The sequence below is a fragment of the Orcinus orca genome, chromosome 2, assembly GCF_937001465.1.
Source record: "Orcinus orca chromosome 2, mOrcOrc1.1, whole genome shotgun sequence".
Lineage (NCBI taxonomy): Eukaryota > Metazoa > Chordata > Mammalia > Artiodactyla > Delphinidae > Orcinus > Orcinus orca.
Window position 1 is genome coordinate 188,571,532 of NC_064560.1, and position 259,495 is coordinate 188,831,026.

General features: G+C 40.0%; 1 protein-coding gene, 1 long non-coding RNA gene, 1 other non-coding gene and 1 pseudogene across 7 annotated transcripts; 2 read left to right on the forward strand and 2 right to left on the reverse strand.

Moving 5' to 3' along the window:
• Positions 1-15,134: 15,134 nt before the first annotated feature.
• On the reverse strand, positions 15,135-197,211 carry RPS6KA5 (ribosomal protein S6 kinase A5). Of its 5 annotated transcripts, XM_004262337.4 has the most exons (17): positions 196,875-197,210; positions 135,572-135,643; positions 118,607-118,825; positions 89,268-89,383; positions 86,157-86,264; positions 60,624-60,707; positions 56,793-56,896; positions 39,131-39,281; positions 35,787-35,948; positions 33,981-34,106; positions 33,470-33,603; positions 32,710-32,803; positions 29,039-29,209; positions 25,459-25,650; positions 20,128-20,287; positions 18,601-18,764; positions 15,135-16,981 (listed from the first exon to the last, which is right to left on the reverse strand). In XM_004262337.4, the coding sequence occupies exons 1-17, from the start codon at positions 196,978-196,980 to the stop codon at positions 16,742-16,744; spliced, it is 2,403 nt and encodes an 800-aa protein (XP_004262385.1). In that variant the 5' UTR covers positions 196,981-197,210; the 3' UTR covers positions 15,135-16,741. The 5 variants fall into 5 exon arrangements, with proteins under 5 accessions (XP_004262385.1, XP_049562947.1, XP_033274625.1 ...); XM_049706990.1 differs by lacking the exon at positions 135,572-135,643 and having other exon boundaries at positions 196,875-197,211; XM_033418734.2 differs by lacking the exon at positions 118,607-118,825.
• LOC125963703 (uncharacterized) lies at positions 20,741-23,526 on the forward strand. The gene is made up of 2 exons (XR_007476069.1): positions 20,741-21,084; positions 22,549-23,526. It is a non-coding gene; the product is annotated as an uncharacterized LOC125963703 (long non-coding RNA).
• Positions 60,433-60,559, reverse strand: LOC117200281 (small nucleolar RNA SNORA40). Its single transcript, XR_004481751.1, has one exon. It is a non-coding gene; the product is annotated as a small nucleolar RNA SNORA40 (small nucleolar RNA).
• Positions 72,353-73,756, forward strand: LOC101286919 (protein FAM136A-like; annotated as a pseudogene).
• Positions 197,212-259,495: the final 62,284 nt, after the last annotated feature.

Consider the following 259,495-nt stretch of genomic DNA (forward strand, 5'->3'; position numbering starts at 1 on the left):
AACCAAATGAAAAGATGCAATTAAAGTGATTTACTTTGTTGACGCACATCTGGGCCAGTTAGCAACACCAAGCTACTCTCATTTCCCAAAGATGGAACAAAGGGTGGATTTAAATATCAAAGCTACATACGTCCCTAAACCTGACCTGCTAAAGCAAAATGGACACATTGTTTCAAGGCTGTCTTAACCTGGCAGCTGGCACTACACTAGAATGCCATGTCTCTGCCGTGTCTCTCCTGTCTCTTGGAAGCATGCTCCTTAGAAGGAAATACAGTTTCAGGACAGTTTCGGGACATTTGGACACTCTACTCTGGGGTCCTCTCAGCTTCCCCTTCCCCAGAGTTCCTGACATCACTTCTCAGGCATTGCCCTGAAAGGAATGGCTTCTAGTTTTGAAGGACCTTTAAATAAGAGATGGTCATCAATCCAGTTGCCATGGTAAGACAAAAACAGAAGCTATGATTTCAGCCCACTGAAAAAATAGACATCCTTCCCCTCCTTGCTACCATAAATGCTAAGTGGAAGAAGATACAAATAAAAAGGCAGGAAAATATTGTCAAATTATTAAGAAAATGGAGAAAACAACCCAATCAATTGGGAAAACCATCTTGAAAACATAAAACAAACCCCAGAAAATAATACAAGCCTAGGCCCTTTAAATAAGGATGGTGTTCAATACAAAATTTTAAATGCTTGCATCTTCTAATGTAACACATGACTAGTTCCAAGTTTTAGGAAATTCTTGAACAAAAGGTACATATCAAAGCAGTGAGGTAGCAGCACACTCCTCCTTCCCCAAAAAGTTTTCAGGAAGAGGCTGCATAAGCGCCTGTCAGTGACATCACCAGGAAGGAACCTGGTTTCCGGCAGGAAATTGCCCTGGGTGAGCTCCAAGGCTCCTAAACTCTAAGATTCTGGGGTATGCTAAAAAAGAACTATGACTACAGTTTGACCTGATTAACCCTGCAGCCCTCTGAAATAACCAAGTCAACTCAAATAGCAAGACATTCTACAAATTAGCTGAGTGTAGTGATATGTTTTTAACCCACACTCAGATCTATAACATACACTATAAATTTTTACCATATTATTTGATGACCTTAAGTATTACAAATCTATAATTAAAAAACTCCCTATTATCAGTTTCTACTTCAAAATGCTAGTTGATATTCACTATAGAGTACTAGGCAAAGATACAATGAAATTGCTATATAGCAAAGCTGTCATTATTAAATAACAGCTACATCTATGTTCTGTCCATCTTTTGGATCAATGCATCTTAGAGATTTTTTTCCTCTACTTTAATTGATCTTTTAGTATGCTGCTGAGGTGGGGGGAGGACAGGTATAATTATTTTCATTTTACAGATGAAGAAACAGAGGCACAGCAATGCTGAGTGTCTGGCCAGTCTGGAAATCCAGTACTAAATTGCCTTCCCACCTCCTTTTTGCAAAATCATCAGCAATACTCATGGAGAGGCATACATAATACATTTTACTCTTCAATTAAAGCCAAGCGTTCAGGGAAGAGAGAAGGAATAAAGTGAGCTTTTTATAATTATTAAAAACTGAACACTGAGAAGCAAAGCTGGGGCACTGACTAAGCTACATACGAATGACGGGCTTTATGCTTCATTACTCACAGCTTCCTGAGCCTTCGGTTCTCCCAAGAGGTTCACAGTACAATAGTCAACTTTGCATCCAACTTCAGCACATAGTGTTCCCAGTCATCTCAGAGCTCTTTTGAGCAAAAAGAGCTAATTTAATAATATGTTGGTCGATATTAAGAAATAAATAGTATTATTTGTTAACAGTCCTAGAATATAGAAACACAGCATTATGCCCAACCAATCCATCTACAAAAAGGTTAAGAAATGGAAATTTCATTTCAAATGGCTCCTCAAATCTACGGCTCATAAGCAAGCCATTAATTTCCAATGTCTAAATACCTCCAAAGGAGTAAATATTTATGTATTAGTCCAGTCATGTGAAATCTGCCCAAATAAGATCTGATCTGAAAACTTTCAATGTAAAGTGCTAAGTTTAATGAAAAACAGTATATCTGCATGCTGTTAGTATGGTTGGTATCTAATGCTGTGATAGAGTAATGCTAATTTAGAGTTTGCCATATGAGAGGCATATGTGCAGCTTTTATTTTCTCCATATTAAAAATATTTCTTTAAACAAAAATAAATTCCAGTCGGCCTCTTATCAGGAAGGAGCATTATTAAGTCTGCAAAACAGTCACGATGAAAAGAAGCCCAGAATATTAGCAAAAACTGCTAAATGTGCTTGTCATTCTGTACGTAAGCTGAATTCATTATGATGCTTTGCCTACATTCCAACACAGGCTTTGAAAAACTCCTCTAAATGCCACAACTTTGTAAGGGACATATATGGTTTCATGATATTTCTGCTGCAGAAACTTCTTAGGTTATCACCTCTCCCACAAAAAACCCCCAAAACCAACCAAACAAAAAAATTCAAATACCCAAAACCCAGCAGAGAGAGTTGACTAATCAAACTAAAATTTCCTATGAAGGCACCGACTATGAAGTGGCTTGGAAAAAAAAAAATCACATTTATAAAGTCTAGATAAAATCAACCAAATAAGCAAAATGCATTCCTTACTTAATCTTCAAAAAACAAATACCTACTATCTCTGGATGTTCTAAATAACCAAGTTTAGGACTCTGAAGTCTTTGTATGAAATCAAAATCTAACCATCTTTAAAGCTACCTTAAAATAATCATGGAACTCTGGAATGTTACCACCTCTTATAGCTTTATTAGTTCTTAGGAAACCAATCTGGTATTACTAGTTTGAACTGTTTGTATCCATATATTTCATTTAGAAAGAAACAAATACAGATATCTCATACCCTATAGTTGACTGATCATTCATACCAGAGAGTACTTCAGTATAGGTGGGGATCACAGCAGGGTAGATAGTGAATTTAAGGAATGGATCTTATTAATTAGGTGTTACAAGCCCCAAATATATGTGTGTGTGTGTATACACAGATACACACACACAGAGGTACATTTCACTGAACTATTAAGTAACTAGTAACAATTAAGTGAATTGTTAAGTAACTAGAAAATAGAATAGTGTTTTTTCCTCCAAACTAAGTATCTATTTAGGCTATTAATGCAGCCTGATTTTAAGTAATTATAATGCAAGTATGAAGATTTGAAATTGTAATTTATAATTTAATGATTCCTAAATATGCTACCAGATTTAAAACAAGATTATAACCAGATTATACCAGATTATAACCACCATAATCTGCTAATGTTTGAAAAACTTAACATGAAACTACTGTAGAAACTAACTTAAAAATAAAAAGTCTAAATAATGAAGATTATACATTAAGGACAATAGTCACAAATAGTTATCTTTTTAGCTTTCATAGCATACATATGGCTCAAATGAATCAATTTAAACTCTAATTAGAATTTTTAAAGACTCGAGTTTTTCACTGAATGTATTTATCATTAGAAAAACTTTTCTGAAGTTTTCAGTTAGTAGGATTTATTCTGACATTAGAAAGCCAACACTAGGCTCAAAAGCAAAGACACTGAAATTAAAAAAAAAAAAAAGGATTATTTTGTCAGTAGACTTTACTCAAATATCTAAAAGATAGAATCACTCAGTAAAATAATAGTGTACTTATTACAAACTAATCTTTATCTTCCCAGCCCATTCTTGTTTTAAAACATATATACAATGAGACTAATGCTACAACAAAATACTTATACTACTTCATACATTTTATGTGTGATTTATTCTAAATATTTTAAGAAATTTTAATAGTTACTATTAAAAAATACCTTCAAAACATTTACCATTCAAAATTTATAAAAAGTACTGATTTTATTGTGCTGAAATATATATTCTTCCTATAAAGATTTTATGTAAAACAACTTGTGATTTGAAACAACTTTATTTGCATTTTCTATAAAAGCATTTTGACACTTTTAAAGTCTAATTAATTTTCTTCAAAATAGTTCATCTTTGCTAGGACAAAAGAAAAGTTTCATGTGATGTCTCAATCGGTGAATAAAAAAGGTTTATAACTTCACTCTCATGTTGATAAAACCTTTGCATTCGCTGAGTATAAATAAATTATTGAGGATAAAATTATTTTAAATGTATACAGTGGAATTAAGAGAGACAATATAACCTCTGATCACAGTAGACCCTTTGAACAACATGGGGGTTAGGGGTGACGACCCTCCATGTGGTCAAAAATCTGTATATAACTTGTGGCTGGCCCTCCTTATATGAGGGTCCTCCATATCTGCTGATTTAAGCAACTGGGGAATCGTGTAGTACTGTAGCATTTACTATTGAAAAAAATCCATGTATAAGTGGACCCGAGCAGTTCAAATCAGTGTTGTTCAAGGGTCAGCTGTACTTTTAGTGAAATGGCAAAGTCATGAGTAGCACAATTTTCTGGTATTTCAATGGTACGATGTTTGAGAAAAAGATAACTGCTCCAAATGACTTCATGAGTAAATAAAATACTTCACTGCACAAATGAATCTGCTTCTGAGAGAAAGTTAACATAGGCAGGATTAGAGAGATTTGAGAGGAGCGTTCACCAAAGAAAAATATACGTGAAACAAGAGGCTTGTGGTCCCATTATGACAACAAGGCCAAAAGCGAGGGATTAACCCTCAGAGCAGAGATAAAAGTACAGTAATGAGAAGCTGGATGTAATCACCATAAAAACAAAGAGCACATTTAATAGCTATCCAAACATTAACCTACGCTGGAAAAAATATGGTTCAAAGGAGGTGCTCTCTCTCTGTTAGGCTGGGTCTTTGATGTTATCTGCAAGAAAAACATTCACTTTATCCCCAAGAACTCAATTTCTGCTATTTGCTCTCTAGTTGGTAGTTCTTTTATATGTGTGATTTTTTTAAAAAATTAAGGTAACTTTGGGACTTCCCTGGCAGTCCAGTGGTTAAGACTCCTCGCTTCCACTGCAGGTGACACGAGTTCAATCCCTGGTCAGGGAACTAAGATCCCACATGCTGCATGGTGTGGCCAAAATAATTTTAAAAATTTAGGACAACATTCACATAACATAAAATTCACCATTTTAAGTGTACAATTCAGTGGTTTTTAGTATATTTACAATGGTGTGCAACCATTACCACTATCTAATTCCAGTACATTTCATCATCCCCAAACCTCATCACCCATACACATTAAGTAGTCACTTCCCCATTTCCCCCTCCCACCATCCCCTGGAAACCACTAATCTGCTTTCTATTTGTATGGATATGCCTATTTTGAACATTTCATGTAAATGGAATTATACAATATGTGGCCTTTTGTGCCTGGCTTCTTCCACTTTTAACTGCCTGTTCTTAGACCACTCCAAAAGGGCCGTAATTCCAAGTACACTAAACCGCAGGTGCTGAAGATTCTTGATCTGTCCTCTGAGTGCACTTTAGTTTCTACAGACCTCCTACGTATGATGATGTTCTAGTTCTTTGACTGCCTTTTGATCACATGAAAATGGACTGTAATGGGAAATACAAATTATCATCTCTGGAATATGTCTTTGGAATAGAAAATAATCCATTGGATGGAGTTTCTGAAGTGGGAAAGAATACCAAAGAACAGAGGAGTAAAATTTTTGATTTGACCATAATATCTTAACAGTGACATGTACCCAGGTTATATTTTTCTCAGTGACATTTAAGCTGTTCTGGAAGACTGAGAACACCAAGCCATTTTTTAGTATCTCAAAGCATTTAATAAGTGCTCTGTAGCATGTGAAAACTGAAGTTAAAGTGAGAAGCCACAGTAGGCTGATTCTTTATCAGACTCTTGTTGACACTCATGGAGAGATTTAATCTCAGAGTTAAATTTGTTCTCCATAAGTTAGTTCCTGGAGCTTCAACTCAAATTGTCATATAATTGTGCTTCAAAGTGAGTTTTCATATGTTTATCTTGTTTGTATGATGTAGAAACTCATAGATAGGGAATTAAGCATAATGTCTTAGCTTTCCAAAGGTGGAAAACATATTGGTGTATTGTGTGTGAACTGTGAACTGGGTTATTAATCTCTGCAGAACTTTATAAAAGGCTAAAAATATTTGTATAAAATAGGAAGGTGTTGTCATCCCAAAAGTCTTAGTCTCAGTCTTTCTCCCACCCACACATAAGAAAAGTCTTTAATTAGTACAAGCACAGACAGAAACCATTTAGTGGCCTTTCTTTAAAACAAGAGGCAGAGATCTTATTTAACTTACTGTTATCTTACCTGTGTCTAGAATAGTACCTGGCTTGAAGCAGGAGCTCAAAAAATGTTTAGTGCATGAAGGAACAAATTTATAAATGTGAACCTGTGACAACCTCCCATGTGAACCTGTAACAACCAAGTTCTCACTGCCAGAAGGTACTGTGGGGAAATAACAATGATGATTAAAAATGACGACTACCAGATTTCTGCTTTGGCCATAGTAGAGTAGCTTGTGATTGGAACTAACTCTCCCAGTGAAAACAACAATGAAAGCTATATAAAATACATAGCGTCTGCTTATGGACATCAGGGAGCAAACCAATGTAGGCAGAACCTAAGGAGCTGTAGTCCCTGAAAGAAGGAAAGCACACTGGGGTGAGCTCCACATTCATTCTGCCTTCTCTGGAGGCACTGAAAATTTACACAAGGAAATAAAGCCTAGCATAAAGCAGCAATCCCAGTTGGTTGAAGAAACAAAGGTTGGGGCTTCCCTGGTGGCGCAGTGGTTAAGAATCCGCCTGCCAATGCAGGGAACACAGACTCGAGCCCTGGTCTGGGAAGATTCCACATGCCGCGGAGCAACTAAGCCAGTGCGCCACAACTACTGTGCTCTAGAGCCCGCAAGCCACAAGTACTAAGCCCATGTGCCACAACCATTGAAGCCTGCATGCCTAGAGCCCGTGCTCCACAACAAGAGAAGCCACCACAATGAGAAGCCCACGCACCGCAACAAAGAGTAGCCCCTGCTCGCCACAACTAGAGAAAGCCTGCACGCAGCAACAAAGACCCAATGCAGCCAAAAATAAACAAATAAAAATAATTTTAAAAAAAAGAAACAAAGGTTGGAGTTTGGGCTACCAAAGTAGCTAGGACATGAGGGACAAAAGCTTAGGAAAAAGCTTAGGAAAGTGAGCCTGAAATGCTTCCTCTTGAAGTGTTTGCCAATCCTAAACCATGTGCACAAGGTGAGACCTTCAGAAACCCAGCAAACAGCAGCAACTGGGAGGCTAAGGAGGTGAGCAAAACTTGGTGCTGAGGAGAGAGAGGCTGGAGTTCAAGGCCACCAAGGTGAAGTGGCCCCAATAAACACCCCAGCTTTTCAACTGAGAACCCAGAGAGTCCATGTGCCAGGAATAAGGGAAAAACTGAAACCAGCCCTAACAAAATCTAAAATCAACCCTCAGTGGGCTTATGGTGATCTGCCTGTACTCTACCTACTTGCTGGAAGAAAACAGAACCATTTTAGGAGGAAGATATCATTCAGGGCCTCCACAATTTTTATATATGCAACGTACGGTATTCAGGTAAACTTACTAGGCATCCTAAAAAACAGACCCAAATGACTGAAAAACAAGAGGAAATATACATGGACAATAGAAACAACCAATAGGTAGTAATTCAGACACTGGATTTATCAGACAAGAAGTTTAAAATTACTTTGATTAAGAAGTTCAAGAATATAGAGGAAAAGATTAAGAATTCCAGCAGAGACCTAGAGTCCATAAGAGAGTCAATGCATATTTTAGATCCCAAAATACAATATGTGAAATTAAAATTAATATTCATTAGATCCAGGATAACTGAATTGGAAGGCAGGTCAGTGAATATTACACAGATTGAAGCAGAGGGAGAAACAAAGATGGAAAACACAGAAAAGACTGTAAGATATATATGGAACATGGTGTAAAGGTTTGGAAGATTCCTAGAAAAGAGGAAACAGAGAATGGATTGGAAATAATTATTTGAAGAATGATTGGTTAAGAATTTTCAGTATTGAGGAAGAACATCAATAGATTCTACAAAAATATCCTTCAAAAATAAAGGCAACATTGAGCTGTACCCTTTTAAAGGGTGAATAGTATGTTACGTGAATTTTATCTCAATATATGTGGTACAAAAGGAAATAAAGGCAAAAGAAAGTTTCAAAAAACAAAAACTAAGATAATTCATTGATAGCAGACTTGGCACTAAAATAAATCCTAAAGAGAGTTCTCCAGGCAGAAGGAAAATAATCCCAGATTGAAGTAAAAGTCTAAGGCGACTGCTAAATGAATTTTTAAAAAATCTCCAACAAACTAAAATACTAGAGAAAAAAGGGGTAATAGAGAGTACTTGGTTTATTTAAAAAAGAAAACAGAACAAGAGAAATAGAGGAACAAAGAGGAAATGGGACAAATAAAAAACAAACTGAGATGGTAGATCTAAAACCAGGAATCAGAAATCACATTAACTGTAAAAGGACTAGATACCCCAAATAAAAGACAACTCAAAAATCTTAGGCAAAATATTAGCACACTGAATCCAATGATATATGAAATGAATAATACACCATGACCAAATAATACACCATGACCAGGAATGCAACATTTGAAAATCAATTAATGTAATTTATCACTATAAGAGGATAAAGGAGAAAAGTCACATGGTCATCTTAATAGAAATACTATTTAATAAAAACTCTCAGAAAGCTGGGAGTAAAAAATTTTGGGTAAATGGTATCTATTTTAAAATTTATATCAAACATCATATTGAATGGTGAAATACTGAATTCTTATTCTGAGCTCAGGAACAAGTCAAAGAGGTCCATTGTTACCACTTCTACTCAACATTTTGCTAGAAGTTCTAGTAAACGCAATAAGGTAAGAAAAGAAAAACTGGGAAGGGAGAAATGAAACTATCATTATTTACAGAAGATATGGTTGTATATATAAATGAAGAGACAAAAGAATCTACAGAATTATAATAATTGAAGTGAATTTAGTAAGGTTGCTAGATGCAAAGGCAATATAAAAAATCAATTATATTTCCATCTACTAACAAAAAAGAATTAGCTAATAAAATACAAACATCAAAAATCCAGAAATAGATTTAACCACTCCATGTAAATCTTAAAGCATTGCTGAAACAAATTCAAGAGGACTAAGTAAGTAGAGGGATATACCACATCTATGGATTGCAAAACCCAAAATTGAGGAGATATAAGTTCTCCTGAAATTGATCTATATTTTCAATGCAATACCAGTTAAACCCTAATGGATATCTGCACCCACCCCCAAGGAAACTGACACGCTGTTTCTAAAATGTGTATGAAAATGCAAAGGGTCAAGAAGAGCCAAGACTATCTGGAAGACGATGAAAGTTAGTAGTCTTTCATTATCAGGTATGAAGACTTTGTAAAAGTTCCAACTGCAATGCACTAAGCTTTTCAATACATGGGGCTGGGTCAAGTGGATCCTCTTACAGAAATAAATGAACTTCGGCTGCTGTCTCACACCATATACAAATATCAGTGCTAGATAGATTGTATGCCTAATGTGAATGGTAAAACAAGGCTTTTAGAAGAATTTAAGAATATCTTGATAATACTGGGGCAAAGATTTATTAAACCGGACCCAAAAATCATTAACAATAAAAGAAAAGATGGGTATATTGGACTTCATAAAAATTAGTGCTTTCTGGTCATCAAAGGTCACCATTTGGAAAGTGGAAAAGCAAACCAAAGAGAAGATGTTTATAATAATACATCAGACCGAAAACTCATATCATTAAAATATAAAGAACCCCAGCAAATCAATAGGAAAAAAACAGATAACCCAATAAATATGAACAAGTGACTTGAACAGGCACTTAACAAGTGAAAATTTCCAAATGGCTAATAAAGATATAAAAAGGTATTCCACATATCATTACTTCTCAGAGAGATGCATATTAAAACCACAACAAAATACACACTTAGCATAATGGATAAAAACACAAAGAAATACACACTTGCCAGAATGGCTAAAACTAATAAGGCTGATGGTACCAAGTACTGCTGAGGACATAGAGCAACTGGAACTCTCATACACTTGGTGGGAGTTTAAATTAGTACAACCACTATTGAAAACTATTTGGCAATATCTTCTACAGCTAAATATACATCCATCCTATGATTTAGTAGTTTTATTCTTATGTATAAACCCAAGAGAAATGAGCGCATGTGTGCACTAAAAGATATGTACAGGAATGTTCATGGCATCTATAGACATAAAAGCCAAAAATTATACGCAACCCACATGTCCACCAACGGTAGAATGGATCAATTATACTATACTTATTTGATGGAATACTACAGAGTAATAAAAAAGAGCAAACTATTGTTATTGCTACATGCAACAACATACGTGAATTTCACAGACATTATGATGATCAAATAAAACCAGACACGAAGACTACAGAGTGTATAATTCCATTTACAGGAAGGTCAAGAACAGGCAAAACTATTCTATGGTGACATAAGTCAGAACAGTGGCTACGTCTGAGTATGGACTGGGAGCCTCATCTTGATCTAGGTGATGGTTATATGGGTGCATATATACGTAAAAATTCATTGAGCTGTCACTTAAGATCTCTACACTTTATACGTCATACTGCATTAAAAATGTTAAAACCATGATCACTACTTATGTAGTGTTAGTCCTCCATTTTGACTGGTCTCTTTGGCCATAGAATGTCAGGGGTCTGGGTGGAAGGCAGTAGGAAAAGTTTGGGAGGAGGTAGGGGAACAGAGAGGAAAATGTTATCAAATGGGCCTCCTAGAAGAAAATCACCACCTTACATTGCAAAGCTTGTGTATAACGTTGAATAAGTTCATTTATCCACACAATAGACAAATTAAAAGCTATTTATCTATAGGCCATTGAAATAGCATTTTTGTAAAGTAGCCCTCTCCACGTTCATACCAAATGTTTGTATCTCAGAGTGGTAAGGTTGCTCACTTTCTCACATAGCATCATATTTTCTTATTCCTAAATAACTTTCATCCCCAAATTTATCTTTCTCTGTCCCAATCGAGTCTTTATTTCTCTGCTCTTAATTACAACCTATAAATGTTAGTCGATACGTATTAAGAAGTAGTGAGTGAAACACCAGTGTAGGGATCCATTAATGTGTGTGGTCATACAACTGGAAAACAAAAAAACAAGAAAAGTACAAGTGCTGCAGTGAATGAAGACAACACAGACGGCAGTGGATAGGAATGGCTTTCCTTTGAGTTGTGGCATGACAGTACTTTTACTCTTAACTGTCCACATAGAACAGAGGAAAAACTATTTTTTTCATCTTTTTATCTTCCATTTACTTTCTAGGAAGACAAAGTCTTATCTTTATGCAAAGCCGTGGAAGAATTTACATAGTTACATAGATTACTGCAGCTTAGATGATTTTCAACAAGTTTTCGGTTCCACACCCAAGGATACATTACCATTTTAGACAGAAGTGTACAAGCTGTAAATTAAAATGCCAGTCTTTTCAAAATTCTTCCAAGTATGTGTATATGTGGTTTCCTCTTCTTTGTAAAAATTCATGCAGTAAAGTTTTAGGGGTAGTTTTCAAAATTTTAGTACTGAAGTATTAAATTTATATGTGATGTAGCACCTTTACATTCCCCTTCTTATCCATCAAAAGAAAGAGAATTATTGTACATTTAATCTCTCCTTTTACCAGTATTTATGACTTGAGCAAATAGGAGAGCATTACAGTAACCTAAAATAAACTGTTATGAAGAGTCAAATGTCTACTACGGCAACAGGTCTTTTATGAGGATTATCATCGCACATCCATTCCAACACAACAGTGCACATTTATTCGACCAGCCTCTCACAAAGTTAAAAATAAAACTGCAGTTAAGAATGTCAAGTTCCTCAACCTTACCGAATTTTAGAACAAATAAGACAAGAGAAACAGTGATTTTCCAATCTATCTACAAGCAGAAATGCCAGGAAATAAACCTGTAGTATTCTGCTCATACAACTTAAATTTCCTTTTCTAAGTCATGACATTTTGGGGGGTTGTTCTTTCTGTTTTATTCTTCTTTTTCAACATAGGAGGACTTCAAAACATAAATTAAAAGATCAAAACTGCTCCCTATGGGAAGGAACAAGAATTAAAATGGATTTTTTTTTTTTTTTTAGCGAAGAGACAAATTTTACATAACTGTACAAATTAAAAATGTTATGCAGTGGAGAAGATTAAATGGAAACCACATCATGTTAAGTATTATCCCAGTTTCCTGTGCTCTGGAGAAACGTTGCTATATTGAATACTACTTGACCGATCTGAAGTATTCAACTCCTTAGGACAACCTAAGCAGTATTCTAAGTAGAAAAATATTACAAAATGTCCTTCCACCTATTCCAGCAGAAATACACCAGGAAAATTAAGCCTGAAGAATAACTACCAAGAATCCTGTCTGTTAATTCAAGTCTCCTTCTAAATACAAAATATCAAGCTTTTTACCATGTGCTCAAAGGAATAATGGAAAAGAGATGGCTGGCAATGAGCAGTACCTATTTTGCACTAATATGAAGAAGCCAAGACAGATATATTTGGGAGCCACTTTAACGTCTTACTCCTTTTTAGTAGGTAAATATAAAATACTGGCACCTGCTTAGTTCACAAATTCATGAACTAAAAAGTGGACAACTGCCTTAGGGAAGGGAAGCATCAATTACCTAATTACATAACAGGGAGCTGGGCATACAAAGAAAAGGGCTCAGAAGAAATATCTTGAAATCTCAAAGGTAAGAAATGCTGAAGATGAGGACTGAAATGAGACTAACCAAATGTTTTTAAGATGAAAAGTGTTGCCTCCTTGAAAATATACTTTTGCCCCATATAAACAACATTTAAGTAATTACCCTTAAGGGAAACATTCTAAGGAATACCACAATTTGGAGTTACTTAACAAGACAGCAAATAAAACCTTTATGCAGCTGTAGCAGCTATTTTCTTTGGATGGTTTATACTTAAACTATTTATTTGATGCATCTGTTATCTTATGATTACTTTTCCATTCCTTGAGTTTTATAATAACTTGAATTTAAATTCTGAATTTTATTAGAGCCTGCTACATTCATTTTAGTGCCAGATAAAGGTATCAAATAAAGGGGAACTCTTGTGTGGGGTAAATAAATTAATTAAAGGCCAGAAATTGGGGTGTTATGGTGTAAGACATTTGAGGGTCCAAAAGTCATACAATTGAAAGATATTTCATTATATTTCAATAATTCATCTATAATTGCTATGGTGTAAGTAGCGTATCAGTATTTAACTTATTTACTTAGATCTTAAAAATATCAGAAATGCGATCATACAATCACCCAGATCATGTTATTGATCATTGGGAGAACACCCTAAGTAATAATGTGGTCTAACACACATATAGGGCCAATAACTTAGAAATTTTCACCATTTTGAGGTACCCTGTTCTTAATAAATATGACAATAACAGGTGCTTGAAATGTGGGCAAGGTGAATAAGTAGACTTTAAATTGTATACTTTTATAAAGTATTTGAGAACATACTCCAAAAATTGAGATACAAAAGGAATTCCCTTATTGAAAAAAATAGTCACAGCTATCCTAGTAGGTTTCTTTAAAATAACTTATCTTATATAAAGCCATTTGTTATTTATTTATCAGTAATAGTTATTTATCAGCATATCAGTTATTTATCAGCATATCAGCATAGTTATTTAGGAAATCAGCAGTAATATAAAAAAGTAAATAAAATAAATAAAAAATAAATAAATAAAAAATAAATAAATAAAATAAATAAATAAATAAAAATAAATAAATAAAAGGCAGTTTTTCAAGGGTAACTGAATCCGTAATTCCAAGACGGACCAGAATATTGAAATTAACTCAGAAGACTTGATTTTCTGTTCCAGTGGTTCAGTGGTTTTCTGTTTTATAGAGGTTTGGAAGAATTAATGAATTTCAAAACAGCTAATTTAATTCATTCAACCATAGGATCTGACACAGTAATTAGAAGAAACTGGTCTTTTAAAATGTCTTTCCTCTATTACTTTCCTTTTCTTATTCTTGCCTCCCGATTAGCTATATATAGTTACAAAATATATGAGTCAGGATTTATGATGATATGAAAATTATATCCACTATAATCAATAAAGGAAGAAGGGAAGGGATGATTTGGCTCTATCTCCAAAACTGTTACAAAGAGAATTTAGTGTATTTGTTGCTCTTAAATCTACTTCTATTTTTCTCCTAATACCAGAAAAGAGTCCTTTCATTTAACATTTTCATATGGATTATTTTTTAGTTCATTTTTGATGTGACTAAACGAAAGCTTTGTGAATTTTAAAGTGCAATTCACTGACACTAACAGCCTGCATGTACCATAACTGCTGCAAACTCAGCATCTTTCTGGTACTTATAAGTAGAGTGAGGATGAAGATATCCTCTAAGTGGGCACTCCTCTGAGTGTTTTCTGAGCTCTTCTCAAAAGCCCATTCTAGAAATCATTCAAGGAGGCTCACCAGTTGATAAATTAGCTTCTCTTTCCTTCCTTTCACTCTGCCTGCCGTTTTACCATTTCATTTTCTGTCAAGTCCTCCAGAAGAAGAGGCAATGAAAATAAATGAAAGTGAAACCCACTGATTTCCAATATTCACAATGCATCAATTACACCCTCAATCATTAGGGTATACCAACCATTCTTCTGGATCATTTCCCCTTAGCAACAAAGTCCCTTTGGTTTATACTTTACTAGTATCTTCTACTAGAATGCACAGTTTTAAAAATGTCTTGAAGAGCTAACTAACACATTTCTAGACATAGTCAACCTTACTATAGATATAAATGGACATTTTCTGATTATTGTAACCCTGTGCCTGATGGGGTCACATTCTGTGAATTAGCTACAGAGTTTGGTAATAATGCACCTAAGATTTCCCATCATTACTAAGAACGACCATAAGCTAGGAGTACAAAATTTTCATTGACTCAGTGAGAATTAGGTAGCCATTTGGGCCACTGAAAAGTATAAAAAGTTATTTCCGATAATCATTGTGGACAAAAATGTGAACAGGATAATACATTTTGAAAATAGTTTAATATTTGCCATTTTTGTTGCCTGTGCTATTAATATATACATTGGTTCAGTAATAAATATACTATTACATAGACTGCAATATTTTTAGTATTCATAACTGGTTGAAATTAATGCTGCTATTATCTCAAGAAAGGAATAAATAAATATCATGCCTAATTCCAAACTAATGCTCAAGAGGTTATCATTAACAAAAACTACAAAATAAACATGTTGGGCCTTTTTAAGCATGATTCCTGTAAACATCGCAAAAAATCGCTTTTCTCAGTCCTGACATTTCGTGTGATGGTTTTAAAACAAAATACAACACACAAATCCTATCACTTCTTTTTTGCATAGGGGATGAATTAATCATATTTTAAAATGCAGCAATCATTCAGTGAAATGTCTTCAGCACACAGCACTTGTTTTCGGCATGAATTCAGAACTTTTGAGCAATAAAAGTGCTCTGCATAAGTTTATAAAATATGCTTTCTGGATTTCAATTTAACAGAAAAATTTCAAAACAAGTCATAGTTATAATTCTAAAGTATTATGTACATAATATCTGACTACAGGAGGAAAAGCCTCACCGCAGCACAGCACAGTGTACAAATAAGCACAGTGTTTAATAGATTTCCCTTTAGGTGTTCCTCACATCAGTGCCTCTGGGGCTAATGATTACGTTATACAAGGCCCCTTCTACTTGTTGCATCCAAAGTGGAAGGGGGATGTGAGGGCAAATTTAAAGTAGATAATGGGGGGGGGGGAAAGGCAAAAATACAGTACATATGCTTTAAAGAGTGCACTTTATGAAATAGCTTGCTTTATTCATATTCTTTTATAAAGTGCAACATTACTTAAAACAGAGACATGTACCTTAATATTTTGCAATAACCATTAAAACAAATTGCCAGGAAAGAGCAGTGCAAAATTAAAAACATACATAGCTTAGCATGCATCTCAGATGGGTCCCCAATATAGAGCGTGGGACCTGAAGTTCTTATATCTTTTTTTTTTTTACTTTTTAGAAAAAGATTAATAATAGCAGGTTATCGTCATAGGTAACCATAAAATAAAAACAATAAGTTAAAATCCTCTCTGAAGAAATAAGTATATGCCACACATAAAATTCATTACAGACTCTTTTTCAAAACAGAACTTTTTTGCTGATAAATCACTGTTCAAAGGGTGCAAGTCTCTTAAAAACCCACGATGCCCACAAGGCGAAGCAAAAGGTATCATCACAGTACGAGGAACTCTTGTTGGCAGACATCTGAAGAACCTGTGACTTATTTTGTCAGCAGCTCAAATCTCACCAGTCCCTAATTAAATTGACAGACATCTTTGCTCTTTCAAAAACAGTCCTGTTGGCACCATGCTAGGTCACTAAACAGTATGACATGTGGTCTATTCACAGTAACATTCTCTGTCCAGTGCTTTTGGATGAGGATAACCAATTGGGTTTTCCTGAAAAAATTCCCTGCGAGGCAGATTCCAAGGAGACCAATGGGACACGTTTTTCAAAGCACAGAACCTGGCCGCAGGCGCACGATGAGGGAGCAGAAGGGACAATGGATCACCCGTTATGCGCCTACCGTTCCTATGCTGCTCAGTCTGAGAACTGGAAGAGGGTCTCTGGGTTATTGCTGTCGGCAGGATTGCTGGGCTGCAATGTCTTTGTGGGTGTCCTTTTGCCATGAGAATGGGAGGAAGAAGAGTGAGAGCTTTCACTGGAGCTGCTGCGCGTCTCGGTACTGGTGCTGGTCTTCTTCATTTTCCTTCTCTTTGCCAAAGGGGCCTTATCAACATTCTGAAGGCAAAACCCCTCTCTCTTGTATTTGTTAAAGGCCTAGGGGAGAAAACAAGGGGAACCCCCGTGAAGGTAAAAGGACTGAAGTCTTCCTGGACGTCATGACTTATAGAGAACTTGCGTTTGGCAAGCTTGGCAACCACAGCTTCAAGTTGTTCTGGGAACATGGTCCTTAACACCACTGTATCCAAAACTCCGGGCAGGGTACAGAAGCTCATGGGAAAGGGTTTCTGAGGGCTCTGTTTAAATCCACCTGTTAGGGCGTCCAGGAGTCACAATCCTAATAAATCTTTTGAAGAGGGCAGGGCTACCTCTCAATTAAAAAACCACCGACGGACTGGAAATTCTTGAAGAATGTCAGCAATCTAACTCACCTCTCTCCACCACTTTGACTAGTTCTGTGTCTGAGATTTAAAATTCCAACCACAAAGTCCCAACACAGAGCCCCTGATCTCCACTCCCACGTCAATGCAATCTGGGTACATCTTGGACACAATATATGCAGAGAAGATTAGCTCTATAAACCTCAGCCTGGCTTCCTCCTCACAGCAGCCTGTCTTTACTTTTCTTAGATTCAAGCTTAGGCATTGCTGAGTGACAACCTTACATCATATGTCACTGAGAAGATTTGGATCACCTGCCTCAAATGCTTGCAGTTCATCTCTTCACACCTCACCAGATCCCAGTTTATTAATATTTTAATCCATTTCTGCAGCTGAAGAGGAAATGCTATCCTGTCTCCTTTCTCAAGATAATCCTTTCAGAAGTAATTTAATTTCTCTCTAACTCATTGGCTCCTTATCCTTAATGTATTTGCATCTGCTTGGCACGAATGTGCAGAATCTACAGTTATTGCTACGCAGTCTCAGCCTTTCAAGTATACAGTCTTTACTTAATACCAATTAATTTACTTCTTATCCCTCACAGTCTCTAGAACATATTATGCACAAAATGATTTTTGAATGAATGGACCTTCACATGTGCCTTAGTTCCTAATGCCTATTTATAGCTTTTACAGACAGTCATTTAGCTTATTTGAGAGAAAAATTGTTCTAATATAGACTTGTGGTTGCCAAGGGGGAAAAGGGGTGGGGGAGGGATGTATGGGGAGTTTGGGATTAACAGATGCAAACTGTTATATATAGAATGGATAAACAACAAGGTCCTACTGTATAGCACAGGGAACTAGATTCAATATCCTGTGATAAACCATAATTGAAAAGAATATGAAAACGAAAGTGTATATATATGTATAACTGAATAGCTTTGCTGTACAGAAGAAATTAACATAACATTGTAAATCAACTATACTTCAATAAAACAAAATTTTTTTTAAAGTTCTAATAGTATGCATATTGTTTTCCTTACCAAGTCAAAAATTTCAACTATTCAAATATCAGACTACTGCCTCATCTTGCAAACTCATTCTAAATGTCAAATATTTTGTGGGTTAGCAGTGACTCTGGTCCCCATGCACTTTCTGTTTATAAATGTGTTTATATCATGAAGGGATTTATAAAAGCATATCTAAAATTAAAAGAACCCATTTTAAAAATTGTATTGCTAAGAGGGTGTCTCTTAGCAATAGATTATAGAGTAAGAACATCTATCTGATCCCTTTCCAAACCGCCCTACAAGTGCAGAGCCCAGAGCCTTACATGGAAGGTTGCTTTCACACAGGTGTGCACAGCAGCTCCTGAAGACCCTAGAATGTCTGGAGTCATCAGAGGGTTTGAGGATAGCTGACTGCCATCTTGAAGCCATTCATTGTATCTCAAGCCAGACATTTTAAGTCTTTTATTTGGATCGACTGTGAGAAGTCCTGTGGGAATAAATAAGATATTTTTATTTTATGATTTGTCATTTCAAACATAGTTTAAAGTCAACCTCAGACATAGATCTCAATTATGTTCACAAGACATGATGGTTTCTGAAAGGCGTCAACCTCCTACAAAGATAATTACGTACATTTTCATGTACATTTAAATCCCCTAGTGGATACCGGATGCTAATAATAAAGCCCACAGTAGCCTATATCTGGAGGCTGTAGGCTAGCTGGCTTTCCAATCAGGAGAAAATAACCACCTAAAACAAGGACTCCCACTAGTGACCAGGCAAACTCCCCCAACACAAAGAGTACCGAGATTTACTTCATTCATGTACAGGGAATGTGGAGGTATGGAGATGGACACTCAGAGAAGAGCTGCGGGGAGGCACACAGAAAAAACCCAGGTCTCATCACATTACAGGACAAGTGCTGTAGCACGAGCCACAGGCACGGCAGGCCCAGGGGAAAGACTCAGCCTAGGGAGTGCGGGCATCCTGGAAGGCTCCCAGGAGACGAGTCCTGGGGGATGAGCCGTAGTGGGTTTGATGAAGAAGGGTGCCCTTCTTCAGGGATTAGGAATAGCACGTGTAAAGGGGAGCAGAATCCGAGCGCTCAGCACATTTGAGGAATTCAAGTGTTTGAGGATGGTGGAGCGAAGGTGACAGGAAGCAGAGGCAGGCAGGGCCAGGCTGTGAAGGGCTTTGAATTGTGAAGGCTGCACTATGGAGTTTGACCTAAAGCTCACGGGGATTGTCTGAAGGATTTTTAACAGAAAAGAGGCATGATTGCATTTGGCTATTAGGAAGGTCACTGTGCCGATGGATGACACGTAAAGTGAAAGGAAGTGAGACAAGTTGAAAGCATGTTGTGGATTTTAGGAGACAGACGATGACAAGAACTAAGGTGACAGCCATGTGAATGGGGAGGAGGGGTGGCTGGGAGGGATGCTGTGCCCGCAGGACCGGGTGCCTGGCTGCGGAAGGCGAGGGAGGTTGCGGGGATCTAGGGTGATGCTGGGTCCCGTCCTGGTGATCTGGCTTCGTGGCCATGTAAAAGGAGGGGGAAAGGAGGAGGCACATGCTTGGGGGAAAGGAGAGTAAAAAGGAAGAGGTTCATTTTGAAGGTGTGAGACTGAGATGCTGGTGGATCCAAGTGCTAGTGCACGTAGTGAATGTGGATAAGATTAGTGAGGGAGAGTGTTCTGAGAAGAAAATAAGGCTGAATAGAGTAGCCTGAAACCTTTTAGAACACACAGGGACTCCTTGAGTAATTCACAAACAAATGTATGTCATGGGTATGATTCCACTTCAGTCACTACACATCATATAAAATATGAAATTTTCCATTAGATTCTTACCTTGGATCAAATCTTTAGCCTCTTGGGATACATTCTTCCAGGCTTCTCCTTCAAAGGAGAAATCTCCCTTTTTAATTTTCTTCATGATTTCCACCGCACTGGTGCACGTCAAGCTTTTGTCATGAGATTGGAATGGAACTTGCCCTGACAACATTGTATACTATCAAGAAAAAAAAAGGAGCAAAACAGAATGTCTGCCAAAATCACCATCAAAGCCACTCTGGTAATTTCATGACCAACTTAGCGTAATTTCCTAGATATTACACTTAGCATTACTGCGTTTAAAAGATTACATGGCTTCAATCACTGAAACAACCAACACATTTCAGACTTGTATATAAAAAGGAATGGCTTAGTATGATATCAAGATTTAAAGCCATTTTGATAACTGTATTCAGATAAGAAGAATAAAAAAGAGATACTCTAACCATCTGAAAAGATGGTATTAATGTTGACAGGGGGGTGTGTACATGCCAAAGGCATTGCAGGCCTGGCTAAAATGGCCCAGCAGGGATCAGGGGACACAAATGAGAATGGATCCTGAAGACGCTGAGCTGGAGTGGGTGTGTGGAACATAAGACCTGGCTGACGGAGAAGAAATTATTGCCATGGAAACACTTGTCTGAGACTCAGGATTCAACATCCTGGCAGGGACACCTGGAGCCAGTACGAGTAGTCAGCTGAAATGGCTCTTTGAAGCTCGAACAAAACTGTGTACTGGGATCAGCAGATGCACTGATTCGTAAAGCTGCAGCAGCAGTCGCTGTACTATGGACACGGCACACTCAGAATCACCCGAGGAGGTCCAGAAGACACAGCAAATTACATGCATAGGTGCCCATCACCTCTCTCTGTTGCACCAATGCTTCTTCCTTAACTCACACCTATGGCCTCACTGAGGGGGGCTCCCGATGATCAACTGATGAAGGAAGAAAGGAAATTGGGCCTACTTGTCAGGTGGGTTGGCATTCTTTCACTTGGGTGCAGCTGGCCTGTTAGAACATGAAAAGCTCAGTGAAGACACCAGCTCAGGACATTACCCTGTGGGGTTGGGGTGCTGTCCTTTAGGACTGTGCTGAACCAATGGCTGATCCATTGGTGCTGGGTCCCCCATATCTAGATTCTATGGGCACACGACCCACTTGTAGAATTCACGTTTCCTGTTCCTGCAGCCTTAGGGTCTGCTCAGTTAGAGGTCTTGGTTCCACGAACTCAAGGGATCAGCTCCACTTGGTAACAGTAGGTGGCAACTCAGTGGTGCAGCCTCTGCTCTCCCTCTTTCCCTGCCTCCCTGGGATTATGGTCCTTAGGTACATGACAAAACATAAGCTTTAACGTCAGGTTCTGCTTTCTGGGGAATCCAGACTAAAATATCTTTCTATTGTTGAGGAAGATTTTGACCTGTTTCCAGTTTGGGGCATTTTGAAACATGCTGCTATATATCTTCGTACGTGTCTTTCGGTACATAAAAATACACGTTTCTGTTGACTGTATCCTTGAGATTGGAACTGCTGGGTCATTTGGTCTGTGTATGTTTGGTAGATACTGCCAAGTAGTTTTCCAAAATCTGCTCGGCTTCTTATCTTACCCCACTTCCTAACAGATTCATTTGTGGCTAAGTACAAGAAAATATCCTTCATATTACAGTTTTCTCGCTCTCATGTGTAATAATTCAATAGGCTTTTGCGTGGAAAAACTAATTCTCCGTCTTTGGAAATCTTTAAAGGAGACTGGTGACAGGGACTTTGTAGAAAAGATCCCTTTTCTGGAAGAGTTAGAATTAAACAAACTTTAGGGCTCCTCTCAACTCCAAGATCTTACAGTTTAGTTGATTATCCAGGAATCAACTTCTGTTAAGAATAATTCTGTATCTGCAAACTGTTTGCAAATGGTGTGATAAGAAAGTATCTATATACATAAAGATATACATCTCTTTCTATATATGTGTATATATACGTATGTATACACACACAAGAGGGAATTAGGGAGAAAGGAAAAGTAAATGTGGCAACATGTTTAAATGTTCACAGTGTTATTCTCCCAAATTTTCTCTAGGTTTGAAATTTTCACAATAAAATTTGGGGAAGAAATTGAAAAAATAAGAAATCCTGAATAAATCTCTTGGAAGAAATATGTTTTAAATGTTATTATAGTCCATCCTGTGGGTATGCTATATATTTCTATGGGATAGTATATAATCCTATCCTACGTTTTCTAAATACTGTCTGTTAAGCTCTGAATCATTGTGTGCCTTAAAATTCATATGCCAAAGAGCCAACCCCCAATGTGAGTGTATTTGCAGGTAGAAACTTTATGGAAGTAAAGGTAATGAGGTCATGAGGGTGCAGTCCTCATCCAATAGGATTAGTGTCCTTACAAAAAGAGACACCAGGGAGCTGGCTCTCTCTCTCTCTCTCTAAGCGCATGCACTGAAGAGAGGCCATGTGAGGACGCAGTGAACAGATGGCTGTTTGCAACCAAAGGCGAAAGCCCTCACCAGATGCCAACCTTCTGGCACCTTGATATTGGACCTCCCAGCCTCCAGAACTGTGAAATAAATTTCTGTTGTTTAAGTCACCCAGTCTGCAGTGTTTCATTATGGTGGCCCCGAGCAGACTTAAGACACTGTGTAAACTCTATTTTAATTAAAGTCCTGTGAATTTCCAGTGAACTGCACATACATGACGTAGACTGAGCTGTAATCAAAGCTGCATGATATGACGTGATGCATCTTCCTGAAGTATTTTGTTTTACCCAATGAGGGTAACATAAATTATTTTCATATTAAAGTATCCATATTCATGTGTATTAGATGCAACATGTAAAAGGGCCATAGATTTCTAAGGCAAACCAGACGACCCCCCCAGAAAATTTTGTGCTTACTATGGGATAGCTCAGGCTTTGTATCTAGATCCTCTGGAGAGATGCACTCATTTATATGGAAAAGTTTGCAAAGCATTCTTCTTATTTTTTTTTGGACAGTTTAATGCAGGTGCTAACTATGCTTTTCATCTGTATTTCGTGTCTCTAAAAGGCAAGGATTTTTAAAAACCACAACCACAACCTATTATCACAACTAAAACAATTAGCAGTAATTCCTTTGTATCATCCAATATCCAGTCAATATTCAAATTTCTCCAGTTGTGTTATATACATTGTATAAATATATCTGTATGACTTAGATTCACAGTTTGAATTTAATAAATAGATTTGAAATTAGAATTTGTTTGAATCAGAATTCAAGTAAGATGCAAACACTGTTTCTTAAGTGTCTTTTAATCTATAGGTTCCCAGGCTATTTTTTTCTCATAATTTATTTGCTGGAGAAACTCGGTTGTTTGTCCTGCAGAACTTCCCGCAGTCTGGCCGTTGTGATTGTACTCTTGTGGTATCATTTAATCTGTTCTTTGTCCCCTGTTCCTGTTTAAAACTTGACAATTAGATCTAGAGAGAAGCCTGGCTTCTCCCCATGCCATTATACAAAGTTATTTCCACAGACACGGCATTTGGAGGCTCTAGAATACCTGTCTGCATGTCTAAGATTGTCTTTTCAAACCTTAAAAAGCACGGTAATTATATTTGGCCTGTATTTAAGTAAGGGCTGTTTTACAAGGGGTAAACATATTATTGCTAAAAAAGAAAGGCTCTTTTTTATTTAGACGAATTTTTTAGGAGAGTGCTACTGAAATCAGTTTAAGTCAAACAAAACTCTCAAATCTACAGAAATTAGTTTTTTATTTTAATTTAAAAATCATATTCATAAATATGTAATTTCAGTTTGAAAATTATAAATAATGACTTAAAACTGCTGAAATAAAAACCATATAAAGCTTAAAAATAAAAGAACCATCCTGCAAGGACAACTGGCTTCCATTGGGGGAAAACAAACTGACACCAAAATAAATCCCAGATGGAGTGCATAAGTTTAAAAATAAAACATAATTCTAAAGGAAAATTTAAGAAAATATTTTTATAATCTTGGGTTGGGGTGGAGTGACAATCTGACATCAAAGCCAGATACCACAAAGGAAAAGACTAACATATCTTACAACATAAAAATAAAAAAACTTCTCTATTTAAGCCTCTCAAAAAACAAAATTAAAACCCCATATTACTACAAAGTTTTCAAAGACATGAAAAACCAGAAAAAACATTTCCAATATTAATGGCAGACAAAGAATTAAAATCCTTAATAGACCTTTAAGTTTCCATAAGAAAAATTTCCCCATAGGAAAGTGGGCAAAGCTCATAAACAGCAATTCATAATAGAGAAAATAAAAATGTTCAAATACACGAAAAGATGCTCAAACTGAATACTCATCAAGAAAATGCATGCAAATTATAACAGTAGGAAATAATTTAAAATTGAAATTGATAGTATCCAATGTATTCACATACAGTTGATGAGAACATGATCTGATAAACCTTCTAGAAGGAAATACAGGCATATATGTCAAAATAAAGATCTATATATCCTTCTCCTAGGAATCTATTCTAAGGAAATAATGAGATATCAAACTACATATATAACATAATCTCATTTGTTAAAAAAACCCCTGAATATATATACAAATATATAGAGAAATCTGTAGAAAGATATAAAGCATACATAATAGGGGGTAGGGATGGGAGGAGAGTAAGAGCTTACACAATATTATCTCTGTATGATGAGATTACGAGTGATCTCACTTTGTTCCTTATATCTTTCTCTGTTGTCTGAAAACTTCTCCCTATGATTATGCATTACAGATTATATGCAGAAAAAGTAAAGCTATTTTGAGAAAAAAACATGCCGAGATTCTTCTAGCTTAATGTTCTGTTTCTGATCCCGGCATCCAAAGAGAGTTTGTGAAAAGCATGCTCACCACGATTACTATAAGTTACTATAAATATTTTTAATTTTTTCTATTAATTTGTTAATTTATCCTAAGTGATATTCCTTAATTACATTTTAGCCTGAAAATCTCAGAGAATATATTTTAAAATATTTTTTCTATTAATGAGTCACTTAGCTATTTTCACATTATATCTAACATGCATATCTTATGAAAATATACTACTGCTTCTTTAAAAATACATATATACATAACTGTAATTCACATTAAACACAGTTGCCTTAAATATTCCAGAATAAACCAAAATAAAAATTCCTACATTTTCTCCAATGTAAATTTTAAGAAAGGGAAATAGTTTTCAGTCAGGCCTTTTACTGAAAAGAAAAGAAACCAATTTGCCAATTTTCTCACAAATTTAAGAAAAACAGCAAAGAGAGAGATATACAGAGGACATCAGAGAACTGACTGGGTTTAACGGCCTGACATATGAACTCACCAAAATGACACCCAGGCTCCAGAGGTCACAGGACTCATCGTAGCCGTTGTGATTCAAGAGCTCTGGGGCGGCGTAGTGAAGAGTGAAGCACGGCGTCTTCAGAGGCTGATTATCGGGTGGCTTTAAGCGTGCAAACCCAAAATCAATTACTTTAATTTCCAAATTGTCATTTTCATCAGTGAACAATAAATTCTGCAAGATACAAACACTTCATTACTTTCTCATTAAAATGTAATGGGACTTGGTGATGCATTTATGCAATATCACCTGTCTATCTATTTACACTGGATTCAGATACAGAAAGGTCTGACAGGGTGGGTCTGGGACCTGGATGTCAGCGTACCGTCACTCTCTGCTTTATACTTTTCTGTATCACATCAATTTGTACAAGGTCATGTGGAACATTTTCAATGGGACCATGCCTCTTCTCTGTCTATGCTTTCCCTTCTGCTTGTGTCTGTCTTCCACCTCCTCCACCAACCTCCCTTCCAACCTGGCTCTCAGGCATCTAATCCTCATTTAGAGATGCCACCAAACAGAAGATGGAGATTATTATATTTTCTTCTAGCATTTACTTTTCTTTCCTGGCACTTATCAGCTCTGCAATATTAGTTCAATGTCTTCACCCACATTAGACCATCATTCCATGAGGCCAGCAACTGTGCGTCTACCTTATTCATGACTCTCCCATGTAGTAGATGCTTTGGTAAATATTTGTCCATTGAATGAAGTCATAAATAAAACAGTTATACATCATATCTAGTAAAGCCTATTAAAGAATACATGGTGGAGACATACGTTTCAGAAATATTTTTTCCAAAACAGTTAATACTTGAACATTTTTGATGCTTATGGATATTACCCCTCTATTATTCAGAAAACATTGTTATTTTGAATCATTTGCCAAGCCGTGTCAATCACTAAGGTTTTACTGATTACTTTTGTATTTACCACTTGTTTAAAAAAATCTAACTGTACTGATGGGCAAATTTTTATGTACATTTTTATTAGTACATCAAGCTAGTATGCACAGTAATTGAATCTGATTATATTGTCTTTAGACATCCTAACAAAATCTGTTATGCCTTTTTGACCATTAAATTATTCCCCAGTTCTGGAACACCATTTGCTTTTTAATATTATTTGAAGTGAAATAATATACATCATAGAATGCTTCACTGATACAAAGAAGAAAAATCTTCTAGGCCCCCATTCAAAAGTTAAAAATGAATGAAGTGGTAGGAAAGAAGCAAAAAAATTAACTGAAAAGTTTTCTTAAATTTTCTATTATACAAAATGCCTAATCCTGAATTTGTGATGGAATTAAAATGTGAATATAATTCAATGTAAGGCTTCACCACAACTGAAGTCATAGCTGGGGTTCATGGACCGGGTACCTGGGAGAAGTCTCAGCAAATGACCCCTGAACTCTTCCACAGCACAAGGCACTGTGCTACATACAGAGCAGTGGATGAAGCACACCTGGCCTGTCCTCCCAGAGCCTACAAGACTTTGGAAATGACTTTAGTGTCTTCTATACTAAGACCAGCTAAGGACTTCCTTGTTCTTAGATCCTGAAATGGAGGAGACATGGCACACCCCTCTTCACTCCTCTCCCAATTCTCAAAATGTAGTTGGGTGTGCATGGTCAGAAGTGGCAGGAATTAGTCATTCAAACCACATTTATCCTTGTCTCAAGTTCTGCCAGAAACTAATTTGATAAAATTTCTCAATCTTTCAAGAATATGGGGACCAGTTTGAAAAATACAAAGCAGCTTACTAAGAATGTCAGCCAGCTTCTAAATTTATTTGATTCTCACCTAGAAATTATCTTGCCTATGCAGAATATGAATACCACATAAAATATCTACCAAAAGATATATAGTCAGATCTTAAAATGCTACATCAATGCGAAAGGGATTAAACTTTTAGCTTGAAAATAATATACTCGGCCACTTAAAAGTCAAAGTGAAAGCTATTTTATTATGAAAGTGTTAGTACAAAGGCACATTTTCATGTCTCCAAAATATATGTTGATTTAGGACTGTAACGGTAGTAGAATGTCTTTAATAATCAGACAATTCTTCTTTTCAAATGATTATTTGAAAGAAAAGCTTTATGGCAGATAAGAATTAAGCTATGTGAGTATCTTTTTACTCAGTAAAATAGGAAGGCAAATTTCAATTCCGCTGGAGAGGACAGTTGCATCATTTGAGACTCATGAGGTGACAGATGGCCAGTTATCAAAGAATAAAACATGTGAAAATGAATTCTAGACAGTCATGGAACAGATCTTTTCAATTAAAAAAATTACATGCTTGTTCCTTGTCTATCAAAAAAAAAAACAGTTAAGTGGTATGCTTTCACATTTAAAAATAGACAGCAAATCTCCAATGTACAGAGTGCCATATTTTTAGTGGGCGTTGTGTGGGAGAGCGAGAATTGTGATGAAGGAAGCAGAGGGGTAGCTATCATAGTTGCAAGTTCATAAAACACAATTCACTTTTCATTAATTACGAGTAATATGAATAACAGTAATAGAAAGTACATAGAAGCTTAAATATTTTGGGACTCAGTCAATTATATCCGAAGGCACAGAATTCCATTTTTAAAACATCCTCTTCCTACCAATAATCCAAGGTACTTAAATAAAAGGCAAAAATGGTGCTTTTTGAGAAATATTCTTTTGTAATCTAATACAAAAATAAACACCAAATTATTATTTTAAATATACTTAAAAATGCGTTATAATCACATGGTAGTTAAAATTGAAATTCTATTTTAGATAGTAAATATATATAATTTTGCATAGGATAGAGGATGATTCATTGTTATTCTTTTATAAATTATTGGGTTTTGTTTTTAAATTTTCATTATTCTTTCGATGATTTTCTAAAAGGGAGGAATTTTCATATTTTTGATACTAAAAAGGGATCATTCTAGAGTTAGAACCTTCTTTCTTAACCTTTTGAAAGAAAAAATACATAAAAAGCTGCTACTTCTACATTGCTACACAGTTCTATAAATATTATAGTACATAAGCAAAGAAAAGCACATGTAAGGATGGCATAACTCATTAAACAAAGACAATGCTTTACATTTAAAAATTTAGAACACAACAACATACATTGCTATTCATGAGCTAATCAATTTGATTACAAAAGTAAAAGATAAGCTTTCAAAATACACTGTTAAAATCCCTCTAAAATGGTATACATATAGCAGGGGCATTATTTTCTGCTACAAAAATTTCCATTGCTATTTTTAGTCCACAATTGTTGCATAAAGTATTTCTTCCATAAAAGGCTCTCACACTTACAAATATAACCTCAAGATGATCAGCCGGCAAAAAAAAAAAAAAAAAAAAAAGAAAGAACGAAAAGACAAATTTATTTTAGACTGAAATAGGAAAGAAAAAAAAATGCAAGAAACGTGATATTTGCAAGTATCTATTTAGCAGAAAGCCCTGAAAATAAAAAATCAAAACAACCCCCCCCCCCAAAAAAAGCCCACACATATCTGGGGGATATTTAATAATGATGCTAGATTGCATTATATGAGAAAACATGTAATTTTATACCTCGGGTTTCAAATCTCTGTGTACCACTCCAACATCATGCATGTGGCTTACAGCTGAAACAAGCTTCCGCATGATGTAGCTGGCTTCTGTCTCACTGAAGTGTTTCTTTCTCTTAATGCGTTCAAATAGCTCTCCCCCGTTCAGAAGTTCCATCACTAGAAATGTGTGAAGCTAGAAAAGAAAGAAGAAGAATGTGGAGGGCCTTAATGAAGAGGAGTAGAAGCTTATCAACGTATAAAACATTTCCTGACTATGAACTATTACCAATAAATTTAAATAGTCCCTTGTTAAAATAGTCAACGGCGACCCTTATATTTTAGGGGAAAGAGTTGAAGGATAATGTGACTTTTTTAGAGTTCTATTTTGGTAATGGAAAATTTCAAGTACTGCAGTGAAATTTTTGTATATCCTTTCCTTGACTAATTCTTTCATTTGAATTCCATTCCAACCCTCTCTATCAAGTGTACATATCTTTCTTCTTAAAGTGTAACCTAGTACAGATAATAATGTGAAATTGGCTGCTTTAAATAATATAGATTACTGATGGAATATGGGCAACTACCCCCAGGAGGCCTGACACACACATTTAATGGCAAATTTACCTTTTAAAAAAGGCACGGTTGGATGATGTCACTTTAAATCTTCTGTTAGGGCTCAACAGATTAGTTTCAGTGTTCCTGTTAATTCCCATGCCAAATACCCATAACTCACTTCGGGCTTTTTTTTTTTTTTTTAAATAATTGCTTTTGATCCCAAGGCATTATCTTAATTAAACAGTATTAAAAGTCATGTATTTACTATGTTTTGCATACATTCCCATAAAGAAAATAATGTAGGAGCTATTGAAAAGCAAGGGAATTACATCAGCTCCCCAACGAACACAAATGGTTTAAAAAAGATACAAATCAATATTCAGATTCAAGTGCTATGCCTTATAGCACCAATGTCACTCAACAAACAAAACAAAGTATGCTTCCCGTTGAATTAGCAAAGTCCAGGAAAATTGCTTCATTAAAAAGATGATTATAAAGACATTATCCTGCACATAGTGGGCAAATTCTAGAAGGTGAATAACGCTTTTATTAAGAGAATTGCTCCCAGGCTATTAGAGACCATGCTAATTTGAGTTTCTACGTCAGACAAATTAAGATCAAATCTAAAGGTCTGCTACAAGTATATAACAGCAAGCTTTAAAAAAATGAGGGGCAAGACCTATAGCGATTTAAGAGATAGGTTTTAGAGTCAAACCTGCATCTGAATGCCAGTTCTGCTACTTACTTATGACCTGGGGCGTGTTACTTTACCTCTATGAACTTTAGCACCCTTACCAATGAAATGTAGGTAACAGTGAAAAAATGTATATATAGTAGCTTGAATAATGGCCCTCCAAAGATGTCCATATCCTAATCCCCAGAACCTATGGATGTTACCTTATATGGTAAAGGGGTTTTTCAGAAGTGATTAAGGCTCTTGAGATGGGAAGGCTGTCTTAATTATCCACCAGAGTCAACAGTATGAGATGGGACTATGGAAACAAAAGACTGGAACGAAACATGGAAGGGTCACAAGTCAAGAATGTGGGCAGTCTCCAGAGCTAAAAAAGAGAAGTAAATAAACTGTCCCTTAGAACCTCCAGAAGGAACCAGCCCTGCTGACACCGTGACTTTACAGCAGTGAGGCTGATTTTGATTATCTGACCTCCAGACCGTAAGATAATACCTCCGTATTGTTTTAGGTTTGTGGTAATTTGTAACAGCAGCAATAGGAAACTAATAGAGTAGTAAAGCACAAATCATGGTACACAAACTACACTGCTGTACAGTCAAAGGCTGGAGACACACCCTCAATCAATTTCACCCATCAGTTGAAAAGAGGACTATGGTGGATTCGGGCATGATCTAGGCAACTGTGTCACCATCATGGAAAAAACAATGCAAACTATCAACAACTGTATATTAGAATGATAATATATTTATACTGGTATACACAGGATTACATCATGAGATGGTTTCTATTCTAGTAACTCTTGAATTTAAAAATAGCAAATAATAAAGTTAATTTGTCACATAAGTAAAATATTAGGGATGTAGGTCCTGAGATCTGACGGTGGCCTGACGGTCAGAGATGGAAAGTCTTTCGGGGGAAGTAGCTAGGGGCACAGCTGCAAAACCGAGGGGTGTGTCCAAGGTCATCCACCAAGCCCTTGATGGATGTGTGGATCGCCTTCAATAGGAGACTACCTAGGCTCCTTGTAAGCACCCGCAGTGGGCAGGGGACTCTACCTGCACTGTAGTTGAGTGGCCCGGTGAGGTGGAGGCAGCAGAGGAGCAGGGAGAACAGTTCCCCCCGAGTCCTTGCTTCAAAGAGCTTCCTTTCCTGACTATAAGCACCAAGGATGCAAGTAGATGATGTCATTTTTGGGTGCTCACTCACCTGATGTGAAAACCAGGCTTTGTGTCTGCCTCCTCTAAGGCAGTAGAACAAAGTAATTAATTAAGTGCTTGTTCTGAGGTTGGACTGCATGGGTTCAGATTCCAGCAGTACCACTTATAAACTGGGAGACCCAGTTACTTAATTTCCGGGAGTTTGATGATACATGTAGAATGAGTGCTACAATACCTGTACCACGTAACGTATGTGAAAATAAACAGCAGCAGTTATTATAGTTATGATGCTCCTGCTGCTGCCGCCTGGTTTCCCCACCGCGTGTCATGCTTGGCCACGGCACTCTGGGAAAGTTCAATGTGGTAGAGAACTGGGCCACCGCTCTCCTAGGACGTGGATGTCACGGTACCACACTGGAGAGAGCCCAGAACCGGAGACCAAGTCTTCCTACTAGATTTTCACTGATCTGCTATGTGACCTTGGTTGGACGAGTCTCGTGATGCACGCCCCCCCCTTTTTCTTTCCTGTGGGAAAACACTCATGACCTTTCTGAACCTCAGTTTCTTCTCTGGTAAAGTGAGGGCCAACCACATCCAGGACTGGTTTTAGCTCTTGTGCGCAGCATGCTGTCTTGCGTCAGACTGTGCCATCCCGCTCAGTCCCAGGAGGAGAGATGACTGTAATGGAGAGATTTCTGCAGGGAAGGAGACATGGACCTGACAAAACAGTGTTCCTCCTGTCTCTAAAGTTACATAACCCTGTGTGAGGGGACTGCTGGAAAGTGGGACCGGGGGTAGAAGGCGGGGAGCATGACCTGGCCTGTGGCCTGAGCAGAATCTGTCACCTGGAATAAGAAGATGGAAAGAGAGTATCTTTGCCCTCTGCTTCCTATTTGCTCTTTCAGTTTGCACTAATGAGGCTTTAGGCTAAGTTCTACTCTTGAAGTTAAAGGGTTAAGTTGACGGCTGAAAACGACTGAGTACTGAGAGGTACGCTGAGACGAAGCTATGCGGGGTGGTAGCCGAACGTGCAGTAAGCACAGTGAGCTGGGCTTTAGCCCCCCGTCCTCCTTCCAGGTCCTACACGACCACGACTGAGTGAGAGAAGCAGAAGTGAGAGGAAGCATTGATGTGGGGATGGGTGAAAGCATGCGTGGAGTGGCTTCTCACCCTCTCACGTGGCTCGGTCATGTCCCATATCCCTGACTTTGACCCAGCACCAACACAACTGATGAAAAGTAGAACCCTGTATATGAATTAGTATCCACAGGAAAAAAAGTGGACTACCTGATCGTGAAAAACTTCATGTAATTTCACGATATTGGGGTGTCCTTCACAGAGTTTCAGAGCTGTTATTTCTTTCTGAGTATTGGCTTCCAACCTGCAAGATGAAACAGTTAGTCTCTACATCCCTCTTCACCAAGTTTTTGGAAGCATTGCCCCAATCCTAATTTTGTTTTTATTTACAGTATATTCAGAAGGTAAGTGTCAAAGTATCAGAATGAGGCTTCCCTGAAAGTAGTGAGTCATACACCCACCAGAACAAGTAAAGCATTATTCTTGAGAAAAATGATCATTTCTGAGTCAGGAAAGAGCTAATCACATGAAGAAATGGATGTCTACTTGCCTGAAAATTTGGTAATAAGAATATACAATCGTGGAGGTAATAATCAGTTACCAAAACAACTAGCTGGCTCTCAAACTACCCCTAGGTCACTAAATAATTGCAGAACAAAATATTTCAAATATACAACTAACAGGAATGGCAAAAGCTGCTGAACTCACTAAGCGAGTCTGATTAAACAACACCGCCACAAGAAAGTCTTCTCATAATAACCTGAAAAGCATATCATACTATGATTTATGTCTAAAATGGATTACTTTCTCAGAGCTAGAAGTATAATGGATCAACTGATGAGCTGAATGGCTAAAACCTTGGTTGAAAACCTTATAATATACCATTATTTTCCTTTTAAATAAAAATCTTAATTCATAGAAGCCATTGACTAGGACAAATACATAAGAGAGACTGCTGGAAATGTGATACCTTTTGCTGATTATTTTGACCGCAAATGCTTGGTTACTTTTTTTGTTTATGCACTTTCGACAGATGGAAAAACTTCCTTCTCCCAATGGTTTGTCCTTCAGATCTAGGTCATAGTGTTGATAGAATGGAGAGTCCTGACAAGAAACCAACATCATTTCACTTAAGAAAATATTAGTAATACACAGGGATAGATAAAATTGTTGAGTAACAGAACATTATTAATGTTAATAGGAGTGGAATACACTTATAATCTCTAAAAATTCATCATTAGCTCATTTCTATCATATATATCACTTATTTAAAATATATTACTTTCTATAGTAAGAAACGAGCTCATTCAAATGGATGTTAATAATTCTCTAGGGCAAATCTTACTATTTCCATTTATTCATTTTTTAAAATTACGTTTTAGTCAAATGGAAAGTCTATTAAATTTACTTGACTTGAGAAAGTCAATTAGTGTTGGTATTTAAACCATGAATATGTCATTTAATTAACCACATGGCTACACCTTCATCATTGCACTCCTTGCCACATTTGTCACTCCGGGACGATCGACTCCCATGTGAAACTGAAGAGGGTCTATGACGGCTGCATTACGCTTGAAGAGAATAGAAGGAGCAACAAAGGAATAGCCCTAAAAAAAAGAAAGGTAAAAAAATAAGGATTTGCAATTTTCCAGTTTAGCACAGACTAGATTGTAATCATTTTTTTCTTCTTTGACTCCGTGCTTTCACCACTGAGGGCGTGGGTTCGATCCCGCATTGGGGAACTAAGATCCCGCAAGCCACATGGTGAGGCCAAAAAAGGAAAAAAAAAAAGCTCAAATATTTGTTAAGATGAATCTAAAATGCAAGGTTATTTCAAATCAATAGAATAATGCTTTTCAGAAGGAGATCACGCCATCTTCTGGTAGAACTAAACCAATTCAAAATTAAAGGCAGAAAAATACTTCCTTCCTATCCCATCCCCAGCATCTGACTCATAGATATAATTCTTTTGCATTGCTGATAAAAGTTTGCTTATAAACGAACACAACTAACTTCTCAAAAAAGGTACAGTTAAGGAACTAAAAAGTGGTCCAAATGCTACTGGTTTTCAAACTAGATAAATAGCAAGTTTCATTCCAGTCAGTTTCTAATTCAGCAATTATTTGACTCATTATATTTCCTTAGGTTAAATTCAAAACTGAGTTTTAGAAAAGGAGTCAAATCAAACGGCAGAATGATGTGCTGAACCAAAAGTGGTACAGATCTTCCTTGACTTACAGTGGGGTTAAGTCCTGACAGACCCACCATAAATTGAAAATATCCTAAGTTGAAAATGCATTTAACACACCTAACCTACCAGCCGTCACAGCTTAGCCTGGCCTACCTTAAACTCAGAACACTTACATTAGCCTACAGATGAGTAAAATCATCTAACACAAAGCATATTTAATAATAAAGTGTTGGATACCTCATGTCATTTACTGACTACTGTACTGAAAGTGAAAAACAATGGTTGTTTGGGTTCCGACTGGTTGTAAGTGTATCAGCTATTTACCCTCGTGATCGAGTGGCTGACTGGGAGCCGGGGCTCACTGCTGCTGCCCAGCATCGTGAGAGGATCGTACTGCACATCACCATCCCAGGAAAGATCAAAATTCTAAGTATGGTTTCCGTGGAATGCGTATCACTTTTGCACCACCATAAAGTCAAAAAATCCTAAGTTGAACCATCGTAAATTGGGGACCATCTGTATAATGATGGGTGATTAATCTGTTTAAGCTAGAACATTCACTAATTCGAGGAACATTTTTTTCAACATCTGCTTTGTCCCAGCCAAGTGCTAGCCACTAGTGTCACCTATGTCCAGAGACAGTGTCTGGACAGCCAAATTAAACCATACTACTGGGATACTAACGGGAGTCAAAGAAGTGAAGCTATGATGCCATTTAATAGAATATTTTATCTTAAGTCTGAGAAAAGATCCTTTCCTAAGTGTAAAATCCTTTCTAAATCTTTTTTACGAGTTGAGAAACAGTTCTGATTAGTCACTGAAGATAAAGAATCAGATAACACTGTTTATGAATTAAGGAATATTTTGTATGATTAGAAGTAAAGTAGTATATTCTCTATAAAAGAGCTTGAACAGAAGTAAAATTTCAGGTGTAAATTCAACACATATTTATTTGCAATATCTCTGTATTTAATAATTTTGAAGAGATTATACAGTCCTGTTTTTCAAGATGCCAAAAAGCTTTCACATGGGAAAATTAATCTTTTCTTTCAAAGTATACATGGCCAACAAACATGTGTGGGCTCTTGGAGATTACCTGAAACAGCCTCTCGGAGCTCTGCGGCAGTGCTGCGGGAGAGTAGGTGGGGTCCATTTCTGTGAACTCTTCTGCAAAGTTACTCACATCTAATTCATCTCGGATGACTGGCTTAAAGGGTGCGGGCACTTTTTTGGCAGCTAAATCATCCCAATTTATTTTCTAAAACAGAGAAAGAAAACTGGTACAAAGTAGAAATCAACAAAGTTGAAATATATTTTTGAAAAATAACAAAGATAATGATTTTAATTAAACAACAGAGAGAAGCACATATTTTTTTAAATATTTATCTTATTTATTTTTGGCTGCATTGGGTCTTTGTTGCTGTGCACGGGCTTTCTCTAGTTGCAGCGAGAGGGGACTACTCTTTGTTGTGGTGCACGGGCTTCTCACTGCGGTGGCTTCCCTTGTTGCGGAACACAGGCTCTAGGCATGTGGGCTTCAGTAGTTGTGGCATGCAGGCTCATTAGTTGTGGCTTGCGGGCTTCCGTAGTTGTAGCTCGCAGGCTCTAGAGTGCAGGCTCAGTAGTTGTGGCGCACGGGCTTAGTTGCTCTGCGGCATGTAGGATCTTCCCGGACCAGGGCTTGAACCCGTGTCCCCTGCACTGGAGGGCGGATTCTTAATCACTGCGCCACCAGGGAAGCGCGAGAAGCACATATTTCAAACTAATGATTTAAAAAAATATTTCTTTACAAGCAGGAGCACATTTTTTGACCACAGCTTATAGCTCACTAAAGCTGTGACTGAGATGAGACTGTTCTCCACCACTGTGGAATCTCGTCCTGGCCACTGGGGGGCGCCAGGACACCCTAGTTCACCCTTAGGGATAACAAAAATTATTTTGTCATGAGTCCCTTGAGACAGGCGTTAAGCCAAACCAAAACCAAACCAAACCTAAACTAAACTATAATAAAGGGCTTTAAAATGGATATGAATATTAACTCTAAAGGAACATCCCTATTTTTTAGAGGCAGTGTTAACTAGCTTTCCTTCTGTACTTGCTTTTCCTCCTGGCCATCTGGACAAATTAGAAAATAAACAAACTCACTCTAATTCATGCATTGGTTTATGTCTATAAGTCTAAATGATACTGTGATAGTATGAACTGATGTAACCATTCTTTTCTCATTCAACTGTGTTTAAGCTATTCAACATTGCCTCCTCTCTACCCCATGGGATAATCCAGGCCCCCTTTCTACCCATGTCAGTCACTGTCTGATAAACTGCCATGTCTTCTATTATTCAAATTCAACCCTCTGTTCTGTTTTCTTTATTCTCCTTCTGCCACGAAAAACAACCTCAGGTAATACTTACTGAATTGAATCCCACAGATACCCTATTAATATATTTCTCTTATAATCTAAGATGTCATCCTTGCTAGTAAGATACACACTTATTTTATGTACCATTAAGAAAGAAAAAGCATTACCAATTAGAATAGTAAAATGCTGTCCACTGTCAGCTGCATACTGATTTCAGAGATGGTCAAATGTGAAACTTGTACTTCTTGGTTGGTGACATTCAGTAAGTATAATCAACTAACATAAAATGTTTTTATTATGCCCTCTTGTGGAAGCAATGGAGGTAAAATCATTGAATTAGACCTTCAAAGTTTTCAGCTAAAATGGGTTTTAGAGATCATTTAGTTCATCCTCTTTATTTGATCCAGACGGAAATGGAAGCCCGGAAATCAGAACCAACCTTTTCACTTAAACCTTTGGGAGGGTCAGTCTCCTGACTTTCTAGTTCGTGTTCTTTCCTAGTGTATGATTACATTACAAGCATATGATTACAGGCGTATGATTTGTGCTTGGCTCTTGTACATACATTAAGAGAAACTTCTAGAGTAAAGGAGTAATTTAAAGAAATATACTGTTAGCAGGAGAACGTTTAGTATGGAGAAAATTGAACGCTCTTACAATCCTCTCCACCTCCACCCCATTTGGGTCTTTACAAGTAGAATTTTGGTCTTTCCTGAAGTGTCCCTGTCGTTTAAAAAGTCAAGGCAATTAAATAACCTAAAATTACTATTCTAAGCTATAGAAAAGAGAAATTTCTCTAACATGAAAGCTATTTTGCAATATTCACAAGTACAGGGAACCGTGGAGAAAAAGGTCCTAGGAAAATATGATTGGGGTATTTTGCTTGAGTATGTTCTTGAATTTTACCTTATTGTTAATTTTTGAGCCGAACTCCTGAACAAGATATATGAAATAGTTTGTTCAAATGTTAACCTTTCCAAGCCATATTAATCTATGAAATGCACATGCTGAGAAATTAATTTTATTCTAAAGGTACTTCTCACTATGTTACTGAACTTCTGTAGGATGTACAGTAATGATTTTTTAAATGGTTACACCAAGAGACTGAAATAAATGTGCCCTTTCTTGAGTATATAAGTACAGAGAGAGAATTCTTATTCTCAATTACTATTTGTTTTTCTATATTAAAAACACAATAAATAACAACATGAAAGCTTGCTCCGCAGCAGAGTTTTTTTCTTTGTTTTGGTGTGATAGTTTCATTAATTTTGGTGATAATAATGTAAAAGCTCAGTCTGCAAAGTAAAAATAAAACCTTGATGGTCCCTTTTGAGCATAAATATTTAGGTCATGCTTGTTGATACGATGAAATTATTTAAAAGTCATAAGCTCAGAGTTTTAGAAATCAAGGTCATGGTATCCCAGGTTGACCATTTAGATTGAAATAACTAGTCAACTCAGTCTATTTAACTTTTTTTTCGAGTTATCTAAAATTGTGGTCATTTTGTGGACAGCACTGAGCATACCAGGTTGAGCAGGCATGTTGGTGCTCTGCAGAATGGTCTTATTAGGCTTTTGTGGAATAAAGCACTGTTTCAAGTACAAAGAAAGTAAATGAATAATTCCCTATATATTATAATACGTAACTGAGAAAGAGGCTGATTTTGAATTTTCTAAGATTTCTTCTGGGAAAAGAAGAGATGAAATCACTACCTAAAAAGTATAACACAGTGGCAGTAATAGCTCGTGAACTGAGAAGTAAAAAATATAATAAAAGTCTCCTTAGTCTATATGCCTAAATCTTGAGATCACAAATGGAAATCAATACTCAGAAACTCTAACCAATAAGTATGTAGAAAATCAAATGTTATTATAATCCTCCCCTCTCTCCCTTCATATAGGGAGAAAAAGACCATTTAGGTTCCTACAAGTAGAATTCTGATTCTTCTTCAAGGGTCCCTGTCATTTAAAAATTGGGAGAAAATGACTCGGAAACAGCCCAAGTTCACGCATTCCACCAAGAACGCCAAGTACTCTGAAAACAGCAGGGCATAGAAGACCATCTGTTCAGTATGTTTCACCTGAAAAAAGAGATGTTCTTTGATTTCATCTGCATCACGCGGACCACATCCCAGTCTTTTCTTGGGATCTTTCATCAACAGACGCTGAATTAGGTCTTTGGCTACAGCACTCATTTCTTGGGGATACGGAGGCTCGCTTTTTAATATTCTCCTGTAGGCAGATAAAACTTGCTGTTAAAACCACCATAGGATGAAGTGATAGTGACCGTATTCTTCACAGAAAACAAGTATGGCGCAACACACTCTGAAATTGAACTATATGTGAAAAACGGAGATAAAAATATGAGAGACCATGAAATCAAATTTCTCAAACTTAAGCAGAAACGAAAAGCATTGATCATTTTCCAGTATAAGTCAATCCTCATGGGAAACTAACATCCCAAATATTTAATTAGAATAAAAAGGCTTGGGGTTGGATTAGATCTCCTATCTATGGACTAGACTCTATGAGTAAACCTTTTACAATGGAAACAACTTTAATAAACTCAGAGAAGAGAATTCAGCACTCAGATTTGGAAGGACAAAAGAAATCCCAACTCTACCTGCCTAGCTTCTCTTGCCCTGTGTGCCAGTGAACATAAGGCGCCAGCGGGAATGGAGAGGGAAGGAAGCCCCAGAAAGGGAGAGTCAGAACCCATGGGACGTGGCTCAACTCCTGACACCAGAGCTGGGGGCTCTTCATGGGATGAAAGCATCTGCTTATTTATCTGCGACGCTAAAACAGACTGGAAAGCCTTAGAAGGCAAGTGGTGTTCAAAGATGGAGTAAACGCTACTATTTATTACAGAAAGTAAAAAAATTAAGATAATCAGGTTTCTTGATGAAATATCTTCAATTATTCTAAGGTCACAGATGAAATCGATCCAATCCAAATGTACCTTTGCCTCTCTTAAAAGCCAGAGCAATAGTTTAATGAGAAAGAAATAATGGAAGGGGCTGATGAAAATTAAGAAGCTTAACATAGTACACATGGAGATAAACAGTTTCTCAATTATTTGGTTTGCAAAAAGATCCCCTGTTGTTCATGAAAATAGTAATAACTGTTGTGGAACAAAAAATAGATAAGTTAATGAGAGATAGTACAGTGCAGTAAGAACAGGAATTTGGAGCCTTTGGGGATCAAGTTCAAGCACTGGCTCTGCTGCTTATTGGCTGTGTGACCTTAAAAGAGTTAATTAATGCCTTTGTACCACAGTTTCCTCAACCACTTTCTCAACCGCAGTACCTGCCTAAAATGGGTACTATGCCTCTTAAATGAGTGAAGACGTGATGTACGGTGCTTGGCACTGCCCCTGAAACGTAGCAAATGCTTGATAAATATGAACTACTCACTGTCCTGCTCCCCTATTTAAGGCAACCACAAAGAAAACAGACAGCCTGTAGCAAGAAGCACTGAGCATCAGGGAAATGATGGTGGGATGGTAACTTCTGACTGAACATTCCAGCAAGTGTTGTTCATTTCAGAGCGAATTCTACTTCTAGCACTCCATCCTGGGAACCTAAGAAAATGCTGAAAGAACAAGCCCCCCCCCCCAAAAAAAAAAACAAAAAGCAGCAGAACCTCTTTTCTTTCTGATTCTTTAGTGTTTTCCCATGACTCACTGCCCGTCAGGGTTGCGACATTAGAGAATAATCCTCTCCTGACATAAGGTGTGGACGCCCTGTTTCTCAGGGAAAAGCAAGCACAGCCTGTTCCGTTTCTCCATCTTTAATGTCCTTTCTGCAAGCAAGAGTTTCTTGTGTAAAAGGACCAGGCTCTAGATTCACTGCTGCTGAACCATGTGTAAAAGAAGCACTTTGGCTGACTTCATCTGAGGGTGCCGACTCTGTACTGTTACTCTTACACCTAAGTCAGCGACGTTTACTGGCAGTCTGCTCCGTCAGGCACTGGGGGAAGGAATGGTCAGTCTTGTTGACCGTGGTGGGTTCGTGGAAAAGGAGGGCCAGCGAGAGAGCCATGAGCACCTGAAGAGAGGCACGGCCCCACTGAAATGCCCAGACTGCAAGGAGGCACAGGAGACCCCGTGCACACTTCAGGGCAGTAGTCTGGACACACAAACAGCAGCATTGGTGTGCCACCGAGGTGTGTGTCAGGTCCACATGCAAGGGAATGAGAGGTTTAGATTCGGGTGAGGCAGGGATCAGATCGGGAAGAAACTGAGTAGAAATCTACAGGAATTCCTGCTGAAAACAGTGCTGATGAGGGAACATGCAGAACAAACAGCGATGACCCTCCCCTTTCCTGAGTGAGAATAGGGCCAGAAGCAGCGGGAGCAGACCCGCACAGAGCACGCTGAACACCCACCCGACGTAGAGGAGTGACAGCAGGAGCCTTGCTGGAGACTCACGGAAGGACCACTGCTGTTGTCATATAAGCAGAGCGAGACAGGGTTTCCTTAGCGATGTGGAGAGGCTCTGAAGCCCAGGAAGAGGACCAGAAACTGGGGATGGGGTGGTAAGGAGACAGTAGGCTCAACCCTTTCCTCCACGGGAAGATGATCCCGGATTTACCTTCTTCTTATACTATTTCCTTGAAATGCACCGGGTCAAGGTGGATGTGAGGTGTCAGGTGTTCAGTCATTCTGAAGTTACCCCTGAGAAGTGAACTGCCCCTGGCCAGACAGGTGTGAACAGGCACGTAGGTCCTGGGGGTTGTCTTGTCCAGGACTATTTAAAACATATTCACGAGCCTCTGTGTGTTCTCTCTTATTCCCGAGGGTGTCCTTGTGGGGGCTTGGAAGCTGAGTTCGTGGGAGTTAGAAGACGGAGTTCCTGCACTGAGTTTCCTCTGCTGGGTGGTCCATGCCCGCCCACTAGGTCCCATCACTAATGGCTGAGCGTGTCCCTTCTGGTCTGGGAAGTCAGGCCTAGGTGGTTGGAAAGACCTCTGATGAGATGTTTGATGTTCTCATGCCGATACCCTATGCTTCCTGACCTGTATCCTTCCAGAAAGCTAAGTAAAACTGGTGCCAGATTCCAGCCTGTTGTGCCCTGTGAGTATGAATGTCAGTCTGAGGGCCAGCCCACCGTGGCTGTGCAGAGTAGGCGCTGAGAAATGCGGGTGCAGGTGGAGGATTTCTGTGGGATGCCCACTTGTAACAATACCAGGGCATCTCGCAACAAGGGCTGGGAGACATTTCTCGGGTGTTGGCTGCCACTTTACCTCTTCCAATGTGCTTGATTTCTGAACTGGTAATAACCCAGAGCTATTTTTTCTTGCTTCCAAATGAATCTTAGAGCTCTCTGTAAAATCAGAACAAGCTCTGAATTAACATATCACGTTGAACACTTCAGTGTATATTATCATTCAATCCATACAAAATTCCTATCAAAAGGCTCTTATTATCCCTGTCTTACAGATAAGGAAAGATTCCTTTCAAAAAAAAAAACCAAGAAATATACATATGAATTAAAATTTCAACCAGATACTTTAGAACCTGGATAATATTAATATTTATTTGCAAGAATTAATGATAACACAGCTAAGAAAATTTTGAAAAAGAAAATAACTGGGGAGAATTTGCCTAACTACACAGTAAAATGTATTATAAAACAAAACTGTGAAAGTGAAGTGGTAGTAAAATAAATTAACAGCCATATCAAGTGAATAGAAGAGACAACTTGAAAAATAACCAGGCATATACAAAAACTTACATTGTTTTTAAAAAGTGACCAGCCAACATAGGAAAGACCTCATTGTTTGACAAATGTGTTGGGTAAACCAGCTATGTGGGAAAGAAACAAACAAGGCAAGACCCTTGCCTTATACCGTAAGCCCAAATAAACTCTGAATGGATTGAGGAATTACACGTAAAATGCAAAATGAAATAAAATTAAAATCTATAGTAATATATAAATGAATATAAAATTTCTTCCTATTCATGGGTGGAAGTTTCTGAAAACCCCTGTGGTAAAAGAAATGCACAACTGATTAGCTTAAGAATTTATGGAGGGCTTCCCTGGTGGCACAGCGGTTGAGAGTCCGCCTGCCGATGCAGGGGACACGGGTTCGTGCCCCGGTCCGGGAAGATCCCACATGCTGCGGAGTGGCTGGGCCCGTGAGCCATGGCCGCTGAGCCTGCGCGTCTGGAGCCTGTGCTCCGCAACGGGAGAGGCCACAACAGTGAGAGGCCCGCGTACAGCAAAAAAAAAAAGAATTTATGGAGTAAAGGGTGAGGACATCAAGATTAAAATTAAACCTATGATGGAGAGAGAGGTAGGTAGATACGAAATAAGCAAGGATGGTAAAATATTCATGGTAGAATCATGGCAGTGAGTACATAGGTGTCCACCGTAACAAATATGTGCAACATTTCATAATAAAATGTGGCGGAAAGAGTGAACCTATGAAACTTGGCACATGTGTTTTGTATGTTCACTAAAACATAACAACAAAGAACTGTCCCAATAAAAAGTTATCAGTGACCTTTAGGACAGTGGTTTATGCTCACCTCATCCCTCCACATCACCCACATCACCTACATCCTACAAAATTGCTGTTACCCCCACTCTTTAACCTTTTCCTTTATTTTTCTTCACAGAATTTATAGACTACTATATATTTGTCTATTATTTATCTCTCCCAACTAAAATGTAAGCTCAATGAGAGTAGGGATTCTTTTTTTTTTTTTAAAAAAAAAGCAGTCTTGTTCACTGCTTTATTCCCTGGGGCCTAGAACACTGCTTTCGCCTAGAGCAAGTCCTCGACAAATATTTACTAAATCAATACATGTCTAATTGTTCTCCATTTACTATATGAGGAGCTTTCCTCCTCAGTTTCCATAGATGCCTGCAGATAACTTTTTCACTTTTTTGCAGATAGCAAAAGATGAGTTGATTATTTCTCTCTGTCCTCCATTTATAAGTTCACAATCTTCCCCATTTCATTGTGGACTCTCACTTCCTGGTTCCCCAGTGGTCCCCAAATCACAGAATCACATACGTGCCTGCCTGAGTTAGAAAGATTTTTCACTGAACTACTGACTCTTAATTTTTGTGCAACACAAGGGGGACAGTAAAGCATATCATGGTGTTATCTACTCAATGGTATACTATACAGCCATTACAAAAGTATGTTTATGAAGAGTTTGTAATTAGAGAATGCTTATAAGTTTACACAAAAACTGCAAAATATGAAGTTAATTTCTAGTATGAGCACATTATTCAGGTGAAGAAGACGAACGGGAAATAGTAGCAGTGTTCATCTCTGGGTGTTATTACTGCTGTTTTCCTCCTGTGCACGCTTTAAACTATAGTGAACATTACCTTTAAGAATAGGAATGATAAAATGAACCTCACTTACAAGATCACAGACCTGCTGAGAGCACTACCCAGACTGGCGAGGACTCCAGGGAGTCTGCAGGCCCCTGTGCGTGTTTCCCCACCGTCTGAAAGGCATTTCCTTCTACCCTCTGCCTTTGCAAACCTCATTGGCGCTCTCAGCCCAGCCCATTCTATCTCTCCATCAGGAGGGCGTCCCTGACGCTCCCAAACCCAAGGGACTGTGCCGCCTCTGTACTTCCACAGCATTCATCTTACCACTCAAACATTTGTCAACACTCTCTCTTATGATGAATTGTCGTCTATTTATTCCATATCTTCCCAAACAGTATGTAAGTTTTCTTAGGGCAAGAACTATGTGCTTCTATTTCTCTTCCTCCTAGGAGTTAAAAATCACTCAACAGGGCTTCCCTGGTGGCGCAGTGGTTGAGAGTCCGCCTGCCGATGCAGGGGACACGGGTTCATGCCCCGGCCTGGGAAGATCCCACATGCCGCGGAGTGGCTGGGCCCGTGAGCCATGGCCGCTGAGCCTGCGCGTCCGGAGCCTGTGCTCCCCAACGGGAGAGGCCACAGCAGTGAGAGGCCCGTGTACCACAAAAAAAAAAAAAAAAAAAAAAAATCACTCAACAAATACTCAAGTGATTAATGAAATCAATCCCTCTGTTGTCTCTGGACCAGTCCTTCCCAATCCTTTACCTGAAATAAGCATCTGCCTCACCAGCAAACAGCCACACGGAACCAAGTGTTACCCAGGAAAGAGCATGAAGCAACTTTCCAGTCACTCTGCACTTGACTCCAGTCCCACCTCCCTGTAGCTCTGAATCTTTAGGTAACTGAAGCTTAGCTTCCTTGTCTATAGGACAGCACATGCTGCTACCTCATTTTCAGGGTTGTAAGGATTCAAGGCCATGATGTGGGTGACTTTGGGCACAGAGGTTGGCACACAGCGGGGCCCTTAGCCTGGCTACTCCACAGGAGCGCCCCTTCTCTGAGCCACGAGACTGGCTGCCCAGGGAGGACGGTCCCATGCGGTCACTTCCCTCTGCATGACACTGAGCTCTTTCCTGATCCAGATCCACCTAACCTGTGCTTCCTGAGGCCACATCCACTGGGTGATTAAGAATAATGAGATGAGATTCTTTGGCTGGTACCCCTGTTGGCTTTTGCAGAGCGTGCGACTCCACTCGAAGTCTCATCCAGTAATTCCTGGGAGTCCCCAGGGCATGTCTTCTGTGAGCTATGAACACTCCTCTTCACTCTCTCCTACAGCATCTTGTTTCGTCTTTCCCCCAGGTCTCTAACAAGGCCTCCGACCCCCACTGCCTGAGAAGCCACCCACCTGAGAAGCCGAAGGGAGAAAATACCTGTTTCTCATGAGGTTAGAGGAACCAAAGATGTGTGCGTGATCTTGTAAAGATTTGGGCTAAATTCCTTTTCTTTTCAACTTATAGCATCTCCTCCCTAAAAGTGACAGATGAAACCTAGAATTGTCCTTCCGCTCAATGGCTAAGGCCTCTGTGAACCCAGCTGGTCTACCTGGGCTCCTCTCCCTTTGACGCCCGCACAGTTAATTACTGATGGGTCTACTAGACTGGTTTATCAGACGTGCCTGAACGCGTCTTAATCTCAGAGGTGGGCCCGGCTTAGGCTAAAGCTGGGATCCCATTTCACTCACCAGGGCTTTACCGGCAGACCTCTTCCGAGGCCCTCCTCCTTACTACACTCTTTTCTGTGGCCCAGACGATGCTCTCCAAGCTGGTACTTCTCCACCCACTCCATTATCTGTGTTAGAGTGCCCTTCCTAACAGGGCAAGATGACAGGGATAGGAGAGGGCCTTGGGGCTTCCTGCGGACCAAGTGGCTGCATGTGACAACAAACTAAGGCCGTGTCGGGGGTCAAGAGCAGAGTGGAACACATGGAATTTCAAAGAGATTGCTGAATGGAAAGGAGCCCAGGCAGAGAAGAAGAGCCAGAGTATGGAGCCAAGATGCTCATCCTGAAGGATGGGGCGCCCTCCCGGGAGGCCCTGGAGAACCACGGCATGTAAGGAACAGCAGATCACGCCGCAGACCAAAAGAGATGGCGGATTTGTGAATGCAGAGGCTAACTCTTCTTTCCACGGCCTTTTCCAGTAGCTGTGAGGCTGACCTTTGAGGTTCCAGGTGGATGGGAGCAGTGGAGAACCGGCTGGGGCGGTAACCAGAGGTGGCAGTGAAGCAGGAGGTGGAGGGGAAGCTCAGGAAATGGCAACCACTCTGATGGCGTCTCTGAGGGGCCCTCTCCACGGCGGGAATGATCAGCCCTATGTTTTATGAAGGGCTCCAAACCCTCTCCCCACCCAGGGAGTGCTTCAGAGGCAAATTAGTAATTCAGTACCATTTGGCCCTCCCCCCCACGTGTTATGCAAGGGAAGCAGGAGTGAAAAGAATGATAAGAGGGAAGATGGAAAGCTGAGGATTATGGTGCCAAGGGATGGGTCATTTTCGCCCTGCTCCTCTCCCATCACTGGACTCCGGTCTGAAGCTGCTGTAATTGTATCCTGTTAAATAACAGGTAGAGGAATAGCTCTTGTGACAAACACATTAATAGATTTGGCGTAACGAGTCAAAAAACACCTGGGAAATATAGATACTGCTATTGGATACAAAAATACCTAGAGAGAAGAAAAGAAAAAAACAAATTGCCTATGGGGAATTAAGAAGGCTTTATAAAATATGCTGACAAAAAAATTTCATCATAAAGACATAAGAAGAATAAGAAAGCCAAGGAAAAAAATAAATTTGGTCTCTTCTTAGCATAAGAAATAATGATACTTGTTGTTATTCTATACATAACTCTGAAAGCAAGACATCAATAAACAGAAAATGTAAAATGATACAAATGGGCTAATTCAGTATGTTACTGAATAATTAACATGGATAAAACAGAAAAATACAACAGAATTACTGTTTTTTGATTTTGCACTTAGAAGACTAAATTAGCACATCACACAAAATCAATGTTTTAAAATAATTACTTAAAGAGAAACACTCGTTGCGAGGACAAATAAATTCTTACCTAAACCAGGGGTCAGCAAACTTTTTTGTAAAAGGCCCATGGTAGGCAGATTTCTAAGCTACCCAATGATCACTGTCTCCTTGTATTCACAGCCTCGTGTTGCCTGGACCTAGTGACTTTCTTATAACCAATATTATTCAGCAAAGATGAGAGAATGCCACTTTCATGATTAGGTTACAAAACATTCCATCTTCCTAGCAGACTCTCTCTATTGCCTTCCCAGCTTGCATGCTTCGATGAAGAAGTTGCCATGTTGGAAAGGCCCACACAGCAAGGAAGTGAGGGTGGTCTTCAGCCAACAGCCAGCAAGGAACTGAGGCTCTCAGTCCAACAACCCAGAGGAACTGAATCCTGCCAACAACCACATGCGCTTCGAAGCAAATCCTTTCCCGGTTGATCCTTGAGATACTGAAAGCCCAGCCAACACCCTGATTGCAGCCTGTGAGTGACCTTGAAGTGGAGGACTTAGCTAAGCTGTGCCCAGATTCCTGATCTACAGAAACGCTGAGATAATAAATGTATGTTGTCTTAGGCCACTAAGTTTTGAGCTCATTTGTTACTGAGCAATGGATAATGGGTAACTAATACAAGGCCAGACAATACATTCTTCAGGCTTTGGAAGCTCTATGGTCTTTGGGGCAACTATTCAGTGTTGTTGCTGCAGCATGAAAGCAGCCAGACGTGATAGGTAAATGGATGAGTACTCTGTGTTCTAATAAAACATAACTGATGGACACCGAAATTTAAATTTCATCTAATTTTCACATGTCACAAAATACTGGTCACCTTTTGAGTTTTTCAACCACTTAAGAACGTAAAAACCATTCTTAGCTCACAGGCTACACAATAACAGGCAGCAGAATGGATTTGGCCTGCAGCCCATAGTTTGCCAACCCCCTACCTAAACAACACCTACAGCTCTGTTTAAACCATTATTTTTATAACACTTAGACCTGAATTTATATAACATTATGCTTAGGATAGCACTATGAAACACAATAGTAAAGTATACTTTATTGATGGATAATGAAATACCAAATAAACATCTCTTGGCAAGTACTTTGTAAATTTCCAAGGCAGAGAAAGTGAGACAGAAACAACCCTGCTGGAGATGATGGAGGAGCTGTAATCAGAACCTCTACGTCCTGATGCCCAGGTGAGGGTAAATCTAATTATCCTGGTTTACACAGCCCCAGGCAAGAAAAAGCTTCCTTCTTGAAGGGAAGGCAGAAAAACTGCTAGCAATACCAGTGGCTGAGGGGACACCTTCCTGTGTGGCAGTAACACATACCCTGAAAGAGGAAGCTCTACACAGAGGCAGTAAAAGCTAGTGGGAAACATATGTGTACGAAAAGCACATGCTACATACGTGAAATAAAAATAAGAAACAGACTCACAGAAAAGCTAAAGAGCTATCATTCAAATCTATAATGTTGACAATTTGATGTTTGTTCAGAATGGTACCGAGGAATGACGAATCTAGAAATCATTTCACATGAACAGTTAAGAGAATTAGAAAGGTTTACCCTAGATAAAACTATCTTCAGACACCTCAAGCAATGTCTGGAAGAAACCACAGAACTACTCTGTTCTTTCGAGGACAGGACCACGACCAGCACCAGAACTGACGTGCAGAGGTTAGAGGAAACTAATTTCAGCTTGTTTTGCGGGAGGAGAAATTCTGATGGAAGGGGCTTCCTTGAAAATACCTTACACGACAGTGTTATCTGTTTACTGATGGCACTCAGACAGAAAGGAGAGGACCGTCAGGGACACTGATAAAGGGATTCTTACACCATGGAGAAAGTTCTCATCTCATCCTAAATTCTTATCATATTTTAAAATTTGATAACCAGAGAAAACATATTTGTTCTGATTTTAGGCTACCTGTAGACAACAACAGGCAAACAGATAACTTGGATAATATATTATTCTGATGCATCTCAAATAAACTCTATAGAAAGTATGCAGAGTTCAGGGGAGACCATGATAATTAAGGAATGGAAGAATTCAATGATCAGAAAAAGCCCTGGCTATTTAAGACATTTGGGGACAAGGTAATGATACATTTTTCTGAATGGTGCATATTTTATAAAGAACAGACTGTAAAAGATTTTACACCAGGAAAGACAATCAGAATGATTATCTTGAAAGGCAAAAGTAATGTGGGATAATTCAGCTATTACACTGTTAGTAAATTTCAAGAAAACAAAACAAAACAAAAAAACCATGGAATCATAGGTTAACACCAAGCTTTAAGCAAAATTATTAACAACATGACAAAGTGAATAATTAATTGATCAAAGGGAAAGAATCCTATTTAAATTTTTGAGAAATCTGCTCTAGTTTTAAGATTTTAGACAATCTGATTCAGGCTCTCTTTCTCTTGCTAAAACCAGAATGCCAACTAATTTATCTAAAGGCAATCAAAGCAATTTAAATTTGAACATCTTTTGGTTCAGAATTTTCCTGCTGTTACGATCAGCAATATACTGTCTCTCTACAGGCAGACCTGTGGTGGAATGGAAAACTGTAAAAAGAAGATTGCTTGTATATGTGGAATCAGAAAGAGGGAATTAGTCAGAGGAGCCACTATTTAATGTTGTCAGGTTAAGTCTGCCCTTTCATTTGTCACCATGACAGGTGTGACCCTGCAAGGGGACCCGAATTCTCAAAAGACTATGGGCAAGGTTTCCTACAATTCTGAGGCATTTTCAAACTGTCAAAAAGCACATTTAAAATAAGCAAAGTCATGTTTAGAATTTTAGTAATAGGCATGATTTAAATTTGATTTTAACAAGAAATATTTCTGATCACTTAGCTTCAAAATTAAATAAGCTGTAATAGTGGGAAATTATTTACTTCCTAATATGTCCTGTAAAAGGTACATTCTAAAAAAAATTTAGCAGTTTTATTGAAGTAAAATTGATGTATTATACAATAAACTCACCATATAAAGTGTACAACTTGATAAATTCTGACACATTTATATACACCTGTGAAACCATCCCCACAATCAAGATAATGGACATACCCAATGTCCTCCAAAGTTCCACTGTGTCCCTTTGTCATCTTTCCTGCCCTCCCCCCAGTCAACTGTCCCTCAATCAATTCCCACACTTGAGCCAGTTTATATGCCCACAACCTCTTGAATAAAGGGGATGGTGGGTCACCTTGAGGAAGGACCCTGAGAATTTGTACTGTTAATCTTCCTCCCAGCCTTCCCCAGAGGGACCCACGGCCTTTTACCAGAGTAACTGTACATTGGGGAAAGGAAATCATCAGACCTTTCAGACACTACTGGTCACTGGTTCTGAATTGACACTAATTCCAGGAGACCCAAAACATTACTGTGGCCCATCAGCCAGAGTAGGGGCTTACGGAGGTCCAGTAATTAATGGAGTTTTAGCTCAGGTCCATCTCACAGTGGATTCGGTGGGTCCCTGACCCCATCCTGTGGTTACTGTCCCAGGTCAAGAATGCATAATTGGAACAGAGATACCTGGCAGCTGGCAGAATCCCCACATTGGTTCCCTGACCTGTGGAGTGTGGGCAGTTCTGGTGGGAAAGGCCAAGTGGAAGCCATTAGAACTGCCTCTACCTAGGAAAATAGTAAATCAAAAAGCAAGACCGCATTCCTGGGGGATTGCCGAAATTAGTGCCACCAGCAAGGACTTGAAAGATGCAGGATTGGTGATTCCCACCACATCCCCATTGAACTCGCCTAACTGGCCTGTGCAGGAGATGGACGGCTCTACAATCAGTGCATGATTGTAAATTTAACCAGGGGGTGACTCCAATTACAGCTGCCGCACCAGTTGTGGTTTCATTGCTTAAGCAAATTAATACAAGCTCTGGTACCTGGAATGCAGCCCTTTTTCTCCAGCCCTGTCCATAAGGCCCACCAAAAAGAGTTCCTTTCAGCTAGCAAGGCCAGCAATGTACCCTCCCTGTCCTACCTCAGGGGTTATCTGTTCTCCAGCCCTGTGTCACTGTTCAGTTCACAAAGTTCTTGATCGCCTTTCTTCTTCATAGATAATCACGCTGGTCCATTACATTGATGACTTTATGCTGATTGGACCTGGCGAGCAAGAAGTAGCAACTACTCTAGACTTATTGGTAAGACATTTGTGTGTCAGAGGGTGGGAAATAAATCTGACTAAAACTCAGGGGCCTCTAGTGGATTTCTAGGAGTCCAGTGGTATAGAGCATATCAAGATATCTCTTCCAAGGTGAAGGATAAGTTGTTGCAGCTGGTGCCTCCTACCGAGGCACAATGCCCAGTGGGCCTCTGGATTTGAGAGGCAACATATTCCTCATGTGGGTGTGTTACTCCGACCCATTTACCAAGTGATCCGAAAAGCTGCTGTTGAGTGGGGTCCAGAACAAGAGAAGGTTCTGCACCAGGTCCAGGCTGCTGTGCAAGCTGCTCTGCCACTGGGTTCATCTGATCCAGCAGATCAGAGGTGCTGGAAGTGGCAGACAGGGATGCTGTTTGGAGACTCTGGCAGCTCCTAGAGGTGAACTGAAGCACAGGCCCTTAAGATTTTGGAGCAAAACGCTGCCATCTTCTGAGGATAATGACCCCGCTTTTGAGAAACAGCTCTTCGTCTGCTACTTGGCCTTAGCAAAGACTGAACATTTAACTATGGGCCCCCAAGTTACACGCAACCTGAGATGCCCATTTATCTGATCCATCAAGCCGCAGAGTTGGGAGTGCACAGCAATGCTCCATCATCAGATGGAAGTGACATACACAAGACTGGGCTGAGCAGGCGCTGAAGGCACAAATATGTACGTGAAGAAGTGGCCTAAGTGCCCATGTCCCCGCTCCTGCCACATCGCCTTCTGTCTCCCAGCCGGCATCTACGGCCTCATGGGGAGTCCCCTACCTTAGCTGATAGAGGAAGAGGAGGCTCGGGCTTGGTTTACAGACGGTTTTGCATGATATGCAAAGGTGCAAGCAGATCTTCCCGGTGGGCAGAGCTTTGAGCAGTGCACCTAGTTGTTCATTTTGCTTGGACCAAGCAATTTTATACTAGTTAATGGGCTGTGGCCAATGGTTTGGCTGGATGGTCAGGGATTTGGAAGGAACATGATGGGAAAGCTGCTGACAAGGAAATCTGGTTGACAAAGATATCTGGGGACGAGGTATGTGGACAGACCCCTCTGAATGGGCAAAAATGTGAAGACATTTGTGTCCTATGTGAACGCTCACCAAAGGGTGACCTGAACAGAGGAGGATTTTAACAGTCAAATGGATAGGCTGATCTGTTTTGTGGATACCAATCCACCTCTCTCCATTCACCCGTCATCACCCAGTGGGCTCATGAGCAAGGTGGCCATGGAGGCAGGGATGGAGCTTACGCATGGACTCAGCAACATGGATTTCTACTCACCAAGGTTGACCTGGCTTCAGCCACCACCGAGTGCCCAATCTACCAGCAGTGGAGACCAATACTGAGTGCCCACTACGGCACCAGTCCCCAGGGTGATCAGCCAGCTATGGCGGCGGGTTGATTACAATGGATTGTTTACATGACAGAAGGGACAGAGTTTCACTCTAACTGGAAAAGACACTTACTATGGATCGCTTTTCCTACATGCAATATTTCTGCCAAAACTGCCAAAATTCCTTAAGCACTGTCATGGTATTCCACACAGCACCACTGTTTCTGATGAAGGAACTCACTTCACAGCACAAGAAGTGCAGCAATGGACCATGCTCATGGAATTCACTGGTCTTACCATGTTCCCCACCATTCTGAAGCTGGCTTGATATCATGGTGGAATGATCTTTCGAAGACTCAGTTACAGCGTAAGCTAGGGCGGCAAGTTTCTCCAGAAGGCTGAAACGCTCTGAATCAACATCCAATATATGGTGCTGTTTCTCCCATAGCCAGGATTCACGGGTCCAGAAATCAAGGGGTAGACATGGGAGTGGCACCACTTACTACTACCCATCATGACCCACTAGCAAAATTTTTGCTTTCTGTTTGCATGACTTTATGCTCTGCTAGCCTAAAGGTCTTAGTTCCAGGGGGAATGATGCTTCCTCCAGGACACGAAACAGTGATTCCATTGAACTGGAAATTAAGATTGCCACCCAGCCACTTTGGGTTGCTCAGGCCTCTGAATCAACAGGCAAAAGGAGTTGCGACACTGGCTGGGGAGAATGATCCTTACTGTCAAGGGAAGTTGGACTACTATTCCACAGTGGAAGTAAGGAAGACTGTCTGGAGTACAGGAGATGCCCTAGAGGGTCTATGAGCATGACTAGAATCTGTGACGAAGGTCAGTTGAAAACTACAACACAATCTAGTCAGGACTATTAATGGCCCACATTCTTTGGGAATGAAGGTTTGGATCACCCCACGAGCTGAGGTACTTGTTGAAGGCAAAGGGAATACAAAGTGGGTAGTGGAAGAAGGCAGTTACAAAGACCAGCTATGACCCCGTAACCAGTTATAGAAACGAGGACTGTGACTGCCATGTGTATTTCCTCCTTACTTCGCTATGAATAAGTGTGTGTATAAATTATATATTTGTTTCCTTTCCTCCCTTATTCCTTCATCATATTAGATAAGATGTGTTGGCTTTATATCAACCATGGTACTTAAGTGTTTTAAACTTATACCATAGTCTTTAAGTTATGGGATTTCAAGGAGAAGAGCGGATATCACTACACCACTCAAGGACCTTACGTCCTCTTCTGGGGAAGGGTTAGTGGGTTGTTGGGTGGAACGACCACGTTACTGTCTTTATCTGGAGATCAAGTACAGTTTAAGGAGATGCAAATGACTGCCAAGGTGACAGGGGCGGGACTTGTAATGATTAACTTGTGACTGGGACACAGGCTGAGATTAACCATTATTTCTGGGTGTGTCTGTGAGGGTGTTTCTGGATGAGATTAGCATTTGAATCCCCTCCCCAATGTGGGTGGGCACCAGCCAATCCCTTGGGGGCCTGAATAGAAAGAGAAGCAGAGGAAGGGAGGGTTCAGTCCCTTACTGCCTGCCTGCTCAACCTGGGACACTGGTCCTCTCCCCTTGGACTGGGATTTGCACCAGGGGCACCTCTGGTTCGGAGGCCTTCGACTTGGACTGGAATTGCACCACGGCTTCCAATCGTGGGACTTCTTAGCTGTCATAGTTGTGTAAGCTGATTCCTTATAATAGATCTCCTCATATATATATGTGTGTATATATCCTATTGGTTCTGTTTCCCTGGAGAACCCTAATATAGTCAGTCACTTTATTTTTAGCCATTCCAGGGAGTATATAGTGCTATCTCATTGTTGTTTGGTTTGCATTTCCCTAAAGACTAATGATGTTGTTGATCATCTTTTTATGTGCTCATTTGCCACCCACAGATCTTCTTTGGTGAACTGTCTGTTCAAATCTTTTGCCCCTTTTAAAAAATGGAGAGTTTTTTTTTTTTCCTTGAGTTTTGAGTGTTCTTTATATATTCTGGATACCAGTCCTTTATCAGACATAATTTGTAATTTTACCCCAGTCCGTGCCTTGTCTTTCCATTCTCTTAACAGTTTCTTTCGAAAAGCAGAAGTATTTAATTTGGATGAAGTTCAATTTATCAGTTTGCTTTTACAGATTGCACTTTTTGTGTCTTATCTAAGAAATGTTTGCCTAACGCAAGGTCACAAAGATTTTCCTTCATGTTTTCTTCCAGAAATTTTATAATTTTAAGTTTTACATTTTAGGTCTAGGATCCATTTAAAATTTTTCTATAGAGTGAAGTATTTATTGAAGTTCATTTTTTTCCATATGATAGCCAATGGTTCCAGAATCATTTGTTGAAAAACTATCTTTCCTCCACCAAACTGACTCTGCACCTTTGTAAAAAAAAAAAAATCAGCTACCTATATCTGTGTGGTTCTATTTCTGCACTCTCTATTCTATTTCACTGATGAGTTGTGTATTTTGATACAAACACCACAGTGTCTTAATTGTTGCAGCTTGTAAGTCTTCAAATCCACTTTGGTCTACTGTTTCAAAGGTGATTTGCCTATTCTATGCATTTAGACCCAGGTCCTATGCATTTAGACCCAGGGTGTCAATTTCTACTAAAAAAAAAAAAGCCTGCTGGGATTCTAATTGTGCTGAATCTATAGATCAATTTGGAGAGAAATAACATCTTAGCTATACTGAGTAGTTCCGTCACACATGGCGCTTATCACTACTTAACTGAATAGTATTGAGCTTCGGCAAAGCTCTGAACTTCACTCTCTCTCTGCGGCTTTCTCCTCTCCAACACTCTGCCCTGCAAACTCCAGCTTCCCCGGCTTTCCTGGACTGTCATTTCCATCTCAGCTCCACTTGTGTTTCCCCTCCCTGCAGCCTGGATACTCTCTCAAGGCAGTAAGCTGGGCAATCATAGGGCTCACCTCATTTATTTCCCGTCTCTCAGGGTTCACTGTGCTTCATTGCTAGATGTTCAATGTCTTCCACACTGTGGTTTCATATATTTTGCCCACTTAAAAAATTGTTTCAGGCAGGAAAGTAAATCCGGTCCCTGTTATTCCATCTTGGTAAGAAGTGGAAGTCTCAATTTTTAATTTTTAATGTCAAATCTGTTCTCAAAGTTATAAAATTCAAGTAAAAACAGGACAAAAACATAACTAGTAATTAGTACAATGTTTTATCACACTTTGTTTATTTGTTCATTAACTCATTTCATTCCAAGAACATTCATTGAATTCTGCATGGTAAGCACTGTGCTGGCATCTAAGAATACAATGCTGAGGATCAAAGCCAGACAGGCCCCTGGCTCTCACAGAGCTTACAATCTAGTGGGACAGACAGACATTAATCAAATAATTACAAACAAAAATGTAACACTGCAATTGTGATAACTGCTATGAAGGAAAGGAACAAAACAATGCTATGATAACCTACAAGAGGGTGATTTTATGGTATTTGTTTCTATTGAGCCTATATCCATGATTGAAAAATATCACTACTGTTTCTTTATGTTAAAGTCACAAAGAAATTCCATTATGTATACAGTGGGAAAAAAGTATCCATCAAATAAACATTAGGTTAAGACGATATGCTAAGTACTTTGGAGCACACAAAAATTACGACACTATCTACGAAAATTAAGATCTAATTGGGCATATAAAATATAAAGAAATATAAAGGTTATATATCTATATCCTACAGGAATATAATTGGAAATTTACCACTTACACATCGTTTTTGTCTACCCCATTAAAAAAAGTATTTTTTCTATCAGCCCAATTGCAGAAGATTGATCAGTTCCTTTGAGAAAACAATACACTTATTTTATTTTGTTAGGTCTTACCTAGATATCTCAGCTTGGGAATTCTTCTCTCCATCAACAGTGAAAGGAGATGCTCCAGTTAGTAATTCATACATTAGAACACCTAAACTCCACCAGTCAACTGCCTATAAAACAACAGTAATTTCATTTTCTAGAATATTAATTGTATTTTATATAAAAAGAAAAATGAACAAAATAAATCTATATATTTGACAATATTTTAACAAAAAGATTTTGTGCACAGCTTCCTGTGCAAGGAGTATTAAATTAGCACATGCAAAAAAGACATTGAGAGGACAAATATTCAGGTATCCTCAGAATTTAAACATAGAGAAGTCAATCAAGTGTTTCTATTGCTAAAAGTGTTTCAATTATTTCCTAAACTAGTAATGGTTTTACTTAGGCTAATTAAAAAAAATTTTTTTTAATTAAAATATGGTTGACTTACAATGTTATGTTAATTTCTGCTATACAGCAAAGTGATTCAGATATATATATATAAATTTTTTAATATTCTTTTCCATTTGGTTTATCACAGGATATTAAATATAGTTCCCTGTGCTATACAGTAGGACCTTGTTGTTTATCCATTCTATATATAGCAATTTGCATCTGCTAACCCCAAACTCCCAACCCATCCCTCCCTACTCCCCAAAAAATTTTTAAATTTTAAATAAATTTTTAAAATTTTAAGTAAGTAAAATCTTTGGACTTAGGATAGGGGGAAAAACGTACCAATCAGCATTTTTATTAACTATTCAGCTCCAATAAGTATGAAATTTCTTAAAGCCAAAGAACGAAAATGAAAAAAATCCCATCAAAAGATGTTATTTTTTCATAACCACCTATATCAATTCCTCTTATGGAACCAATCACATAAATCTAGCAGTCTTCATTTTCTGGGAGGTATGGAAAGACTGAAAATAATATAAAATAAAATGTGATCTACGTTGGAAAACAATTTATAAAAGCAGTTACCTGAACTGAGAGCGTAGTAAATTATACAGAATTTAAAGAATCTTGATATATTGAAAATTAGTTCCTTTACAATTAGGCAAATCAAGATTTCAATAATTGTTGGATATATGAGCTTACAGCAATGAGAAATTAACTGGTGCTAAAATTTTAAACTCTCTGCTTCCAAATTTCAGAGCCAAGATTTCAGAGAGATGATGTAAAAGTTTGTGAGCCTAGAGTTATTTTAAAGAAAATACATAACAATAACATAGAAACTAAATCAGTAATTCAATTCTTTTATTTATACAAGCAGCTTTACTGCCAGCTGAGTCAGGACCCTTAGAACGTTGGATTTGAACCATGCTTGTAAATTAATACAGATCTATAATCAGATTCCTAGTCATGGACTGAAACCAATACCACACAAACTTCAAGAACTCCTAAGGGCTCATAAATGCATGATTAGTCATTAGCAAGGAGACCACCGATTCTCCACTGTTAAGATATTCCTACTGGGGACTTCCCTGGTGGTCCAGTGGTGAAGAATCCGCCTTCCAATGCAGGGGGACATGGGTTCAATCCCTGGTCAGGGAACTAAGATCCCACATGCCACAGGGCAACTAAGCCCACGTGCCACAACTACTGAGCTCGCGTGCTGCAAACTACAGAGCTCATGCACTCTGGAGCCTCCACTACAACTAGAGAGAGAGAAAAAAACCCCACATGCCACAACTAGAGAGAAGCCCGTGCGCCACAATGAAGAGCCCGCGCCGCAACAAATGATCCCACATGCCTCAACGAATATCCCGCATGCCACAACTAAGACCCGACGCAGCCAAAAAAAAAAAAGATATTCCTACTGTATATGTGAGATTTTGAAAGGGGATGAGCAAGACGGGGAGATGAGGAGCAAAAAAATAGTCAGAATTCCTTATTTGGAGAACGTTATTAATAAAGCAAAAGTGTTAAGAAAGAACTGAACAAATCTGTACCCTTTAATACAAGAAGAAAAAATATGTGACCTCGATTTTATAACTACTTAGAAAGCCTCATCTACAATCTTCATTTTGCACATACAAAGGGAAGTGAGGAGGGAAAAGACTGAGTTTTTTAGAAGGCTTAGGAAAACAAACTTAGACTATCTTGAATGCAGAATTGTTTTCTTTCTCCAAGGATTGTCACAATGGTTTTTTTCTGTTGAAGAGGTAATCAACAAAGTTTCCAATATCACTACAAAGTTAAAAGCAGAAATTAAGAATAAGAAAATATGAGAGACTCCCTTTTTAAGGATCTCTTACAAAGCAAATTATTGACTGAAGGTGAAATAGTTTCCATATGTTTCTCTAGCAAAAATCAATAATGCCAATAAGCACTGTCCATAGTCATTCAGCATGACTCCAATGGGGACAATGTGCACTGTTTTTGCATTCATGACACCTCTGCATTGTACTGTGGCCCAGGTGTGTCCTAAAAGGCCAGGTCACATACAACAGACAAAGGGTGATTTCTGTTTTAAACAGGGTTACAACGGATGCTTTGCTCAAGACATGATACTTTTTTTTTTTTTTTTTTTTTTTTTTTTTTTGCGGTACGCGGGCCTCTCAGTGTTGTGGCCTCTCCCGTTGCGGAGCACAGGCTCCGGACGCGCAGGCTCAGCGGCCATGGCTCACGGGCCTAGCCGCTCCGCGGCATGTGGGATCTTCCCAGACCGGGGCACGAACCCGTGTCCCCTGCATCGGCAGGCGGACTCTCAACCATTGCGCCACCAGGGAAGCCCAAGACGTGATACTTTTAACGGAAATAAAATAAAAACTATTATTTGAAGAATTAGTCGATTTTGAGATTTCCTTTAACAAGGGTATTATTCTATAAAACAAAATATTATCCTCAGCAACAAAACCTGAAAAAAGGGAAATCTAAAATGTCCTAACCTTTCCATTATCTTTTTTCCTCCAAAACACTAGATATCATAATATGTTCGTGTATACAAAGCAAAGGAAAGGTAAAAAAAATGAAGATAACACCAAAAAGAGGGCCTAAGTTATTAACTAAGATTCTGTTTTTCTTTTTTTTGTAAAGGGTTTTTTTTTTATTATGTGTAACACAGACAAAGTTATTTAAGTCAATAAATTTTTAAGGAATTTCACATGTTCTGATTCTTTCCACTGCCAATCACCTTAGTTCCTCCAAACTCATAATCTTCAAGATAAAACAGCCCTTTCAAAAAGAAGTTATCATGTGAGTCAGCCCACAATTCTTTTAGTTAGGCTTCTTTGATCTCCAATGAAATATGGACACACTTCAAAATTCCCCACCTGTAATCTTTGGGATCCAATTTCCTCAAGCGATTTACTTTAGGACCATGTTTAGGGTCAGGAAATGGATCTGCCTGGTTCTGAATTTGACACCCTCTAAAAATGTATTAGGTTCAAATCATATTCACTCCTAAGCCATCACACCCTAGAACAGTACAGATCATTGGGATATGCCAATACCTTTTTAAATTATCCAGACACTCTGTTCAAGATAAAAGCCTAAAAAAAAAAGCCATCTTTGTTTCATGTCAACGTTAAAATTAGAGTACTAAATCAATACAGCTGATAATTTAAAAGCTTAAGATATGAGGGAAATTATCAGTTCTATAGTCCTGGAAGCAATCTTTATGTTTATCAATACACTCCCATCACTGGACTCTCTTAGGTATCATGTTCCTTCTTATCTGTATCAAAACTCATACTGAACAATGAGCTCTGGGTTGCAAAAGAGGATTTATTTGTGCACCTGTCTAGAAGTCTTTGTCCACAAATTAAACAAAAACAAACACAAGTGCTAGACTAGGATTCTTAATATACATTTTATAGCGATATATCAGGAAGTGTCAAAAATAGAACATACCTTGTCATGTCCTGAATCTCCCCCTCTGACAATATCTGGTGCCATGTATTCAATAGTTCCACAAAAGGAATATGCTCTTTCAGCCTTAAACAAACAATCAAACAAAGAAAAAGGGATTCGATTTTAAGCTCGTATGACAAGTGACAAGAAGAGAGAGTTAATACTACACGGCAGTGTTGAGATACACCACAGTAGCAAAGTAGTGGAAGAAGCTACTTGACAGACCTTCTTCTCACCAGGCAGACCTATATATACACACCTATACAGTATGAGGTAAACGGGTAAACTTTTTAAGCCCTGAAACTCTACTATCATCCATCCGTCCGTCCGTCCAACCATCCATCCATCCATTAATGAATCCACTCATTCGCTCTTCTTTTTTTCTGTGTGTGTATATATTTCAATCACTGATTTCTTTAACTGTTCTTGTAAGTGCCAATAGTCCTAGTAGTATGAATGACTTTATTTCCAGATCGGCAAGATTGGGAAAACACTGGGAAACCTGAAGGAGAAAGGAAGATCAAATGCTAAGAAGGGAAACAGGGAACCCAAAGATGAAAACGGATGAAAAGAATTTTTCCAATCTTACCATCATGTTTAAGTTTGGCACTGCCGATGGTGGGTTTAAGTGATGATGAGCAGAACTGTCTTTTAAAAAAAATACTGCCTCTTAAAGACAGTTGTTTCTCTTTTGTAGAACATTAAAAAGGGTTAATTTAATATATCAGCCTTAAAATTAATCTTAAAAAATTACGTAATTAAAAAAATGACCAACTGTGTCATATCTCAATGCAATAAGGAGAAAAAAATATATGAATTGTTATGCAGATATGTTAAACAGGGGAAAATAATTCTTCTTTAACAATGTACATTCATATGGCTATATCTAAAATTTTAAAGGCACTTTGGTGCCATTAAAATATTTTACAAAACTATTTTAGAGGAAGCTTTTCAATTTACACTTGATTCTTCTTCTACCAGCAAGGTTTCAAGAAAAATAAGCATTCTTCTTATTTACCAGCTTTAACCATAAAGGACACTACCCTAGCAATGTTATAGAAGTGGTAGAAGTCCCTAGTTTTATTGGCTGAAAGTTCAGCCCACAGATAATGAATGTAATGAATTTATTTAAACCCTGTGATAACAAATGTATTAAAACTACTTATTTATGATATATACAGCTCAATAATTTTATATAAATATATAATTTTATATAAAGAAAAATAAAATTAATATGGTTTATGACTCACTTCTTTCTTTTTATGTACTATATATATATTGAAAGATTACTGTTCCCCTAGAAAGTAAAAGAAATAATCCAGTTATGCTTAGATCTGTAGAAAATTTTCTTTCTTGTTATCTGGCAGAATAATCTCATTGAACAGCTATGATAAACCATATATCAAATGTCATTATCTCTCTGCTTCATCACTTCAGTACCAAATGCTAATTTTGTATCAAACTACTGGAACAATTAAGGCTAAATAATATTGATTTCATATAAATTTGCATATAAAAAGTAATGAATAATTTTAAACATTTTGTTAGACATGTTTAGATTGAAAAAAACACGTGAATGCTTAGGAAGCATTCATTTCTTCACTGAATTATTAAAAAAGAAATACTCCAAAATTACTTTTTAGTGGGATAGGGGGAGTGGGAGGGAGGCTCCAGAGGGAGGGGATGTATGTATACATATAGCTGATTCACTTTGTTCTACAGCAGAAACTAACACAAATTGTAAAGCAATTATACTCCAATAAAAAAAAAGTATATATATCAAAACCAAAACAAAACAAACAAAAAAGAATGTGTATGAAGTAAAGCCTGGTCATAGTTTGAAAAGCTAAGAAAAAAAATTCCCAAGCTTCATAAAACTAAATATGTAGTGTTTGTAGTTAATACACTATTTATTATGCAATAGCCCTTTATAGGATATTAAGCAAAAATCATTATATAGCTGACATAAAGAAACACAGAAAAATTGCTAAGTCATAGTATTTATCATTTGATCTCATCTTTCTTTGTGAATTCCGGTTAACTGTTTTAGTTAAAATTAATTAATTTATTGAAGTATAGTTGATTCACAATGTTTCAGGTATACAGCAAAGTGATTTGGTTATACATATATACATATATATATTCTTTTTTAGGTTCTTTTCCATTATAATGGTTATTACAAGATATTGAATACAGATCCCTGTGCTATATAGTAGGTCCTTGTAGTTTATCTATTTTACGTACAGTAGTATGTATCTGTTAGCCCCAACTTACAAATTTATCCCTCCTCCCCCTTTCCCCTTTGGTAACCATAAGTTTCTTTTCTATGTCTGTGTCATTTGATCTCATCTTAAAAGATACCTTTAAAACATATCCTAAATCAAGTTTAGATATATTGAAAGAAAATAAAAATAATTCTCCAAAATGGTTTATGAGTAAAAAGATCACAAGTTTTGATTTATTGCTTCTCTAGATTTTTATTTATTTAGAAAACTAGACTTTTTAGTACATACAAATTTTCATTTCTATTTATAGGCATATCTGTGTTACAAGCCACTTTGGAATAATGCATATTTTCTTTTAAGTATGTGACAATGCTTAAATTTTACAACTTGAAAGTCATGAAAATCCACACTCTCTTCTTCAAAATACTAGATATTCATAAGTTTAGTGTAAAACCAGTAAGAAACATATGGATCTTATTGATTACTGTGGGAAAGATCTGATAGTCACCACCACTTTCCCTGTCTCTTTTTTTTCTTTATCTGACAATGAGAATTATGCAACAATGTAGTTCAGTTCTCCATTGTCTTGACATACAGGAAGCTCAGAACCACATTAAGTCCTCAAAGATATTTCTTCTACCTTCTCCGTGTGATTTCTGAGCTTTTTTAAAATTCACTTTAGCTTCTCTGTTTTTTGGGGGGGAGGAGGGAGGGACATAGGTAGTGTCTACATTAATAAATAATTGAGATAATTATTTAATTTATAAAAATTCCAAGAGTCAGCAAAATTAAGCTTAAGTGTTGGGAAGTTCCAATCCCTGAGAAATAGTAAACAAAGACAAAGTATTTCTTAAGTCTCTCTGTTATTTTAAAACACTGCCATTTTAGCCTCTTGCAATTCTGTATCTGCTTCCTCTTCCTCTGCCCCAAATGGAAGTGTTACTCCCTCCGAATTCTAACTTTTAGTGTGTCAGTCTCAATTTCCTAAGAGTTTATATCTTCTATTGTAAAAAATAGCCCCAATTTTAACTTTTGAATTTGTGTTTATCAGCCTAGGAAGATTCATGTTATCTAGAGCAGCGGTCCCCAACCTTTTCGGCACCAGGGACCGATTTCACGGAAGACAATTTTTCCATGGACCAGGGGAAGGGGGGGAATGGGGGGATGGTTCAGGCAGCAATGCAAGCAATGGGGAGTGGCAGATGAAGTTTTGCTCACTCGCCACTCACCTCCTGCCGTGTGGCCCAATTCCTAACAGGCAGCGGACAGGTACCCGTCAGGGGCCCGGGGGTTGGGGACCACTGATCTAGAATGTATGCAGAATGCCTTTCAAATAATTGTACCCAGAAGACAAACTGATGAAGTATGATAGGGGAAGGTCTCTGGTGGGGACAAAAAAGATTTCAAGGTAATAGGTTATGAACTATGATATAAAAAGGCTAGGCTAGCATAGCTAAACTCTATTATGATTATTGTTTATTAAAAATTAATATTTTTCTCAAGGAGACAGGCAATCAGCCAATTTTGCAGTTAAGTCCATACTATTTTATAAGCTACATTACTTATTAAACACTACAGTGTTAAAAGATTGTGAAGGAGAATTTAATTGAATGTGAAAATAGTAAAAGCAGTGTGTGCACCATCCTGGCACATAATACGGAGTATTCTTGTGTTTTAAGTATCAGCTGATCAAGGAGGCTTCACTGTGCCTTAGAGAGAAAGAACAGGTAACACTGGACAAAAAACTGGTTTCCTTCTAAGGAAGAATCCAAATAGGAACTCAACTGCCAAACCCTCAGGCATTTCTCAATAAACACGAGATTAATTCATGCCTAGCTTTTATTTGCCAATGTTTTATCTTGATCTTATCTGCTTATGATATATAGATAAATTTGTGAGTTAAATGTAAAATTACCAAAGAAATTTTTATTCCCCCATTCTGTATTTTTTCCCATCTCAATTTTGACAAATCTCACAACAAATATCCAAATGTTAGATTTTTAAGAAGAAATATTGCATTGCTAATCATCCAAGTCTATGCTCCCAAGACAGAAAGGAGAATCCCTAGGTGGCAGCCACAAAGAGGATGCTGAAAACCAGAGGTACCCATAGGACCTGGGCCGTGGAAGCACAAAGGAAAGGAAGGGAAGTTGTTTCAGATCCTAGCAATCCAGAAGCTTGAATTTCAATACTTTTATAAGGACAAAAGATGAGGCCCTCGGCTCTAAAGAGGTGGACTGGAATTACTACTCTTGTGTAAACCTTGGAATCTAAGGAAGCTGAACCCTCAGTGAAAGAATAGTCTAGAAAAAATAAATTCACCCAGTAGCCCAGGTTTGTTTCTGTCTGAGCCCTAGATTTAAAAACAAACAAATAAATGTTCCTCTTGTGGAATCAAATCCCTAGGCTTGTGGCTCTTGTAGATTTGGGACCTAAATTTACTCTTTCCTCCATAGTATGGGAAAGTGAGAAAATCTGGTCCAACATGGTGACACTCTGGAACATATGACAGAACCAGAGGAATTCCCACTACTTAGCTGCCTCAGGATTCACACAGATAAAGCACTGGAGTCTCAAAATTACAAATTAGTGAACTATACTGTGCAAATAAAACAGAAGAATTACTTGAAATACTAGAAGAGCAATCTAGAAAAGGCCTAGTATGTTGTAAAAGATGAAAGACATAAAGAAAGGAAAATATCCATAAAACAATATAGCAGCATAGAAAAAACTAGAAAGATATGAAAAAGAATACAATAGAACTGTATAAATGAAAAAATACAATAAAAATAGGCAGACTAACAGATTAGACACAACTAAAGAGAATCTGTGAAGTATAAGACATATTTGAGAAAATTATCCTGAATGTTGCGAGAGTCCCAAGCAGACTAAATAAAAATATACCCATGGGTAGCAAATTTCTATTTTTTAACTTGAGTGGTGGTTATAAGAGCGTTTGCTTTATAGTAATAACTCACTAAGCCATACTTTCATTTTGTTTTTGTGTTTTATTTTACAATAAAAAGATACCAAAGACAAAAACCTAGTCCATTCCTAGGTATGTTCATATCCAGCTAAATTATCACTGAATATGCAAGGCAACATAAAGGCATTTTAAGACAAAGATAGAGTTTACTATTCATTGATCCTTGTTTAAAAAGACATCTAAAGGATGCACTTCAGAAATAAACTGAACTCACAAGAAAAGAGTAAGATGTAAAAAGCAGTAGTGAGCAGAGAAAACAGGTAAACATGTGAGAAAATCTAAACAAGTTTTGAATTTATAAAATGAAAATAATAATTACACATAATCAATCTGGGAAATATAACACAAGATGGGACTAAAATAATAAGTAACAATAACATATAAAACGAGATGGATAACTGAAGCTAAAACATTCTAATGTTCTTGTAGTGGTCATGACAATCATAGACATAATTGTTAATTTTAGACTCTGTTAAGTCGGGGTACAGGCATACTTCGTTTTACTGTGCTTTGCTTTATTGTGTGTTTATCTGTGTTTCACAGATACTGTGCTTTTTACAAATTGAAGATTGTGGCAACCCTGTGACGAGCAAGTCTATTGGCACCATTTTTTCCAATAGCATTTGCTCACTTCTTGTCTCTGTGTTATAGTTTGGTAATTCTCGCAATATTTCCAACTTTTTCATTATTATTATATTTGTTGTGCTAACCTGTGATCAGTAATCTTTGATGTTACTATTGTAATTGTTTTGGGGTGCCATGAACTGGGCCCATATAAGACAGCAAACTTAAATCGATAAATGTTGTATGTGATCTGAGACCAACTGGCTGTTCCCCCATCTCTCCCTTTCCTCGGGCTCCCCTATTCCCTGAGACACAACAATATAGAAATTAGGCCAATTAATAACCCTACAATGACCCTTATGTGTTCAAGTGAAAGGAAGAGTCACACAGCTCTCACTTTAAATCAAAAACTAAAAATGACTAAGTTTAGAGAGAAAGGCTTGTCAAAAGCCAAGAAGGCCAAAAGGTAGGTCTCTTGCACCAAACAGTTAGCCAAACTGTGAATGCAAAGGAAAAGTTCTTGAAGGAAATTAAAAGTGCTGCTCCAGTGAACACATGAATGATAAGAAAGCGAGATAGCCTTATTGCTGATATGGAGAAAGTTTTAGTAGTCTGGATAGATCAAACCAGCTACAACATTCTCTCAAGTCAAAGCCTAATCCAGAGCAAGGCCCTAACTCTCTTCAAGTCTATGAAGTCCTGAGAGAGACGAGGAAGCTGCAAAGGTGAAGCTAGCAAAGGTTGGCTAAGGAGGTTTAAGGAAAGAAGCTGTCTGCGTAACATAAAAGTGCAAGGTGAAGCAGCAGGTGCTGACATAAAAGTTGCAGCAAGGTATCCAGAAGATCTAGCTAAGGTAATGAATGAAGGTGGCTACACTAAACAACAGATTTTCAATGTAGACAAAACAGCCTTCTACTGGAAGAAGATGCCACCTAGGACTTTTCTAGCTGGAGAGGAGAAGTCAGTGCCTCGCATCAAAGCTTCAAAGGATAGGCTCACTCTCCTGTTAGGGGCTAATGCATTTGGTGACTTTAAGTTGAAGCCAGTGCTCATTTACCATTCTGAAAATCCTAGGACCATTAAGTATTATGCTAAATCTACTCTGCCTGTGCTCTTTAAATGAAACAACAAAGCCTAGATGACAGCACATCTGTTTATAACATGGTTTATAGAGTATTTTAAGCCTACTGTTTTAAGATCTACTGCTCAGAAAATAAGATTCCTTTCAAAATATTACTGCTCATTGACCATGCACCTTGTCATCCAACAGCTCTGAGGGAGATATACAATGAGATTAATGTTATTTTCATGCCTGCTAATACATTCTGCAGCCCATGGATCAAGGAGTAATTTCAACTTTCAAGCCTTATTATTTAAGAAATATATTTAAGGCTATAGGTGCCATAGACAAGTGATTCCTTTGATGGATCTGAGCAAAGTAAACTGAAACTTTTCTGGAAAGGATCCACCATTCCAGGTGCCATTGAGAACATCTGTGATTCATGGGAAGTGGTTAAAATACCAACATTAACGGGAGTTTGAAAAAAGTTGATTCCAACTCTCCTGGGGGGACTTTGAGGGGTTCAAGACTTCAGTGGAGGAAGTATCTGCAGATATGATAGAAAAAGCAAAAGAATTAGAATTAGAAGTGGAGCCTGAAGATGTGACTGAATTGCTGCAATTTTATGATAATAATTTAACAGATGGCGAGCTGCTTCTTGGGGATGAGCAAAGAAAGTGGTTTCTTGAGATGAAATCTACTCTTGGTGAAGATGCTGTGAATATTGTTGAAATGACAATAAAGGATTTAGAATGTTACATAAATTTAGTTTATCAAGCAGTGTCAGGATTTAAGAGGTTTCCAGTTTTGAAAGTTCTATTCTGGGTAAAATGCTACCAGACAGCATTGCATGCTACAGAGAAATCATTTGTAAAATGAAGAGTCAACTGATGCGACAAACTTCATTGTTGTCTTATTTTAAGAAATGGCCACAATGAGCCCAACCTTAAGCAACCACCACCCTGATCAGTCAGCGGCCACCAACATGGAGGCAAGATCCTCCACCAGCTAAAAGATTATGATTCACTGAAGGCTCGGGTGGTGGTTAGCATTTTTAGCAATAAAGTATTTTTAAATTAGGTATGCACTTTTTTTAAGACATAATGCTATTTATAGCATACTTAATAGACTGCAGTTTAGCATAGACATAACCTTTATATGCACTGGGAAACCAAAAAGTTCATGTGCCTTGCTTTACTGTGGCGGTCTGAAACTGAACCCACAATAACTCCAAGGTATGCCTGCGTAAGTTAAAAATTTCAGGGTAATAACCACTCAAAGAACAGATAGAGAATATATATAACTTCTAGACAACTGGAAAAATGAAATAAAGAAATCTTAATCATTTAAATAGAAGAGAGGGAAGAAGGGGAAAAAAGCAAAGAGAAATTATGATAAAGAGAAACACACAGCAAGATATGAGAAATAAATAAAACTATATCAGCAGTCATAATATACAGATTTAACTCACCAGTTAAAAGATAGAAACTCTCTGGATCAAAAACAAAATCCAGTTATATGTTATTTACAAAAGGCACACCTAAAACATAATAACAAAGAAATATTGAAAGTAAAGAGATAGAAAAAGATATATCAGACCAGCATTAACCAACAGAAAGCTGGAATATCTTTATTAATAGCAGGAAAATGAACTTTAAGGCAAAAAAATTTATTAAAATTAAGCAGGGTCACTACATAATAATAAAAGGAACATTTCACTAGAAAATAACACTATTCCAAGACTAACACAATCAAATATTTTTGAAGAACCTTAAACCACCTAAAGCAAAAATGGTGAGATTTCCAAGAAGAAACGGACAAATCCGCAATCATAGTGGGCACTTTAACATACCTCTTTTATAACTGACTGATCAAGCAGGAAAATAATTGGTGAAGCTATGGAAGATATGCATGATGTTCATGAAAATATATAAAATTTGATATCTAACAGTTAGAGAATGACTATACAGTCTTTTCAAGTATTCATGGCACATTTACAAAAGTTAACCAAATAATAGGTCACAAAGCAAATCTCAAAAACCACAGAAATAAAACCATATATGTTTTCTTGTCCAAACAGAAAGCAATAAAACTAAAAATTTACAAAAAGGTAGCTCAAAAATCCTATATACATGAAAACTTAAGAACCCATTTTTAAATAATTCATGGCCCAAGGTAAAAAACCACAATAAATAACAGTAAAAATGCTATATATTATAACTTGCGAGATACATCTAAAGCTGTTCTTAGAAATTCAGTTTTATTAAAAAAAGAATGATTAAATATTAGTGAGCTGAATGTCCAACTCAAAAGTTTAATAAAAGAATACAAAAGAAACTAACAGAAAGTAAAAGGAATGAAGTAATAAAGGAAGATCATCAAAGAAATAGAAAAATTGAGAGGCTTGATAAAAGCTGTTTCTGGAAAAAGACTAATAAAATGGAGAAATCTCTAGCAAATTGAGCAAGAAAGAGGAGGAAAGTTACAAATCAGCAATATTAGTCATTTAAAAGGAAACATTACTACAGTTACAATACAGATTAAAAACTAAAGCACTTCTATGAATAATATGATGCCAAAGAATTTAAAAACAAAAATATAACATTTTCTATAAAAACATAACTTACCAACACTGACTCAAGAAAAAATTGAAAACCTGCATATAACTATAAATATTTTTAAAAAATTAAATCAGTATTTGAAAAGCCACTCATATGCACCTAGAAGGGAAAAAAAAGAAAAAAATACACGCTGATAGCTAGAAGTGCATTCAGAGGAAACCTTCAGAGGAACTATCTTATATAAACTATTCCAAATTACTTTCATGATGTTAGTATAATCATGATGCCAAAATCAGACAAATACAATATTAGAAAGGAAAATTACAGGTCAACTTAGACAATAAAATCTTAAATAAAATATTAGCAAACAAAATCCAGCAATATATTAAAAATATATGTCACAGAAAGTAAAGTTTATTCCAAGAATTGAAAGATGGCTTAACATTGAAAAAGAAAGAACCTATTAATGTAACACACACCACTAGGTGATTAAAGAAAAAACCATAAGAATTTCCTTATATCAATATACTAAGAATATAATTTATCTATCAAAAACCTAGAGCAGATACCATACTAAATGGCTACAACCTAAAACACATGGCCTTAAAGTAAAAAGCAAGGATATATACATATAAAACTTAGTAGACAGAGCAACAAAACCAAACCAAACCACACATCCCCAAACACACACAAAATACAAAGTATGAGACTCAAAAAGATACAAAGCCATCATTACTTACAAATACTAGTTCTGATTTTTCTTTTAATATAGTCATCTACATAAAAAATCCAAGTGAACCTGCAAATTAGTGGAACTAATATGAATTCACCAATATTGCTATGTACAAGATCAACAACATTCCCATGCTTTGCCAAGAAAAACAGATATTCTAATTTTTGTCAATAGGAACAAAATAAGTTAATAGAAATAAATCTAATAATATATGTATAAATCATTACAAAAATTAGAAAATATTATTGAAAGACATAAAAGACAAGGAAATAAATGGGAAAATATGAATATTTATGCAAATTTGTGTTGTTAGATTCAATATCCAAAGATCACAGTTTTCTCCAAATTAATTTATAAATTCAATACACAATGAGAAACAAAAGACCAAGAATAGCAAAGACAGTGAAGAGGCAGGAGGAAGGTCAGGGGAAATAAGGAGAGAATGACAGGATAAGAGTGAAGAGGGGAGGGCTTCCCTGGTGGCGCAGTGGTTGAGAGTCCGCCTGCCGATGCAGGGGCACACGGGTTCGTGCCCTGGTCCGGGAGGATCCCGCATGCCACGGAGTGGCTGGGCCCGTGAGCCATGGCCGCTGAGCCTGTGCATCCGGAGTCTGTGCTCCGCAACGGGAGAGGCCACAACAGTGAGAGGCCCGCGTACCGCAAAAAAAAAAAAAAAAAAAGTGAAGAGGGGAAACATCTCACCTTTCCAGATTAAAGACATACCATAAGGCTATGGCCCTTCAGATTTTTCAATTTTGACTCAGGGAGAGGCAAGGCGACAAAAGGAATTGAATGAAGAGCCTAGAAGTAGACTCACAAGCATGCACAGGAATTTGGCATATGACAAAGTTGCTTTTCAAATCAGTAGGGAAGGGATTAACTGACTATTCAATGAATAGTTCAGTCAACTGGGTTATCTATATAAAAAGAGAAAAAAATAAGATCCCCACCTCACACATATATATAAATTAATTCCTAATAAATTAAAGATTTCAATATGCTAATTTCGAAAAGAAAACAAAAGAGAATATCTTAGTTCATTGAGACAGGAATGGATTTCATTTTAAAAGATTCAAAGAAATCAACAACTTAACTTTACACCTCAAGGAACTAGAAAAAGAAGAATAAACTAAACCAAAAGTTAGCAGAAGGAAAGAAATGATAAAGATTGAAGCAGAAATAAATGAAACAGAAAACAGAACAACAGAAAAAAATTAGCAAAACTTAGATTTTTGAAAAGATAAACAAAACTGACAAACTCTTGGCTAGATTAAGAAAAAGAGAGAGAAGATTCAACTAAAATCAGAAATTAAAGAGAAGACCTTACAAGAAACTAAATTATATACCAACAAATTGAATAATTTCGAATGGACAAATTCCTAGAAACATACAATCTACCAGGACTGAATCATGAATAGAAAATTTGAACAGACTCTTCATCAGTAAGGACACTGAATTAGTAATCAGAAATCTCCCAACAAAGAAAAGGCCAGGACCAGATGGCTTACTGGACATTCTTAAAAAAACATTTAAAGAAGTAGTAGGACCATTCCTCCTCAAACTTTCCCTAAAAAACTGAAGAGAACACTTCCAAACTAATTTTATGAGACCAACATTACCCTGATACCAAAGCCAGGGAAAGATACTACAAGAAAAGAAAATACAGCCCAATATTCTTGATGAAAACTGATGTAAAAGTCCTCAGCAAAATGCTAGCAAACTGGGGGTGGGCTCCTGCGCGGGAGTCCATGTGGGCGCCGGCGCCGCGGGGAGCAGCATGGGGTGGCCATGGCGGAGCTGTAGCAGCTCCGGGTGTAGGAGGCGGTGGACTCTAAGGTGAAGAGTCTGGAGAGAGAACATCTGGAGGATTCAGGGCCTCATGTTCTGGTGCAGCGCCGGCTGTTGTGAGGACAGCCAGGTGTCCATGCAGCAAGTGCACCAGTGCATTGAGCACTGCCATGCACCTCTGGCTCAAGCCCAGGCCCTGGTGACCAGCGAGTTGGAGAAGTTCCAGGACCGCTTGGCCGGGTGCACCATCCATTGCAACAACAAAGCCAAAGATTCAATAGATGCGGGGAGTAAAGAGCTTCAGGTGAAGCGGCAGCTGGAGAGTTGCGTGACCACGTGTGTGGATGACCACATGAACCTCATCCCAACCATGACCAAGAAGATGAAGGAGTCTCTCTCATCCACTGGGAAATAGATGTCTGCTATTGGCCATTGGGGCTGAAGGCAGGAATCTATTTAAAAAGAGGAATGGGGATTTGGGTTTTCTAAGGAAAGTTTATGAATGAGGAAATTAAGGATGGCAGCAAGTTTAAGGCCTATGTCACTTGCCTCTGGACACTGGTTCCTTTGTGTTCGAATCCTAGAAACTGAAAAAACCTGGTGCTAAAATTTGGGTCAGAGATAGCACAGGAGAGTTTTTGTGAGCCTGAATTTCATGTGGCCAGGGCTTATCCTGGCAACAGGGAGTCTCCCTTGTAGCAAACCAGAGCCCTCCAAGGTACCACATTCTCTTAGTACACAGATACCAACAGGCTGGCAGGTTCATCTGACCTGCTTATGATCTGGTGGAGTGTGAGGAGAGGTGTTTCTATTTGTTGCCAGCCTCCTGTTTGCCAGAAGGATCGCTACAACATTTTCCATAAACTGGAAATAAAACAAAATCCAGGAGGTCACTAATTTAGAAGGGGAAAGGGGGCTTCTGGGGATTTGTTTTGCTTGGTTTTGTTTTTTGTTGTTTTTGTTTTTTTGCGGTATGTGGGCCTCTCACCGCTGTGGCCTCTCCCGTTGTGAAGCACAGGCTCCAGATGCACAGGCTCAGCGGCCATGGCTCACGGGCCCAGCCGCTCCGCGGCATGTGGGATCTTCCCAGACTGGGGCACAAACCCATGTCCCCTGTATCGGCAGGCGGACTCTCAACCACTGTGCCACCAGGGAAGCCCAGTTTTGTTTTATATACAAGGGCATGAAGTTACTTTAAAGATGTAGAGTTGGGAGAGGTAGTTTGGATAAAAACTTTGAAAGGGTCCTTTCTGGCCATCAAGATGTGGATGCGCATTTCTTAAAATTCTCACACATTACATCTTTCAGCCTGGAGATGCTGCAAAAATGTAAGAAGCGTTATCACACTGGTAGGGGAACCGAACCTTCCCTCTAACTGGCAGCCATGATGAGCCCTGAGGCTGTCTGCAGCAGAGTCAGCAGAGAGACAAGACAATCTTGCAGTGACACTCACCCTTGAAGGGAAAGGGGATTTTGACTGTGCTATATGCTAGTATTCAGGAATGAACAGCGAAAGGGAATGTTAGCTGCTTAATTAATAGAGTTATGAAGTACTGGCTTTGGAAAAATCTGGTTTTCATAAAACAAAATAGAATGAAAGCCTAAACCCAGTATTGCTTACTTTGCCCCCTGTAATAACAGAGCTCTGTTGAAACGATCCCTTGGCAACACGAAGGTCAGAGGAGAAAAAGAAAGCAACTCAGGGGCAAGCTGTAACTCCTTTAGAGAAAAAAAACGGGACAGCCCTTCATTACCAAATACCACTTTTGCGACATGCGTTGTTCTCGCCCCAGTTCTGGCACCTTATCGTTTTATCAAGGACCTCGTTGTGTTTTTACCAACTTACTACTTGAAATGATAATATAGCCTGTCTGTTTGCTATTTCAAGACTGTGATATATTTTCCTAGCGGTTTGGTTTTAAACATAAATAAGACTTAATTTTTCTTCCAAAAAAAAAAAATGCTAGCAAACTGAATTCAACAGCACATAAAAAGGATTATACACCATGACCAAGTGAGATCTTGGAATGAAAGAACGGTTCAAGATTCAAAAAATCAATCAATGTAATACACCACATTAACAGAATGAAGGACAAAAACCACATGATCATCTCAACTGATACAGAAAAAGCATTTGACAAAATTCAATACCTTTTCATCATAAAAGAAAGCACTTAACAACAAGCTAGGAATAGAATGAAACTACCTCAACATAACAAAATCAGGTATGAAAAGCCCACAGCAAACATCATACTCAATGGTGAAAAACTGAAAGGTTTCCTCTCAGATGAGTAACAAGGTAAGGATGCACCCTCTCACCATTTCTATTCAACATAGCGCTGAATGTCTTACCCAGAGCAGTTAGGCAAGAAAAAGAAATAAAAGACATCCAAATTGGAAAGGAAGAAGTAAAATTATGTCTGCTTGCAGATAATATGATCTTATATGTAAAAAACCCTAAAGATTTCACACACAAAAAACCCGTTAGAACTAATAAGAGAACCAGCAATATTACAAGATACAAAATTAACATACAAAAATTAGTTATGGAACTTCCCTGCTGGTGCGGTGGTTAAGAATCTGCCTGCCAATGCAGGGGACAAGGGTTCGAGCCCTGGTCCCGGAAGATCCCACATGCCGTGGAGCAACTAAGCCCGTGCGCCACAACTACTGAAGCCTGCACGCCTAGAGCGCATGCTCTGCAACAAGAGAAGCCACCACAATGTGAAGCACGTGTACCGCAACGAAGAGTAGCCCCCGTTCACCGCAACTAGAGAAAGCCCGTGCGCAGCAATGAAGACCCAACACAGCCAAAAATAAATAAATAAAATTAATTTTAAAAAATTAGTTATGTTTCTATACACTAACAATGAACAATACCAAAAGGAAATTAAGGGGGGGAAATCCCATTTAAAATAAGCATCAAAAATAATAAAATACTTAAAAGTTAACTTGACCAAGGGGTCAAAAAACTTGGAGAATTAAAATTACAAAATATTGGGCTTCCCTGGTGGCGCAGTGGTTGAGAGTCCGCCTGCTGATGCAGGGGACACGGGTTCGTGCCCCGGTCCAGGAAGATCCCACATGCCGCGGAGCCTCTGTGCCCGTGAGCCATGGCCGCTGAGCCTGCGCATCCGGAGCCTGTTGCCCCGCGATGGGAGAGGCCACAACAATGAGAGGCCCGCGTACCGCAAAAAAAAAAAAAAAATTACAAAATATTATGAAAGAAATTTAAAAAGACACAAATAAATGGAAAGACACCCCATGCTCATGGACTGGAAGACAATATTGTTAAAACGTCCACACTACCCAAAGTGATCTAGAGAGTCAACATAATCCCTATCAAAATCCCAATAACCTTTTTGTACAAATAGAAAAAAAATCTTAAAATTCATATGGAATCTCAAAGGACCCTTAATAGCCAAAACAATCTTGAAAAAGAAGAACAAAGTTGGAGGTCTCACACTTCCTGATTTCAAAACGTATTACAAAACTACAGCAATCAAAACATTTTTGACTTAAATAAAGACAAACATACAGACCAATGGAACAGAGTAAAGAGCTCAGAAATAAATCTTTATGCACATGGTCAAATGATCTTTGACAAGGGTGCCAATGGGGAAAGGACAGGGTCTTCAACAAATGATGCTGAGAAAACTGAATATTCATACACACACAAAAATAAAGTTGGATCTTACCTTACCCCAAATACAAAAATTAACTCAAAGTGAACTGAAGATCTAAATGTAAAACCTAAAACTATAAAACTACTAGAAGAAAACATAGGGGGAAAGCTTCATGACGCTGGATTTGGCAGTGATTTCTTGGGTCTGACACCAAAAGCACAGCAACAAAAGCAAAAATAGACAAATGGGTTGACATTAAAATTTAAAACTTCCGGGCTTCCCTGGTGATGCAGTGGTTGAGAGTCCACCTGCCGATGCAGGGGACACGGGTTCGTGCCCCGGTCTGGGAAGATCCCACATGCTGTGGAGCGGCTAGGCCCGTGAGCCATGGCCACTGAGCCTGCGCGTCCAGAGCCTGTGCTCCGGGGGAGGCCACAACAGTGAGAAGCCCGCGTAACGCAAAAAAAAAAAAAAAAAAAAAAAATTTTAAAACTTCCTTGCATCAAAGGAAACAAGCAAAGTAAAAAGACAACCTACAGAATGGGAGAAAAAGTTTGCAAACCATATATCTGATAGGGGGTTAATATCCAGAATATATAAAGAACTCCTACAACTCAACAACAAAAAAGCAAATAAATTTGATTAAAAGATAGGCAAAGGACTTCAATACACATTCGTCCACAGATGGTATACAAATGGCTAATAAGCATATAAAAAGATGACTCAACATCACTAGTCATTACAGAAATGCAAATTAAAACTATGAGATATCACTTCATGCTCATTAGGAGGGCCACAATCAAAAAAGCAGAAATAACAAGTATAGGTGAGGATGTGGAGAAATTGGAACCCTTGTGCTCTGTTAGTGGGAATGTAAAATGGTGCAGCTTCTATGGAAAACAGTATGAAGGTTCCTCAAAAAATTAAAAATAGAATTGTCACATGATCCAGCAATTCCACTTCTGGGCATATATGCAAAAGAATTGAAAGAATGACCTCAAAGAGATACTTGTACACTCACGTTCACTGCAGCATTATTCACAACAGCCAATAAGTAAAAGCAACTCAAGTGTCCATCAGTGGATGAATGGATAAACAAAATGTGGTACATACATACAATGAAATATTATTCAGTCTTATAAAAAGATGGAAATCCTGTCTCATGCCACAACATGGATAAACACTGAGGACATTAACCTAACTGAAGTAAGTAGTCACAAAAAGATAAATCCTGCATGATTCCACGTATATTAGGTATCTAAAATAGTCAAACTCATAGAAACAGAAAGAGGAATGGTGGTTGCCAGGGGCTAGGAGGAGGGGAAGATGGGGAGTTGTTGTTCAATGGGTACAGAGTTTAGTTTTGCAAGATGAAAAAGTTCTAGAGATCTGTTGCATAAAAAATGTGAATACAGTTAACACTACTGAACTGTACACTTAAAAACGATTAAGATGATAATTTTTACATTATGTGTATTTTGCCACAATTTAAAATTTTTTTAAAGATTCAAAGAATATAAATCTTAAGAGATTGGTAAATTTGATTATATTAAAATGTCAAATCTGATAATGGCATAAACACCATTAATCACATTAAAGACAAGAAAAAGATCTGAAAAAGAAATTCACAAAGTGCATAATTATCAAGGATGGGTAGCTGGAATATTTAAAGAACTCCAACAAACCAATAACATCAGAAAAAATTGCAACACTGTGATGGAGAAAACACAGAAACCAATGTACCTCAGAAGCAGAATGGATAAACTAGATAATTCATATAAAAGAATATTATAGAGCAGCAAAAATGAATGAAACAGATTCCTATTTATCAGCTTGAATAAATTTTAAAAATAAGTCAAATAAAAAACAATCTGCAATATAATATGCCATTTATGTACATTTTAGAAACACAAGCTAACAGTATATATTGTTTATGGATGTAATATATAAAGTAAGGATACTAAAACAAGATTAAATTCAATCCACCATCCACTCTTTGCCTGCACCTGTGCTGCTAAATGTGGTTTTAAGAAAACCATTTTTTCTATATTTGTGGCTGACAATATATCTATCCCCAGTCTCTCTCTTCTTAGGTTTAAATTGAGCCAATGCTCAATTTTCAGTCCGTGTCTTACTTGACCTAACAACAGTATTTGATATAGTTGATCATTTATCATCCCTGAAACACTTCTTCACTTAGCTTCCGGGGACAACACACTTGCCTGTTTTCTTCCCAACCTCCTCATCCCTTTTTCTCAGTCTCCTTTGCTGGTTTATCTTCCTCTCTTGACTCTCTTAATGTTGGAATAACTAGAGTCTATACCTTTGTCGTTTTTTCTTTTCTATCTATACTTAACTCTGTTGGTATTCTCATTCATTTTCATGATTTTAAATACTACTTGTATATTGGCAAATTCCAAATTCCTATCTCTAGATGAGACTTCTCTCCCAAATTCCACATTTATATATCCTACTGCCTATTAAACATCTCTGTATGTCTAACAGACATCTCAGACTCAACTGGTTCAACTGCACTCCTCCAGCCACCCAAAACCTCCCCATCGGCATATTAGTTGACAGCAACTTCATCCCTCCAGCTGCTCTGGCCCCAAACCTTGGAGCTACTGTTGATTCCTCTTGTTCTCTCACACCCTATATTCAAGCCATCAGGAAATTTCATTAGCACTAATGTCAAAATATATCTAGAATCTGACTATGTCTTCCAACCTCCTCTGCTACCCCATGGTCTAAATCAATGCCATCTCTTGCTGGGGTTAATGCAACAGCTTCCTAACTGGTCTCCAAGTTTCCAGATTTGTCCCACTACAGGACCATCATGCTTGGCAAACAGAATCTTTTTAGATAACTCAGGCCTTGTCATCTTCTACATAAAGCTCTCCAGTGGCTCCCGTTTCACATGGAGGACCCATAGTCCTTACAGTGGTCTCCCATGCCCTGCACGATCTGCACAGTCCTTCCTCCAGATGACCACCTCCACATCCTTCTTTCCCACTACTCTATCCTCACTCACTCTACACACCCACACTTACCTCCTTTTTGTTCACAAACAGCCCAGGCATATTCCCACCCGAGGGCCTCAACACTGGCTGATCCCTCGACCTAGAAATCTCTTTCCTGGATATTGATATGGCTCATGCTCTCTCACTTGCTTCAAGTCTTGACCCAACTGTCACCTTCTTAGTGAAGCCTTTCCTGATCACCTGATTTAAAAGTCCAAGCTGCTCTCACCCTGCTACTTCCTATCTCTCTTTCCTACTGTACTTGTCTTTGTGTCAATTACCATTATCTAACATAGTCCATACATATTTTACTTGTTTATTTGTTATTATCTGCCTAGGGGGGAAATTTTTGTCTATTTTGTTAATTGCTGGATTCCAACACCTAGATAGAACAGTGCCTGGATCACAGTAGATGTTCTCTCAATATTTGCTGAATGAATGGGAAAAAACCACAAATTGTCCATAACTGTATATGTGAATAGTGGGTGCACAGAATCTGCTATATCATTTGCTGTATTTTTATTACATTTGAAATATTGTATAATATAAAACATTTAAAAAGAAATTTGGAAAGTATAAACATTTATTAATCACATTTATGCAATGTTAGTATTCCAGGGTGTCTCTTGCTAAATTCCCCTTATGGGTTTGAAAGTCCCTGACACTTAGAAAATAGATTAAAATAATCTATTTATAGGTTTATATATTGTTTATAGATTAATATATCCTATATTAATATAGAATATGATGGCTAAATATTGTTTTCAAGTAAATTAAAAGTATATTTAACATAATTTGAACAAATGGAATCTACAGTAGAAGTTTCTCTGAAAAGAATCTCAATTCAAAAGTTGTCCCCGCTAGCCCTGTGACATAATTTACATAAAACCTGCCCACTGAACTTGTGCACTCAGCCTGCCTTAAGATAAGAAATAGTATATGAATAAATCTTACCTGAGCCAATAATTTCTCCCATAAGAAAAGTTATAAAAGGATCTGTGAGGCGCCTGAGGACAAAGCCATCTCTGCCTCCCTCCCCCTCCTCCTGTCCAAGGGCAGGGGATCTGCTCTGATATCTCGTGGACAAAACCTTTACAAATGGCCAAAGCGTAGGTATTAGTAACTGAATATTGTGTAATATTGTTTGAGTAGAGGAAAAACAGGGGCCACAGAAGAACCCTCTGACTGGTTTCTAGGTCTCCTACTTTCCCAGCACTTCCATCTCAATATTTACCTTAAAATAACTAGAATTATCCCAGAGTCATGATTTTGGCAAATGACTGATAGGACTTACTGACAGACTTAACAGGCTCTTCAGGAGCACATGCAAATGAACAGAATCGTGAATAGATGTCAGTCACTACAGATCCATCAGGAAGGGAGATGGACGAAACTAAAAAGCTGCCTTAGAGAGTTGGCTTGTCGGACTCCTCATGCAAACACACTCTTTATGGATCCTGAACCCCACCTAGGCATCTTGAGACATGCACATTGTCACAGCAGAATCCTGCGAAGGACATTAGAAACTAGGCATTTATTAGACAAAGATGTAATTTAAATCTTTCCTACAAATAAGAAAATTATGGGAGAATAACTTAAGATTCTCATTTGTATGTTTTAATTTTACTCATAGTCATCTGAAATCTGAATAGTACCTCTTTCAGTGGAAACTGGTATTTACATTGTTTTACACTTTAAAAAAGTACTTTCATGAGCATTAACTCATTGCATCCATATGAAAATTGTATAAATTCGATATGACAAATATTATTTTACAGATGAAGAAACCAAGACTGAGAGGGGTTAATGACTAAGTGACTTGCCCAGTGTCACACAGCCAGGAAGTGGAGAACCGAAAAAGATCCTCTAACTTCAACATGTGTTCTTTCCACTACACTAAAATGCCTCTTCTATGTTCAAAGAATTAATTAATGAATAACATTATCCGAACGGAGCAAAGATTGCATTTTTCTATTTTCTGGAAAGAAAAATGCACAGGCCTTTTCCTTTTAAGTACAGCTACCATGTCAGTGAGTTATAATTAACTTAGCTACCTCTGTTTTAAATGTTGGGATGTTATTTTTCTTCTAGTTTTATTTATCTACCTGAGGATTCATGTTAATAACCTGTTGTGAATTTTTTCAAATGCTCCATGTTAAATTATGAAAACACAGACTGCATATACTATAGTTAAGTATAGGGTAATTAATAACACATGAATGTATCACTTTGACATTATTTTCTTATAAATAAGAACAGATGCCCTTTCTAGAAAAATGCCTTTAAAGTCTTCAATGTTAAAACCATATATCCAATACCTAGCAGACTGACTCACAGTAAGAACTCAACAAATGTCTGCTGAACTGTATTCTCAAAAAACCTTATGAAAAACATATATCAGTGTGCAGATATTTAGAAATGTCTTCTTTTATTCTCAGAATTACAAGGGATTTGTGAAATTATGTGGTTGAGAAAAGAACATATCAGTAAAAGTATCAAATTTGTATAGTGCTCATTATCATATAAAAGATTGTTAAGGTTTCTAAAATAAATCAATTTTATCCAGTATACAATTTAGTTTAGCAAATTACAATCTAGAAATAATTATATGAGGTAATGATGAATACTTCTAAAATCTAGGCTCATGAGGGCAAGGAATTTGTTTCTTTCACCACCATATTTCTAGGGTCTAGTACAATACCTGGCACATAGTAGGTACTCAATAAACATTTGCTGAATTATTAAATTAACAAATATACAGAGAGATGAGTAGTACACCATGAGTAGAAACTTCAAACATGTCTAAAAAGTAATTCCTGAAAATTAAATAGAAATATTTCTCAGATCAAATGAGAGCAGAATTTGTAATACACAAAACTGTGATAAACTGAAAAAGCAGATTTGGGTGGGGGAATATTAATTCAGGTTTGGAAATGCTGGGCTTGTGTGATCTATGAGAGAGTCAAGGGGAGACACACTTGGGGCATGTTTGGGTCTGGAGCCCAGAAGAGCGGTCAGGGTTGGCCATGTATATTTGGGAATCACCAGCGTACAGGGAGAGAGTGCAAGCATAAAAAGAGTAGAGTACCTAGGACTGAACTGTGAGGAACCCTCAGGTAGAAGAGAAAGAGCCTGCAAAAGACAGCGAGAGAGAGAAGGAAAGGCAGGGGAGCACGGCGTCACAGAAGCCAGGGTGAGACGCAATTTCCAGTTCAACACCACTAGGTAGTCAAGTAAGGTGAGGGCTCAAAAATACCTAAAATAGGGACTTCCCTGGTGGCGCAGTGGTTAGGAATGCCCCTGCCAATGCAGGCGACACGGGTTCGAGCCCTGGTCCGGGGGGATCCCATAAGCCCGCACGGAGCAACTAAGCCCGTGCGCCACAACTACTGAGCCTGCGCACCACAACTACTGAGCCCACGTGCCACAGCTACTGAAGCTGGCGCACGCAGAGCCTGTGCTCCGCAACAAGAGAGGCCACCGTGGTGAGAAGCCCACACACCACAACAAAGAGTAGCCCCCGCTCGCCATACTAGAAGGAGCCCGCGTGCAGCAACAAAGACCCAACACAGCCAAAAATAAATAAAATTTAAAAACCTAAAATGGAGGTCAATAGTGGCCTTGGCAAGAACAGGTTCAGTCAATTGGTAGGAGGTGCAAGCCACACTGGAGTAGATTAAGGGGTGAGTGACCTGTGGGTAATAGACTGCACAGACAAATACTGACAAAGGAGAACATAGGACAACAACTAGAAGGGAATAGGGGATTCTGAGATTGTTTGCTGTTCATCAGTCAGTCCATTCATCCACTCATCTCTCCATTTTTAAACACTTAAGATGGGAGAGACTAGGCTTGCTTAAATGGTGACAGAAAGCGTCCAAGCAGAAGAAGAAGAGGTAGAAAAGAAGAGGGGTCAGTTACAGATAGAGGTAGAGATGTATAATCTCTCTATATAAACTGGAAACCAGGGAGGAAACTCCTCAAAGTGAAGTTTAAGCTGAAAACGAAGGAGGTAGCGTAGGAATAGACAAAAAAGAAGCTCATTCCAAGAAATGATATAAGTCAGGCTGACATGGGAAACTAAAAAGGAATGCTAGCTAATCAAAATAGAAATTGTTGGATGGGAATATTTTTGAGGTGCAATAGGTCTAGGCAGGGACACTTGCTAAGCGGATGCCAGGTGGAATAAGGGGGGAGCAAAGGACCATTAGATCAAGTTTTAGGGGACTCAGAAAAGGAGAGTCCCTACTTGAGCCCTAAGAGTTAAACCTGAAGCCTAGCAAGCCAGTATGTCCTCTTCAGCTAAGAGGAAGAATGAGCTGGTAGTCTGAGGGGAGAAGACAGATGAAACTGTAAGGCTTAATAACACATGACTATAACACATAATTACATGAAATGCAGCTAGGTAGCGTTGTGAATAAGGGAATCTATAAATTACTTCTCCACTTCAGATTGAATCCCATTGTTTCATTTTTGCACCTAAATAACCAATTGCTCCAAAACTGTGGCATCCGACAAGAATTCTCCTCATTCCCTTGAGGAATAGCTGTTGAATTGACCAGCAGAAAACACAAGTCTCTCTTGTGAGAAGTGACGCAGCTGATTCAGTAACCCAGCAGTTCTGACCAATTTGTATTACTGTATTAAAACCCAACAATTCTGATCATGTTTGATTTTTGTTTACCTCTTGCTTTGGTTTCAAACATTTTGCTCTTCCTCAGTGCCAAAGTCTGTTTCTGCCTACTGCCAAATGATGAGCCACACATGTCCAGAAACACAGGATTCACGAACTGATTCTTTCATTGTAGTATCACCAGAACCTAGCCTAATGTCTAGCAGATAGAAGTCTCTCAACAAATACTGATGAAGTGAATGAGTAAATGTACGTGCGGTTCCACGGGGAGAGAAAAAAGTGATCACCAACTCTCTCTATGCAGGGGGAGTCCTCCATCTTTACATGCCAAGGGTCCTTTGACAGTCTGTTGAAGCCAATAGACCCCTTCTCAGAATAATGTTTTTACATATATTGTAGGACAGAGCAAACTAATGATATTGAAATACAATGAAATCAAAATATCAAGAGAAATTGTGACGTCATCACAAATGTGCTTCTGCGGCATAGGCTGGGCTTGCTAAGCCGCAGGCATCACTGCAGGGAGATCTGGTTGGGCCAGTTCACTGGCAAAACCACTAGCCGACAGCATCTGTAGATTTCTTTCTCAGTTCTCAGAGAGGAATCCTCCCAGGTCTTGTCTAGGAAGCCACCGTTCTCAGAAGGAAGGGGCAGCAAGAGGCCATGGCAGTTCCACAGTGTAGTGTGGCAATCTTCACGCCACCCCCTAGCTTTGACGGTGTCCTCTCCCTCAACCGTGCCCCTTGTCCCTGAATCCACAGTTTTGTCTATTTAACCTTGTCAGCTTTCCATGAGGGTCAGAAAGGCAAGGTTTCCTACGGAGATAGTGTATATCTGAGATCTGGGGGGTACCTGTTTCTTATATAGACTTCCAACTAATTCTCTTGTGTCCTGCACTCTTGCTTTGAGCGATGCCTGGTGCCCCCAATTCCTGAGCCTTTCTGGGGGTCAGAGGTGCAAATTAGCCTGCTTTGGGGATTCTCATATTACTGGCTTAGGATTCAGCTGTTTCAGGCGTGTTACATCGGTTACAACTAGTATTTCTGCTGTCCATCTTCCAGAATCTGGTTGCTGTTTTCCTCTCTCCCTTTTGAGTATATGCCTATTTTACACCTTTACTTTTACTTGTAGTAGGGTTTAGTGAGGAAACAACCATCAACATATTTCAGCTGTCACATTTTTCAAGTTGCCACTAAAATTTTTAACAAAGTTTGAAAAATCAAACTTTGAAGAAAAATCCTCAAAAATTCATCTCATCTTTTTCATAACTATGATTTTTCTATCAAAGATAATCAACATATTGTTAAACCCTCAGGTTCATGAAGGCAGAGACCATTTCCCTTTTGTCACTGTATTATCCAATATCTAGCATAGTAGAAGTGGTCAATAAATATTTATTGATAAGTGATTGAATATAGATATGAGAAAAAATTGGGATCCTTTGTTTTCATAATTTTAGTACTTATCTAACTCACCTAGGACTGCTTTGGCAATATTCTAAAAAGCAAACAATCAGAAATAGATACACCTAATTTGGAACCCAAATTACAGTAAAGAAGTCCTTTATTACAAAAATTTAACTGTGATTCTGTATACTATAACAATAATTTCTTGGATAGCAAGGAACTGGCATTCAAATTACTTAGTTGTCTTGAAAAACTAGCAGTGTAAAAATGTACTTTTTATTACAACTGCTACATAAATAGTATCTAATTACAACTAATAAATGTACAATTTTAAACGTTATGAAATAAATCTTTAACAATAAACAAATTTTAATCAATGCTGAAAACGCAAAGTCCTTCATATTTAAAATCTGTACATTAGCTATTACATTTTAGTTTGTATGGGCAAAAAAACAGCAAGTTTATGAAAAAATTAGGTCTAGTAGATCCTTGCTATTCTTGTCAAGTGAGTTCAAAGAGCCACCATGACATGTCCTACCTTGTAATTATAATGTAAACTGTATGTGCTTTGTTTTGTAATTCTTTACTGGCTATTATCTAAGCCATGATTTTCCTAAAAGGCCCAAAGTGTTATTTTAAAATTTCAGTTATATTTTATGGAGAAAGTTAAATGCATAATTTTGTTTTGTTTTTAACTGGGGAATTCTGTTATATCCGTAAAAGGATTACTGGAATTCTAGCAGGATGGTTCCATGGTAATTTTAAACTAAAAACTTTACAGTTATCCATGTCAAAATATTCCTCTGGGCAAACTTGTACAAAAATCCATAATCTGTTTAGTACTATCCCATTAAACGCTCATTCTATAGCTCATTTTTCATCATTGTTTACATTCTGTTTTACTAACTTCAAATTAAAATATAATACTCACTTCATCAGCCACAAACTCCTTACTCAGACCAAAATCTGTCAGCACCACATGGCCATTAGAATCAAGTAGAATATTCTCAAGCTTAATGTCACGGTATATAATCCCCAACTGTAAAAACAAACAAATATGCATATTAAAATAACAATTTCCAAAAAATAAATTAGAAAAGTCTTTCTTATCTACCTTAAAACAAACCAAAAAAAGGCATTCTCCTGCTCAGGGTGCTATGACGGCTCTTAGTCACAGGTCGGGGCAAATCTAAATTCCTCCATCTCAGGGTTCCCTCTGCAACCATGTCTTCATGCTCCATATAATGAGGGTACATTCCTGTCGGACTAGCTTCTGTTGGGTCTACTGTGACTACTGCTTCTTCCTGGGTCACTGTTCTTGATGGATTTCATCCTCACTCCAGATGATCTTCAGGTGCTTTCTTAGCCAATTCATGTCCATCACTTCTAATGGCTTCAGAAGGCTTTCCTGAGTAACCACTTCCCACACTGGTCATTTCTTTGTTTTTATTCCTATAGCATCTATATTTACATTGTACTTACATAAAAGTAATTGATATTTTCTAGGTACTTCCTGTTCTTCTTGATATAACCATATCCAAACTCTGTTTTTTCACTTTTTATGCATTTACCTAGTATCTAGCACAGTGTCATATGTCAAACAGGTAATTAATAAAGGCTTGTTGAATAATACACTCCTAAACATGAAGACTGAAGATCACAGGTTAATTTTAGTTGATCTTTAGTTCTAAATAAGCAATGTAAATCAATTAGATATTTAAATATCCTTCTATTTTGTTTTGTATGTAAGTTTTATAGTAAAACACTTCAGCTCTATGACAAATGAATCTACCCAAGTTATATAAGAAGTACTTGATATGCATGAATTCCACGTTCCATGTTATGTCAGCCCGAATTAAATGTTTTTAAACTTAGAAACACTGCTTTCCTCAACACTAAGTATATGAAAAATAAGATTCTTGATGCTTTCTTAAAATTGAAACAAAAAACTACACAAGGAAAAACACTAGGCAATTTTCTTCCAAGAACCTCAGTGGGTTTTTTTTTCATATTTTAAAACATTATTATATATTGTAAATGCACAGTCTGTTAGACATTTGACTTGAAGCCTTACAAGCACCTAACAACCAGTATGACTTTTTTTTTTAACAACCTCTTTGGAAAAGATTTTAGGAATAAGTCATTTACTACCTGCTTTACCTCATCACTTCCACGTAAACTCCCCGTTTTTGTCTCTTCCTGAGAAACTCAGTGTTAGTAGCTATATCAAGATTATCATTATTAGCTTTGTGTTATATCTCTTTGCATTTATCTTTTTAGGTAGTCAGATTAAGAGAAATTTAGCTAAGATCTAATCTGCTATATACTTCCCTCTATATCAATTACATTTATATCTTGTACTCATCATGTTCTCTACCTCTGTGTTTCTGATTACCCTGTTTTAATAATAATGAATGTTCATGAATTTTCCCTTTAAGAAACAGAATTAACAGTTTTCATACTAACCAAAAACTGAATTTACTAGCTTACCTGTCAGAGCTTTGTATTTTGTTTGTGTTTACTTACTCTGGTATTTATGGTGATTTCCACCATCGTTTTTATATTATAAAAATTACATCTGATTCCCCTCAGCATAAAACAAAGCTTTTCAGCCTATTCCCTGGTCCAATTTGGCTCATGTATAAAAATGTCCTAACTACTTTATACCCCACAAAAATAACCATAGGCATAAAGTTCATCCCCACACCACCAATTCTATCAGAAGGAATACAGATGCCTGTTCCTATCACTTCAGTTCAGCTCCCGCCTTACACTCCCCTTCCTTTCACTCCATGGCACTGCAGCCCTGCGCCCCAGAGCCTTCTCTGCTTCCCTCCTGTTCTTAGACGTTTTTTCATTCACTCTCCTTAGAATTCCTCTTCTGAACCCTGTCTCCCTCTACCTGCCCAGTTGTGTTCCTGTTCTGGGCTAGATCTACCCATTTCTTGATGCCTTCCTTCTTATATCTTCTCATCATCTTTTCTCACAGCCTCTCCCATCCGTTACCGCCATCCTGCAATTCTAATCTCCCTGCCCCTTTGAAAATGTCATCCTTTTTCCTTGCCTTTTTCCTTCATTTCTCTCCATTCTTTTTTATGCTCCATAATCAGCACTTCCATCTTTTTTTAATCTGTAATCTAGTGTAGCATCTGAATATATAACAAAGAAAAACAGCAGCTTTATGATGTACCTGTATCATCCGAATTTAGCGACTCAAGTCATCCTCCTATGGTCTCACACAACTTTGATAAGAATTATTCTAGTACTTTCTATTTCTTGGAAATACACACAAGCCTAGTCTACATAATGACTCTTTGCTTCTACAGTAATGCTTCCTCATTAAAAAAATATTTTTAGTCAAAATTTCTTGGATCAAGATTAATAGTACCTGAAGTAATATTTTTTAAAAGTTTAAACCGATTTTATAGAGTTCAAACAGCATCACATACATATATGAATTCCACTGAAAAAGTTGAGTAACTGAGTTCATGCCACATGAAGGCAACGGAGCAGGAGGGAGGGAGGGGGAGCAAGAGAGGACCTTAGGGGTGAACCAAATGGAAAAGAAAGCGAGAGTGGGAGAGGGGGATAGCTGGGTAGCATAGGTAAGTGCTTCTTTCAAATATTCCAAGCTAATTGGGAAACATACTCCGAAGATGCACAGGCAGAGTCTGCAATGGAGTGAGTCACAATTAAGGAAATACATATTATGACTTGTGGGTTCATCTTAAAGGTTATTTTAAGAATGAAAATCCTTTATTCTAATGATACTTTGTAATAAGCATCAGAATTTTTCATGAACAAAACCAAAAAAATGCTCAGGTTCTACCTTTTTAATCTGCAACCCAGAAACTATAAAAGGAAATTAGACTTTTACAAAGGGAACAATGAAATTGAAAAAATTGGTAATGGTCTATGAGTGTGCTTCCACAATCTCCACCAAGACAATGACATGTAAACGCATTAGCTCTTTTAGCTCCATCATTACCTCAGTTACTAGATTTTTAAAAAAAGGAAATCCCAAAGGTTAAGCATCTCTTACCTTGTGGAGATGTTCGAGGGCAAGCACGATCTCTCCAACATAGATCTGCACCTCATGCTCTGTGAAACGCTCTCTTTGAGAAAGATGAGTAAAAAGTTCTCCACCATTTATATAATCTAAAAATGAAATATATTTTTTCTGTCTTTGACTTGTATTCATAAACTAAAGGAAATATTTCCTTTTAACCACTTTGGATTAACCATAAGGCATTGATTTTAATACATTATTTTTGTACAATTCTTAGTATCTAGTTTCATATAGAATATATTACTAAATTCATATAAATACAGTTCCATAAGTTAATGACTACCCTAAACCACAATCAAATGAATTTGCACAGAGTATTACTATTAAAACTATTACATGAAATCTGCATATTTTAAAATAATTTTCCCAAATCCAGCATATCAGAAACCTCTGCCATTACCATAGACTTCTTAACTTGCTGTAAAGTACCAAAACATCAACCACCATAATAACTAAAAAATGAAAAAAACAAAACAAAACTCCCAGCCTTTCCTTTGTAGTAGTGGCCGGTCACTATTTTTAAGCAGATTCCCTATTTTCCAGAATTGTCTATGGAGAGCCCTTCTAAAAATGTCTATTAGGCAGCAGGTAGCCTTCTTATGGTTCCACATAACTCGAAAGTAGAAGTAGCACAACAGGGCTGAATCAAAACACCTGAAACTAAATGATTCCCATTTGCCTTTCAATTTGCCCATTTTAGCCCAAGAGGAATAATGAAATAAGAGAGAAAAAAGCTACAGTGAGACATAAATTAGGAGCTGAATAAGCCACAACCGTGTTCATAATAGGCTCTAAGACATTTATCGATAAACTGATAATAGTTTCATCAGAAACTAACCATCACTATCTTACACAACATTTGTGTGTGAGAAACAATGTACACCTAGAAAACAGTCACAGATAGAGATTAAAGCTTTTCTCCTAAAAAAAATCTGAAAAGCATGTATCCCAAGTATATTCATTTGTCAAGTTTACCGCAATTTGATAAAAGACCAAAGCAAAATCTTCATTAACTCACAAATTTTTATCTTGACCGTTTTTCAAATTCCAAACAGCTGATGCAACAGAATGAAAGAACTCTAAAAGCTGGTTGTTTTGCAATGTATTTTGCAAAGCACATGCCAGCAAAAAGCACGGCCCTTTTAAGACTATCGTATTTTGCCAAGAGGTTTTAATTATATCTTAACACAAAGCTAATTATTAAAAAGGTGTAAAGGAACACAGCATTCCTGCAAACTAACAGTGAATTTTTCTACCTTTAAGTAGTCACTTATTTAAATCTAATACTGATGTTTATGCATATGGTTTCCATAGTTAGTCATGGTACAGAAATAGGCATTCAGAGGTCAGTTGACCAACTGACAAACTCCTACACATCCTTGAATGTCCTACTTAATTATCTCATTTTCAATAAGCACTCCAGCAGAGTTGATCACTTCCTTTTATGTTACCCCCTGTGTTTATTAAAAACTTATACCACTGCAATTATCTTGCTGCACTGAAAATGTCTATTTGCATACTTCCTTTCTCTGCTAAAGTCTGAGCTTTTTAAAGTCATGATCAATGTATTGATCTTTAAAAAAAAAATCACTCTGAAACTCAAAGGCAAGTGAGTTGTAAAAAAAAAAAAATAACCCAATGTACTCCTGTCTTTGAGGCAACTTGATATAATCCAAAGAACCTGGGCTTTATAATCAATAAACCTGAACTAGACAATGGCTCCACTGTGTCCTGTCTTGAGCAAATAAAGTCTCTCTCAGTGTTAGTTCTTTATCTATAAAATGGGAATCAGAACTACTATAGATTATTGTTTCTTGAAACATAGAAAGTGTTTTATTTGCATTTACTGGGGAGACTAAGAAAAATTAACTACAAATCTAAGAAGACAAACCTAAAACAACATTGTTACCTACTTCCTACTTGTAGAATAGACCAACAGCCCAAGGTGAAGACTTGACATTCATAAAATAAATATGCTTTATTTGTAGGTACAGGGTTGCACACTTTATAAGCTGAACAGCCAACTCTATCCAGTGGTCCAAGCTGTCAACATTGGTAAGGTAGATATATAGGCTGCCAAAGGACTGTAACAGCAGGAGCTGCGATACCTGGAGTGGTGTCACAGGGTAAGTTCTATCAATAGCAGGGATATGAGGTTAGTGGGAATCTCTGTAAGATAAGTACCTAGTACCCTCAGTTGTTACAATTCTAGTTGTTTTGTTTGGTATGTAGTGGTATCTCGTTATGGTTTTAATTTGCATTTTCCTGAATAATAATGATATTTAGTATCTTTCTGTGCCTTATTGGACATTTCTGTATCTTCTTTTGTGAAACGTCTATTAAGGGTTTTTTCTTTTTTGCCCCTTTTGGTTTTTTCTTCTTTATTCACAATATAATTCACATACCATGAAATTCACCAATTTGAAGTGTAAAATTCAATGGTTTTTAGTATATTCAGAGTTGTGCAGCCATCACCACATTCAATTTTAAAATATTTTCACACACTCCCCCCGCAGAAATCCCAATTTATGTTTCTCCTTTAGTTGCTTGTGCTTTTTTAAAATTTATTTATTTATTCATTTATTTATATTTTGGCTGAGTTGGGTCTTCGTTGCTGTGCGCAGGCTTTCTCTAGTTGCGGTGAGCGGGGGCTACTCTTTATTGCGGTGCACGGGCTTCTCGTTGTGGTGGCTTCTCTTGTTGTGGAACACAGGCTCTAAGTGTGCAGGCTTCAGTACTTGTGGCTCGTGGGCTCTAGAGCACAGGCTCAGTAGTTGTGGCGCACGGGCTTAGCTGCGCACGGCATGTGGGATCTTACCGGACCAGGGCTTGAACCCGTGTCCCCTGCATTGGCAGGCAGATTCTTAACCACTGCACCACCAGGGAAGCCCAGTTGCTTGTGCTTTTGATGTCACATTTAAGAAATCACTGCCAAAACCAAGGTCACAAAAATTTACCCCTATGTTTTCTTCTAAGAAATTTATAGGTTTAGTTCTTACTTTTCATCTTTGATCCATTTTGAGTTAAGTTTTGTGTATGTTTTGAGTTATGGGCCCAATTTCATACTTTTGCATATGGTTATCCAGCTGTTCCAGCACCATTAGTTAAAAAGACTGTTCTTTCCTCATTGGCACCCTTGTCAAAAAATCAATTGACAGTAAATGTGAGGGTTTATTTCTGGACTCTCAATTCTAATCTATTATCTATATGTCTATCTTTATTCCAGTGCCACACTTCTTGATTATTGTAGCTTTGTAGTAAGTTTTAAAAGTGTGAGTCTTCCAACTTAATTCTTCCTTTTCAAAATTGTTTTAGCTATTCTAAAGTTCCTTGAGTTTTCCATACAATTTTAGGATGACTTTGTCAATTTCCATAAAAAATAAGCTGGTATTTTGAGAGAGGTTTGTTAAATCTATAGATCAATTTGGGGAGTATTGCCATCTTAGTAATATAAAGACTTTCAATCCATAAACATAGAATCTTTTACCATCATGAAGTATCCATTTTTATCTCTAGTATACGTTTTTGTTAAGTATATTTTGTCTGATATTAGTATAGCCGCTCCTGCTTTCTTGTGGTTGCCGTTTGCATGATTTATCTTTTCCTATCCTTTTTCTTTTTAACCTGTTTGTACCTTTGAATATACAGTGTATCTCCTGTAAACAGTATATAGTTGAATCTTTCCCCCGTCTGACAATCTCTGTCTTTTGATTGTACTGATTAATCCATTCACATTTAATGTTATTATTGATATAGTTGGACTTATGTCTTGCTATTTTACTTTTTTGTTTTCTACATATTTCATATCTTTATTTGTTCCTCTATTCCTCCTTACTTCTTTCTTTTTCATTAAGTAAATATTTTCTAGTGTAACATCTTAATTTCTTTAATGAATTTCACTTTTTTTAGTTATTTTCTTAGTGGTTGCTCTATGGCTTACCATACACACATTATCACAGTTTGAGATTTATACCAACTTAATTCCAGTGATATATAGAAACATTTCTCCTACATAGCTCTATTCTTTCTTCCTCCCTTTTGAGCTATTATTGTTATACATAGTATAACTATGTTAACAAATCCAATAATACATTATAATTATTACCTTATATAGATTTATGTCTTTCAAAGAGGCTGAAAGAAAAGAGAGCAAGTACATATTTAGAGTTTGTCATATTAGCCTTCCTATTTACCATTTTTGGTTCTCTTTATTTTTTCTTGTGGCCCCTGGAGCTGGAGAGCACAGAGGTTGCTGGCCATTGTAAGGATTTCAGATTTTACTCTGAATGAAATAAGAAGCCTCTGGGAAATTGAGTACAACAGTGGTATGATAAGACTTCCATTTTAACAGGATCAATGACTCTGGCTGCTGTGTTAACTTTCAAGAGGGAAAGTAGGGAGATCACTTGCAGTAAACAAGGAGAGATGATGGAGCCTAGGAGAAAGGTGACAGCTTGGTGGTGGTAAGGACCCAGCCCTACCTGAGCACATGAAGAGATGGAATTGGTGTTACCTGAGATGGGGAAGGCTGCAGGAAGGACAAATTTGGAAGGGATGATCCAGAGTTCACCTTTGGAAATGAGGAATGCACAGTGTCTAACAAATAGTAAAAGCTCAATAAATGGTAGTTATCATCATCACCATCACCATCTTGAATTATTTATTCTAAGACTGTTAAAAGGTAAAAAAGAGTCCTCTGGAAATCTTTTAGGAAAAGGAAGATAAATTTCTTATGGCCAGTTAGATCATTAAGAGGAGGTTGCATATAAATTCCTTGAAATTATGCACAATTTTTTCAAGTATATGTAAGCATGTGTGCATTCTACTGACAAGAGAGGGTCCACAGCTTTTATCAGATTTTCCAAGGAGTTACAAGCCAAAAAAGTTTTCAGAACATCACTCAAAAGACAGCATTAAAAATCTGAATGGAAAAGTGCCTATGAAGTTTATTTACCCAATGAATGCGGACTGTCAGCACATGGGAAACATCTGAGAGTAGCGTCTTACAGCTTGCCAGCACCATTAACTTCATCATCACAGCGTACGCACCCAGCGCCATTTCTCCTGAGCATTTAGATCGCTTCTCCCTGACTTCCGGCCTTGCTTGGCATAGCTGTCCTGGAGCTTACTGTATTTAGAGCTGGACTAGTGAGGTTCAGAGCTTTAAAAAGTGAAATGGAGCATGAAGTTTTCATTGTTAACAAGATCTCTGCCTACTGAGGATGTGCTGGAACTGCATTTCTGGTCTCTTTACACCTCTGTATTTATCCAGAGAGCTAGCAACTCTGTTAGAGGAAGGTTAGGGCTTGGCCTTGAAACTAAAAACAACTTAGCCAGGCAGTGACATAACAAATAAAACAAAATTTAGAAAAGACTACAGGGATATTATTCAATTTGAGTTGAATTATTGATATAAAATTTTTACTCTCTTGAAAGAGAACACTGGAATCAAGAATGCAGGCAGATTCTGGGACAGAGTTAGCAGTGGCATGAATATGGTCAAAGACATCAATGAAAACCCAGATCATTACTAACATCTGAGAGGAAGAGTCTTCTCAGCTTTATAACTCATGGAACATCCACTTTCCCCTACCCCCATCCCACCCCTTTCCCACTGGGCATAAATTACATTTCTCCATAAAAAAGACTTATTTAAAAGTTCAGACGGAATAAAGCACGTGAGTGGAAACTGTCTACTACTAGAATTATTTAAGATCTACTCTGCCTGGTGGGCCTTGGTCCATGCCAACTCATCTACCCTGAATACTTTCCTGTCAAAATTATGGATTCATTAGAATTCTAGAAATTAGATTTCTCAGGTCTTTGTCAATTTCTTTCTCAACAAACTGCAAGCATGAGGGTTTTTTTTTAAGCCAGTGCCAACGGCTTTTATTCTCTTCATGATAAGAAACAGCATGAGAGTATCCAATTTTTACTGATATTCCTGAGGCTTTTTGCCTCTGTGGACATACAACGAAAATGGACTAAGTGGTGTTGGCTCAGTTTACACTCCTGGCTACTGCCGTTTGTGTAGAAGCCGCATCTTAGTAACCCAGGTTAGTCACGGTAAGTGGGAAAGGGCTCCTGGCAGATAAGAACTAAGCGATGTAAAACAGGGTTTTGGCTGCCTTCCTTTAAAATCTGTATCTCATCACAGCTCACTGCTTTTAAGACTAGACAAAGAAATGACAACTAGAGATATTGGGCACTTTCTATGTGCCTGTTCTATTTGGATATGATAACAAATTTGATCCTCATAAACAATGCTACGAAGTTGGTGCTATTAAAATAATAGTATAATCCCCAGAGAAAACAGGTAATCTCTAGAAAATAGTGAAACCCAGAGAGGTTAAAAAAATTATCTAGAGTTGCATATCTGTTAAGTGAGAGAATAAGGATTATGAACATGGGCAGTCTGACTCTAAAACAGTGATTTTTTAAAATGCTATATAGGTTGCCCTTTTCCCCCTCCTGGTATGGTTTTTACTATCATTTATCAGGAGCAGCCCCACTGGGCAACTGGTATTGCTAATTACTGTCAGAAAAACTGTCTTAAAATCAACTATCCTGACCTTCAAATATCTGAAAGGCTTAGAGCCAATAATTCTATATATTTGGTCATAAAGTTTCTCTTTTTTACATGCTTTTCTTAATCAAGTTTTGGAGGGCTCATCAGAATGTCACAGTACTCAGAAGGAGACATTCCTAGGGGGCTGTACTAAGATTTCTTTTTAATGTCCACAGTAAACAATGGGTCTCCATCTTTTTTGAGCATGTGCTAACCTAAGATTATTGCTGACATATTTCTGCCATAGAACTTAAGAAAGTCAATTTATATCTTGTAGGAGAGGGCCCACGGCTGTTTTCTCCAAAAAAGTACTTGGCCTTGCCCTGCAGTTCTCATCTTAACCCACCTCCTGTTAAAGCAGATGGCTCTGCATTTGACCACGAAGAGCTACATTCTAGGTTCTTGCCAGAGAGTAGAACCTCAAATTGCCTGCAGTCCAAATCTCATCATATGTTCAGTTGTGAGAAATAATACATACAGGACAATAAATGTCATCTTTACATCTTTCTCATTATTTACTATAATGACTTCAGACAAAGCTACAAACTTGGATAACACTGTTTTGGAAAAATTATACTCTAATCTTGTTCCATAGGCTTCCATGATAAGGGATAGTGGTATAAAACTTGGAATTACATCCTTAGTCAAGGAAGGCTGGTGAAAATTGTCCATTGTATCTGGGCCCTATTTAAAAAGCTTTTCCTAGATCATAATACCTTACCTATGGGTTTTTTTTTTAATATCTTGATACAATTTCAAACATACAAAAAGTATTTGCAAGAACAGCACAAGTAATCCCCATATAACCAGTATGCAAATTCACCAATTGTTTATATTTTGCTTCATTGGCTTAGTATTCTCTGTGTAATTCCCCTGAGCCTACTGAGAATAAGTTGGAGACATCAAGCTCCTATGTCTTTCAGTGTGCAAATACTAAAAAAAGAATGCCCTTTCATATAACCACAGTACAATTATCAATATCAGAAACTTTATGACAAAAATACTATTATCTAATCTATACTCTCTATTCAAAGTTTGTCATTTGCCCCACTAATGCTCTTTGTAGCTACTCTTCCCCAGCCAAGGATCTGGTTTATGATCACATATGCATCGGATATCATGGCTGTTTAGACTCTGACCCTAAGTCACAACATACGTACATATTAATTTTATTAACTGCTGCCAATGTTTACAGGTACCTTCCTCCAAAAGGTCATGTATATTCCCCACTAACAGTGAATGGATGCCTTAGAAAACAAAGTTCTCACCAACTCTTGATATTATCATTATCTTTAATTTCTACCAATTTGATAGGCATTTCAAATTGGACACAGAAATTTTGAAGGTGCAGAAGAAAGAAGCGGGGGAGAAAATCTGAGAGTTTGCAGCAGCCAGAGAGATTCGATAGATTTTCAGTGGCAGTAGGACAAGTGGGCACCTCAGACAGGGAGGACGACGTTGATAAGGCTGCAGGGCTGAGAAGTTGTAAGAGGTTAGCAAAAGTCACATGCCACTCAGGAGAGAGGAGTAAAATGTCTGCTAACCTCTGTGAAATTCTGTTGAGACTATCAGCATGAATTTCAGACCAGACCCAGCTGACACATTTTGGAGACATATGAGAAAAGCTTAGAAAGCTGGTACTGGAAAAAAAGTTTAGAGAGTAATCAAAGCAACTGCCATGTCAGGCGAGGAGGAAGGTTAACAGGGCAAGTGGTTCTTGTGTGCCAGACCAGGCAGATGCCAGGCCAGTAAAGAGGCACATGGAACCCAAAGATGGTGCGGGGAAAGGGGCAGGAAACACTCGAGGGAAGGCAGGGTCAATGAGGATTGAAGAACAGGCCCAGGGAGTGTGAGAAAGGAGAAAAAGAGAAGATCACGGTCAAAGAAGAAAGCTGATTAGAGGTCTTAGACGTGTGACTGGTTTTAGTGACAAGGCCCAATGTGTGGCTAGGCTTATGAATGGCTACAGTGAAGTAAAGGTTAAAACATCACAAGTCAAGGTGGCTTGACATGGTGTTGGCATGGTTATCAATACGGCTGCTAAAATTGTGGAAGGGGATGGAAGGAAACTGGACGAAAGGGAAGCTAGGCCTGAATAAGTCACTGGAAAAGGCAAGCACGTGTCCCAGGAGTCAGTTAAGTACAGGATTGAGGTTAGGGAGTTGGAAAAAAGCGCCTTCACAAATGAAGCTCTGATGGGAAATGACTTTTAAATGATGTTTAACTACCATTACTTTGTTGAGCATAAGAGTAGGATGGAGCAACGGGACCTATCCAGCAGCCCCTCTGTAAAAGGGCTGCTGGGTAAGTACCATCCTCCAAGGACAGGAGGTTTTACTTAAGATGAATAAGGCACACTCGGTTAAGATTCAGGGTGCTTGTGCACACGGGGTTATCCACCGAGCACAATGGAAGGGGTTAGAAGAGGAAGATAAGGGAAAGAATGAGGTTTAAGCAGGGGAAGAATAATTTTTAAATTCCTAAAGACATTTTTTAAAAAAACCTCCAAAGCTTCTAAAATAGTAGACACAAAGTTCAGCTTTATAGAGAGTGTAGTCCACAAATAGATTCATACTTCTCTAATGACATGCTTTACCTTTTAGTCTAAAAGCTTATTGAAATGTATGCTGTCAGAAAACAAAGTTGAAATCTGGCACCGATGAGGCAGATGAAAGTCCCAGAGCAATTTTCTCTCTGCCAGGTACAGGGTCTGACACTAGCAAATATAAAGCATCCACTAATATCAGTTGCATGAATTGAATAAACATGCAATACTCTGCTTACTGGCTGCTGTAGCCATATAGGAGAACTAGGGCAGATTTTTCATCTCAAGTTTATTAACAGTAGAAGTAGAAAGAAATAGTTAAATATTATAATAGCTAAAAACTGCAATTCAGATAGACCAATGGGCAGCAAAAAAGAAGGGGAAAAGGAAAAGGAAAAGGAAACAGGTAATAACATAGCAAGAACACATTTCCTGATGAACATATCTCTTAAATTCTGATCTCTTCCCCTCTTAGAAACGTTTGGAATAAGTCTTAAGATTCATTCTGTTCATAACTGAAGAAGAGAAGGGGACCATCAATAGTACACCTTTGTGACAATAATTATAAATAAACAAGTGAATAAATATGATATGCTCTCAGGAGCTGTGAGGCACATTTCATCAATGTGACTCTTACGTAAAAACATTTATCAACTTAAAATCATGCAGAGATTTATTTACAGTCCATACAATGGAATACCTCATATGAGGCTTGTATAGACTACTGGTTCCTTGATTAAACTAAAAGGAACTTCCTATATGAAAAAGATTATATCTCAATTCATTTGTAGTTGCTAAATGATCTTCTTTATATGTAGAATGGCTTATACTCTATATCCATGAAATAGGAATATAAATAATTCCGACTCACACATAAGATTGTCATGGTGATTAAATGAGCTATTGAGAGTTAAACTTGGGCCAAACATGCAGTAAACCTTTATCTAAAACTGACTATTGACTACTGTTATTATTTACAGACATCAGTTACAATTTATAGAACTGAAAAATAATGACGTTTAATTATAATGATTTTAAAATAAAATTCAAACTTATGGTGTCCTGACTTACCTATTCTCTCAATGTAAGCATAATTTCGAAGGTTATAAATGTTTAATATATATTTCTACAGTACTACAGGGTCTAATTAGTTTTAGTCGGTATTAAGGAAAAGAGAAATTTTCTTAAATAACTGATATTTTAGTGCAATCCTCATATGTTAAAATTGCAGAGATATCTGGGTTTTATTCAAATGCAAATAAATTGCTTTTAAAGATTTTTATGTGACAGTAGTTGGAGTGCCAGATGAAGCACTCTGATGTTGTGTTTCTAAGAAGCATAAAAATAACACAGAAGTCACACAAATAATGTGAAAATTCAAAGTCACAAAATCTCTCCCACTTTAAAACACGACCATCCTCCCTAAATCCCGTATGTCCCATCTTCTCTTCTCTTCTTCCTTTCACGGCAAAAGTTCTTTAAAGAGTGCTCTACATGTCTGATCTGACTCTCCTTACTTACTCTCCGTTCACTTCCTATTGCTGCTGTAACAAATTACTACAGATTTGGTGACTTACAACAAGACAAGTTTATTATTTTATGTTGTAGATTAGAAGTCTGGTGTGGGTGTCACTGGGCCAAAATCAAGGTGTCAGCAGAGCTGCACTTATTCTGGAAGTTTTAGGGGAAAGTCTGTTTCCTGCCTTTTCCAGCTTCAAGAGGCTGCCCACATTCCTTGGCTCATGGCCTCTTCCTGCATCTTCTAAGCCAGCAGTGGCAGCTGAGTCACTTCCCACACTGCATCACTCTAACCTCTTCTGTAGGCATATCTCCATCTGACTCTCCTCTTCTGCCTTCCTCTTCCACTTTTATGGGCCCCCCCAGGGAATCCAGGATGATCTCCCTATTTTAAGGCCAGCTGACTAACAACTTTAATTCTATCTGCAACTTTAATTCCCTTAATTTGTTTGTCATGTAACCCAACATGCTCACAAGTCCTGAGGATGAGAATGTCAGCATCCTTGGGTGGCTGTTAGTCTGCCTACCACAGCCTCTATTCACTCCTAAACACAGGGCTGTTCCACTTCCACCCCCATAACACCAGTATAGTCTAAAGTTTTAAAACAACCTCATGTTACTAAAGTAAATGGATACTTTGCAGTCCTCATGTTTCTTGACTTTTCAGCTGCACTTTGCAAACCAAGAGAAAGAATGTTTCAGGAAGAGCACAGCACAAGAATCATCCCTGTGGGTCCAGCCCAAAGTGAGTCTCCCCCAATGGTTGTGTTAAAGCCACTTAATTTGAGGTAGTTTATTATGCAGAAAAGGCTAATGGATACACTAGCAACTTGTAGATTATGCTTGTAACCAAGTGACTTGCTCAAGATCACACAGTTATTAATTGATGAAGCTGGAATTTAAATCCAAGTTCATTTGACTCTCAAATCTAAAGGCCCTGCATGGCCGCCTTTACTACACTATATTCATATTTACCTTCCTGTCTTTAGGCTATCACAGATGCTGGGTGAAGCCTTGTGTCTGTAATGTTCATCCGTATCCCCTCCTGTTGCTCCTCTAACTTCTATTTTTCCTCTTAAGTTACACTTTAAATGTCACTTCTCCGAACGGTCTTTCCTAATAACCCAGAATAGACTTAGGTCTTTTCACTAGTAACCTCTGCATTTCCTTCCAACTACTTACTTCAAGGGTTATTACTTAATTGTGTACTAATTTGTTTAATGTCTATTCCCCTTTTAGATTATAAGGCCCGGAGGACAAGAATCTTGTCTAGGTTGTTTGCTACTCTTATCCAAGCACCTGGCACATAGTAAACAGGCAAGAATTTGTAGCATGAATGAAGAGTTCTACAACTGACAATATCTTGATGCAGTTCACTTGTTGTATCAAAGGGCCAATATCCCAAGAGTCCTCCAAGAAACTTACAAAATGAACTTGAAGAATCTGAAGCCATATATTATTTCTTAGATGAGCCATCATTTATTCCTCTCCTTTCAAGTTCTGCAAGACTCCTGTGCTTCTAAATAACTCTTTATTAGGCCCATGGACTGTGGAAAAAAGGCTTCACCAAAAGTTTGGCTGAAGTTTATGTCTAGAGAAGTAACAAGTTAGAATGCTCAAGACTTCTACCAATGTGCAATAATTCTAGTACTTTGACACATTAATACGTCCTTTAGAAAATAATTTAAAATTGCACTGTTAAAATGCCAGATTCTTTATTGTTCCCTTTTGAAAAAAGTTCTTTTTCTCTATCTTACTAGAATGACATTAATTTAGGTCAAACTTTTTTCATATTAGGGACGTAATTTATGTCTCATTTCAATGACACTTAATTGACACAGATACTTAACAACAGCAAGTAGATTTTGTTTTGTTGTTGTAAGGTTGCCCCACCCTCAATAACATTTCTTCTTGGATATAGGATAGCGTGTGTGTGTGTGTGTGTGTGTGTGTGTGTGTGTGTGTGTCTGTCTGTCTGTCTGTCTCTCTGTGTGTATAGGAAGATGGGTGGAAACTGGAGGAGAGAGAAGTAGCCTTTGAACTAGTAAATTTATTTTTTTAAACAGTGAATTAACTTTAAGAACTTGAACTGAAGATCAACACAAAATTTCCAGGATTCTAGAAACTCCCTAAGACAAAACTTTTAATATAGTTCTGACAATATCTCATGGGGCTATCATTAATGATACTGTATTATGAAAGCTGCTAAGACAGTAGATCTTAAAAGTTCTCATCACAAGAAAAAAAATGTAACTGTGAGGTGAAGGATGTTAACTTATTGCAGTGATCATTTCACAATATATACATATATCAAATCATTATGTTGGGTACCTTAAACTAATATAAGGTTACATGTCAATTATATCTCAAGAAGACTAGAAAAAATGTACCTCATGGGATTAACATTAGGGCAAACAGCACCTGCTTTCAATCAAAATTATTACTTTTAAAGTACATATTATTTAATTTACATTTCAAAACAAAAAAAATTAGGTGTTCAAAGTCATCTGTAAGTATCTGCAACAATTTTTTCTATTCACACTATTAACATCACTGTTAAGAAGCCATGCTATTAGAGCATTAAGAACACGGAAAGAATTCACTTTGTCGAGAAGAAACATACATTGTTAGTTGGTAGAGGACAGTTTCAGCTGCTCAAGACCTCTACACATTTGACTTGACTTAATGTTGAACCCAGAAACCTCTCTACTGTTTGTAGTTTACGTGCTTCTATTAACAGATGGAGAAACTGAAATCCACTGGAGATACTGAGTTCCATAAGCCTTAGAGTATTACTGAGAACTACAGAAACTTCCTGATAGCTCTGTTTTCCACTGAGGATGCAAAAGGATAACCATGTAAGGATCTGGCCAGCTTTTTAGGCTATGTCTTGTTCATGCAATCTCACAGAAATCTGCTGGTAGGAGAGGAAGTAGCCGAGTTAACTGACAGAAAGAAGGGCTAAAACCTACATCTCCTACTTTCAAAGAAAGAGTCTCTGCTCCGCTTTCACTCTCCAAACACCTACTTCTATCTAGTAATGTTCTGACTGACCTCTCGTCCTCTAGCCTTTTGATCTCAAATTCTCTTTAGAATTTCTCTGCTTCATATTTCTTCTTACGGTGGCAGCTTCCAAAGAGCTAACTGCCATTATCCCATATTTCCCCCATCTTTCAGTACCCCCCCATCCCCAACCATGCCCTGTTCCTTGGTCTTATTTTTTTTTTTCCTACAAAATTTTCCGTTCCTTCGGAGACACTTCATGTACATCAATCCCACATATTCTGGTCCTCACTTCCACCTACTCTTCCTCCTCCAGACCACCTAAATCGTGCTTGGTTGCTCCCTGTCTGGTGTCTCAAGTGCAGTCTTAATGTGATGGACCACACATACCTGAAGGTAATTTCTTTTTAATGTCACGCCAGAGTCATCTCACTTTTTCTGGTTTTAGCTCAACATTCGAATGGCACCTCTTGCGAATGCATTCCAGGGCATCAAAATCATTACAAAGTTCTGACAAAGACATATCTATTTACCAGTGCTGTGAATTAGTCATATTTACTTCAAAGTGAGGAAGCTCCTTCAGTCACTGTCTGTTTTGCTCTACACTGTAGAATGCAATGGATCATGAACGACTCTGTTACCATCTCAGCAAGTATCCTCACCTCTGCAATTTTTGAGATGAAACTAATACTCGAAAGTGAAACTTCAATGTCTTAAATACCTTTTAGCTCATGTTGAAAGGATGACTCATGATGACAGAACTATCTACAAGGCAGGGGTGACATTCATTATTGAGAATGCTCCTTGGCATCACCTTTATAAATACCTTTGTGATTTGCTTCTTTAGTGTCTTGTGAATTCTGATTAATCTAACAGTTTACACAGTCATAGATCAGCTGGTGTTTTGACAAAATTACTACTAACAGACATCAGAGAACACCAAAAGAAAAATTGTTTTTTATAGATTATTTCCTACGTAGCATTCCTTCCCACTGACAGTTGAAATGAATACGAGTTTTAAGAGCGAGAGAGGGAATAGATGAAAATATTTTTATATTTCTTGTTGTAAGCATGCAGAGAGAGGTACAGAAAAAGTGATAAAAAGAGGTATGGTCTCCATGTTATAAGATTTGGAAAGGCTAAAACAATATAAAGGAGAAAACCCATCAAATCTATATGATGCCATTAGATATAAATTAAAACAAAGCCTAAAAAGATATTAATAATGTAGAATTAAAAGAAAAAAACATAGAAGTGACTTATAACAGATGAATTTACTTCAGGGGTCAACAAGTTACAGTCCAGAGACAAAATCTAGTCCACTGCCGCTGACCCCTGATTTAGAGGATAGCAGAAACAACATAAATGGGTGGAAGGCAATTACACCTAAACAAAGAATACTGTGGGAAACAATCATCCGTACTCAGTGCTGAGAGAAATGCTATGCTCCGTATCTGGCAAATGTCAAAGGTAGGCATCTGTCAAAGTAATACCAACACGACAATGATCTTATCATGTGGAGAAGCCTGTGCTAAGGAAGCAGTTTATACCAAAGGAGCAGCCTGAAGAAATCCCCAGTGAGCCACGAATCCTGGTAGCAGCGTGATGGCAGCCTAGACCTGAATCTCCAAGTCTGCTCCTGAAGCATCTTAAAGAACAGCAAGAATGACTGTAAACCTCCACAACCTACTCCTTCAGCAAAACTTAGAGCCTAAGAAAACCCATACCCACCAAACAGCACGCGGTGAGCAGGCTGAGAAAGAAGAGGGCAGGACACAAGCACTCACGGGAAGGTAGGAAAATGCAGTAAGACAGCAAGAGATAAATGAACATACAAAAATTAACAGCTCTCCTCTAGAAGATATGGTTGGAAAGAAGACCCTACTAACATCAACAGATGATTGAATATCTAAGATTAACTTAAGAAATGCAGGTAGGAAGAAAATGATAAAAAAACTCCTGAAGGTCTCAGAGGAAGAGTTCAACATATGAGAAGACATACCATGTCCTTGAACAGGAAAAACCCAAATCATAAAAATGTCAATTCTCCCTACATTTTTTAAAAAACATAAAACAATTGCACTAAAAACACCCTAACAAGTTTCTCCCCCCAAAACCAGGCAATTTGATTCTAAAGTTCATGTTGAAAATAAACCAACATGATGGGCCCCCAAAAGCTCTGAAAAATAAGAGAAATGAAAGATAAAAGGGGTCTAGCCTGGCCAGGTATTAAAACATATTGTAAAACTTTGATAAACTAGAACTAAACAGTATGGTAATGGCATATGGTTCAACCAACCAAACAGGTCTGTCAGTCAGTCAGTAAGCAGACCGGAACATATATGAGAATTTAAAATATGAAAAAAGCAGAACCTCAAGTCAGTGTAAACTTGGACTTTTTACTCCATGGTGTTGGGAGGAGTAAACATCCATGTAGATGTTCTCCACACAAAAAATAAAACCATCCAAGTTCTGAAAAACACATCGGTGAACTCCTTTATAACCACAGGATTTGAGGAGATCTTTCTAACTACGACTTAAAATCCATAAGCCATGAAGATAGTTTTTAAATAAATTCTACTATACAAAAATTTAAAAATTTTACATGGTAAAAACATCATAAAGTCAGGACAAATGGAAAATAGAAATATTTACTATATATATCACAAATGTTTAATCTCTCAAAGAGCTCCTAGAAAATTGAGAAGAAAAAATGGGCAAAGGGTACAAACAGACAATTCTCAGAAAAAGACAAATGACCCCCTTAAACATATGAAAAAGATGTTCAACCTCACTTAAAAAATGCAGATTAGGGCTTCCCTGGTGGCGCAGTGGTTGAGAGTCCGCCTGCCGATGCAGGGGACACGGGTTCGTGCCCCGGTCCGGGAGGATCCCACATGCCGCAGAGCGGCTGGGCCCATGAGCCATGGCCGCTGAGCCTGCGCATCCGGAGCCTGTGCTCCGCAACGGGAGAGGCCACAGCAGTGAGAGGCCCGCGTACCGCAAAAAAAAAAAAAAAAAAAAAAAATGCAGATTAACTCTACACTGAGACACCACCTCATCTATGAGACAGGCAAATATTCAGAAGCTTGAGAATATGCTCTGTGGAGAAACAGATACTCTAATACAATGCTGGTGGGAGTGTAAAATGGTACAACCCCTATGAAAAAGTATATGCAAAATTACAGATGGCAAAAATATACATCGAGCAATCTCCTTCCAGGAATCAAGCCTACAGTTTTTCCCTATGCAAGTGGGAAACGACATGTACAAGTTGTACCCTGAATCATCAAAATAAAAGACTGGAAACAACCCAAGGATCCAGTCCTAGGGAACTGGTTAAGTATGCTATGGAACAGAATGTAATACTATGCAGGGATAAAAAAGAATGGGGAAGATCTTTATGAACTGATAAAGAGTAAATGCTAGGATACACTGTTAAGTGAAAAAAAGAAAGGTCAGAATAGTATCAATACCTAGAGCAGGCTACTTCTGGTTATGACTGAAGACAGCTGATTATCAGGGACCCTGAAATACAGCACCATTTGAGTTTGCTCTTTAACTTCTAACTTTGAATATTGACAATTAAAGGGACTGCGTCTTGCCTTTCCATTAGAAACTGCATCTCAGGGAAACCAAAACATTACAGTGGATGACAGAAAACCATACTCTTCAGAAGAATGACAACTAATAAATATAGAAGAAATGACAGATTTAGAAAAATCACCATTTTGCAACTCATGATGAAACAGTTGCTTTAAAAAAAAAGAATTATGAAGTGTTAAATGTTAAAACCATAAAGTGTCAAAACATCAGAGATTATTTTCACTTCTAAGGAAAAAAACATAACTCCATTATAAATGGATCAGACTGTCATCTCTGTAATTGCCTTAGCATTACTAACAACCAGTTAATAGGTTCCTCTTGATATGATACAATATGAAATATGCAACATCACCTATGGTGTGTTCTACCTAAAATATTTAATGTCAATCTGTAAAGACTTTAGCTCTAATTTCCCAAATACTGGAATTTAGCAGAGGAATAACCTAAAGATACTACAAGATATTTTTTCAGACCAATAAACCAAGGATATAAAAAAGGGAATGTTCCAGATTAAGAGACTTCAAGGACATAACAACCAAGTGAGTGTTCCTGGTTTGGACAAATCAGCTGTAAAGGATATTATGGGACAATGAGTGAAATGTCAACATGAACTTGTGTGGTAGATGGCCACAAATTCTTTGCAGTCGCCTCATTAAGAAGTGAAGTCGGGTTTCCCTGGTGGCGCAGTGGTTGAGAGTCTGCCTGCCAATGCAAGGGACACGGGTTTGTGCCCCGGTCTGGGAAGATCCCACATGCCGCGGAGCGGCTGGGCCCGTGAGCCATGGCCGCTGAGCCTGCACGTCCGGAGCCTGTGCTCCGCAACGGGAGAGGCCACAGCAGTGAGAGGCCCGCGTACCGCAAAAAAAAAAAAAAAAAAAAAGAAGTGAAGTCTATCAAGGGTGTGGAGAAAAGAGAACCCTTGGCACTGTTGGTGGGAATGTAAACTGGTGCAGCCCCTATGGAAAACAGTATGGAGCTTCCTCAAAAAATTAAAAATACAGCAACCATATAATCCAGAAATTCCACTCCTGGGTATTTATCTGAAGAAAACAAAAATACTAACTTGAAAAAATATATGCATCCCCATGTTCACTGCAGCATTATTTATAATAGGCAAAATATGGAAACAACCTAAGTATCCATTAATGAGTGAATGACTGAATAAAGAAAATGCTGTGTGTGTGCACGTGTGTATTTCTATATATATGTAAAATGGAATATCATTCAACCATAAAGAAGAATGAAATCTTGCCATTTACGACACTATGGATGAACCTTGAGGGCATTATGCTAAGTGAGATAAGTCAGACAGAGAAAGACAAATACCATATGATCTCACTTTATGTGGAATCTAAAACAAAGAAGCAAACAAATCAAGCTCACAGCTAGAGAGCAGACTGGTGGCTGACAGAGGTGAGGGATTGCGGGGGATAGGCAAAATGGGTGCAGGGAGCCAAAAGGTATAAACTTCTATCTCTAAAATAAATAAGTTATGGGGATGTAATGTACAGCATGGCGACTACAGTTAATACTACTGGATTGCATATGTGAGAGGCCCTAAGAGAGTAAACCTTCAAAGTTCTCATCACAACCAAAAAAGTTCTGTAACTGTGTGTGATGGATGTTAAGAGACTTACTGTGGGGATCATTCTGCAATATATACAGGTATCAATTCATTACGTTGTTTACCTGAAACTAATATAATGTTGTATGTCCATTATATTTCAATTAAGAAAATCTTAGGGGCTTCCCTGGTGGCGCAGTGGTTAAGAATTCGCCTGCCAATGCAGGGGACACAGGTTCGAGCCCTGGTCTGGGAAGATCCCACATGCTGCGGAGCAACTAAGCCCGTGCACCACAACTACTGAGCCTGCGCTCCAGAGCCCGCAAGGCACGACTACTGAGTCTGTGCGCCACAACTACTGAAGCCCGCACACCTAGAGCCCATGCGCCATAACTACTGAAGCCTGCACGCCACAGCTACTGAGGCTGTGCACCACAACTACTGAAGCCCGCGTGCCTAGAGCCCATGCTCCACAACAAGAGAAGCCACCGCAATGAGAAGCCTGTGCACTGCAATGAAGAGGGGCCCCTGCTCACTGCAACTAGAGAAAGCCCGTGTGCAGCAACAAACACCCAACGCAGCCAAAAATGAATAAATTCATTAAAAAAAAAATCTTAAAAAAAAAACGTGAAAAGAAGTGAAGTCTATTTCCCTACTCACTAAATCTGGGTTGGTCTCGTGTTAGAAGTAAGGCTCATAGGGGCTTTTGGCAGGACCTGTTAGGCTGAGCCCTGGCTCGCGAGCTTGCAGGGGAACAGCACAGGTTAATGTGTCTCTATAGAGCTCATGAAGTCAGTTTAATTCATGCATGAACATGAGTTCAGTTTTCATACGGCTTTTTTAGAGACACAAGCCATTGTGCATAATTGAGCCAAATCCTTCAGTTCTTGTGTTTAGAAAGATAATCAGTGTGTGTTTTCTCCTCTTAATCTAGTGTGTGCAGTTACACATCTGTCCGTGGACAAACTCATAATGTTCATTGCTTAGCATCTCTTATGAACTGATTTCCAGGGAGGAAAACCAAAAGGGAAACCTCTGATTCCTCTCCTTTCAGCAGATGTGGGGGAGATGGTTGGAGGCTATGGGCTCAACTGTGAAGTTCAGCTGTGTGTGGCGAATTTTTAGCAGTCATGTTATTTTTTTATTTTTATTTTTTGTGGTATGCGGCCCTCTCACTGTTGCAGCCTCTCCCATTGTGGAGCACAGGCTCCAGACACGCAGGCTCAGCGGCCATGGCTCATGGGCCCAGCCGCTCCGTGGCATGTGGGATCTTCCCGGACCGAGGCACGAACCTGTGTCCCCTGCATCGGCAGGCGGACTGTCAACCACTGCGCCACCAGGGAAGCCCAGCAGTCATGTTCTGACTTGATGTGAGGAGGCTCCACATCCACCCCTCTGTGGGGACAAGTGACTTGTGAGATTAACCCTGGGAGGCAGGTGGGTCAGTGTGGAGAACGAGAGAGGCCCTGCCTGGCTGGGGAAGAGGAATCGGTGGTACCAGGAGAGCAGTGGCAGCCCTCCTCCCCTTCCACCTTGAGGAGGAGGTTCCAGGAAGTTGCCCCCTTACCTGAGCTCCAGTTCAGGTGGACTTGCTTTAGGGCCCCTGACACAGCAGCTGGAGTCCTGCCTCTCCACTGCTAAGTGGAATCTGGAATCTCTCATCTACTTCTTAGTCAATCAGTTTCTACATGTGAGAAGCAAGCCTGTGGGCCAGTGTCCTCATACATGCTGTGGACTTAAAAAATAATTCAGTGGTTCCCTGGAAAACCAGTCCCAGGGTTCCTACAATTGGTAGTTTCTACCTGAATTTTAACTGGTATTGCGTACCTGGATTTTGATCGGTTAGCCTTAATTATACCTTGGCATAATCATTTCCGGTGACCAAATCATAAAGTTCTATCAGGGCACCTGTGTCAGTGGTGCTATGCTGGTCAAAATTTGAGACTTTGAAATAAAAAATTTGTCATATTCATGCCTCAAAAAAAAAACAAAGAAAGAAGTGAAGCTATGTAAGTTCCAGAGCCTGGCCTCATAAGGCCTTGCAGCCTCTATGTTTGCCTTCCTGGCTGTCTTCATGAGCTGCCCTGAGACTGCCATGATGTGAAGAAGCTGATCTACTACTGCACTGGGAGGATGAGAGGCCATGTGAAGAAGAAAAGAGGTGCCCCAACCAACAGCAGCACCAACTTTCAGACACAAGAATGAAACCACATTAGCCCTCAAGCCCAGCCAGCTCTCCAGCTTACAGCCACATGAGCAAGCCAGCCAACCCATGAAACCATGAGAGATCTGCCCAGCCAACCCAGAGAATCATGAGAAAATAAATCATTGTTTAAGCAACGAAATTTTAGAGTGGTTCATTATGCAGCAGTAAATGTGTATCACTGAATATTAAATGAAATGAAAATTTATTAACCAGGAAAGGTGGACATCATTGACTGAAAGAAAACGAAAAAAAAAGCTGTTTACAGAGAAGCAAGAAGAACTACAATCCTGCAGCCTGTGGAACAAAAACCACATTCACAGAAAGACAGACAAGATGAAAAGGCTGAGGGCTATATACCACTTGATGGAACAAGATAAAACCCCAGAAAAATAACTAGATGAAGTGGAGATAGGCAACCTTCCAGAAAAAGAATTCAGAATAATGATAGCGAAGATGATCCAGGACCTCGGAAAAAGAACGGAGGCAAAGATCGAGAAGATGCAAGAAATGTTTAACAAAGATCTAGAAGAATTAAAGAACAAGCAAACAGAGATGAACAACACAATAACTGAAATGAAAAATACACTAGAAGGAATCAATAGCAGAATAACTGAGGCAGAAGAACGGATAAGCGACCTGCAAGACAGAATGGTGGAATTCACTGCTGCGGAACAGGATAAAGAAAAAAGAATGAAAAGAAATGAAGACAGCCTAAGAGACCTCTGGGACAACATTAAATGCAACAACATTCACATTATAGGGGTCCCAGAAGGAGAAGAGAGAGAGAAAGGACCCAAGAAAATATTTGAAGAGATTATAGCTGAAAAATTCCCTAACATGGGAAAGGAAATAGCCACCCACATCCAGGAAGCACAGAGAGTCCCATACAGGATAAACCCAAGGAGAAACACGCCAAGACACACAGTAATCAAATTGGCAAAAATTAAAGACAAAGAAAAATTATTAAAAGCAGCAAAGGAAAAATGACAAATAACATACAAGGGAACTCCCATAAGGTTAATAGCTGATTTCTCAGCAGAAACTCTACAAGCCAGAAGGGAGTGGCATGATATACTTAAAGTGATGAAAGGGAAGAATCTACAACCAAGATTACTCTACCTGGCAAGGATCTCATTCAGATTCGATGGAGAAATCAAAACCTTTACAGACAAGCAAAAGCTAAGAGAACTCAGCACCACCAAACCAGCTCTACAAGTGCTAAAGGAACTTCTCTAAGTGGGAAACACAAGAGAAGAAAAGGACCTACAAAAACAAACCCAAAACAATTAAGAAAATGGTCATAGGAGCATGCATATCGATAATTACCTTAAACGTGAATGGATTAAATGCTCCAAGCAAAAGACACAGGCTTGCTGAATGGATAAAAAAACAAGACCCATATGTATGCTGTCTACAAGACACCCACTTCAGACCTAGGAACACATTCAGACTGAAAGTGAGGGGATGGAAAAAGATATTCCATGCAAATGGAAATCAAAAGAAAGCTGCAGTAGTAATAGTCATATCAGATAAAATAGACTTTAAAATAAAGAACGTTACAAGAGACAAGGAAGAACACTACATAATGATCAAGGGATCAGTCCAAGAAGAAGATATGACAATTATAAATATATATGCACCCAGCATAGGAGCACCTCAATACATAAGGCAACTGCCAACAGCTATAAAAAGGAAAGCGACAGTAACACAATGATAGTGGGGGACCTTAACACCTCACTTACACCGATGGACAGATCATCCAGACAGAATATTAACAAGGAAACACAAGCTTTAAATGACACAACAGACCAGATAGATTTAATCAATATTTATAGGACATTCCATCCAAAAACAGCAGATTACACTTTCTTCTCAAGTGCGCATGGAACATTCTCCAGGATAGGTCACATCTTGGGTCACAAATCAAGCCTCAGTAAATTTAAGAAAATTGAAATCATATCAAGCATCTTTTCTGACCACAATGCTATGAGATTAGAAATCAGTTACAGGGAAAAAAACGTAAAAAACACAAACACATGGAGGCTAAACAATACGTTACTAAATAACCAAGAGATCACTGAAGAAATCAAAGAAGAAACCAAAAAATACTTAGAGACAAATGAAAATGAAAACACGACGATCCAAAACCTATGGGATGCAGTAAAAGCAGTTCTAAGAGGGAAGTTTACAGCTATACAAGCCTACCTCAAGAAACAAGAAAAATCTCAAATAAATGCTCTAACCTTACACCTAAAGGAACTAGAGAAAGAAGAGCAAACAAAACCCAAAGTTAGCAGAAGGAGAGAAATCATAAAGATCAGAGCAGAAATAAATGAAATAGAAACAAAGAAAACAATAGCAAAGATCAATAAACCTAAAAGCTGGTTCTTTGAGAAGATAAACAAAACTGATAAACCATTAGCCAGACTCATCAAGAAAAAGAGGGAGAAGACTCAAATCAATAAAATTAGAAATGAAAAAGGAGAAGTTACAACAGACACTGCAGAAATACAAAGCATCCTAAAAGACTACTACAAGCAACTCTATGCCAATAAAATGGACAACCTGGAAGAAACGGACAAATTCTTAGAAAGGTATAACCTTCCAATACTGAACCAGGAAGAAATAGAAAATATGAACAGACCAATCACAAGTAATGAAATTGAAACTGTGATTAGAAATCTTCCAACAAACAAAAGTCCAGGACCAGATGGCTTCACAGGTGAATTCTATCAAACATTCAGAGAAGAGCTAACACCCATCCTTTTCAAACTCTTCCAAAAAATTGCAGAGGTAGGAACATTCCCATACTCATTCTATGAGGTCACCATGACCCTGATACCAAAACCAGACAAAGATACTACAAAAAAAGAAAATTACAGACCAATATCACTGATGAATATAGATGCAAAAATCCTCAACAAAATCCTAGCAAACAGAAGCCAACAACACATTAAAAGGATGATACACTATGATCAAGTGGGATTTATCCCAGGGATGCAAGGATTCTTCAATATACGCAAATCAATCAATGTGATACACCATATTAACAAACTGAAAAATAAAAACCATATGATCATCTGGTTTTAGATGCAGAAAAAGCTTTTGACAAAATTCAACACCCATTTATGATAAAAACTCGCCAGAAAGTGGGCATAGAGGGAAACTACCTCAACATAATAAAGGCCATATATGACAAACGCACAGCAAACATCATTCTCAATGGTGAAAAACTGAAAGCATTTCCTCTAAGATCGGGAACAAGACAAGGATGTTCACTCTTGCCACTATTATTCAACATAGTTTTGGAAGTCCTAGCCACGGCAATCACAGAAGAAAAAGAAATGAAAGGAATACAAATTGGAAAAGAAGAAGTAAAACTGTCACTGTTTGCAGATGACATGATACTATACATAGAGAATCCTAAAGATGCCACCAGAAAACTACTAGAGCTAATCAATGAATTTGGTAAAGTTGCAGGATACAAAATTAATGCACAGAAATATCTTGCATTCCTATACACTAATGATGAAAAATCTGAAAGAGAAATTAAGGAAACACTCCCATTTACCACTGCAACAAAAAAGAATAAAATACCTAGGAATAAACCTACCTAGAGAGACAAAAGACCTGTAGGCAGAAAACTATAAGACACTGTTGAAAGAAATTAAAGACGATACAAACAGATGGAGAGATATACTATGTTCTTGGAATGGAAGAATCAATACTGTGAAAATGACTATACTACCCAAAGCAATCTACAGATTCAATGCAATCCCTATCAAATTATCAATGGCACTTTTTACAGAACTAGAACAAAAAATCTTAAAATTTGTATGGAGACACAAAAGACCCCGAATAGCCAAAGCCGTCTTGAGGGAAAACAACAAAGCTGGAAGAATCAGACTCCCTGACTTCAGACCACACTACAAAGCTACAGTAATCAAGACAACATGGTACTGGCACAAAAACAGAAATATAGATCAATGGAACAGGATAGAAAGCCCAGAGATAAACTCACACACCTATGGTCAACTAATCTATGACAAAGGAGGCAAGGATATACAATGGAGAAAAGACAGTCTCTTCAATAAGTGGTGCTGGGAAAACTGGACAGCTACATGTAAAAGAATGAAATTAGAACACTCCTCAATACCATACATAAAAATAAACTCAAAATGGATTAGAGACCTAAATGTAAGACCAGACACTATAAAACTCTTAGAGGAAAACATAGGAAGAACACTCTTTGACATAAATCACAGCAAGATCTTTTTTGATCCATCTCCTACAGTAACGGAAATAAAAATAAACAAATGGGATCTAATGAAACTTAAAAGCTTTTGCAAAGCAAAGGAAACTACAAATAAGACGAAAAGACAACTCTCAGAATGGCAAAAATATTTGCAAATGAATCAACGGACAAAGGATTAATCTCTAAAATATATAAACAGCTCATGCAGCTCAATATTAAAAAAACAAACAACCCAATCAAAAAATGGGCAGAAGACCTAAATAGACATGTCTCCAAAGAGGACATACAGATGGCCAAGAAGCACATGAAAAGCTGCTCAACATCACTAATTATTAGAGAAATGCAAATCAAAACTACAATGAGGTATTATCTCACACCAGTTAGAATGGCCATCATCAGAAAATCTACAAACAACAAATGCTGGAGAGGGTGTGGAGAAAAGGGAACACTCTTGCACGGTTGGTGGGAATGTAAATTGATAACAGCCACTGCGGAGAAAAGTATGAAGGTTCCTTAAAAAACTAAAAAATAGAATTACCATACTACCCAGCAATCCCACTACTGGGCATATACCCAGAGAAAACCATAATTCAGAAAGACACAGGCACCCCAATGTTCATTGCTGCGCTATTTACAATAGCCAGGTCACGGAAGCAACCTAAATGTGCATCGACAGACAAATGGATAAAGAAGATGTGGTACATATATACAATGGAATATTACTCAGCCATAAAAAGGAACGATATTGGGTCATTTGTAGAGACGTGGATGAATCTAGAGACCGTCATACAGAGTGAAGTAAGTCAGAAATAGAAAAACAAATATCGTATATTAACACATATATGTGGAACCTACAAAAATGGCACAGATGAACTGGTTTGCAGGGCAAAAATAGAGACACAGATGTAGAGAACAAACGTATGGACACCAAGGGGGGAAAGTGGCGGGGGGTGCGGGTGGTGGTGTGATGAATTGGGCGATTGGGATTGACATGTACACACTGATGTGTATAAAATTGATGACTAATAAGGACCTGCTGTATAAAAAAAAAATGAAATAAAATTTAAGAAAAAAAGCTGGTTACAAATCCTATGTACAGGACAATTTCACTTTGATGAAACATACATGCATGCAGACACACAGACAAAAAGATCTAGAAGGATACACTAGGTAATAACAGAGAAATATATGTATAATGAGGTAAACTCTGGGTAGTGAAAATATATGTTTTCTCTTCTTATTTTTGTTTTCCTATAGCTTCTATATGCATATATATGCTTTTGTAGTAATAAGGCAGTTGTTAAAAATATGTTTTTAAAAAGGTCTATTGTGTTTACTTATTCATCAGAGCAGAAGGTCAGCTGGATCCCTGAAAAGCTTGACTTGTAAATTCTTGCTATTAACCTCTAACAGTACCCCAAAACTAGATAAAGTAAGTTAATCAATAAGCCTTTAAAGACAGTTATGGGCTGAAACTGTCTCCCCCAAATTCATATATTGAAATCTTAACCCCCAACACCTCAGAATGTGACTGTATTTGGAATCAAGGCCTTTGAAGAGATAATTAAGTTATTAAAATGAGGCCATTAGGGTAGGCTCTAATCCAATCTGATTCCTGTCCTTACAAGAAGAGAAAATTTGAACACAAAAAGGGACACCAGGGGTGTGAATGTACAGAGGGAGGGCCATGTGAAAAGGCAGCAAGTGGGGGGCCCTCTGCAAGCAGAGGAGACAGCCCTGGGACAGACCTTTTCCTTATGGCCCTCAGAGGAAACCAACCCTGCTGGCACTTGAGTTTAGACTTCCAGGTGCCAGAACTGAGAAAAAAGAAATTTCTGTTGTTTAAGCCACCCAGTCTGTGATATTTTGTTATGGCGGCCCTAGCAGACCGAGACAGTACTTGGAGAACTGACCTAGCGTGAGTTCTAAGCACTGCAAACAAATAATGGAACGATAAAAACAGTTTATAGTAATGTCCTGTTGAAGATTTCTCAAAAGTTTTGTCTTTAAAGTCAAATAGGGACTTCCCTGGCAGTGCAGTGGTGGTTAAGACTCCACGCTTCCACCGCAGGTAGCACAGGTTCAATCCCTGGTCGGGGAACTAAGATTCCACATGCCACGCGGTATGCCCCCCCTCAAAAACTCAAATAACAACTACAGACATGCACAAAGAGAATGACAGTAAACATATCCACATGGAGAGGAGGCAGAGGGCATGCTTTCTAAATGCACTGCCATACAATGGAACGAGTTCACTGTCTACATTCTACTCGTGAGCTGGCACAAGAGATGGGTTTTCTTACCTTGGTTTGTATTTATTTATTTGTGGGTCACTGACAAACAGCAAAAGTAATGAAGAGCCAACAACAAAAAAAGCAACATTATCAAGGACTATTTGTTTTTTAATCAGATCCAACATATTTCACTCATCTACTTTTAAGTTAAAAATATCAGGCTGGCCAAAAGGTTCCTTCAGTTTTTAAGTAAAAATGAAAGACACATTTTTTATTTTCACCAAGAACTTTAATGAACAACATAGTCACTGAACCTTTTGGCCAACCCAATATTATTTATAATCTATACTTTTACAATAAACAATTTTTAAAAGATTGAGTCCAGTTATGGTCAGAAAACAGAAAGAAGAGAGAAGAGAGAGAAGCTGTGGTGTGGTGATGCAGAGGCCAGGAGTTTGGGTTCTTACTACTTCTGGCTACTACGATCTTATGTCCCCTACAACCTACTGGGTAAAAATACAGAAGGAATTATATTTAAAAATCAGTAAATAACAGCTGAGCAGATACACACGGGGGCAGAATGAAGGCCTGAAACAACAGGCAGATGATAACATTAGTGGAGACTGACAGGACGGGAGAGATTGTGGCCTGTGTATGAAAGATTTGGGATGGTTAGTTGACGGTAAGCACTGCAAGATAGGCCTGAAGTGTAACTTCATGACTCAAAAAGTGAATGCAATTTTAGGCATCACTAATAAAAGTATAATTTTCAAAATGAGAGCATTCGATAAAGTTGCCAAATACCACTAGTAATCAAAGAAAACAGGAGCACTGTTGGGCAGACTTTGAAATGAGTCAGATCTGAGTTCCAATCTTTATTCTCAAGCTTATACAAGATACATGACTGCGGGAAGTGCAGCTTCCAGAACCTTCAACATCTCTAATGAGAGGACTCTGGCAGTGTTGTAGGGGTCAGTGATACTGTGGGTAACACCTAGTGTGGTGCTGGCACACTGAAGGCACTCAAGAAATAGCTAATGCTCACAGAGCACTGTGTGAAATTCTACCTCATCTAATTCACAGAAGAGATCAATAACAGGGGATTATAATACATAAGTGCAAATTCTCAAAAGAACGGGACTAAAACTATAACAGAAGAAATAGTCTATGATGGAAGAGTATAATTCTCTAAGTACTGCCATGCAGGAATAGAAAATGGTACAACTTTTCTGCATCTGGCAATATGCACAGAGGACATTTCCAAAGTCCATATACAATGGTCCAACTCTGGGAAAGGAAAGGATTCAGAAAGTGTCTGTGGGGAGAAACGGGAGTGAGCAAAGGGTTGACTGATTAGTGGGTATCTCCATGAAAAGCAGGTTTATCACCAGAAAAACAAAGCATCTCTAAGAACAGTAATCTTTTCTTTTTTCTTTTTCCTAATTACTGATTTCCATAAATATCCCTTGTTGGCCCAAACTTGTATGTTCCTAAGAATTGTGGCCCACTTTCCCACTCAGCTCAGCACATCTGAATGGAAGACACCACCCAGGGAAGCAGCCACCCAAATGACTCAAGTGTTTTAAGATTAATAAAGGAGTGTGGAAGAGAAGTACACAAATTCCTTCAGGATGGGAGGTCCCAAATCCAGAGCAATTCATGATGTTCAAGGAAATGCCACCACTGAGAGAGGAATGAAAGTCAAAAGATTTCATTTCTTCTAAGTCTGAAGTATGCTTCCTTTTGAGTGCATTACGGCACAAGACCCAAGTTTTCGTAAAATGTCAAAAGTCTGATGACAACTGACACTTACCTAAAATGAGATGAAGTTTGGTTTCTGTCTGGAAAGCGTAGTGCAATGTCACCAAAAACGGCGACTGCCTGATGTGCTCTAGGACCTGTCGTTCTGTCCTTGTGTGCTCGGTGGTTTTGGCCTTTTGAACTATTGTTGCCTTTTTCAAAACTTTCATGGCATACAGCTTTCCAGCATCATGACCACTTATTTTACGAACTAGAAACACTTTTCCATAAGCTGAAAATGAAAAGAAAAGAGAAAAAGAGTTAAAAGGCTACACAGGCAGAGTGGTAATTTAGTGCAAGTTGAAAGTTACAATGCACAAAGGAACACTCTTTGAATGAAAACGTATCCTTAGTGCTGTTTCCAATAGTTCTTTGATATATTTCTTCAATTTTATGTCAGACATATTTCTAGGTCTAGGCCTCAATATTTACATATCTAACCACTGATGACAAAGTTATGCTTTCACTCTTTTACTGTTATTCTCTCCTCAGTATTTTTAGCTGTAGGAAACTAGCTCTTATTATGGTCAATTAACCACTAGGTTTTGCTGCTGTTGTAAACAAATGAAAATAGTTCTTAAGAATCTCAAAAAACAAAAAATCTCATACACACATATAAATTAAGTACCTCAAGTACTCCTCTATACTTATTAAAAAAGTCTAAAGCAACATAAGCTGACATTATATAAACAAAAGAGATCTTCAGATGTGAAAGACATTAAAAGACCCTAAATTGCAAGCAGTACCAACAGAAGCCCCTTTACATCTCTGGGCAGTAACTCACAGGTTAGTGGGTCAACCTCGCCACATTCTCCCTAAGTGAGGGCTCAGTTGGGCAAATCCTGTGTGGAGTGCCACTACCCTAGGTGAGGCATTGAGGCCACATGGATACCGTGCCCAGAGCAGGTATCCGCGTTTATTTCCCTAGGGAAGTGGGAAGAGGGCACGAAGAGGTGGGACGAAGGAGGAAGGGGAAGGCAGGCAAAAACCCTGAGAGGGAAGGGGTAGGCCCCCAATTCATCCCTACGAGGTATAAAGGCTCTTCTCTTCTCAAAACGCAAACACCTCCTGGGATGGTTGAGCCCAGTCCCACTTTTGAAGTTAAGTGCATTCATCAGACCATTCTGGAGTTGGTCTGAGTTCTGACCCAGTCTGGTGCTTCCGTAGACCCTGCCCACACCTCGACAGTATTTAGCACAAAATCCTATCCTAATCCAGCCACTAGACCAAGAGAGCTTTAAGGGAAGGGCTCTTGTATCTTGGCTGTTATTTGGTTTAGTACTTCAGGAAGTAAATGAGTGCGGACCCAAGATGCACAACAGACAAAGAACGGCGGTGGTGCTCCTGAGCAGGGACAGAAACAACATTCCTCAAGGACTTGGCGATGCAGTCTCCGTGCTAAATATACTCCACACAGTGATTCACTCACTCCTCAGAACAGCCAGTGAAGTTGGTACTTTCAGTAATTCCATTCTGCAGATGAGGAAGCAGATTCAGAATACTTAAGGAAGCGGCCAGAAGACTTGGGTAAAAAGTGACAGAGCTGATTCAGATGAAAGCAGTGTGATTCCAGGGACCACACGCTAAACCATAAATGAATTTTTTCTTTAAATAAGAGAGATTCTTCTTCGGTACTAGAAATCGGATGTTCTGGATTTTAATAAAACCAACACCGTAAACATGCTGAACACATTCTGGGATACAGTAAAAAGTTCATAAAAGGTTTGTGTCTTATCTCGTTGTAAATAAAACAATTATAGATTGAGAGTTTAGTAAGGCAGAAGTGAACCAAAAAAGAAAATGACAGCTTTTAGAACCTAACAAATTAACCTAAAGTATACAAATGAAAAAAGTTAATCTATTCAAAAGCAGTGAAATGAAGCTAGAGAATATTCTAAAGCAGAGTACTATACCTTCCATGGAGTAAGGCACTATATAAACCCAGAAGAAAGTCAAGTCCTCTGTAAGTACGGGGCTTTTGAGTTCCCTACACACACAGTACCTGCTCTAGATTCCTGTTCTGAGATTCCTATCTCCAGAGTGCTGTGGTCCTTAGAAATTATGTTATCCATCTATCTTCTCCAACAAAGAAAATCTTTCTACAACGTCATGGAAAGATGGCTATGAGCTTCTTCCCAGTGCTCACGTGTGTCTTTCAGTCCAGGTGCTGACCAATGTGGCAGATGGACCGCAGGGTGTTAGCATCTAACAGCTGAGTACCTGTCAGGCACTTTAGAGTCGGATTACTTCATTTGATTCTTCTCACATCCCTACGAGGAGGTGAGGATGACCTCCACTTTACAGATGAAGAAACTGGAGCGTAAAGGAACTGGGTCCCTTGCCCAAGGCCATACTTGCCCATGTGGCCTGACTCCTGAGCCCACACTCTGAGTAGTACTCCAGCTAGCTGCCTTCCTAAAGTGAATGACCTCACAGGCAAAGAAATTAGGAACCAGACATTAAAAAGAAGTCACAATACAGGTTAGGTGTTCTAATGGTGGAAAAGACACAGTACTACTACTTCCAAGTAGAGGAGGTTTCATAAAGTCGCCCGTTTTATTGATGGGGTGATCTAAATATTCAAAAAATACGCTTACCTTGAGTGGGAACAGGCCTTCCTACAATATTCATCCGTTATCCCTTCTATACCTTCTGGACTTACAAAAAATAATATTACTCTTCTTTTCTAAGATAATTTGTAAAATATTTAAAAATACTATTATGCCATCTCATCCAAGCAAAATGTTATTATTCCCTAAACCAATCTAAAAGTAAATGACTTTAAGACTTTGTACCACTAGGAGGTGCCCTATATGTGTTCCGTGAGTTTGTAAATACTTTTTCTTTGATTTCTTTCCTATTACCTTAAAAACGTCATATATCACTCCAAATAAATGTAAGGTAGCAAAGGACGCTAATGTATGTGGGCAAATAATATAAAATCATCCTTAATGCCACGTTATACACTGTACAGTCAAATAATAAACAGTCATCCTCCTGCCATGTGATGATATCCAGAAGTTTTCCAATAATATGAGCTGAAGACTACATATCCTGCCTTTACCATTATTTTTATCTATCAGTAAAATGTCGGGGGAAAAAGTATGATGAAGCTCACAAATCTTTTGATTTTACTTTTATAATTTCCATGATTAATTAAAGCTATGGTACTTCTATCACATGGTACATGCCAATAGATGCTTACGACAATAAACTGCAAGGAGTGCCTCACAATGTTCCAAGCAACAGATATTTCAGATAAACAGGATCTTACTTACAAGTAGGCTGCTTAATGAAACAGAGTTTGCCTCCAAACAGCGTTTTTTGAAGCACCCATAAGGCTGCTTATCACATTGCAAGAGGGGAAGAAAACACATTCACTGCTGGAGAGACCCTGAAGAAGCCACCTTCTCTGATTGAGCTGGTTTGCAGATTAGTACAGAGGGAGAAAGTGAAGGAGTCCTTCTGTTGAGGAGTGCCATCCAGTCCAGAACCGCCTACATGTTTTCCAATATTTTAAGAGGGGCCACTGCAACTGAACTTGGTGGCAATATTATTTCCTTTTAGTCTGTAATGAGATGAATGACTACCTTGTTGTGAAGCCAACTCCTGGCTTTCGGTCACTGTGTGCTGATGTTGTTAAAGAATTCCTATTTTGAAAGCATCTTTTGGAAACTGCAAAAGCTACCAATGGTGGAAACTCTTTTGGCCGAAAAAGGTAAACAGTAGTACTTCCTGCTCAGATGGAGCCCCTAAAATGGATGTTTAGCAACACAGCTGGGATTTGCTGCTTAGGTAAAGAGACCAAGCTTCAGGCTTCAGCATAACTCTAATTTCAGCATCAACACGCAATGACTTCAGACGCACTCGCAGCAATCTTCACAGAAGCTGTGTGTACTGCTCTGATCTTATCAATTTCTCCAGAACCAGGGCCTTTCCAAGATACTCTGTCAAGAAATGTGAGCAGAAGAGGGCGTGGAGTTCACTGGTTTCCCAGAGGACAAGGCTAGCAGCGCTTGATGGGACTTGAGGTAGAAGTTCTACTTAACAGATTGAGGGAAAGTAAACTCTAAAAATAAATGACAAGAAGGATTAATTCCTGACTTAACTTGACAGACACCTACGACCATATGAATGAGGTAAATCTTTCAATTCAGGGCCCAACAGACACTGTTCTGGATGTTACCGATAACCTGTGTGCTCTTACAGCTGCAGGTTATAGCAGCCGTTTCAAAGAGAGGACTGGATCCAGACAACCATGTAAACTTTTCCAAAGCTGGAGGAAGAATTCCATAGGTTGGGGGGCAAACTACAGGTACCTTACAAAGGTCATTTCTGTTTAAACTGAAATGTGGATTTAGAATCCTAGTCTACCTGACACAGCACAATGTGGCCACTGGTCTCAATGGTTTGATGATAAAGGAAATCATGTAAAATGAACTAAACGCAGTGTCAAGGGGAAATGTCTAGTTCCCTTGGACTAGGTCTCAGTTTGCTTTTCCACAGGTGTGACTCTTATTCCACTGGCCACAATGATCATTATGAATCAGGTTTTTAAGCACGTGTTGTCATAACAGAAAAATTAAAACGGACTGACGGTTTTAAAACAAGATGACATTCATGCTGCCACATCATAAGCCACTGCACGATATCAACTACTTTTCCAAGCTAAACAAAAAGCAGCCTTCTTGCTTAAACTTATTTTGAGCATAATTATACTGATTTTTTTCACTTTATTTGTAAAGTCTGAATTCATTAAAAAAATTTTAGGAAGTAGCCTTTATCTTGGCATGAAAATGATGAGATCAATTTGTTAAAAAAGTATTCTTACAGTCTGTCTATAAAAGCAATCGATTTACAATGCCATATAATTAAAAGCAAGGAAAATCTGTCTATGTTTACATGCATTATTCTGGAGAAAAGGGTTAAGAACTAGAAGGCCTCTGGATTAATTCCTTCGGTAGAGTGCTTATCCAGGACACGCTGCTCCCATTGGGGTCCAAATGCTCCACCACTGCAAGCACTGTTTTCTGTCACTCAAACTTGTATTAATGCTGCTTACAACTCTATACATGGTACACTCTGCTTAACCAGCCGTGCCACACTTTGTGTTCAATCCAACCTTGTAGCGTAAATTACTGTACTCAAACTACTGCTTTAAAAAAAGTATGGCAGAAACTCTCTTGCGACTTCCCCTTAGACCACTCCCAACACTAACTGGTACTCCCCTTCCGGTTGTAAAACACTGCACTGCACCCTGATGCCTATAACCAGTTCACACGTGCACTGACTGCTGTCCCCACGTCGTTCGGCTGTCTGCTTCACACCAGTCACTGATACTCGTTGCCTTACTTGTGTGTGCCTGTTGTATACGTTATTCTTATATAATTTAACTATATATTACATAAGCCACTGAAATGTAAATGTGAAAGAAAAGAGAAAAATGAGGTTAAAAGCTTTGAAAGAACTACATAAAGGCAAGACACTTAAGAAAAAAGAACTGCTGAAAAATTAGGTGTGGGTAAAACAACTATAAAAGGCTAGGGGAAAAAATTGTGAAAATCTAAAAGGATTCTGTATCCAGATCACTGCAAATGTGTCTGGTTCTCACTCCATTTTAAAGAATTGGAAACTTAATTTTAGATGATGCATTACAAGTGCGGTTTATGCAAAACAAACCATTATTTAAGAACTTACTCTCAGAGTCTTGTGCCTACACGCAAAGTGAATATATACTTATATATTTTAAGTGAAAAGTAGTATGTCCAAAGTACATATTTATATATCCTTTTAAAATGATATTCCAGTTTAACCAACTTTTTCTGATTAGCCACAAGTACCAGTCATGTCATATGTGACAGACTCCACTACCTAAAGGATCATATTCAGTGGTGCTGGAATTCATCCCTCTCTCACCCTTCCAGAATAACGGAATCTTTTTTCTTTAACTTTTTCTTTTATATTGGGGTAGAGTTGACTAACAATAGTTTCAGGTGTACAGCAAAGTCATTCAGTTATACATATACATGTAGCTATTCTTTTTCAAATTCTTTTCCCATTTAGGTTGTTACATAATATTGAGCAGAGTTCTCTGTGCTATACAGTAGGTCCTTGTTGGTTATCCATTTTAAGTATAGCAGTGTGTACATCTTAATCCCAAACCCCCTAACTACCCCTTCCCCCAACCCTTCCCCTGGTAACCATAAGTTCGTTTTCTAAGTCTGTGAGTCTGTTTCTGTTTTGTAAATAAGTTCATCTGTATCATTTCTTTTTAGATTCCGCATATAAGCAATATTATACGATATTTCCCTTTCTCTGTCTGACTTGTTAAATCAGAATCTTGTTAAAGAGTGACTTGACCACCAACCATACTAGCTCTGCCTCTCAGCTTGTTTTCATCCTCAATCTGGTAAACATACCTTTTGTGTTGTCATCTAAATTGTTGATAAAAATATAACCCTTCTCGCTCAAAATACTTGATTTCCCATTACTCTTAAGATAAAGAGAATCCTTAATATAACCTAAATTATCTGGCTTCTACCTACCTCTCTCCACCTCTCACCATCTCATTTTCTCACTCCTTCAGACATACAGCCTTTCCTGACTTCTCAGACTAGCACAGTTCCTCTAATTTTATACTCTCATAACACCCTGTCATAGAAATTGTCAGAAACATGAGTTTTCATTTACTTGTGTGATTGCCTCATTGTGTAGCTTCCACAGGACTGTAAATTCCACAAAACCAGGGACTATGTCCAGTTTTACTCACTTTGTATCATTAGCAAATTCTAGAGTTGGCACACTGTAGAAACTCAAATAATGTTGAACGCATAAAAAATAAAGAAGATAGCAAACAAAGAAAGAGCTCTGTAGCATATAGCCAAATACCCTCTTCTCAGTTGACAATTCTGATCTAAAGTTGAAGATGGGTCTTTAGGAAAAGAAATTAACAGTGCAAATCTGCAGTACAGAGCTATATAGCTCACCCACTCTTTCCCTTTGGAGAAGGAACAATGGGCTTTCATGAAGTAATCACCTTTAATTTGGGTATTAAATATGATTCCTGACAACACTCCCTGGTGAAAGTGAGCTCAGGAAACTTAGCTGCCACCACTGTAGAAAAGGAAAATATCTTAACATGGTGACATCTGTATCTGGCCACTGCTTTGTAACCTGCCACAACTACATAAGAACTGATTACAGTGCCTGGCCACATCCCTCTCTCATAGATAATTTAATTTGAGGAAAGATTTTTACCTTTCCACATGTGACATGAACACTGACAATCAATTCACCTGCCTTCCCCTCCATCTTTCCCTGTAGAACTTCATTCACCCCAAGTCAGCAGGGTCAGAAATGGAACCAAACAAGAAATACTCTCTTGGAACTCTACATTTCACTTGTCCTGCCCTTGGAAATTGGTACCCTTGTTAATAGGCCAGCCAAACATACATGGTAAGTAATGCCAGGGCAGTATATGTCAAGCCCCAGGAAAACCACCATCACTGAAAGGGTTCTCAGAAGAGCAGCTTCATTTCAGTATTACCACAGCACAAACAGTACACAAAAAGCAAACACTCAAGGGGTTCAATGGTGAAACCTGACTGACCATAATCTGGTACTTCTAAAGACTCATCTGAAATATCTGATAAATTAGACCTCAGAGCTGAAAAGAAACATTACTGTCCATCCCAGTAATTCTCTAAAATCTACCCTGTGTTAAGATAGATGGACAGAAATCACCTCACTTGGACCAAAGTAGTAGATAAGTTCTATTCAGACACACACTTTAGTGAATTGAGGTTTAATCTTCTGTGTGCCACTTTTTAAAGAGACTATATACAATAAAATTATGTTTTTTTCAATAATATCTTCATATCCTTTATCAAAGATGCTAGTCTCATGATCTTATTTACTGACCACAATAAAGGAGCCATTTGATAACTTCAGCACTTGTTAAAAGTCTCTCTAGACCAGTTTTTTTTCAAACCGTGGGCTGTGACCCATTAGTGGATGATAATATCAATTTAGTGGGTCCAACCAGCATTTGGAAACTAAAATACTAAAAAAGAACTGAATATACTAAACGTGTTTCATGAAACTTCTGTCCCCCCTTTATACACACACACGTGTAGGTATAAGTGAATGTAAACAAGTCTAAGCACATGAGAGAGGAAAAAAAGACAGCAGTACAGAACAATGGCTAAGAACATAGACTCTGGTGCCTGACTGCCTGGCTTCGAACCCTAGATATGCTATTTAGTAACTGTACTGTAACCCTGGGCAGAACAGGAAACACAACTGTGTCTCAATTTCCTCATTAGGGACAGTAATAGTTCTTAACATCATACAGTTTGGGGATTAAATAAATTAATATAAGGATCCAGAGGAGGGCCTGGCAGATAACAAACACTACAGAAATGTTAGTGGAAAAAAAGTGTGTGTATGTGACTGCACGTCTATACACATACATAAATACACATACTGAAAAGCAATACAAAAATGTACCTATTTTGTCCTATGGGTAATAGTCAAAAAAGCTTGAAAGCTACTGCTCTAGATGAATTTATATGCCTTTCCTTTTTAAAAAAAATACAAATTATGTAGGCCAAAGAACTTTCCCTTTATACCTACCTCCTAGTAAACTCAGGGTTAAATTCAGGACTCAATTGCAGTGACTATGTCAGCCCAGATGTCTATAACATCTATTTCACTTTCCTATTATCTTTGCTTTTGCTCTGTTTTCATCTGTTTTTTTTGTTTTCTCTCTTTTTTTTTGATTGCTTATCTTTTTTCTATCTTTGAAAACGCCCTTAAATCTCTTTTTGAAAGTTGGCAAATTTTAAATGTTGAAAGTAAAATGCACTTGATTTTACATATTTATCAAACAGAAGCACTGATTCCTAAATTCTTTTATAGAATAGATATCTTAATTGCACACTAAATTCCAAATACTAAAAAAAACTCCACATAACTATAAAACTAAGTATTTCAACATAATTTTAAAATAAAAAATGAGAGAGTGTTATGGACATATATACAATACCAAATGTAAAATAGATAGCTAGTGGGAAGCAGCCACAGAACACAGGGAGATCAGCTCGGTGCTTTGTGTCCACCTAGAGGGGTAGGATAGGGAGGGTGGGAGGGAGACGCAAGAGGGAGGAGATATGGGGATATATGTATACATATAGCTGATTCACTCTGCTACACAGCAGCAACTAACACAACATTGTAAAGCAATTATACTCCAATAAAGATGTTAAAAAAAATTTTAATAAATAAATAAAGTAAAATAGAAACAGAATTTGAGCCATTTAATACAACCATTTTTAAAGTTAGCCCCTGTTGCCAAGATTTGTAACATCATAAAAACAAAATGTCTAAGATTAAGAAAGGTAGACTGATTAAAACAGACTATTCTTCTAACATACAAGGAAAAGCTGTGAACCCAAAACATGCTTGATTAAATACACAGATGCTAAAGGCAAACAAGAGACACAGTAAAAGCACATGAAATCATAGGTGGTAATTTTTATGAAAGAGACTGAGGTAGGCCATTTGTTTTAGGTATAAACAGTTATATCCTCTCTAGAAGATATATAACACCAAGGATCTGGAAGAGACTTAATAAAAGTGCCAGGATTCTAGAAGTAATCCAGTTTAAGTTCTTAAACTAACCAGGGCCATTTGACTCATTTTCTTAATTACTTTGAATGGTCAAAAACCGTTGCGCAGCTGAAATTAGGACCACAAAACCAGTGCATTTTCTCACGGATGGTGTTAGCATCTAAAAAAAGGACTTAATATGTGAGAAGGTTGAAAATAAAAAATAGTTACAGGAATGATTATCTATGGATTCCATTTATGCATACTGTATTAGCTTGAATAATTACAGACTAATTGTATAATATCTTCTAGATCAGCACTTTTTAATTTCGGAGAAAGCACTAAGACAGTACATGCATTAGTCCAGCTAATAACTGCATGTATGTATGTGGCCGCGGCCGACTCCTGACTATCTCCACATGGATGACCCACGTAATCCATATGGCATTTCTTATCCCTGGTCCCAGATGACTTGAAAACCGGAGATTCTGGTCCATCAGGAAAGAAGAAAAAGACACAAAAGGAACCATGTCCCACTGTGAGGTCTAGACTTGAATTGACTACCCATGGAATGTGATTACCAGAGGACCTTACTAAAAGGAAAATACGGGAAAACAAGGAAATAAGGACCAAGAAGCACATTCATAATCATTCTGTTTATATCTCAACCAACAAGCTATTTGAGTACAAAAGGCGTGCCTCCTCACTCTTGCTCCAAAACTTCCCAGGGCTCAGGCTGAACCGAAACCCCAGCTTAGACCACGTGCTGCTTAGGCTCTTCCTCTGTCCTTGCTACTCCCCTCACTCTCTCCTGAGAGCATTCCTGCAATAAATCAAGTGTGCCCAAATCCTTGTCCCAGGCTCTGCTTCTAGCAAATGTGACCTACAACAGCATCAGGAATAAGTCAAATTGTACTTATACTAGGGAGACAGTGTCAACCAACATGTTCAAATGGAATCACCTTCTGATTGTGGTATAAAACATCACAAACATTTGACCTCTAAGATTTCCTTAAACACTATAGGCTTACACTGAAGCAGAAGGTATAGTGGGTACACACAGATGCAAAATTATAAACTTTTTTGAATGACAATTTTGACAATTTAGTGAATACAGGCTTTTAAAAGTACTATTTTAATAGGGATACTTTCCAAACACCTAAGCGAATTAAATGACAAACGATGACTAAGTCATAATACTGTTTAAAACAGTCTTGATATGCCACAACCAAAGTTTTTTTCTCTTTGATCATATGGCCAAAAAGTAGCTGTGTCTTTAAGTTGCCTAGTGCAATTCCTAGCACCATCTAGTGGCAAATTACCCAGAAAAAGAAACGTGTCTTATTTAACAAATAAGCTACGTTTCTGAAAAGTCTGAGGTAAAAAAATACATACGTACATATTTTAAAAGGCTGTCTTGTTGGGGATGATTTTCACAGATTCTGGGACCAAGGAGCAAAGACCTATCAGAGTTAACATTTCAAGGATGGCACTTAGGCTGGGGTAAACAACCCAATAATAATCTCTCCTACTGGATAGTATTTCCACAGAACAGCTTGCAGCATCTCCTGCTGATTACATGACCATCCCCCGATCCCCAGCCAAAAATAAAAACAAAAAAATAAAAATCCACAGGATAAAGAAAAAGTAACCTTCTTACGAGGGCACCAGGGACTGAGGAAAACACAAATGGTTGCTGCTCAATAGACATTATGGGAGGCAAGGCCTTTTGAATCTCTCTACTCTGCCAGCACTCATTTGAAGATTTCATAAACCCAGAAATAAACATTAAATGAAGGCCATATTATTCAATTTTCAAGTTTGTATGTAATATATCCTTTTTTTAAATGCTCACCACTCTTTCCTCAGCACCCAAACAGTACTTGCCTCTTAATAAAACATGTGAATGAATGAATCCCAAGAGCAATGGGAATGAAGTGAAAGGTTTTAAATAGAGAAGTGACATGATCAAACTTATACTTAAGAAAGATCACTCTGGTTGTAGTATGGAGAACAGATTAGGAAGGAACAGCCTGAAACCCGAAAGATCTTTTGGTAGTTGCATGTTCCTATTTATTGCTGGACATATTTTAGGCTTTACAATAAAATATTTGTTAAGAAATGACTATCACTTATGTATCAAGCTAATCTGAGACATTGGTAATGCATTATACTAGCTCTTTTAGAAGGTGGCCTTCTTTCCCTTTCAGATATATAAATAGGTAAAATTTATATCGCATTTACCATATGTCAGGCAATCTAAATGTTTTATTACTCATTTTATGCATATTTTAGCATACGACTGTTAACCTAACATACAAAAGGTTGTTCAGAACCTAAAATGTTTGAGTAGTTAAGAGAAGAAAACAAAGAAAGAAACACAGTCTTCATTTGACATGTTATTTTGAAGGTAATATACAAATCCACTTTTTAGAAATGCTAATAAAATTTCAACTAACATCACTTATGAAATATTTGTTAGATTTTTATTATTAGAAATATAACTTTAGTTGAAATTTCTCCCAGATATGCTAACAAAGTGACTACATGAAAGAACTAATAGGGTTTCCCTGGTGGCGCAGTGGTTGACAGTCCACCTGCCGATGCAGGGGACGCGGGTTCACGCCCCGGTCCGGGAAGATCCCACATGCCGCGGAGCGGCTGGGCCCGTGAGCCATGGCCGCTGAGCCTGTGCGTCCGGAGCCTGTGCTCCGCAACGGGAGAGGCCACAAGAGTGAGAGGTCCGCGTACCGCAAAAAAAAAAAAAAAAAAAAAGAAAAGAAAGAACTGATAATCTATCCTTAATAAGTCCTAAATAATTTTGTTTTTCTAATTTAGGGTGCAGCTTTAAAGTGGAGTTCCCTGTTGAATAAATGACCGCAACTGATGGTTACTTAGCAATTGGCAATTCATATTCATTATCTCATTGATATTTTCACAACATTGTGAGATAGGTACTATTAACTTAGGCCAATAGGCACTTAGGCTCACAGAGTTCATGCGATTTACCCAAGGAACACCAGTAGGCAATGATGATGTCAAGATTCAAACCTGAGTCTTCTAAGTCATCCTTGATATCCAAGTACGTCACAACTATGAATGCACCAAAATTAGAAGAGAAAAATCAACTCAGCTGCACCCTTTACAGTTACAGGACAAAATTTATCTTTTTTGCCATAATGACAAAAAATCTCTGAAGTACAGATCTAGTATGATGAATAAAGAAAATTCAAAGAGAATACATGTTCCACTTCATTAAGCATCAGAATTACGAGTAATGCACACAATGGGTACATTTAAAGACTTTCTTCTCTACTTAGACAGATGTCTCAAAGAAAGCAAAATCGTTAAAGGAAGGCAGCAGAAAAGGAGAGAAATTAGAAAGAATCATTACTCCCACAAGCAACAAAATTTCATCATGAAACAAAATAATTCTAAAAGATGAACCAAAGATACTTCCTGAATTTGGGAGTATCAACCTCAAGAACAACACTAGAGACAAAAGCATGAATTATATACTTGTTAGACTATTATTATACTTCATACTGTTACGGGCTATGGGGAGGGAGGAGGGAAATAGGGTTGGAAACATATATAAGGATGATCTTAAGAGTTCACAATCTAGAGGAAAAATATAGCAGATGTGAAGGAAGATTCAGAGAACCACTCACTGCCATTTCTCTACCAAGGACTTTCAGTGCCACAATTCAGAGAATGAAGCAATTCAGAACGATTCGGATAGGTGGAAAAGAGAAGGAGAACTCAGGTAGGGGAACAAGATAAGGCAGGGCCTCAGAGGATGGGAAAGTACACATTATTATAGGGGAGTAAAAGAAAATCAACCAGACTAGTAAGTAGGTGGAATATTGGGGTAACTGGAGAAAAAATACAGAGCTAAGCCTGAAAGTAAGGCAAGAATTTGGACTTGAATAATAACTAGGAAGAAAGCACTATAAGTTCTGAAACAGGAGAATAGCATGATAATGTTGAATTTTAATGAGGCTGCATATTATTTATAACAGAATATGTATAAAATGCATAAAATGGAAGAGAGAACTTGCAAAAAGACCAATTTTGAAAACCTTAACAACAATCCATATATAAGGTAATATGAGCCATGGCACTAAGAACAGAAAAGGTAAATCCAAGGGTCATTTTGAAAGAAAAATTATAGGATTTTGTGAGAAACAAGAAAAAAAGTCAAAATAGAGAAGGATCAAAAATTATTTCCAAGTTTCTAGCTCAGGAAACTAATTAACAAGATTAGCAATAGATCAAAAGAAACAAGATAGCTGAAAAGATATAAATCAATACTCTGAGTAAAAGAGATTTTTTCATGAATATTACATGTATTTAAGTATGAGATCAAAAAGTAAATCTTTCATTTTCCAATATTCTACAAAGTCTTCAAGATATTGGATGAATAGCATTTTTTCTGGTTCAAAATACATAAAACTTAAATCATCAGAAGAGTTCTCAGTTTCCCTTCCAAAGAAAGCCTGACATGACACATAAAGACATCTGATGAGGCTTTTCTATTATCCTAAGTAGTTCTGGAAAAAATTAGCTTAAAAAGGTAATGAAACTGAAATTTTTGAATAAAAATTGAGATTTTATTATATTCATAATAAAAGTTTCCACCTACTCCATTTAGTCATCAAAACTGTGATTTTAAATACAGAAACACCTACAATGACACTTCTTAGTTAGTCCATCTTCTCATAAGAGCAAGAAACTGTCAGCTGACGAAAAGGAAAAGCAATATCCATGGCTAACAAGAGACCAGTTACAGGAAGAAGCATGAAATGAAAATGCAAGTAAAGCATTACTGGTAAACTCTTTTCTCACCTTTGCAGAATTATCTTAAAGATCTGCCTATGATAGAGCCACTCAAAAAGTTGAGGTAAATAATGAGACAAAGTGTTATATATGTTGAAAGAAAACACATACAAGGTTTGTCTTATAAATCTGATATTAAATTTAAAATGTTTTTTAATTAAAAGAATTTTTAACTGACCTGTAATTTTTCTTCCTCATACTCTGTGTGTTTTTGGAATCAAGGTTATACTAGCCTTATACAATGAGTTGGAAGAAATAATTCCACTTTTTCTGTCCTCTGAAAGAATTTGTGGAAGATTAGAATTATCTATGCCTTGAATGTTTGGCAAAATTCATTTTTGAAACTGTACCAAGTGTTTTCCTAGCAGGAAGATTTTTACTTACTGACCAATTTCTTTAAGAATTATAGGACTGGGCTTCCCTGGTGGCACAATGGTTAAGAATCTGCCTGCTAGTGCAGGGGACACGGGTTTGAGCCCTAGCCCAGGAAGATCCCACATGCCGTGGAGCAACCAAGCCCATGCACCACAACTACTGAGCCTGCGCTCAAGAGCCTGCGAGCCACAACTACTGAGCCCGCGAGCCACAACTACTGAGCCCATGTGCTGCAATTACTGAAGCCCGCGTGCCTAGAGTCCATGGTCCACAACAAGAGAAGCCACTGCAATGAGAAGCCCACACAGCGCAATGAAGGGTAACCCCCGCTCGCCACAACCAGAGAAAAGGCAGCACGCAGCAACGAAGACCCAACACAGCCAAAAAATAATTAATTAAAAAAAGAATTACAGAACTATTCAGATTTTCTATTCTTTTTTCAATCAATTTGGTCTTTTACACATTTCAAGATTCACGTGCATGTTAAAATTTGAGGAACACTACCTCAGACCACTAAATTCCTATCAACGCCCAAATTATGTGCTATTTTTGTCCAATATTTCAATTTTCTTTTTTTAACCCCACAAATTAGACATTTCGACTATGGTTTTACACAGTCAATATTGTTTAGATCTTCTTTATTCACCAACACTTTTTTCATCCTAGAATCTCTCCTGAGATCACTTTCCTTCTCCCTAAAATTATATCCTTTAGAAATTCTTTTAGTGAGGATGTACTGGTGGAAAACACACTAGCTTTTGTGTGTCTGAAAATGTCTATTTTGCCCTCACTTTTGGAAAACAGTTTTGCTGTGTTTGCAATTCTAAATTGACAGTTATTTTTTCTGGGCATTTTGTAGATATTCTTCCACTCTCCTATGGCATTCATGCTTGCTGTTGAAAAATCATTTGTTAATCTACTCATTATTCCTCTATAAATATGCCTTTTCTCTCTGGTTGTTTTTAGGGTATTTCTCTGTCTCTGATGTTCATCAGTTTCTCTGATGTATCTAGGTAATAATTTCTTTATACTTGTCTGCTTGGGATTTTCTGTTTCCTAGATCTGCAAATTTATATGCTTAATCAATCCTAGAAAATTCTCAGCTATTATCTCTTTGGATAGGACTTCTCCCCACTCTATTGGCTCTTTCTGGGATTCTGATTAGACAAATTTATATGCTGACAAGACCAGCCACATAATTGGCAGGCTCAATGCAAAATGAAAATGTGGGGTGCCTTGTTCATGAATTATTTAGAATTTCAGAACAGTGAAAGCAGAGCATTAAACCAAACATGAGGCTCTTCTAGTGCAGGGATCTCTGCACCTGCACAAGTCATATGCCCATGAGTTCCTGACTTCAGAGCAGCGAGAACAGTGATAGCAAAAATTGAGAGGGCACAAGGAAGTATAAAGCAGAATGTCAAGATCATCTAACATCTCACCACCCAGGGACAGCCACACTGTTATCATTTTGGTGCACAGATCAGAGATTTTTCTATATATTTACATGTAGACATTTATTCACACAATTTTTATACTATGGAAATGGTATATTGTACATTCTCTTCTATAATCTTTTCTCAAATTTATTACATTATGGAGATCTTTCAAAAATGTTAGTAAATACAGATCATTTCAATCCTATTGTACAGATAACAGAACATATAGATGCATGTTCATTTAACCAAATTCATGCCATTAGGTTTCCAAAGAGTCTTGAATTTTTCATTATTAAAAATGATGAGCATGGACTATCAATAAAGTTGAGGGAGGATTGACTGAATCAATCAGTATAAAGCACTTCACAGAGTACTTGGCAAGTAACAAGCTTTCCATAAATGTTAGTGGTTTTTTAAAAATATTGTGTCCTGTGTAAAAACTGAATTAATTTACATTCACAACAGCAGGGTAAGAGAGATTGGTTTTTCTTGATCCTTACCAACTCCTTTTTTGTATTTCTTTACCAATTCCTTTAAATTTTGCCTTTTGTATTTCTTCTATGAATGCTTTGTTCACATTCTTAGTTCTCCTATTGGATTCCTTATGCTTTTTAAAGATTAACTGATTTCTGTATTGGGGATATCAATCCTTTGTCATAAGGATATCAAGTACTTTTTTTTCCTGAAAAAAAGAAAAAAAAAGAATTAAGACTTACCTCCAGTTCCTAGGACCTTTAGGAGCTCGAAATTTTCAATCCCCACCTTCTCTGCATGTCCTGTTAAATTAGCTAAAAAAGAAAGAGAAAAAATAAATAATTAAGGGGATCAACAATAGGAGGGGGCCCACAGGGGCTTCTGAGGTACCAGCAGTGTTTTATTTCTTGAGTTGGATGGTTAAACCAGGATTCACTTTATAATTATTCGTTAAAATGTACAGCTATGTTCTGTGTAATTTTCTGTATGTTACATATTATGATAAAACGTTTTTTATTTAAAAAAATTTTTTTAATTACTGATTTGTTTTTGTGGGGTTTTTTAAAAAAACTTTTTTTGGGGGGGCTGCACCGGGTCTTAGTTGCAGCACGCGGGATCTTCATTGCAGCATGTGGACTCTTAGTTGTGGTATGCAGACTTCTTAGTTGCGGCATGCAAACTCTTAGTTGCGGCATGCATGCAGGATCTCGTTCCCTGACCAGGGATGGAACCCGTGCCCCCTGCATGGGCAGCGCAGAGTCTTACCCACTGGACCACCAGGGAAGTCCCACAATAAAACTTTTTTTAGAATTTAGTAACTATATAACATTTGTATCAAAGGTTAACATAAAAATAAAGTGCTCTACTTTATTAAAATAAAGACTCTCTAAAAGTCTAAAAGTCTAAAGTCTTTAAAAATAAAGACTCTCGGGGCTTCCCTGGTGGCACAGTGGTTGAGAGTCTGCCTGCCGATGCAAGGGACACGGGTTCGTGCCCCGGTCCGGGAAGATCCCACATGTCGCGGAGCGGCTGAGGCCATAACAGTGAGAGGCCCGCGTACCGCAAATAAATAAATAAATAAATAAATAAATAAATAAATAAATAAATAAAGACTCTCTACTGACCAGATAATCTGAAAATGAACACAAATTCTAACATGTAGATAGATATGTAGTAGAGAGAAAACTGGACAGATTTAGAAGATGCATTCATTTATTCAAACAAATATTTACTGATTATAAATGCCATTCCCAGGCTCTAGGCTGGACTCCACTCCCATTTCTGTCACCAAGCACTTGAACATGATGTAGCCTGAACTGATTACCTGACCACCCTGCATCTCAGTTCCCTCATCTTTGAGGTGAAAGCACTGGTCTCAGTGAATTCTAAGATCTCTGCCAGCTCTAAAATTCTAGGACTATGTTTAAAAATATAAACTCTTCAAAGACATATTCTGTAGTAAATAAACAAAATTAGGATACCTTATAAATGAGCATTTTCAAGAGCATACTCCAATGAATTCTGATCCTATCCTATGAAATGTTAATAGGTGTTATGTTTGGGGGGAAGGTGGGGAAAGAGTGCTCCGGCTGAATAAATTTGGAAATAGCTTAAACAAGGTTTAACAAGTTTCTTTAACACTGAACCTCACAGATCCTGCCCCATAAAAATATGCATGTGGATCTTCAAGATTGCGATACTTATATTTGACAAATTTATTGGACCACGAATTACTTTTTATGGAAATAACCTATTCATATTGTGTGAACCAGCATTCTGTGATAAGAAAGACATGATTAAGAAAGGCTTGGTCCAAATCCTAGTTCTACCACTTAAAGGCTCTGTGACCTTGAACAAATTACTTAATTTCTCTGTGTTTCATATCCCTGTAGTGTAAAATGGGGATAATAAAAATTCCTACCCTCAAAGCATACTGGTGTCTACAATTTACTTTGAAATGTATTTTTATTGGGTTGGCCGAGAGGTTTGTTCGTTTTTTTCCGCAAGATGGCTCTAGTAGCACTTAGTTGTCTTTAACTTCATTCAAAACAGTTTTGTCAGATTGTATGTGACAGCTGTCATATCAGCGTGCATTTAAAAAAAGACATTAAAATTGGTGAATTTTTGTGTAGCCATTTTAATACTGAAGATGGAAGAAAAAAGCAACATTTTCAGCATATTATGCTTTATTATTTCAAGAAAGGTAAAAACGCAACTGAAACACACAAAAAAGATTTGTGCAGTGTATGGAAAAGGTGCTGTGAATGGTCAAACGTGTCAAAAGTTGTTTGTGAAGTTTCGCGCTGGAGATTTCTCGCTGGATGATGCTCCACGGTTGGGTAGAGCAGTTGAAATTGGTAAGGATCAAATTGAGACATTGACTGAGAACAGTCAACATTATAGCATGTGGGAGATAGCCAACATACTCAAAATATCCAAACTGAGCACTGAAAATCATTTGCACCAGCTTGGTTATATTCATCGCTTTGATGTTTGGGTTCCACATAAGTTAAGTGAAAAAAACCTTCTTGACCGTATTTCCGCATGTGATTCTCTACTTAAATGTAATGAAAACGTTCCGTTTTTAAAACAATTGTGATGGGTAATGAAAAGTGGATACTGTATAATAATGTGGAACGGAAGAGATCGTGGGGCAAGCGAAATGAACCACCACAAACCAAACCAAAGGCCGGTCTTCATCCAAAGAAGGTGATGTGTATATGGTGGGATTGGAAGGGATTCCTCTATTATGGGCTCCTTCTGGAAAACCAAACGATTAATTCCAACAAGTACTGCTCCCAATTAGACCAACTGAAAGTGGCACTCGACAAAAAGCGTCCAGAATTAGTCAACAGAAAATGCATAATCTTCCATCAGGATAATGCAAGACCACGTGTTTCTTTGATGATCAGGCAAGAACTGTTACAGCTTGGCTCGGAGGTTCTGATTCATCCACAGTATTCACCAGACATTGCACCTTCGGATTTCCATTTATTTTGGTCTTTACAAAATTCTCTTAATGGGAAAAATTTCAATTCCCTGGAAGACTGTAAAAAGCATCTGGAACAGTTCCTTGCTCAAAAAGATAAAATGTTTTGGGAAGATGGAATTATGAAGTTGCCTGAAAAATGGCAGAAGGTAGTGGAACAAGAGAGTGAATATGTTGTTCAATAAAGTTCTTGGTGAAAATGAAAAATGTGTCTTTTATTTTTGCTTAAAAACTGAAGGCATTTTTTGGCCAACCGAATAAAAAGATGGATTGATGGACACATATAGATATGGACAGATATGTGATAAAGAAAATACAACAAAATGTTAACTGCAGAATCTGGATAGTGAGTGTAAGGATATTCAGCATACAACTCTTCCAAATTCTCTGTATTACATTTGAAAATGTTCATAATAAAATGGCACATAATAAAATAATACCTACCTCATTGGGTTGTGATGAGGATTGTATGAGCTTAATTCACACAGTGTTTGCTGTGTTCCAATAATATTATTAGTGTTTGTAAATAAATTAATGCTTTGGGACTACAATTTTATGAAAATTAGACCCAACTAAGAACTTCTAAAATTAAAAGTTTCAGGGGGATAAGTAATTTCAGTGTCTTTCTGATTTAACTAAACATAACTTTAAAAAATATTTTTAATTGTGGTTAAAAACACATAACACAAAATTTACCATCTTAACCATTTTTAAGCATCAATACAGTAGTGTTAACTATAGGTACATTGTTTACAACAGATCTCTAGAATTTTTTCACCTTGCAAAACAAACTCCATTGAACCATTCCTCTTTTCCCTCTCTTCCAAGCTCCTGGGAACCACCATTCTACTTTCAGTACCTAAGAGTTTGACTATTCATGCATAATTTCATAGTGGGAACAAATCAGTGTACATGGCCCTGCCTCAAGCTCACACTGGCTTCAATATAAATCTAAAACGAATACCAAAAACATAGGTAGTATCTTAAAGTAAACACACAACAGCATATCCTCCTGTAGTATGTCAAGCAGGCTATAGTAAAAGTGAAGCTCACAGGAAACCATCACTTTTGAAATAATGATTTGGCTCTAATTGAATGTTAAATTCTGTTATTTTACTGTGCAAGATTTTTGCAGTTTAAGACATTATTAAAGAGTCAAATGTTACAAATTATCAATCCTGTTTCTCGCTGTTAGGAGCCATCTTTTATTTACTATGAGATGTGTATAGGCCCAGCTTTCCAAAAGCATTGTCCAAATACTATTTCTCCCATATCTATATTTGCAGCTGGACTAGGAAGATAAGGAACTATCTTTTGATACACAGACACTTCAGCCTTTCTACACTAACCATAGAATTATTCTCAGAGGAAATTAAAAGAGGCCACAGATTAATTACACTTGGTTCTACAAAGCATACCATCCCGGAAAGCCTGACCATTCACAAAGATTGTTCATATAATCTGTGAAGGCCTGCTTTTGCTCATAATCTACTACCTCTGTTATTTGGTTTCTGACATAAATTAACACTTTGTCTGCAAAGGGAGCTCAAGGCTTCCCCAACCTCCAATCCTGGGGAGAAGGAATTGACAGAGCTCAAGATGAACAGCACTGATGCCTTCGGTATTTGGGGAAGGAGTCATCACAGTGGTAAATGTTTCCCCAGGAGGAGGAGGTTAGCTCTGCTTTCTTCAAGGTATGTACTCTTTGGAATCTCCTCTCTTGGCCTTAGCTGTGGAAGAGTTTATTTACTTTGTATTGCTTTTCTATCAAGATTGTTACCAGGTGGCTGGTGAGTTAAGGCAGAGCTTGGGAGAGGGTCTTCCCTCCCTCATACCTTAAGCCCCAGGTCCTAGGAATTCTGGGCTTGAAAAGAGTTTAGCCCTAGGCTTATAAAAACACACTTTATCCACCTGAGTTTCTCCGAGAATTTATCTTTCCTGGCCTTTCCTTGATTAAGAATGGTTAGATTCCAGTGAACAAGCTTAGAGAGTAGTATCTGCTTAGGGCAAAGGGCCCCTGTGGCCCAGTGCAGCTCACCAGGTCAATGATTCACTCTGGGGTAAGGGACCAAAGATCAAGCTTGACAAAATGTACTCCTTTGCTTTACTCTGTCTTGTCTTAACCTCAGTTGGGGCCCAAGCAGATGTAATAGGGTTTTTTACCCAAAGTTCATAGCTTACATTAGGGTTCACTCTTGGTGGTGTATATTCTATGGGTTTGGACAAATGAATCCACCATTGTAGTATTTATATCATTCAGAGTAGTTACTGCCCTAAAAATCCTCTGTGCAGGTTTTTGTGTGGACACGAGTCTTCAACTCCTTTGGGTAAATATGAAAGAGCACAACTGCTGGGTCATATTGTAAGAGTACATTTAGTTTTATAAGTAACTACCAAACCGTCTTCCAAAGTGGCTATATCAACTCTGCGTTTACACCAACAGTAAATGAGAGTTCCAGTTGCTCTACATCCTCACTAACATTTGGTTTTATCAGTGTTCTGAATTTTGGCCATTCTAATAGTTGTGTAATGGTATCCCACTGTTGTTTTAATTGGCATTTCCTTGATAACATATGACATGGAATATCTTTTCATATGCTCATTTGCCATCTGTGTATTTTTGTTGGTGAGGTGTCTGCCAAAGTTATTGGCCCAGTTTTTTCAATCAAGTTGTTTATTTTCTTATTGTTGAGTTTTAAGAGGTCTTTGTATATTCTGGACAAATCACTTATCAGATAATGTCTTTTGTAAATATTTTCTTCCAGTATGTGACTTGTCTTCTCAGTCTCTTGACATTGTCTTTTGCAGAGCAGAATTTTTGAATTTTAGTAATTTTGATAAAGTCCAGCTTATCAATTCTTTCTTTCATGGATCATGCCTTTGGTGGTGTACCTAAAAAGTCATCACCATACCCAAGGTCATCTAGGCTTTCTCTATGTTATCTTCTAGGACTTATAGTTTTATGTTTTATTTAGGTCTGTAATATACTTTGAGTTAATTTTTGTGAAGGATGTAAGGTCTGTGCCTAGATTCAATATTTTGCATGTAGATGTCCAGTTGTTCCAGCATCATTTGTTGAAAAGACTATCTTTGTTCCACTATATTCTTTGTCAAGAATCACTTGACTATATTTATACAGGTCTATTTCTGGGCTCTCCAGCCTGTTCCTGTCTATTCTGTCCTCAATAACACACTTTCTTAATTACTATAGCTTGATAGTAAGTCTTAAAGTAGTGGGTAGTGTCAGTCTCCTGACGGTTCTTCTCCTTTAATATTGTGTTGGCTATTCTGGGTCTTCTGCCTAACCATGTAAACTTTAGAATCAGTTTATTGATCCTCACAAAATAATGTACTTGGATTTGATTGGGACTGCATTGAATCTGTAGATCAAATCTGTAGAACGAGTTGGGAAGAACTGACATCTCAACAATATTGAGTCTTTCTATCCATGAACATGGAATATCTCTCCATTTATTTAGTTCTTCTTTAGTATCCTTCAACAGAGTTTTGTAGTTTCCTCATATAGATCTTGTACATACTTTGTTAGATTTATACCTAAGTATTTCATTTGGGGGGGTGTGCAAATTTAAATGGCACTGTGTTTTTAATTTCAAATTCCACTTGTTCATTGCTGGTAGGTAGGGAAGTGATTGACTTTTGGTTATCAATCTTGTGTCTTAAAACTGTAATAAAGCTGTAATCTCTTATTAGTTTCAGGAGGGGTTTTTGTTGTTGTTGTTGTTGATTCTTTCAAATTTTCTACATTCTCAATGTGCTTTTAATTTGCATTTTCTTGATGACATGTTGAACATCTTTTCATGGGTCTATTAGTCATTTGTATTTTTGTGTGTGTGGGAATTGTCTGTTCAAATCTTTTCTCCATTTTTTTATAGCGTTGTTTCTGTCTTAACTGCTGAGTTTTAAGAGTTCTTCACATATTTTAAATAAAAGTATTTTGGCAGACATATGTTTTGCAAATGTATTCTCCATTCTATAGCTTGGCTTTTTATTTTCTTAATTTTGTCTTTTTAAAAGCAAATTTTAAAAATTTTGATGAAGTCCATTAATTTATTTTTACAGTCTATGCTTTTTGGATTCTAAGAAATCATTGGATACCCAATGTCACAAAGATATTTGCAAAAATGTTCTTCTAGAAATTTAGTAGTTTTAGTTCTTACATTTAAGTCTACGATCCAATTTGAGTTAACTTTCTTGTATAATGTGAGGTGAGGATCAAGGTTCTTTTTTTTCTCATACAGGTATCTAGTTGTTCAAATACCATTTAACAAAAAAAAAAAAAGAAAAAAGAAACCCTCTATTTTTTTTTTACCATTGATTTATGCTGGCTCATTTGTCAAAAATCAATTGACCATATAAGTATGGGTTTATTTCAGAACTCTCTTTTCTGTACCAATGGTCTATGTGTAGCCTCATGCCAGCAGCTCACTGCCTTGGTTATCATAAGTCTTGAAATCAGGTAATATAAATCCTCCCATCTTGATCTTCTTTTTCAAGACTGTCTTGTGTTTTGTTATAAATTTTAGAATTAGGTTTTCAATTTCTATGCAAGAAACCCTGCTAGGATTTTGTCTAGAGTGTTTAATTATAAACATTTATTTTCATCTAAACTACTAGATTAATAGTTTAACCTATTAACAATCTAATATAATTATTGGTATGGTTGGATTTGGGTCTACCATTTCTGTTGTTTGGTCCCATGTTCCTACTTTCCTGACTTGTGAAAAAAATACTTGAATGTTTTTAAGAATTTAATTTCAATTTTCACACTCATAATTTAGCTCTACTTCTCTGCATTATTTGTGTAGTTGTTGCTCTAAGGAGTACAATATACATCTATATTCACAGTCCTCTTACAGTTAAAAAAGTACCGTTTCACATAAAATATAGAAAACTTGCAATCATCCTTCCCGGTACAGCCATCATACATTATATGGGATTTATAACATCTTCTACATATGTTATAAACTTCACAGACAATGTTATGAGTTTTGCTTATATGATACATTTTATAAAGAAATAAAGAAGAGAGAGAGAGACAGACTTTTGCACTTCTCCAGATACTTATCATTTCTGATGGTCTTTCTTTTCCAAGGATCCAAAACTCTATCTGGTATCACTTTTCTTCAACCTTGAAGAATATTCTTTGACATTTCTGTATTACGGGTGATGAATTTTCTGAGTTTTATCTTAAAGAGTCATTCTTTTACCTTTATCTAAATTTTTTATTGAGATATAATTAACATACCATAAATTCATCCTTTTAAAGTATATAATTCAATGTTTTTTAGTATGTTCACAAGGTTGTGCCATCGTCACCACTGCCTAATTCCAGAATCATCTTCACTCTTGAAGGATATTTTCCTTTGATATAGAATCAAAGGAAAATATCCAGGCTTTTTTTTCTCCTTTCTTTCAGCACTTTAAACATGTCCTTCCACCCTCTTGGTTTATGACATAAGGTCAGTCATTACATGGATTATTGCTCTTCTGTCTGAAATGTGTTATTTTTCTCTTACTGCTTTCAACATTGCTCTTTATCTTTGGCTTTCAACGGTTTTGCCATGATGTGTCTTTTTTTTTTCTTTTCTTTTTAAAATTTTTATTGGAGTATAGTTTATTTACAATGTTGTGTTACTTTTTGCTGTACCTCAAAGTGAATCAGTTCCACATATACACATATCCACTCTTTTTTAGATTCCTTTCCCATATAGGTCATTACCAAGTATTGAGTAGAGTTCCCTGTGCTATACAGTAGGTCCTTATTAGTTATCTATTTTATGTATAGTAGTGTGTATATGTCAATCCCAATCTTCCATTTTTATCCCTCCCCCCTCCCCCCCGATAACCATAAGATTGTTTTCTACATCTGTAACTCTATTTGTGTTTTGTAAATAAGTTCATTTGTACCGTTTTTTAAGGTTCCACATATAAGTGATATCATATGATATTTGTCCCTCTGTCTGACTTACTTCACTCAGTATGACTATCTAGAGGTCCATGTTACTGCAAATGGCATTATTTCATTCTTTTTTATGGCGGAGTAATACTTCATTGTATATATGTACCACATCTTCTTTATCCATTCCTCTGTCAATGGACATTTAGGTTGCTTCCAGCCATGATGTGTCTTGATGTGGACTTCTTTGGGTTCATTCATCCTGGCATTCACTGAGTATCTTATATCTGTAAACTTCTGTTTTTCATCAAATTTGGGGAATTTTTGCCTTAATTTTTCAAATATTTGTTCTATCCCATTCTCTCTCCTCATCTTCTTAGATTCCAATTGCATGTATGTTGGATTGTTTGATACTACTGAAGAGGTCCCTGATACCCTATTCATTTTTTTCTAATATGCTTTCTCTCTGTTCTTCACATTAGTTGATTTCCATTGTTCCATCTTCAAGTTCACTTACTTTTCCTTCTGGCATCTCTATTCAACTGTTAAATCCGTCCAGTGGATTTTTAAATTTCAAATATTGTATTTTTCATTTCTAGAACTTCCATGTGGTTCTTTTTCACTGTTTCTATTTATCTGATAAGATTTCTTATTTTTTCACTCACTGAAAGTATGTCGTTTTATTTCATTGAGGATACTGTAAGAGCTGCTTTAAAATTCTTGTCTGCTATTGCCAGTATCTCATTCATCTCAGGCTGGGATTCAGTTGTTTTTACTTCCTCCTGGGATATATTACAGTTTCTTGATTCTTCATACTTAGGGTAATTTTGGATTGTACCCTTAACATTAACCCTTAAATGTTAATTGTAAAAATTCTACATTGTTATTCTTTCTCCACAAGAGTTGTTTCTTTTGTTTTAGCAGGCAAATATCTTGGCTTGGCCTGGCTTGACTTGAATTACAAATCTGTTTCTTAGAAGGTAGCTCTAGGCCAGTTCAGATTTCTTTCGTATTTAGCTGAGTTCTAAGTCTCTTGTACTCATGCATGGTTCAGAAGTCAGTCAGAGGTGTATGTACAAATTTTGTACACAAAATTTGAGGACTCTCCCTCTTCTAAGGCTCTTCTCCTTCTGGAATTCCTTCACTATCTTCAGCAGCCAAGGTTCTATGACTTTAGTTTTCCAGTTTCTCTGACCAGAGAGACTATTGTTTTTTTTTACCAGAGTCCAAAGAATATGGCCTGTACTTACCCAGAAACTAAAATTAGTGAAAAGGCAATGATTCCTTCCTCCCCTCCTACAACTGTGTACTCCCCATAAGAGTCTATCTGCTTCTGTTCACTCTCAAGTGCCTTAAACATTGCTTTTTCTATTAAGTTCAGTTTTTATAGTTGTTTTGTGCAAAGTAATTCTCCAGGAGGGGGTCTTATTCTGACATTACAAGAAGCAAAAGTCTTCCTACAGTCAACATTATAATAGCAGTTTCTGCTTTTCACTTCAACTACTGCCCTAGGAAGTTAACTTCAAAGAGCAAATAAAATTTTAAAGGTGATATGACATAGGCCCATCTCAAGGATCTTGAACTTAATAGCCATATGATTCTTTTACATAATATCTGTTAGACAAAGTTAAGTGATCACACATATTGAAGCAAATCTTTAGGAAGCTCTATCATATTTAGGCATGGGGGAGTATTTGTTAATTAAAAGTTTTTTGTTTGTTTGTTTTTTGTTGTTTTTTTTTGCGGTACACAGGCCTTTCACCGTTGTGGCGTCTCCCGTTGCAGAGCACAGGTTCTGGACGCGCAGGCCCAGCGGCCATAGCTCACGGGCCTAGCCGCTCCGCGGCATGTGGGATCTTCCCGGACCGGGGCACGAACCCGTGTCCCCTGCATCGGCAGGCGGACTCTCGACCTTTGCACCACAAGGGAAGCCCTAAAAGATTTTTTTCATTGTGTTAATGAAAAGACACATAAAAGCACATGGTAAATACGATGTTATACAGAATCCAAGCAATGACAAACATATATTCAAGCATGTGAGTCTAGGAGTCGAAATGGTTCTCATTTCTCTATTATTATCTTTCATTGTAATTAGAAGTCTTTGAACATGAAAGTCTAAAAATAAACTACATTTCTCTTAATTAAATTCTTAACCTAAGAGCAAGAGCTCAAACTTCCCAGCAACACTACTAACATTTATTAGAACAAGACTTAAAATATTTACACACTTTATTTCATCCTTGAAGTGCAATAAACATCAGCCACTTACAGAAAGCTGTATTTCTGAGTCATTCACATGTCTTGGTAAAGTCCAAAATGATATGCTGATTAGGTGGTTTGGAGCTACCTGGATAGGTGGTTTGGAGCTAGCCTGGGACCAGACTGTACCAGAAATAGGCCTGGGGCTTCCCTGGTGGCACAGTGGTTAAGAATCCGCCTGTCAATGCAGGGGACACGGGTTCGAGCCTTGGTTCGGGAAGATCCCACATGCTGCGGAGCAGCTAAGCCCATGCGCCACAACTACTGAGCCCACGCACCACAGCTACTGAAGCCTGCGTGCCTAGAGCCCATGCTCTGCAACACAAGAAGCCACCGCAATGAGAAGCCCACGCACTGCAACAAAGAGTAGCCCCCGCTCGCCGCAACTACAGAAAGCCCACGCGCAGCAACAAAGACCCAATGCAGCCAAAAATAAATAAATAAATAAATTTTTTAATTAAAAAAAAAGAAAAGAAATAGGCCTGTACTCATGTCCATTGCCTTTCCTCATACAGAAAGAGAAAAACAAATATTTTATATTAACATATATATGTGGAATCTAGAAAAATGGTAGAGATGAACCTGTTTGCAAGGCAGAAAGAGACACAGATGTAGAGAACAAACGTATAGACACCAAGGGGGGAAAGGCAGGGTGAGATGAATTGCGAGATTGGGACTGACATATATACACTGATATGTATAAAATAGATAACTAATGAGAACCTGCTGTACAGCACAGGGAACTCTACTTAGTGCTCTGTGGTGACCTAAATGGGAAGGAATCCAAAAAAGAGGGGATATATGTATACGTATGGCTGATTCACTTCGCTGTACAGTAGAAACTAACACAACACTGTAAAACAACTATACCCAAATTAAAAGAATATATATTAGGAACTATCCCATTGAAAATCCTTCCCTTCTAGATTAGTGTTATTATCTTATAATGTATACTCCCTAGTTAGGAAATCACTTTTAAGACTGAATTTAACTAAGCCCTTTATAAGAAGTCAATGGATTTCAAAAAATATGTTTGCCAAAACTCTAATAAATTTCAATATTTAAATGACTCCCTTTAGAAAACAGTTAACAGTTCTTAAAGGAAAAATCTTATATTATACAACAAATATAAAATACTTGGTTCTTTATACTATAACTGGATTCCTTCAGCTCCTCCTATAATATTAATATGGTTATGTGCACTGTGGGAAACTATGACTGACATAACTCTTAAAATAATAAATTTAGACAAAAAAGATAATTGTCTTTTCTCCCAAATTTAAATAGCTTTTCTGTTTGTTTTTTATCATAAAATAATCCAGGTTCACAGTTTAAGAAGACAGACAATATAAACAGGCCTAAAGTAGACCTTGAAAATCTCCCATAGTCCCACCACTGAAAGATAATTATTGTTAATCCTCGGCATATTTTTCTAAGATCTTAGCCATAAACATATGATTGCTAAATGGCTTCTTATCCCAACTTTCTAGGCAATTCTATTACCAAACATAATTTGTAACACACATTATCTATAATTTTTTTTTTTAGGTTGTGAGATATTTAACTTGGAACTTCCCACTCTTATGGAGGAAAACAATCAGTAACAACACATTTTTTATTCTGTTCCCATAGTTTCTGCTAAGCTGTACAAATGTAATTGCACAGAGCATGTGCTGAAATCATTTCATTAGATCCAATGATTCATTTATGTTAAAGCTAAGAAAAGGCTTAATTTAAAAGCTCTTAAGTAGAAATAAAGAGAATAATGCTTCTGAAGTCATTTCAAGTAGGTTTCTTGGTATATGACTAAGGCACTCATATACCAGATTTTATTCAATGAATTAACTACGTATTAAATTTGCAATAAGCTGTGAAAATGTAATTTAATAGAAAAAATTATGGAGTCTGTGGACATTAAGGGGAATATCATTATCATGTGAAGTTATCAGACAACCTCATTGAGAATACTGGTTCTCATTCATTCATTTAAGAAACATTTACCAGTGCCTACTAACACCTGAACTAAGTGTTAGGTCTTTTGATAACAAGCACAGGATTGAAACTGGCAAAGATGACAGAATGGCTGGGAAATTCTGGACCAGAAGAAGAGGTGGAGCAAAAGCAAAGTAGGAATAAGTATTTTGCTAGCAGAGAATAAGTGGACTGTTCTCTTTAGCTATAAGAAAAATGTGGGGAAAACAGTAAAAAATATTACATAAAATAGGTACATGAAATGAGATGATTCCAAACCTGGACTGCCAGACTAATTAGCTTTAATTGAATCCATAAGCAATAATGGCTCTTGACAAGATGAAGGTAAGGTTTTAGGAAAATTACCCTGGCAGTAGTGTGCCATGCAGATAGAAGCAAGGAAAGACTAATACTAAAAGCTGGTGAGGTTACTGCAATAAACCAGATGTGCGCTAATGAGGATCTGGTCCAAGTAGAAACTAGAAGGAAGAGAAAATAATGAACTTAAGAATCACTGAAATACTCAGTTCAAGAAACATTCACTGAACACCTGACTTGGATGCTGAGACTGCAAAAGCAAACAGGACAGGGTCCCCACTTTCAAAGATAAACTAACTGAACTTCTGTTCCATTTTCTCCCATTGACCCCATATCTAAAGTACAAGAAGTGAAAGTCTGGGCTTCCCTGGTGGCGCAGTAGTTGAGAGTCCGCCTGCCGATGCAGGGGACACGGGTTCGTGCCCCGGAGCGGCTAGGCCTGTGAGCCACGGCCGCTGAGCCTGCGCGTCCGGAGCCTGTGCTCCGCAACGGGAGAGGCCTGTGTACTGCAAAAAAAAAAAAAAAAAAAAAAGAAAAAAAAAGAAAGAAAGTCTGGTGAATGGTAGTGTTATTAACAGAATTTTGTTGAAAGGGGAAGTTAAAAGGGAAAGTTGAAAGGGGAAGTTTTGGGGTTTCAACACTGATTTTGAAGCGATGGCATGACATCCCCAAAGGGCTGTAGTGTGGGCAATTCTAGAGAAGGAACTAAAGTTCTGCAGAGATAGCAGGCTGATGGGGATCAGGACATGCTACCCTAAAAGACAGTACCTTGGCATACTGAGTATCTTAAGCTGAAGTAACTTGAGAAACAGCACATGCAAGAAGGACTTTCTGACCTTCCCCTGAAGCATGTCACAAACCCCTCATGTGCAAGGGGCCCTCCCTATATTCAGAGGAAAGGAGCATCCTTATTTTTGAAGACAGGGGACACAGAGAGGAATCTGAAGAAACAGGACTTGCTAAGTTTCCCCCAGTTTACTACCCATACCCTTTTCCCATGACGCTCCATTCTTCATCAAACCTAATATTAAAAAGCTCGGGTTTAACCATTACTCCAGGTCTTTATTTCCTTATGAAGCCTCCCATGTAACACAAAACTAACATGAAATAAATTTACATACTTTTCTCTCATTAATCTGTCTTTTGTCATAGGGATCCAGGTTGAGAATGTAGAAGGGTAGAGAAAAAAGTATTTTTTTTCCTCCCCTACAATGCACAAGGTTATTAGAAGGGGGCAATGGCTAAAGCTTTCAGAAGAAAATCCTTCAGGAGACCACAAAAAGAAGGGCAAGTCTTGATGATGTCCAGCAGTTAGGATGCAAGAAGAAAAAGAGCCAGAGAAATGGTTAGAAAACTAACAATGTATAGAATCCAAGGAAAGACAGAATGTCAATAAAAAATTGATCATCAATGAAGTCACACTGCAGACAATGATAAATGTATATATCTGGTCTCAGTCCTAAAAGCTTAGGAATCTCCAGAGTGGTAAGAGTCTCTTGTAAGCTAATGAGATGACTGGTGGCTGGGAGCTGCTAGACAGCTTCAGGATGGGGGCTGCTAGACAGCTTCAGGATGGGGGCTGGTTGCTACAAACCAAGGACTTTCAGCCCCACCCTCTTGCCCTCCTTCCTCCCACCTCTGGGGAGAGAACAGGGGTTGGAGATGGAGTTAATCACCAATGGTTATTATTCAATCTATCATGCCTCATAAAGAAACCTCCATAAAAACCCCTGAACAACAGGACTTGGGGTTCAGAGAGGTTCTGGGCTGGCGCACACATAGAGGTGCTGGGATGGTGGTGCTTCCTAAGAGGCGAAGAAAGTTCCACAGTTCCCACCACCTCCCTCACTCCAAACACCCCGCCCTACGAATCCCTTCCATTTGGCTGTCCCTGAATTGTAGTTGTATGAATACACAAAACCTGAGCCTCAAATCTACACAGTGAGGTCAGGGTGCAAAGGTGGGGATGGAGAAACAAAATAATATCCTTAAAAGCAATGGGTACAGATGATTTTGTTCAAGAAATGGGCATATAAAGGGAAGGAATAGAGGAAATGGGAAAGAATCATATGAAACTTTTTTCCCACTTAGAAGGCAGATGAGTGAGATGAACAAAGGGAATAAGGGAGGGCTTCCCTGGTGGCACAGTGGTTGGGAGTCCGCCTGCCGATGCAGGGCACGCGGGTTTGTGCCCCGGTCCGGGAGGATCCCACGTGCCGCGGAGCGGCCGGGCCCGTGAGCCATGGCCGCTGAGCCTGCGCGGCCGTAGCCTGTGCTCCGCAGCGGGAGAGGCCACAGCAGTGAGAGGCCCGCATACCGAAAAAAAAAAAAAAAAAAAAAGGCTATAAGGGAAAGGCTGGAAACAGTGGAGGTCGGAGGGATGGTTTCTAAGGGAGCAGATCCTTCAGAAAGTGATAAATAATAGGATCTTGGACAAAAGGATTAAAGGACAGAGAGAAGGATAAGGGTAGGTCAAGGTGTTAAGGTTGAAAAAACAGATTATATATAGCCTTTCTAATGGACACAAATGGTCTCTGAAGGGACTGCCAGAGAAGCAGTGCATTGAAACAAGAGTAAAATGCCTCAGAAATCAGCCTGGCTAAAATATACAACAGAGGCTGAAGTGAGGTCTAAGAAAAATCACTGTAAGCAGGGTAGAAGGATTTGAAATATCCTAATCAAAAGAACTAAAATATTTAAAGAATGCACAACAAAAGACAGACTGGACAAAATGAAAACTAAAAAACAGAATGTCAAATTGGGCAGTGTGTTTCTAGCACTTTCCTGGGAACAACCTAATCAACAGCTTCACACACCAGGTTCCCTAGGTAGGAACACCCCTATCCTGGAGATAGCTGTATCATGCTCCTGAGCCTTTCTGTCTTTAGCTATTAGAATACACAGCCAACTCCCTTTTTTTTCTAATTCCTTGCTTACCAAGCAACCCAATTTTCACTTGATACCCTTACCCAAAAAGAAAAATGCACTAATCAAGCAAACAGATATTTCATGTACTTGTTGATTTGCATTGCCCACTGTAAGTTGGTAAAGTGTCATTGGGGTTTACATCAGTCTTTTGTGATTATAAGTAGAACTATATGCATGAAGAGAAAACACAAATAGCATAATGATCCAACATTGAATCCTATTTGCCTCCAACAAGGAACACTTAATTAACAGCAATACATACAAGACACAGCAGTGGTATACCGTGACCCTGTCAATGGTTTTCTGACTATTTTTCGTTTCAGAAGAAAAGAACAATTATAAAAAGCAACATTGTGAGATTTAGTTGTGAATGCAATAGGAAGTAGAGAATCTTATAGCCTGCTGCAGCTGAAACTGAAATAATGAAGCCATAATTTATTATAAATCTATGATCTACAGAATACTATCAACTGCTAAAACTTAAACAATGTCTACACAAAACCTTGCCAATTTTCAGGTACTTAACCGATTCTTTTCCCCCTTTAAGACGTTAACTCATCAATTTAAAAAAAAGAGAGAGAGAGAAACAAGGCCTAATGAGTTAATGAGAAAGTTCCTGTTTTTGGTAAAGTAAGGAGTTTTAGTCCCAGCCCAAATCCCCTATTCCTCAATAATTAGTTTCACCTTCCCCTTTCCAGCACCTTCAATAGTAAAGAAATCAACATTAACCTCTAATTTCCAAGTGCCAGTGTGAAAAAGATCACATCACAACATTGTGGACATTTTCCTCTTTTTAAAACTTTTCTTTTATTATGACCTGTAACAGAGAAAGTCTCAGGGATGGGGTCAACTGTAACCCCACCATCCTAATACTAGCTACTCTCATTTTGTGTTCATGTCCAGTCTTTTCCTGTTGTGGCTGTATCCTAGTTATCAGCTGGGTCTTGCCAGCTCCTTAGAATCCAGACTGATGGACTCAAATCCTGCAGAGACAAGGCCTCTCCTTGTCTCCTTGCAAGTCGAAAGCCTCTCCTCTCCCACGGTTTCCATCAAGTCCTAAGTGGTAATCCTCAGCTCCCTCTGAGGTACTCAGGATCATCTCTGTTCTGTGCTGCACCCACCCAAACAAGACTTGGGTCCTTCTTTGAGTTCTACAAAAGACAAAGGCAAAACCCAAACACATGCAAAAAGCATTCCTTAGCACAAAAGACTTGAGTGAAGATTTCTGGAGAAAGGCAGAGGGGCAGCAAGCATGGCAACACTATAAAGGAAACTGGAAGTGGGAACATCTTTAATCTTTCTCCATCCTCCATCCTCAGGTGAGGTCTTTATCTCACCTATTACCTGGCCTCACATCCTTTTTCTGACTTTTTTCCTCTTTTCTCTCTCCTTCCTCATTAGGAACAAAACCAACAAATCTGTCCCCTTATTTCCTGCCAAGCAACTTCCTCCACTTTGTTTTGTTGTTGGTGGTGGTGTTTTTTTTAATTAATTTATTTATTTTTGGCTGCATTGGGTCTTCGTTGCTGCATGTGGGATTTCTCTAGTTGCGGCGAGCAGGGGCTGCTCTTTGTTGTGGTGTGCAGGCTTCTAATTGCACTGGCTTCTCTTGTTGCAGAGTATGGACTCTAGGTGCATGGGCTTCAGTAGTTGCGGCACACGGGCGCAGTAGCTGTGGCTCGAGGGCTCTCGAGCACAGGCTCAGCAGTTGCGGTGCACAGGCTTAGTTGTTCAACGGCATGTGGGATCTTCCCGGACCAAGGCTTGAACCCGTGTCCCCTGCATTGGCAGGTGGATTCTTAACCACTGCGCCACCAGGGAAGTCCAGCTTCCTCCACTTTGGACCTCTCAGTCCCAGCTAATATTCGGACTCACACCCCTAATACAGCCTGACAACAACGCGATGCCTCCATGGCAGTTACCTCCATACAGGAATTCTGGTGCCCACTGCAGTGATAATACATTTTTCTTCTCCTTACTTATTTTGTAGGTTTTATGTAGTCATCATGCCCTACATATATTGATACATATATAGTCCACTAACTGAAGAAACATTCTGAATGCTTACTTGTAGACAATACTGTGCAAAAGCCCTGGCAAGCAGACATACTCTCTGATGTCAAGCAGCACAGGGTCCAGAGGAGGCACTCAGGCCGGTGAAGCAGCCCAGGGCGCCAGCACTAGCAGAGCGGTAAGAGGTAGAAAGGGTGCCAGAGGAGCACGCGAGAGCATCTCCCCTCAACTGAAGGTTTGGGGAAGTCGGACACTGATGGACAGCACACAGAAGCTTACCAAGAAGACAGAGAACATGGCACATCTGGGAATCTGCAAAGAGAACAGATGGGCAAATGCAGGCAAAGGAAGGAGAAAGAAGGCCCATTAAGACACAAGGGGGCTTCCCTGGTGGCGCAGTGGTTGAGAGTCCGCCTGCCGATGCATGGGACACGGGTTCGTGCCCCGGTCCGGGAGGATCCCACATGCCGCGGAGCGGCTGGGCCCGTGAGCCATGGCCGCTGAGCCTGCGCGTCCGGAGCCTGTGCTCCGCAACGGGAGAGGCCACAACGGTGAGAGGCCCGCGAACCGCAAAAAAATTTTTAAAAAAAAGACACAAGGCAGGAACCAATTCATGGAAGACCCTAAGTTTAAAAAGCATGTATTTTGTTATAAAGGCAATGGGGAGCCAATGAAAGATTTTAAGCAGAAGATTAAGATACAGTTCTGTACCTTAGAAAGAGCAGCAGCAGCAGCAGCAGTGGGTGAGATGAATTATAAAGGAATCACATGGAAGGCGGCAAAACCAACACACAGGTTGATGCAATAGTCAAGGACAGAAACAATAAAGACTACACTAAGGCACTGGAACTAGGGAAAGAGGGGAAAAAGTAAATTCCCCAATATGTTATTCACCAATACTGCTAAGCACAAAGTGAAAACACTGAAATTACTAAAATAGCTATTGTGCAATCTTTAAAATTCAAATTGATAATCCTTAAGTGACCATGAGATCATACAGCACTCGGAGTAAAACATAAGTTAAGATCAATTTTCAGGACTTCCCTGGTGGCGCAGTGGTTGGGAATCCGCCTGCCAATGCAGGGGACACGGGTTCGATCCCTGGTCCCAGGAGAATCCCACATGCCGTGGAGCAACTGAGCCCCGTGCGCCACAACTACCGAGCCTGTGCTCTGGAGCCCATGAGCCACAACTACTGAGCCCTTGTGCCACAACTGCTGAGGCCCGCGCACCTGGAGCCCGTGCTCTGCAAGGGGAGAGGCCACCGCAATGAGAGGCACACGCACCGCAACAAAGAGTAGCCAGCCCCTGCTCACTGCAACTGGAGAAAGCCCATGCGCAGCAGCTAAGACCCAACACAGCCAAAAATAAATAAATAAAATAAATAAAAATGATCAATTTTCAAAATGGTGCACATGATCCATATTCATTTGTCAAAACCCAGAAATGTATACCAAGAAGAGCAAATTTTATTGTATGTAAATTATACCTCAATTTAAAAACATTAGGGCCATAAAGTAAGAATCATGAAAATATGTTTAAACATGAATATTATAGAGAAGAAACTTTCGGATTCAACATGGATTTTCTTAATGCTTTTTTGGTTATTGTTTTGCACAAATGTATTTACTTATCAAAGTTAATGCTTACTTTTTAGAAAAGTCCCATATTTCTAAACAGCAATATAAAGCTTCTAAGGCATTTTTCAAAACGCACACATTTTTGATACATCTTATACTACATCATCTAAGTACCTTGTTCTTAAATTGTATAGAAATAGGCTATTTGTTTATGAATGCATTATTCTTAAGTGTTAGAAGTTTTTCTGTCCTTGCTGGAAGAGCATGTGCTTTAACCGCACATCACTACTTAACATGCAGCTTTGTAAGTGTGTGTATGTATAAGTTTGGTTAACATAAATTTTATGAATTAAAAAATAAGTATGTGAAATGTCTGTGGAGCTTCCAATTGAAGATGGCCAATGGACAATAAAAATTTTACTGTAGTTGGATTATTAAAAAAATTCACAATCATTTTACAAGATACAGCTTTAAAAGAACAGTCAATTCAATATTTCATTGCCTGGCCATGTCATGTGACTTAACACACACAAAAAGGTGAAGTAACAGATAATTTAGAGAACAATATAGCACATCAAAATGACTGCACAGAAATTTTTAGAAGACTTGTTTTCAAAAGCTAGTTCCCTTAGTGTTAGTTTATAAATCACTGACTGTCTGACAGTTTAAAGACAATCATGCTTCGAACCTAAATCTAGATTAGACAAATAGAACCTCGTTATTTACACTCAGCAGGCTTTCCTTACTCTTAAGTTTCGCTCTACCTTCATTTACCATAGGAGACATGCTTCAGTATTCTGGCAAGCAAAAAACTAGATATCTTATAAATGACAAAAACTTAAACCATGACAGCAAGGCAAACATTCCAGCTTCCAAAGTGCTACCAAAATTATTTTGGTATTTGTTGATATATTTTAAATTATATCTTCCATGCAAGATATAACATAGTTTTTTTTTTTTGTTTTTGTTTTTTTTTGTTTTTGTGGTACGCGGGCCTCTCGCTGTTGTGGCCTCTCCCGTTGTGGAGCACAGGCTCCGGACGCGCAGGCTCAGCGGCCATGGCTCACGGGCCCAGCCGCTCCGCGGCATGTGGGATCTTCCCGAACCGGGGCACGAACCTGTGTCCCCTGCATCGGCAGGCGGACTCTCAACCACTGCGCCACCAGGGAAGTCCTAACATAGTTTTTAATAGTCACAAGTAATATTCCCAAGGATCAGATTTCAATTTGATGTAAGAAAATACAGCAGCACTTTGTTCCTCCTAAGTCATAACCTCACTTTTCCACTGCAATTCTATTGTCACCTCTACAATTAATTCTACTGTGAGAAAGTACTTTATCAACACCCTTTCCTTTTTCTGGTTTCCAGGCTACATGCTGCTGATAGTGCCAATTTGGTTTCTATTAGCACTTAAGTGTAGCAGCCTTGAATCAAACATCGGTTTGCAATAATCTGTGCTTACAGCTATAAACTTTCACAGGGCTTCTGCAGAGCTCGTTTTTCAAGAATAATCCCACTTTTAAAAAATGTTAATTTTAATTCATGATGAACTACCTAATTTAATGCCATGCACACTGGAAACCAAAGAAACTTAGCTCATCCTGTCTTGGCCCATCCCCCCTCTATTTCAGTTTCAACTGTGTTCTCTTCAACACAGCCGTGCTCCAACCCCAATTCTGTGATTTAGAAGAAAGAGGTCCAGGAGTGCTCCAGAGGGACTTACAGGCACTAGAACTCTATAGCAACATGCTCCCCTGTGACCCCTCCTTTTCTTATTTCAAAGGTGAAGTGTGTAACCCATTCCCCTGAAGCCAAGTTGAGCGATCATGACAAGGGTATGAGCAAAATTATGCTGCCATGTAAAAAGGTACAGATCATTTGTGCCTCTTAAACACAATTGTTTTTATAATGCTTCCTGAACATTTAAATTTTTTATTTTATTTTAAAATGAGTTCAAAATCCAAAGCTTCAAAAATAGACAATGTTCATTTTTATAATCACTAATTTTTAACATTCTGCCACATTTGTTTCCTGTCTTATTCATACACTCATACACACACACGTTACTTATTTTTTTCTGATTTAATTCAGAGTAGTTTGCACACATCATGCGTCCTTACACCTTAGTATTTCAGTGTGTTTTTCCTAAAAATTCTCTTAAGTAACCTCAGTATAGGTATCAAATTCAGAAACTTCACTATTGATAAAATACTTTAATCTATGGTCCCTATTCTGATTTGTCAGTTGTTTGATGTACTTTGTGATGGCTAATTTTGTGTGTCAACTTGGCTGGACCACAGAGCGCCCAGATATTTGGTCAAACACCATTCTGAGTATTTCTATGATGGTGTTATGGGGTAAGATTAATATTTAAGTTGGTGTACTTTGCCCTCCATAAATGTGAATGCACAGCAACACTCCATCATCAAACGGAAGTGACGTACATGAGACTGGGACTGAGCAGGCGCTGAAGGCACAAATATGTTCCCTGAAGAAGTGGCCCAAATGCCTGCAGTCCCCACTCCTGCCACACCGCCTTCTCTCTCCCAGCCTACATCTGTGGCCTCATGGGCAGTTCCCTAAGATCAGGAGACAGAAAAGACAAGACTCAGGCCTGGTTTACAGATGGTTCTGCCCAATACGGATAGTTACAACACTATAGCTCTTTTCTGGGACATTCCTGAAGGTCAGTGGTGAAGAGACCATGTGACCAGCTACAGCCATGAAGACTGTAATTGTCATGAGAATTTCTCCCTTGTTATCTTATTAGTAATGTTTGTGTGTGTGTGTGTGTGTGTGTGTGTAAAACAAGTATCTTTATTCTCTTCCCTCTCTTATCCCCTTATCATGTAACATATAATGTATTAAATTTATTTCATAGTATTTAAGTTACTGGATACCAAGGAGAAGGGTAAACATCACTCAAGGACTTTGAAGCCTCCTCTGAGGAGAGGGTTATTGTGTTTTCCACTGTACACAAGATAGTTGTAAAATGTTAGCTGGAAGTATGACCTTATTATTGTCTTTATTTGGAGATTAAGTAAGGTTTAAGGAGATGCATATATGTGCCCAGATATCTGATCATTCAAACATTATTCTGGGTGTTTCTATGATGATGTTTTTGATTAACATTTAAATCTATGGACTTTGAGTAAAGCAGATTGTCCTCCATAATGTGGGTGGGCCTTATTCAATGAGTTGAAAGCCTGAATAGAACAAAAGACCAGCCTCCCACAAAGAAGAGAGAATTCTCCAGCACACTGCCTTCAACTGGAATTGGAACACTGGCTCTTCTGGGTTTCAAGGCTGTCGGCCTACCCGGTAGATTTTAGATTTGCTAGCCTCCACATCATGTGAGCCAATTCCTTATGCTAAATCTCCTTCTATATTTATATACATCCTATTGGTTCTGTTTTTTTGGAGAACCCTGACTAATACATCCTTTAATAGCATTTTTTTCTTGCATATAAAGTCCAGTATAGAATCACATATTGCATTTATTTTATCATGTCTCCTTCATCTTGTTTAATCTCAAAGACATCCTCAACCTTTGTCTTTTATAACCGACTTTCTTTGAAGAATAGATGTGTTTGTTTAAATAGAATTTTCAGTTTGACTAAAATTTCCTCATGATTCAAGTTATGCATGACCAGCTAGAATACTACTCAAATTATGTGTGCTTCTCAGGGTAACACAACCAGAAGCATACAATGTCAGTCTGTTCCTCACTGGTGACGTTCTTTTTTGATCACTTAGTCAAGGTGCTGTCCAGTTTCTCCTTTATACAGGTACTAATCAGGGCCATTAAAGTACCCTATTCCTCATCAAACTCCTGCACCTAAATTTAGCATGCATTGATGAGTCTTGCCTGAACCAGTCTTTACTACAATGATTACAAAATAATAATTTTCCAACTTTTCCACTCCTTCCATGTTCATCAGTCAGCACTGTACTGAGAAGAATCCTCCCTTCTTCCTGTCTATCACCAGACTATTCATAGATGGCTATTTTTCCAATGACTTAAAATTCATTCTTGCCCTTAATTATTTTGATGCACAAATTGACCCATATTTGGTCAGTGAAAGCAGCTTCAAGCTGGCTTCTCCGTCCTTCTGACATGACTCCTTCATTTTCTTTTCTTTCTTTTTTAAGCACTTCCTTGTTTTCTCTTAAATAGCCTTGATTCCTTTTAATGGGAAATGATATTAGAAACCAAGATCTGGGTGCCAGGTGTGTTCACTGCTACTGGAATATCTTGCCTTCTAGGCTCTTTCATGAACAAAGCTAGGAAATGCATGTTTATATCATTTTATATATATTAAATCTGCTATACAAATACTTATGCTGTATATGGACTTACACTGTATATAAGGCTTATGTCATACCCATATGTTATATGTGTGTTTCAAAACATCGTAAGGGATTCTTCATTCAGCTGGTGTATAACCATTTGCTTACAATTTCTAATGAAAGAATTATTTGTATGTGAAATTATTTGATCTTATTTCTTATTTACTGGTTTAAGTCACCATAAATGAACCAAAAAGCATATGGTCAACTCACCCAGAAAAATAAGAATATGATAAGTACAACAGTAATGATCTAACTATGAATGATGAAACCCAAATATTACAATGTTGAACCAATGGAATGTGAAGTACATCAATAACCTCCATGTCTCTAGATAATCTGCCATGCTATCACTAAGCCACCTCTCATCAAACAACCTGTGTGCTCACCTCCCTGTGTCTACCCAAGAAACATCAGAATGTCAGCAACTAGAGGATACCTGGTAGCAGCTGAAGCAGAAAAAGAGGTTGAGCAATTTGAGGAGTCAGGTCCCATACCTCCTTCCCACCACCTTTTATGCTTGGAAATAAATGCTTGGATTTGAAAATGTTTACATGGTGTGCGTTGTTTCTTAGTTCTGCTCCTGCATTCTACATCTCAAAGAACTAGATTTTTGCTGTGACCTCAAGTAAAATTGAAAATAAATCTAAAATTGGGAACAAACACGTACACATACCTATGGTCTAAGCCTACTTATGCAATACTAATTACAAATAGTTATATCACCAATATAATTTAAGGCTTACAAAATGTTCCTCTATCTGTGGCCCCCATCTTTGTTTCAGTATCAGCTCTCTAACTAAATACTAAGTGTTCATCATCAGCGCTTTTCCCCAGTCTGTTTGGATGAAACCCATTGTCCATCATATTCCTCAGGAAGACTACTTGTGTAAGGTATTCTCCGAGTTCTTGAATCCTCAAAACTTTTCTATAGCTTTAATCTTGAAGATGAATATAATTCTTGATGTGCACTTTCTTTCCTTATGTTTTTTTTTTAAAAAAGTTGCTCCAGTGTTGCCTTGATGTCGCTTTTGAGAAGTCTGATGTCAGCTAATTGTCCTACTATTGTACAATTTATTTCATCTTTTGGCCTGAAGCTCTGAGAATGTATCTTTAAAGTCTAATAGTATCACTGGGATATGTCTCAGAGCTGATCATTATATCATTATTAATTTTTCCCACTACCCATTTCAATGTGTAGACTCAAGTCTTCTTTTATTTTTGGAATTACATTCCTTTGATAGTTTATTTTCCTTCTTTAAGAAATCCAGTTACACATGTTACAACCTTGTCTGTCTTGCACTTCAACTACTTTCTCTCTGGCCTCTTTTTCTTTCTGTATCTAACTTTAAAAATTTTGTTTCCCTGGTTTTCTTTAATGCCTCTTATTAAATTTTCACTTGACTCTATTCTTCCTTGAGGACTTTGTTATTTAGCCTTCATTTCTGATATGATTGTCTTTTCCTTCATTTTTTCCCCCTGAATTCAATCAACTCTCACTGCATTTCCTTCTTGGTTTTTTGTCCATTTCTTTCTTAGTTTTTGAATCTCTGATTCAAGTGGTTTTTTTTCAACATCACCTACTGCTTTTCTAAAGATATTTATTCGGTTAGAAGTATTGCATTCCTGCTTTTCTTCTGCATAATTTAGGGGAGACTTTGCACCACCTGGAATGTTTGATTTGTATTTTGTTTTCTTTTTACAGCAGTTTTGTATTACATTTTTTTTCTATTTCTGAGTATTTCGGATACAAGCTTCCTAGTATAAGAGGGTCCTATCAGTTTAGTGAGGTTCACTTTGTTTCATGGATGATGGGGCGGGACTGTGGGTAACTTTTATTTCTGCAAGATCTGTAATTTTCTCCTTTTCTTTTTTTCTCTTCACTGGCCACATTCCCAAGGTGCCCATCCCTTCCATATTTATTCTCCCGTAGAAGTGATGCTTCTTTAACGCTGCCACTTCTGATCCTGCCCACTTTCAAGCCCTTCTTTTCCTTAGCCAAAGCTGGGAGCTACCAAGTCCCAAGATGGGAATCAGTATTTTGGCACATGCTGTTGACACGTTCTCTTTTGAGGCTGACTTTGGCCTGTGTTTTGTCTAAGTTTTCTGTGCCTCTCTCTTCTTTTTTCAAGAGTCTCTTAAGACTACCCGCTCCCACTCTATGCCCCCATAGGATTGCTGCAACAAGAGCTCCACTGGAACTTGCTGCTCTTCTCCTTCCCTACTTGGACGTCACCTGAAGATTATGGTATTCTCCATCTCTCAGCAAAGCTGAAGTTATGGGTCACAGGTGGTTTGATGTGAGCTCATTGATACGGGGTTTTTTGAGGGGTGGCGGGGTGGGGGAGGGTATATGGAGATTTAGAATCAGGCCAACTGTCATTACCAGACCTGGAATATGTAACCTTGTTCATTGCTAAAGTATCATTTCTGGAGTTTCAAAAAAACAACAAAAAATCCTCAAGGTAAACAAAGTTTCAAGCTAGGTCTGTGAGTCTCTTAGAGCAGGGGTCCCCAAACCCTGGGCCGCGGACCAGTAGCGGTCCGTGGCCTGTTCGGACCGAGGCCGCACAGCAGGAGGTGAGCGGCGGGCCAGGGAGCGAAGCTTCATCTGCCGCTCCGCATCGCGCGCATGACCACCTGAACCATCCCCCCTGCCCATCCACGGAAAAACTGTCTTCCACGAAACCAGTCCCTGGTGCTAAAAAGGTTGGGGATCACTGTCTTAGAGGATGTCACAGAAGTTTAAAACCCTCCAATCTCAGCTCTGCCTGATCCTTAACGCAAAGCTAAATGCCACTACCCCTTTTCTCTTAAAAAATCGTGGATTATTTGCAGCTTCATAGCCTTAAAAATTTCGGAGAGGCCTCATACAAGGCTTTCCCTACAGTAAGTTTTATTGCTCAGAATCATCTAAATTATATTACAGCAACATATTACCCCAGTGGCTTAAAACAACCACTTATTTCTCACTTATTCTACATGTCCATCACGGGTTACCTAGGGTTCTGTTCCATGTCTTCTTTACTATACCCAGGATCACAGAGAAGCCACCATCTAGAGTACTGAGAGATGATGAAGCAGTGGGAATAAAATCTCTGAAGGGTGTCACACTGGCAATTCAACACACCAGCCCTGAAGTCTTACACGTAACCTCTAACCAATTTCGTTGTCCAGAACCAGTCAAATGACTCTGTCCAAGCACAAATGGACCTACCTTGTGCCACAGGAGAACCAGAAATCTGTATAATAGAAGCTTCATCTTAAACCTGAAATATTCCTAAATATTTCCGTTGACTGAAATAAGGAAATGTACTTCTTAGCATGTGAAAACTATTTAGGTTGTATCAAAATCAAAGAAATCATGTTCTAATGAAATTTAAATGACATGTAGTAAATCCAAATAAGATCTGTCAAATATATGTAATATTTTAGTTGGCCAAGTGACGGAAACTAAAATGCTTTAATTAGAGTTCCCAGAAAACAAGTTAGCTGTGGCCAAAGCAAGCTATTGCCAACTTTAAATTATGGAAGACGACTGTATCCATAATACCCTAATGAATAGAATTTGTATGGATTTTAATAAAGGGAACAACGAACATATGCACAAATAGGCTCACGTTTATATACTCAGATGTTTATGTAAATATATATTCAGATGTTATTAATTATCTGCTTACTTAGCACTAATACATCAGCGTATCCAAAGGGGTAGTAAACACAAAGTAACGTATTTATTTAATTTGTATTTATCGTCGTTCTCTAATTTGGGCTATACACCTGCAAAGTAAAAAGGCAAGTTTGTTTTTTTGTTTTTGTTTTTCTTTGTGGTACACGGGCCTCTCACTGTTGTGGCCTCTCCCGTTGCGGCGGACTCTCAACCACTGTGCCACCAGGGAAGCCCTAACAAGGCAAGTTTTAAAGTAGCTATAGTATCTGAACAATAGTACACTGATAAGTATAACCATTAAAAAAAAAAATTCAAGGACATCCATAGTGAAAGATTAACCACAGAAAAGACTTGTTTGCTCTTTGTTGTATGTATGTAAAAGGGAATTTTAAAGGAATATTACAAGAATAAAAAGTTGAACACCCATAGGTTCCTCATGGGAAATGACATAAAAGATTCAATTTTGCTTTCCCATTATTTGCTTTATTATTGCCTTCCATTTTCTATAACTATTAAAATGTGGATGAAAGCATACTAGCTTTTAAAAAGTAGCTTTCCACTTTACTAAGCTAGCTTCATTTATGATATTGAAATTGACTCTGAAAATAATGGGAGAATAAAAACTATTAAGATTTCACAAAGGAAAAGATAGAAGTAGTCAACAGCTAAGCCAAAAAGTATATCTATAAAAATACCATCTTAATTAAAAAAATAAAACCCAGAGTATACTTTAAAATGTTTATTCCACAAATATCTAACCAGTTCTAATTACATATAGGCACTGTATAGAGCTGTCTAGAACAGCAGTGGCCTAGAATTTCACTGCGTAGGTTAGAATCCAGGCACCATTTACTAGCTGTGCATTCTCAGACAAGCTGTCTAACCCCTCTCTCTGTACCTCTGTACCTTCATCTATAAAGTGAGGGTATTAATAGTACCGGCCTTATAGGATTTGCTGTGGGGATACAAAGAGTTAAAATATTAAAAATTCTTAGGAAAGGCAGTGTTTGACCCAAACCAGATATTGTACAGATTAAATAAGATAATGAACGTACTACATCACTTAGAATGATGCCACATAGATAGTAAGTGCACAATATACATTAACTGTTGCTGTAATTCACTGAACAGAAATCATTTATTGACTTCCAATTTCAAGAGGGTAAAGACCTTCCTATATCCTAGTCTTCCAAAAAAAAAAATTCTCCCAAACAATAAGGCGAACAAGAAACCTATCACACATATGAGAACATAATCAAGACATTTTAAGATCCAAAAAATCTTTAAGAAAAAGCCACAAGATCTAGAAAAATGGACTAAGCACATCATGCTCAAGACGATAGCTGAAGGAAAGTCCCATGAAGACAGTTACAGAGTAGCTGAGAGTAAACAATCCAGATGGAAGAGGACAGAGGGTTCCAGAAGGAATGTCTTCTGGAAAAATGTAGCGCTCATAGGTTATCTCAACTACAGAAAACCATACAGGAAAGTAATTAACAGAGCTGCTAAAACAAGTAGGAACACTTAAGAGACTCAAAGAAAAGTAAATAAATGGAGCCACTGGGGTAATTTAACTCCAGAAAAAACAAAAAATTTATACAAGGAAGGAAACAAAAACATAATATACTTGGCTCAGCTATGGATGTTTACATAGCCATTAAAGATTGAATATGGATTCAACCAGAATTGTAATACAACTTCATTAAAATAGATGAGCAAAGGGCTTCCCTGGTGGCGCAGTGGTTGGGGGTCCGCCTGCCGATGCAGGGGACGCGGGTTCGTGCCCCGGTGCAGGAGGATCCCATGTGCCGCAGAGCGGCTGGGCCCGTGAGCCATGGCCGCTGAGCCTGCGCGTCCGGAGCCTGTGCTCCGCAACGGGAGAGGCCACAGCAGTGAGAGGCCCGCGTACCGCAAAAAAAAAAAATATATATATATATATATATAGATGAGCAAAGAAATAAAGGAGGTCTAAAATTGATGACTCAAGAGCTGTAAAATGTCATTTTAAATTGGTAGACAGTATCCGAAGAAAGCAGAATCCAGAAATGGAATGGCAGATAAGGGTCAGCAGCTGCTGATTTCATTTTATAGTGCTATTTGACTAAGTATCTACATGGATTATTTTTGATAAAAATTTTAAAATACAGAATACTCGTGGAGTCCTCTCTGTGGCAGATACTATATGCTGGTCCGCATACCACCACTCTCAACCACCATCTTCCTTGTCTTGAGAGGTTGGGAATAAATATTCAATTTCACAGCCTCCCTTGCAGAAGGATGGCCACATGCCGCCGTATGGCCAAAACCAAAACATACAAAAAAGGAGAGGATTTCAAATCCTACATAGGAAGAAAACACCTCACAAACTGAAAGTGTTTTCCTCTTGCCCCATATTCCTATCTGAATGTGGACAGTCAACATCAGTAGTCAACACTGAGGACAAAAGTCACATACCGAGGTCAGCAGAGCAGAAAGACAGAAAGAGCCTGGATTCTTGGCATGGGCTACCTGACTCCAGACTCCTTGTTATGTAGGGTTTTTTAAAATTTAAATCCGATTTATTTAAACCACTGTAGTTGAGTCTTCTCTTACCAGTTATTATAATAGGCCCTGGGAACCAGTTTTCTCATGCCAATCATTATCATGATAGGCACTGGGGAACAAAGATGAAGAAAACAGCTCCCCGAAAGCTTACTATCTAATAGAGTAAACATTACCAATAAACAACTATAATACCAAATAAAATGCACTACTGCCAAAATGTGGAGAAGTCAGAGGAAGGAGAGATCACACCCAGCTGAAACATGAGGGAAGGCTTCTCCTGACTTCTATGGGCCCTGCAGAACTGAGGGAGTTTTAACAAAAATGTACATTCCATATTAAAGAAATACCACAAAAAAAACTAACAACCCAGAAACAGACTCACAGATATAGAAAAAAAACTTGTGGTTACCTAAGGAGAGAGGTAAGGGAGAAAGGACAAATTAAGGGTGGGCATGGGATTAACAGGTAAAAACTACTATATATAAAATAGATAAGCAACAAGGATATACCTTAGAGCACAGGGAATTATACCCAGCATCTTGTAGTAACCTATAATGGAATATAATCTGCAAAAATTACTGAATCACTATGCTGTATACCTGAAACTAACACAGTATTGTAAATCAACTATACTTCAATTTAAAAAAAAAAAAGAAAAGATAAGAAAAAAAAGACATAGCACAGCAAATGTGCAGGGAAGGTACAGAGAATTTTCAAGGAAAGCAAGTGCTTCTGAGCTCAAAGACCTAGTTTCAAAACTCAACCACATAATTTACTAGGTTTGTCACCTTGGAGACTGTATTGTATTTGTTATATATATTTATGTATATATAAATTATATATATTTGTGTATATATAAATATACATATACCTGGTAAAGGATTACTCTCCAGAATTCATATTCATAAAGAACTCCTACATAAAAGTAAAGAAAGATAAACTACCCAACAGAAAATCAGCAAAAGACACAAACAAGCACTTCATAGAAAAAGAAATCTAAAAAGCCAATAAACTTATGAAAAATGTTCAACCTCATTAGTAATGAGGGAAATGTAAATTTAAAATCACAATAGACCACAGTAAGATTCACACTTCCCATACTGCCAAAGATTTTTTTTTTAAGTCTGACAAAAACTGCTGGGCAGAATGAAGAACAAATAGATTACCTATACATTGCTGATAAGACTATAAATTAATACAACAATTTTGAAAAAAATCAGTATTATAGTATTTGACTTCCAGGTATATAGCTTAAAGAAACTCTTATACATATGTACCAGGAAAAATGTAACAAAAAAATGCTCATAGCGATAATGCTTTTAATAGGAAAAAGAAATCAACTCAAGTGTTCATTGACAGTAGAATGAATAATTGTATTCTTTATACATGCAATAGTTTAAAGCCATAAAAATGAATGAGATATACCTACATGCAATAACAGATCAATTCAAGAACAAAAGGCCAGGTGAAAACACTCAAGTTGCAGAGAATGCATATAGCAGGATTTTATGTTTACATTGTTTAGAGATCTACATATATGATAAAACCACAGAAAGCAAGAGAATGATTAACACAAAAATCAAGATAATGATTACCCCTCTTAAAAGGAAGGGTGGAATTGGGGAATAGTCTCTAAGGTACTTCAAAAGGAATATTCTTTTTCATAAACTAGGTGATAGATTCTTGGACAACTGTAGCATTATTCATGGTACTTTACATATATTTTATATATTTTTTTAGTGTATTCCATAGTTTAAATAATTTTTTTAACTACATAGAATACACTTTGGACCAGACTCATCCTTAACCACAGTAAAAAAAAAACAGAAAAGACAGAAAATGATGCAGATAATTTGAGATAGAAAGTGACTGAAACAAATATAAATCTTTTAAGTCAACTAAGTCCGGTTTTGTTACAAAAAATAAGGAAGGTGGAATTCACTCCACTGTACATGTTCTCAAATATCGGAGTATCTGTCATGTTCCAGAAACTATTCTGGGTGATTAGATGCAAATGTGAAGAAAAGACAGAATCCTGTCCCCAGAGAACGTTAATGCCAATGAGAAATCCAAAGCAATAGGGGAATAAAAACGTTTCAGATCAGCCAACGGGAAGATAAAAACTCAACAAGCAATGTTAAGCACAGTAGAGGCCCAACCCAACACAGAAACATTAGAAAGATTTCAATTCTGCTCTAACAACACTCAGAAACCCAAAAGAGAAGAAAATTTACTTTGGAAAGTTCTAATTTGGAATTCTAAAAGATAATTTTCATGTTGACTTACAATAATACATGCTGGTCTCAAAAGCTTATCATCACTTCTGATAGGGTACAGCAATGCTCACACTAATCTGGAGGCCACTGTTCAGAAAATACAGCCACCCAGAGTTTAAATACAAGCCCCCAGCTGGAACAGACCTCAGAGAGCCCTCTCAGATTTGAGGAAAGTAGCTCTTCACAGCACCTTCACTTCCCGAAAGACAACGTAATTCTCAGAGCCTCAACCAGATAATTTTAACTAAAATCAGACAGCGGAAAAGCAATGAAATGCGTTGAAAGCATCAAGAAGGGAAACAAGAGAAGAAAAGAAGCATGGGAAGAAAAAGAAAGTACTATAAAAGTAAACAGTAACTATAAAAGGCACAGCAGTCTAAGGCATTGAGTATGAGAACACCAATAGTCTCACATACCTTCAGCATTGCTGTCAAAACACAGCACAATAAATGTTGTTCACGGTCATTTTAAAAAAGGTTAAATTATAACCAAAATATTCTGTTTAAGAAGTTAGGGATACAGGGTATGTAATCACAAGAAATGCAGCATAAAGCACTCCTTTTAAACAGAGAAAAACAATCCAATTTAAAAAAAAAATAATTTTAAGTAAGGGGGCAAATGATAGGACAATTTCACAAAAGAGGGAAACTAAATGGTCAAAAAATCTAATTTTTTTTGGTTTTGCCTCATTTTTATTTATTTTCAAGAATTCTATTAAACCTATCAGCATTCAGGGAAATGATAATCCAAAAAGATTACTTTACCCCATCAAATCAGTTTAAAAATTTAAAACCAAGAGTTGACAAAGTAAAATGAACCCTCGTGTCCTGTCGGTGGGAATATGAACTGGCACAATCAATTTGGAAAGCAGCTTGACGATACTGAATAAAATTAAAGCTGTGCATACCCACAACTCAGTGATTCTATTCCTAGGTATACACTATAGAGCAGGGGTCCCCCAACCCTCGGGCCGTGGACTGGTACCAGTCCGCGGCCTGTTAGGAACCGGGCGGCGCAGCAGGAGGTGAGCGGCGGGCAAGCGAGCGAAGCTTCATGTGCCGCTCCCCATCGCTGCCCGTTGCTCGCATCGCCGCCTGAACCATCCCCGCCCCCGACCGTGCAAAAACTGTCTTCCACGAAACCAGTCCCTGGTGCCAAAAAGGTTGGGGACCGCTGCTATGGAGAAACTCTTGCACATATGCATGTGGACACATAAACAATGCCACAGTAAACAAGACAGTAAAAAATTAAAACCCTAAATGCCCATTAACAGGACAATGAATAAAGAAAGTATGATATAATCATTCAATGGAATACCATAGAGCAATCAAAATAAATTAATAAAAGTTACAGATGTCCATACAAACAACTCTCACTTGTAATGGTAGCAACGAAGAATATATATAATACGGATAATAAGGATCTAATTATCTGGATAATATAATACGAATAATAAGGATATACACTAAAGATGTGTATATCATGTGATGTCATTTATGTAAAGAGAAAGACATGCAAAATATTATTCTGTACTGTAATTTATGTACATATACTTATGTCGTAAAAGTATAAAAACATAATTGCGATGCAAAAACTACATTCAGGGTAATGGTTACTTTTGGAAAGAAAGACAAAGGGGAGATGACATCAAGAAGGATACATGAGGCTTCAACTGAATTAGTAACAATTTCTTGGAAAACAGATATGAACCCAACATCACAAAATGTTAAGATTAGATAGCAGTAGTTGGTAGGTTAACGGGTGTCTGTTCTCTGCACATATCAGAAAAGATCCATTTTAAAAATGACCTCTTTAAAAACAAAAAACTAAAGTAACTGACAATTCCTAAAAAAAACCCAAAAACATTCGCTTTTCTTCCTTGGCTCGCCACCCTCGCTCCTCACCACCCCTTGTCCTTAACACCACCCCCGATGTGAAATACATAAATGAATAAATCAAGGTATGTTCTTCTCAGGCAGGGTGAAAAATCAGTCGTGAAAAAAGGATTAGGCAGGGCACAGTTTCTGCAGTGCAAATATCTAGGTTCACACCCAGTTTTGCCACTTGCAAGATGTGTGAACTAGAGCAAAACCTTTAACCTTAGTCTCCTCTTCGTCTGTGACACAAAGACAGTAACAGCACTACTGTACAGGGTAGTTGATGATTTAATGAGAATGCACAGGTAAAGCACCACCTGAATTATACTACTACTAATAGTAATCATAACTCAGTAAAAGTATAGGAAGTCTCAGGTCCTGCCTCAAAAGATCAGAGTGGTTTGTTCACAATCTTTTGAATGGCTTACAGGGGACATTGCTAAAAATAGCAGGGTCAAATGTCTTCTCGCAATGTCCACCTGAAACTAAAATGTTTCCAAAGAAATTACTCCACAGTTCTAGATCCATGTGGCTTGCTTAGCATTTCTTTTGAAAAGAGCAAATATATAGTCAAAATATAGGCTAGTACAGGTAAAAAAAAATCACACAGTAGAACTAAAGAAAACGATCTTTCAATTAAAACATGATTGAAAAGAACGCCTATTCCTTATGGCACACAAATATCAGATGACTCTCCATCCCGTTCCCTTTGTCTTTTTCCTTTTTAGTTTCAGAATATAAAAAACTAACAAATCTATTTTCTGAACAAATTCATTTACAGAGACAAGTTTCCCTTCTGACCTGTACATTAATGAACTGATGCGGTACTATGTTGACTAATGCCTGCTGCTTATAACAGTATCTTTCTACAGGGAATTCTGGATGAAATCTTTTTTTTTTTAAATCTACACTGAAGTCCTACAGATCTCTTATTTAATCTTTAAAATCTTATTTGATTTTTGCATCTAATAATCATGGCCCACAATATCAAATGCAATTATAAATAACAAATGGGTTAAATGGATCCCTTGGTCTGAGAAGAAACAGCCCTCACTTTAAAAATGTTTATGTTCTGAAAAGTTAGGCAAGAAAAAAGAACAAATTTTTATCAACAGAATACTTAATAATTATCATGTAAAGGGTCTTCATTTTCACCTACCCAGTTTCCTTAAGGATATACACCCATACTGTCAAATTCTTTATTTCAAAACCAGATACAAAACAAAGCACAAGCCAGATATTTGCAGGGTGCTAAAAAGTAGCAACAACTGAGCAGAAGATGGATTTTGACACTCCTGTTCCCAAAATCAATCAGGTGAATTCAGTACTGTACATTTAAGAATCAAATTTGTCTTTTCCATAGGTATGTGGAATTTAAGCCACATGGCACATAAAATACATCTCGTATATCAAAAAGGTAGAGAGTCACTTATACATTAAAATGATCCATTAAAAAAATTTTTGCAGAATCTTTTCACAGATACTCTTTTAAAAAAAAGAAACCATGAATCATTTCAGATTCCAGACTTTTAACTATTCAGCAATATTAGAAAAAGTATTTATGAAAGACATTTCAATTTTCAAAAATCAATCAACATTATAAGCTCTGTGGGAGAAAGTGGTAACCTTATTACCTTAAACTTTAGTATTATTATAATATAAACCTGATCATTATTCAAATTTTCTACTTACTTATCTTCTTTTAAAACTGAAGATCAATATGATCCAAAAGTATGCACATTATTCATAGTGGACAGAGGTGACATTCACCTACTGACTGTGTTTCCATTCTAAGTAAATTAATCCAATTAGTGGGTACCACTATGTATCACAAAAAAGAAATGTGTGGTTTGCTGGAGACAGTCACAATTTGATGGGGAGACAAACAAGTATATAACTACAATGCAATATAACACATGTAATTAAAGAGAGGTAAAAGGAGTTAGGAACACAAGGAAGTAGCAAATATCTGAGCACGGAAACTGGAAAACTATCAGGGAAGACTTCAGAGAAAAGAAGATGGTAAAGTTTGAGCTGAGTCTTTAAAAGTACAGAGAAACTTCTGGGCTGGGGGGATAATGATAGCTGCCGGATTTCAAATCTCATTCACCCTCAAAAACAAACAAAAAAAGACAAACAAACAAACAAAAAACACAACACCATAAAACCAACAAAGAGGATTTAAAACCACATATGACCCATGCCTTCAGCAGCACCAGGAGACAAAAAATACGACAACCTTTAAAAGACCTGTAATTGAGAAACAGACCAAATTCGATAGAGTTCCCACCAACCCCACAGCAAGTCTGCAGGTTTAGAGACAGGGAGGGACACATAAGAGCCACTGAAAAAGAATAGAGGGGCACCCAGGGCTTAGACAAAAAAAGACAAAAGTCATCCCCAGAGAGGGTCCAACAGTAAAAGCCAAAATACTCCACGCAGGCCGGGACTTGGTACTTTAAAGTGCTGGCTAGGAAAGAGGCTTGAGAGTCAGTGGGATCGACAGAAACCAGGGAAGCACAGCTTCTGAGTGCAAACCAGACAGAGACGGGGAGGCACCCTTGGAAACAGGGCAGTGAAGGGAAAGGGGACAAGAGGGGAGAAATTAAGGATCCCACAGAAACAAAAGAGAAACAAGAGCTATCCCACCCACTCCCTTAACACCATCCAAAAAGCACAGAGGAGGGTGCCATGGAATTCTCTAAGAAGGGAATGAACAGATGCAAGAAAGCAAAAAGCAGGCCACAGACACAGAAAACTACTGTTAAAAAAAAACAGAAAATGCTAATAAAAGCATTTCAGCTGATAAACCCATCCCCTTCCAAAAGAAAAGCCACAAAGCTGAAGAAAACAGTAACACAACACTCCGAACTGAATTAAAAATCTTCACACAAGCATTTGAAACATGGAAAAAAAGCAAAGCAAAACAAAAACAGTCCTGAAGCAGAAATACGAAAACTAAGAACAGAAGTGAGCAAACAAACAACAACCAAAAAAGGAAGAAAGGAAACAAGAGTTGACTGAACTCAGAAAAGAAACAGAAACGAAAGTACACAGACATTTTTCAAATAGACTGTGAGGGGTGCATCCCCCAACAATGAATCCCAGGAAAAGGACAGGAACTTATTGACAAAGGGATGGGCACATTCATGGCACAACTTGTAGACTACAGAACTCTCAACAACCCCTATGGGCTGGCAGGTAGGGCCAGCTCACTGAGGACTTTGACAGACAAGCTACCTAAGGCCTATTGATTTCACCTTCAAAGGTGGAGAGGCAGTATAATCAAGGAAGAAGAGAACCTGTTTTGGATTCAGATGAACTCAGTTTAGAACTCAAGTTCTACCATTTACTAAAGCTGTGGTGAGCAATTATTTTTACCACTCTAAGCCCCTTATTTGTAATCTGTGATTGGGTGGGTGGGTGGGTGGATGGATGCATGAACAGTAGGTAGGCAGATGGATGGATGGATGGACAGACACATACACACACAACAACAACAATTGTATCTGTCTGAGCCTGAGTTCCTCCCAAAAGCAGAGAATCAGAAAAGGGCCTGTAAATAGGTAATTTCTTTGGAAAGAGAAGGACCAAGGAGGCTGAAACTGGAAAGGAGCTGGAGTCAATACAAGTGTACCTTATTGAGATGCTCACTGCTCTGGGCAACTGGAGCTCAATCTTGCCAAGACTCTCTGAGGAATGATTGGAAAGCTCTTAGATCTGTCTGTGCAAAGACAGGGAAAAGCATTTCTCCACTGGCTCCTGCCCCCTCTGGTTAAGGGCTGCCCTAGGGGGAGCATTAACTTCAGGCACTTCCAAGCTGAACAAGCCTCTGTGCCCTCCTACCTGTATCTCCTGCTGGGTGGACCTTGGAGAAGCCCTGGAGCAGAAAGGAAAAGATGTATACTTGAGGAAAAGTGAGTACACTTGAGGTAAGACACTGTCGGGCAAAGTGAGCCAAGGTCTGCATGGAAGAGTATGAAGATGATGTGAAGTGGTGCTTCAGAGGCAACTTACAGAGTGCAGCTCAGATCCCCTCCTGCTTCCATTAAATGTAAATCAGTCATTGAATATACATGTATCAAATCATCACTGTACACCTTAAACTTACACAATGTTATATGTCAGTTATATCTCAATAAAGCTGGAAAATAAATAAATCTGTCATTAAGTCTTTTTTGTTTTACTTTGTTATTGTATTTTATTTTTTTATACAGCAGGTTCTTATTAGTTATGTATTTTATTTTTTATTTATTTATTTAATTTTTTGCAGTACGCGGGCCTCTAACTGTTGTGGCCTCTCCCCTTGCAGAGCACAGGCTCCGGACGCGCAGGCTCAGCAGCCATGGCTCACGGGCCCAGCCGCTCCGCGGCATGTGGGATCTTCCCGGACCGGGGCACGAACCCGTGTCCCCTGCATCGGCAGGCGGACTCTCAACCACTGCGCCACCAGGGAAGCCCAGTTATGTATTTTATACATATTAGTGTATATATGTCAACCCCAATCTCCCAATTGGTCATTGAGTCTTAAAGGATGAACTAATGTTGCTACTACTTAATAGTGACAGGGAGGAGCTTATCTTGAACTCAAGGGCTTTACTAGGATTTTTCTTGTTACTTCCGACCTAGTGAACAATGCTCAAGAGGCATCTGCAGCAACGACAGTCCAACAAAGGCAAGGCAACTGAAGGCTAAGATCCATCAGAGATTAAGGTCTAAATCATACAAGACAAGTAACATCCTGGTTGGTGGTCCATCTTTCTGGCCTCATGACCTATTAGCCATCACCCCAGAGCTCGGTGGGTCAGGGCACCTTGAATGCCACTCTGGCCCATGACAGTAATGACATCCACCTTGCCCCTGAAGGTAAGTAACACGATGTGGCCTCTGTTATTCCACAACCCCATCATTTCTATGGGTACTGGGGAGCCCAGTTCCACGAAAGCATTTCCTATCAGCCTCAGCCAGTCTCCCTTCAACAGTGCATTCTGTATTACCTTAGAGAATGAGACGTTTTCTTTGGACCCTCCTAAGGAACATGGTCTGAAAGTGTGTTCTCCAGTCTCACATGATAAATCCACTCTAATATCCTCTTGAGACTTCTGACCTAAATACTCTGCCAAAGCAGTTCTTGCATATTTATCTACTTTACTGTAGGTCATATTCATGTCCAAGCTTCAAGAAACCATCCCAGCAGTATATAAGGAGGAGGTTACCAGGGTATTAAATCCTGAGTTATGAATAGTGGTCCTATATTAATAAATTCTCCCCTGTCCAGTCTTATTATTCTGCCACTCCTGGTCCAATACCTTCAAGATCCACCCCACCCCACCCCCAAGCCCCCTGCATGCTCCTCCTGTTCCTATCAGTAGATATTAGCCAGGACCTGGAATTATTTGCCTGAGTATCTTCTCCCTGATTAGATTATGCTGAGGTTGCGTCTAGTTATTGTTCTGGAGGCAACAGAGATAAGGGATGGGACATATTCTAAGGAGAACGTGCATCATCTTGAGAGACATCCACCTCAATGGGATCTTTGCATGGTCTCCAAACAAGAGAAGGCTGTTCTCTTCTAACAAGGCATTGACTCTGCCTGTCCAGAGGATTCAGGGAAATTCAGGGGTTCAAGATTCTCAGGCTTATCCACCCAGATGCTCCCATATGAGATCTTAGGGTCCTACTCATTGGGGCACTGACTTTCACCCTGAATACCTATCAAGAGTGTATAGGAGATGCAGAACCACTATGAACCATATAGAATGAGTAACATATAGCGGTTTGACCTCACACAGGTATGGGAGGTAAACAGTCTATGTAAGACTGTTGCTTCTGCGTCTAGAGCCCAGCCTGAAGACATCAGGGCAGACAGTTGGAAACGAAAGATGGATAAGAGGTGGAACGGAGCAAAGAGGAACTGGAATCCCAAAGACAATCTGGAACCCATGAAACCAAATAAGAACCCATGTCTGTCTCTCACCACCTATGTGCCTCCAACTCTGATGATGCAGGTAACTGCCGAAAAGCTCCACACGCTGGCCCAGGATTCTAAGAAGCTGATGGAGGTGAGCCAACAGGAGCTAAAGGAGCTGCAAGCCAGGCCAGAGCTGAGGCCTGGCTAAAGCTCTACACCAACAGTATGACACAGCAGATCAACAACAATGTGTGGGAGTCTAGGACCAACCTTCATATGTAAAAGAAATACGGCTGCTGCTTCGCTTCCGCCTTTAAATCTCCCTCAAAATGTCCAGAGCCCAGAAGGGAGTTCAGGGAAATGGAATTCCAGTGTAGCTCAACTGACACAGTATAGACAAACCCAAAGAAGGTATAGAGCTCTACCGCCCTTAGGACAAAATCCTGGGCCTCCTTTTTTAGCATCATCTGTCCTATGGCTGCAGGCGATGAGGCGCTTCTCAAATGCTGCCACAGAGGCCCTCTTTTCCCAGCGTGCCCTGCATTGATGACCAGCTGATCTAAGTCTGCCATTTTCTTGTTTTCAAGGTTTCCAAAGGTAAAATAGGTCAGTCAACTTCAGTCTTTCCAATTACCATACCACTCAAGTCCCAGAGCCATGGCATAACCCAAAACTAACCTTCCATGCGGGGCTAGTCCCAATCCCCATGCCCTGCAGTGGGGGTCTTAGTAACTGTTCTGTCACACATGCCGAGGTTCTCACCCCCCACTACTGCCAGCAATGTGTCTTTGTTGCAGTCTCACCCGTAGGTGATCCACTCCAATGTCCCGTCCAAGGTATGCTTTCTAGAGCCACTTTAGATACTGCAGTTCTAGTAGTTCTTAGCCGGGACTCACGTGCAAGCGGTTTATTTGGAAGGTAATCCCAGTGAGAAGGAGTGAGGAAGAACTCAGGAGAGTGAAAGAGAGAAAAAGAAAAAGCCAATACAAGGATGCATTATCAACTCAATCTAATGTGGACCTTTTGAGGAACCTACGGGATGCCTCTCAGAATTCTCCACTTTAGGATCAATACAGAGAAGCATTTAGAGTCGTCCCTTGGTGTTCACAGGGGAATTGGTTCCAGGAGCCTTTTCCTCCACCAAAATCATCTGAGGATGCTCAAGCCCCTTAGATAAAATGGTGTAGTATTTGCATATAACCTACACAATCCTCCCATATACTTTTTTTTTAACATCTTTATTGGAGTATAATTGCTTTACAATGTGTGTTAGTTTCTGCTGTATAACAAAGTGAATCAGCCATATGCATACATATATCCCTATATCCCCTCCCTCTTGCATCTCCCTCCCACCCTCCCTATCCCACCCCTCTAGGTGGTCACAAAGCACTGGCTGATCTCCCTGTGCTAGGCGGCTGCTTCCCACTAGCTATCTGTTTTACATTTGGTAGTGTGTATATGTCAATGCTACTCTCACTTTGTCCCAGCTTACACTTCCCCCTCCACGTGCCCTCAAGTCCATTCTCTATGTCTGCGTCTTTATTCCTGTCCTGCCCTTAGGCTCATCAGAACCATTTTTTTTTTTTGATTCCATATATATGTGTTAGCATACGGTATTTGTTTTTCTCTTTCTGACTTACTTCACTCTGTATGACAGACTCTAGCTCCATCCACCTCACTACAAATAACTCAATTTCGTTTCTTTTTATGGCTGAATAATATTCCATTGTATATATGTGCCACATCTTCTTTATCCATTCATCTGTCAATTGACACTTAGGTTGCTTCCATGTCTTGGCTATTGTAAATAGAGCTGCAATGAACATTGTGGTACATGACTCTTTTTGAATTATGGTTTTCTCAGGGTATATGCCCAGTAGTGGGATTGCTGGGTCGTATGGTAGTTCTATTTTTAGTTTTTTAAGGAACCTCCCTATTGTTCTCCATAGTGGCTGTATCAATTTACATTCCCACCAAGAGTGCAAGAGGGTTCCCTCTTCTCCACACCCTCTCCAGCATTTATCATTTGTAGATTTTTTGATGATGGCCTTTCTGACCAGTATGAGGGGATACCTCATTGTGGTTTTGATTTGCATTTCTCTAATGATTAGTGATGTTGAGCATCCTTTCATGTGTTTGTTGGCAATCTGTGTATCTTCTTTGGGGAAATGTCTATTTAGGTCTTCTGCCCATTTTTGGATTGTGTTTTTTTAATATTCAGCTGTATGAGCTGCTTGTATATTTTGGAGATCAATCCTTTGTCAGTTGCTTCATTTGCAAATATTTTCTCCCATTCTGAGGGCTGTCTTTTCGTCTTGTTTATGGTTTCCTTTGCTGTGCAAAAGCTTTTAAGTTTCATTAGGTCCCATTTGTTTATTTTTGTTTTTGTTTCCATTTCTCTAGGAGGTGGGTCAAAAAGGATCTTGCTGTGACTTATGTCATAGAGTGTTCTGCCTATGCTTTCCTCTAAGAGTTTGATAGTGTCTGGCCTTACATTTAGGTCTTTAATCCATTTTGAGTTTATTTTTGTGTATGGCATTAGGAAGTGTTCTAATTTCATTCTTTTACATGTAGCTGTACAGTTTTCCCAGCACCACTTATTGAAGTGGATGTCTTTTATCCATTGTATACTCTTGCCTCCTTTATCAAAGATAAGGTGACCATAGGTGCGTGGGTTTATCTCTGGGCTTTCCATCCTGTTCCATTGATCTATATTTCTGTTTTTGTGCCAGTATCATACTGTCTTGATTACTATAGCTTTGTAGTATAGTCTGAAGTCCAGGAGCCTGATTCCTCCAGCTCCGTTTTTCTTTCTCAAGATTGCTTTGGCTATTTGAGGTCTTTTGTGTTTCCACACAAATTGTGAAATTTTTTGTTCCAGTTCTGTGAAAAATGCAATTGGTAGTTTGATAGGGATTGCATTGAATCTGTAGGTTGCTTTGGGTAGTATAGTCATTTTCACAATGTTGATTCTTCCAACCCAAGAACATGGTATATCTCTCCATCTATTTGTATCGTCTTTAATTTCTTTCATCAGTGTCTTATAGTTTTCTGTATACAGGTCTTCTGTCTCCGTAGGTAGGTTTATTCCTAGGTATTTTATTCTTTTTGTTGCAATGGTGAATGGGAGTGTTTCCTTAATTTCTCTTTCAGATTTTTTATCATTAGTGTATAGGAATGCAAGAGATTTCTGTACATTAATTTTGCATCCTGCTACTCTACCAAATTCATTGATTAGTTTTAGTAGTTTTCTGGTAGCATCTTTAGGATTCTCTATGTATACTATCATGTCATCTGCAGTGACAGTTTTACTTCTTCTTTCCCAATTTGTATTCCTTTTCTTTCTTTTTCTTCTCTGATTGCTGTGGCTAGAACTTCCAAAACTATGTTGAGTAACAGTGGTGAGAGTGGGCAACCTTGTCCTGTTCCTGATCTTAGAGGAAATGGTTTCAGTTTTTCACCACTGAGAACAATGTTGGCTGTGGGTTTGTCATATATGACCTTTATTATGTTGAGGTAGGTTCCCTCTATGCCCACTTTCTGGAGAGTTTTTACCATAAATGGGTGTTGAATTTTGTCAAAAGCTTTTTCTGCATCTATTGAGATTATCGTATGGTTTTTATCCTTCAATTTGTTAATATGGTGTATCACATTGATTGATTTGCATATGTTGAAGAATCCTTGCATTCCTGGGATAAACTCCACTTGATCATGGTGTACGATCCCTTTAATGTGCTATTGGATTCTGTTTGCTAGTAATGTTGTCAAGGATTTCTGCATCTATGTTTATCAGTGATACTGGCTTGTAGTTATTTTTGTGTGTGAGACATCTTTGTCTGGTTTTGGTATCATGGTGATGGTGGCCTCATGGAATGAGTTTGGGAGTGTTCCTCCCTCTGCTATATTTTGGAAGAGTTTGAGGATAGGTGTTAGCTCTTCTCTAAATGCTTGATAGAATTTGCCTGTGAAGCCATCTGGTCCTGGGCTTTTGTTTGTTGGAAGATTTTTAATCACATTTTCAATTTCAGTGTTCGTGATTGGTCTGTTTATATTTTCTATTTCTTCCTAGTTCAGTCTCAGAAGGTTGTGCTTTTCTAATAATTTGTCCATTTCTTCCAGGTTGTCCATTTTATTGGCAAATAGCTGCTTGTAGTAATCTCTCATGATCCTTTGTATTTCTGCAGTGTCAGTTGTTACTTTTCCTTTTTCATTTCTCATTCTGTTGATTTGAGTCTTCTCCCTTTTTTTCTTGATGAGTCTGGATAATGGTTTATCAATTTTGTTTATCTTCTCAAAGAACGTGCTTTTAGTTTTATTTATCTTTGCTATTGTTTCCTTCATTTCTTTTTCATTTACTTCTGATCTGATCTTTATGATTTCTTTCCTTCTGCTAACTCTGGGGTTTTTGTTCTTCTTTCTCTAATTGCTTTAGGTGTAAGGTTAGGTTGTTTATTTGAGATTTTTCTTGTTTCTTGAGGTAGGACTGTATTGCTATAAACTTCCCTCTCAGAACTGCTTTTGCTGCATCCCATAGGTTTTGGGTCATTGTGTTTTCATTGTCTTTTGTTTCTAAGTATTTTTTGATTTCCTCTTTTACCTCTTGGTTATTTAGTAGCGTACTGTTTAGCCTCCATGTGTTTGTATTTTTTACAGTTTTTTTTTTTCCCTGTAATTGGTATCTAGTCTCATAGCGTTGTGGCCAGAAAAGATACTTGATACGATTTCAATCTTCTTAAATTTACCAAGGCTTGATTTGTGACCCAAGATATGGTCTATCCTGGAGAATGTTCCATAAGCACTTGAGAAGAAAGTGTGTTCTGTTGTTTTTGGATGGAATGTCCTATAAATATCAATTAAGTCCATCTTGTTTAATGTATCATTTAAAGCTTGTGTTTCCTTATTTATATTCATTTTGGATGATCTGTCCACTGGTGAAAGTGGGGTGTTAAAGTCCCCTACTATTATGGTGTTACTGTCGATTTCCCCTTTTATGGCTGTTAACATTTGCCTTATGCATTGAGGTGCTCCTATGTTGGGTGCATAAATACTTACTATTCTTATATCTTCTTCTTGGATTAATCCTTTGATCATTATGTAGTGTCCTTCTTTGCCTCTTGTAATAGTCTTTATTTTAAAGTCTATTTTGTCTGATACGAGAATTGCTACTCCAGCTTTCTTTTGATTTCCATTTACATGGAATATCTTTTTCCATCCGCTCACTTTCAGTCTGTATGTGTCCCTAGGTCTGAAGTGGGTCTCTTGTAGACAGCATATATACCGGTCTTGTTTTTGTATCCATTCAGCCAGTCTATGTCCTTTGGGTTTTTTTTTTTTTTTTTTGGCGGTACGCGGGCCTCTCCCATTGTGGAGCACAGGCTCCGGACGCGCAGGCTCAGCGGCCATGGCTCACAGGCCCAGCCGCTCCGCGGTATGTGGGATCCTCCCGGACCAGGGCACGAACCCGCGTCCCCTGCATCGGCAGGCGGACTCTCAACCACTGCACCACCAGGGAAGCCCCAGTCTATGTCTTTTGGTTGGAGCATTTAATCCATTTACATTTAAGGTAATTATCAATATGTATGTTCCTATTACCATTTTCTTAATTGTTTTGGATTTGTTATTGTAGGTCTTTTCCTTCTCTTGTGTTTCCTGCCTAGAGAAGTTCCTTTAGCATTTGTTGTAAAGCTCATTTGGTGGTGCTGAATTCTCTTAACTTTTGCTTGTCTGTAAAGGTTTTAATCTCTCTGTAGAATCTGAATGAGATCCTTGTTGGGTAGAGTAATCTTGGTTGTAGGTTTTTCCCTTTCATCACTTTACATATACCCTGCCACTCCCTTCTGGCTTGCAGAGTTTCTGCTGAAAGATCAGCTGTTATCCTTATGGGGATTCCCTTGTATGTTATTTGTTGCTTTTCTCTTGATGCTTTTAATATTTTTCTCTTTGTATTTAATTTTTGATAGTTTTATTAGTATGTGTCTCGGCATGTTTCTCTTTGGGTTTATCCTGTATGGGACTCTCTGCACTTCCTGGACTTGATTGACTATTTCCTTTTCCATGTTAGGGAAGTTTTCAACTATAATCTCTTCAAATATTTCCTCAGACCCTTTCTTTTTCTCTTCTGGGACCCCTATAATTCGAATGTTGGTGCGTTTAATGTTGTCCCAGAGGTCTCTGAGACTGTCCTCAATTCTTTTCATTCTTTTTTCTTTATCCTGCTCCCTGGCAGTTATTTCTACCATTTTATCTCCCAGCTCTCTTATCCATTCTTCTGCCTCAGTGATTCTGCTATTGATTCCTTCTAGAGTATTTTTAATTTCAGTTATTCTGTTGTTCATAACTGTTTGTTTGCTCTTTAGTTCACCTAGATCCTTGTTAAATGTTTCTTGTATTTTCTCTATTCTGTTTCCAAGATTTTGGATCATCTTTACTATCATTACTCTGAATTCTTTTTCAGGTAGGCTGCCTATTTCATCTTCATTTATTTGGTCTTGTAGGTTTTTACCTCGCTCCTTCGTCTGTAACATATTTTTTTGTCATTTTTTTTTTCTTGATGGGTGGGGCTGTATTCCTGTCTTACTGGTTGTTTTGCCTGAGGCGTCCAGCACTGGTGTTTGCAGGAAGTTGGATAGAGCCAGGTCTTGGTGCTGAAATTAGGGTCTCTGGGAGGCCTCACTCCAATTAATAGTCCCTGGGGTCTGAGGTTCTCTGTTAGTGTTTTGGACTCAGAGCTCCCACCACAGGAGCTCGGGCCTGACCTCCAGCCTGGGAACCGAGATCCCGCAAGCTGGTCATGGTAGCTAGGGTTCCGGCAGGATTAAAACCTGCAAAGTTGGAGGAAAAAGCACCCTTCAACATGAGAGTATGCGGTTCCTGAAGGCTACCCAGATGTCTTACATTCAGTAGGCAGTTGGGCGTAACTGATAAGGAACTCAAGAAAGAGACCTAAGCTGAAAATAGAGCCTTGTTTGGTAGTCCAAGCCATGATATTTGATTTCCCAGGAAGAGTATATGCAGAGTTAGAGGAAAAGAGGGCTGACAACAGACTACCAGTATGTAAGAGACAAGCAGAGGGATGGAGGCCAGTGAAAGAGGGAGGTGGGGCAGTCAGCGACAGAGGAGGGCCAGGAGGAAGAGCACAGTATCACTGGGTAAAGGAAGGGCAGAGCCCATGCTCAAGCGCCAACCACTCTAAAGGGGTTAAGTAAGATTAAGCAGAGACATTTCCACCAGATTATGAGAACCGGGAGACATTAGTAACTTTAGAGAGAACACTTTTGGTGGGGAGATTGAGTTGGAAGCCTGATGGTACAGCACATCAGAGTGAACAGAAGATAAAGAAGCAGAAACAGCTGGTATAAACTGCTCTCTCAACATCTGGTGGGAAAGGGAATGATAGCAAAAACTAGAGAGCCACGGAGGATTTTTTTTGTTGTTAACAAGATGGTTCAACTGTGTTTGTGGGAAGAGGAGCCTGAGGATCAGGGAAAGAGGGGAAAAAATAGAGTGAGTTCTCTGAAGATTTCAAAAAGAGGTGTGAGAGCACAATATGACTCAATCATCTTCATTTAACATGCCTGGATTTGTTCTTCACATACCAACTAGGAAATACGTAGTTAGCATCTAATTTACTGGGACCAAACCAATGAAGTTGTAAAATAACTTTTCTTGTAAAACCTTGCATTTTCTTACTGAACACTGCAAAAACATAAGCATCTTGGACTAATTTAGTTTCAGTCAAAAGGTGACAATTGTATGCAGTGAGAAAAAAATCTTTCTCTGCTATTTCAGTTCTTTTTTCCCTTTTTGTCAGGGAGAAATAATTTATAAAACACTTTACCAGATAAACTCTCATTTGGGGGTGTCCAGCATTGTACTGACAGCACATACACAACTCTGAAATCTAAAATCTTTAACCCGTCTGCAGGGTCCAGTTAGCCCCATCCTGAGGACTACGTGAGACCTTGAAACTAAGCTAAGTGGCTAGCACATTAGTTTCCTTTTAACTGCGCTGTGGTAAGCTATTCTGAAGCTGTTTAGATTTGTGGTTGGGCCTCAAACCATGTCTCTGGACAACATTCTGCTGGAGGCAGAACAAAGTTATATTTAATATCTGTGTACTTTAAAACAACGCTGCCCACTTTTTCTCTTATTGCTGGGGTCACTTGCACTTAAGACTCACTGTACTTTTGGTGTATAAACAGCAGTGTTTACTTATCCAATTGATTCTGCAATTACATGATTGAGCCAATATGAAAACTGAGTCAATAAGAAATGCTTATAAAGCAATAACAACCAGGCTTTTTTTCCAATACATGTACCAAATAAATTTAACTAGGAAGAAGAACTGAACTAAATATAAAACACTTCAAAAAGAAGAAAAAGAACATTATGCTTACTAAGAGTTTTGGCATGATCCAGAGAACATGTTCAGGGAATGACCTCTGTGGAAAGCACGGAAGCATTTTAATGGCTATGCCTGAAAACCTCTTTCTGTACGTTGTTCTACAACATTCTACCATAAAATTTCATCTTATAGTACGTGAATTCTGTGTCAGGACTTCCCTGGTGGTCCAGTGGATAAGACTCCGTGCTCCCAGTGCAGGGGTCCGGGGTACAATCCCTGGTCGGGGAACTAGATCCTGCATGCATGCTGCAACAAAGATCCCACGTGCCGCAACTAAGACCCGGTGCAGCCAAAATTAATTAATTAATTAATTAATTATTGAATTCTGTGTCAACTTTTTGTGTTTTTCTTTATCTAAAAAAATTTTAAAGGCCAGAATAACACTGTTTTAAAACAATGAAGCTATTTTTCTCTTCTTGAATAAAGAATTGCCTTTCTTCACAATTCAAAGAAGAAACAAAAAATCCAGGTGCTCAAAACTCCCGTTATCTTCCTGCCACCAAATCTACAAATGCACCTGTATCCGCCCCCTCTTCCCTTATCATAATAGAAGCAATGGGCCTTCTCCTAGCAGAGGCCAATTGCCGCCCTCCGATCCCCATGTCCCCCTTCTCAGGGACCTTGATCCTCTCAGCTATCCCCTCTTGTTTTGTATTTTCAGTATCTCTTTCTGTTTCTCCCTCTCTCTCTTTCTCTGTAATGGATTCACACTAAATGTGTTCTAGCATCACTCATCTTAAAATAACAAAAAGTAACCCTCCCCCTGAACCACACATTCCCCTCTGGTTAAGTCGGAACCAAGCCTCTCAAAAGTTTTCACTTGCATCCACTCCTCAACCCATTCCAATCTGGCCTCTCCCACCAAATCTCCACTAAAATTGCTCTTGATAAGGTCATTACCTGCTCAGTCAAATCTGACACATACCCTTTGAAGCACTTTTTCCTCCTTGCCTTCCCCAACACCACAACTTTTCTAGGTTTTCTTCTGGGTTTTTTTCTGGCTGTTCCTCCTCTGTATTCTTTCTCAGCAACTCCCTTCTGATCCGTCCTCTACATTTTGGAGTTTTCAGGGCCCAGTTCTGAGTCCTCTTCCTTTTTCCATTTGACAATTTCTCATAAGATGATCTCTCTACACCTGGGCTTTAAAGTCATCTAAATGCCAGTGATGCTAGAATTTCTACCTGCAGCCCAGACATCTTTTCTGAGCTCCAGACCCATGTCCCACTGATGAATGAAAGCACAATAGTTTAGATGAGCCTGGGGGCCAGACCACTTGGGCTTCAAAACTAGTCCTTCTACTTACTTCCGGGGTGATCCTGTGCAAGTTGGTGACCTTTACAGTTTCCCCATCTGTAAAATTAGAATAATAATAACAGTACTTACTTCATAAGTGATTGTGTGGATTAAGTGAGTTGATAAAAGCACCTATTGATCCTTTGTAGCACATAGCAAGGCTTCATTACCATGATTACTATTACCATATGTGTCCATTAGAATATGTCAAAGGTATCTCAAAACTTGACCTGTATACAACTGGGTCCTATCTTTTCCGCCCACTCCAAATGCAACTCCCCTGGTTCACCATCTGTGAGTTCTAAGGCAGAATTCTAAGATGACCCCAATGACCCTTTGCATGACCTCCTTCCCTTCAGTGACTGAATATGATGAAATATCACCCTTAGGATAAAGGGATTTTGTTGCAGATGTAATTAAGGTCCCAACTCAGTTGACCTCACAATGGGAAGATTGTCTAGGTAGTCTGATCTAATCACATGAAGCCCAGAGAAGATCTGGAAGTCAGAGAGTCAAAGCACGGGAAGCATGTGACACACCTTTGATGCCTGAAGATGGAGGGGCCAAATGAGAAGGAATGCAGATGGCCTCTACCAGCTGACAAAGGCCCCCGGCCGACAGCCATCAAGGAAACTGAGACCTCAGACCAATGACTACAGGAACACAAATCTGGCAACTACAGCAATGAGCTTAGAAGTGGACTTTCACCCAGAGCCTCCAGACAAGCACTGTGTCTGGCTACCATCTTAATTTCAGCCATGCCATGGAAAATTTTAACTTACCAAATTGTGAGCTGATAAATGGGTGCTATTACAAGCCGCTAAGTTTGTGGTGATCTGTTATGCAGCCACTGAAAATTAATACACCATTTGAACAAATGGTACCTTCAAACATATGTTTGTTCCAGCTCGAAAATCCCATATCACTACCACACCAAGTTCTGCTGATTCTGTCTCCTAAATATATCTCAAATATATTCATGATTCTTAATCTCTAATTGTTACCCAATCCAAACTTGTATATTCCATCTGAACTTCAGCAATAGCCTCCTAACAGGTCTCCCTTCAGACAATCTTTCCTTCCAACCTCCTCACAGCAAGGGAGTCATTTTTTACAGTACAAAACTAATCTCTGAAAAATCCTTCAACAGCTTCACACTGCACTCAGGATAACGCCTGAATGCCTCATCATCACCTACAGAACCCTGCACGAACAGCCCTGGCTACCTTCTCAGCCCCGTTTCCTGTGACTTTCCTGCTTGGACACGATGCTCAAGCCACAGAGACCTTTCTTCCAGTAACCCCAGTGTGCCAAGCCATTTCCCACTTCAGGGCCATCTGTGTTACTTCCTTTGTCAGAAATGCTTAACCTCCCCCCCTACTCTTCACCCCATGATAGCCAGGGCCTCAGCTTGAACATTCCCACTTCCCTCACCCATCCCCTGAGGCCCGGCCACCCTGTTAGACTCTCTCATAGAACCTGTACTTCTTCACCGTTTATCACAATTGCAATCATATGGTTAGTTGCATGATTATGTATTTAAGGTCCTTCTCTTAGGTATAGTTCAATGAAGGTAGAAGCCATGTCTAATTTGTTCCCTGCTAAAACCCAGCATCTGCTATGGTGCCAGGCACACAGTGTCAACAAATCCTTAATGGATGAATAAAACCGTGGCTGCTTTGCCCAACTTATACATGACAAAATTATGTCAAAGTTACAAGTTTGATTTGTGTGTGCCATTAGATTTGTCCTACTCTAGCCCTAATTATGATGTTTCCTTACAAACAAAGGACAGTGGTATAAAGGAAAAATGGGCAACTTCATGGGAAAGGGTTAATGCAAATCTACTGCTAAGTGTTCATGCCCTCTTAATGCAACACCATTCATTTAGATATGAAGTGCAACATTATCCTTATTACGTATTTTAAATAGTTTTTCCTTTAGGAAAAACATATAATTCCACTCCAGTACCGAAGTGGTTTGAGGACAGAGTACTTCAGTTGACTGAATTTTCCTATTAATGATGGGATATTCCACTAATGTAGAAAACTGCCTGGTACAAAGACAGCCCTGTGTATGACTTCCACCATCCTGCCAATAAAATTTCTTTTTAAAAGTATGCCTTGATTTTATTGATTTCCCATTATGTATTTTTAAAAAACTCTAAAATGGTATTAATTAATCAGAGACCTCACTTTTTTTTCTTTTTAGAAGAAATATAAAAATAGCACGAACATCACAACAAAGATTTTATTTAAGAAGCAAAATACTGGGTAGAAAGTCAAATATCTTTCCATATTGTCCATCTTACTCATGGTTTGTATCTATGTGTTTGTATATAAATGCATTTAATTATATATTTACCTAATTCCTGTCTTGGCCCAGAAAAGACTTAAGGCAAAATAACTAAAGCATAAGAAAAGAAGAAAGAAAAATAAGAAGAAAGATTAGGGACAGAAAATGACACCAGGAAGAGGCTCAAGATGCATGCCAGACCACAATTTTATGTGGTGTAGGCTTGAGATGTGAAGCATTCTAGCCACCAACTTGATAAAAGAGGTCTGCTCCAGGGATCCACTTCACAGCATTCCTATGAAAAACAGAAGAGCTGGTCAAAGCAGCTCAGCTAGACTTGGTACTAAGATCAGAAAGGAATGTCTTCTTGGGGATTCCCTAGAGACGACATCATTCTACTTCTACTAAGAATGACATTTGTTACCATTTTCTACTAAATAGTTGTCTAAATGACTAACTGCTTCATATTGTTATCCTATTCAGTTACCCAAGCCTGAGGCAAAATTATCTCCTGCTTCATCCAATCTTAAGCAAGATGTGTTAGCTCCCTATTGCTGCTGTAAAAAATTACATAAACTTCATGGTTTATGAACAACATAAATCTGTCTTATTATAGTTCTAGAGATCATAAGTCTCAAACCAGGTCTTAAGGAGCTAAAATCAAGTGACAGTAGAGCTGCATTCCTTTTGGACACTCCAGGGGACTATCTTTTCTTCACCGTCTAGAGCCTGCTCACGTGCCTTGGCTCATGGCCCCCTTCCAGTAACGGCTTCAGTCCAATCTCTGATGCCACTGTTGCATCTTCTCTCCCTCTATTTCCATTCTCACAACACCTTCTCTCTGACCTGCCGACCTCCCTCTCATAAGGACCCTGTGATTACATTGGACCCACCTGGATAACTCCCCATCCTTAATCACATCTGCAAGGTCTCTTTGCCACGTACAGAAGCATTTACAGGTTAGGACATGGACATCTTGGGGAGAGGAGGTGCATTTTTCAGCCTACCACACAAGACTCTATTTACCTGTTTGCAGCTACCTGCAATTTACAAATTGTAATGATGTGTCAGAAAAATAACAATGTAAGGCCCAATTTACATAATAACAGTAAAGCCACAAATGGAAAACTTAATCAAAAGTTTTTTTATTTCAAGAGTTAATCATAGGATTCTTTTAAGTACCAAGTTCACCTTCTTTATTCCAAATAATTTGATATACAAAAATATTATTTACACAATGTTTTGTCAGGAACACACTAGTTATATAAAAAGAAGCACACTGCCACAAAAACTTGAGTGTGAAATAAATAAAACTGCAATACCAAGTACTGTGTCAAAAATCGGGAACTTTAACTCCCTATTCTCTCTGCAGTCACAGGGCAGTGTGCCTACTGAGTACTAAAAAAAAAAAAAAAAAAAAGTGAACTAGCCAGCTCACTCACAACTTTAGGAAGGTATAAAGTCCAGAGAGCTTCCTTGACTTTTTGGAGGAACCGATATAGCTGAACCCATGGGGGCACTGCTAGAGACAAACAAAATGAGGGCAAGATTCTATTTTAGACCCTATTCATCTTCCCTGAAAAACAAGAGGAATGTAGGAGTGCTCATACCACTGAGGTGCACCAAGATCTGTAAATCATTACAGGAGCTCAAAGGAGAAAACTGTGACAACCCCTCCCTCCCACAGCATTTTGGGATTGACATCTCTCAACAGTGTATTTAATTGTGAAGCTTCAGTCAACACATGATGCTATTATGCTAGATTTTCCCTAGAGGAATTTTCACCAAGCATTATCTTCTTTTTCAGGGTAAGAATTCAATCCTGCCCATCAGATCACTTATGTCTCCAGGAAGCTGAGATTTCATGATTTTTTTCTTGCTTTGCAGTACAGGTTAATGTTGGGTCTGATACAACAGTCGACTTGTCACCTGAGAAGCTTCCCACCAGCAACCCCCGCCCCCGTTATAGACTGCAAACACAAAATATACTTGAATCCCCCTTGATTTAAGGGCTGAGATGCCACCTACTTTGCCCAAATATATCATTTTCTTTTCTTTTTTAAATTAATTAATTTATTTATTTTTGGCTGCGTTGGATCTTTCTTGCTGCGCGTGGGCTTCTCTTGTTGCGGAGCACGGGCTCTAGGCACACAGGCTTCAGTAGTTGTGTCACGTGGGCTCAGTAGTTGTGGCTCACAGGCTCAAGAGTGCAGGCTCAGGAGTTGTGGCACACGGGCTTAGTTGTTCCACGGCATGTGGGATCTTCCCAGACCAGGGCTCGAACCTGTGTCCCCTGCATGGGCAGGCAGATTTTTAACCACTGCGCCACCAGGGAAGTCCTAGATCATTTTCTTAATCTCTAAAACTCATGGTAGAAATAAGAGATTTTCTTATAAGTCTAGGCTCTACAGAATTAAGATAGGGTACTATCAAAAACCTATTTATATTTTGACCATCCAATGTATCCTATAAAGCTAAAGATAGAGCACAAGTTCTGCCTACTCTTCTCAAGGTGAGGAAAGTGTGAAAAAAAGGGAAAAGTACAAACACAAAATATATTTATACATGTATAATATAAAAAGGAGAGCTGCATTGTTCTCACAGATAACTAAGATTGTCACTGAAATTTTTCTGTGTCTTTTTGTAGATAATCATTATGTTCCTAAAAAGCTACGTATAAATAAAATCATTATAAATGGAATCATATTCAAAGAGTATCAGGGAATTCTTTTTCAATGGGATTCAATCATGAATCCTCTGGCAAAACAGAATTATCTTTTAAAGTAAATCAGCACTTCTGACTTTTGTCTATACCAAGATTTCCACAGAAGTTCCATTGAAGACCAACTTAATGCTGGTAAGTACTTTGGATATAACTCAGTCCAACACCTTTACTTTATGGATCAGTAAACTTAGGCTCAGAAAGGCGAAATGATTTATCTCAAGTCACACAGCAAGTTTGGGGCAGAGCCAGAAATATAATCCACCCTCAACCTCTGTTAGCCTTTACTTAGAAGACCCTAAGTATGGATGACAGCAATCAAATATGTACGATCTTTAATTGGAGGCAGAAATCAATCAAGCGTATTTTGGGGAAACCAGACGGAGACATCACAGAAAAACAAAACTAGAGACAAATACCTCTTATGAATATAGACACAGAAATCCTCTACAAAACACTAGCAAACTGAATCCAGCATGGTGTATAAAAAGAATTATACACATTACCAAGAGGGATTTATCCCAGGAATACAAGTTTGGCTTAACACTCCAAAATTAATTAATGTAATACACCTCATCAATAAAAACAAACAAAAAAACCACGTGATCATCTCCCTAAATGCAAATAAAAATCCGATGCCTTTTCATGATTAAAAACACCCAAACAAATTAGGAAGAGAATTTCCTCAATCTAATAAAGGGTATCTATGAAAAACCCACAGCTAACTTCATACTTAATGGTGAAAGACTAAAGCTTTCCCCCGCTAAGATCAGGAATAAGACAAGGATGTGTGCTTTCACCAATTCTATTGAATACTGTGCTGAAGGTTCTAGCCAAGACAATTAAGCAAGAAAACTAAATAAAAGGCATACACATTGGAAAGAAGTAAAACTATCTCTATTTGCAGATGACGTGATCTTGTAAGACATCCAATAAGAAAACATTAGAACTAATATACTAGTTAGGCAAGGTTGCAGGATACAAGATTAATATACAAAAATAAGTTATATCTCTATATACTTTTAGTGAATGATCCAAAAATTAAACTAAGAAAATAATTATTTTACAATAGCAGCAAAAAGAATAAAATATTTAGGAATAAATTTAACAAAAGAAGTATAAACATATAGTCTGAAAACTACAAAATGTTGAAAGAAATGAAAGAAGATCTAAATTAATGGAAAAATATTCCATGTTCATAAATCACAAGATTTAATATGCTAAGATGGCAACACTCCCAAAATTGATCTACAGATTTAATGTAATCCCTACCAGAATCATAGTTGGCTTCTTTGCAGAAATGTTGACAAGCTAATTCTAAAATTCATGTGGAAATTCAAGGGATCCAAAATAGCCAAAACAATTTTGAAAAAGAAGAACAAGGCTGGAAGACTCACAATTCCCAATATCAAAACTTACTAAAAAGTTACAGTAGTCAAAACAGTGTGGTGATGGCATAAAGACAGACACAAAAATCAGTGGAATTGAATTGAGAGTCCAAAACTAAATCCATACATCTATAGTCAATTGATTTTTGACAAGAGTGCTGAGAAAACAAAATGGAAAAAGAATAGCCTTTCAACAAATGAGGCAAAAACCTAAATGTAACAGCTAAAATCATACAACCCTTAGAAGGAAACAGATATAAAATCTTTGTGACCTTGAATTAGTCAATGATTTCTTAGATACAATACCAAAAGTAAGAGAAAGAAAAGAAAAAAATTGGACTTCATCAAAATTAAAGACTATAGTGCTTCTAAGGTTATCACTGAGGAAAAAATAAAAGATAATCCACTTTATGGGAGAAAATATTTGTAAACCATGTATCTAAATACAGATCTAAGGGATCTGTATTTACAATACATAACTCATATCTCAATAATAAAAAAGACAAATTAACCAATTAAAAAATGGGCAAAGGATCTGTATAGACATTTCTCCAAACATATACAAATGGCCCATGAGTACATGAAAAGATGCCCAACATCATTAGTCATTAGGAAACACAAATCAAAACTACAGTGAGATACCACTTCATACTCACTAGGAATGGCTATAAGCAAAAAGACCTACAATAACAAGTGATGGCGAGGATATGGAGGAACTGGAGCCCTTGCTACTAGAACTGTAAAGCAGTGAAGTCACTTTGGAAAACTTAAGTTAAACATAGACTTACCACGTGATCCAATAATTTTACTCTTAATATGTACCCAAGACAAATGAAAACATAGGTCCATGCAGAAACTTGTACACAAATGTACATAGCAGCATTATTCACAACAACCAAAAGGTTGAAACAACCCAAATGTCAATCAAATGATGAATGGATAAAATACAGTACAACCACACTATGAAATATTACCTGTCAATTTAAAAAATGAAGTGCTTACACACATTACAAATGGATGAATCTTGAAAATACTATGTTTAGTAAAAGAAGCCAGTGATAAAAGAGCACATATTATAAAGTTCCATAATAAGAAATGTCCCTAGGCAAATACACAGAAAGTAGAATTAGCAGTTGCCTAGGGTTGGGGATGGGTTGTGGGAATGTGGAGTGACCGATATAAATGGGTAAGACGTTTCTTTTTAGGGTGATGGAGAGTTCTAAAATTAGATTGTGGTGATGGTTGTGTAACTATAAAATTTATTGAATTGTACACTTAAAACAAGTGGATTTTATGGTATGTAAATTATATCTCAAAAAAGCTGTTTAACAAAAAAAGACATTGCAGCTTCCCCATCCAATCACTTGTTCTGGGGGAGCCAGCTGTCATGTCATGAGGACATTCAAGCAGCCCTATGGAGAGGTCCACATAGCAAGGAACTGAAGCATCCTGCCAACAACATGTGAGTGAGCTGTCTTGGAAGGGAACCTCCTGCCCCAGACAAGTCTTCAGGTGAATGCAGTCGTGGCCAACATCGTGACTAAAACCTCATGAGAGACCCTGAGTTAGAACCATCAGGCTAAGCAACTCCTGAATTCCTGACCCACAGAAATCATGTTGCTTTAGGCCACTAAGTTTTGGCATAATTTGTTGCACAGCAATAGGTAACTAATACCCCTTCCTTGACCCTCTCCTCAGTGTTAGGCTCTCTCTCCTAATGACAGATATCTAAGGAAATGTCTTCCCAGCAACCCTTCCTCTTCTAAGAGTTTAGTTCCCCCCCCATCCATATGTTCACCATAGTAGCTGTCATGTTAGTAGAACATGATCCTATTCCCTGGCCTTAGTTGAACAATCCAAAAGTAGGCACCTTACCAAAGCCAGGCTAATAAAGTCCTTCGCTAATATTTTTGTACCTGAAGCTGATAAAAAGGCAGTGTCTCTCTGGTACCGAGAGCTGTAAGATATAAAACTTGGGGTCTGTCAATAGCCATGTTCCTTCCCACATGGAAAAAGGTGAACAGCAGTGGAGAGGAATGAAGCCATCACATAGAGACAAGCAAAGAAGCAAAGATTCAAGATGGAGAGAGTACAGACAGCATCAGTCTCTGGTTCCAGGGATTCCTGATGCAACTCAGTCCTTTCAGTGGGAAGACCACACGTGTCTTGTAACCCCAGCATATAAAACAGAACTCAGTACATAAGAGGTAATGAAATACTTATTGAATAAATGAATAAGATAACCCTTCCAATAGTACCCCCTCTTTTTTGTTGCTGTGGTTCAACAGAGTTAGATTTGAAACCTAGAAGTCCTAAACCTCTTCTTTGCTAACTTTATACTCTGTATATCCTTCTATTATTACATTATGACAATATATCCTAATTACTGGTTTACATGGCCTCCTCCCCTACCACCAGAGGGCAAGAAATTTTCTCATTTTTTTGTATCATCAGTACCATTTAGCCTAGAAAACAGAAAGTGTCAAGAAATGTTTAACTGATCTAATCAATCCTTTACTCTTGTGATCTTCAGATTTGCATGCAACCAACATCTCCTGAGCGCCTAATCTGTGCCAACCAAACCAACAGTCTCATTCAATTTTCACACTCGGTAGATGAGAGAAGTGAGTGTGAAAGAGTTGAATTGACTTGCCCAAGTCTACATAGCTAGTAACTGGCAGAGCTGGGATTTGGAACCAGGTCTTCCAATTTCATGTCCAGGGATGCCATGCTACTTGGTCTACACTATTGGAACACTTTCCATGTTCTTATATGTAACTTGTTGCCTCTTCACTCATCCTACAGCAGACAATACAATGTTGAGCACAAACGGGCAATCGCCAGCTGCTGACTTGATATGACTATATGCTTGTCCACATTTTGAGAAGCAAGGGACCACATCAGATCAAATTACTTTGGTGCCTATTATAGCATCATGTGCTGACAGGGGCCCAGTTGGCTGAAGATGAGAGAATCTTTCAAGCTATATTTTAACAGTGTTTTTGACCACTATATCCGGTCAGTTGTTCCAGCGTTCAGCAATAAATCAAAGTGACTGTTCATTTCCTTTGACAGTTAACAGTACTAATGAATTCAGTATAATCTCACCATCCATCAGAAAAATTTCTAAAATGCAAGCTTGAAGCTGATGATTCACAGAGTAGAGAAGGGGAAATAAAGCAGTTCTCATTGTTTTCTACAAAACTAGCATTGTAAAAAAATTTTGAAAAACTAGCATTGTTTGCAAAATCCAGAAACTGAGCAGTTGGTTGACTACTAATAAAGTAGGTTGCTCCTTGGTCATTTAGCAAAAATCTGCTTGCTGCACCACTGTCAACTGCTGACGAGCATATGATTTCAAGTAGCTTTTGCTGTACAGAACGAGTCTACATACATAAATCAGTGAATCGTTATGTAAGAAAAGAAAAAGAAATTCAAAATTTCCACACCAGAAAACACCTGACACTGAGCCTGGCAAAAATCAGATATTAATACTGAATAAATGTTTACTGAATAAATTATTGAATAACCCTTTGAAAACATCAGTTGTCTATTAAATTGAGAGAGAAAAATCAAACCAGCCAAACATACACAGGTTACATTAGGAACTCCAAAAAATTATGGAGTAACTGGCTCAAGATATATAACAAATTCACAATGACCAAAAAAAAAGATTTTAAGCCAATGTTTAAAAATGTTGAAATAAGTAAGCATGCATTTGACATCCCTCTTAAATTAAGTCACCACACTGGCACTCAGTGTAACGCTAACCAGCAATAACAAAAAAATAAAAGAACAGGTGACAGATCTAACTTTGCAATCTGTTCAAAACAGTTAACAAGGTGGTTGTTTCAAGGCACGCACTTGAAACCTGCTATTTAAGCTCTGTGTCTCCACAATAAAAGAATATCCCAATATGCCAAAGAAGCTGAATCAAAAGCCTTAATAAACACAAGAACATTTAATAGTAATAATGAACAATTCATTAAAATGTATTATCTGTTCAGAAGTGCAAAAGGATCTCTAATAGGAGACTGGGCTCCACATATATAAACCCAACCTATACTGATTAGTCCGAATAAGCATTTTCCAAAATGAACAACCCATAACGAATAACGTAACAAGTATAAAGCCTGGGACGACTCTAGTGATCGCAAACATCAGAACGTGAGCGCTTAAGCTGTATAGTTAGCCGCTTTTACTTACAGCTTCAAATTTACTGAGCCTTCTTCTCAAGAGACCTTTGAAAGAAATTTAAGGCCAAGTATAGTATTTCATGATGATTGCAAATAAAGGCACTCAGTCCCTGAGCCCGCGATCCCTCTTTATATCACTAGAGACTGGACTCCTGAAAAGGCCGGGGGAAAGCCACCCTTTCATCTTGCACAGGACCGCAGCACCTTAGGGACCCCTCTACGGAAGCAGAGCAGCGGAGAAGTGAGTCATGCTCCAAAACTAAGCGTCGTTCACCCTACACTGAGGAAGGCGCACCTTTCACCCTAGACAGGATGCAGTGACAGATGTGGCACCTGTGCGGGAAGGGGGCGCGAAGACATCCTCAGCGTCAGTGCCAACAGGCAGCTGTGGGCTGCTCCGCGGGCCCTAACGCCCCGCGCCCGCCGCTCATTCCCGGGCTGGGGAAAACTTTCCGCCAGCTCCCCTCGGGCGCGCCCCCACCTCCCGGGACCCCCGGGCTCCCGCCCCGTCCGAGAGGCCCCGCCCAGGGCCCGCCCCCCGCGCCCTCGGCACGGCCCCGTGACCCCAGCCCGAGCAGACCCCTGCGTGCCCTCAGGGCGCGCCCCCACGCCCAGTCCGGCCGGCAGAGGGCGGGGTCGCTCACCCGTCCGCAGCTCGTGCTTGACAGTGAGGAGCTGCTCTCCCCCGGCGCCGCCGTCCCTGCTGGTGTCTGTGGCGCCGCCACCGCCGCTGCCGCCCTCCTCCTCCATCTTCTCCCTTTCCCGATCCCGCGGGGTCCTCCGAGGGGACCCGGGAGACAGCGGACGCCCGGGCCCTCACAGCTCCCGCTGCAGCCCCAGGAGCCGAGGTGCGGCGGCTCCAGAACTCGGACGCCGAGACGAGTAGCTTTCCCGCTCTGGCCGCACGGCTAGCTCCTCCGCCTCCTCCCCCTTCGGCGGGCACCGCTAGTACCGCGCAACCAAACCGCCCTCTGCTTCACCGCCTCCTCCGTCAAGCTGCTCCGCCCACAGCCAGCAAGGTAGCCACAGCCATTCGAGCTGCCATCGCTTATTGGGCAGAGGGCGCGCGCATCTGTCAGCGCCGGCTCCCATTGGACAGTCGTCTCTGACGCGTCACGAACCGCCCCGCCCCTCTCCTCGAATTGTTGTTGCTTGGCGGAGTGGCAGGAGAGGGAGGAGCGCGACGCTCCGATTGGTGAGACCGGAGTTCTGCCCCGCCCGTCTCCGCTGGTGCGCACGCGCAGTCAGAACGTTCCCGTCCCAGACATTCCCAGAACGGTCACACCCCTCATTCCCCAGCTTCGATCTGTTAGTAAACAGTGTCTAGTAGTCAGGAGGCGCTCGGGATCTGTGATTGGCTATTGCCGAAAGAGGCGGTGAGAGCTGATTGGAACGTTTGGTCCGCCAGTCACCGTGGACAGAGGAGGAGCTTAGAAGAAAGCACTTCTCACGCACGTGTTTGCAGACGTACCTGATGGTCCCTGGCAGCGATCCACAGGTGTGTGACCAGCTGGACAGCAGCGTGTCTTAAAAAGGTGTTACTCGCCCTAGTGAGTCCTAAACAAAGTTAAGTGGAGTTCGTGCTTAAGTACGGGTAGTTCTTAGACGTTTCAAAAATTCCGGCTCACCATGAGGACTTTTGCAAAGGATAAACATTTCCATTTTGGACAAGACGCATCCTAGGCACCAAAAGGCTACAGTGATTAATAAAATAGAATACAATCCCTGCCCCTAAGCAACTTTCAATAGAACACGAGAAACAGACGATCTGTGAAATACATAGGAAACTGTAAAGCAGAATTCGAAATAATACAGTCGTACAAACTGTTAAGAGAACTGTACAGATGGCAATAATTATTCTCGGTAGAGGAGCTGGGGAAGGCTTTTAGGGCAAGGAGGCATTTGAGATAACCAGCTTAAAAGGATGGGTGAGATAGAAATACCAGCAGCAGATACAGAGATAGTAACTGAGCTAGGCCTGGAAGTGGAGAAGGCAAGGGTAGGTTAAGTGATTGATAAGGCTGGATGGAAGTATGACATAAGAGACACAGCTAAAAAGGTAAGATTCCATAAGATAATGAAGAACCTGACCACAATGCTAAGCAGTGCAGATTTTATTTAGTACAGGATGGGGAGCCTCAAAGAATAGCTACGATATCAAAGCTGTTCTCTTGGAAGTTAGCTTCGGTTATAGTGAGAAGATGGACTGAAGGGAAGAGGGGAAAGATGGCACAGCAAGAATACTTTTGCAAGGATAGAACTTATGGGAGCTTCCCATGAGAATGGGAAAAGGAGGGGATTAAAGATGGACACTTGGATATAATTCACATAGAAGTGAACTTTTAAACCAAGCAGGGATTAGATCAGGAGGTCAGCAAACTGTTTTTCAAAGAGCCAAATAGTAAATAGTTATTTTAGGCTTTGCAGGCCATGTGGTCTCTTTCACAGCTATTCACCTCTGCTATTGCAGTGTGAAAGTAGCCCTAAACAATAAGTAAACTAACCGATACGGCTGTGTTCCAATAAAACTTTATTTATGGACATTGTAATTAAATTTAACACAGGTTTCGCGTGATGATACATTCTTTTAATTCTTTTCAAACATTTAAAAATATAAAAATGATTCTTAGCTCTTGGGCCATTAAAAAAACAGGCAGGAAAACAGATTTGGCCTGCAGGCCATAGTTTGCAGACTCCTGGGTTAGACTGCCATGGAAAAGAAAGCAGAGAAGCCTCAGCAGCTGCTTCAGGCTGCTTCAGCTCCCTGGGCTTACCTGCCTGGAATATTCATCCCACTAAACCATGACTGCCTACTTGTCTTTCTCCTCCACAAGTAGTGTGCTGTTTGGAGCCAGGAAATGACTGTGTGCAATGTTCATTTGTTCACTCAACAACTTTTATGCCAGTTATGAACCAAGTACTATGATGGATACTAGAGACGCAGGGGAGCAAAACAGATGCAATCTTTGCTCTTGTAGAGCATACAGTCTTGAAATGGAAATCAGTATTAAATAATCACATAAAAGAATGTAAACTTTCCATTGTGATCATGTTGTAAAGGAAAATTATAGGGTGCTGCAATAGAATATATCAGGGAGGCCTAATTTAGGTTAGAGGAGCTTGAGGGCCTTTATAAGGAAGTCTTATTTAAGGTAATTCTTTAAACATGAGTAGATTTTAACCAGGATGTGGCAGAGATTGGCCTGATGCTCACCAATCTCATTTCCTCTTCCTGGACACACAGGAAAAGTACATTATTTTTTCCTTTGCAGTTAGGCCAGGGTCATGTGACTGTGATCTGGCCAACGGGGTGTGGGCACATGCAATGTGTGCCATTTCCAGGCCTGGCCGCACGCATATCACTCACGCTCTCTTCTCTTTCCACAGCACCTACAAAGGCCACATGTTGAATGTGGGCATGCCACAATTTTAGATGCACCCTGAAACCCTGCATCTCCACTTGAAGAAGAGCCACCCTGACCTCCTTCAGACTGAGATGTGAGCAATAAATAAATCTTTATAGGCATAAGCTACAAACATGTTGGGGTTGTTTGCTACCAAAGCAGAATCCAGTCTCCCCTGACAATTTCACAAGTGAATTGCTGGGGCGAGAAAATTCTAGGAAGATGCAGATGCAAAGTCCTGAGACAGGCAAAGAGCCTATTGTATGTTAGGGACTGAGAGAGAAAGCAAATGGGGCCATAACACAGTAAGCAAGAGATGAGGTGAGGGAGGCAGACAGAGACCCAATCGTGCAGTTTGTGATAAGCCTGTTAGTAACTAGGGAGTTTTTCCTGTGTGAAGTCAGAAGCAATGGAAGGAATTGAGATGGGAGAATGATAGAATTGGGGTACTGTTTTCAAAAGGTACTGTACTTAGTGTTTGGAGACTGGGCTGGAGGGAGCAAGAAAGGATACAGGGAGACCAGTTAGGAGGTTATCACAGCAGTTTGGGCAAAAGATGATAGCAGGCATTGTAGATATGGAAAAGAAAAGGATGGTGTCTAGATATATATTTTGGACTTCATGAAGGATTGATGTCATGGGCGAGGATAAAAGGGGTGTCTGGAACAACACCAAAGTTTCTAGCAGGTACAACTGTGTGGAGGAAAGAGGAAGGTGGTACTGTGTAATGAGGGGCTGAATTAAAGGAAGAGCACATAGAGAGAATATCAAGAGTTTAATTTTGAGACATTCAATGCCAATATTAAGTAGCTATGTGGTTATATGAGTCTGGAACTCTGCAGGGAGGTCTAGGGTAGAGATATAAATTTAGGAACCACCGGCACATACAGTATTTGAGGCCGGAGTTATGAATAAGATTACCAGGGGAGAGAATGTGCAGAAGGAAGAGAAGAGGAGCCCAGGACTGCACTCTAGGAATTTCAACATTGAGATGCTGGAATGAGAAGGGGGAGCTGGAAGCGCAGGAGGAAAACCCAGAGAGTTTTGTATCTCGGAAGCCAAAGTGTTTCAAGAAGGAGGGAGTGGTCAGCTGGGTTACATGCCCTGAGAGGTCACATGAGATGAAATCTGGGAAAGTTCCGATACATTTGCCAACTTGGGTGCCACTGGTGACGATTTCCTAGGCAATTTTGGTAGAGCAAATGAGAGGTGAAGGAGTAGAAACAGTGAACATGAACATGTTTTTCAAGGAGTTAGCCTCTGAATGAAAATAAAGAAATGCCTTAGCTGAAGGGATCCAGGGAGGTGTTGGTTTTTTTTTTCTACTTTTTACTTTCAGATAATTTTTAAATTGCAGATAAGTTGCAAAAACAGTATAGAGTTTCCACACACCCTCCACCCAGCTTTTCCTGAGGTTAATGTGTTACATACCAAGTTCAATCATCAAAACTGAGAAATTAGCATCAGTACAATATTCTTAAATAAACGACAGACTACAGATTTCGCCACTTGTTTCATAAAAATGGTCTCTGTATTTTTAAATGGTTGAAAAAGAATGAAAAGAAGAGTATACCGTGACCCATGAAGGTTATGTGAGATTCCAATTTCTATGTGCCAGAATCCAATCCATTTTCCTACATTACATTTAGTGGCCGTGGCTCTTCAGTCTTCTCCAATCTGTAGCAGTTCCTTAGTCTTTCCTTGCTTTTCATGACCTTAACTCTTTTGAAAAGTACTGGTCAAGTATTTTTTGTAGAATACCCATTGCTTTGGGTTCGTCTGATGTTTTGTTTATGATTAAATTGAGGTTACACATTTTGGGGCAAGAGTACCATAGAGGTAACATGCTCTGTCAATTCATCGTATCGGGTACAAGAAGTTTATATGCTTATTACTTGGGATGTCAACCTTCAACACTTGGTTAAGGCGGTGTTTGCCAGGTTTCTCTAAAATTATTTTCCCACTGTAATTAATAAATATTGGGAGGGTGTGTGAGATACTTTTAGACTCTGCAAATATTCAGTTTCTCTTTAAACTTCCCGCCCACTGGTTTTAGCATCATTTGGTGGGTCTTGCCTACAATAGTTATGACTGAGGTATTCTAATGGTAATTTTCTATTCAGTTGTTTTTTAAGATGAGGAGTACTGGAACTTGTTTGGATGGTGACGGGATGGTGATGGGGGAGAGGTTGGAGAACCAATGAAGACAGTCTCTGAAAAAGTGGGCAGGGCTGGGAGCCTGAGCCCTCTGTGAGGTTTGCCTTTGATGGGAAGAGGCCCCAAGTCCTTCATTGTGGCAGGAGAGTGGGAAGAGGGGCTGGTGGCAGGCATGGACCAGCTTATAGACTTGAGGGTATGTTGGTTATCTCATCTCAGTATCCCTGGCATCTAGCATTGGCTCTAGCCCAGAATGGGCTTTCAGTAAATGTTTGTTGAATGAATGAAAAGTGAATGAGAGAAAGTAGGAAACCTACACTTAAAGAGTAGGTATAAAAAGACTAGCTAATTGTGGGTATATCTCAGTAAAGCAGGAATAGGCCCTATGAGCTGATACCACTTGTAGATAGTTAAAAACCACACAGTTGTGCACACATGTGGCAAAGAGCTTACTTCAGAGATTCAAGCTCTGTGCTGAGGGACAAAGGAGCTGGGATGAGGTGGATTTGGGGTCTGAGGATAGTGGAAACAGTTTGGAACAGTCACTGTGGAAAATAAATATTGTGTATTGTGAGCCAGCTTAGATGATTGCTGACTAGCACTGGGGGCTCAGGTAGAGTCTGAAAGCCTGAATCAGGAGAGTTAAATGTCTTTTCTCTAACAATTTACACTCCCCCTCAGGTTTGGAGGTTGGCAGTTGGGCAACAACCTGGTTGAAATCAGTGACCCTGGGGCCCAAGCAGGGTGAGAGGGCAGTGAAGCCAGCAATAAACTGCTAGCCTGGGGGAACAGGGTGGAGTCCAGAAGCTGGAGCTCACATAGATGAGTAGAAACCACTTCTCAACCTTGGCTGCACATTAGAATCACCTGGGATACGTAAAAAATAAATATTTCCATCTCTGAAAAGTATGAATTAATTGGTCTGAGGCAGGGCCTCGACTTCAGGTTGTTTTTTTTTTTTTTTGTAACTCCCCAGGTGATTATAATGTAGAACCACTTTTGCAGTGTGCATCTAATGTACAAGCATTAAAGTAGAGGATGGTAAGTAAGAGCAAGTTGGAGTTTTGAAACAACGGCAACTTTTCAAAAGTAGTGATGATGCTGGATAAGGTAGGAAGGTAGGAAGGAAAATTATAAATCAGCTGAAAATGCCAAATCAAATGGGTGGGCGGGGCTTAACTGATTCGGCAGCGACACTAGAGGATGGCTTGGAGTCAAAGGAGGCACCTGCTGAAGAGGAGTGAGATAGTGGACAGGGCTCTGTAGGTAGCTGCTGGAATCGAGGGAAACATCCCTGCTCCCTCCTGCCCTGAGAGATGTACAAGTAGGGAGGGTGGGCCTGTCCATGACAGGGCTGGGAAGGGGAAGGTATCCAGGAGAAAGTCAGGTTTCTGCTAAGGCTGGGAAGAGTAATAGAGGAAAAAGCTTGAAAATAGGTTTGTTCCCCTTAGGAACGGCCTTTCACCAGGCTTGCTTGTACCTGGTGCTAGAATGGGGGTCCCTGCTCACCCCATTATCTTGTGGGCCTGTGTCCATGGCATGGCACCTTGCTACGTGGTCTTATCCTTAGCGTGGGGGTCTGGAGCAAAGTGGCAGGCGGAGGGCCTTGCTCGGTGTGAGCCCTCAGGACTTAATGATCCCATTATTCGTGCACTGTGAGCTGGAATCTCCTCACCTTTGGATTTGTAAGAATTGGGAAACTCCAGAGGCTCACCACCTCACACTCCCTTTTAATGGGCTCTATCAAAACACTCAGATGTATACTCAGAGAAGAAAGAACTTCTTTCAAAAAATCCAAAATGACATTACCAACATCTTGATTCTGTTTTTGACCCTGTCAGAACCTTCATGTGTGGTATAGATCCAGGAACTTTAAGGGACTCTCTGTAGCTGCAGAGACCAACAGAGTCACAGAGTGTGAAGTTCATACTCTCAGAAGGCAGCCATCCATGGCTGAAGTGGATGTGTTGCCACTGTTCTCAAGAAGGATGTTGGGAAGGCACACACACACACCTTGAGTTCACAATTGGGAAGGAAATTCTGTGAGGGGGGAGCAGCATTTAGACGGTTTTCTCACTCTACTTTCTGGTATCCCATATTGAACCTACAAAGCTTAGAAACCCTCCAGATGTGGCAGATATGAAGCACTTGACTGGATCTGAGGATCCGGTCTGAGATCTGGCTATGTGGACCTGTGCCGACCAGTGCACAGCGGGGGGAGACTGTAGAGGCATGCACATCGCAAATATATCCAGGTAAAGATAGCAAAGACATTTTTACTCCCTTCCTTCTCACTCATACCGCCCCCTCCAAATCTTCCGGAAGCTACAAAAAGCAAAACAAAGCAAAAACACAGAAAAAGCCCCATTTTTAATGAAACAAGGAAACTCTCAAAACCTCAAACCACAAACCGTGAAGTATGCCTGCCAAATACTGTAAAAATATGCGCTGAAATTGGTGAAATGCTGAGAGCCAACATACACTGCCTCCAGGCTTGAGCCGGAAACATGCTTTCTTAGATGTTGGTATCATACTCCCAAGGGACCGAATCATTGATCCTGGGATTGGAGTGGGGTTTCCCAAAGGCAAGGGGGATCTTATATTACTGGGGGAACAGGAGATAAATTTAGATGGTACATGGAGAGTCATTTAATTATATCAACTAGCATAATGAAAAAGTGATTCATTTAGAGCTTGCTTTCATTTGTGATTACATCAAGAAAAAGTCTTGGTTTGGTACCAATGGCCTTTAACTTATTTCTAATTTGTACTAAACTCTCTTTCTAACCAGAAAAATATAGACCTCAGACAACTGCATCTAGCTAGAACTTACTATCTTTGTTGTGTTTTCATTGTATTTATTTTAATAGTTACTTCCTATTTATGGCAAGTGATACTGGCTTTTCATTTATAATAGTGATATGCCTCCATTTTAAATAAGTAAAAATTGGGAATTGATTCAAAGAAGAATGTTGGTTATACCAGAGAGGATATGCAGATGAGGCAAAAGTTGAGAAGTGGTACCCAAATGACTGAAATTTAGATTTGAATAATAAGATCCAAGGACCCCAGAGGAGAAACAGGTAGTGTTCTTACAACAAAAAACAAACAGGATGATAGCAGGAAGGTCAACATTAAGGAGAAAGCAGGCTGATGTTTATTTATTTCTATTGTATGTGACCTGGCCTCCAAACCAAAGAAGTCTCCTGGAGAAGAGAGGGTGAGGGGGATGGAGAGAAAATGGCTAGATTATTGCCCAGAGAGCCTAGACTGAGAGGGCCCTGCTGAGGCCCTCAGGAAGCTCTTCAGCACCCAAACCTGAGTATCTAAGAGACATTCTTTATGGAGAGGAAATTAACAGATTTGGAATCACACTAAAGTAAAGCTACCAAGTGCCTCTGTGCCCTTCTTCCACCCCTTCCCATGCTATTCTTTGGCAAGTAATTCTCCATCTCATTGGAGAAATTATAAAAGTTTTTTTAGAAATCTCAAAGAGGAGGTTCAGGGGTACAAATAAGGAATTACATAGCAACAAAAGAGGATAAAACTGAGCGGCAGAACTCAAGAAGGGAAAGAGTGGAAAGCCATTTTAGAATCAACCAAAAATAAAACGAACACAAGTAAAAACACAATGGAACAATACAAAAAAGGACAAAGAAACGTTTTAAATTATTTAAAAATTTTATAGTTACAGAAAATAAACAATGGAGATCCAATATATGAATAATTGGCATTCCTGAAGAAGTGCCCAGGATAAATGGAGCAATAGAAGAAACTTAACTGAAAAGAAGGCTTGAGTCAGCAGGTAGAAAGCACACACTGTGTCAAGGGAAAATCAGTACCAAGTGATCAGTGATAAAACATAACAGATAGAAAAGATGCTCAACATCACTAATCATTAAGGAAATGCAAATCAAAACCACAATGAGGTATAACCTCACACCGTTCAGAATGGCCATCATCAAAAAATCTAGAAACGATAAATGCTGGAGAGGATGTGGAGAAGAGGGAACCCTCTTGCACTGTTGGTGGAAATATAAATTGATACAGCCACTGTGGAGAACAATATGGAGGTTCCTTAAAAAACTAAAAATAGAACTACCATATGACCCAGCAATCCCACTACAGGGCATATACCCTGAGAAAACCGTAATTCAAAAAGAGTCATGTACCACAATGTTCATTGCAGCACTATTTACAATAGCCAAGACATGGAAGCAACCTAAATGTCCATCGACAGATGAATGGATAAAGAAGATGTGGCACATATATACAATGGAATATTACTCAGCCATAAAAAGGAACGAAATTGAGTTATCTGTAGTGAGGTGGATGGACCTAGAGTCTTTCATACAGAGTGAAGTAAGTCAGAAAGAGAAAAACAAATACCGTATGCGAATGCATATATATGGAATCTAAAAAACGGTACTGATGAATCTAGTGGCAGGGCAGGAATAAAAACACAGACGTAGAGAACAGACTTGAGGACACGGGGTGCAGGGGGGAAGGGGAAGCTGGAATGAAGTGAGAGAATAGCACTGACATATATACACTACCAAATGTAACATGGATGGCTAGTGGGAAGCTGCTGCCTGGCACAGGGAGATCAACTCAGTGCTTTGTGACCACCTAGAGGGGTGGGATAGGGAGGGTGGGAGGGAGGCTCTAGAGGGAGGGGATATGGGGATATAGGTTTACATATAGCTGATTCACTTTGTTGTACAGCAGAAACTAACACAACATTGTAAAGCAATTATACTCGAATAAAGATGTGAGAAAAAAAAAACATACCAGGTAAAAAATCAAAAGCAACACCTAATATTAAATGACAATGAAGCAAGTCTACAGAAGTCAAGAGCATAAAATTACGACTCATGAATTTTATTTTCTGCCAAGTTGTCCTTTAAGTATAAAGGCTATTGGCAGTCATTCTTGAGCATAATAAAACTAAGGGTTTGCATATTCTTGAGAAAAGTTCTTTATACTTAAATTCAGTCAACCAAAAAATGAATCAAAACAAATCAAGAGAACACTTGAGTATTGAGAAAAACTGCTGAAGATGAGTTTTGCAAGGTTTTAAATGCAGAGTTAAGAGTAAACAGCTGTGGGATTGACAGTTAAAGAGCAAAATGTAAACATTGCAAACTCTTACGCTGTAAAAATAATTATATACCTAAGAAAAATTGGGATGGGGAAAAGGCAGTGGGAGAACTTGTAAGCATGTAAATTTACTCATCTGTAATGACACAGAAATAATCACTCTGAAAAATGGAATGCATGAACTGCAGCTGTTTAAGCAAGCATGATTCCAACTTCTTGATGATTTCTATATTCGTTTTTCTTAACGGATACTTCAAGAATGTTTGTGGTACAGAAACATTTAGCTGAAGTTCAGCAATTCCTTCAATTTCATTTCAGCTTCTTTTTCTATAAAATTAATATAATCATTTTACTTAAAACTAATTGGCAGAATAAAATCCCAGTGTTGTCTGTTGATCTTTCTTTCGGCTCTGTTTCTGAGCACAAGGACCCATTGAGATAATATATTCCAAATGTCGATGGCTGTTTCTAGGAAGTGAGATTTGGGGCATGTTTTTTTAAAACTTCCTCTTTGTACTTTTGTGTTATTTTTATCATAAAAATACCATGTATAAAAATAATAGTCACTTTCTGAGTAGTGTGGTAGAACAGTAAAATGGCCCCCATGACCTTTGTCCTCAGGTGTGACTCCTATGATTATGGTATGTTACATAGCAAAAAAGGATTTCACAGATGCAGTTAAGGTTACTAATTAGTTGACTTTAACATTGGGAGATGATCAGGGTGGGCCTAACCTAATCACACGAGCACTTGATTTTATTTATTTATTTTGTGTGGCACGCAGGCCTCTCACTGTTGTGGCCTCTCCCGTTGTGGAGCACAGGCTCCGGACGCACAGGCTCAGCGGTCATGGCTCACGGACCCAGCTGCTCCGCGGCATGTGGGATCCTCCCGGACCGGGGCACGAACCCGCGTCCCCTGCATCGGCAGGCGGACTCTCAACCACTGCACCACCAGGGAAGCCCCCACATGAGCACTTTAAATGCTGAGAGTATTCTCTAGCTAGTAGCAGAAATCACAAGATTCAAAGCATGACAAGGCTTCAATGCAAATAGGTATACTGATGCTGGCTTATGAGATGGAGGGAGGCCACGGGAAAAGGCCCTGAGTGCAGCCTCTAGGAGCTGATAGCAACCCCTTGACAACAACCAACAAGAAAACCAGGCCCTCAGCCCTAGAACTGCAAGGACCCGAATTCTGCCAATGGCCTGAATGAACTAGGAAGTAGATTCTTTGCCAGAGCCCCCAGATAGAAGCCCAGCCTGGCTTGCACCTTGATTTCGGCCTTGTGAGACCCTAAGCAGGGAACCCATTTGATCTGGCAAGTTCTGACCTACAGAACCGGGGGATTATAACTGCTGCTGAAGTTTGTGGTCATTTGTTACACAGTAATAAAAAACCAGTACAAGTAGTCAACATTTTTCTCCATGCCAAACATACAGAATCAGAGTCCTCATCATAAACGTCATCATCCCCACGCCTTCCTCACCCTTCTGCATTTGCAGAGCTCAGCATATCTCCAGAAGCCCCAAATGATCTGTGAGAAAACGGACCACTTTGTATGATGACTGGAAGACTCCAGTTTGGGATTAGATGTTTGTGGAGGTGTTGAATCAGATTATGCCTTTTGCACCAGTTGACTTTTTAAACAACAATCAAAACATTGGTTTTAAATGGATAAATAGACAAGTTGGGGACAGGAAGCTGGAGGTGAAGAGGAGGAGGTTAGGAATGGGCAGGGTAGGAAGGCAGCCTGGTGGGAGGCCCAGTAGACAGGAGCAGTGAAAATACCTCTGTCGCACCTCATCTTTTTCTCCCAGTTCCATTCCTCAGAAACAATAATTTTAGCTTTTTAGATATTTCTTCTGGGGTTATCTATCTGTAAATAATATGCTTCTGTCACTATTGATTGATTCATTTTATACATTATTTTTTCCTTACATGATAAATAAGGATTTAGGTCATTTCACCAGTACCCCGACCCCTTCTCTTTATATAATTACAAAACTTCTTTGTTTTTCTATAGGTTACCTGTGTTGCACTGATACACCTTTATTTCTTGTTCCATCAGCTAAGGGTAGTATCTCTCTTTTTCTTTTTAATTTTTATTGGAATATAGTTGATTTACAATGTCATGTTAGGTTCAGGTGTACAGCAAAGTGAATCAGTTATACATATATCCACTCTTTTTTAGATTCTTTTCCCATATAGGCCATTACAGAGTATTGAGTAGAGTTCCCTGTGCTACACAGTAGGTCCTTATTAGTTATCTATTTTATACATAGTAGTGTGTATATGTCATAAGGGCAGTATCTGTTGACTGTTCACTTTCTAAGATGAAGGTAGCGGCAGCCCTACACTTCTCTTCCATATCTACCTCCCAACTTCTGACATTTACAATTTTAAGGATAAGAACATTTACATTCTACTCTTAATCATAATTAACTCTCCCACAGACTGATCCTAAAAACTGAAACTCACTTAAATAGCATTTACATCGTTGTGACTCAGTAAATATTGTTCTCTGAAGAAGCAAAATGTTTATGAAGATTGCTCTTCCTTTTATGGTACAATTTTTTCCCTTGGATTTTCTATTTGCCTGTCTTTTATCTTGTTACATTTTTCTTTATCATGGCTCATTTCCCCCCAGCTTCTTCATCCAATCAGGGATTCTGCTGAGTTTTTAAGCCCTCCCCTCTGAGGCCCAACATCCTCCTGCGGCATAGCAGATGTGATGGGATTTTCCTTCATGGGTTTCCTGGGTCAATTCCAGGCTTTCCAAGATCCGCATCTCCCCACTTCTTAGATGATACCTTTCTTTTCCTGCAGTGCATTTTCATGTACCTTCCTAAGAAATGGTGTGTGAGAGGTCATTTTCTGGGCCCTGTTTGTCCCAAAAGATATTCTACACGCACACTTGGATGATAGTTTGGCTGAGGACAACACTATAGGTTGAAAATCATTTTCTTACAGATTCCTGAAGGCATCACACTATTGCCTTTTTTTTTTTTTTCCTCACCACATGGCTTGCAGGATCTTAGTTCCCCGACTAGGGATCGAATTGGGGCCCTTAGCAGTGAAAGCTCGGAGTCCTAACAACTGGATCGCCAGGGAATTCCCCACACTGTTGCCTTCTAGCATTCAGTGCTGCCGATGAGAAGTCTGTTTTATTTTCGTTATTATTTTCATTCCTTTATAGATGACTTTCTTTTTAATTGCAAGTTTTAAAAATTGTTCTCTTTATCTTTGGTATTTAAAATCAGATTATGTGACTAGGTGGGTCTTTTTTCCAAACTCTGTATTTACCCCTCAGTGGACTCTTACTGTCTAGAGCTGTGTGACCTTCAGTGCTAGAAAACTGTTGTGGTATTTCTTTTATTTATTTATTTGGCTGTGCCGGGTCTTAGTTGCGGCACGTGGGACCTTTAGTTGTGGCATGTGGGATCTTTTTAGTTGGCGGCATGCGAACCCTTAGTTGTGGCATGTGGGATCAAGTTCCCCGGCCAGGGATCAAACCCAGGCCCCCTGCATTGAGAGCGCAGAAACCCAGCCACTGGACCACGGGGGAAGTCCCTCATGGCATTTCTTTGATACTGTCCTCTCCCTTGATTTTCTTTGCTCTCTCTCCATATAGCTACTATTAATTGGATGTTAGAACTTCTCTTCATTTCCTACATCTTATTTCTTACCTTTCTAAAAAGGGTCTAGTTTCAGAGACAGTACTGTAATTTTACCTGCCAAGCTTCCCATTGATTCTTTTATAACTTTAACTGGCATATTTTTAATTTAGGAGAGCTCATCTTGTGTGTCCTTTGTCAGAGCGTCCTGTTCTTCTTTTACAGATGAAATCGCTTCATGAGTCTTTCTGAGTATATTAATTAGAGCTTTTTCATTTAGTTTGCTTTTGCTTTGGGTTCTCTTCCTCAAAATAACTATTTCCTCCAGGGTGGGTTTTTTTTTCCCCTATTTATTTTAGTCTCTCTTGAAGTGCCCAGAGACTCCTCGTCATCCATCTTTAATTAAAATGAAGCCCAAGAGGCTAATGAGGAGTTCCGTGTGCTTGGGCTTATCGACTGGTAGGAAGGCTTCAAGTGCCTGGGAGTCCTGAATAGTAGCTTGTGCTGATTTCCCCACTCTGTAGATATTCCTTTTTTTTTTTTTTTTTTTTAAAGAGTGCAGTCTGGGAGTTCCCTGGCAGTCCAGTGGTTAGGACTCCGCACTTTCACTGCCGAGGGCCTGGGTTCAACCCCCAGTCGGATCCCGCAAGCCGCATGTCGTGGACAAATAAAAAGATCAATGAAGAGTGGAGTCTGACAGTACCTTTCCTGGGTGATAGAGGCCTTGCTTTAGAGATAGGGGTGAGATGGGAAGGACTAAGTGTTTCCATATGCAGACTTTCAATTAATCCCCGTTTTCAGCCCTGTGTCTCACATCCTCTGCCACGTGTGGTGGTGTCCCATCCTGAGCTTCTCCAGGATTCAGCTGGAAAGATCAGCCTCCTCCCACCTACAAACCTCTGTGTGCACTCCAGAGAGTGGGGCCCCAAACCTCCTGCCGTTCTATGGTTTGTTGCACCCCACTGGGGAAACCACCCATCTAGACCATGACTTTTTCTTCCCTGATGTCACGGAGCCAATGAATGCCAGAGCCTGAACTCAAACCCACTCTCGAATTCCAAAGCCAAGGTCCCTGCGCTCACCACAGCAGCCTAGCAACTGCATGGTTAAGGTCTGATCGAAAAGGATGAGGAACTTGGGCCTATATTTCAACAGACATGATAGATTTGTCCGCTTTTAAGTGCTTATAGTGCCTTAGGATCATATTCTTTCCTTCGAAAGTTTCCCACTCAAATAGTTAATGTAGGCTAGAGCGATAAAGTGAAGCAGCCAGGGGGAGACCGGATCGGGGATCACACACCTCCTTTAAAGTGGCAGTTACTCCTCAGCTGTGGCCAGTTGCTGCCACACAGGAATGCTGGCCAACCCTAGCCTCATCTGATTTTTCAAGAAACATCAAAATTCAGATTATTAAGTAATAGGTATCATTGGGTAATGATGTAAAATGTCGGCAAATAATTCAAGTTCAACTGTGGCTGTAGACGAGCTGTGGTGACTAGTTTGCTGCCTCTAGACATTGCACTTGGGAGAGAAAACCTGAAACGAGATTGTGGGGGGAACAGAAAGTGAAAGCCGTGGCAGGACCCCTGGCCAATCACAGAAGTCCGGTTAAGACAAACCCAGGCAGTGTGCCTTCTCTGAGCCCCAGACGCTCTGGGAGATGGGTCTGGTGATCATTTCATACTCCTCTTAACATTCACAACCCCACTGCCTGTCTTAGATCCTAAGCCAGCTAGTCTCTCCCCTTTTCTTCTCTCAAGTCATTTGCTCAAAGAAATCTTCCTCCTTTTGGATGACAGAACCCATAGCACAGCAGAAGAATTCATGAATACTAAATACAGGTGTTGACGAGGGTGAGGAGGGAGGCGGAGATCAGAAACCCTGAGGACTGGTGACAAGGGGCAGTTTTTAGCCAGAGGCCTGCCTGGAGCCTGGGAAGTGGACCAGAAACCATTTAACATCATTGAGCCAGAACTTCGGCCTCTATAAAACTGAGATGATAAAAATAGCTGTTTGTACTTCATAGTATTGTTCCGAGAAGCAAATGAGATAATGTGCCAGGGGATGGCATTGTGATTGCAAATAAACCATCGCCTCTATTGGAGAAATTAAGGGTGCATTTGAATTGTACAGGGTGGGGCAGGATATAAACCTTAGAAATACTCCAAGGTTACTCTGTGATGAAATTGCCAGTCATTTCAGGGTTGATGTCATTCCATCTGATGCAATGGACTGCAGTTTATTTCATTTCATTAAACCTATGTAAATAAGACACGTAAATTAACAAGGAACAGTAGGAAAGGAGGTGATCCTGTCATCAGAAGTCCTTGGAATGTGCTGACTCCTGTATTCACATGACGACTTGGGAAGGGCAATTCCGGAAGACCACAGATCCTCCTTAGTTTTCAGGAACTCCACTTATATGCTGGTCAGAAAATGCCCTTTAGGCCTTACAATCTTTGGGAAACTGATAGAGAACTGTGGTGTCGAGGCCACACCAAGTTCTAATTCAACTCAGCTGGCAGAAGAGCAGGAACCTCTACATTTCCTTTGGCTGGGAGATTATGACCTCCAATCCAGGCAATGTCTGCTTTTTCATTCAGTTTCATCATTATTGTGTACATTTCATATTGAATGGCACAAGGATTGCTGTACAAATATGTTCACAGAAGCAATTTTTATATGAACAAAGCATTTGAAAATGACATATTTGCTTATCAATTAAATAAATCATATTTTTATGATGTAGGATTATGCAGCCATTAAAAGGGTATTTGCACAGTGGTTCGCACTGGGGAATGGTAACAGCACAGATGTAGTTGTGCTGGACTGGACCAAGGCAGAACGGTCACATCCCCTTCTGCGCAGTACAAGCCAGCTGAAACCACACGGAAGCATGACTTTAAATAATGCAGCACAGCTGTGCAGGGCTCGTGAACATCTGCAACCTGCGGACAGGTGAGGTCTGCAGCTGTCCGAGGTGGGGCTGTTCATAGCAGGCAGACACATCTGGCAACCTTCGAGAGGAAATGGATGCCACAGACACTGCCTAATCCTCGCACACTCATACTTGGGAAAACCCCAGAAACCATCAGTGCATATATTCTGAGAAGGCTGCATATGCGGACACTGCCCTCATTAGTGATTATCATCCCGAGTGAGAAGAACCAGGTCACCTGGACATGGAATGAAAGATCTAGGAGGAGCTCAGCTATATGTGTCAGTGGAAGCAGAGCTCTGTAAGCGTGTTTAAGCTGTTATTTAATGCAAAAGAAAGTTGCAGTTGAGTCATTGCTTTTATTCTTGACCCTGGGACTTGTAATGGGGCAGGAGGAGGGTCTTACCTCAAATCCAAGTTAATGAACTGGATAATCTCACAGAGGACTGTTTTCAGGGGGGATCAAGAACCTTCTGGAGTGAATATCCCAGGAGAAGAAGCAGTCCAGTCAGGCACAAAGAGATTTCCCTGATAAGAATGTCATGGTCATCCAAGAAGCAAGGCAGTTCTGACGATAGTCTCCTGGCTGGGACTTTAAGAGTTTTCCTGGCTCAAGCCCTAGTGATCTCCCCTCTGAATTCTGTGGGGTGGGGCTGACATGGGAAGGATTCATTTTACCAGAAACTCTCTTAAATACTGGGCCGTAAGTAGTATGGCTTTGGTGCTTCTCTAACAATCAAGTGTAGACAGGACAAGACGTCTCCCTCCCAAGTCATCCCCCTCCCAAGTCATTCCAACTGACTGACCAAACCGCTCTGGTGTCACAGGTGGGATCTGGACCCAGAGCAATGGTGAGACTCCATGGGGCCTGGCTAGACGATGGTGGTGCCCAGCTAGACCATGGTGGTGCCCAGCATGAATGGACTTGTACAGGAGGGTGGAGGGGTGGGCAGAAGCCAGTGAGGGAGGCTTTGACAGGGACCAAGGGCCCTATTTGAGAAGGTGGAGACAAACACCAGGGAAACTGGTGACTCCATCTTTGCCCCTAGTGTGTTGAGGCTTGAAAACCAGGTTACATCCAGATGGGAAAACTGAGGCACAGAGCGATTAATCACTTGCTCCAAAGCATATGGCTGTAAAGTGAAAGAATTCAGATTTGAAACCAGATCTTCTGGATTTCTGCTTGTTCTATTGTTCATGAGGCCTTTCAGGAGAAACCAAAGGATGTCCAAGGAATACTGGTAATACAGTTGGATGGAAAATAAGATTCATCGGGGGAATGGCAACGATCAAAGCTAGAAAGATACTTGGGCTTTATTGTGGAGTTTGCACTAATTTGGGCAATAATGGCATAGTCCGGGGGTCAGCAAACTGTGATCTGCAGATCAAATCTGCTCACTATCTGTTTTGGGGGCCATAAGTTAACAATGGTTTTTACAGATGAACGCTCACAGTTGATCTGGTGATAGGGACCACTAAATTTGAACCCCACTTAAGTGAAATATTAGCCTGTAGAAAAGAATTCCATTCTACTCATTAGTATCCTGATATGACAAAATATTATATTCAATTATTATTATATTTTTATTTCATCAATAAATATTAGTGAAAATATGTTTTCTCTCTTGGTATATGAGTATTTATATAATATCCTTGATTTTGTCTCTTGGCCTGCAAAGCCTAAAATATTTATTATCTGGCCCTTTACAGAAAAATTTTGCCAACCCCTGGCATGGTCAGTGATTGAAGAAAGTCATGGAATATATGTCATTTCTTTTTTTTTTTTTTTTCGGTACGCAGGCCTCCCACTGTTGTGGCCTCTCCCGTTGCGGAGCACAGGCTCCGGACGCGCAGGCTCAGTGGCCATGGCTCACGGGCCCAGCCACTCTGCGGCATGTGGGATCTTCCCGGACCGGGGCACGAACCCGTGTCCCCTGCATCAGCAGGCGGACTCTCAACCACTGCGCCACCAGGGAAGCCCTATGTCATTTCTTAATTGCATACTTTCACCAATAAAAGTTTGGGCATGAATGTCCTATTTATACAAATTATTTAATATATCTTGTGCACTACACTACTCATATACATAAGCAACATTGGTAGGGCTATGGACGAGAGTTAGAACTGTGAAATAAGACTGCCTGAGTTCAAATCCCAGAGCTGCTACTTACTAGTTATATGACATTGGAGAAATTTCCTCACCCCTCTGCCCCAGTTTTGTCATCTGAAAAGTGGGGTTAATAGTATCTATTTTATTGGATTGTTGTGAGAATTAAATAGACAGATATATGTAACGTGCTCAGAACAGTCTCTAAAAATAGAGTAAGTGCTAAATAAGAGTTAGTAATACTGGTATGAACATTATAATTCATGCCCCAAAATAAGAATTTTAAACAGGGAGGTGACAGTGAAACATCCCAAGCTTCTCTTTTGGCATGCCCATATGGTACCTGTCATCACCCTTGTGCACAGGACAGACCATGTGTGATTAGGGTGACTTGTCAGGGTACAGAGGCAGGTGGCAGAGGGACGAATTCAGAGACAAATCATTGATTTTTGGAAATAGGATGGCCTGACTTTGGAGCTGGCTGGTTGCGGGAATGGAGAAGAGGAAACGGAGTGAGGGCTTGCGTTTTACTCCTGTCCCAATGCGTCTTATCATCTTTTAAGTCAATTCTTGCTACCACCAAAGAAGTCGCTGCCGATGGTTAGTTTTCTCGTTTACTCAGCAGCTTCCTGAGCTCTTTTGGTGTGCCAGCATTACAGGGGTTATAACGACAAATCGCAGACAGGCCTGCACTTAAGAAGCTCCTGGCCAGGCAAGAGGAGACAGACATGAAAACAATTGTGTGTGGTAGTATCTTGGGGGTTCTGATAGGAGCCTGTTTATTTTATTTATTTTTTAAATTTTTTTTCGCAGCGCTGCTGCGTGGCATGCGGGATCTTAGTTCCCTGACCAGGGATCCAGGGATCCAACCCAGGACCCCTGCAGTGGAAGTGCTGAGTCCTAACTACTGGACTGCCAGGGAAGTTCCTTTTTGTTTCTTTTTTTTTTTTTTTTTTTCCTTCTTTTTAGATAGGAGCCTCTTTAGAACCTGGTGGAAGTGAAAAGGGGTGAGTGTTCAAACCCAGTGAGAGGAGAGAAAAGCTCCACAGGGGTGGCAATTCTTGGGTTAAGTACTGAAAGATGAGTGGGCAAAGCAATGGAGGAAGCATTCCAGGGAAAGGCAACGGTGAGGGCAAAAACAAAAAGACACAAGGCAGCAGCCTGGGAGTTTTGCAAATGCCCAGAGCCCCAAGGTAGTGCATAGGGAGGAAGTCATGTGGCAGGCTGCAGGACCGGGGTGACCCCGCAGGAGCTGGGAAATCACAGATGGCAGAGTAAAATAAATTTCTTTTTCATAACATCCTGCAAAACAGACCCTGCTTATAGTGTCTTTCTGGTACAGTTAACACTGGTGGGCCTTAAAAAACTAAGCTATTTTGTTTTAATTAATTTTAAAGATAATAACAGTGTCAATAAAAGCTACTTTGGGGACTTCCCTGGCGGCACAGTGGTTAAGAATCCGCCTGCCAATGCAGGGGACACGGGTTCGATCCCTGGTCGGGGAAGATCCCACATGCCGCGGAGCAACCAAGCCTGTGTGCCACAACTGCCGAGCCCTCATGCTGCAACTATTGAAGCCTGCACACCTAGAGCCCGTGCTCTGCAACAAGAGAAGCCCGCGCACTGCAACAAAGAGTAGCCCCTGCTTGCCACAATTAGGGAAAGCCCGTGCGCAGCAACAAAGACCCAACATAGCCAAAAAGAAAAAGCAAAACAAAAAAAAGCTACTTTGAAGGGTATGCTAATGAGCAATTAAATTCAGTTCCCCTCGAAAACTGAATTTAATAACGTTGACCTACATTTACTTTCAAAAGACTTGGTTGTCTGCTTTTATCCTGAACATGAAAACAAGTGTTTTAGGACACAATTTTTTTATGGTAAGGCGACAGTGGGGAGAATGAAACGGTACCTGCCCCCCTCCCACCCCCACCCGCCATGGGTCTCCTCCTTTGAGACCTTTTCTCTGTCTGTCCTTTCATCCATTCATTCACTAAATTGGTCCGTCTGCCTTTCTGCCAAGAAGCAGATACCTCTTTCTGAAACACTAGATTGACCTCAACAAGGAAGATTCAAGTAGCAGTTGTTAGAAAAGGACGTAGCCTATACCCTGGAGGATGTGGCCAACCCAAGTAAGCGAGAACTATGCCAGGCTGAAGTTTTGGGGTTTTAGACATTTTGGGGTTTGGGTTTTTAGTCTTCAAAGTAATACACGTTCTCTGAATAAAACTGGAGAGTACAGAGAAGTAATGAAGAAATGGGAGAAGATAACCTTTCATCCAGCCATCCAGGGGCAACCTCTGCTACTATTTTGGCATATTTTCTTCTAGTATTTTTTTCTAGGTTTTTCAAAATTTTAACATGCCTGGGGGAGCCCAGTGAAGTTCACGTTTGGCATAGGTTTCATCATCCCCAACACAGGCCTTTGGTTCACTTGGTTAGAGGTACGGGTTGTGCTCATTCAGAAAGCTCTGCAGGCATTGCATGCCTCACCCGCACCTTCAACCCCCAGTCTCCCTGTTGGGAACAGAATAGGGAAGAGAGCCTTCTTTGTGAGCCCGCTCCGAGACATTTACCCCTTCACCACAGTGAGGCTTGTGGTCCGCTTCACACTTACAGAACAAAGAGAAAGACCCGGAAGAGTGAGCCTCCAGGCCCCGACCCACATGTCCGACTGTGGGCAAACAAGGGTAGAAGCAGCAAGACAGTACGCTCCTTGAAGTTCCTTCCGGGGGGTGGAGATGTCTCCTTGCTTTTATGTCATCTCGAGAGTAGGGATGCCAGCAGTGGTTTTTTTAATATGTGCTCCTGCCTTGGGGCCGTGGGCGCTCTGCCTCCAGATTTCCCTGTGGCTTGTTGCTGAAGCATCGTTCAGGGTTCAGCTCAGCTGTCACTTCTTAGAGTCACTTCCGTGACCCCGAGTCTTCTTCCACCCACCCCAGCCCCATCATTCGCCATCTCCTCACCTCACTTTATTGTCCTCCTAGCAGGAACCACTATCTAATGTGATAATGTTCATCTATTTACTTGCTTGTTTGCTGCCCATCCTCCCCCTTCTAGAAGGCAAGTTCCATGGCAGTAGGGGGCTTCCCCGTGCTGTTCTGTGCTGTATCCCCAGTGCTTAGCATCGTCTGTGGCACACGGTAGAACTAGTGATACATATTGTTGAACGAGTGAGTGCCCTGAGCTCCTGCATGCCGCATAGCCACTCAGTGCCAAGCCTGAACCGTCCCCCCGCATCATATGTCTATAACCCATCTCTTCCTCTCCATCCTCCCTAACCCCCAGCAGTAATGTTCAGCTCCTAAGACAATTACAATAGTCACAACTGCTCTGTCCACCCCAATCTGCATCCCACCCTGCCACCAAGCGTTCCTCCTGCATCTCACCCTGCTGCTTCCCCGTTTATAAGCCTACCTTCACGCCCCTCCATGCAAACCAACTGGCTGATTTCCGGTATGGTGGCAGAGAGGGGGCACCTCCTGGGGATACATTGGAATTGAGGGTGAGAATAAGGATGTACAGATTGAAAGCAAAGCAATGCTTTTCCCACTAGCTTTGCTCTGTTCTGTACTCATAATATTTACTTTTTTTGTATCAAATATTGGGTAGGGAGGGCCTGAGATTCTGTGTTTATCAAGGAGGCGAAGGTGTGGTTTTTAAAAGTTAAGAGAGGTGTCACTTGCTCCTTCTCTTAAATTGGTCATGAAATCTCACCCTTTTGTGCCTTACCCCATGCGGGCACGCCTTGATCTCCTGCCCCTCTTTACGGGCCAGTTCAAAGGCCACTCCTGTGATGCCTGCCCACCTCTTTTTCCTCTTCCCCATAGAGCTAACTGCCCACCCCCTAAGCCCCTTAGCGTGTGTCCACAGCTCTGATGGGTCATTACTTTGTACTTGTTCAGATTCCCCATCAGATTGGGTGGCCCATGAGGGCAAGGCACTCAGTATCCTAGTCAGCCCAGGTTGCCATAACAAAATACCATAGACTGGATGGCTTAAACAATACACATTTATTTTCTCACAGCTCTGAAGCTGGAAGTCTGAGATCAGGCTGCCAGCATGTTTAGGTTTGGGTGAGGGCTCTCCTTCTGACTTGTAGCGGCCACCTTCTGCTGTGTCCCCACGTGGTGGAGAGAGAGAGCAAGCTCTCTTCTTGGAAGGACACTAATCCCATCAGACCAGGGCCCTACCCACATGAGCTCCTCTAAACCTAATTATTTCCCCAAAGCCCCATCTCCAACATATGAATTTGGGGGTGGGGTGGGGCACAAACATTCAGCCCATGAAACTCAGTAAACATTTTTTAAGCAAGTAAAGAACCTAGGCTTTCTTAAATTCCCCCCTTGACCAAGGGCAGGGTTGATCCCAGGGTCCAGAGCAGGGCTGTACCTACAAGGAGCTGCAGTTCCTGGGACCCACCTTTGAAAGTCAGAGGCCCAGAGGGGCTCCAGCAATTTGCTACAATGTTGATGCAAGCCGATCTTGTCACCTGGTCTCCTTGTCAGGGATCAAGAAAGTCAAGCCCCAAAGAAGTTCAGGGGACTTGGTCAATGTCTTATTCATCCGATCTGTACCTAGAACATTGCTTACAAAATCATCTTCGTCTGTAAAATCATGTAAAAGTGTTAAACTATATTGAGAAAAAAAAATCATCTTCATCCATTCAAAAAGCATTTGTTGATCACCTACTGTGTACCAGAAATTGCATTGGCCTCCAGAAGCCCCCTGCGCGGTGAGGGGAGAGAGACCTATCGTCAGCCGCGACATGGCAGTGTGGTCTGTGCCTTCAGACAGCCCAGGGGAGGAGCCTCTGACCCAGCCCGCTGCTCAGAGGGGACGCCGGGGAGAGAGGACAGCTGAGTGGTCTCCAAGGACAAGAAAGAGTTAGGTAGGCAAAGGGCCAGAGGAAGATGTTCCAGGCAGAGAAGGCGAGCGGGAAGCCAGGGAGAACAGGGCCCCACTGGGGACTGCAAGTAATTACTGAGAATTTAGTCTATGTGCCAAGTGCTGTTCCCAGCTCTGTGGTTACAACCAAGTAGAAACAAGGACCGTGCCCTTAAGGAATTTACAGTAAAATATACGTGAGAAGTGAAAAAAACAACAATTTGAGCATTATATTCTGAGTTACGTTGGGGGGGGGTACTTAATAAGATGACACTTTGAATCTGCTTCTGAGCCTCCAGCCCACTGCTTTTAGGATGCGTTTCTTCCCTTTGGGGGCGTCTCCTTCCATAGTAAGTCCACAACCCCAGGGACCCTTGTGGGTCCATGAAAGTCCTGGTGACTGCCTCTCGCAAAGAAAACCAGAAAAGCCGGAGCACCCGGAGGGTTGTGTTCTCGGCTGTTATTGTTGCCGAAGCTGTAGCAGCACCTCTGCTGACACATGGGAGCCTGGGGCAGAGCTTGTCCAAGGAAGAAAGTGCTTCCAGCACAAGAGGTGTGGGCTGTGTCAGGAAGAGCGAGAGGGAAGAAGCCTCTCTTCCACAGGGTCACCCTCGGTGGGGGACGCGGCAGTCACAGTGGACCTCAGCGCCCAGCGCTCCATGCCCCGTGAACGCAGACATGCCCACGTGCGCACACACAAGCACGCCCCAGGTGGGGTTTCTCCCAATCTAAAGCCACGTGCATTCTGGGTACCAGCATCTTTCCTCAGGAGCCCCGCCCTCTGAAGCAAGGAAACCCCTCCTCTCCTGCTCCAAGGCCAGCTCCATCTCCCACCCCAGGATGAGTGACATCACACTGCACACTGCAGGAATTGAGGGGGAGATGACTCTTCTCTGGGACAACAGCTATAACCTGGGGATTCTGTTCACGCTCCTTATAACCCATGAATACAAGGAGGATGGAAATCAATCTGCCCAACATCGAGGTGCAGCAGGTGGGGCTGTGAAGGTGGAGGGAATACCTGATGGTGGAAGTATTTTCCTGGTAGCTCTTCCTCCCACCCCCTGCCTGACCACGCTTTCACTACACCTTAGAGAGGAAAGCCCCTGTTCCCAGCTTGTTCCAAAATTGCTTGTCGGCGAGAGGGGGGTTCCTCACAGATTGGGAACTAGACTGGTTCCGTCCTAGCCATGGATCCTGGAAAGGACCACTTACTCTCTCTGGACCTCTGTTTCCTCAATCAGAAAAGCAGAGAGGGGACTTCCCTTGTGGCACAGTGGTTAAGAATCTGCCTGCCAATGCAGGGGACACATGTTCGAGCCCTGGTCCGGGAAGATCCCACATGCCGCGGAGCAACTAAGCCCGTGCGCCACAACTACTGAGCCTGCGCTCTAGAGCCCACGAGCCCCAACTGCTGGGGCCGGTGCACCCTGGAGCCCATGCTCCGCAACAGGAGAGGCCACCGTGATGGGAGGCCTGCGCTCTGCGGCGGTGAGTGACCTCTGCTTGCCGCAGCTGGAGAGGGCCCGCGTGCAGCCACAAGGACCCAATGCAGCCAAAAATAAATTTTAAAAAAGCAGAGGGGGAGGGAGCCTGCTCAATGACAGCAATGTCATCCCCACATGCTCTGCCCTCCTGTTTCAGATGCTGCTGCCCCCTGAGCTACCACCTGTGACTTTTTTGAAACCTTCCCTCCCATGTTCCTTTGACCATAAGCATCGCTTCTCGTCTGAGCTGAGGGTGACAAGGAGTTCCTGAATGTTGGGGGGTGGCTCCTGCCTAGGCTCTGGGGGAGGCCTGTCCTAATTAGGAAACTAGGAGCCACTGGGAGGAGCTTGTTGATGTCCAGAAAGAGAGTCCACTGGTGGCCGTGGGGTGCACGACTCAGCCCTTGCGACCGTATGCGGTGCCACTTGCGGAATCATGCTGGTCAGCTCTCCGGGACAGCTGGGAAGAGGCAGGTCCTGGCAGCGATGCCCAACCCCTTCTTGTGGAGCCAGGCTGTCCTCACCAGAATCCCAGGAAGTGTACATGTTGAGGGTGGTGACGGCCCCATCCTCCAGGGTCATGGAGGGTGAGCTGTCAGGGACTATTCAACGTGACCCCGGGGACTGCGTCCTCAGGTGTAATTCCACCAATTACTCTGGCTTCTCTAAGCATCCCGGCCTCTTCTACCCTTTGCCCTCAACAAGCCTGGGAGGAAGGTGGGGCCAGTGTGGACTTTACCATGTGAAGGGCTGTTGCTTTAAGCAGTGTTGACGTGGGAAGACATCTGTTAAACCAGCTTGGTAAATTTCAGTCCACTTGTCCATTTCCAGAGGGCATAGGCCTTTTCCTGAACCTGGAAACATGCAAAAAGTTCTGGCAACTTGGCAAAGGTTCATAGCCTGCCTGGGCAATTCAGATTTGCATTTCTGGGGCAGAAGATAAAGACACCCAGGTTCTGTCATGAGAGACCACTCTCAGCTTAGACCCCTGTTCCATCCCTGGTGGGAATGACTGCAGCATGGAATAAATGCCCTCAGGTCCCCTGGCTCCAGGCTGTCCTGCCTCAGCCAGGCTGAGTTTCCTGGGACACGGCTTTCATTCAACCCTCTTCTGCTCTAAAACTTGAGTGGCTTTTGGCTGTCCATCAGTCACCCCTGCAACTCTGGCGCTCTGTCCTCTGACCTCCTACCCATGGAAATTGACCATGTCTCCCAGATCAAACCCTGGACTCCAGGCAGGTTGATAGCCATCCTCCTATTCTTCTTACTCATTCCCATCTCTGCCTGCCTGGAGCCCCCTGACCCTTTCTAATATTGCTATCCTTCAAGCCAGACTCTTCCTTGAAGCCTCTCCTGAGAATTTTCACCCACATTGATTTCATTTATCATCCATATGACTAGTTCAACAGTCGGTCTCACGCGGACACGTTCCTTACTATTACACTGGCCTGTGGGTCTGATCTTCTCAGTTACAGGTGTGCAGGACAGAAAATGCCTTCCGTGTTTTCATATCCCCACTCTCGCGTCATGGTGCTTAGGATAGTACCAAACTCATAGTACATGTTCAATAAACTCTTGTTAGTGGTTTGATTTTCATACTGAGTTGAAATGCTTTGGCTTCTGTTAGTTTTGCTGTGTGCTGGTAGCTTCTAATCTTTTCAAATATAAAGACCACATGAAGTGAGTGGTATGCTGAGTATTGCTAGATCGAGAAGGCATGTGATGATAAAAGGCTTTTGCGTGACTTATCTTTTGTTCATTCCAACGGCGACTACGCACATTTGAGAAATAGCCATGCCTGCATGTTTGGAAGAGTAAGAGTAGCCACTGAGTGCTGGAGAATGCTTGCTGCAGATACAGCTCAGGAGCTCCTTGCTGTAACTGTATAGCAGAGACCCCATGGCTTCTGGGTGCCCAGATTGGGAACCACTGGCGTATGCTTTCAATACAGTCCTTGCAACTACCTAATCCAGGCATCTTTTCTGTGCTGCTATGAGATGCTGATTGCATTTAAGGTGTTTTGTAAAACAAATGGTGGGATACAACAGAAAAGGGATTAGAGGAATTCATATACTCATGACGATAATATTAATAATATATTATTGAGCTCTACTTGCTAGGTGCTTTTGGTCACTTTATCTATTGTGCATGATTTAACACTCACAGAATCCTGTGAAACATCATTATTCTCATGAGGAGAGTGTGAGCGTGGTCACGTGGAAATGAAGGAAGAGGCCAAGCTTTGTATTTGGGTAGATGAGATACAAAACAGCAACTACAGATAGACAAAATGTGGTCTATCCACGCAATGGAATATTACTCAGCCGTAAAAAGGAATGAAGGACTGAGACATGCTACAACCTGGATGAACCTTGAAGTATGATGCTAAGTGAAAGAAGCCAGACACAGAAGGCCCCATATCGTATGACGCCATTTGTATGCAATAGCCGGAAGAGGCAAATCAATAGAGACAGAAAGCAGACTAGTGTGTGCCAGGTGCTGTGAGGAGGGCGGAATGGGGAGCGTTTCCTAATAACTGTGAAGCTTTTGTTTAGAGTGATGACAAATTCCGGACCTAGATGGTGCTGGTGGTTGTACAACACTGTCCATATACTTAAATGTCACTGAAGTTATAAACTTTAAGAGTGGTAAATTTTATGTCACGAATATTTTACCACAATTAAAAAAAAAAACAAAGAGTGACAACAGCCCTTGCGGAAGCAGGATCCCAGAGGTGGGGGTGACCATTTGAAAACAGCCCTCTGGAATCTTGTAGATACAGGTGGGAATCTCTTCAGGCCTGGAATGAGAGTTCAAGCCGTGATCTCACGAGACTGGGCTGTCATCTGGGCATCGATATAAAGAAGATATAATTTTGTGAAAGGATCCACCCAGAGTGAAGGAAGCCCTCTCACGCTGAGCCTCGGGCACAGGGGTGTAAGGCACCGGCTGAACTCCCGTTCCCAGTCACCTCTCCTTGTCTCACAAAGCTCAAGCCATCGTCTCTCCTCCCCAGTGGCACCATGAGAAATCCCCCTCCAGTTCTTTCACGATCGCCTTGGCCCTGAAAGCACAGAGGTTACAGGCTCACCCTTCTCAGCAGCCACAGAACAGGTGTCATTCCTCTGTGGTCCTGCCTTTCCGTGATTATTGCTAAGCAATTGATCCACCCCTGCCGAAAGAGCCTCCAAGAGACATGGTCGGGAAATGCTGTCTTGTGGGGGAGTGTGGGGGTGTGGGCATGAGGAGGGAGGAGGGTGAGGGCTGCCTCTCAGGATCCTCCGGGGTCAGGCTGTACTCCAGCCTGCACTTAATCTCACCTCCGGCCACGACAAGGCAAGTGGCCTTAAGAGTGGGCTCACCACTACCCCTTTCCGCATGAAGGAGAGTGACTATTAGATGCACTCCGTTCTTCCTTTTTCAAGGGAGTGGGTTTTTTTTTCCCTAATGAAATCAAGGCTCTCTTAAAAAGTACACACAGTTCAATCAATTTCTTTTGTGGATTTCAAAAGAGAGGCTTTATTCAGTTCAGAAATAAGGCAACAGCTGGGGAAGGAAGGCAAAGAACAAAGACTTGCAATTATTTGTAGTGTGGGATGAGAGGAGAGAGAGATGACTGTACACATGCGGGGGGGAAAAATGGTGGCTGAAGGGACCAGATAGGAGCCAATGCCTCCGATTTTTCCTCCAATGTTGGGGGCCTTTCATTTCTACATCTCAGTGGAACTCTCAGTTGGTTCACCCCCCCCCCCAGCTTCTCATCTGGGCCCGTGTTTCCCCCAGACACACCCTCTTATCTTAATAACCTAGAACTGTCACTACTGCCCCAATCTAAACCTCACATCTCAATGTCCCACGGAAGCAGGATGCAGTCCCTGCCTCCCAAGGTAAAATCCTGCTGGCCTGAGACTTTGACTTGAGCCGCTATATCTATAGGCACTGGTGCCCTTCCACTCCACTCAGGCCCTCCTCACGAGAGTCTCCCCTGTGGCGTCTGGAGATACTGTCGTAACTCAGAGAAATGATGGAGATTTCAGGTGCTTGATGGGCTCTTGGTGGGCACATTTTGAGATAGCTGGAGTCTTCATCGTGCCTCCGAGTTAAATTGCGTAAGGGGCCAACTGAACCAGTGGAACAAGGCATTGTTGAAAACTGGGGAGTGAGACCCTCTCTCCACTCCTCCTGGGGGCACCGAGTCAGTGGAGCAGTTTGTACAGCCATCAGGACTCTGGGCTTTCTCAGAAATGCCTGGGGACTGACCACGGCACAGTTCTCCTGAGAGGCTTGTCTGCCTTTGGGATGCTCTGGGTCCACACCCACACTCGGGGCACTGCTGAGGGGGACACCCTGTCTGGCTTGTTTCTCTGGATTCCTCAACCACCAGGATCTTAGCTTACAGCTTCAGCCTGGGGCCAGCTCTCATGACAGCTCTGCTTACTCACGGGGAATTTCCTTCCTTGCTTTTTCCCAGGGAAACCAGTTGGCCCACTGGGAAGGGATGGATAAGTATGGTCAAGAGACTATCTTACTGAGCTTACCCTGGGAAAATTGGATAAATTGCAGGACTGGCACAGAGCATGCTACCCATGAAAACACTCTCCAAGTTTAACTCGTACAATTTCTGGTTTCTGTGTCAACTTAAAAACAACAACAGCCTTAAATCTGTAGATGTTTTCATCATAAAATGATTAGGAAGTGATGAGCTCTGAGTGTGTACCACCTTTGTCTTTGATGTAATTTATTTAATTGTAAGTTTATATAACTTAACTTTTAATAATGGCTGTTTAACCACTGGCTCACAAAAATCCCTGAAAATCGATCAGTCAGCTCCTATAAGCTCGAATGAGCCAGCTCCAGCCTGTCTTGTCCTGTCTATGCCTGTCCTCTTGCCGAAAAGACATAATTTCTTAGAAGGCAGCTTGGATGTTCTACAAGGACAGGGAGAGTGCCCACCCGGGTGGTCATTGAAACACCTGAGTGGCCCAGTGGTCAGCAGGTACTAGGTGTGCTCAGTGCGTGCTCGCATAACGAAGGGCCACCTTTGTAACCGCAGCAGCAGTGAAAGAATGCTTGGCAAATAATAGGCCCCTGACAATACTGGCTGTTTGGGACAAGAGAAAATGGGATAAGAGAAAATTGAATGCAAATAGGTTTTTCGCTTATTCATTTTATAAGTTTAGTAAAAGTTGTCTGTTCTGTCCTGGGCCCAGAACAAGCGTTCTCTGCATGTGGGGGGTGATGTGAGAGGAGAATGAAAGAAAATGGAGAGTAGAAGGGAGGCTGCCTGAAGCAGGAAGTAGTTTTAGAAGAATTAAGGCAAAGAAACTGATCTACCTTCTGACCTACAAAAGAGAAAAAACGAATTAAGAAGGGAGGTGACAGGGTGTGGGGTCAGTGTTTGCAAACTCATTTTAGCACACGTCCTTCACTGATAAGCATAAGGATCTCCCTTCTTTTGTAGAGATTCTGATTTGTCCCCCTTGGCAGGTAACCATTGTCTTAGGATGAGAATCATCCGTACGCAGAAGTTCTGGGTCACCACACCAGCCCAAGGGACTCGCGGTTTTAATTATGAAAGCATAACGTCTTTGGTCAGTTGAGCTGTTTTTACAGTGATTTCCTCCCGCCCTCATCTCCCAGGCAGAGGTTCAGGATGGGAGAGACTGAGCCCAGGGCTGGCAGGCAGCACACCTGGCCTCCAGGTCTGCACCTGCCATTTGACTTGCTCTGCCCCCTTTGGCAAATGGCCACCCCTCTCTAAAGGGTCTCAGGTTCCTCCCCTTTAACTTCCTCACCTGTAACAAGAAAGTGAGATGGTTTTAAAGTTTCCTCTCAGCTCTAACATTCTGTCAGCCCAAGTTCATTTCTCATCCTGACCTAGATTTTAAAGATAATGTACTTAAAATATTACAAAATTTGAAAGTGATCACTTATCTCCTCCGCTTGGAAATGTCATCCCTGGCAGTGCATTGGTGGGCGTTGGGGGCTATTTTTGGTGCCTGGATGTTCAGAAGAAGAGGAAGAGAGGGTGGAGAGATTACTAATTCAGTAACCTCCTCTCGACTTCTGAGGCCGAGGAGATGCTTGTCTTGAATGCCTAATCCAAATAGCTATGAGTTGTGGAGGTGTGGAAAATAGCTGCCCCTTTCTTTTCCCGAGTGCCTGCTTGGAGCCTTGGACTTGACATGAAATCTCTCTGATTTTCAAAACAGGCTCTCCACGTGTGCAAGATGATTCCCATTTTATAAGTGAGCAGTGAGGTGACTTGCCCAGGCTTCCAAAGCCTGATGGAGCCAGGATTCAAGCTCTAATCTGATACCAATACTTGTCTTCTTCCACTAGGCCAGTGGGTAAAAAGTGTGGTCCTGGGGCAGCAGCATCCCCTGGGAGCTTAGAAATGCAAATTCCCTAGGCCTGTGGAATCAAGAATTCTGGAGGTGGGCCCAGCAATCTGCATTTTAACAAGCCCTCCTGGAGATTCTGATGCACACTCACATCTGAAAACCCCCTTAGATGGTAGGCTGCCCCTTGGCAGTAGCGTGGTCAGCTGTCACACTGGGATCCCCAGAAAGCCAATATTTCTGATGTTCTCACAGTGGTATGACATTTCCACTGGGATGTTGAAAACCACCCACCCCTTAGCAAGGGGGTAACATCCTAAAACCTTAGGGAGGTTCCAAATGCCACACAAATCATAAAGTTGGCTTATGGAAGCATTCTTGAGTCAAGTCAAAATAAACCACCAGAAACTGTCTTTCTAATGTGACTTTCTGGCTCCAATAAATTGATCAGTACTCCAGACTTCTGGGTGTTTCCCTTATTCTTTTTCTTTTTCTTTTTTTTTAATATTTATTTATTTATTTGGCTGCTCCGGGTCTTAGTTGCGGCATGTGGGATCTTTAGTTGTGGCATGCAAACTCTTAGTTGCAGCATGTGGGATCTAGTTCCCTGACCAGGGATCCCCTGCATTGGGAGCACGGAGTCTTAGCCACTGGACCACCAGGGAAGCCCCCTGTTTCCCTTATTCTTACTGAAGTTTTCTGGATTCCAGAAGGAGGTGTTGGGGCGAGTTGAAATTCCTCTCATTAAAATTTCCATCTCGTATCTAGTAGAGGACTTGCCTCAAGATGAGCAGATCGTAATGTCTGGAATTTTGAATGTTGCTTCCTACCTGGAATCATTTCTCATACTTGCTGCCCTCTCTCTGGACTGGGGACAGGAGCCAAAAGGAAGGTATTATTGGGAATGGAAGGCAGGCATGACTTGCAGAGGAGCAGGGACATCCACTGGCGAAACATGGAGGGTTAGTGGACCTTGGTTACAGCTTGGTGGGGTAGAGTAGGGGCTCACAGGCATGACACAGAGAGCATGGACTTGGGGGATTGGGCGTGGTCTGGGAGACTTGTGTGTCTGCCCTGCCCCTAGTTTTTATTTTTTGTTTTTTTTTTTAACATCTTTATTGGAGTATAATTGCTTTACAATGGTGTGTTAGTTTCTGCTTTATAACAAAGTGAATCAACTATACAAATACATATATCCCCATATCTCCTCCCTCTTGCCTCTCCCTCCCACCCTCCCTATCCCACCCCTCTAGGTGGTCACAAAGCACCAAGCTGATCTCCCTGTGCTATGCGGCTGCTTCCCACTAGCTGTTTTACATTTGGTAGTATATATATGTCCATGCCACTCTCTCACTTCCTCCCAGCTTACCCTTCCCCCTCCCCATGTCCTCAAGTCCATTCTCTATGTCTGCTTCTTTTGTCCTGCCCCTAGGTTCTTCAGAACCTTTTTTTTTTTTTTAGATTCCATATATATGTGCTAGCATACGGTATTTGTTTTTCTCTTTCTGACTTACTTCACTCTGTGTGACAGACTTTAGGTCCATCCCCGTCACTACAGATAACTCAATTTCGTTCCTTTTTATGGCTGAGTAATATTCCATTGTATACATGTGCCACATCTTCTTTATCCATTTATCTGTCGATGGACACTTAGGTTGCTTCCATGTCCTGGCTATTGTAAATAGTGCTGCAATGAACATTTTGGTACATGACTCTTTTTGAATTATGGTTTTCTCAGGGTATATGCCCAGTAGTGGGATTGCTGGGTTGTGTGGTAGTTCTATTTTTAGTTTTTTAAGGAACCTCCATACTGGCTGTATCAATTTACATTCCAACCAACAGTGCAGAAGGGTTCCCTTTTCTCCACACCCTTTCCAGCATTTATTGTTTGTAGATTTTTTGATGATCTGCCCCTAGTTCTTGATCTCGAAGGTGCACAGATACCTCCGGGTTTCCCTCTGGGTGGAGGATGAACAGCCCAACGCTGGGGCTCTGTTCCTGCCGGCTGCCTGGGGAGCTTCCGCCAGTCACCGAGGCTCCACCCACCTGCTCCTTGCTGTCCCGAGTGCAGGTGAAGTTGCTGCAGAAAATCCTCACACCACGTAGGCTGGCTTCATTTGAAATTCCTGGCCTCAGGCTGCAAATGGGCTATGACACCGCCTAGGAATCCTACCCTCTCCTCCTTGTAGCTTGCTTTGCTCCAACACAGTATTGTGCATTTTCCTCCCTCCTCCTTGCTCTCCATCCCGGCTCTGCTGCTGACCCAGCCACAGGCTTGACTGGGAAAATAGAAGCCAACAGATGGAAGCCCCTCCTCTTGCCACCACCGAATGTACACACCTTCCAACGTCTACCCTGGCAGCAGGCCTCTCTTTCTACTCTTATGCTGGAGTAAGTGTCTCTACTCCTTTCATAGGCAAATCCTTCAACTTGTGATCCAGATCCCATTCCTTTTTTTGCGTATCCCAGAAAATCACACCTACTGTTTCTCTCTCTGTCTCTCCTTCATCAACAAATTTTCACTCTCCTGGATCAATGCCATCAACCTATAGGCCTTCTCTGCTGTTTCATATATTTGTGTGTATATATATACATATAAAAATATACATACACACATACATACATAGAGACATAATGAGAGTTTTAAAACTTTCATATATATGTGTATATGAATGTATATTTATATACATATACATACCTATATATAACATATATATATATATATATATATATATATATATATGAGTTTTAAAAACAACCACAGAGGGACTTCCCTGGTGTTCCAGTGGCTAAGACTCCACGCTCCCAGTGCAGGGGGCCCGGGTTCAATCCCTGGTCAGGGAACTAGATTCCGCATGCCGCAACTGAAAAAAAAAGTTCCCGCAGGCTGCAACTAAAGATCCCGCACGCAGCAATGAAGGTCCCGCGTGCCGCAGCTAAGACCCAGCGCAGCCAAATGATTGATGAATATTTAAAAACAACAACAACAGCAACAAACATGTCCCTTGGCCCTGCCTGCCACCTCCAGCCCCACCTCATTTCTGGCTTTCTCCTCTCCCTCACCTCCCCTTCTCTCCTCTACTTATTCCAGACTAGCTTCTGCCCCCACCACTCTCAAAGCAGTAGTTCTCAACCAGGAGCACTTTTGTCCCCCAGGAGACTTCTGGTAACATCTGGAAACACTTTTGGTTGTCACTACTCAGGGAGGGGTGCTACTGGCATCCAGCAGGTGGGGGCCAGGACTGCTGCAGAACATCTGCAGTGCACAGGCCAGCCCCCTGCACACAGAATTCTGTGGCCACACATGCCAATAGTGCCGCAGTTGAGAAACCCTGATAAAGAGACTCCTCTTGTCAGAGTCACTAAGAGCTTCCGTGACACCACGTCTGAGAAACTCTCTTATGTGCTTATCACACGCAGTCCTGCTCTCTCGGGTTCCATGACTCCTCTCTCTCTCGGTTTTCCACCCATACTTCGGGCCACTCATGTGCATGATCCTCTTCTACCTGACTCAGTCCTGGGCTTTCTTCCCGAATCTCTTTCTTCTCTCCTGCTAATTGGTCCATCCGGTGGCTTCATATCATTTCCAAGCTGACTCTGGAGCCTGACTGTCTGAGTCCCAGCTCTCAGCTTCCCAGCTATGTGTCCATAGTAACAATTTCTTCTCTGTTACTTGGCAGCCTCAGTTTCTTCTTCAGTAAAATGGGGCTGATGATAATAGCACTGTACTGCACAGAATAACTGAAGGAGGAAATCCAAATAAATGCACAACAGAGGGTTTAATTCATGCTATCTATTGGAATTTTTACTTATGACTCTAAGACATAAAAATTGCATATTTTTTACTTTTCACCAGAGAGCTCAGGAACAGATACTGAAGACTCACCAGATCAAACTGAGACAGGTGTTAAGTTCAATCAAGTTAAAAACAAAAACAAAAACTGCCTGAGGACGCGCCGTGTGCCAGGCACAGTACTAAGACTGGGGATTTATGGTGCAAGCCAGGATTGCTTCCCGGAGAACTTATGTGCAGTGAGTACACTGGAGAGAAACATAGAAGAATACATGGAGGTGTTGGGCAGCATATGACAGGTGCCCAATTATTGAGAGACAGTCGTTTTCAAAGAGGATTTCATGAAACCCACTCTTTATAGACGCTTCAACAGGGTCCTCAAACTTTTGAATTCAAATTTCCTTTTTTAAAAATTGAGGTATAACTGACGTATAACATTATATTAGTTTCTGGTATACAATGTAATGATTCAATAATCAAATTTCTATTTTAAAGTGTATTTTAAATTGTTTTAAGTTGTAATAAAAAATTTAAAACGGTCATAATACATTAAGCTTTAGTTTGGGTCAATAGATTTTGTCCAGGCCGTAATGAAGGGTCTCTTTCCATTTCTTTTCAATAAAAGAAAATCTCTGTTTATCTAAATAAGAGTTGCAAGAAGAAATATTTTATTTTGGTTTGTTTAACAGCTTTACTGGAGATATAATTCACCCATTTAAAGTTTTGGTGGTTTGTTTTTTTTTAACAGTTACAGATTGCAACTGCTTATCTTATCTTAATGAATCCATATTCTCTTGAGTTTGTGCCATCATAGAAAACGCAAATATAAAGTGAAATGAAGATACTGCAAGGTGGTACCTGATGCCCACAAGTGTCCATAATATCAATTTTCAAAATTTTATGTTCAAGCAAACCACAATATTTCCTTTGGCTGCCTTTCTAAGTAATTATATAAATTTGAACGTATATAATGTATATTTCATACTAACTAAAAAACTTCACTTCTCTGCTTTATGTACTGAGCGTGTACATAAGAGTGAGACTGAAGAGATTCAATTTTACCAATGCTAGTTGAGCACGTGCCACATACCAGGCCCCGTTCTAGGCCCTGGAACTTGGCCGTGAACAAACAGACATCAGGCCCTTCTCTCATGAAGCATAGATTGTAGTGCAATAACTGGAGAGAAATAAATGAATGGAACATCAGATGGCAGTACCTGCTGTGAAAACCCAAAGCAAGCTGAGAGGGGTCAGGAGCTGGGTGGGGAAGGGGCAAGAGGCAGGCAACAGGCCAGTGAGGTGAGCACGGAAGTGCAGATGAAATTTTGGTAATTTGCTCATCGTGGATTTTTTTGCATTAATTTTTTTTTTTTTTTTAAATCAGTGCTTATCTCGGTTACTGAGTTATTTGGTACCCTTTTACCTTTTGTACTAGTTTCACCCTGGTTTCAGCCCCGGAAGCGGGCTGTGTGTAAATGGAGTCGCAGTCACTAGAGGAGGGCCTCAGATGCCTACGTCTTCAGACTTTACTCTGTGGTCTCTGGAAAGGCCACTGAAGGGTCTGGCCAGATAGATGATGTGACCAAACTACCACCTGGGGACTGTTGGTCTGGAAGCGTGTGGAGAACGGCAGGGGGCAAGAAGAGACCAGAGCACCGGGACCCGTCGGGAAATTTATTGTGATGGTCTGGGCCCGGGTGTTGGAACAGAAGGCAGTGGAAAGAAAAGCTGGTGGCCCCCCACCTTTCATATGCCTTTGCCTGCCTTAAACCATCCCCAGAAGCCAACATTTCCCAAACAACTGCAGATGTAACGAGTGGCAGCCTCTTGCCTCTTTCTGTTTTTAATGTGGTTGATTTGTGCAAAACAGGAAGGGCTACCGTGACAATGGCATTATTTGTGGCTGAGAAATGTTCTTTTGAAAACTATGAAAACCACTGGTCCCTTGTGCTGAAGCTCAGCTGTGCTCGAGGAGTCTCCCATTGGCTGGGCCCTATTCCAACAGGCGCCATGATTTCCTTCTGCTCTGCCAGCAGAATGGACTCAAGAGCTGCTGTGTTCCTAGGACAGGGGACAAGGTTGCTTACTTAGCCTTTCAGGAACTTCCAGCGGTGTGGGCCCCTGGCACTGCAGAGAGCGAGGCTGGCTGAGCGCCCGCCAGGCCCTGTGAAAGCAGAGAGATTTACAAGGAGGTCACAGGAAACCCTCCCCTGCCCCAGGGTTTGGTCCTACACAAACATTTCAGTTTGAGGTAGTGGCTGCAGGATGGGGGATCTCAGAGGAGAGGTAATTTCCTGAGACAGAGGCAGACGAGAATGTGCAGTAGACACCGAGCTAGAGTTGGGGGACCAGCCCCTTAAGCAGGAAATTCTAGTCTTCTGTTCAGTTGAATCTGGATTTCTCGTTTTGATTCACCCTGCTGGCCTCACTCATCTGAACTTCTCTAATCATTTTCTAAAAATCACATTTCATTAAGCCATGAAGGCATTCTTTTAGAGAGTGGTCTTTTGGAATCAGAGCCTGGTTTGAAGCCTGACTCCATGGCTTCCTAGCTGTGTAACTTCATGCAAGTTGTTTAACCTCTCTGAGCCTCAGTTCCCTCATGGAATTTCCATGAGGATGAAATGCAGTTATGTATATAAAGGACCCAGCAATAGTCAAATCCCTGCTCCACCACTTGCTATCTGTATGGCCGCGGGCAAGACACTTAGCCAACCCCTCAAAGCTTCAGTTTTCTCATCCTTGGTATGGGAATAGTAATAGTGTCTACTTCAGGGCATAGCTGTCTGGATCAAATGAGACTAACCCCTAAATTAGGTAAACCATGAACATGGCATATAGTAGGAACTCAGTAAATGGTTACTATAATTACTAGTATGGTTGGAAATGGTAGCTATTCTTAATGTAACTGTGGGATAACGTGGAATGAACACAGGAGCAAGTTTAATTTTCAGGACCTCAATGAAATATTTCAGAACTCCCTTTCCATCTCCTGATTCCCTTGATTCATTCATTCAGCAAGTATTTATTGAGCATCTACTATGTGCCAGTCACTTTGCTAGGCACAGGGGACATGGCAGCCAGCAAAACAGGCATATTTCCTGCTCTCATGCAACCTAATGTCTAGTGGAAGAGTCAGACAATCAAATAATTTTATGGGTTTAGAATTCCTTAAAGTAATGGGTGCTTTGAAGGAAAGGTTTGGCAGCTTTGAGAGTTTATAACAGGAGGTGCTGCCTTGGTCTGGTGGGTCAGGGTGACTTCTAGAGGAAGTAAAGCGTGATTCAAGATATGAGGATGATGGAAGTGACTAAGCCTGTCCCGCTGTACCTCCCTGGACCTGTGGGGCCTCTGAGGCCTGGCTGTCTTTATGCCCTGGCTGCCCTAGACTCTGGGCGCCTCATCCCACAGGTATAAGTTTCAGATTGTAATACTCAGCCATCTGCCTCCGTCCCTTTCCCTTGGAGAGCTGGAACAGTTACTTGGAGGAGATCAGCGGTGCAAAAGCCCTTTGTAGAAAGGGAGAGATGTGTAATACCTGAGAAGGTGGAGACCCAGATGGAGACAGCCTGAACAGGAAACCAGAAGCCAGGTCCTTCCCAGCTACCTTTGTGGACCCAGTGTCGTGGTCCGAACACGGGTTGGAAAAGAATTTCCAGGCACAAGGCAGAATGTAAAGAAGACAGAATTTATTAGAGGGAAGTGTTGCTGCCAGCAGAACAGCGGGCAGACTTCCTGGTAGTCTGGGAGGGTCGAGACTGAACATGTGCTATTGATCAGTTTTTATAGCCAGAAAACAAAGGAATAGTCAGAGGTGAAAATTTCATTTACTGATTGGTTGAGGCACATATACCTTCCTTCTATAGCGTGGGAGTGGGACAGGGCAGATGCCTTTCCTTATTTGGAACAGGTCCCCGTTGCCCAGGTGGGCATCACCCAGGTGGGCTCAGGAATTTTTTAACCGTGGCAACATTGTGGGGAGGGCGATTAAGAGTCCCCGTAGGGGGTGTAACGCTGACAATTTTACAGGCAGGGTGGACCTTTGTCCTTGAAGCACCATTGTCCTTGGAGCACCAACCCAGCACACACAGGAACTTGCATTTTTCCCGCCCTAACTTAAATGTCCTGGGGCTGACATAAAAAAAACAGCAGTAAGGTACTGAGGGTGCTGGCTGCCCGATGCCCATTTCTCCTTGGGGTTTCAGGTCAGGCCCTGGATACTCCAGCTCAGTGGAGCCAAACCAGGAAATGGACTTTGATCTCTCTTCAACGGTTTGCAGAAATCAGGATTCCAACCAGGGGCCTAATCCCTCAGCCTTGCGGTTGTCGAAGACTACCATTTCTGGAAGCTTCACATCTAATTCAGGTTGAGGTGTCTCTTTAGGAAAAGTATCTTGAATTCCAATTTCTATCACCCACTGAATCCCTTCAATTGCCTTCCCTTTCCTTAACTTTTAAATAGCTACAATTACCTGGCATACGATAGCTACCTGGGTTTAAATTTTGTTTTTGAGGAGGCCTCATTTTAGCTAAGTAGTTGCAGACAATAGCTGATTATACTTCTAAATTCTTCTGACACAAGCAATTGCTTCTTTTGCAAAGCGGGCTCTGACGCTATCTGAATACTGTAATATTTCTCTCCCTTAGCAGTTTTGCCTGGATCACACCCACTGAAAAACCAACTGTAAATATTTGACATTCCTTGCCCCTCTGGTCATCCACACAGTTTAACCTTCTGGGGCTCTGCATTTCAGCTTTAAGCCTCAAGGAAAATGGAAAGCCTGGGGCATGTTCTGGCCCTGGGGCTGTGCTTCTTCATAAACAGTCATCCCCTGAGGGGTGCAGGTTAGGGTGTTGCCACAAAGTTTCTAATAGTTTTTGTGTGTGTGAGAAAATATACGTAACATAACATTTACCATTTCAGACATCTTTAAATGTAAAATTCAATGGCATTAAGTATATTCATAATGTTGTGCAACCTTCATCCCTGTCCATTTCCAAAACGTTTTCATCATCCCCTATAGAAGCTCTGTACCCATTGAACAGTAACTCCCTATTATTCTCTCCCCCAGCCCCTGGTACCCACCATTCTGTTGATACTTTCTGTCTCTATGAATTTGCCAATTCTAGGTGTCTCATATAAGTAGAATTAGACAATATCTGTCCTTTTGTGACTGGCTTATTTCACTTAGCATAATGCCTTCAAGGTTCATCCATATTGTAGCCCGAATCAGAAGTTTTTTATGGCTGAACAGAGATCTGTTGTACGTTTATGCCACTTGTGTATCCATTCATCTGTCGATGGACTCGGGTTGTTTCCATTGGCTGTTGTCTAATAACCTTTAATGTAATAGGTGGGATCTGGATCCTCTGTGACCTAGGACTGAAGCAGGAGATAGATGGGCTCCAGGTTAGACATTTAAAATCAGCCTCCTGGGACTTCCCTGGTGGCGCAGTGGTTAAGAATCCGCCTACCAATGCAGGGGACACATGTTCGAGCCCTGGTCCGGGAAGATCCCACATGCCGCAGAGCAAGTAAGCCCGTGCGCCACAACTACTGAGCCTGCGCTCTGGAGCTGGAGAGCCACAACTGCTGAGCCCGTGCGCCTGGAGCCCGTGCTCCACAACAAGAGAAGCCACCGCAGTGAGAAGCTCGTGCTCACCACAACAAAGAGTAGCCCCCGCTCGCTGCAACTAGAGAAAGCCCGCGCACAGCAACGAAGACTCAATGCAGCCAAAAATAAATAAATAAATATATTTATTTTTTTTTAAAAAAAGAGAAGACACCACAATGAGAAGCCCGCGCACCACAACAAAGAGTAGCCCCCGCTCACTGCAACTAGAGGAAGCCCGTGCACAGCAACGAAGAGGCAATGCAGCCAAAAATAAATAAATAAATTTATTAAAAAAAAAAAAAAAATCAGCCCCCTGTTTGCTCTCCGAAAGGGAAGTAACAACAGAAACAGGGTAAATTGGCAGGCTTTGTCTCCCCTGGATGCCTTAAGATAACAGTCACGGCAGGGACAGAGAGAGGCTAAACCCTGTCTGAGAAAAAGCTCAAGAGGTCACATATTTCCTATCCTTGGGGCAAGGGAAACACTGCACATGCGCAGAAAGGCTCCTTGGGGGTCATAAAGGAGGGGGCAGCGCCCCATAATATGTGATGCTAAGGCTGTCCCACAGGCCTCTTGGCTGAAACCCATCTTGGAAAAAAGTTGCGCACACATGTTGGGGAGAGCCCTAGGGCACGTCAGGTGTGGAAAAAGAAACCAGGTAATTGGCCAAAGGTAAGCAAAGACCCAGAAGAACTGCCCTATATGAATGACTTAACCGCCTCTTTACCGCACTCCTCCTCGTTGGGGAGGACGCCCACACCCCTGCTCTCGGGGTGTGCATCTCTGCCTTGCTTCTGTCTTAACAGTTTCTCTGTGTGCTCTCCCACTTGTTGTGCCATGTCTCTAATAATAAACTTTGAGCCTGTTTTCACAGTTTTTGCCTACGTGAGAAATGCATTTTTCACTGGTGACAAGAGCCAGGGGGTGTGGTGGCTGGGATTCCTGGTTTTCATCCAGGCTACCCATCTTCAATTCCTGGGCAGGGAATTAAGATCTCACTTCACACCACCACTCACTGCTGCCTCTCTGAGATCAGGACCAATTTAACAACTACCTTTCGATTTACTTTATTTCATTCTCTGGAAATAGGATATCAAACAGTATGACTTGGACCCAGGGCTGGGCAAGGCAAGCTAGGGCTAGAGAGGGGGAAGCATGGGTAGCTTATTTATGTATGGACCTTTGCAGAGCTGGTCAGAGATAGCACCCTGGGTGGGTGGGGCTGTATGACACAGGGTTTCTGATTCTATAAGAAAAGAGACCTTTCATTTAAACCCATTCATTTATCCGTCCATTCATTAACTCACTCATTCCAGTATTATTGAATCAGGTAGTGAGCTCAGCCTGCCCTGAGCTTCCAACCACTACAGGCAGAGAGACAAGTAAATCGCTACTGACAACATCTAAGGGTGAGGGTTTGGGGAGGAGAAGAATGGCAGGCTGTGGGAACACAGAGGGGGCCCCTCACCTGTACCTGGAAGCCAGGAAAGGCTTCGGAGGAAGTCAGACCTGTGTCAAGTCATAAGGAGAGGGAAAAAGTTAGCCAGGTGGAGGAGGAGGTCAGGAAGAGTGAGCCAGGCCTAGGAGGGACGGCTTAGGTGTATGACTTGTGTTTTGAGGTGAGGGTGCTAAGATTCATGAAAGGCCGGAAAAGTGAAGCCACAGGTGCAGGCAGAGATCATTTGGTGAGGGACCTCGGATGGTGTTTGGGCTTAATCCTGGGGCAGAAGAGAAGTCCTGATGGCTTTGAAGTAGGAGAGGGACCGATCAGAAGAAAGAGATCCTGTTCTTCCCTTGAAGAAGAAGGCATCTAACAGAAAGTCACAGGAGCCGATATCTGCGCGCTTTCCGAGTACAAGGTGCTGCTCTAGTACTTCAGGCTTATTATCTCAGTTAATCCTCACAACAGCTGACCAAGATGAATGACAGGGAAATGGAGGCCTAGAGAGAAACTCACCAAGGGCTCCAAGTGGGGGTGGCAGGATGCAGACCCAACCATCAACTCGGCTACTCAGTGTGGTCCGTGGACCAGAGGCAACTGCATCTCCTGGGAGCTTGTTAGAAATGCAGAACCTCAGCCCCACCCCAGACCTTCCAGATCAGAGCCTTCATTTTCACAGGATCCCCACGTGATTCTCGAGCACACTGAAGTTTGAAAAGCACTGATGGTGATTCCCAAAACATTAGATTCTCCTGGGCAGTTTTGAAAATCTTTGGTGCCCAGGTTGCACTCCAATTACATCAGAATTTCTGGGGCTATCAACATACAGTTGGTTTAAGAATATGTGGTGTATATATATATATATATATATATATACACACACACACACACACACAATGGAATATCACTTAGCCATAAAAAGAATGAAATATTGCCATTTGCAGCAACGGGGATGAACCTAGAGAATATCATACTAAGTAAGTCAGAGAAAGACAAATATTGTATCATTTGTATGTGGAATCAAAAACATAATACAAAGGAATCTACATACAAAACAGAAACAGAACAGACTCACAAACAGAAAACAAACTTATGGTTACCAAAAGGGGAAGGGGTAGGGGAGGATAAATTAGGAGTATGAGATTAACAGATGCAAACTACTATACATAAAATAGATAAGCAACAAGGGTTTACTGTATAGCACAGAGAACTATATTCAATATCTTGTAATAACTATAATGGAAAATAATCTGAAAAAAATATATATATTACTGAATCACTTTGCTGTATACCTAAAACTAACACAATATTGTGTATCAGTTATATTTCAGTTAAAAAAAAAGAATTTCTGGGGCATCGGAATTTTTCAAAGTTCCCTGGGTGATGTCAGTCAAGCTCTTGCATTATGTGTCCCTGTTTCCAGGGAGGGCAGGCTAACTCCTGCAGAGAAACTAGGCACAAGCTGGTAGCATCCACCCAGCCGCCGGGGGCTCTGCGGCTTTAAGAACTGGGGCCAGCTGCCTGCCTAGGAGGCCACCGGCCAGCGCATAGGCCACGTGAGCACGGGCTGCCGAGCAAGGCTGCGACAGTCTGCGCTGGGGCTGGTCTGGGCTTGCAGACCCGAGCCCTGCAGAACAACCCGGGTGGTGCAGGCGAGCTGAAGAAAGGGGACCTTTGTGCCTTTTTGAGGGAAGCATACATTTTTGCAAGGCGGTAAACAAAGAGAGGAACTGTTTGTAGCCCTAGTCCAGACGTCCCAAGCAAACAGTAAGTCAGGAGGGCACGGAACACAGCACAGCCCCACTCTGTCCCAGGCGATGTCCGCATACCCCGCCGCCACCGGAGGAGCTGAAGGGCCTGCGGAGCCCGCGCAGGGCAAAGCCAGTTAGCAGGGCACAAAATTTCCTGAACTTCTCCCCAGGGGTTCCCATCTGTTCTTAGCTTTGGAAAGCTGGGCTCATAATAGGTAGCACCTGATGACGGACGCACCCCACGTGTGGGTAGCCTGCCTCCTCTCTGTCCTCCCTCACTCCTGGGCCTTTCAGTTCAGGTCATTGCCCTGAGGACCCAAGGTCATGTGAAAGCAAAGAAAGAGAAACTGAAACCTGTCAGAAGTAACCGTTGGCCTTTGGGCCACAGTCTTGCTGGCGACGAGGTGATAAAGCTAATGGCCAAGGTGAGGGTGGGGAGAGCGGGGGTGCAGGGACTCCAGGTGCCGCAGACATGGGCAGTCAGCTGGGCGCCCACAGGACACAGGCGGGGACCTCTGGGGAAGGAAAGGTGGAGGCGAGGCCGTCACCCCCACCTTGGCTGGAGACAGAGCTTTCTCCCCGCCGCGAGCCCCCTTGTCTCGGTCTCCACTGGCGGGGCAGGACCAACATGGCGCAGGTGACCGCCGTGGCGGGCCTCTGACCTGTGGGCCACCAAACGCTAAAGACAAAGCCTTGTGACTTTTGGGTGTCCCCTATGTAGCGTTACCTGTGCCCCCCTGCCCCCCTCCTTCGTGATGGACCATCAAGAGCCCGCTGTAATCCACCTTACTTGGCATGCAAAAATGATCATGTGTTGGGGGCGGGTAGCAGGTTGCGATTATGTTGGCATTGATTGGCATGCAGAGGAGGGAAGCTACTCTGTGTCTTCAAGATAACTGGGTACAAGTGGAAAGGAACGGAAGGAGAGGTCCAAGGGCAGAAGGCAAAGAGAAAGCCCAGAGGGGTGGAGTTAAAGTGGGGAAGAAGGAAGAGGAAGGTGGCCTGGGGTGAGGCAGGGCAGGGCAGGGTGGGGTTAGCTGAGAGAAAGCTAAACTGTGGCTTATACCTAATTATGACGAAACATCTTAAAGGGTCAGATGTGACCTCCAGCTGCAGGGCTAGATTCCAGGAAATCAACTGCTGGCCCATGACATGTTTGATGTATAAATCTGAGCATCTTTAGACAATGGAAGTATTTCATATGTGACCCTGAAAATTCTGAAACACCAGGCTCCCATTGCAGCAGGGCAGCTGAAGCTGGAGCTGCCTGTTCACCAAAGTCCCCACTCACCCTGCAAGCATTTTGCATCCCCACCCCATGCCCCAACTTGTGTGCCTGCTTCCCATAGGCATTGCAGATTACTGCTACTTCTGCTCTTGATAATAATGGTTCTCTTCTGTTGAGAGCCGGTGTGCATGTGTGTGCCTGTGCACACACACACCAGGCACACAGGTATGCTCGTTTTCAATTAACCTCAATTAATCTCTCCCTTTTTCAGCTGAGGATGACAGATGCACAAAACCAAACGTACCTTTCTCCTTAGATTTCGCAGCCTTTCCAGGCGATCTGCCAAATTGCTAGATGGTATTTGCATTAAAAAAAATTTTGAGTGCATTTTGTTATTTGGGTTTTAAGGATTTCCCAGCTTGCCTTAAGGCCATATTTCATTTATGCCACATTTTATAGCTTCACAACATTTCTTGAACGTACATGAATTGATTTCATCCTTCTCGCAGTTGTGTGAGGTCAAGTAGTTTGCGTCTCCTTCCTGTGCTCTCTTGGAGAAAACCAACTAGCAGAGAAACTAAATGACTTCCCTTGGTCCTGCAGTAATTTTGAAGAAAAGTTAACATTTGGGCACAGCTCTCTGGAAAACTAAGCCATGTTCTTTGGCTGCATGGAATTGTGAAAAGTTATGCTTTGAAAAGCATAGTGACTAAGGATATGATCTCCATCCAGATCATTTGTTTGACTACTGGTTTGGCCACTCAATAGCCATGAGTCTTTGGACAAAGTGCTCAATCTACCTGTGCCTTCTTTTCTGTAAAATGATAATGGCCCTTATCTAGGGAGTGTTGTGTGGATTAAATGTGATAATACATGTGAAGTATTTAGAACAATGTCTGGCACACAGTGAGCTTTCAGTAAATATTACTATCAGTACTAAAATTATTGTTATCTGTTCCTTTGGGAAATGTTCTGTATTACTTAGGATGCCGGCTAAGTTGTAACAAAAAGACCAAAAAATACATTTTCTCTAAAAAGGAGAGACATGTATTTCTCTTTCACCTCATAGCTAAGAGGATGCTAGTCAGTCCAGGACAGATAAACAACTCTGCTCCACAGGGTCATTCAGGGACCCAGGTTCCCTCCACTGTGTTGCTCCCCATCCCCTATGGTGTCCTCTTCTGCATAGTTGAAGCTGGCTCAACATCACATCCACCTGTTCCTGCCTGGAGGAAGAGAAGGAGAAGAGGAGAGGAGGGGGAAGGCCAGCAGCCCCCTTCTAAATGATGTCATTCAGAGGTTGTCCATGTCCTTCCATTGGCCAGAACTTGGACACACTAAGCTGCAAGTGAGCCTGGGAAATGTATTATCTAACTGGGCCAGCTAAATATGCCCAGCTGAAACTTAGGAGTTCTCTTATTAAAAGGAAGAAAGGGAGAGTGGAAATTGGGATAGTTCACAGTCTCTGTGCCATGTTGCCTGAGACGTGTGCTTTGGACCTGAATTTGAAGTCATTAAGGTCTTCTTGGTCTACCAGTTTCTCAGCCCATTGGTGTGCCACATCTTGTCTATCGGATGTCTGCTTTACCCTTGGATTTCTTCTTTAGCAAAATCCGAGGATGGCTCTTAGCTCCATGTTTCAGATAAACACCTCTGGTGGCAGTGTGATTCTCTCCAACAGGCTGGTCAGACTGACTGTCCACTGGATTGGGCAGCCTGTTCCTTCACTGCCCAAATCTCCCAGCAAGAGTAGCATTGGGCTCTGTTTTAAATTTTTTTCTTCTGAATTTTTGGACAATTTTCTCAACATGCAAAGTAAATTCCATACTCCCTTGTCTCTCGAGAGTCACTATCCCTTGGATCTGGGGCCTCTGGTGGCTGGTTAAGGAAAGGTACCTGTGTTCCTTCCATTCCCTTGGAGTCCATCTTTATATGTGTTGAGGAGGGAACCTTATCCCCACCTCATCAGGAATTATCCATGAGCCCACAAAGCTGTGATAAAGAAGCCAAGCCACTTGTTTGGTGGATGGATGGCCAGCCACCTGGTCCTGAATCTCTGTGGTCTTAGAGTTCAACCTCCAATGATGCATACTTTCCTGAAATCAAAGTTAAGTAACAGCCTGGCTCAATGAAAGGAAGTGTGGATCAATGTTCCATTCTCATTACTGCAAGTAATTGAGATTGGACAGGTCAAGGAAGGGAATGCCAGTTGTCTCAGGGGAACTTACCAGAGAAGGTGCTATGATGAATATTGCCTAAAAGATGAAGAAGGAAATTTGTATTTGTTGAGGGCCTATTATGTGCCAGGCGCCTACAAGAAGCAGAAGTTAGAGCAGTAAATAACAAGACAGACACCTAATGGAGATTACAACCTAACAGGATTACTCTGCAGTAATCATCGTGTTTAATCCTTGCAACTCTGCAAAGAATTAATATAAAGGATTTCATATTTTATAGACAAAAATGCTAAGCTCAGAGAGGGAAATAGTAAGGATGCTTTTGAACCCACATCTGGCTGATTCTTTTTTTTTTTTTTAATTTTATTTATTTACTTTTGGCTGTGTTGGGTCTTCGTTTCTGCGCGAGGGCTTTCTCTAGTTGTGGCAAGCGGGGGCCACTCTTCATCGCGGTGCGCGGGCCTCTCACTATCACTGCCTCTCTTGTTGCAGAGCACAGGCTCCAGACGCGCAGGCTCAGTAGTTGTGGCTCACGGGCCTAGTTGCTCCACGGCATGTGGGATCTTCCCAGACCAGGGCTTGAACCCGTGTCCCCTGCATTAGCAGGCAGATTCTCAACCACTGCGCCACCAGGGAAGCCCTGACTGATTCTTAAAGTCCTGCTCTTGGGAATTCCCTGGCAGTCCAGTGGTTAGGACTTGGTGCTTTCACTGTCGTGACCGGGGTTCAGTCCCTGGTTGGGGAACTAAGATACCGCGAGCCTTGCGGTGTGGCCAAAAAAAATCCTGCTCTTTCCATCATTACTCTATCTGCCCCCCGTCACTTTCTTTGTTGAAGAGGGCATCTAGTCTATACACAGAAGTGACCTTGACCACTCTGCTAAACATCTGAACCGGTTACTATTGTTAACTCGGCGGTCAGCTTTGTTTGACTATGGTGGTCAGTTTCTCTCTCTAACCTGCATTCTCTCTAACCACTGTTGTCCACTTATCCTTCTGTGTGAACCCACCCAGCTGAACCCTACTTCTAGGACATTTCTGCCCTGCTCCTTCCTGGGGTGCCGGCTGCTGCTAGAGAAATTCCCAAGGATGCCTGGAAACCCTTCCAGATGTCCCTAGGTCCTTCCCTGTCCATTGCCACTGGCATCTCCTCCTGACCGTCCCTCTTTCACCAACCCTTCTTTTTAACCTCCGTGTCTGTCATCGTCATTGACAGAGAGCCCAACTTGCCCTTTGATAAAACAACAAAATTAAGGTCCCAAGAAACTCTCTCAAGGTCCTCCAGCTCAACCACCTAACACATCTCCTGCTCTTCTTCTCCATCCCCCCATGCCAGGGAAGGAGTGTGCTCCAGCCCCCAGCTGCCCTTCCCCTTGTGCCCCTGGAGCCTCCCTCCAGTAATTTTTCTCTCACTCACATCTTCACCCTCTTCTCTTCCAACATTTCTCATCAGTACCTGAACGTGTTCAGTCTCTTCAATCTGAAAAATACCCAGTTCTTGATCCCATATTTCTAACCTCTCTCTTCAGTTTCCCTTTCTCTGTCTCTTCATGGCCAACCTTCTTGAAAAACTCATCTCTACTGCCTACCTGCCTATTCAGTCCTCCATCACCCATTGCAGTGTGGTTTCTGTTCTCATGATCAATGCCTAGACTAAAGTCACTAAAGACAGCCATACTCTGGGTCCAGAAGGTGCTTTCCTTCCCTCACCTGACTCCCTCTTTCTGGAACCTTGGTGCCATTGCACTCCCCTGCCCCTTGAGCCTCTCGCTCCTTGGCTTTACTCTCTAGGCTTCCACCCTAGTTTGCTGGACATTTTTTTCATCTCCTTCACAGAGACTTCCTGTCCACTCATTCCCTGAACGTCCCCTGGGTCTGTATCCCACCCCCTGCTCTTCTTGCCCTCTGCCCCTCTTCCTTGGTGTCCCCAACCACCATGAGCTGACGGCTCCCAGCTCTCCCTCCTCCATACAGATCTCTCTTCTGACATCTGAATGCCCAGCTTGTCATGGCCCTCTGCTGGTGGCTGTCCCACAGGCTCTTCCTACTTACAGTTCTTCCTACTTACAGCTCTTCCTACTTACATCTCTCTGCAATAGATGAGATTTTCCCTAGCCTCTGGTCATCAACTGAGCCTGGCTCTTCCTACTTACAGTTCTAAAGCCAAGCTCCACACCAGCCTCTTCCAAGACTTAACCCTCTACTTGTATCTCTTATTTTCAGGAATGTCACCCTTACCCCAGTTGCTCATGCCAGAGAAAAGAAATCTAGTAATTATCTCGGATTCCTCCTTCTCATGTCACCTTTTACATTCAATCAAGTATCCTGTCCAGATGAGTCTACCTCTTCCAATGCCTTGAATGCCCCCTTCCTCTCATTCCCCTACCACTGGTGAAAGCCCTTATTGCTTCTCACACAGCTATGTCAAAGGGCCCTTGAGGGACCTTCTTCTCCACTCCCATCCTCCACTGGGGTCCTGCCTGGGTCATCCAACCAAGGCTGTCTGCTCAGAGCATGCTTCTGTTCTTCAGCACTCCCAAAACTCTTGGATAAAGTTCACACTCCTTCGCTTAATCATATCCATGGATCCACTTCCTGATCCATTTCTTGTCTACCTTTCCAACCCCTCTCGAACATTACTCCCTGTGTGTCAACCACTCAGCGTGCTGCAGGTTCCTGCCTCGGGACATGCCTTCACTGCAGTGTCCTCTTATCCCTTCTTCCTAGGGCTAACTTCCAGTTGTCTGTCCAAACTCAGCTCATACATCACCTCCCAGACCATAACTGCCTGGTACTGTCATCACAGTGTCATGCATCTCTTTCCTCACAGGCAGTTCCAGTGCTTAAGTATGTTGCCCAACACACAGAAGTTGCTCTATAAAAGGTAAAGCAGACCCACCATTTTTTCAGAAACTTTTAACTCTTACTCACAAAGCCTGATGCATCACGTTAAGGTGCATTGTAACAACTCTTCAGGGTGTGTCTGATTTTTTTTTTTAACGTTTATTTATTTAGGCTGCGCTGGGTCTTAGTTGCGGCACATGGGATCTTTGTTGTGGCGTGTGGGGTCTTTTAGTTGCAGTATGCACGTGGGATCTAGCTCGATCGTGAGATCGAACCCGGGTCCCCTGCACTGGGAGCACAGAGTCTTACCCTCTGGACCACCAGGGAAGTCCCATGTGTCTGATTTTTAAATAGAAACATCATTTGGCTTCAATAATCAGAAGTTTAGAAGCTGCACACCCAGCCCACTGAAACAGCTATTCCTTACTAATTCACTCCTCGAGGAGTTAAGCAAAGGGAAGCACCGTGTGTCTCTCTTCGCAAAGGGAAGCACCGTGTGTCTCTTCTCGCTGCCACTTCCTCTTTACTGTGGGGTTTCTGCATTCCATGTATGATTGCATTCGGCTCTGGGGTTCACAGTGCAGGAGGACTCAAGGCTTGAGGTAGGAACTGGGGCCCCTGTGGGGGTAGCTGCTTGTTGATTTGAGGTGGATTAGAATTTCTGTCAACAACGTGGCTTTCCTCAACCAGGAGCACGCTGAGGCTTGGACACAGTGCTGCTGGAAGGCGATGGTGCATTGGCCAGGGAAACGGTCATGTCCCAGTAGAGTTGGTTGTAACTCACTCTGATTCTGTGGTGGAACAGAAGCAAATCTTCATGTTTTACAGAAGCCTTCCTTGTTGGTTATGATGCAGTGTTACCTACTGTACTTGAAATGTACTTGCTGCCGAATCTGCTCTCTGCAATAGATGAGATTCTCCCTAGTCTCTGGTCATCAACTGAGCCTGGCAAATGAGGCCCTCTGTCCAGCTGTGTGGATCGAGGCAGGTCCAATGGCCCAGACCCTGAGAGCCAGACCTATCAGGAGCCTTGTGCCTATCACCAAGTGGGACCTCTACGTCTGCTGCTCCTCTAAGCCTGGGCTCTCACATGACTGAGGATATCTGCTGGGGTCAGATACCTCACAGGATATGCACATCAGGACCTGGAAGGTTTGCAAATGACAAAGCCGACTCAAACTGACACATGCAAAAAAGATGAATTTACTAACTCAAAAGTCTAGAGGGAGGGCTTCCCTGGTGGCGCAGTCGTTGGGAGTCTGCCTGCCGATGCAGGGGACATGGGTTCATGCCCCAGCCTGGGAAGATCCCACATGCCGCGGAGCGGCTAGGCCCGTGAGCCACGGCCGCTGAGCCTGCGCGTCCGGAGCCTGTGCTCTGCAACGGGAGAGGCCGCAACAGTGAGAGGCCCGCGTACGGCAAAAAAAAAAAGTCTAGAGGGAGATCTGTATTTAGACATGGTTCTTTGTAGGTCCAGGGGTGGCATCACTGAGACCTGTCCCTCCCCTTATACTCCTATCTCTGCTTACTTCCAGGCTCCTTCACGGGCCAGCTCTCTCCTGTGACTGTCTTAGTCTGTTTGAGCTGCTAAGACAAAAATAGCACAGACTAGGTGGCTTAAACAATAAACATTTACTTCTCACAATTCTGGAGGCTGGGAAGTCCAAGATCAACACAGTGGCTGATTTTGTGTCTGGTGAGGGCCCAGTTCCCAGTTCATAAATGGCTGTCTTATCATTATGTCCTCACATAATAGAAGGGGAGAGTTCTCTAGGGTCTTAGAAGTGCACTAATCCCATACATGAGGGCTCCACTCACATGACCTAATCACCTCCCAGAGGCCCCACCTCCTAATACCATCACATTGGGGGTTAGGATTTCAATATATGAATTTGGGGGACACATAAACATTCAGTCCATTGTAGTGATCGTCTCCAAACCAAACACTGTGATCATGGGGGTGGGGTATTTTGATTGGTCACCTAGGTCTGAGATAGTGATTGACAGTCCCGCCAGGGGAGGGACAGTCTTAAAAACGTCTGGGCATGTATCAGTCTCTTAGGGCTGCTGCAGCAAATCACCAGAAAATGGGTGGCTAGAAACAACAGAAATGTACTGTCTCACAGTTCTGAAGGGCAGAAGTTCGAAATCAAGGTGTCAGCAGGGCCATACTCCCTCTGAAGACTCCAGGGTATAATCCTTCCTTGCCTGTCCAGCTTCTTTGGCCCCAGGCAATCCTTGGTTTATAGCTGCATGGCTGCAAGCCCTGCTTCCATCTTCACATGACTGCCCCTTCTGTGCTGTACTGTCTCTACCCACTGGATTAATCCATAATGATCTCATCTCGAGGCCCTGTGCTTAATTATATCAGTAAAGATGCTTTTTCCATATAAGATCACATTCACGGATGCTGGGAGTTAGGACTTGGACATATTCTTTGGCTGGGGCTGCAGGGAGCAGAGGCAAAATTCAACCCATTACAGGGCAGAAAGAGTAATAGATAGAGTAATAGCCATTAACTCTGCTCCTTGACTTCCTAGCGTCCATCTGTGCCCTTTTCCCATACAATTTCAGGAATGCACCCCCTGGAACATGGTACAGGCTATCCACATAAAAGCAAAGCTAGCGGATATACCTTCTTCTTGACCAGGTCTAGTCAAGAAGACTAAGACTATTGCTAAGACTATTGCATTAAGACTATTGCTCTTAATAGTCTGTTAACCAACAGCTAAATGATCATTTCAGACACCCCTGGCATTTAATAGTGGAGAAAAGTAAGATACTTTGAATAAAAGCCACTTGCATTTAGTAAAGGGGAGAGGGGGAACATGAGGCTCCAGTCACTTGTCCAACATCCTGCAGAAGAGGATTGACAAGAAGCCACTTCATATCCCTGAAAGATGTGAGTTCCTCAATCAGCCAGGGGTACCCAGGGCTCTATCTCTGGAAGACTGTCCCTTGCCCACGGCCCTCCATGGGTGGATCAGAGAGAATGTCCCTTCTGGAAACCATAGACTCTAGCAGGCCACAGTTTGAGGATGTCAGTCCAGAGATCTGGGTCTGGCTCCAGTGGTTGTGCAATCTCGTGCTGCGGTTTGCTAGACTGAGACGTCTCTGGCAGTATGACTCTCTCAAACTCTTAGATAGTTGCTGGGAAGTTAGTTTTTTGATAACTCCATGAGCTGGCAACCAGAGCCAGAACCCAGACAAGTCATGCTCTGGAATCTGGACCCTGTCCTCACCACGTCTATCCCCTAACAACCGTCTCTGTGCTCTGCTCGCTCCCAGCTTTCATTTAGACTTTGTCCATTTGGCCTCTGCCCTGGACACACTGGGTTGGGGGAGGGGGAGGCCATTTGCCCTCAGGCTCTTTCCCAGTGGACAGCTGCCTACAGTGGGGTAAAAGGCACTTCACTCAGGCAGGGAGTGCCCAGCAGGTGCTGCTGGAGGGGGAGAAGCCCTCTCCAGGGCCCCTGTCCTACCTTCCCCTGTGTTTCCTTCTCCCGGCCTGTGCTTGCACCAACTTCGGCCTGGGGCAGGAGTCTGGCTGCTGCAGCCCTGAAAATCATTTTCTGGCTCTCAGCTCAGTTGAATTACAGGCCACAGCAGAAAGAGTCTTTGTTTTTCCCTCTCCCTGCTTTTAGAAAGGCCCAGCGGAGACTCAAGTGTATCTTTTCTTATAGACCCTCACTTAGGGCTGAAGAAAGGGCTGACACACCCCAGTAACCTGGCTTTAACATAAAAACATAACAAGTCCTCTAAATTTCCAACCTCACCGGATTCAACAGGAGAGAGTTTAGCAACTTTGCCCCACTGAACAGATATGGCTCACTTCCTGGTCACGGAGGGAGGCTTCACACTGCCCTGCTCTCCACCCCAACACAGCCAACTTCCAAAATCCTGCTCCTGGTCCAAACTTCTGTGCTACTTAGGACACTTTTGATTGCAGCTGGATCTGCAACTGTCTACTTAATGGGAATCAGGAATGGCTGGATCCAGATACTCAATGAGGACGTTGCCTCTCTCTCTCTTACCCCGTCTCTTTGCCTTTCTGTGATTCTCTAGTCCTCCTTTCTGCTTTCTCTCTGCTGGCTTCATTTTCAGGCTGATTTTCATGGAGGTCTAGGCTTACCATGCATTCATTTACATATAGAAATCCCACCTCTTTCTTTTTTTTTTTTTTTAAATGTTGAGCCTTCTTTTAATTAATTTATTTTTATTTTTGACTGTGTTGGGTCTTCGTTTCTGTGCGAGGCCTTTCTCTAGTTGTGGCAAGCGGTGGCCACTCTTCATCGCGGTGCACGGGCCTCTCACTGTCGCGGCCTCTCTTGTTGCGGAGCACAGGCTCCAGACGCGCAGGCTCAGTAGTTGTGGCTCACGGGCCTAGTTGCTCCGCGGCATGTGGGATCTTCCCGGACCAGGGCTCGAACCCGTGTCCCCTGCATTAGCAGGCAGATTCTCAACCACTGCACCACCAGGGAAGCCCTCACCTCTTTCTTGATTGCTCCAACAGAAGGGCAGGTATGGCTCTGATTGGGCTGGCTTGGGACCTCTGCTCATCCCAGTATTAACCACTGAGGCCAGACAAGTAGAAATACTCTAGCTGGCCTGAGTCATATACCCACCATTGACGTGCCACATGAACGACAGCCCTTCTGGGTTGGGGGAAAGGCAGTTTCTGAAAGGAAAAAAGTGCTGGGGAGACAAAAATAAGTGTTGAGGGGCTAGGCCTCTGAGCAGGCTCTTGATTTGCATTTTCCTGTTAGTCAAGAGCATGCAGCCTGCCTTCACCCTCAGGGGATTTGACCCTCTTTCTGCATTCTTAGCCATCACCGAGAGACGTTTTATCCTCTCTTTTAATTTTTTTAAAAAATTGTGAAATATGTCATACATACATATAAACCATATGTTCAGCTTAAGAATAGCAAAACAAACACCTGCATCCCCACCACCCAAGTTAAGAAATAGAACAGTGTCAGTTTCTTAGAAATATCTGAATGCTCCCCCCAGGCACGTATCCTTCTATCAGATGGAAACTATACAGAATTCTGTGTTCATCATCCCATGATTTTCTTTATAGTTTTACTACACACACACACACACACACACACACACACACATGCACGCACGCACACCTGCACACACACGCACACAAATACACTTAAATCTCTAAGCAGTATATTGTTTGGTTTGTCAGGGTACAGATGCCTATTTTTAATGCTGTATTTAAGAATACAATATATATTCTTCTGTGACTTCTTTTTTTTTTTTTCAGTACGCAGGCCTCTCACTGTTGTGGCCTCTCCCGTTGCGGAGCACAGGCTCCGGACGCGCAGGCCCAGTGGCCATGGCTCACAGGCCCACCCACTCCGCGGCATGCGGGATCTTCCCGGACCGGGGCACGAACCCGTGTCCCCTGCATCGGCAGGCAGACTCCCAACCACTGCGCAACTAGGGAAGCCCTCTGTGACTTCTTTTATTCAACATTATGTTTTTGAGATTCCTTTGTGTTGATGCAAGTAGCTGCAGTTCACTTTTCACTGCTGTGTAATCATCCAGTATGTGATTATCCCGCATTGCGTGCGTCTGTTCTGCTCTTTAGAGTACACACCTAGGAGAGGAATTGCTAGGTTCAAGTGTGCTCACATCTTCAACTCTCCTGGATATTGCTAATTATCTTCCCAAGGTGATTATAACAATCTACACTTCCGCTAGCAATCGATGATAGTATTTTGGTTGATCTCATTCCTGTCAGCTTTAATTTTTGTCATTCCAATAGGTATGGTCTGTGTCTCATTACGGTTATAATTTGCATTTATTTGATAACTATTGAAGTGAAGAATCTTCTCATGTTTACAAACCGTCTGTTTTTTACCTCTGCTGTGAAATGTCCATTTAAGTCTTTTCCTCTGTTTTCTAACGAGCTGTTGGTATTTGACAGTTGATCCATAAGAACTCTTTCTATGGTCTGGATTATAATCCTATGTTAGCTTTTATATGTTCAGATATCTCTCAGATATCTCCTTGCAGTTTGGGATTGCCTTTGCATTTTATTTATGGTGACTTTTGAACAGAAGCTCTTAATTTTCATGTCAAATTTACCTTGTCAAAGAAAACTTTCCCAACTTGAGGTCACAAAAATAATTCTTTTTTATTCTCTTCTAAAAACCTTTTATTTTGTCCTTTATATTTAGTACTTAATCTTTCATATTTAAGCCTTTATTCTACCTGGATTCGATTTTTGTAACTGTTATAGGATAATAGACTTCCATTTTTACTTTTCCCCTCACTTATCTGCAATGTCCTCTGTCACAAATCAAGTTCCATTTACGAGTGTTTTTTTTTTTCCTCTGAACTCTCAACTCTTCTGTGTTGAGCTCCAGTTTTTCCCTTAATCCATGGCAGGTCAATATTTTTGTAGATATAACGAAAATTAGTTACTAAAAACATTTAAAACATGCATAAAATAAAGGCCTCAATTATTTATTATTAGATTCAGTGGGCATAAACTTGCTCTGTAAAGTTGCTATGGAAGTTTCTAAATGCTTACTGTTCACTTCTGCACTGATCGTGGGCCCGTGGCAAGGAATTCAAAGACGGTAACCAGTGTACAGGTCACATCTGAGTCATGCTAATCTGTGCTGCTCTACTGATATGTTTGTTTATTCCTGCTGTACTATCACTCAATCTTTTTTTATTGTGGTAAAATATACATAATATAAAATTTACCATCTTAACCATGTTTGGGAATACACTTCAGTGGCATTACAGGCATTCAGGTTATTATATAACCATCACCACATCTCCAGAACGTTTTCAGCATCCCAAATGGAAACTCTGTCCCTGTTGAATGATAACACCTCATTCCGCGCTCCGTCTAGCCCCTGGTGACCACCATTCTGCTTTTGGCTTTGTGAATTTGAGCACTCCAGGTACTTCATATAAGTGGAATCACAAAGTATCTGTCCTTTTGTGTCTGGCTTATTGCACTTAACACAATGTCTTCAAGGTTCATTCATGTTGCAGCGTATATCAGAATTTCATTCTTTTTTAAAGCTAAATAATATTCCATTATATGAGTATACCGCATATTTTTTATCCATTCATCCATTGATAGACACTTGGATTGCTTCCACCTTTTGGCTGTTGTAAATAATGCTGCTGTAAACGTAGGTGCACGAATATCTGTTGGAATACCGCTTTTCATTCTTTTGGGGCATGTATTCAGAAGTGGAACTGTAGTTCAATGTTTAATTTTTTGAGAAACTATTATACCGTTTTCACAGAGGTTACACCATTTTATATTCCCACCAGCAATGAACACGATCTTCCAGTTTCTCCACATCCTTGTCAACATTTGTTATTTTTTGGCGGGGGTTTTTTTCCTCTTTTTTTAAAAATAATAGCCATCCTTATGGGTACGAAGTGTTGTCTCATTGTGGCTTTATTTGCATTTCTGTAATGATCGGTGATGTTGAGTATCTTTTTATGTACTTGTTTGGCCATTTGTATGTCTTCTTTGAAGAAGCGTCTATTCAAGTCATTTGCCCATTTGTTAATTGGATTTTTTGGTGTTGTTGTTGCTGGGTTGTAGGAGTTCTTTCAATCTTAATTACCATGGCGGTATAATACATTTTGATATCTGGTAGAGGAAACACCCCCGACACACACACTCTTGTTAGTTGTTCTTTAAATATGACTTGGCATTTCTTGGCTCTTTGCTCTTCCAAATAATCAGCTGTTGAGTTCCTTTTAAAAATCTTGTTAGGATTTTGATTGGAATTGCCTAGAATATATACATCAATTTGGAGAGAAATGATATATTCACAATATCGTCTTCCTGTCATGAACATTTGTTTATGTCATTTTTTTAAAACTTGCAGTAAAGTTTTTCTCTAGAAAGGGCTTTCACATGTTTTGTTAGATTTACTTCTGGATATTTGAGATTTATTCATGCTATTATAGGTGGTATCTTTAAAATTGTATTTTTTAGCAGTTACCAGTGAATAGAAATACAATTTACTTTTCACATTGATTTTGTATCTAGAAACCTTCCTGAACTCTCTTACTAATTTTAGTAATTTATTTGTAAATAATGTTGGGTTTTCCATGCTGACAATCACAAGTTTTTTCCCTTCCTTTCCAATCCTTACACATTTCCATTTGCTTTGTTTTCCTTGTTTTACTACACAGGCTGGTATAATGTGGTGTTAATGGGACTTCTTAGGCCTTGTTTTAGCTCTTAAAGGGAATGTTTTCAACATTTCACATTAAGTATGATGTAAGTTTTTTGTCCTTTTTTTTTCTTGCTAGATGTTCTTTATCAAGTTCTAGGTCAAACTGAGTTTTAAAATTTTTAATAGGATGTTAAATGCTATTAATTTTTTTCTGATTTTATTGTGGTGGTAAATTTTTTGCCTTTAATCTGATAATATGAATTCTATTAACCACTTTTCTAATATTAAACCAACCTTTCATTCCTGGCATAATCCCAACTTGGTTATGATGTACTAACTTTTTTGATACATTGCTGGATTTAGTTTGCTAATATTCTGTTTGGAATTTTTGCATCTATATTCATGAGTTAGATTAGCCTGTCACTTTCTTATCCTGTTCTGTTCTTGTCTTCTTTGGGTCCTGAGGGTTTCTTTGATCCAGATAAGCTTCGTTTGCTGCCTAAATAAGGATAGTAGATCGGTGGTTTTTGCTGACTTGGTAACACACCAACAGCACGTGAGAATGTGTGTTTTGATGGAGCATGATGTTGAATTATATTCAGACCATGTGCTGAACAGTCAGCTCCTGAGTTGGCTTGATGAGGGCTCAACAAACTTTTATGCAAAAGACAATAGTAAATATTTTAGGCTTTGTGCAATACTTACATCTCTGTATTAGTCATGGTTCTCCAGAGAGACAGAACCAATAAGATATGCATAGATATATAGAGATATGGAATTGACTCATGGGACTATGGAGGCTGAGAAGTACCACAATCTGCTGTCTGTAAGATGGAGACCCAGGAAAGCCAGTGGTGTGGTTCCAGCCCAAGTCCAAAGGCCTAAGAACTAGGAACACGGATGGTGTAAGTCCTTGCCAGAGGACAGGAGAAGACCAATGTCCCAGCTCAAATAGTTAGGGAGAGCAAAGTCTCCCTTCCTCTGCTTTTTTGCTCTATTCAGGCCCTCAATGGACTGGGTGACAGCCATTCACTTTGGGGAGGGCAATCTGCTTTACTCAGTCTGCTGATACTAATCTCATCTGGAAACGCCCTCACAGACACACCCAGAAATAATGTGTAACCTAATATCTGGGTACCCTGTGACCCAGTCAAGCCGACGCATGAAGTTAACTACCACTCTGTTATTATTTCTCCGCCTGCTTTTTAACAACCTTAAGAAATAAAAAAAAAAAAAAAAAAAAAAAAAAAAACAACAACAAAAAAAAAGAAATATAAAAACCATTCTTAGCTCACAGGCTATGCCAAAACATTTGCCAACCCTTGGTTTAGATTGTCTCCCAATACCTACATCACAATTAAGTTTTGTTGTTTTCTACAATTTAGTGATGCTTGTGTGGTTTCCTAAAGTAAATAATCTATGAAAATAAGGAGTCAGCTAGACAGCCACCGCCACAGTACTAATGTACACCCACCCAGTGCATGGTCCACGCTGCCGGACCTGCATACACCAAACTTAGTATCTTTTGAAATTAGTACCAACCTGGACACACCAAGTAAATGACCCTAACTTGGAAGCATTGTGATTCTAACAGCTACAGAGTTAGTCTCTGGCTCTCTCTTGCTGCCCTCTCCTGGCTGGCCCATTGCTGAGACTCAGAGGAGAGTCCTGGTGGAGTTCCTATGGCTCATAATACCTTCAGGTCCGGTTGCTGGTCCGTAGACTTGTCAAAACCTGCTCCAGTAGAAAATACAATCAGGGATCTTAACACTGGCTGTGATGGCCCATTTTATTATTTCTCGTAGGGTCCTAAGACTCTTTGAAGAATTATCACATAGTGAACGTTTCGTATATGCCAAGCATTGCTAAATATGTGTTATTTCATTTCATCCTTATAACAACCACATGAGCTCCATATCCCTTGACTGTTGAGCGTTCCCTTTGTACAGGTGATGAAATTGAGACCTAGAGAGGCTAAGTACCCTGCCCAAGGTCCTAGAGAGGTTAAATACCCTGTACAGGTAGTATGTAGTGGAGTTGGAGCTCGTAGTTAGTCCATATATATCTGACTCTAAAACCCATGTTCTTAACTGCTACTTGAGGTTCTCAGTCTTTCATACTGAGTCTAATTCAGTGGGAATCTATGGAGCCAGACATTTGCATGCACTCCAGGGTTCTGATGCGGGTGTTCCGGAGATCTACACTTTGAGAACACTGCCTCCCATAAATAGAAACTGAACTGCTTCCAGCAGAAGGATCTAACTATTCAACACCAGAAGCTTCATTCTTGGGTGGAACAAAATGCTGGGCCTACCCACATTCTTTGGGTAAAAGAGATTAGAAGAAGTGATAAAATGTAAAGGAATCTTATTTCTTCCTGTCCCTCAACTAAACCCCAGAGAAGTGCTGCTCTATCGAGTTTACCTAAAGAGGTGTAACAGTCACCTTTGCTAACAAGCAGCCCTGAGCAAGTAATCAACTGGTTATGTGATAACACTCAGCAACTAAGGGAAGCCTGGCTCTTCTGAGGAACGATTGCACATCTTCATTGAAAATGTGTACTGAGCTGCCCAGCAAATCCCTTTTCCTTTCTTTAATAAGTCAGACCTGGTACTCAGCCTGTCAGATCTGGAACTGTTCATGGCTCACTAGGCAGAGACGAAAGGAAAAAGGCTTAGTTATAATCTAAACACAATGAATTTGCAATGGAACAAAGCAGCCTGGGCTACAACCATTCCTGGGCATGCCCTGGTTTTCTAGCAGCAAATCTATGTTTGGCAAGGAATGGGATGGAAACTTCTCCCCACCTCGTGGCCAGTGTTTTCTTGAACTTCTATATCTCTTTGGATCCTGGGTGGGGTTGGACACCATCCACAGAGCAGAGGTTGGGGGTACACATGGCTATGAGGGCCAGCCACTAGTTAGTGCCCAGTGAAGAAGAAATATAATGGGGGAAAGAGAAAAACTATGCAAGGAATTTTGCTGGGTGTTTGACTGATATGATTTAATCTGCCAACAGCCCTGCGAGGTGTTGGGATTATATCAGTATCTTCATTTGACAAATGAGAAAACAGAAGCACAAAACTCAAAGTAACTTGCCCAACGCCACTCAGATAGCAAGAAGTAGAACCAGGAATCAAACCCATAGTCCTGTCCTTTTCACCTAGCCACGTGCCACTGTAAGGCACCACTGCCTTCTGTGTTTATCCCTCAAAATAGATCCTCTACTTCCAATCTAAACAGGTTCCACTCACAGGCCTTGGCGAAAGGCCACTCGCCCTTGGGTCCAAGAATAACATTAATACAATGAACCTTTTTTTTAAAATGAGATTCCGTATGTAAAGCACTTAGCCCAGTGCCTGATACTTTTTAAAGTACTCAGCAGACCTCCGGGCATTGTCAGGCCTGAGTCAGGTGTGTTCCGGGCTGCAAGAGGTTCCCTTGACCATTTGGTAACGAACACTTCTCAAGTAACTACAATGGATGGTCAAAATAGGAAGAAAAAATAGCCTTGGACTTAAGACCTTTGTAATCTAACTGGGGTATTGAAAGAATTGAATATTTAGAAAAAAAACTCAGAACTTATTCATAGTTTACATATCATACAGGGTTCTCATTTCTAGTTGGGATCTTACTCACTCCTGGATGTGTAGCCTTGGAGAAAATGATTTCACATCCTTTTGGACCTCAGGGTCCTCTCTGGAAAAATGGAGACACTACCAATCCCAAAGGATTTTACTGTTGGGGCACATATACGGTCAATACTTAATAAACAGTACACAGGGTCTGGAGATAAAGGAGGAAATAGAATTAGGTGGACTTCCTTCAAGATCTGACTTTGGAATTGAGCTCTGAATGAGGTGAAGGCCCTGAAACTAGAGAGAGGAAGTAATGTTCCAGGTGCTTTTTATCCTCATGTTATAGAAAATCCAACTGAAATTGGTTTAAACACAAGTGGAATTGATTGACTCATAGAGCTAAGAAATTCAGAGATAGGGCAAGTTTGAGATGCTCTAGGTGTTGATAATATCATCATGGTTGCAGCTACAGTTCTTGGCAGTGCTTTTGTTGGTACTCTTCATGTGCAGTTTTACCTAGAGTCTGACTTTACTTATGATAGTCAAGTGACTGGAGAAACAGTCCAAGCCTCGCATCTACAGCCCCTGAGGACCTTCTGTCCTCCATTCTCAAGAAGAGTCCCAAGA

Coding starts and splice junctions, on each gene's coding strand:
- RPS6KA5 (XM_004262337.4), bottom strand. CDS start 196,980: ATGGAGGAGGAGGGCGGCAGCGGCGGTGGCGGCGCCACAGACACCAGC. Junction 86,265..89,267: donor CCCTCGAACATCTCCACAAG/GTAAGAGATGCT, acceptor TTGTTTTTACAG/TTGGGGATTATATACCGTGA. Junction 18,765..20,127: donor GGCTAAAGATTTGATCCAAG/GTAAGAATCTAA, acceptor TTATTCCCACAG/GACTTCTCACAGTCGATCCA.